The 285,047-nt window shown below is 49.0% G+C and overlaps 5 protein-coding genes and 1 long non-coding RNA gene across 17 annotated transcripts; 3 read left to right on the forward strand and 3 right to left on the reverse strand.

Moving 5' to 3' along the window:
* Positions 1-4,156: 4,156 nt before the first annotated feature.
* Positions 4,157-24,766, reverse strand: ZBTB49 (zinc finger and BTB domain containing 49). Of its 3 annotated transcripts, none has more exons than XM_077301638.1 (8): positions 24,596-24,766; positions 23,821-23,993; positions 20,595-21,664; positions 15,991-16,037; positions 14,677-14,750; positions 7,943-8,025; positions 6,603-6,764; positions 4,157-6,331 (listed from the first exon to the last, which is right to left on the reverse strand). In XM_077301638.1, exons 2-8 carry the CDS (start codon positions 23,970-23,972, stop codon positions 5,688-5,690), a joined length of 2,232 nt encoding a protein of 743 aa, XP_077157753.1. In that variant the 5' UTR covers positions 23,973-23,993; positions 24,596-24,766; the 3' UTR covers positions 4,157-5,687. The 3 variants fall into 3 exon arrangements, with proteins under 3 accessions (XP_077157753.1, XP_077157752.1, XP_077157754.1); XM_077301637.1 differs by lacking the exon at positions 24,596-24,766 and adding an exon at positions 24,450-24,564; XM_077301639.1 differs by lacking the exon at positions 24,596-24,766 and adding an exon at positions 24,119-24,226.
* On the forward strand, positions 24,763-36,080 carry LYAR (Ly1 antibody reactive). Of its 6 annotated transcripts, none has more exons than XM_077301644.1 (10): positions 24,763-25,000; positions 26,602-26,789; positions 27,858-27,972; positions 28,963-29,070; positions 31,628-31,711; positions 31,938-32,066; positions 33,006-33,405; positions 33,664-33,732; positions 34,835-34,920; positions 35,754-36,080. In XM_077301644.1, exons 2-10 carry the CDS (start codon positions 26,668-26,670, stop codon positions 35,886-35,888), a joined length of 1,248 nt encoding a protein of 415 aa, XP_077157759.1. In that variant the 5' UTR covers positions 24,763-25,000; positions 26,602-26,667; the 3' UTR covers positions 35,889-36,080. The 6 variants fall into 6 exon arrangements, with proteins under 6 accessions (XP_077157759.1, XP_077157755.1, XP_077157758.1 ...); XM_077301640.1 differs by having other exon boundaries at positions 24,842-25,000; positions 25,558-26,789; XM_077301643.1 differs by having other exon boundaries at positions 24,842-25,000; positions 25,710-26,789.
* A 3,521-nt stretch (positions 36,081-39,601) lies between these two features.
* Positions 39,602-100,656, reverse strand: LOC143819997 (uncharacterized). 2 transcript variants are annotated; one of them, XR_013225194.1, is made up of 4 exons: positions 100,479-100,656; positions 44,465-44,616; positions 44,147-44,199; positions 39,602-39,937 (listed from the first exon to the last, which is right to left on the reverse strand). It is a non-coding gene; the product is annotated as an uncharacterized LOC143819997 (long non-coding RNA). The 2 variants fall into 2 exon arrangements; XR_013225193.1 differs by lacking the exon at positions 100,479-100,656 and adding an exon at positions 83,838-83,973.
* On the forward strand, positions 100,149-114,956 carry OTOP1 (otopetrin 1). Of its 2 annotated transcripts, none has more exons than XM_077302322.1 (6): positions 100,149-100,596; positions 103,380-103,516; positions 107,455-107,513; positions 108,856-108,986; positions 109,966-110,909; positions 112,518-114,956. In XM_077302322.1, the coding sequence occupies exons 1-6, from the start codon at positions 100,203-100,205 to the stop codon at positions 112,686-112,688; spliced, it is 1,836 nt and encodes a 611-aa protein (XP_077158437.1). In that variant the 5' UTR covers positions 100,149-100,202; the 3' UTR covers positions 112,689-114,956. The 2 variants fall into 2 exon arrangements, with proteins under 2 accessions (XP_077158437.1, XP_077158438.1); XM_077302323.1 differs by having other exon boundaries at positions 110,086-110,909.
* Positions 114,957-116,524: 1,568 nt separating this feature from the next.
* LOC143819683 (D(1) dopamine receptor-like) lies at positions 116,525-128,049 on the forward strand. Its single transcript, XM_077301576.1, is given in 4 exon segments — positions 116,525-116,791; positions 119,135-119,217; positions 126,764-127,351; positions 127,353-128,049. Coding segments are annotated over 4 exon segments (1,518 nt in total). The 3' UTR covers positions 127,933-128,049.
* Positions 128,050-136,710: 8,661 nt separating this feature from the next.
* SLC2A9 (solute carrier family 2 member 9) lies at positions 136,711-219,585 on the reverse strand. Of its 3 annotated transcripts, XM_077302325.1 has the most exons (13): positions 219,550-219,583; positions 204,268-204,353; positions 182,924-183,022; positions 175,303-175,463; positions 173,770-173,894; positions 170,374-170,519; positions 165,469-165,601; positions 155,864-156,051; positions 152,156-152,266; positions 149,060-149,161; positions 146,200-146,275; positions 141,167-141,294; positions 136,711-139,136 (listed from the first exon to the last, which is right to left on the reverse strand). In XM_077302325.1, the coding sequence occupies exons 2-13, from the start codon at positions 204,343-204,345 to the stop codon at positions 138,882-138,884; spliced, it is 1,602 nt and encodes a 533-aa protein (XP_077158440.1). In that variant the 5' UTR covers positions 204,346-204,353; positions 219,550-219,583; the 3' UTR covers positions 136,711-138,881. The 3 variants fall into 3 exon arrangements, with proteins under 3 accessions (XP_077158440.1, XP_077158442.1, XP_077158441.1); XM_077302327.1 differs by lacking the exon at positions 149,060-149,161 and having other exon boundaries at positions 219,550-219,585; XM_077302326.1 differs by lacking the exons at positions 204,268-204,353; positions 219,550-219,583 and adding an exon at positions 189,503-189,790.
* Positions 219,586-285,047: the final 65,462 nt, after the last annotated feature.

Here is a 285,047-nt window from a genome sequence, read left to right on the forward strand (position 1 = left end):
GGTTCTCAAGCTTCCTGTAATCCTTTAGAGCAGTGGTTCTCAACCTTCCTCTAATCCCTTAGAGCAGTGGTTCTCAAGCTTCCTCTAACGCCTTAGAGCAGTGGTTCTCAAGCTTCCTCTAACGCCTTAGAGCAGTGGTTCTCAAGCTTCCTCTAATCCCTTAGAGCAGTGGTTCTCAACCTTCCTCTAATCCCTTAGAGCAGTGTTTTTCAAGATTCCTCTAATCCCTTAGAGCAGTGGTTCTCAAGCTTCCTCTAATCCCTTAGAGCAGTGGTTCTCAACCTTCCTCTAATCCCTTAGAGCAGTGGTTCGCAACCTTCCTCTAATCCCTTAGAGCAGTGGTTTTCAACCTTCCTCTAATCCCTTAGAGCAGTGGTTCTCAACCTTCCTCTAATCCCTTAGAGCAGTGGTTCTCAACCTTCCTCTAATCCCTTAGAGGAGTGGTTCTCAACCTTCCTCTAATCCCTTAGAGCAGTGGTTCTTAGCCTTCCTCTAATCCCTTAGAGCAGTGGTTCTCAACCTTCCTCTAATCCCTTGGAGCCGTGGTTCTCAAGCTTCCTCTAATCCCTTCGAGCCGTGGTTCTCAAGCTTCCTCTAATCCCTTAGAGCAGTGGTTCTCAGCCTTCCTCTAATCCCTTAGAGCAGTGGTTCTCAAGCTTCCTCTAATCCCTTAGAGCAGTGGTTCTCAAGCTTCCTCTAATCCCTTAGAGCCGTGGTTCTCAACCTTCCTCTAATCCCTTAGAGCAGTGGTTCTCAGCCTTCCTCTAATCCCTTAGAGCAGTGGTTCTCAGCCTTCCTCTAATCCCTTAGAGCAGTGGTTCTCAGCCTTCCTCTAATCCCTTAGAGCAGTGGTTCTCAGCCTTCCTCTAATCCCTTAGAGCAGTGGTTCTCAAGCTTCCTCTAATCCCTTAGAGCAGTGGTTCTTAGCCTTCCTCTAATCCCTTAGAGCAGTGGTTCTCAACCTTCCTCTAATCCCTTAGAGCCGTGGTTCTCAAGCTTCCTCTAATCCCTTCGAGCAGTGGTTCTCAAGCTTCCTCTAATCCCTTAGAGCAGTGGTTCTCAGCCTTCCTCTAATCCCTTAGAGCAGTGGTTCTCAAACTTCCTCTAATCCCTTAGAGTAGAGGTTCTCAGCCTTCCTCTAATCCCTTAGAGCAGTGGTTCTCAGCCTTCCTCTAACCGCTTAGAGCAGTGGTTCTCAAGCTTCCTCTAACCCCTTAGAGCAGTGGTTCTCAACCTTCCTCTAATCCCTTAGAGCAGTGGTTCTCAAATTTCCTCTAACCCCTTAGAGCAGTGGTTCTCAAGCTTCCTCTAATCCCTTAGAGCAGTGGTTCTCAAGCTTCCTCTAATCCCTTAGAGCAGTGGTTCTCAGCCTTCCTCTAACCCCTTAGAGCAGTGGTTCTCAAGCTTCCTCTAATCCCTTAGAGTAGTGGTTCTCAACCTTCCTCTAATCCCTTAGAGTAGTGGTTCTCAGCCTTCCTCTAATCCCTTAGAGCAGTGGTTCTCAGCCGTCCTCTAATCCCTTAGAGCAGTGGTTCTCAAACTTCCTCTAATCCCTTAGAGCAGTGGTTCTTAGCCTTCCTCTAATCCCTTAGAGCAGTGGTTCTCAAGCTTCCTCTAATCCCTTCGAGCAATGGTTCTCAAGCTTCCTCTAATCCCTTAGAGCCGTGGTTCTCAAGCTTCCTCTAATCCCTTCGAGCAGTGGTTCTCAAGCTTCCTCTAATCCCTTCGAGCAGTGGTTCTCAAGCTTCCTCTAATCCCTTAGAGCAGTGGTTCTCAGCCTTCCTCTAATCCCTTAGAGCAGTGGTTCTCAGCCTTCCTCTAATCCCTTAGAGCAGTGGTTCTCAAACTTCCTCTAATCCCTTAGAGCAGTGGTTCTCAGCCTTCCTCTAATAACTTAGAGCAGTGGTTCTCAAATTTACTCTAATCCCTTAGAGCAGTGGTTCTCCGCCTTCCTCTAATCCCTTAGAGCAGTGGTTCTCAGCCTTCCTCTAATCCCTTCGAGCAGTGGTTCTCAAGCTTCCTCTAATCCCTTCGAGCAGTGGTTCTCAAGCTTCCTCTAATCCCTTCGAGCAGTGGTTCTCAAGCTTCCTCTAATCCCTTAGAGCAGTGGTTCTCAACCTTCCTCTAATCCCTTAGAGCAGTGGTTCTCAGCCTTCCTCTAATCCCTTCGAGCAGTGGTTCTCAAGCTTCCTCTAATCCCTTAGATCAGTGGTTCTCAAGCTTCCTCTAATCCCTTAGAGCAGTGGTTCTCAGCCTTCCTCTAATCCCTTAGAGCAGTGGTTCTCAGCCTTCCTCTAATCCCTTAGAGCAGTGGTTCTCAAGCTTCCGCTAATCCCTTAGAGCAGTGGTTCTCAACCTTCCTCTAATCCCTTAGAGCAGTGGTTCTCAGCCTTCCTCTAATCCCTTAGAGCAGTGGTTCTCAAGCTTCCTCTAATCCCTTAGAGCAGTGGTTCTCAAGCTTCCTCTAATCCCTTAGAGCAGTGGTTCTCAAGCTTCCTCTAATCCCTTAGAGCAGTGGTTCTCAAGCTTCCTCTAATCCCTTAGAGCAGTGGTTCTCAAGCTTCCTCTAATCCCTTAGAGCAGTGGTTCTCAGACTTCCTCTAATCCCTTAGAGCAGTGGTTCTCAAGCTTCTTTCACAGAAATTGAACCAAAACGGACCAATGGTGTCAAGATCCATTGCTCATGAATGTATCTAAATTGGTTATAAACTGGCGGGCCCCTCAGGAGGAGTGGCAACAGTAGCGGCACCCCCTCCCCCTGGCAAAGCTGCTTGCCCTGCCGTGACTCCTGAGAAAGGGTCGTTCGACCCTCAAAGGGGTCCTGGCCCTCAGGTTGAAAACCACTGCCCTAGAGCTATTACGTAGAGGGGGAAAGGGCAGGTGGATTCAGAGGTAAAATGTTTGAAGTGAATCAATAATAACTGTGGCAATTCAGCAAGTTATTTCACAAACTCCAGTCCGCGTGTTTTCAGAGTGTTGTGGTTTTCACACGTCTTAGAATCTTTGAGGTGAGAGGCTTCGGTTTCAGTGTCTGCCAGGCACTCCCGTCTACTTTCTGGGGTTTCACTGACCCTTCAGGTTTCAGAAGGCCCAGGATCCATTCCCAAGCACCCTATAATCCTCATCCCCAAACACAGCAGAGGCCATGACACTCTTGAGAGCCATCTCCCTTTTCAACTGGGCAGGGAATGACTTGTCTAAACTAGAAGCTCTGTCCATTCTGGGACTGAATGGGATTTTTACTGATCCACCAACTCCTCCTTGCACTTTCCCAGTCCTCAGTCAGTTCCCAACTCTTTCTTCTCAACTGACGCTATCTGATGAAATCCATGGGAACAGCCTGTCTCTCCCAGGCTCTCTGGCTCCACGAGGTATTAACCCTTCACAGTCCATCACATGTGTATGCAGCCTCTTTATGAGCTTTTAAAGCACACACCAATTCTTTCTTTTCACAACATGCACACAAAAAAGTTCCTGTGGCAGCAAAATAAAGCAGGAGTCCCTTGAAAGCACTTGAAAGCAGGGGTCCCAAACTGGGGGCCCACCAACATTTTCCTTCCAGACAGCTGAGGGCCAGGCAGGGCTTTTGCCCAACAGGGTTCCTGACTGCCTGCCCAGACTTTTAAAAATCTGTTTCAGCAGCAGTAACAAATTAATCTTTAAGATGGTTGATTTTTAACTTTAGGTGGGTCACCATATTGGGCTGAAGCAGCAAAGCAAGGCTTGAGTCCACTGGCACTTTTCTGACCAGCCAAGTTTTATTCTGGCAGGGAGCCAGCGGCCACCACATTTTCAAGATGCCACTGAGAAAGCGGAAAACAGACCGGTTGGGCTGTACTTGGTAGAAATCTTGGATTGCTCAAATTATAGCTGCAGGCCATGATGGTTCAATGAGGCTGTAGAGGAACAGGGGAGGGCTCACCAACTCTTTCTACCCTCACGTAGTCAAATAGACAGAACCAACCCCCCGTGCAATTCTTAGCAACTCACTCCCCCCCTCCCCCCTTATAGGGCTACATGCTGACAGTACAGAAAACAGATTTGGGATTCCACACGTGAAACTGGGACTGCTTGATTGGCTGCAGAAAATAACAATGCTATATGCATTAAACGTAAATGTGCTTTTCCCAGCATAGCCAATACACCACAGTTAAGATTTTAAATATAAAACACACTTTATTCTTCTAAAGGTTCGCATTATTTGTACAAGGTGGTACAAAACACTGTAATATAAAATACTGCTTTAATATAAAAATAAAACTTTCTCCATAAACTGGCAAATTGCACTGACATGTTTCATTTTCAAAACATGCCTAAATCTCGCCTTTGTTTGGGAAGTCACATGACGCACTGCTAGCACTGGTGACTTTTGCCAGGTATTCTTAACCTATATCGGGGTGGGCAAACTGTGGCCCTCCAGATGTCCATGGCAAATGCTGGCAGGGGCTCATGGGAATTGTAGTCCATGGACATTTGGAGGGCCAGTTTGCCCACCCCTGGGCCTATATCCTGGTCTGTGACCGTATCAATAAATGAATAACTCTGAACCACCGACCTTGCAGTGTTGACAAAAGATGCAAGCCCAGCAGCACCTTATGGGCCAACAAGCTCCGAGGGCATTGACCTTCCAGGGTCCAGACTTCCTTCCTCAGAGCCTTAACTCTGGAAAGCTTCTCCCTGGGAACACTGCACTTGAGAAAGGGCTGGAACCTGTGAGCCCTCTGCAGCAACAGGCAGGCTCCAGCAAGGCTGCACCACCCTCAGCCTTCTCTGAGGTCTGGAGCCTGTTTACACACCACATTCCTACCTGAAAAGAAGCCACCCACAAGCCAGATGCTTGAGTTCTGAGCATCCCCAGACTTCCCCAGAGCTGAACACAGAGAGCTGAAAGGGATGCTTGGCACGGCTCCCTGGCCTTGCTCTCTATAACTGCCCTCTATAACACCCAGCAGCCACCCAGCCGGAGAGGGAGGCTCTTTCTCTGCCTGTGTCTGGGGGATCTTGGCTCCTTCTGACGTGCTCAACCTCAGGGGTGGCTATTCCCTCCAACAGGTATCTGCACCAGCCTAAGATGTTTTGTTGCCTGAAGTAGACTATTTCAAATGGCACTTGACACATGTACATTGCCCCAGTGTGGCTCAGTTGTGGCTGACCACAACCCAGGGTGACCTGTGATCGAATCCCCACTTCCGTCTGGCCCATCTCAAATGGTGGTTGTTGTGAAAAATGGAGGTTGGCAGAACGGAATCCTAAGCTCCTTTGGGCCCCAGCTGAAGGGAGAAAAGGTGAGATATAAATAAATAAATGCAGGCAAATGTGTTGCAACCCAGTGGGAGGGTCTTCTGTGCATCTCTAACCGAGTTGAACAAGAGCTGTGCTGCAGCCCTCGGGGGCTGCCTCACAAACTGTGCCCCTGGGTGGGCTTCCAGCTCAGTTCCCCCCCTGCCAGCCCCTTTAGCAATAACACCCACCATCCGCTTCCACGCGCTGATCAGGAGTGGCCAGTTCTGCATCTGGCCTCCGCTATGAGTTTAGTGGGGGGCCTTTAGGTGTCCACCGTCTGCAACACCAGAATAACCCTCTTAGGGCTGCTGCAAGGGTCACCACAGTGGAACAAGGAATGAAGGCTCTCTGAGCACTTCCGAGCCTTTACAGCTCCCTCCCAGCTGACACAGCCTGACTTCTCACTACCCCAACTCATTCTCGTTCTGCAACGTCTTCATGGCTAAACCCCAGAGGGTGACGCTGGAGAAGAACGGACCTTCATTGTTCCTGTATTCCACAGATGTCAGGCGGCTGTTCAGCTCACTGCTGAGGCTGGCCCCCGTGGAGTGAATTCCGTCAGGCGGCAGCGCTTCCTCCTCCTGTGGCACTTCCACTTCTTTATAAGAACATGAGAGATTGAGCCTTTGCTGAGGTCTGGAGAGCCTGACTGCATCTAGACCCAATTTCTGAGGGTTCCCACCATCGGTCTCTTGTGCTGGAGGCTGCCCTTTACGGAACATTACGTCCGGACTCTCCAGCTCACTGGATGAATTTCCCGGTGGGTGGAGGGGAAACTTCATAGACACGGGCAGGAAAGTCACTGATATTTCCTGGGAAAATGAGTCTGGTGTTTGGGATTTTTCAAGGTCGGACATGTCCACTGCTTGGGTGAGATCATCGAGACTATTTGGATCTTCGTTGCCTGCTTTGCAATGGATTTTTTTGTGCCGGCGTAAAACGGCAGAACGACTGAAGCATTTATTGCAAGTATCGCAGGTATATGGCTTTTCCCCAGTATGAGTCCGGATGTGTCTTCGTAGGTCACCTGACCCTGCAAAGCATTTTCCTGGAAAACAAAAGCAGTCTAAATATACTTCTGGAATTGCAACCCTGTCTTTTGAAAATTTGTTCCCCAAATGCTCTAGTTAAAGTGGAAAATTCCATAACAGGACAGAAAGACTACACCAAAGACTTTCATGAAGAGACCCCCCCCCTCAATATACACGCAAACAAATGCAGTTAGAACTTCATGACTGACCAGAACATCCATAGGATGACACAATGACCACTCTAGGGAGGAGTTGCATTTGTCCTGAATTAATTTGGCACAGACTCACCACAAGCTGAGCAGCTATAAGGCCTCTCTCCCGTGTGCCTGATTCTGTGCTTCACTAGCTTCCGGGGTAAGTTAAAGGACTTGCCGCACTCATCACAGGTGAAAACTTTCTCTACCGCATGGTTCTTTTTGTGTTCCTTTAAATTACTGAAGTTGCTAAACCCTGGAATGATGTGTGTGAAAGAAAGAGAAATGGTTACCCGCAGGCTGACGCAATTGTCCCTGCTTGTGCAGGGATTCAAGCCCAGGCGATCCAGGCTGTGGCTCAGGGACAGAGCTCCTGCCTAGTAGGCGGCAGTTCCTAGGTTCCATCCCTGGCACTTCCTGCTCAAGGGATCAAGGGGAGGACCTGAAGCCCTGTCTACTACCTATCAGATAAGCAATATTGACCTTGACAGTCAAATGGTCAACTTTGTGCGCATTCACTGTCTTCCAGCATGTCCCACATCCCTGGATTTTCAAGCGGGGCCTGGCTTAGTCATAGAGCCTCTGCCGAAGGTCCCAGGTTCCATCCCCAGCAGCATCAGGAGCTGATGGGCAAGATCTCTGCCTGAGTCCCTGGAGAGCCACTGCCAGTCTGAGTAGACAAGGCTGGCCAAGATGGAGTGACTCAGTAGAAGGCAGCTACATGTGCTTATGGTTCTACCACAGAGCTGGCAAGAAAGCGACCCCCTCCCCCCGCGGTTCCAAAGTCGCTCCATCCTGCCCGACTCTGTCCAGCAAGCCTCGCGTGCTCTGCAGCAGGGACCCCCCCCCCCCCATGGTTAAAAGAAGGGAGAAAGGAGAGAAGCGGTGATCCAAGGGAGCGAGACCCAAGCCCTGCTTGGAGTGGGACAGCGAGCAAGGCGGATTTGGGGGCGGCGGCGGCAGCTGCAGCCACCTCCCCCGGGCAGGGCCCTTGCCCCCCTCCAGTCACCTCCTGCGTGGGGTCGCCCATGGCTGGGGGGCCGGTGGAAGTGCCTCTGCAGCACTAGCTGGCAGCTCCTCTGGCTGGGTCCCCGCTGGGCTTCGGTGCTTAAGTTGGGGTTGCAGCGAAGAAAACAGCTGAGAACCGCTGTTCTACCACAAAGTCATGGTGCTGCAGCAACCAGGCAAAGACTGCCAGCTTGCTACGCCTTGAGCCGGGCTGAGGCACCCACTGCTTCTGATACAACATGACAGGCTGAATTGTGTCCTCCCTCAAACCCAGCACCTGGCTGGCTGGAGTCTGCCTGGGCTGGGGGGAAGAGGGGCCCTGACACAATTTGCTACAATGGGTAGGATTCAGGGGTGTGGTGGATTAGCCCCGCCCACGGCCTGCTCCTGAACCCTCCAGAAGAGAGCAGGGCAATTCTGACATACCTCTGCCACAAACGTCACACAGGTGAGGCTTTTCTCCAGTGTGAATAATAATGTGACGCTGGACATCCCCAGACGCAGCAAATCTAGAAGGGAAGCTGAGAGGTGAATAACTGGAAGAATGTTACAGGAGTAGAAGAATAAGGAGAATGTCTGACCCACTGATGCTCAGCAATCGGTTTCAAGGTCTGCCTGAAGGTTGATTCAGGAACACAGGAGCATATGCAATCCCCCATGAAGAACAAGCCCCAACGTAGACCAGGAAAAAAGTCACAGGCCCCCACAGGTGAGAGTTCTAGGTCTTCTCCCCCGCCAACCCCACGAAGCACAGGAAACACTTCACAGTCCCCCACAATAAAAAGTTTTAGTTCTGCTCCCAAGGGTACAAAGAAACGGGGACTGGTAATTGGGGGATTCCTGGCTAAGAGGCCGAAGTGTGTAGACCAGACCCGAGAGGTCTGCTGCCTACCTGGTTCTCGCATCAAGGATGTGACAGAACGGCTGGACAGGCTCATCAAGCCCACAGATCATTACCCCTTCCTTCTCACCCATGTAGGAACAAATAATACTGTCCAGCAAAACATGGAACATATTAAAAAAGACTTTGTGGATCTGGGGAAAAAGGTAAAGGACCAGGGAGCACAGGTTGTGTTTTCATCACTCCTTCCTGTAAGTGGCCAAGGCATAGGAAGAGAGAGAGAAATCATGCAAGTAAATGACTGGCTACGTCAATGGGGTCGACGGGAACAATTTGGATGTCTGGATCATGGTCAACGATGTCAATATGAGGGGCTATTATCAGGGACGGAAAAAGTATTCTTGCGACAACCCTTGCACACCTGGTGAACAGGGCTTTAAACTAGACACAAAGGGGGAGCGAGACATAAATTCAGAACTTGGTGTGATGGCAAGATCTGAACATGAGAAGATCTCAAATCTACAGGGAATGTTACATAAGCAGGGAACTGCTAGCTTAGAAGGAAGTTCAAAAACCAAAACCATGAGGCACACAAAGGATAGATTACGATGTCTCTGCACTAATGCACAGAGTATGGGAAACAAGCAAGAGGAACTAGTAGTCGTAATAGAGGAAGGGGGATATGATGTAATAGGAATCACAGAAACCTGGTGGGATAATACTCACAATTGGAATTCTAAAATTGAGGGGTACAATCTATTCAGAAGGGACAGACAAGAGAAGAAGGGGGGAGGTGTAGCAATATATGTTAAGAATCTTTATAGTGAAGAAATACAGGTACCCAAGCATGAAAGTTCAGTTGAGTGTATTTGGGTAAATATAAAAGGAATAGGAAATGAAAGTGGTATTATTGTGGGGGTCTGCTATAAATCACCAAGCCAGTCAGAGGACCAATGAGATACTGCTAGACCAAATTACACAATTTTCAAAAAGGGGGGGAAACAGTGGTCATGGGTGACTTCAATTACCCAGATATCTGTTGGAAGACTAACTCTGCTAAAAATGCAAACTTTGTTAAATTCTTAACTTGTCTTGCCGACAGCTTCATTTCGCAGAAAGCAGAGAGGGGAACCAGGAGCTCTGCTATTTTAGACTTGATTCTCATCAATAGGGAAGAACTGGAAGATGAGGTGGAAGTAGTGGGCACACTTGGTAGCAGTGACCATGTGCTTTTGCAATTTTCCATTGTGGGAAAGAGAAAACCTTTACGTAGTTGCACGTATAGACTGGACTTCAGGAAAGCTGATTTTCACAGACTTAAAGGTGTGTTGCATAGAGTCCCGTGGTCAGAAAGACTTAAAGAGATGGGAGTCCAAGAGGGCTGGGAGTTTCTTAAAAGTGAAATACAAACAATTCCCTTGAGAAGAAAAGATGGAAGGAGCCTAAGGAAGCCAAGTTGACTGCATAAGCAGTTGTCAAAAGTTTTGAGGAATAAAAAAGTCATTTAGGAAATTAGAAGTATGATAAATAAAATAAATAAAAATAAATAAATAAATGGAAGGAAGGCCAAGGATGAGTATAAACAAATAACCAATAGTAGGGGGAGTGTTAGAAAAGCTAAAGCTCAGTAGGAGTTTAGGCTAGCAAGAAGTTCTAAACATAACAAAAAAAAGCTTCTTTAGTTATATTTCAAGCAAGAAAAAGAATAAGGACACCATAGGACCACTGCCTCTTGTGGCGCAGAGTGGTAAGGCAGCCGTCTGAAAGCTTTGCCCATAAGGCTGGGAGTTCAATCCCAGCAGCCGGCTCAAGGTTGACTCAGCCTTCCATCCTTCCGAGGTCGGTAAAATGAGTACCCAGCTTGCTGGGGGGTAAACGGTCACGACTGGGGAAGGCACTGGCAAACCACCCCGTATCGAGTCTGCCATGAAAACGCTAGAGGGCGTCACCCCAAGGGTCAGACATGACTCGGTGCTTGCACAGGGGATACCTTTACCTTTACCTTTAGGACCACTGCGAGGACAAGAAAGTGAAATTATGATAGATGATGAAGAAAGGGCTGAACTGCTTAACTCCTATTTCTCCTCAGTCTTCTCTTGTGAGGGAAATAGTGATCAATGTGGCAAAAATGTAACACAACACGGGGGACAGGAATGGTGGCCTAGGATCACTGTTGGAGCAGTCCACAAACACCTAGTTTCTTTAAATGAAACAAAGTCTTCTGGGCCAGATGAACTGCATCCAAGGGTACTAAAAGAACTTGCAGATATCATCTCTGAACCTGTCCATTATTTTTTACTCTTCTTGGAGAACAGGTGAGGTGCCAGATGATTGGAGGCAGGCAAATGTTGTCCCCATCTTCAAGAGAAAAAGGAGGATCCGGGTAATTATTGACCCGTCAGCTAGACATCTGTAGCTGGCAAAATTTTGGCACAACTAATCAAACACTCGGTCCTTGTGCAGTTGGAACAGAGAGCTGTGATTTCTAAGACTCAGCACGGGATTCGCAAGAACAAGTCATGTCAGACAAACCTTATCTCTTTTTTAAAGAAAGTGACTACTTTGCTGGATCAGGGGAATGCCGTGGACATAGTTTATCTGGATTTCAGTAAAGCTTTTGATAAGGTTCCACATGATACTCTTGTTCACAAGTTGGTAAAATACGGTATGGATCCTAATTCTGTCAGGTGGATCAATAACTGGTTGACAAATTGTACCCAGAGGGTACTTGTTAATGGTTCAGCATCTTCTTGGAAAAGAGTGACAAGTGGAGTACCCCAAGGATCTGTCCTGGGGCCTGTGTTGTTCAACATATTTATAAATGATTTGGATGAGGGATTAGAGGGGATACTTATTAAATTTGCTGATGATACTAAACTGGGAGGGGTTGAAAACACAACTGAAGACAGCAACAGAATACAGGATGACCTTGAAGTTCTGCACTTTGTTAGGAAAAACCAAATACATCAATATAAGATGGGGGAGACTTGTCTTGGCAATAGCATGTGCGGAGTCTTAGTAGACCATACATTGAACATGAGACAGCAGTGTGACTCAGTGGCTAAGAAGGCAAATGGGATTTTGGGCTGTATCAAATGGAGTATCGCGTCCAGATCATGGGAGGTGTTGCTACTGCTGTACTCTGCTCTGGTTCGGCCTCACTTGGAGTACTGTGCTGACTTTTGGTCACCCCAATCGAAGAGGGATGTTGACAAACTGGAACGTGTCCAGAGGAGGGCAACAAAGATGGTGAGGGGTTTGAAGACCAAGACATATGAAGAAAGGTTGGGGGAACTTGGTCTGTTCAGCCTAGAGAGGAGATGACTGAGAGGGGATCTAAACATCTGGAAGAAGTTCCAGACAGTTAGAGCAGTTTCTCAGTGGAACAGGCTTCCTTGGGAGGTGGTGGGGTCTCCATCTTTTGAAATATTTAAACAGAGGCTAGATAACCATCTGATGAAGAGGATGAATCTGTGAAGGCGAAGGGGTGGCAGGTTACAGTAGATGAGTGATAGGGGTGTGAGTGTCCTGCATAGTGCAGGGGGTTGGACTAGATGACCCAGGAGGTACCTTCCAACTCTATGATTCTACGGGAAGAAAGGCAGAGTATAAATTCAATAAAATTAAAAATGAGAGAAGCTGCTGTGCTCAGGATCTGATTACTATCATAAAAGCTGGAATGGTCAGATGGATCAGTATCCTGCCCACTCACAATGACCTCAATTCCATGTCCAGATGATGCCCCCCCAAACAGAATCCCTGGCCTGGAGAAAATTCGCCTCCCAACCCCAAAGAGTTGTTCAGCATTTCCCTGGGCATGCAAGGGCCACAAGAGCCAACCTTTCCTGCCCCCCCCCCTCCCAATGTGCCTAAGTTCATGGAATCAGCATTTCTGTCAGATGACTCTCTAGCCTCTGCTTAAAAGCTTAAAAAGAGATAAAGTTAGTCTAACAAGACTTGTTCTTGAGAAAGCAATGCTGACTCCTAGTAATCACAGCCATCTGTTCTAGCTGTTCGATGTTCCACAATTTTGTCAGCTATAGATATCAAGATGATGGGTCAGCAGTTACTCGGGTCCTCCTTTTTCCCCTTCTTGAAAATGGGAGCACTTTACCACCTCCAGTCTTCTGATACTTTACCTGTGGTTGTTGTTATTTAGATATATAGCCTGCCTTCCTCCTAAGACTCAAGGTGGGTCATATAAAAGCATCTAAACACCCTCCCGTGGCGCCGCGGACTAAATAAAGCCGTAAGGCGTTCTGAGGTGGGATGTGTCCAGGATGAGAAAGAGTCCGGATTGGACCCTTCCTCCGGACAGACAATCGGAGGGACCAATCGGCAGGCGCGAAGCGCTAGCCGATTGGTCCCTCCGATTCCCAGCCCCGAGCAACTGCGAACCGCGCACAGCGCGGCTCACAGTTGCTCATTTGCCGGCGGCCTGACGTGCAGAGAGGCGCGAAGCACCTCTCGCCGTGTCAAGCCGCTGACCTGGGAGCTCCACACAGCGCGGCTGCCAGGGGCTCCCTTGCCTAATGGCCGCAGACAAACACAACCCGCCGAGGAAACGCCGAGGAGCCGCCGCCCGCCTCCTCTTCCAGGTAGCCTTCCGACCCTCGCCTGTCCCTCGCTCTGGCCCCCGCCTGCTAGCGCCCATTGTATTCTTTATACAATGGGCTTTTTTACTAGTATCCCCATAAAACCCAATCCCCTAAAAAACAAACTTCCTCCCAATTCACCAAGATGGCTAAATCCTCCTACTTCCCCACAGTCATCCTCCAAAGGGGGTTTGCAGCCTGAGGGGGCACAAAGAAACTGTGCTTATGAACTAGCCCTACAGTGATCTTGGGCTGCAACTCCCATCACGTAATATGATTTTGCTACATTAAGCACAATTTCCCTTGCAAGAGAAGATTAAGGAGACACAGGAATTGAGCAGTTCAGCCTTCTCTTAATCACCTGTTACAATTTCACTTTCTTGTCCCCAAATGGTCCTACCATGTCATTACGCCTTTTCTTACTTTGAACTGCGAATCTTTTTTTGCTGTGTTTAGCATTTGTTCTAGCCGAAGCTCATACTGAGCTTTAGCATTTCTAACAATCCCCCTACAAGCATGGTTGTTTATATTCCTCCTTCTATTTCCCAAATAGAATTTTTATTTCCTAAGTGAGTCTTTTTTATTACTCAATTTTTTGAAAGCTTTTTATGGAGCCATCCTAGTTTCTTTAGGTTCCTCCCAGCTTGCCTTCTCAAGGGAATTGTCTGTGATTGTTCCTTCAGCATTTCACTTTTGAGAAACTCCCAACCTTCTTGGACTTCCATCTCCTTGAGTTTTTCTGACCAGTTTGTTAAAATTTGCTCTCCTGAAGTCCAGCTTTTCTCTTTCCCAAGATCATAAAGTCCAAAATCACATGGTCACTACCACCAAGCACACCCACAATTTTACCTTGTCAACCAGTTCTTCCCTATTGGTAATAATCAAGTCTGAAACAGCAGACCCCTGGTTGCCCCTTCCGCTTTCTGGGAAATGAAGTTGTCAGCAAGACAAGACAAGAATTTATTTATACCACTATTATTTCCTACTCCTTTTATTTTTACCCAAAGACTCTCAAGCTGAACTCTCATGCTCAGACACATGAACTTCCTCACAAGTATACTCCATGCTTAACATATACTGCTACTTCTCAACCCTTCTTTATTTGCCTGTCCCTTTAAATAAGTTCTACACCTCAATCCTAAAATTCCAATCTTGAGTGTTACCCCCACCATGTTTCTCTAATGCCTATTAGGTCACAGTCCCCCTCCTCTATTAGGACTTCTAGTTCTTCCTGCTTGTTTCCCATACTCTGTGCATTAGTGTAGAGATGTCATAATCCTTCATTTGTGTGTCCCAGGGTTGTAGTTTCCTGGCACTGAGTTTGATGTCTGCATGTGTTGGACTAAAGAAAGCAATAAGGGTTAAAAAAATTTAAGGTTAAGACTATACAGGCTTCGACAAAAAAAGGACACTTCAGGGAGGCTCTCCTTGACAAACTGCCTCTGGATAAGATGGGGTACAATAAGAAGGGAGAATTGGGTCAAACTTCCCCCATCTGCCAGGAAGCTTCCCAAAGAGCAGCAGGTTCTGCTTCTTAAAAGCTTCTCACATTCAGAGAATTCCATCTCATTCCTTCAGAATCCTTAAAATGTCATCTTCATTAAGACTTTGACCTGAAGTCAACTTCCTGGGATCAGTTTTAGTTTATTCAACTCCAGAGAAGTTACTGTTCATGTATTAAAATGCTCTTATCCTAACTATGCAAGCTTCACAGTCACACAAACCGTTTCCCGCAGATTTCACAGATGTAAGGTTTTTCACCCGAATGCCGACGTAAATGAGTCTGAAGATTGCCTGCCTGCAAAAGATAAAGGAAACTTTTAATATGGTAGAAGGACCCAAGTCAGTCATCTTAGTTAAGGTTTACAACTGAAAAGGAAGATTTTGCTTTGCAATGCAGTGCTGGATAGTAACAATGAAAGAATGCCAAAATATTAAGATCAACAAGTGCAGAGCTAGAGACAGGCAACGTTTTGCTTGCATGACAGAAACAGCCACAGCCCCCCCATCTATGGGGTCATCTCCATTCTGCATTCATAGTCAGACCATGATTGCACTTGCACTGGGAGCTACAGCCCCTAGGAAGCAGGGCACACCCAAAGCTCCTCCTTCCCCTCTTGCAGGCATGCCTGAGAGTGCTGCCTTCCAAATGCTGCTTGGTATGGGAGGAAGGGAGGTCTTCCAGCACCGGAGTTTTCAGCTCAACCTGGAGCCTGGAGACCAACAAGCCCTGTGAGGAAAGGCTCTGAGGGACCTGGGCATGTTCAGAAGAGGAGGCTTGGAGTATTTGAAAAGCTGCCCCTTCGAGGAGAGCAAGGAGCTGTTCTTGTTGGCAGCAAAAGAGAGAACTTGCAATAAAGCAGTCTTGAAGCAATGGCTGGATGACCACTTGTTAGGGATGCTTGAGGCTAATTTTTCCTTGAGCAGGGGATGGGGTCCTTTCCAACTCTAGGGTTCTAATCTTATACTCTGAGAAAAGGATAAGATGGAATTCGTAATGGTAGGAAATAAACCCCCTCGCTCCAAGAGCAACTCTTCAGAGCTATTCAAAGCTTGCAGCAGACAATGCCAAGCAGGAAAAAGTGCTTTCATGAGCACTCATCCACATGTGATGCATTACACTCCCCCCCCCCTCAGGTCTTCCACTCATTGGGGCTACACAAACATTTACTGACTGACTGTCGGGGAAATAAAAAAAAAAAAAATTCAGGGCTGAGTTGTACTTTATGGACTAAATATTTGTAGACCTGAATGTCTTGGATCTTTGATATTCTTGAAGAATCTCAACACTTTTAAAGGAGAAAAAGTTTAAATGGAGAGGAGAAAACACATTATGATTTTCTCAAAGAGATTAAAAGCATCTCTGAGCATTTTGTCTCCCCATCTATGGGCCCTACAGCATTACCAAGGAGTTCTACCCACAAAGCAACCTGCCTGTAAGGTAAAAATGAATAACCACAGGTGGCTAGACTGCACACGAAAAAACGGTTTCAGACACAAAAGGACACTATAAAATACATATATTTTAAAATTCCTACCTGTGAGAAACATTTCCCACAAATGTTACATTCAAATGGTTTCTCACCTAAAAGAAGAAGTAATAACATTTGCAATTCTAACTGTATTGGCAGGATACAAATCTTACAGAGAGTGATTGCGATTATTGACAGTCTACATTTAACACACTGAAGGCCAAGGGGAAAAAAACTAGAATTGTTGGGGGGAGGTAGTTCCCCCCCATTTTTCCAATGGAGGAACTGGAAAATTTGGGGAGCATTGAAACCCGTATGAAATACGTTCTCTTTCTGAGTGACCACAAACGTCTCACAAAGCATCTCACTCATCCTAAATGCACAGCAGGATGTCTTGTCTATTGTGACTCACAGAGCTGCTGTCCAAATACACTCTTGTTTACCATAGAATTTGTCTTCTGCCTTCAACTTGTTACTTCTCAGACGGCAGAAATTAAAGCTACATGTAGTAGAGAACAGCAGTGTGATTTTTCCTATTAAAAGACATTTATACCTTTCAATTCCATTAATATGCTACAGGACAATTTTACATTTTAAGTTATAAATATAAATGATGCATGTTATGTTGTTCAATCAGTTAAAGTAGCTCAGCCTTGATAGAAAGTATTGCATGTTTCAATTTTTCCCAAAGTTTCCACCTGTCCATAGCTCCAATATTTACATTTCTGGTCCCACACTTCCATATATAAAAACAGAAATGTTAATTTGAATACAGGGAACAGGGCTACAATAAAGTGGAATTGCTCAGGAAGGCACTACTAAATGGAGGGGGGGGGGCTGTAGCTTAGAACCCAATCTTTGCATTGCTGTCATTATATACCGTTTTCAGTGAATTGTTTTCTAATTTTTAACCCAGTCTTTTTGCATTGTTACACTATTCCTGCTGCACCGTTCTAAAAACACTGTAATCCTACCTGAGCCTCAAAAAGAAAGGTGGACTGTAAATTAATTATTCCCATGGAAATATGAGAAATGGCCTGCAAAAGTAATCCCCTACATAGCTTCTCTAGTATTGCACTGCAGTCTAATGCAGGGGTAGTCAAACTGCGGCCCTCCAGATGTCCATGGACTGCCAGCGAATGCTGACAGGGGCTCCTGGGAATTGTAGTCCATGGACATCTGGAGGGCCGCAGTTTGACTACCCCTGGTCTAATGTATGCATTTTAATGTTAATTTTGTTGCTGATCAGCTAGAGATTCAGCTGATTATGCAGAAGCATCCAGTTATAACTTCAGCAATTAACTGTAGTATACTTGCTCATTTTGTGAAGCTCATTTGATTTCTTAGGGGGGAAAAATTTAAACGGTCCTTTTTGTAGAAAAAACTTAAAATACCTTAGACTTTGTTAAGTCCAGTGGGATTTATAAGACCAACAGAGTTTTGTTCAAGGTATAAGCTTTTGCGTGCATGCACACTTCCTTTTACATCTCAAAAGGTTAACTTGATTTTGGGAAAACTGCAGTGTACTTAACGGTTTCCAATTGTTGTTCTTCTTAGGTGCGAAGTCGTGTCCGACCCATTGCGACCCCCTGGATAATGATCCTCCAGGCCTTCCTGTCCTCTACCATTCCCCGGAGTCCATTTAAGTTTGCACCGACTGCTTCAGTGACTCCATCCAGCCACCTCATTCTCTGTCGCCCCCTTCTTCTTTTGCCCTCGATCGCTCCCAGCATCAGGCTCTTCCCCAGGGAGTCCTTCCTTCTCATGAGGTGGCCAAAGTATTTGAGTTTCATCTTCAGGATCTGGCCTTCTAAGGAGCAGGCAGGGCTGATCTCCTCTAGGACTGACCGGTTTGTTCGCCTTGCAGTCCAAGGGACTCGCAAGAGTCTTCTCCAGCACCAGAGTTCAAAAGCCTCAATTCTTTGACGCTCGGCCTTCCTTATGGTCCACCTTTCGCAGCCATGCATTGCAACTGGGAATACCATAGCCTTGACTAGACACACTTTTGTTGGCAGGGTGATGTCTCTGCTTTTTAGGATGCTGTCTAGATTTGCCATAGCTTTCCTCCCCAGGAGCAAGCGTCTTTTAATTTCTTTGCTGCAGTCCCCATCTGCAGTGATCTTGGAGCCCAGGAAAATAAAATCTGTCACTATCTCCATTTCTTCCCCATCTATCTGCCAGGAATTGTGAGGGCCGGATGCCATGATCTTCGTTTTCTTGATGTTGAGTTTCAAGCCAACTTTTGCACTCTCCTCCTTCACCCGCATCAACAGGCTCTTTCTAACAACCAATAGTTCTATCTAATTTACACTTCCTTCAGGCTGAGCACGATCTAAGTGCTGTCCTACTTGACTCTGATGGGAAAGCTGTCCAGTGCAATCCTAAACATATCTATTTAGAAGTCCCAATGTGCCCCAAGGGGATCTATGTGGAGCATGCCCTAGTTAAATGTGTTTCAAACAGCAGCCTTACTGAAATTAACTGGATTTACGTGTGCTTAATTTTGGCTGAATCATGTCCAAAATGTTGTGAGTCCTGCGCACTGCAAAAAAAGGTCACCTGATGCATGTAAATCCCAGTGAATTTAGCAAACCTATGGGGAGCATATAGCCATGGTCTAAGATTGTGCTGCTAATAATTATGGGCACTTTTCCCCCAGGGACAGGGCTCCACACTCCCTCTGGTGCGTCTCAAAGATAAGTCTTATTACAGACCATTTCACTTCCTCCCACGCCCCTTCCAGCTTTCTATTTAACATAGAAGATTTGGGAAAATAACCTTGATGCACTGATAAGAAGAAGAAGGTTGGTTCTTAGATGCCGCTTTTCCCTACCCGAAGGAAGCTCTAAGTGGCTTCCAGTCGCCTTCCCATTCCTCTCCCCACAACAGACACCCTGTGAGGTGGGTGAGGCTGAGAGAGCCCTGATATTCCTGCTCGGTCAGAACAGTTTTATCAGTGCCGTGGCGAGCCCAAGGTTACCCAGCTGGCTGCATGTGGGGGAGCGCAGAATCGAACCCGGCATGCCAGATTAGAAGTCTGCACTCCTAACCACTACACCAAGCTGGCTCTCGTGAGTCATACAGCTAAGCAGTATGTCGCAGCAAGGAATCAAAGCTGAATTTGTTTTTAAGGAACTGCAGTGACTGACTTTAGTCAGAAGAACTAATTTGTACACCTTTACTAGGCACACAGACACTTCTGATCAGTTCCTGGGATCTGATCATCATGGTACACAAAAAGCATAATTACTGTTGTATGATCTTGGCACCACCTATAGCAACAGGGCTTCTATACCATGCTAGCTCTTTCCCCTTTCCATATATTGCCTGCCACATACGGACTGGAGAGCCTACCACAGAATGAATTCTAGATCACTCAAGCCAATTTTGGGTTAAATCTGCATCAAATTCTAGGAAAGGGAAAAAGCAAACATTCCCAAGACATTTACTGAATAAAAATATTTCAAAGTATTGAAAATATAAAACTTAACAGCAGAGAAACCAATGGTAAACCACAGTTCACAGCTACAGAAATGGGCCACATGTTTGTAGATGCCTTCCTCCTGTGCACTGTGCATTGTGCCCTGTGCACAATGCTTCAATTAGTTACTTCTGATTCAGCACAAAATCATCTTTTCTTCCAAACCCAAAAATTATGGCTTGTGCTTGCCCTCCAAGTGCAAGCTGGGATTTGAACCCAGGTCTCCCTGGGCACAGGGAGTTTCACACCCTGGGTAAGCACAAACCAGAACGCACAGCTTTGGATGCCATGACCAAGCACTATTTCTACTCAGGTGGAAATAAGTGAACCAGAGGGCACAAAGCAGGGGAGGGAGCAGGCAAGCACAGCCCACTCTCATGAAGAGAGCCCAGAGCATCCTGAACACACCTCAATTAGCTTCAAGGACAGGAAGAAATGCTCATAGCAAGATAAATTGGGTGACCTGTCCTCTGCCACCTCTACGGAGAGGGAAGACGAGTCACACTGCCCAGGACACCTGGTCTACAGCAGTTTCAAGACCCACCACAACAACCTTTGTCAGTTGCAAAGGGCTGCTGAGGGAAGGTGGGGAAAGAGCTGAAACTGTGACTCCTCCCCTTTTGCACAAACGTAAGATCCAGTCCCATGCTCCGAAGTGTGTATGTGCGTGTTCACAGCACTGGGATTATAATTCACCTTTATGCTGCTCTTCCTCCAAGGAGCAAACATGGATCGCCTGTCCTCTGTTTTATTCTCACACCTGCTCTGAGATACTGGCTCCGCACTGTGCAGCATGTTTCATGACCCAACCCTCCCTGAGCACAGTTCAGCACTCTTAACCCCCACCCCTCACTTGTGTAGTAATCTGGGGCAATGGCTGAGCTGATAAACCGGAATGACAGCTCCTGGTCTATTTATGCAGATCCTTGCACCACAGGAACAAGAGTGATGAAAAGAGGGGAGACCAACAGCTTCCCCAAACATAGGTTCGCTGTTATGTTTGGAAGCTCAAATCACTGTTTGAGTGCAACTCACCATGATTTACCGTACTGTGCCTTTTGCTCCACAGAATCTCCCTTTGGAAAACAGATTACAAAACAAGCCTTTCCAGTTGTTAGAACTGGAAGTTACTTATCTTTTCACTACAGCATTACATTATAATGAGTTTGGAAGTGTTCAATAATTGTACCTGTATGAGATCTTATGTGGAGCTCCAGATTGCTTGGGTGTTTAAAAGCTTTTCCACACAATGCACAAGGATACTGTCTCTCCGAAAGGAAAACCTGGGGCTGGCCATTGGCCTCAGAAAGTTCCTGAGATGGCTCAAGCTTGGCATTTTGCTCCAAGTCTTCAGAACTGATTAGCTCTTCTTGGTTTTCAGCAGCTGCAGCCTTTGTTCTCTGCATGTCGCTTCCTCTTTCTGACTCAGTTTCCCTGGCCATGTCCCCATCACCAATTTTAGGTTCAGAAGAACTTAAGTCTGAAGACTTGTGGGACCTTAGGAAGTTCAGTTTTTTAAGAGGCACTGTTTTTTTTAGTCTCACCTGTTCAGGTAGTTGTAAAGGTGTGCTTTCTGAATCCTGGTCTTCATTGCACTCATTTAAGGGCTGAACCAGGAAGTTTGAAGGCAAATGATCGGTGGATTCCAAAATACATTCTGAGTGGTTGATGATACAAGAAGCATTATTTTCAACTGCGCTGCATTCTGTAGAGGAACTAAAAGCAAAGGATGACTCTGGTGTTTGTTCATTGCTGGGACAAATGGTTTGCTTATAGAACTGCTTGCTATAAAAATTTCGAAGTTTGTAATAACAATTTGGCTGCTTCAGTGGGAGAGTTGTGCAATCAGCATCCATGGAAGCTTGTTTTGGTTTGTTTACATCACCAGAAGAGATGGGAAGGGCAACAGGCTGTTTGCTGGGCTGTGCAGGTGCAGTGCAAGCACACAGCAAACTGGCATCATAGGTCTCACAATTAGGATCTGCAGCCAAAGTATCTTGCAATGGGAAGGCATTGTGACAAGGCATACTTGAAGGCTGCTCCAAAATTGTTGAGGATTTTAGAAAGGAACGACACACGTTCAAGACATTCTGCACTTGCAGACACTGTGCAATATCCAAAATAGCTTGTACATTTTCCTGGTTTAGGTCAAGATGGGAAGTATACATGTAGTCCAAGATTTGCCCTATTCCACCAACATTTTTAATATCCAGATGAAAGACATCATTCTTCTGGCCCGGAGAGTTCTGAAAGAGAGTCCTGTGGAAGGGAGAGGCACAGGCTGTTGACAGGGTAGGAGCGTGAAGAACAGCCCATCTTCAACAGCACTACAGAAAATTCAGTTACTAATCCTTGCCGCACTTACTGAGACCCATTATTTACATGTTGAACCACTGTGAAGGCCATCCAGATTTGCATTTCCACACATGGTTGCTTTTCAGCCATTACTTTCAGTTTTTGTGCAAAAACAATTTAGGACAATTAAAAATCCCCCCAATGCAACTTGAGTGAATTTAATTCAAGTAGTTCATAGACTGAAATCTTGGCTTACTCTCTCATATGAAGCATGTGTTATTTGGCATGGTTCTGTATGCATGGGAACATGACAAACAAAATGAATAAGCCCCAAGATTTTAGATGAAAAAGCAGTTGGGGACATTTCAGTATTAACAGAATGTGTAAGGAAAAGGTATTATTCCAGTGTACCTGGCCAGGTGTGTTTATTTTATTTATTTATATTGAGACATATATCCCACCTCTCTAGACAATGTCGTCTTGAAGCGGTTTACAAAGTGAAAGAATAAAAACAGAATAAGCCGTAACACCCAAAAGATAGTTAGAACCAACATTCCCCACAACTATGTCCTGCGGTCCGCAACCAGTCCCCAGCAGCCCTTTGCCCTCCCTGACCCATCACAACTTTCCATCACATACACCAGATCTATTTTCTGCTCTGCAAAGTAGACTTGCAGTGTGTCAGTCTTATCATTGATCCACCTGGCATTACACAGCATCAGTGCTGGAGGTAGGTTCTTCCCCCTAGTCTCCACCCCTGGATATCAGGGGATGGGACGGAGGTTAGTGTAAACATAACTTGTACACCACCTCCTCCTACTGCCGTCTCAACCCTTTCCCCTTATGATTGGGATCTCTGGCACTTTGGGGCCCCTTCCTGTTGTCTCTTCATTTTTGTTCTGCTCTTGTGGAGTGTTCATGTTGTTATTCTATTTGTTGAGGTCTTCCTTCTTTTCTTATTTCTGTGGTGTACACTCTGGTGTTACCTAGTTTTGTTTTTTTCTTATTTCCTTTGGCCGTTTATGGCTTATTTGCCTTCCTCCATCTGAGTTTGTCTTCCTATGTGGGGTTGGTTATTTCTTTGTATGCATTTTTTCCTGTATGCACTCAGATCCAATTATCTTTATAGATATCTCAGGCTATGTTACTACTTGAATTGAGTGATGGGTGGATGAAAGAAGTATTTTACTTCCTTGGCTAGTCAGGTTATCTTTTGATGTATGTATTAGGTTTAATTTCTACTGTATTGTGTTCGTGGATTTTGTTCTTTTCTATCACGGGTTGTAATAGTATAGAGCGTGTCTGGGTGTGTGCTGGGGAAATCAATGGGGTAGTTGATATTGTTAAATTCTTGGTGGATTGTAAGGCTGTGGTTTGTTGGGGGTTGTTTAGAAGAAGAGTTGGTTCTTATATGCCGCTTTTCTCTATCCGAATGAGTCTCAAAGAGGCTTACAGTCACCTTCCCTTTCCTCTCCACACAACAGACACCCTGTGGGGTAGGTGAGGCTGAGAGAGCCCTGATATTCCTGCTCGGTCAGAACAGCTCCATCACTGCTGTGGCATGCTCAAGGTCACCCAGCTGGCTGTATGTAGAGGAGGAGCAGGGAATCAAACCCAGGTCACCAGATTAGTAGTCCATGCTCCAAACCACAACACCAAGTTGGTTCCCAAAATTTGTGTGAATTTGTGCTGGGGGAGGGGCACTGGATAGCACGTTGTTAGTAAATTATAGGCTTGAGTTCTAGGTTGGATGGGTTTGTGTTCTTTTATCCTTTTTGTAGTTGTAATCTGGAAATTATGGCTTTGGAAATGATTTATGTATAAGATGAGGCATTTCGGAGTTAAAATGACTGACATATTCACAAATCCCAAATCAGCATCAAGTCTTCTCTTGGCATAACAACTAATTTCAAAAATGTGGTGACAACCTATCTCCTAGTCTGCCTAGAGTTATGCAATGGCCTCATTCGAATTATTCTACTCTTTTGTTTTTTCTTCCCCCTACATCTGCCTGTGTATCAGCACCATAATGATTTCTGTCCTCAGCATTCATTGCAACACAGTCCTACTCGGCCAATCAACTTGTTTTCAGATATGTTTAGTACTTAAACGTGACATACCTGAAATATTGGCTGAAAGCAGCTAGCACATTTTTGTGTGCTTTGAAACAGACCCCTTTGACCACCAACATGCAATCACAGAGAAGGCCTTGAATGCGCTGTTCATGAAGCTGCTGAAGGAGGTGGCAGCTGTGGCTGGCAACAGTGTCCATTCTAGGTTATGCTGAAGTTACCTGCCAGAAAAAAATTAAAATCTTTAGGGAAACATAAGAGACCCACCGGCAAATCAAAATAAGGTCAAGGGTTTGCACTCTTAAAGCTTTGCTCAAGAGAGCCAGCTAGGTGCATTACACCGTACCTCTAGGCCGGTTCAAAGAAACACTGAAACTCGTTGCCATGAGAGGGGGGCACTATCTGCACACAATCAAGAGGACGGTTTCATAGAATGGTAGAGTTGGAAGGGACCTCCTGGGTACCTAGTCCAACCCTCTGCAGATTGCCCACCCCAATTCCATGAACAGATGATCCTCCCCCCCCCCCCAAAAAAAACCCCAGACTCCCTGGCCAGTCTGCCCTGAAGGAAATCTGCCTCCTGACCTCAAAGTGGTGATCGGCATTTCCCTGGGCATAAGCACGGGCCCAGAACCACCCACCCACCCCCAATCTTTCCGCAGGGAAAAGAGCCTCACAGCCGCTTGGGTGCCACAGAGCTTCAAGTGTCGCCGACACCCTCTAGCTGCACCAGGACCTCCTCCTGCCCCGCCGACGCCATAGCGAGGATGCCCGGGAGCCCGAGAAAGGCGATGCGCATGCGCTCCTGGCGGCGGGCACCCACCTGGGCAGGCCCCTTCTCACGCCCATCCTTCCGACTCGTCACTTCCGCTGCACAGGTAAGCCGGTCACGGCGGATGCGGCTGCGGCCGATGGGCGCTCTAGGCTTCTCTCTCGCTGGCTCCCAGCGGCTTCCGGCGCAGCCGCCTATCGCGAGGCGACCCGAGAGCCTCCTTCAGGGGCGGCGTCTCCGTCGGGAGTAATTTCGAACGGGGCCCGCGAAGGGGCGACGGAGACCCAAAGCCGCCTCCTTGTGCGTCACTTCCGGTCTCGTTATCTGGGCGGGGCGATGGTCCTCGGCCGGAAGTTCCGGCCACCGCGAGGCTCGAGGTTTGAGACGGAAGAGCCGGTGCTCGAGACACGCGCACGTGGGAACGCTCCACCTCCCCAACACGGGAACGCGCTCCGAGTGAGTGGCCCCTCCCCTTGCCGAGAGCCGTGTCAGCCGCTTCGGCGCGGCCCGGGCTGAGCGTCGCCCTGAGGCGGGGGGCGGGGGGCGGGGGGGCGGCGTGTGGGGAGACGCAGCCTCCGGGAGTGAGGAGCCCTGTGGCCTGGAGGGCACTTTCAGCCCCACGGGGGGGGGGGGGCTTTCCTAGGAACAGGAGCCCCTTCCGGACACCCGGCCAGTTGCGCTCAACTTTCCGTCTCTTCTAGGGCCTCTTATTGATCCCTGCGCGGCCTCATTTTTGGAAGAATCTTGTTGATTATTGCTGAAACATTACATCTTGAATTTGGTGAAATATGGCTGATCTTGTCTCTAGGAACATGGATATTAAGAACGTTTTTCAATTTTTGAAAACTATGTTGCTAGAGAGGTTAAAACCACCCACGTTTCTGCTTGCCTGTCATCCTGAGTACATGCCAAATTCATCCTTTATAGGGTATACTGGGCAAAAATTAAGGCCTAGAATTTCAAAGAGTTAAATCAATTGTGTTCCCAAGTGTAATTCTCTCTTCTCTGTTTAGAATACATTCTACATTCCAAAAAAGAAAACGCCATAAGGCTTTCTCTGGAGGGCTGGGCTGGCTGCTAAGGGAACAGATGATCCACAGTGTGGGGAGTCAGGCAGGAACACAACATTTCTGAAGGGTGTTATGCAACAGTCCTTGCTCTCTAGTGGCAGATCTTTATTGGATGGATAGCTGGAAATGGTAGCAGAATCTGGCATCTATGCTTCGTCCTTCCTCCTCAAAACAAGAAGGAACAGAAAAGGTTTTGGAATGTATCCTGGAATCTGCCTGAATATCAACAAGAAAGGCAGATCATTAGCTGAAGTCTAAATATTGTCAGCCTACGTTAAACGGCAATATTTACCATTACAATGTAAGTTAATATCTAAATACGGCCTTGTGACATTGAACACCTCACAGGCTCCTTTGCTCTGGAAACTCAAAATGATGGGGAAAATGAAACCTACAATATTTGCTTATAAATATTTGATGTCAGTTAATAAATAAGATATGAAAAATCTCAGGAATTAATGAAGTAAGGAGCGAGATAGTTCTCTTTTTGCCAAAGCCATGGTATTAAAGTATGGAGCTTAAGTTACAATTTACTCAGCAAAAAAATGTTCACAAATATTTCTGCAAGTGAATTCCTTAACTTCCGGGGTGCTAAGTATACACGTGGAGAGAGGCTATATCCAGTGTTTTATTTATTCCTACTCTTTTTTTAACCATAAACACCTCAAAGCCACTTATAACAGTTTAAAAATACAGGTTTGGCTGTTCTTATACCTGCCCTCCCATTCCAATGCATGTTGAGTGAACACTTGAGCCCCTTCCTCCTGGGACTAGAGCTCTTGTCCAGAGGACCAGCCAAAGAAAAGACAGTGGCTGCTCTGCCTCTGACCAGAATGGCAGTTGTGTCTTAGAGGTATTAATTTGTTAAATGTCAATTGAATAGTTTTCTGCTTGAGAAGGTATGTTCAGGCCTTTGTACTATGTAAGTAACAATAACCAAAATGTTATACCAGACTTAATATGTGTTTCTTTTAAATTGATTTCTAGAATTTTCTGGTAAAGTAGTAGTTCTAACGTTCTTTGAAGAAAAAGGTTCCTTTGCATAACTTCAAAATGGTGGTTTTTACATGTAACTCCTGTGGGGAGTCTGTGAAGAAGGTACAGGTTGAAAAGCATGTGAATATGTGCCGGCACTGTGAATATCTTTCCTGTATGGATTGTGGAAAAGATTTCTGGTAGGTAGCTTCATTGTTTGATACATGATGAAACCTGGTACTCTGCTGAACATCTTCCTCAGAGGGCAATTGCTTTTAAGTAATGTATGTGTAAAACTAGGTGCTAAAATTATCCCCTCTTTGTTCAAACTAGCATTTCTCCTGCAGGGGACTGTTCAGAGGTTTCTCCTCATTTTCTGCTTTGGAAAGATGATGGGCAGGCCACAGACTCAGCCCTCTTGTTTATACTAAGAGGCAGCAATCGAGCATGGAGATCCTGGTGGCATCATCTGCAGAGTGCAGCCATATGGAGGAAGTGGCCGCCCCCTTTGCATGATCTCTAACACTCATCACAGTGAGGGGGGATGTGCACCCAGCAACCTCCTAGATGCAGTTGCATACGTGCACTGAGGCAGGGGCTGAAAACAAGCATGCTTGTGCCCAGCCTCCTTCCCTGCATGGCATCATCTGTGCCTTACTCTGCAAGTTGGAGATCTTACAGAGGGAGGAAGGTGGGATGTGACTGTACAGAATTTCTGAAAGTTTGGCTGGTCCTACTGAAAGAGATTCCTTGAATTTTGATCTTGAAAATATCCCTGCATGTCACATTTCCATTGTATATTATTCAGGCTTGGTTTTAATTGACAAGTGTTGTCAACTGCCCCGAATCCACTTGTGTGGAGGGTGCAGTTAAGAAATCTAATAATAAAATTTTATAATCTCCATTCTTCTGAGGAAGGTGGGAAAGAGAGTCCTTCCTCAGGTGTTATCCTTTGCTTGCACAACAAGCACTCTTGGGCTTCAGGGGGATGCTTGGCCAACAGCAGGACAAAGAGTGCTTCATAAGTCAACTCCTGAACAAAACTAATCCCTTTGATATCAGTCCGTGCCTAGTTCTTCATAGGTTTGCAGTCCAACTGGGATAAGTTCTGTAACAGAGCCTAAGCAGCCTCCATGAGCTGGATTAATGGTGTGCTAAAACCCAGTCAGGCTCACTTGAGGGCCTTTCCTGTGTCCATAGCTGATGTACGGCATTAAAAGTGTCATCTGTGTAAATCACTAGTTTTGTACACGCTCTTCTTTTCAAAGGGGCGAGGATTATAAATGTCATGTGAAGTGTGTAAGCGAAGATCAGAAGTATGGTGGCAAGGGATATGAGGCCAAAACTCACAAAGGAGATATCAAACAGCAGGAATGGATTCAGGTAAAACACAAAAAGAAATCATATGTAAGTTTGGTAACATTGTTAAATTTTATTCTCTCCAGCCTGAATTAGGACATCTGTATAGTTGTCTAGATCATGTGTTCTCCAATGTACAGTCAGATTTGTTCTCTTAGAGTTGTAAAGTGTGAAATTGGAGACTGTTCTCATCTCTGTGCCCTTATTTACAATGGAGGTCCTTGGGCAGTGTGGTTATTGCAACTTGTTCAAACAGTTTACATGCAGTGGATGTAAGAAAACTCTTTTGGCTGCTGGGACTTGTTGGAGTTCAGCACTTAATATGCTTTAGCTGAAATGAAGTGAAGGAATGAGAATTTCCTATATGCTTCACGGAAGGTTGATTTTAAAGAACACTAAATGATGACTTTGGTCTTTTAATCACAAGATAGTTCTTCCTGGATCTCATAGCCCTCATGCAAAACATCAGGCATGGAGCTTCCATAGTCTTGACTATCAGGATTTTTCAAAAAAGCTTCAATACGAGGGTGCTTTGCCAAGACTGCCGGAGGACTTGATTCTTTAGCTTGCATTTTTTTCTTTCTCATTTGATTAACATAGTTTAAAAGAGAAGGAGTTACTTATCAGATAAGCTTAAAAGCCTCAGCCTCCTTACTTTGCCTGTCAGGGAGGGTTGATCAGGAAGAGTTAAAAAACTCCAGAAATAAATCTTCAGCTTCTCTAAACTCACAGTCCTCAGGAAGATAGCAAGAGAATGAAAGAAATGGAAGCAATCAGAATAAAAAAAGCTATAACAGAGAAACTCCACAAACTCTGCTACCTGATGCCATCTTTTAATCAAATCAGACACAATATTGGGTCTTATTTTTTGTGATTTGGGAAAATCTGCTTAGTCCTGTGTGGATAAAAGTAGAAAGGTGCCCACCTGTAGCCTTTGGTGATGATTGCAAGTCTTGAGCATATGTCTGATTTTCCTGCTGTTGAGGATGGTTGTGTTTACTGCTGTGTTTGCAGAAGATTCATGAAGCAACAGAAAAAGTGAACATTAGCCCCAAAGTCAGAGATATCTTACAGCAAATGAATGCCTTTGACAATATTCCAAGGAAAAAGGCAAAGTTTCAGGTATGTTATTCAAGGCTTTTGCACTGTGTTTAGAGCCCCCTGAGGTTCCTTTATCAGGGAGAAAGTTATGATTGAGTAATAAGATTTCCTGAAAAGAGCCCAAGATGTTCTGGGTTTGTGCACTCGGTTGTCTGTGTCATCCTGCCAAGTGGCAAGGAGAGTATTGCCTTCCAGCTGGTAGTCTCAGGTTGTGGTTGACAGCAGTGAGGGCCAGTAAGCTCATAAACAAAATGGTGGTATGCTCTGTCTAGAGCAGTGGTTCTCAACCTTCCTAATGCCACAACCCCCTTTGGGTCACTGAGGCTGCTGTGGCAGCGGCCTTGGCAACCCAAAGGGGGTTGCCGCATTTGGTGGCGGCACAGCAGCTGCAGCAGCAGCCTTGGTGACCCCTGGGAAAAGGGTCGATTGACCCCCAAAGGGGTCACGACCTCCAGGTTGAGAAACACTGGTCTGGAGCATGCTACAAAAAATTCTCTACTATACAGAAGTTCTGCAATAGTTAAGTCAGTGTAAAAGGAGGAAATGCAAAAAACACTGTCCTCTGATATATTTTTTCAGTCTCTTGTCCCCCTTCCCATCGAGAACCAATCTCAAAACTCTTCTTTCAAAGTTGGGCTGGTTGGTTTGCTGCCTCTTCTTCACTGCCTCCTGCTGTTGTCAGCTCTCCTTACTGCCACATTTTCCCTTTGATTAGAGATTGCATCAGTGGTTAAAATGGTGGCTGTGTGAATGGGTGGCTCCTTCAAGTGCTTAATTTCTGTTAGCAAAGGGATGGGGGGATGAGGAGACAAAGCCTGACTTACTGCAGCAGGAATTTTGATCAACACCCACTCTGTTGTTAATTCCAAGACTGTCTAAAATGTTAACGTTTCCAAATACAGCTTCTTGCCAGCCTGCAGAGTTTTGCCTGGTTGCTTGTGATCTGCCTTCCCATGTCAGCTCTGTTTGCCACTGTAAGGTTGGAAGCGCAGGCTTATATGAGTCCACCTAGCATGGGGGCCTCAGTAAAGTATGCATGGGCATGATGGCACCCCTGACACTTTTCCTGCTACCTGCCCATCAGGGACTTTCACCCAGCAGAGCTTCCTATTGGCCACTAGATATTTGATTGATTGTGCAGGTTTAAAGATATTGTGTTCAGCAGAGCTTCTTAAAATGTTGAAGAGTTCCTCTTAAACTTGCTCCCTGACTTTTTGCAGTTGTCTCTGCCTCTTTTGGCAACCATTTTGTGGTTGTACCCACCATCTTAAGATGCCTATAGGCGCCAAGAGGTTGGGGACCCCCATATAGTTTATTCCATCCTCTTAGATATGGATAACCATTTGATGCTGGCTGTTACCAGATGCTTAAGAAATGGAAGCATGCACTGATTGATGGGTTGGTCCAATTTGTTTCACGCCCCTCCCAGCCTAGCCGGCTTGTAGCAGGTTACAGAGTAGAAACCTCACAATAAAACCCACCTTTACAATCCCCCAGCAGCGAAATATCTAACGCTCCCTGCCCTCCCATTCCATCAGCTCAACAGCCCCTGATGCACCTCATGTGGGGGGATGTGATAAGGGTTAGCTGGATGGTCTGGCTATTATTTATTTAGATTTTATGCCGAGGAGGGGCCCATAGATCTTCTCTGCACCAAATGCCTGGCAGAAGAGCTCTGTCTTGCCGGCCCTGCAGAATTGTACAAGCTCCAGCAGGGTCCTCAGCTCTTCCAGGAGCTCATTCGACCAGATAGAGGCCCTGGTCTAAGCCAGCTGCACTTCTTGATGGGCCAGGAACCACGAACAGATTTGTACCCACAGAATGAAGAGCCCTGCAGGGCGGGGGGGGGGGGGGGATAAGGCGATAGGTAGTCACATATTCAGTCATTCCTAAAGTGTTTGGGGCTGCTGTCCCCTCAGCTCTCAGGCGACATCCCTGATGCCCCCTTTGGCACACATATGAATACACACAATATTCCTCATGAATTTGCCAATGGCAGATTCAAAACACTATATTGCCCACACTTCTTCTTGGGTTGTTGTGCATCCGTCATATTTTAGTTTTTTGTAAAAGTCATTTGTAAAAGCTGCTTTGGGTCCTCTTTGGGGAGAAATACAGATGGGGAAAGAGAGAGAGAGAAGCAAGTAATGGGAAATCCCTTGGCCAGGAGCAAACAGAAGGCCTTTCCAGCCTCCTGAAGATGGAGACATTTGGGGATGGATTGCCAATGCTGGGTTAAGAAATTCCTGGAGATCTGGGTAGAGCCTGGGAAGGACAGAGCCTGCAGGAATATGAACCCATCCAGCCCACCCTCTGAAGAGGTCGTTTTCTTCAGGAAGCTAAGCAGGGGTGACCCTTGTGACCACCGGGATGGGAGACCAACAAGGAAGTCCAGGGTCGCTACTACCCAGAGGCAGGCAATGGCAAGCCACCTTGGAACATCTCTTCCTAAGAAAATTCAGCCGCAGCAGGAAGAGACAGACTCCTGCCCCCCGTCTGCCCCTCTGGATCCTTCCACCACCCACTTTGGGAACCCATGTATTAGATGGAAGATTATCTTCTCTTTTCTTCTCAACAGAATTGGATGAAAAACAGTTTGAAAATATACAACACAGTTCTACAAGATCAGGTGTGGGAAATATTTTCAGAAGCTACCAAGAAGGTAAGCACCTCAAAGATATGCTTGTAGGTACGCAGTTTTATGACTCAGTTTGATACAAAAAGACATTTAACATGTTTAAATGGAAAAATGGCCTTGTTTTCCGGTTACATCACTCCAGCTAGGCATGATGCTTTCTTACTTGGGGTTGAAATACTAGGCCATTCAGCTTGAAATGGCAAAGCAGTTTGCACTTTATCAGCATGATGTGTCTGCCTTTGACCCTCAGAGGAAGCCCATTTTCATCTCCAAAGAGCAGCCAGTACAAAGAAGAAGAAGAAGAAGAGTTGGTTCTTATATGCCGCTTTTCCCTACAGTCGCCTTCCCATTCCTCTCCCCACAACAGACACCCTGTGAGGTGGGTGAGGCCGAAAGAGCCCTGATATCACTGCCCGGTTAGAACAGTTTTATCAGTGCCGTGGTGAGCCCAAGATCACCCAGCTGGTTGCATGTGGGGGAGTGCAGAATCGAACCTGGCATGCCAGATTAGAAGTCCGCGCTCCTAACCACTACAGCAAACTGGCTCCCCATTTCCAAAGTTTGCAGGCTGGGTGTTTGAGGATGCTTGAAAGCATTAAAGTGCTGTCCGACATGGAATTCTTGGCACAAAGCCATATGGGCATGATCTTTCTCCACCTAACCTGCCTCGCAAAGATGTGCATATGAAATTGGGGAGGTGAAAAATGTGTGTGCTGTTTTTAGCCAGCTGGAGAAAAGTAGGGATAAAAATATGACAGGTAGAACTCCAGGAGATTAGCATGGCCAATGATGCTGCGAGCTACTGAGAGGTCCAGGCATGTCTGCAGGGTTGCTGTCCTCCGGGGAGACTTGTAGCCAGGCAGATGATATGAGAGTGCCTATGGCAGTGTCCTCAGGCTTCCTCCCTTTTTAAAGAAAATAATCTTTTGGAAGGGGGGGAGGGAGCCTTCTCAAGAGTACGTGGGGAAGCTCCGTTTTGTGCTGGAGGAGAACACACTGCTAGTGGAGCAGATCCACCCAAACCAATCCCCTGTTGGTGATTATGTGTTCAGTCTTCTATGGTGGTGATTATTTCTGAGGAGTCTGTGCTGTTGCTAGAGATGTACAGTTTCCAGAATATTTCAAGCCACAAGGGAATTAAAAAATCTGTTTTTTTCCCTTAGAAAAAACCAGAAATGCTATAAAAGGAAGAAATATATGCAGTACTTACTATCTGATCAAACGTAACCTAATTTTGCTCCTTTAACCACATAAAATACATCATTTATAACTTAGCACGTTGTCTTCTCAACTGGCCACTTGTCTTCCTCATTTAAAGGGACCAAGTGCGAAAGAAGAAAAGCCACAAGGCACAGGTGGAAATTGGTGTGAAAAAAGTGAAGTTACACCAAAGCTGCTAGCAGAGGATGTAGCAGAATCAGAGCCACTGACAAAGAAGAAGAGCAAAAGGGAACAGAAAGAAGAGAGGCAAAATGTCCAAAAGGAGAAAAAAGAGTTAAGGCTACAAAGTCAACAACAGGACAAAAAGTCTAAGGAAGACAAATGCGAGGAAGAGGTTGATCAGGTAGTTCAGAGCCATTGTGTGACGGTGAAGAAAAAGAAGAAGCGGCAAGCAGTTGATGCCGTGGAGCCAGGAGTCAACGGCAATGGCCTTCCTTTGGAGGAGCGGGCGGGGAGCGGGCCCAGTGCCAAGAAGTGCAAGCACAGCCCCATGGAAGGTACAGAAGTGGCATTTGGCCCTCCTCCTGTTAGTGAGACCAGGCAGCATCTTAGAGCAAAGAACAGGAGCGACTTCCCCCACCCCAGCGGGCTGCAAGCCTTGGCCGGGATGAATGCCTTGAGAAGCTGCAGACGAGTCCAACCGCCCTCCGGCTTCCCCTTTGAATGGCAGCTGAATGCTCCATCTTCACTGTGTGATCCCAACACGACCCCATCTGGTTGACCTTTCTTCATATTTTCTCTCCTTGTTCATTTAGAGGAATCTTGCATTGAAATACAAAGGAGGAATTGTCCAGTAATTGAGGGAAAGGAGGACGAGCATCAAGGTAACCTTATTTTGAAAGGCTTGTATTCACATTACGTAATTTAAATACTAAATATTGTTGTGGTATTTATAAACGAAAGCAGCTCAGATGGGCTTTATTTTGGGGTGGGGGAGTAGGGAGTATTAGTATTAATGTGAAAGTGCAGGGAGTGATTATCAACACAGTTGAAATCCCACTTGGATATTCTGGCCTGTTTTCACCTTTCCTGTTTCCCCCAAGTCCCCCCCCCCCAGTAAATTCAGTTTCTGATTCTTTCTGGGCAAGGACCTGTCTTTCATGCTGCTTTTTGAATTTTATATTGTTGGTTCTAGTAAATGAGGAGCAGTTATATATTTGTGATATCAGATTAGATATCTTGCATATGACCAAGTGTTAAAGAGGCTTGGTTTGAAGTTGTAAGTTAATAAAACTTGGAATGGAAATGTTAAATTTGTACTCTGCTGATGCTCAGAGGCAAGCTTAGCACAGAAGTAATCAAGACTTTGTGATACATTTATGATAGTTGTGGTGGGCCACCTCTCTTGTATTGCTAAGCTAGCTTGTTAATCAGAAATGACTGTAGAGTTCAGGTTTCAGTAAGATTGACTACAATTGACTAAGGAATTTCAAGTCTATGCACTGCTGCTGGTGGTGGCAGCAAAGCCACTTGGTGAATTCTGAGTCAGGTGATTCCCTGTAAACCTGACAGCTGATGCTGGAATGAAATCTTGGCAGCCATGAAGACGTGATAATATTTTGCTGCTGCTGCCCAGAGGAATTCATTCAGACTCATACTGTTCCACAAATGCAAGAGGAGGGGTCTGATCTGGCCCAGCTTTTCCCCTCTGCCTCTCCTCAAAGAGCCACACTTAGCTTACATTCCCTTTCCTCTCCATACACCTCTCCCTGTGAGGTGGGTGAGGCTGAGAGAGCCCTGAGATTCCTGCTCTGTCAGAACAGCTTTCTCAGTGCTGTGGCGAGCCCAAGGTCACCCAGCTGGCTGCATGTGGGGGAGGAGCGGGAAATCAAACCCAGTTTACCAGATTAGAAGCCTCCGCTCTTAACAACTATACCATGCTAATTTTAATCTCAGTGTGGTTGTGTATGTTTATGAACTGTACAGGTAAATTCAACTGGAAAGGAACCATAAAGGCTGTTCTGAGACAAGCACCTGACCATGAAATCGCCATTAAGAAATTAAGGAAAAAGGTATGTATATCAAAAATCATTATGTAACACGGGGTGTATGAAACAGAAAGCATTTCCCTCAGGCATCCCCTTTATTTTATAATTTATAGAATGCAATAATAGTCCTGTTGGGATACATTTTTATTCAACATTTTTGATTTCAAATTCCATAATTAATCAACTTCATAACAACAGAATTGATTTCTTCTTTGTTAAATATTTGCTCTTACATATTTTTGCTACCTTTTAACAATTACTATCTCAGAATCCCTGAAGGAATCTATTCTCAGTGGTCCCCAACCTTTTTATCACTGGAGACCGGTCAACGCTTGACAATTTTACTGAGGCCCGGGAGGGGGGTAGTCTTTTGCTGAGAGACATCGCTGCCGCCTGAGCTCCTGCTCCACTTGCTTTCCCGCCAGTGCCCCTGACTTCCCACCGTGTGTTGGGGGGGGGGTGCTGCCAGCAGCAGCTGCGCAGTGCCATGCCGAGGGGAAGCCCAGCCATGGCGGCTGCTGGAGAGCACCAAAGGTGAGCCAGTGGCAGAGTGGCAGGGCAGCCCCTGAGGCAGCAGTCAGGGAGAAGGACAAGGAGGAGCCGCGGCCAGGTACCAACTAATCCACGGACCGATACCAGTCTCCGGACCAGGGGTTGGGGACCACTGCTCTATCTCATAATAAGAGGGGTAATGGGTATTTCTGCTCAGGATCCACTCCATATTTAGGATGTTTTAAAACTTCTAATTCTGCTTCAATCCCTTTGTGTACAAATGTTTCAAACCACTCCTTATTCCAAGCTTGCAGAATGCATGCTCCAGCTCTTCTCACCTCTGATATGTGTTGTTTATTGTACAGGTCTTAGCCCAGTATTTTGCAGTCACAGGCAACCAGCATAAATCTGAAGAGGAAATTCTGGCTTTATTCAATAAGAAAGTCAACAGTAATCCTAAATTTAAAGTTTTAAAGGAAAAAGTTAAACTTCTAAAATAGCTCCTTATGTTCAAATGATCTAATTTTGTACATTAGGTCCAGTTTTAGAATCATACATGAAAAGTGGCTTTCTGTTGTTTTCCTATCTATGTCAGAACTTCTTTTGCCCATCACTTCTAATATGTATTTGTTACTTTTTAAAATGTATATTTTTGTAAAAGAACAAAAAAAAACTATTAAAATCTTGCTTGAGGAGTATATCGAATCACAGGTTTTCTTTTTTGATCTGGAGCATGTGACTGTTTTTGAGGAGCAAATGTGTGTCATATATTCAGATATAATACTTTGTATCAGTAAGCCACTTGCTCTCTTCCAGATAAAGTAACTTTCCCCAGGATAGTCACAACTGAAAGTAGCGTATTTGGGGCCGCTGTGCATACTTGAAGGCATTTAACATCCCATTTCACTGCAAAATGGAGGCATGTGAGCAGGAGCAGTCCTGTTGGCGTCAGTAATGCCATCCTCTGAGGATGGCAGATAAAAAGTTGATTCATTGGGCAGCCCAGATGGTGCTAGTGCCCTGCCACTCCATGCATAGACATTTTCCTGCATTCCACTCTGGTTTTGAAGCCACTTCCAACCCCTGGAAAGCTGCCTAAAGCCAAGAAGAAATGTGGGTTATAAGTATTTAAGACATTAAAAATAATTTCTAGGGAGGAACAGCTGTACAGGTTTGGTGGAACAGGCTGGAGGGATGAGGAAGTTTATCATGTTGCCCCTCCTCATTCCATCCCACCGACTCAGATAAGCAGGAATGTTATTATTACTGTTATTGCAAAGCAAAGGGTGGAATGAAAGCATAGCCTGGTGAGCAATTTGTGGCAAGGAATGAAATTTCATGAGTCACTGCTCACTTCTGGCTTGATGCAGAAAGCCAAGACATTCCTTCCGCTCCTACAAAACTGCATCCTCTTCCTCTAAGGAAGAAATCAGGGATGAAATATTAAACTTTATTCAAGGTAAAACTTAAAGGCTTATTGTTCTATACATTGAGTTGTAGTCCCAGGTTACTGGATCTCACAATCAATATATTCAACATTAAGCCCAATTAAGCTTTCAAGGGGGAAAAGAACTCCTACACACACAGAATAAATGTTCTAAGTTTCGTTTCTGCTCCATCAGCCGAGGAGAGCGTATTGAGTTACCCGTGAGTACTTCAGTAGGGAGCATTACTCTATATTTGATTTTCACATTCAGCTGGGCCAGAAGTCATTGAACGAGAAGTTCCCTGCTTGACACTTGTTCCGGAGGACTCAGTGAAGCCAGCTGTTACTTTGGTGGGGGGAGTTGTGTTCGGCAGCATCCGAATCGGGCGCTCCAGGCCACCGCAGCCAGCGCCTCACCGCGGGGGGGGGGGAGTGTGCGCGTCCATGAACACTCCCCCACCCCTACCCTGCAGTGAGGCACTGTGCATCTCGCTGTATTCTTGTAGAATAGATATTGAATGGATCAGAAATTTCTATCAGGTTGGTTTAAAAAGAACCTTTTCCAAAAATTATGGTTCCCTTGAGCAGGGACCTATTTCAAGCAGGAAGTCTGCCGCCTGTTTTTAAGGTGAAAATGTTTTCAGAGAACCCAACATTTCGACCCGTATGCCGTGTGCAGGTAGCAGATGCCCCCGAAAGGCAGTGCTGGGGCTGAAGAGGAAAGCAGTCAGCACCGCATGTTTCAAGCCGGATTGGTTGCAGCAGCAATCGTCAGACTTTTCAGGCTTGGCTCTGCTGCTGACTTCCAGGAGTCAGGATGGGACTCACTGAGCCACAGGCATCGAGCACAGCACAGCAAGCTGTCGTGACGACCTCCACAGTCTCAAGGCCAGGGCCGAGGGCTGCTCACCAAGAAAGCCTACAGACTGAGCACCCAGAGGTTACCGTAGCGAGGAATGAGCCAACAGGCACAGCCAGGGAGGCATCTTCTCGATCGCCCCCTTGTCCCGCTGCGCCAGTCAGTGTATGTGCTGAGGAAGGAGGGAGGCCCCCTTGCTCTCTAGATGGCCTACCTGGAGGCCATGGGGCCTGGAGATACCCCAGAATTACAACGGATCTCCAGATCACTTCCCCTGGAGGGTGGACTCGACGGCATTATAAGGTCTGTCTCCTTTTCAAACCCCGTCCTCTCCAGGCTCCACCCTCAAATCTCCAGGAATTTCCCTACCAGAATGGGCAACCCTAGTCACAGACCATGGGTGCAAGACAACTTACCTCCTCTCTTGAAGAAAACCTTAACGTAGTGGTTCTCAACCTGGGGATCAGGACCCCTTTGGGGGGGGTCAAATGACCCTTTCACAGGGATCGCAACAGGGTGAGCAGCTTGGCCGGGGGGGGGGGGCGCTGTCTATACAACAGCCTTGCGAGGTAGATCGAGATACAGCATTCATCTTTTCAGAGCAACAGAAAAGAGTGAGATCGGCATGGTGGAACAAGAGGCAGAACTGAACTGAGAAACCCCGGGGAAGGGGGGAAACCAAATTATATGCAATCATGAACAATGGATCTTCATGCCATTGGTCAGTTTCAGTTCAATTTCTGTGAAAGAACACATGCATAATTTTACGGCTGGGGGTCCCCACAACACGAGGAACTGTATTAAAGGGGCTTGGCGTTAGGAAGGTAAGAGCCACTGGATTAACGGATGGCCCAGCCTAGCCTGATCTTGGAAGCTTAGCAGGATCAGCCGTGGGTGAGAGACCCCTGAGCCATCTCTTGCCTTGCAAGCCCCAAGGGTCACCAGAAGTCAGCTGCGACTTGGCAGCACTTTCTACCCAAAGGACAGGCCTGGTGGTTTGCTGTCCCTGCAGCCGTGGGATCAGCATTCTCGCTATCTGCTATTTCTATGAAATGTACAACCTTGCTCGACCCTAGATTGCTTACTGGTTTTCCTCCTATTTTGCCATGCATGCAACAAAGTTGTTACCACAGTGGGGGGAAGACAAGAAACTCCTTTTGTTGCTGCCTGTGGTAAGCTAAGTTTTTCATCTGCATGTGGTTTAAGCAAACAAATGGGAACAATATCACCCTGTTCATCTCAAAATGCTTTCTTCCTGGGTCACACCATCATCATTTTGGATTACAGTAAACTGTCTGGAAAAGCTCTCCAGGACCCTGAACTTCTGACATGATCGCAGATGCATTTGGTTGCATTTAGTTTTCACCACTAGTCTGCAATTTATTTATTTAGAATCATAGAATCATAGAGTTGGAGGGGACCTCCTGGGACATCTAGTCCAACCCCCTGCACCATATAGGACACTCACAACCCTGTCGCTCATCCACTGACACCTGACACCTGTTTGCCTTCACAGAATCAGCCTCTCTGTCAGAGGGCTATTTAGCCTCTGTTTAAAAAGTTCCAAAGATGGAGAACCCACCACCTCCCGAGGAAGCCTGTTCCACTGAGAAACTGTTCTGACTGTCAGGATCTTCTTCTAGATGTTGAGACGGAATTTCTTTTGAATTAATTTCATCCCATTAGTTCTGGTCTGTCCCTCTGGAGCCATCCTCTACATCAGGGGTAGTCAACCTGTGGTCCTCCAGATGTCCATGAACTACAATTCCCATGAGCCCCTGCCAGCATTTGTAGTCCATGGACATCTGGAGGACCACAGGTTGACTACCACTGCTCTACATGGCAGCCTTTTAAATCCTTGAAGATGGCTATCAGATCCCCTCTCAGTCGTCTCCTCTCCAGGCTAAACAGACCAAGCTCCCCCAACCTTTCCTCATACATCTTGGTCTCCGAACCCCTCACCATCTTTGTTTCCCTCCTCTGGACACGCTCCAGTTTGTCTACATCCCTCTTCACTGGGGTGTCCAAAACTTTTGTTTTTATTTATTTGTTTGATTTATTGCCCGTGGCTTTCGAGCAAGTCCTCTTGCAGCAGGTTACAGCATAAAACAGATCCCTGCAAGATAAAATATCCATTGGCCTGGGACAGGCATGAGCCTGAACTGCAGGGGCTTCACTGTGGCTGGTGTGTTGACATCTGAATGCAGGTGGATTGTTACTTGCAGAGAAGGCAATTCCAGCCCCAGTCATTCTTCTCCACAACTCTGGGAAAATAAAATTGCAGGCATTATTTGACACAAAGAGCTAGCTGCCCCATGATGTGTGACTTCGTATTTGTCCTTCATGCCTACTGGAAAGAACAAACATGAAGTCTTGATCTTCAAGTACAGTAATTCCTATTACAAAGAGCAAAAGGCTGGGCCTCAAAACACGCAAGCCTAGGTAACCATTTGCAGGATGAAGGGAGTGAGAATATCAACCACCGAGTTGGAGCAAACCTGTGATGCAAGGATGCCCCTGGGGGTCCGTGGCCTTTCCCCTCTGCCCTAATGGGGCATGGCACAAATTATTGTGTGTCCCCCCCCCGGTGTGGTTTCTGTGCCTGGGAGGGTGAGGCGCCAGCCCCCCCTCAAGCTGCCTCCTGTCTCTCCCCACCATAGTCTTCCTCACAGTCCTGTTAATGCCACTTCTGGGGGGTGTGGCAGGGAGGTGTGGCCAGTTGACATTGGTTCCAGGGCTAGTCAAAGCCTGATTCCAGGAGCTTGAAGAATGTGTCAGGGGTTTCTCAACAGTAAAAATGCTGAGAAAGGCTGTGTAGTAGAGTCTAGAAGGAATGTAAATCTTAGAAAGACACTGTATCCCCAATGGGCTCCCTCCACCTCCCCAGGCACCACTGCCAAATCTTCACCAATTTCCAAAGCTGGAATTGGCAAGCCTAGTTCAAGGGCACTTTTAACTGAGAACTGCTTGCTTGTGCTTTATGATGGTGCTAGACCAGTAATCAAATTACAATGTACATAAAGCATCCATTGGTAATTAAAATATTATTATTATTATTATTATTATTATTATTATTATTATTATTATTATTCCATTTGTTTCCCGCCACTCCCTTACGGCTCGTGGCGGGTTACAGTGTCTTAAAATCCCCATTAAAACCCCATTAAAATATATAAAACATTACCGACATGGCGGAAAATCAGTAATACCCAACTCCCCCGCCCCCACTACTAGCGGGTGGAGAAGGAGGTCCCAATGATGTTCACTTCAGGTCCCAGATCCCACGGGGGGGGGGGGGCATAGATCTATCTTACCAGCCCCGGCCTCAACCATATACCTGGCAGAAGAGCTCCGTTTTGCAGGCCCTGCGGAACGTTGAAAGATCCCGCAGGGCCCGCAGCTCTCCCAGGAGCTCGTTCCACCAGGTCGGGGCCAGGACCGAAAAGGCCCTGTCCCTGGTCGAGGCCAGGCGTGCTTCCCTAGGGCCGGGAGCGACTAGCAGATTTTCACCTGCAGAGCGCAAGGCCCTGCGGGGAGTGTAGGGCGACAGGCGGTCCCTCAGGTATGTGGGTCCCAACCCGTGCAAAGCCTTCAAGGTTAAAACCAAAACCTTGGACTGGATCCGGACAGCAATTGGCAACCAATGCAGCTGCCTCAGCACCGGCTGGATGTGGGCCCTCCAAGATGTGCCGGTGAGTACCCTAGCAGCTGTGTTTTGCCCTAGCTGAAGTTTACGCATCAAGGACAAGGGTAGGCCCGCGTAAAGCGAGTTACAGAAATCTATTCTGGAGGTGACCATTGCGTGGATCACTGTGGCTAAGTGTTCGGGGGACACAGGGCGCTAGTAGTCGGGCCTGGAGAAGGTGGAAGAACGACTGGCCGGCTACTCTCTTGACCTTTGTCTCCAAAGTCAGGGAGGCATCAATGGTCACACCCAAGTTCCTGGCCTGGGACGTGATGGTAAGTTGCATCCCTGCCAGGGTAGGTAGGCGTGCTTCCTGGTCCCGCCCCCTATATCCCACCCACAGGACCTCCGTCCTGGAGGGGTTGAGTTTCAGGCAACTCTGCTCAAACCATTCAGACACTGCTTCCAAACATCTGGCAAATGGTTCCGGGGGGGGAGTCCAGGCGTCCGTCCACAAGGAGATAGAGCTGGGTGTCATCAGAATACTGGTGACAGCCCAGCCCCAAATTATAAAATTTAAAACATTCCATCTTAAAGAATCAACAAAATTACATTTTAAAATTCACAAACATTATCTCAAGCAATTGACACTATCTTTGTCTAAGTTGCTCCAAATTCACCCAGCTCTTGGTAAGGGTATAAACAAAAAACTAAACTCTTACATCCAACCTCCATAAGGCATATAATCTGCTAAAAATCATAGACAAATATGGATTACTAGGGGCAAAACCCAACACAACATGACGGCACAATAATAAGATCCCCTTCCTACCCCCATTCCTAAAAAAGGGGGGGTGGAGGAGAAGGAGGTCAACGATGTTCAAGAAGCCCGGGGGAGAGCAGTCGATATACCCCAGCAGCCCCAGCCTCAACCATAGACCTGGCGGAAGAGCTCCGTCTTGCAGGCCCTGCGGAACGTTGAAGGGTCCCGCAGGGCCCGCAGCTCTCCTGGGAGCTCATTCCACCAGGTGGGGGCCAGGACCAAAAAGGCCCTGGCCCTGGCCCTGGTCAAGGCTAGGCGTGCTTCGCTAGGGCCGGGAACGACCAGAAGATTCTCACTCGCAGAGCGCAGAGCCCTGCGGGGGGCATAGGGCACTAGGCGGTCCCTCAGGTATGTGGGTCCCAGCCCGCGTAAAGCCTTAAAGGTTAAAACCAGAACCTTGAACCGGATCCGGACAGCAATTGGTAACCAGTGCAGCTGCCTCAGCACAGGCTGGATGTGGGCCCTCCAAGGTGTGCCGGTGAGGACCCTAGCGGCTGCATTTTGTACTAGCTGGAGTTTCCGGATCAGAGGCAGAGATAGGCCCGCGTAGAGCGAGTTACAGAAATCTAATCTGGAGGTGACCGTTGCATGGATCACAGTGGCCAGGTGTTCGGGGGACAGGTACTGCACTAGTAGCAGAGCTTGGCGAAGATGGAAAAATGCCTGGCCGGCTACTTTCCTGACCTGCGCCTCCATAGTCAGGGAGGCATCAATGGTCACACCCAAGTTTCTGGCCTGAGACGCGATGGTAAGATGCGCCCCTGCCAGGGTGGGTAAATGCGCTTCCTGTTCCCGCCCCCTACTTCCCAGCCACAGGACCTCCGTCTTGGAGGGGTTGAGTTTCAGGCGACTCTGCTCAAACCTTTCTGTCACCGCTTCCAAACATCTGGCGAATGGTTCCGGGGAGGAGTCTGGATGGCCGTCCATGAGGAGATAGAGCTGGGTGTCATCAGCGTACTGATGGCAGCCCAACCCAAAACTCCGTACCAGCTGGGCCAGAGGGCGCATGAAGATATTAAATAGTGTGGGGGATAGAACCGTGCCCTGTGGGACCCCACAAGGGAGTCCATAAGGGCGTGAGAGCTCATCCCCCACTGCAACCCTCTGGGTCTGGTTCTGGAGGAAGGAGCGTATCCAGCGCAAGGCTGTACCCCGTATCCCCGTACCGGTGAGGCGGTGGACCAATATCTCATGGTCCACGATGTCGAAAGCAGCCGACAGATCCAGAAGGACCAGGATGGCTGACCCACCTCTATCCAGCTGGCGACGGAGATCATCCAGCAGGGCGACCAACACCGTCTCCACCCCGTGGCCAGGGCGGAAGCCAGACTGATATGGATCGAGTGCCGAAGTTTCATCCAAGAAAGCTAGGAGCTGGTCCGCCGCAGCCCTTTCCACCACCTTGCCCAGGAACGCTAGGTGCGACACCGGGCGGTAGTTGGCAGGGTCCTGCGGGTCCAGCGTTGTTTTTTTCAGGAGATTGCTTACTACCCTATTGCTTACTACCCAAAGGAGTCTCAAAGTGGTTTACAAACACCTTTTTAATTAATTAATTATTAATTATTTTTGAACAACCACTGGTCCTTCACTGGGTCCTACCCTTCCTATTTCATTTTTGCTAATTTTTAAAGAAGCAATGGGTTAAAGAAATGACAATTGGACTGATTAAAATCACAGATCATGCTCGTATTATAGCTAAAATTGACACAATGCAAAATGCTATTAAATTTTCATAAGCAAAAATAATGAACTGGGCCGGGTGGGTCCTGGTGAAGAATCCAATATAGAGAAATATAGTCACACTGGGGGACCAATATGGCAAAAAAAATATCCAAAATGGACTTATATAGAGTCTTCTCTCTTCAGTAATTCTTTATTCTTTATAATTTCACATAAGACGCATTTCACCTTACAGCTTTTTCAAGGGACAATGGTTCTTGGAAAATACAAAGGTAAAATTAGTGGTTGTTCAACAATAATAATTACATATATATTAACAAATTAACAGGTGTCATGAATACATACTTCATATTTTAGGACCAACTTCAACCTTATTAAAGAATCTCTTGACAGAGTATCTAAAACAAAAATAAAACATTCAAATTATAAAAACAGTAGTAAGTATATTCTTCAGTGATTGTAAAATTATAACAAGCTAATATTGTTGTTACAACTTAAACTTGTAGAAAAGAAGACAAACCAGAGACTTACAAGGTCATACTAACAATGTAGCTTATGACGCTCCAGATGCACCTGGGTATTCTGCAGTGTCCCAGCTGCTGACAATTAGAGAGGGTATTCAGGTGCATCCTGAATACCCTTCCCTTCCCCCCCCCTTCTTACTTTCTCTCTTTCTTGCTCTGTATCCTGTCTTTTTCTTTTTCATCTTCCTGAAGGTTTCCAAGCCTCCACCTGGAAGTTGGCAACCCAGCTGGCTGCACATGGTGGAGGAGTCAGGATTCAAACCCAGCTCTTTAGAGTCTGCTGGTCTTTAACTGAAATCAGAAATGCAAGCAAATAGAAGATTACAAAAAGGGACACAAGAGAAATGCTTTCACACAAGTAAAGAGGTTCCGAATGACATTTGATGCTTGCCAAAGTATTACCAAAGATAAACAAGGGAAGGAACTGACTGTGGGGCTTTAGAGAAGGATATTTCACACTGAATCATTGTATGTTGGTAGATTTATTTATTTTATTTATCTTTACATTTCTATCCCGCCGCTCCCACAGGGGCTTGTGGCAGCTCACAATAAAAACCCCAATACATAAAACCCCAATGCCTAAAAACCCCAATAAAAACTTATAAAAAACCAATAATTGATCGACACAGAACAATCCAAGCACAGAGGTAAAAACGGGGGGGAAATAATAATCTAATCTTTAACAGCGCTTAAACAGCACTTAATCTTTAACAAAGAAAGAAAGAAAGAACGAAAAGAAAGAAAGAAAGAACGAAAAGAAAGAAAGAAAGAAAGAAAGAAAGAAAGAGCAAGCGTCCCTCAGCCTCTCCGGGGACTGGAAATGGCACTGCCGCTAGGAGCCGGCTTCCGACCGCAGGGCCATTTTAAAGTGACCGGGAAGGCTGCCGAGGGTCCTCCTGTCCCTGCGGGGAGCAAAGCCTTCCCCTCGTGGCCCCCCTGCACTTACCTGGAAAATGAAATTATTGGATTTTTCAAAAATGGCTAGACTCACAGCATTGTTTAAGGACACAAACCTAGAAAAGTATAAAAATCAATGGAGACCACTTTGGAATTATATGGGGAAAACATATATAAATTTGGAGTGGGAATCCTCAGTTGAGATTTAAATAGGAGGTTCAGAATTTGTTTATTTGCATTTGTCTCAGTGTACAAAAATTATACAAGATGTTATATAAAGTGTTACTGGAAGTTTAATCATGTTTTATTGGAAGACTACAAGATTTATGTTATTATGGAAAGGTATTATTAATAAAGTTACTAATAAAGTAAAAAATAATAAATGGATAAAAATTAAGAGATAAAAACAATTATATATGGATCCAGTATCAAAAGAACTAGTATGTAGGGTTGGTCCAGCTCTGCCAAGCATATTTAACAATTATTTTTGTTAGGTCTTTGTTTGCATCTGACAGTATTAACTTAAGATGTTGTTTTCTCAGTCCTCTGGGGCCTACTGTAAGCACTGAGGCTAGTGAATCTGCATGTAGGTGATGATAGAGTTTGCACTCAAATAGGACATGTTCAGCTTTCTCTATTTGACCTTCGTTACAGATACACTTGCGTGGTGATCTCCATAGGCTCAAGAACTGGTCTAAACTGAATAAAATGAAATTCAATAGGGACAAATGTAAAGTTTGTGCCTCGGACAGGCCACACCCTCTCAGGACTTTGGCCCGATCATTGGGCCAAAGTTCTGACAGGAACCGCCCACCCAGCCTGGCCAGGGGCAGTCTGGTGGCAGAGAGCGGGTGTCCAGGCCGCATGGCAGTGAGGCAATGGCGTCGGGCGGCAGCAGGTAGGCCAGCTGGAAGGGGGGCAGTCTGCCTGTCTGCGCCCCAGAATACAAACAGTTGCTGGCAAGGGCTGGCCATAGCCCATAGCCCAGGAGGGACACCCCTGCACCACTCCCTACCAACTTCAGGCAAAAATGGCTCATTTGAAGGCTGGACTCTGAGGCATTGTATGATTTTGAAGTCCCACCTCCAAACCTCCAGGAATATTTCCAACCCAGGGGTAGCCAACCTACAGGTGTGGCCTGGAGAGGTCCTGGAATTACAGCTCACCTGCAGAGTATAAAGATCAGCTCCCCAGGCAGAAAGGGCTACTTTGGAGAGGGTTGTGGTAGAGAAGAACCATTTAAGGCCTCCCACACAGGTTGTTGTTGAAGTGAAAGACTTGAGGCCTACTACACAGGGTTGTTGTGCAGATGAAACAGGAGACAAAAGAGCCAGTTTCTTCTGCAGAATAACACTGTGCAGTGGCCTCAAACCTGGAAAGAGTTGCAAAGAAGAAAGACACATGGCTTGGCTGTGTCTAACCCCTGGCCAGAGCAGTATTTTAAGAGAAGGGGCTTTTCTGTGGCCTTCCTGTCAGGCAACTGTTTGGCAGAAGGGGAAAGTCCCCCCCCCTCAAAAGGAAGGCCCTCAGGCTCCCCTGCGTTGCTCTCTGAAGGAAAAGGCCTCCCTCCCCTCATTCAGGGCCTGTCAGAGGCTCCTTCGCAGCAGGCCTGAAGGGGGGGAGGGGGAGCACTCTGCAGCCCCCTGCCAGCTCTGTCGGGGCTCTGAGGCCATTTGCAGTTGGACATGACAGTTAGGACAGCCTTGGGGCGAAAAGGGCTGGCGCAGCCTCTCCAAGCCTCTGTTCTCACCCCCCTTGGCAGCCCTACTGACAGCCCTCCTCTCCCTTTGGTGGTCAGGAGCAGACTGGCAGCCATGTCTCCAGATTGCCCCTGGCTGGATGGAATTTTGGTCTGTCCTGGTGAGGGGCCATTTGACCAATTGTTGCGCTTCCTCATCACGGACTGAGCCCACCCCAACACCCCTTACTGTTTTATTAAGAAGGAAAAGATTAGGGGCAAAGCCCATTGTATCCAGAAATACAGGTGCTAGAGCTTGGCGAAGGGAAGAGTAGGGGAAGGGGTCGTCCAGTCTGTAAGGGCATGAGGTTGAATATGTGCCTTGTGTGGGGGGCTGTGGTGGCATGGTGGCAAATGAGGGTGTGGGTGTGGAGAGATGGGTGCCAAGAACCTGTGGTGTGGAATGTTCGTTGAGTGTGGGAGAGGGCTGACCTTTGGGAAATGTGGCGTAGTGGTTACAGATGAGCTTTCCAGAGCCATGTCCTCAGATATGTGAAGGGAAAATCAGACTGGAGACTCTTCTTAGGGGAAGATTACACAGCAACCAATTCCTCTCCGTTCTGTGTTCAATGTCATTTCACTTGTTGTGTGAATTAGGCCACAGACACTGAAATGTCCCCCTGCCCTAATCCACATAGGGCAGTCACAGTACACAGGTGTCCGCCCTGCTCCTTCTGTTTCTTTCTTTCCTTTTTTTACTGTTCATAAAATGTTATGTGCCCACATGCTTCTTTCATGGTTGCCCCTTAGAAGAAGAAGAGCTGGATTTTTGTACCCTGCTGTTTACTACCAAAGGAGTCTCAAAGCGGTTTACAAACACCTTTTCCCTTCCTCTCCCCACAATAAACAACCTGTGAGGGATGTGGGACTGAGAGAGCTCTGAGAGAACTGGGACTATACCAAGGCCACCCATCCAGCTGGCTGTGGGGAATCAAACCTGGCTCTCTAGTTTAGAGGCCCCCGTTCTTTAACTGTTACCCCACAATGGCTCTCAGAGACCAACACTAGAGGTGCTCTTCTCCCTCCCCCTGCTGTTTTGTCCTGCCAAAATAGGCCCAACATTAAAATCTTTGGCAAGGAGCCTTCCAGTCACCCCCAAACAAGACCTTGGGGTACTTGTGGATTGTAAACTAAGCATGAGCAGGTAGTGTGATGCAGCGGTAAAAAAGGCAAATGCCATTTTGGGCTGTATCAACAGAGGCATCACATCAAAATCACAAGATGTCATAGTCCCATTGTATACGGCACTGGTCAGACCACAGTACTGGAGTACTGTGTGCAGTTCTGGAGGCCTCACTTCAAGAAGGACGTCGATAAAATTGAAAGGGTACAGAGGAGAGCGACGAAGATGATCTGGGGCCAAGGGACCAAGTCCTATGAAGATAGGTTGAGGGACTTGGGAATGTTCAGCCTGGAGAAAAGGAGGTTGAGAGGGAACATGATAGCCCTCTTTAAGTATTTGAAAGGTTGTCACTTGGAGGAGGGCAGGATGCTGTTTCTGCTGGCTGCAGAGGAGAGGACACGCAGTAATGGGTTTAAACTTCAAGTACAACGATACAGGCTAGATATCAGAAAAACGTTTTTCACAGTCAGAGTAGTTCAGCAGTGGAATAGGCTGCCTAAGGAGGTGGTGAGCTCCCCCTCACTGGCAGTCTTCAAGCAAAGGTTGGATACACACTTTTCTTGAATGCTTTAGGATGCTTAGGGCTGATCCTGCATTGAGCAGGGGGTTGGACTAGATGGCCTGTATGGCCCCTTCCAACTCTATGATTCTATGGTTCTATTATTCAAACCAGGGGGGGCAGCCCATGGAGGGCTCTCCCTCCGATTGGCTGACTCTCCTTTCCCCACATTCTCATTGGCCCTGGTTATCGGGAGCCTCCCTGAGACCAGCTTCCGGGTTTTAAAGGCCCCTTCAGGCTTCTCAGGGCCACGTTGAGGACCGACCATTTTTATTCTGTAGAGGCCGCTTCTTTGGGCGGCTCCCTGCTGGGCAGACCTTCCGTGTAGGAGACATGAAGAAAGCGGACGCCAGCCAGTTCAAGGGGACGTGAAGGGCCAGAAGTGCGGGGGGGGGGGGGGATTATCAAAAGTCCATATTTTATCAGGGAATACTTGTTAGCACAGCTTTGAATCCCTAATGGCCCCTCAGACCCGGTTTGTGCTTGCAGAACTGAGGTGGGAGAGCCCTGAGAGACCAGCCCAACCCAAAGGGCCCCCATGCAACCCTGGCAACTCACTCCCCAGGCTCCTGCCAGCACAGTCAGCGCTCTGAGGCAAAGGGAATGGAGTTGTTGAACATTAGGGGTGGGAGAGGCAGCCTGCTTGGGGGGCCAGCCATTGGGCAGCCAGCCACTCAGGCAGCAGGACGACACAGGCAGGAGCTTTCATTGGCCCTTAAATTGTGAGACTCAGAAGGACATTAGTCCTTTGATTAAACTTACAGATGTTATAGGAGGGTCACTTCCTTCCAACGTCAGCCACCAAGTCCTCCATTTATGTCCAGCCATTTTGCCCATCTCACACTGTGCCAACTCTGATGTTTGTACTCTGTCATTCTAACAGGGAAAATATGTCTCAGATTTTGTTTGTTTGTTTATTGTATTTGGATGCCACCCTCCCCTGAGGCTCGGGGCGGTCCACATAGAAAGTAAACAATACATTGAACGTGTTCTACATCAGAAAAAAAATATAATACAGTACAACAGTGATAATAATAAAAACAAGAACATAACAGTTTATCAAAGTATTGATCAACAGGTCCATGGTTGAGTTCAGGTACATGGATTGCTGGGGAGGGGGGGGGGGGGTTTCAGGGACCCAGTGTTGTTGTAGATTCAATCAAATGCCTGACGGAAGAGCTCCCTTTTGCATGTCCTATGGAACTCTTTCAGTAGATTTGCTCTCATCCATGTCAAATCTTGTACCAAATGGATCAAAAGTGTTCTTTTATCAATGTCCCCTGCAGGTCCCCAATGCTCCTTCCTTGAATGTCACCTACAGGGGTGTATGTCCAGCCCCCTGCTTATATGTATTGAGTACTTTTATTCTTCCTTTCCTCTTCTTTGTGTACCTGTCTTCTTTCCATTCTCTGACCTTCTTTCAAATTTCTTCTGTGTGTTTGATGCCTTCTTATAGTTCAAATCCATAATTAATTAGTTTATTCAATGTATTGGTCACCCCTCTCTGACAGCAGTCTTGGGGCAGCTAACAAACATAGACAATGTAAAACCATTAACAATTAGCTATTACATTTTAAAAATAATGCCTTCCACTTAAAAGTTGTAGCAACCCTTGTGGCTGGCCACACTTCTTTGAAAGCCTGGCAGTCCTCAAAAAGTCGAGTTTTTGCCCAAAGTCGAGTTTTTGTTGTCCTGACATGATGATGGCATTTTGAGTCAGTGGGCAGTGCCATAGATAGGAATTTGCCATTCTGGTCTTAAATCTCCACCTCCCAGAGCCTCCATTTTGTCTAGATTCAACTTCAGATTTTTAACTTTTGCCCACTACCACCCTTACAGACTTCAGATACCTTTTGGGTACACCTACCACGCAAATGAAAAGGGGATATTCCGCAAGAATCCCCATTTCCAAGTCCCTGCATTTGATTGCTTGGAGATATCAAGGCCTTTGGGCTACCAGTTCCTGTTTTGTTACTCAAAACCCAGTTAGAAGGATTTGCCAAACTGCGAAAGCCCCTCCTGTCCCCCAGTTCCCGTGTTGAGATTTCTAAGAGGACAAATTTTGCTGACATAGTTAAGGGAAGGCGGTGGGAATTCCACTTGGTGCTGCATTCCAGAAAGAGATTGGCAGCAGCTTCTCTCAGGGCCTGTTTCCCCACCCATGCTGGCTTTTGGTACTACTCACTCCAGCCCTGCATTCCTCAGCCTCCCCCCCCCCCACCACCATGACAGAATCCTCAACTCACCTGTGTTCCCTCCCCACATCCAGAAGCCCAAAAGGTTTCTTTAAAAACCACCCCAAATACAGGTTCATGCACAGAAAACCTGCAAATATCTTATCAGCTACCAAGGGGTGTCCAGATCTGGGTTGGGAAATACCTAGAGATTTTGAAGGTGGAGCCTGGGCTGGGCAGGGGCAGGGCTGGGCAGATCTTCATGCCACGGAAGCCATAGAATCACAGAATCATAGAGTTGGAAGGGGCCATATAGGCCATCTAGCTCAATGCAGGATCAGCCCAAAGCATCCTAAAGCATCCAAGAAAAGTGTGTGTCCAACCTTTGCTTGAAGACTGCCAGTGAGGGGGAGCTCACCACCTCCTTAGGCAGCCTATTCCACTGCTGAACTACTCTGACTGTGAATTCCCCCCCCCCCCCCCGATATCTAGCTGAATGGCTCGCATCAAAATCACAAGATGTCATAGTCCCATAGTCCCACTGGTCAGACCACACCTGGAGTACTGTGTGCAGTTCTGGAGGCCTCACTTCAAGGAGGACGTAGATAAAATTGAAAGGGTACAGAGGAGAGCGACGAAGATGATCTGGGGCCAAGGGACCAAGCCCTATGAAGATAGGTTGAGGGACTTGGGAATGTTCAGCCTGGAGAAAAGGAGGCTGAGAGGGAACATGAGAGCCCTCTTTAAGTATTTGAAAGGTTGTCACTTGGAGGAGGGCAGGATGCTGTTTCTGTTGGCTGCAGAGGACACACAGTAATGGGTTTAAACTTCAAGTACAACGATATAGGCTAGATATCAGGAAAAAAATTTTCACAGTCAGAGTAGTTCAGCAGTGGAAAAGGCTGCCTAAGGAGGTGGTGAGCTCCCCCTCACTGGCAGTCTTCAAGCAAAGGTTGGATGCACACTTTTCTTGGATGCTTTAGGATGCTTTGGGCTGATCCTGCGTAGAGCAGGGGGTTGGACTAGATGGCCTGTATGGCCCCTTCCAACTCTATGATTCTATGAGACAATGACACGCAAAGTGTGTTGTAAAGGGCCGGGGGGGATGAAGTAAAGAGCCGGGTGGGCGGGAGAAGGCGTCCTTAGCGGCCCACCTTCAATTAGTCGACGGACCACAGGTTGGGAATCGCTACTCTATGTGACAGCCCGTCAAGTCCTTGAAGATCCCCCCTTTGGCCATTGCCTGACTTCCAGAGGATGGTCCACTTTGGGCCAGGTCACAGTAACAGGTCTGTGCCGCACACCCAAATCAACGAGTGCCAGGAACCTTGTAAGCCAGGGACGGAGCTAAGGCCCAGGCCCTGCTCTTTCCCTCCCATCCTCACCAGGTGAACAGGAGCCTTGAGTTGGACTAGCTTCAGTGGCCACAGCTGAAAACCAGCAGCCCCCTACAGCGCATGGGGGATCACATGGATCACGTCCTCTCAGGCTAACCCACTAGAAAGGCCACTTGGCCCTCACCTTCCAACCATGAACTATGCAGCATATTTCTCCTGAGAGCTTCAGCCCATTGTCAAGCTGCTAACCAGTTATGCAGCTGAAAAAAACAGAGATGGTCAATGTTTGGGAAATGGAAGAAGAGGGCCATCCAACTCTATGATTCCATTACTTTACTGTGACCAACCCTGTAAACATCAAAGGACAGCTGCTGGTGTGCCAGACAGAGGGGTGGGATGTCCAGCTGCACCCCCCAGAATATCTTTTCCGGGGTATGTCGCATGACTGGTGCTGTGAATAGCACATTGGTCAATGAGCTGAGAGACCAAGGTTCAAATCATAGAATCATAGAGTTGGAAGGGGCCATACAGAGACCATCTAGTCCAACCTCCTGCTCAACGCAGGATCAGCCCTAAGCATCCTAAAACATCCAAGAAAAGTGTGTATCCAACCTTTGCTTGAAGACTTCCAGTGAGGGGGAGCTCACCACCTCCTTGGGCAGCCTATTCCACTGCTGAACTACTCTGCCTGTGAAATTTTTTCCCCTGATATCTAGCCTATATCGTTGTACCCTCCTCCAAGTGACATTTGGAGGACAAATTGTGACAAATTGTCCTCAAGATGTTTGCAGATCGCTCCCTTTAATATCTGCTCCATTATCTTCCCTACAACAGAGGTCAGACTCACTGGTCTGTAGTTTCCTGGGTCATCCTTCCTCCCTTTTTTGAAGATCAGAATAACGTTTGCTCTCTTCCAGTCCTCCGGGACATCTCCAGTCCTTAAAGAGGTTCCAAAGATGATGGACAAGGGTTCTGGAAAGTTCTTTGAGCACTCTCGGGTGCATTTCATCCGGACCAGGGGATTTGAACTCATCCAGTGCAGCTAAATGCCTCTCGACAACCTCTCTATCCATGTTAACCTACCACCCAGACACTATCCTTTGGCTACGGCCATCTCTAGATGTGCCTTTGACCTGTGGGGAAAAACAGATGTAAAATAGGCACTAAGCCTTTCTGCTTTCTCTGCATCTTCCGTTAGAGTTTGTCCATCCGCACCCAACAGTGGGCCTATTGCCTCCTTGACTTTACGTTTGCTCCTCACATAATTGAAAAATTTTTTCTTCTTACAATGGGCTTCCCTGGCCAATCTTAGCTCACTCTCAGCTTTGGCCTTTCTGATGATTGATCTACAGTGCCTAGTAACCTGTAGGTACTCTTCTTTAGAACTCTGTCCTTCCCTCCATTTCCTGAACATTTTCCTTTTCTTTCTTAGTTCCTCTTGAAGTTCTCTGTTCATCCATATAGGCTTCTTAGAGCTCCTGCAGTGTTTTCGTCTTTCTGGGATAGTCATTGATTGAGCCTGCAATAGCTCTTGTTTGAGTAGCGCCCATCCTTCACATGCTCCCTTCCCTTCCAGCATTCTCGTCCATGGTATGACACTCATCATGTCTCTGAGTTTATTAAAGTTTGCCCTACGAAAATCCAACATCCGCGTCTGGCTACAAGCTTCCTTGGCTCCCCATCTCAAAAGGAATTCTATGAGGACTCCTCTTAGCAGGGAGTCTCCAATTACCAGTACTCTCCTTTTTTTTTCCTTCTCAACTCCATTTCCTTCTGTCCCCGTGGCCTCTTCCCTTTGTCTTAGAGTTTGTTTTGGGACCTCTTCCCTTGTTGACCCTTGCACCTCCTCTGCAAGGGCCTGAAATCTATTTTGGAGCTCCAAAGGCCCCGAGAACTGTCTCGCCCTTCGCCGTTCAGTTTTTTTCCGAACTGCCTGCAGAGGCTCCCTATTGTGGTCAGTCTCCTTATCCTCTTCAGGACTGGTTGTATTCTCTTTATTCCAAGTTGCAGGGCTCTGGTCTATGAACTCCTCCCCTTTCTTACTTTGGGTCAGAGTAATAATTCTGTTTTCTAATCCCGTAATCCTTTCCTCCAAAAGTCTTACCAGCTTACACTTGGGGCAGCTGTAGTTCATCTTGTCTTCTGGGAGGAAGGCAATCATGTCACACTCATTGCAGATTATGGGATGAGTGTCCTGGAGGTCCATTGTAGTGTCTTGGCAGTGCAAGTACTAGGGAAATATCATCTACTGATTCTAATTACTCGGCCAAGAACCCCAGGCTAAGAGCCACAGGCCAAGAGCCCTTTGTCTCTTGAGCGTCTGGCGAGGAGCAGCCCTTTTTAATCCTCCCAATAATTACCCAGCAATCACCTCACCCAGTCAGCACACCTGGTCAGCAGCAACTCTCCCCAGTAGCTCTCTCCACGTGCTCTCAGTTCCCACTCTGTTCAACATGAAACTTACTGTGTGGGGAATCACCTTCTGTGGCCGATCTGTCCCACTCCTTCCTCATTTTTCTCTCAGTTATAAAGCATGTTTGCTGCTATGAGCTTTCTGTCCCATCTTTTTATATTAACAACTAGTAAAAAAGCCCATTGTATAATGAATACAATGGGCGCTAGCACGGTGGGGCCAGAGCGAGAGACGGAAGCCTACCTGAAAGAGGAGGCGGGCGGCGGCTCCTCGGCGGCTCCTCGGCCGGATGGGCTGCGGGTTGGCTGGGTTGGGCTCCTAGGCGCAGTGGGCTGCGGCGTCTCCTGGCCTCCTCGACTCTTGAGGGCTGCTCCTCGGCGGCTTCTCAGTTTGCTGGGGCTCCTCGGCAGTTCGTCGGCAGGCCGTGGCGCTGGCGTGCGAGTCGCTGCTGCGGCTGGTCGTGGACTCCGGCGATCGCGGGCCGGGCACGGCCGTTCGCTGGGCAGTCGTGTGCGGCGATCGCGGCGCCACTCCCTCCAGTGTTCGCGGCTCTTCCGGCGGCGGCAATGACGGCAGCGCCGTTGATCGCATCGCCGCCGCCGCCGCTTCTGGCAGCTGTGCTGGGTCAGTTGAGCGTTGTAGGGCTGGTGGGCGACTTGGCGGTGCGGCGAAGCATGGCCCCTCCGGCGAGTCGCTGCTGCGGCTGGTCGTGGACTCCGGCGATCGCGGGCCGGGCACGGCCGTTCGCTGGGCAGTCGTGTGCGGCGATCGCGGCGCCGTGCCCTCCAGTGTTCACGGCTCTTCCGGCGGTGGCAATGAGGGCAGCGCCGTCAATCGCATCGCCGCCGCCGCCGCTTCCATGAGCTGTGCTGGGTCGGCCAAGCGTTGTTCGGCTGCTGGGTCGGCCGACTTGGCAGCAGTTGCTTCCTTGTCGGCAGGGTGGGAATCGGCCGGGCCCATCGGCTGGTCTGTCCAGAGGAAGGGGCCAATCAGCACCCTTCCTCATCCCGGACAGAGCCCGCCCTAACTCCTCCCACACAGCCCTTACGGCTTTATTTAGTCCGTGGCGCCCGCGGCGCCACGGGTGGTGTACAGATTGGGGTCAGGGTGGGGCTAGAATTATGAGATGACACAATGTAAGGTTTGTTTGCTGGAGGTTGACCTCTCCCTGGACAAAGCTGGGGGTTTTTCCACATAAGGTTGTTCTAGGGCTTGTTTGAAAGTGTTTGAAAGGCCAGTCAGCCAAGCAATTTTCAGCAGAAAGGTGAATGGTTGCATCAGTGACCCAGAACCCTTTCTCCAGTGGCCATCATTTGCACTGATTTTGCAATTTATTCCTCAGGCTTTGTTACTCAGCAAAACAAGGGATATTTTTCTTCACTGGCACAGAAAAAATTTGGGCAACCGTAATTTACACCTAATAAAGTTTCATTTTAGCTTTTCTCAGCATGTAGTCAGGATGCCCTCCCCCTCAGGATCCAGCCTGGGGGAAGCAAGCTTTGGCTGCTTGGTGTCATGATTAAGAGCAGCAGCTTCTAATTGGTGAACTGAGTTTGATTCCCCACATCTCCTTCTCATGCAGCCAGCTGGGTGACCTTGGCCAGTCACAGTCCTGTTAGAGCTGTTCTCACAGAGCAGTTTCTCTCAGAGCTCTCTCAGCCTCACCTCCCTCACAGGGTGTCTGTTGGGGAGAGAGGAAAGGGAAGGCGACTGTAAGTTGCTTGGAGACTCCTTCGGGCAGTCTTTAAGCAATAACTGGACACATACTTCTCATGGATGCTTTAGGCCAGTGGTCCCCAACCTGCGGGCCGCGGCTCCCTCTCCCCGCCCCCCCCCCCGCAGTAAAAAACTTCCCAGGCCGCAAGCTTGCGGCCCGGGAAGCTTCTTACTGCGGGAGGGCGGGGAGAGGGAATCAGGGCCACGCCTGCGCGAATGCGCCATGCGCCATGCGTGGGCACGGCTCGATGCCCTGCCGGTCCCCAGCCTCAGAAAGGTTGGGGACCACTGCTTTAGGCTGATCTTGCATTGAACTAGATTGCCCCTTCCAGCTCTAAGATTCTATGAAAAATGGATATAAAGAACAATTCTTCTTCTTCTGCCCTGATCCCTACAGTCACCCCCTGAAAATGTTCACATCCAGCTCATTTATCCTCTTTGGTCAGCGTAGTTCTGCAATAAGGAAGAGGAGGATATGTTCCCTCCAATAAGCCGGGGGAGAGAGGGAAATGGAGTTTGTCATTATACTCTTTAGCAGGCTCACCTTAAATGTCTGGCTGGTTGCCAGCTTACTGAGCCACGGAAGAATTGGGTCCCCCACTTCAGTCCACAACCACAGATGGACAGAGTGGTCTGCCCAAGAGGCCAAGGCCAGGCCAAAGGTCCCCCCACCCATGGATGGGCAGTGCTGCCAGGGACATATCCAATAAGCAGGGTCCAGGCCCAGTCCAAGATCAGGCAACAGGTTCTCAGACTCAGTGGGACAGTTCTAAGGCAGGACTGTCAGCTTGCATGCAAACACACGAATGCCACACTGACCTTGGTTGCACAGCCAGTGGCTCCACAGCCCTTTTCCCTTCCAGTTGTAGCTGGGTCCAGTCAAGATGAGTTCACCTGGAGGAAAGGGCTGCTTTGGAAGGTGCATTCTATGGCATTATGCCCCATTGAAGTCCTTCCTTTCCTTTCCTTTCCTTTCCCTTCCCCAAACCCTGCCCTCCTCAGGCTCTGCCCCCAAATCTCCTGATATGTTCTAACCCAGAGATCATAGAATCATAGAATCATAGAGTTGGAAGGGGCCATACAGGCCATCTAGTCCAACCCCCTGCTCAACGCAGGATTAGCCCTAAGCATCCTAAAGCATCCAAGAAAAGTGTGCATCCAACCTTTGCTTGAAGACTGCCAGTGAGCCCACCTCCTTAGGCAGCCTATTCCACTACTGAACTACTCTGTTGGTAACCCTGCTTCCCACAGAAGAGCCACTGAAGTTGGAAGAAGTCTCCTTCCATTGGAGAGACTTCAGCCTTCAGTAACATGACCATCTGTCCCGCAGATGGTGGGACTGCCCCGGGTTCCCCCCAAATACCCCACGTCCCGCGCTGTCCTCTGGGCCCGTGCCCATTTGTTTCCCCATGTCTGCCCTTCCTTCCACCCTTCCTTCCTTCCCGGTGCGGCGAGGGCGGCCCGCGGGGAGAAAGGGAAGGAGGGCAGGCTGGTCAAGAACCGTGCACATGGGGCGGGAGGATGTGCTGCGCGCAGAGCCTCCCGCTTGCCTGGCGTGGCTGCCAAGGTCCTTGGAAAAGGAGGGAGGGAGATGGCCCCCGCACCGCCATTGCCGCCGCCGCCGCACCACCTGCGCTGCCAGCACCGCCAACGCCTTTCTGGTCACTTTTTCTGGTCACTTTAGCCTTGAGCCAAGAGGGGGAAATGGGGGTATTAATGTTTAAAGACAGAAATCAGCTTGGCTCACTGGAATGGTGGGACTGGGATAGAATCAGCTGCACTGCTTTTAATTTTCAGTTATATTAATGTGCATTTCATTATTGTCATTTGGCTTTACAACTTTTATTTTGATTGCTTTGATCAATATATTTGGAAAAGAAACATAAATGCTAAGCAATCAGTGAGTGTCGAGAGTTACACAACGAGGGCTGCCAAAATCACAAGCCACGCAGCCATCGGCATCTGGGAGTCTGGGAGTAGGGCCTCCCATGCGAGAGTTCCTGGCACACAGGGCCAGCACAGGGCCTCACTAGGCAGGAGGCCGGAACAGAGGGCCAGGGACCAGAGGCGCAGCAAGCAGAGAGGCCGGAGGCCGGGGTGTAATCAGGCACTGAGATCAAGTCCACAGGGAAGCACAAATAGCTGACCCAGGCCTCTCACTGCAGACCAGGGACACAGGCTGAGGAACCCCAGCCAAGGCTCAAGTAGCTGTTCTCAGACTGTCTCCTCTCACTGTAACCCTCTGCTGGACTGGCGTGAGCTGCAGGTCCTTGAGGGGTTATTCACTGAGGGGATTTTCAGGCCTAGCTTGGTGGGTAGCTGCGTGATGTAGTGAGTAAAGTACTGGGCCCTGCTCTCGCACTGCTTCATGGGAAGCATAGCATCTTCCCCCTAACAGCCACGAAAAAACTTGTTTTTAATACTTTCAGAGCACTAAAAGATTTATGTTTTGGGGATTGTTGCAGCATACTATTCCTGGCAACCCAGCCATGCACACCTAAGCATGCCGGCCTCAAGCCCAGATAAATGGGGAGGGTTAAGGAAAGACCTGGCAGTCTAGCCTGTAAAAAAAAAAAAAGCAAGAAAATCCTAAGCCAGTGGTCCCCAACTTTTTTATCACCGGGGACGAGTCAATGCTTGACAATTTTACTGAGGCCCAGGGGGGGGGGTAGTCTTCTGCCGAGGGACGTCGCTGCCGCTGCCTGAGCCCCTGCTGCACTTGCTTTCCCGCAGGCGCCCCTGACTTCCTGCCACCCACTGGGGGGCGCTGCCAACAGCAGTTGCACAGTGCCACACCGAGGGGGAGCCCCGGGCATGACAGCCCTTGGAGAGCACCAAAGGTGAGCCAGCGGCAGAGTGGCAGGGCAGCCCCCGAGGCAGCAGCTGGGAAGGAGGACGAGGAGGAGCCGTGGCCCGGTACCAGTCTCCGGACCGGGGGTTGGGGACCACTGTCCTAAGGTACAGCTCTTAAACAGCTGAGAAATCTGCCTGGGCTCGACCAGGCCCCGGGCCTTTTCAGCCTTGACCCTAACCTGGTGGAATGAGCTCCCAGAAGAGCTGAGGGCCCTAATGGAGCTCTCTGAGTTTTACAGGGCCTGCAAGACAGAGCTCTTCCACCAGGCGTTTGGTTGAGGCCAGGGTGGTGACCGGAGTTTTCATCTGCGGATTCCCCCCCCCCCCACACACGCATTTTTTATTTTTAATGGGTCCATAGGCTGGAACAGCAGGACTGGATGTAGTTGGGTTATAGATTTTAATTAAGCTGCCATCTGTTATTGTTATTTTATACGTTGTTGTATGGGGATTTTATAGTGTAAATTTAAAGTTTGTTCTGTGAACCACCATGAGACGACCTGTCGTGAGTAGTGGTATATAAATAGAAAAACTAACAAACAAACAAACAATTGATGGTGAAGAGATAGAATGTGTTCACGGATTCATTTTTCTTAGATCACAAATTAATGTGAGTGGCAACTGCAGTAGGGAAATAAATGTTGAATTGCTCTGGATCGCTCAGCAATGATGAGCTTGAATCAAACATGAAAAAGCAAGCCAGACTACCAAACATAGATTAGTTAGATCTCTCATATTTCCAATTGAAAAAATTGGACAAGAATCAATTAATTTAAACTCTGATGTTGGAGAAGGCTTCTGCAGGTTCCAGGGACAGCAAAAGTCATAAACAAGGAAATACTACAGCATATAAAGCCCGATATATCACTTGAAGGCAAAATCATGAAACTCTGGCTCACTTTCTTTGGCCATATCACACGATCCAGCTCAATGGAGAAAGCAGTTATGCTAGGATTGGTCAGTGGAAAAAGGAAACCAGGCCAACAAAGGGCATGGTGGTTGGACATGATCAGGGTGGATACCAGCCAGAATGTTGCACAGCTGAGGGTGGTGGCAGCTGTGCCACGGGACGGCTAAGAGTTGGACACAACTGAATGGCTGACAACAGCAATTCCTGGCATGCATCTGTCCCATGGAAAATTAACAGGAAAGGGAGCTCAAGTGTCCTGGTGGTCTTGCTCAGGGATAATTTCCTACATGGGCACTGTTGCACAGCCTCATGGGACCTGTAGTAGTTTTCCTCCCTAAGACTTATGATTCTGAGTTGAGCATGTAAATCACTTCAGCAACTAGAACCATGACACTGCCGTAAGACACACAGATAACTTTAGGAAGCAAATCCCATGTCAAGAAGTACAACCAACTAACATGCCCCCTGGGAATAGGATTCCCAGGTCCTCCTTGGCCAGTGGTGGGGAATGGGGGGTAGGGTTGCTTGAGCCAGCATGATCTAGGGATGGACCGGGGGGGGAGGGAGGGAGGGAGGGAGGGGGGGGACCTCAGTACAAGGCCACAATATCCACCCTCCAAAGCAGCCTTTTCTCCAGGGAGTGAGTCTCTCTCTATTTGGGCATTAGAGGTGTGGATGGAAGACTCAATTGTGAGGCAGGTAGGGCAAAAAGATGTGTAACTGCTCTTGCTGTTTTCCTGCAATCAAGCAAGTTTGGGCTGTTTCAACATAAATTGAATTTTGCTGATTGCTTTGTTGACTACTAGTGGTGAGCAGAACACATCGGACCAGCAGGGGATCAAGTGTCATCTGTGGAGGGCCCTGAGCCCACCACCACTGTGGACTGTCCTTGCCATGCGTGTACATCACTTTCCATGCAATCACATCCATGTTTCCTCACATGTTAGGGCTTTTCCACATAATGGATTCTCCCCATTGGTTCTGGCCTTGTAGTACTTTGACTCATTCCCCCAGTTTCTTTACATATTCCATTTTCTCTTCATTTTTTTCTGATTCTTTTTTAACCACTTTCACCTCAGTCTTTTTCTGGAAGCCAGTTTTGAGTCATGCGTTATGTCTCTGTTGGCTTCTGTGTCCTGTCAGTCGCCCCCCCCCCCATGTCTGTATGCTCTTTAACGTCTCCTGTTGGAGGCCTCCTTCCCTCATGTCTCCCACTGGGACCAGAGGTTGGGGGGTCAAAAGAAACCCTTAGAGCTACTTGAGCTGTTGACATGTTCTTGTGAGCCTTGCCCTCGGGGAAGCCACTTATCAGCTCAGACGCTGGCGGCAGCAGCCATGACGGTCTATTTTTACGTACTCAGGGATCATTCTAAGAAGGCCCATCCCCCTCTTCTTTGATGGCATGATTTCACTGACGGAGTTGCATGTGGGAAGCCACGTACGACCAGGCACCTTTCTGTGGAGTGTGAGCTGTGGGGCAAACAAGTGACATCGTCCTTTGTGGTGAGATGAAAGAAAACGAGGATGGAGCCATGCGCTGTGAGCAAACCCTGCCCTAAGAAGAAGCCATTTTCATGGCTACTGGGTAATAGATTACAATTCATATTTCCTTGTTGCTTGATATGTTTCTCTGTGCATGTGTGGGTGTGTTTAAAACATCACCGCACAGTAGAGCGCACGCAGTCAGTCACTTATCAGAACACCATCTCTTGTAATGCAACCAAATGTGACAACCCAATCGAATGTGGACATTAAACAACCTGTGGAGTTCAAGTATGAATTCTCATGTGTGTATTAAATTACTTTCTAACCCTGAATTGACCCCTTAAGGAGGGGACACTTGACATAATGGTGTGTTTGATGCAAAGAATGTGCTAGCTCTAAGCATGCATGCATTTGAAGTGGCTCAGAGGAAAGACGGAAGAGAGAAGCCAAAGGAAAGCACCTCAGGACATGGAAGGCCTCCCGGGTAATCCAATATGGAAAGCCCAAAAGGAGCACAGTTGTAGCCTTACGACTGGGTCTTCCCAAACGGATGACATTCTGGCCCATTCCGCACCAGGATCAATGTGGCAAATTGATCACGGAAAGAAAAAACACAATTTAAAATAGTGGAATTCATCGTTATGCATACCTGCCTTTGTAGTGGAATCCAGTTGTCTTTCAATCGTTTCCCACAGGTTTCTGGTCTCGGCAAAAATCGCTAGGAAGGAAGCGATATTTGCTGAGCTTTGTCCTGCCCCTGGCCATCAATCAAACAAGCAGCCAATGGGCGGCCGTTATCATGCTCCTGAAAAGCCCCTTTCCCTTTAAGGCAGGTTTAAAAACACACACACACACACACACACACACACGTTGCAACGAATCTGCGTTGATTCGTTGCAAGGGAGAGACCCATCTAGCTGGCAGGTGGCGTGTGAGCTGCCATTTCATCGTTGCCACGCTCCCCCCAAGTGAAAAAAAAATCCCCCCCCCTGTGCACGGGCGCGATTTTCATCCGAAAATAAAGGGAACCAGCAAACGGGGCTGTGTGGTGCTTGGTGACTTAAAATAGCTCTGTGAAGGGACTGCAGCCCGGGAAGCCTCGCTGGGTGAATGAAGGCTCGCTGGTTCGTTGCTCCCTGCTCGCTCCAAGAAAAAAAATGGTGATCGCTTCGCCGGAAGATCAGAGGAGAGAGCCAGGGGGAGGGACTTTGCTGAAACCGCAACAATGGTAACGCACAGAACTTTTTCGCTAGTGTTGCAGATTGGTTGCAAGAGTGCAGCGCTTTCCAGAGGGTGAATCCACTTTTGGGGATTTCCCTGGAAGCGCTACAACGAAGCGCTTCTAGTGGGACTGTTTCAGGAGTGTGTCAGATGGTGTATGACGTTGTGCATAACTGCATTTTAGTAGCGATTACAATTTGCCACACTCCTGCTACAATGAATCTGTGCGGAATGGGCCTCTCTGTTTCCAGGAAGAGGAAAGCTAGTTTTCTAAAAAGTGGAATGGCAGCTCAAACCTCTGCTTTGCCTACAAGTTAGCTCCACACTGGTTGTTCCATTTGCAGCTGCCGCAGTTCTTTCACTTGGTTTTGGCAGAGCATCTCTAGATGCCGTCACAGACCACACATGGCATTGGTTCCTCTGTACTCTTTTTTCAGATGAGACTCGTGGAGATTTTGGAAAATGTAAACTGAATTGCAGTGCCAGGCTGCCTTGCTTGCAATCTCTTCCTTCGCCTGCCAGATTAATTAATTGCAGGATATCTGCTCTTTCTCTCTGGGGCAGAAGGGAACAAGTGCTATTTTATTTATTTGTGCATCCATTCAGTTTATGTGCCAACCCTCACTGTGATGTCTCGTCACTTCTCAACCAATCGAATACAACGATATTTTTAAAAACGGTTGAGTGTTATTTTATAACTATATTCTTGTTACGATCAGTGCAACTGTTTACACAAGCAGAGATTTTGACTTACTACAAAGTAAAAAAAGAAAAAAGCAGCAAAGCCCTTCCTCCAGAATAAGAGCAGATAACTCTTTGCCCACAAGGGAAACAAAACCTTTCCAACCCTCATGGGGTGGGGGGGTGGGAGGGAGCATATCTTCTTGAGAGAGGAAGCTTACTTTCAAAAAATGCAAACCTGGAATTCAGAGAATCTGCTCAAACGACCTCTTTTCTGTTGCCCAAGAGACTTTGAGCTCTGCCTGAATTTCTTTTAGTTTCGTGCCATTATCATGCAATTGAGGAAGTCCAACGCAACCAGCTATTTCCTAGGATACTAGTCTGGGTTGTTTTCGATGGTTCCTATTGAAGACAAGATACTTTTCTTCTTGCTCGGCTTAATGTTGACTGCAGTTGAAATATGAGACCCTGTTACTGCATTTGAAACAAATTCTTCACAAACGTACAGGATGGATTGAGCCACATAGTTTTTTACTTGTTTGCGCATATCCCCCTTTGTGTATTTCTACCTTGCTAGCAAATTAGAGACTCTGATATCATAGAATCACAGAATCATAGAGTTGGAAGGGGCCACACAGGCCATCTAGTCCAACCCCCTGCTCAATGCAGGATCAGCCCAAAGCATCCTAAAGCATCCAAGAAAAGTGTGTATCCAACCTTTGCTTGAAGACTTCCAGTGAGGGGGAGCTCACCACCTCCTTAGGCAGCCTATTCCACTGCTGAACTACTCTGACTGTGAAAAACTTTTTCCTGATAAAAAATTTCATTTCATAAGCCTAGAATACCCCACAGATTATGTTGTTGATGGCTTCAGCTCTAGACCTGTAGAGATTTGGCACTGGGACTAGGGACATGAGTGGTGAATCAGGGAATTAGCAGTCCCCATTTTTCACTTACCTGTACCCACCCCTATCCCATATGCAACATGAGTATAATAATAGTGGCCTATTTCAGAACTGTTATGATAACTAGGGGAATGTATCTCTATGCACCCCCTTGCCCAGTTGGTCACGGGTTCAGGCTTGGGGGTCATCAATATGCAGATGATGCCCAGCTCTATCTCCTGATAGAGACCCCCCCCCCACCAACTTTGCCAAATGCCTGGAAGCAGTGACAGGATGGCTCCAGCAGGGTCACCTGAAACTCCTCCCTTCAAAGATGGAGGTCCTGTGGCTGGGTAAGAAAGGATCAAGTGAGGAAGCATGCCTACCATATCTTGACAGAGTCCAACTATCTGTTGCCACCTCAGCTGGAAATCTGTGTGTGATTCTTGAATTCTTATCTGTGAAGCCACAAGTCTCAAGCGTAGCAACGGCTTGCATTTTTCCACCTATGCTGAGCTCAACTGCTAGCACCCTACTTGGCCCCAGAACATCTAGCCATAGTTATCTATGTGACAGTCACCTCTAGATTGGACTTGTGTAACTCAGTGTACATGGGTCTGCCCTTTTTCTTGCTCCAGAAATAGCAACTGATCCGGAATGCAGCAGCCAGGATCCTTAGAATCATAGAATTATAGAGTTGAAAGGTACCTCCAAAGTCATCTAGTCCAACCCCCTGCAGAATGCAGGAAATTCAAGAAATTCACCACTACCTGCCCACCACAGTAACCCCAATTCCATGCCCAGATGATGCTCCCCACCAAAAAAAATCCCAGAATTCATGGTCAGTTTGGCCTGGAGGAAATTCACCTCCCAACCCCAAAGTGGTGTTCGACATTTCCCTGGGCATGCAAGAAAGGGCCACAGGAGCCAAACAAGGACACAATCCTTGTGGGCAAACCTTGGAGAGCACATTTTCAACCTGTGCTCCAACAGCTGCACTGGCTCCCTCTTGAATTCTGGGTCAAGTTTAAGGTATTGGTACTTACCCATAAGGCCATCCACAGTCTGAGTCATGCATATCTGAGAGACCACCTCTCTATCTATACTCCCCAAAGAACACTTGATTCTTCAAATCCCAACCAGTTGGTGGTACCTGGCCCCAAAGAAGTATGTCTGTCCTCAACCAGGGCCAGGACATTTTCTGTCCTGGCCCATACCTGGTGGAATGAGCTCCTGGAACACATCTGGACGCTGCTGGGGTTGGCACAGTTCTGCAGGGCCTGCAAGACAGAGCTCTTCTGCCAGGCTTTTGGTCAGGGCCAAAGTTAATATCTGCCTATTTTATGCCCCCACCCATCCCAAGGCCAGTAAGAATCATAGAATCATAGAATAATAGAGTTTGGAAGGGACCTCATGGGTCATGCAGTCACATCCCAATCGCTCATCTACTGTAACCTGCCACCCCTTTGCCTTCACAGAATCAGCCTCTCCGTCAGATGGCTCTCCAGACTGTTTAAAAATTTCCAAAGATGGAGAACCCACCACCTCCCGAGGAAGCCTGTTCCACTGAGAAACTGCTCTGTCAGGAACTTCTTCCGGATGTTTAGATGGAACTTCTTTTGAATTAAACTATGTTAAACTAAATATAATTTTTTTTTAGATATTGTATTTTATATATAACTAGTAATTAAGCCTGCTGCAGGCTGAATGCAGCAGGTGCTAGCGGGACAAGGGAGTCGTGTGGGTCATGGCGGGACAGGGCCGGGAGGCGAGGGGCGGCTCGTCCAGTGTCCACCCTCCCTGCGGTGCGGCGTACCATTGCGTTGGCGGAGGAGGTGATGGAGCAGGTGAGGGTGCGGCCGTGGAGGCTTTGGGGCCAGTGGTGATGCTGCAAGGCTCCGTGGAGGCGATGGGGCGAAGCCGGGCGGGTGGAGTAGCTGCGTGGGCGGCGGGGCGGTCGCGGGCCACGGCAGCATGTGCAGCGACGGCGGGTGGTGGGGCGGGCCGGGGCGAGGCGAGGCGTTCTTCATGCGGGCAGCTGGAATCGGCGCGAGGACGATGGCGGGCGGCCATCCCTGGGTGCATGTGAATCTGGAGGCGGCTGGAGGCCGGGTGAGGACGACGGCGGGCGGGCTTGAGTGGTCCGGCGGGGACGCAGCAACTGCGCGGCTGGAAGGGGAAGCTGGTAATGGCGGCGGCACAGCGCAATCGGGCAAGGTGGAAGGGGGGCGCCTCCCGATTAATCAGTCCTGCGCCCAGGGACCAATTGCGAGCCGTGCGAAGCACAGGACTGACAATCGGAGGGCCTATGGGCACCCTTCCTCATCACGGCCCGCCTTGGGTGCCCTTAGCGAATTATTTAATCCGCTCCGCTAGGAGCGGGTTAAAGATATTGTACACCGCCCTGAGCTAGCCTGCTGGGAAGGCGGTATAGAAGTCTAATAAACAAACACTTGTAAACACTGTGTCAATGTCATGCATTCAATTGTGTCTGAACAAGGAACTAAACCCAAGAATCTCTGTGTAAAAGGCATACCTAGCTACACAAATCTTTCCAATGTTTGGAATTGCTGTTACCTACCATAGAATCATAGAGCCTCTTGTGGCGCAGAGTGGTAAGGCAGCCGTCTGAAAGCTTTTCCCATGAGGCTGGGAGTTCAATCCCAGCAGCCGGCTCAAGGTTGACTCAGCCTTCCATCCTCCCGAGGTCGGTAAAATGAGTACCCAGCTTGCTGCTGGGGGGTAAACGGTAATGACTGGGGAAGGCACTGGCAAACCACCCCGTATTGAGTCTGCCATGAAAACGCTAGAGGGCGTCACCCCAAGGGTCAGACATGACTCGGTGCTTGCACAGGGGATACCTTTACCTTTACCTTTACCATAGAATCATAGAGTGGAAGTTACCTCCTGGGTCATCTAGTCCAACCCCCTGCACCATACAGGAACTCTACACACAGTGACCCCAATTTCATGCCCAAGTGATCTTCAGAATCCAGCCTGGCCTGGAGGAAATTCATCTACCATCTCACAGTGGAGATCAACAATTCCCTGGGCATGCAAGGAAGCCATTTGATCAATCCAATGTAGCATTGGATTGTAGCATCTAATGTTTTATTACATATACATATTGGATTTATCATGAATGATACAGTCAATATTCAAGTGGGCGACCATGTTGGTCTGAAGCAGCAGAACAAATTTGGAGCCCAGATGCATCTTTAAGACCAAAAGATTTCTTGTGAGAGTCTAGCTATCACAGGGTATGTGGAACACATATCTGCTGTGGGACTCCATGATCATGGCCCCCTCCCTCTCTGACACACACACACACACACACACACTCCCCCCCACCTTGCCTCTCCCACTGACCTGTATTTCCTAGTTCCCCCCTCAATCGTTCTCCCACACACACACCCCTTTCCTCCCATTTCCCCCTTTCCTCTCCCACCTTTCTCTCCTTCCTGGTCCCCCCCCCCCCACAAACACACACACACATCTTATTCCCTATTGCGGCAGGAGTTCTTCGCCCCTCCACTGGCAGATGCAGCATTTCCCTGTTTCCCTGTTTTGTAAGCTAAACATGAGCAGGCAGTGTGATGCAGTGGTAAAAAAGGCATATGCCAGTTTGGGCTGTATCAACAGGGGCATCACATCAAAATCATAAGATGTCATAGTCCATTGTATACGGCACTGGTCAGACCATACCTGGAGTACTGTGTGCAGTTCTGGAGGCCTCACTTCAAGAAGGACGTAGATAAAATTGAAAGGGTACAGAGGAGACCAAGGGACCAAGCCCTATGAAGATAGGTTGAGGGACTTGGGAATGTTCAGCCTGGAGAAAAGGAGGTTGAGAGGGGATATGATAGCCCTCTTTAAGTATTTGAAAGGTTGTCACTTGGAGGAGGGCAGGATGCTGTTTCTGTTGGCTGCAATGGAGAGGACGCGCAGTAATGGGTTTAAACTACAAGTACAACGATATAGGCTAGATATCAGGAAAAAAATTTTCACAGTCAAGAGTAGTTCAGCAGTGGAATAGGCTGCCTAAGGAGGTGGTGAGCTCCCCCTCACTGGAAGTCTTCAAGCAAAGGTTGGATACACACTTTTCTTGGATGCTTTAGGATGCTTAGGGCTGATCCTGCATTGAGCAGGGGGTTGGACTAGATGGCCTGTATGGCCCCTTCCAACTCTATGATTCCCAGGCCTGACCTGCCGGGAAGCTGGGCACCATGGTGGCAGTGGCCCCAGCTAGCTTTAGGGGCCCTGCCACTGCCAGCTTCACAGCTGGAACGTCAGCTGCGGCCTCCTCTGCTGGCAGCCTCTGCACACTTTCTGGTGAGCTCTCTGGGGTTGGGCTATGAACATCACATCCATACCCCTTTCCGTTCCAGAGGGTGTGCGAGAAGATATGTTCCACATCAAAAAAATTATTCAAATTGTTCAGTTCAAACTTATTGGTAGAGTGTGAGAATAAATTAACATACAACAGAATCAAAATTGTTAGCAGGTTCCAGATATAAATAGGGAAAACCCAGCAATTTGGATTTGTTTGTATTCACTTGAGATTCAATTGCACGGAAAACATTTGGCCACAATGTTTCACATGGACTTTCATTCTGCCTCACTACATCTGCTAAGATCTGCAGGGACCTGGAAACCTTTTTCTGCCACCTATGCCTGAAGGAGTACTTTCAACATACCCAGGAACAGAACAAGATAACATCTACACAACATGCCATCACAGAATCTACTGGAGAACAGCTACCATCCCCCAACCCACCAGTGAACAGGTTGTTGACCACTTTGTTGTTGCTGTTGTTGTTATGTGCGAAGTCGTGTCCGACCCATCGCGACCCCATGGACAATGATCCTCCAGGCCCTCCTGTCCTCCACCATTCCCCGGATTCCATTTAAGTTTGCACCTACTGCTTCAGTGACTCCATCCAGCCACCTCATTCTCTGTCGTCCCCTTCTTCTTTTGCCCTCAAGCGCTCCCAGCATTAGGCTCTTCTCCAGGGAGTCCTTCCTTCTCATGAGGTGGCCAAAGTATTTGAGTTTCATCTTCAGGATCTGGCCTTCTAAAGAGCAGTCAGGGTTGATCTCCTCTAGGACTGACCGGTTTGTTCGCCTTGCAGTCCAAGGGACTCGCAAGAGTCTTCTCCAGCACCAAAGTTCAAAAGCCTCAATTCTTTGACGCTCGGCCTTCCTTATGGTCCAACTTTCGCAGCCATACATTGCAACTGGTAGGACCATAGCCTTGACTAAACGCACTTTTGTTGGCAGGGTGATGTCTCTGCTTTTTAGGATGCTGTCTAGATTTGCCATAGCTTTCCTCCCCAGGAGCAAGCGTCTTTTAATTTCTTTGCTGCAGTCCCCATCTGCAGTGATCTTGGAGCCCAGGAAAATAAAATCTGTCACTATCTCCATTTCTTCCCCATCTATTTGCCAGGAATTGAGAGGGCCAGATGCCATGATCTTTGTTTTCTTGATGTTGAGTTTCAAGCCAACCTTTGCACTCTCCTCCTTCACCCGCATCAACAGGCTCTTTAGTTCCTCTTCACTTTCTGCCATTATAGTGGTATCATCTGCATATCTGAGGTTGTTGTTATTTCTCCCTGCAATCTTGATCCCAATTTGTGACTCCTCTAATCCCGCATTTCTCATGATGTGCTCTGCATACAAGTTAAATAGGCAAGGCGACAGTATACAGCCTTGCCGAACTCCTTTCTCAATTTTGAACCAGTCAGTGATTCCATGTTCAGTTCTCACTGTTGCTTCTTGACCTGCATATAAATTTCTCAAGAGACAAATAAGATGCTCTGTTGACCACTACATACCACCAAAACAACATTGCAAGAAAAGAGACTCCGCATGGACCCTTCCTGATGGTCGCAATGACACAGTGGATCTCTACACAGAATGATTCCGCACCAAGATCCAAACCTAGGTGCTCAACAAACAACAGCCTGCACAGAAGAATATCAGCCATGCTGAAAGGAAAGCCATAGACAGTCTGAGGTACGATCCAGATATTGTAATAAAAGAGGCAGACAATGGAGGAGCCATTGTCATCATGAACAGATCAAACTACATCCAGAAGGCTCAGAGACAACTCCCAAATATTACCTCTTATAAACAGCTGGACTCAGATCCCACAAAGGATTACAAAAAGGAACTATGTTACATCCTAAAGGAATTACCCCTGCACATTCAGGAGGGAATCCTTTCAGACACACGAAAACAACCTCGACCAGGTACCTTCCATTTCTACCCAAAAGACACAAACCTGGCAACCCAAAGCACCCCATTGTCTCATGCATAGGCAAAATCACTGTGGGCATATCTGGATATATGGTCTCTGTTCTAAGACCCTATGCCATCAATACCCCAAGTTATGTCCATGACACCAGACTTTCTGAGGAAACTACAGTCTTTGAACAACCTTCCAGAGAACACCATTTTAGCCACCATGGATGTGCAATCCCTCTATACTAACATCCCACACAAAGATGGGTTACAAGCCATAAGGAATACTATTTCTAACAATACCACAACTGACTCAGCCACCAAACTGTGCCATTTTGTTCTCACCCATACCCACTTCAGATTTGGTGATAAGTTGTTCCTTCAGATCAATGGTACAACCATGGGCACCCGCATTGCCTCTCATTATGCCAACATCTTCATGGCAGACATGGAGCAATACTTCCTAAACTTCAGGAGGAACTAAGAAAGAAAAGGGAAATCTTCAGGAACTGGAGGGAAGGACAGAGCTCTAAAGAAGAGTACCTACAGGTTATTAGGCACTGTAGATCAATCATCAGAAAGGCCAGAGCTGAGAGTGAGCTAAGATTGGCCAGGGTAGCCCATTGTAACCAGAAAAGATTTTTCAGTTATGTGAGGAGCAAACGTAAAGTAAAGGAGGCAATAGGCCCACTGTTGGGTGCGGATGGACAAACTCTAACGGAAAATGCAAAGAAAGCAGAACGGCTTACATCTGTTTTTTCCCATAGGTCAAAGGGTTTAGGCACATCTAGGGTTGGCAGTAGCCAAAGGATAGTGTCTGGGTGGCAGGTTGACATGGACAGAGAGGTTGTCAAGAGGCATTTAGGTGCACTGGGTGAGTTCAAATCCCCTGGGCCGGATGAAATGCACCCGAGAGTGCTCAAAGAACTTTCTGGAGAACTTGCACAGCCCTTGTCCATCCTCTTCGGGACCTCTTTAAGGACTGGAGATGTCCCGGAGGACTGGAAGAGAGCAAATGTTATTCTGATCTTCAAAAAAGGGAAGAAGGATGACCCAGGAAACTACAGACCAGTGAGTCTGACCTCTGTTGTGGGGAAAATAATGGAGCAGATATTAAAGGGAGTGATCTACAAACATCTGGAGGACAATTTGGTGATCCAGGGAAGTCAGCTTGGATTTGTCTCCAACAGGTCCTGTCAGACCCTCCTGGCTTCCTTCTTTGACCAAGTAACAGGTTTGCTGGATCGTGGAAATTCGGTTGATGTCATTTACTTGGATTTTAGTAAAGCTTTTGATAAGGTTCCTCATGATGCTCTGATGGATAAATTGAAGGACTGCAATCTGGATTTTCAGATAGTTAAGTGGATAGGGAATTGGGTAGAGAACCGCACTGAAAGAGTTGTTGTCAATGGTGTTAATAAAGATAAGTGTAAAGTTCTACATCTGGGTCAGAAAAATGAAAAGCATACCTACTGGATGGGGGATACGCTTCTAGGTAACACTGTGTGTGAACGAGACCTTGGGGTATTTGTGGATTGTAAGCTAAACATGAGCAGACAGTGTGACCAACTAGTGCCCTCTGTCTCCCCCTCCAAGATGGGTTACTGAGGGGTGGTATAGATAGGTTCGAGATTTTTTGCTGCATCTTGTTTTACTGTGCTTGACAACTGTATGTACTGTTGTTTTTATGGGTTTTATTGTATGGTTTAATTGGGGTTTTATGTGCTGTAACTTGCCTCGAGCCACCAGGGAGAGGTAAGAAATTCAAATAATAAATACATAAATAATAAGATAGATAATCTGGTGTTCTTTGTTTTGGAAGTTATAAAGAAGGATCAATTTGTGGAAGAATCGATACAGATCCGGCTACAGCAACGAGAATCCCACTACATCTTTAAATTGGACACTTTGGCACCTGATGGTCTGAATGGGCTGCAAGTCAGCCTAGTCTCCCACTATTGCAGCTGACCTCCAGATGGCCAAAATCAGTTCCCCTGGAGAAAATGGCTGCTGTGGAGGGGGGACTCTATGGCACTGCACCTGGTTGAGAACCTTCCCTTCCCTAGGTTCACAGGTTGGGATTGCTTTTACATCCACATTTGCTGGTTTGTCTGTGGCATTCAATCAGCCACTCTGACCTACGATTAGTCCCAAAAGAGAAGAATAGCTCTTTTTTTATATTACGCTTTTTACTAGCAAAAGGGGCTCAAAGCAGCTTGCAATCACCTACCTTTCCTCTCTCACAACAGACACCTTATGAGGTAGGTGGGGCCTAGAGACCTCTGAGAGAACTGTAACTAGTTTGGAGTTAGGAGTGCAGACTTCTAATCTGGCATGCCGGGTTCGATTCTGCACTCCCCCACATGCATCCAGCTGGGTGACCATGGGCTCGCCATGGCACTGATAAAACTCTGACCAAGCAGTGATATCAGGGCTCTATCAGCCTCACCCACCTCACAGGGTGTCTGTTGTGGGGAGAGGAAAGGGAAGGCGACTGTAAGCTGCTTTGAGTCTCCTTCGGGTAGAGAAAAGCGGCATATCAAAACCAACTCTTCTTCTTCTAGTCCAAGGCCACCCAGCTGGCTGCAGGAACAGGGGTGGGGAACAAATCTGGCTCTCCAAACTAGAGCCTGCACCTTTTAACCACTATACCAAACTGGGTCTCACCATGACTGATGGAAAAAGCAGGATATAAATATTTTAACACATAGATATTTGAACAAATATCTATGTGTTAAAATATTTATATATTTTATATATATTATAATATATTTATATATTTTATATATATATATTTATATATATTATATAATAATATATATTTGAACAAATATATATTTTTTCATAATAAACTCAAATTACACTCAGTGAATGCCAAAGCAGGAAAACAAACACTAAGAATTCCACAAATGCATGCACCACTGCTTTGGCCTAAGTAAGCAACATCATGGGCCACAAGCTGCATGAGCCAACCTCATCAAATGCGTGAAATATGTCCTCAGGTGGCAGATATACACACAATGACGTAGGGGATAACACAAAAACAGTCCTGTGAAAAGGTAATAAAGCGTAGGAGTAGTCTGTGACATTTCTACACAAATGTTCTAGAGCATACAAGATAAGATCAATGACCATTCACAAGAGCTACAACGGCTGATCTTATCTTGTATGCGTCTGAGTTTCGTACAGAGCTTTCTTCCCTACATATGCCATTGGATGATCTTGTCTTGGTTCCGCAAACATTTACACCAAAATTGATCCATTGTACTTTAAGGTGTGACCAACATCCTGGTTTTTGTATTCTCTGGAAGTAAACAGCCATGGTTTCAACTTTGAAACCAGATCCTTTGCAAAATTGGGTTTGCCTACCAAAGTCAGGGGGCTTAAGAGCAGTGGCTTGGGGTGGCTATAAGTGTTAGTCACTTCAAGCAGGTAGCAATCTTGAGACAAGACCTTTGGTGTCATTCTAAGCAGAAGTCCATAAAAGTCATTAGGCTTATAGGGGTGTAAATCTGTTTGACACTTTTAGTCTCTGTATTATTAAAAAGAGCCTCTTGTGGCAGCTGACATGTTGTCTGAAGCTCTGACCATGAGGCTGGGAGTTTGATCCCAGCAGCGGGCTCAAGGGTGACTCAGCCTTCCATCTTTCCGAGGTCGGTAAAATGAGTACCCAGCTTGCTGGGGGGTAAACGGTGATGACTGGGGAAGGCCCTGGCAAACCACCCCGTATTGAGTCTGCCATGAAAATGCTAGAGGGTGTCACCCCAAGGGTCAGACATGACTTGGTGCTTGCACAGGGGATACCTTTACCTTTATCTTTACCTTTACTATTAAAAGGGGTATTCACACAAAGAAGATGCCAATTTACATAAAATGTGATAATTAATAATTTCAACGTTGTATTTTAAGCTTCCAAAGGAATTTATATTACTTCAGTACAGCTTATGTCCATCCTGTAAAGTAAGCTTATCACCCAGTTACTTATGCATCTTGACTTTAACTCAATAGCATATTTAGGGTATGCTAGGGCCATACTTGATGGGGGTGCAAAATGGAACGGGTACACACCTGCTCTAATTAGCCCTTCCTGGCAAATGATCTCTCTCCACCTCTACCTATATGAAAGGCTTGAGGAAGTCTGTTTCGATGTGTCTGAAGCAGTGGGCATGCACACAAAAGCTCATTTGTTGGTCTTGAAGGTTCCAGTGGACTCACTCTGTTTTGCAAAGTAGACTGTTGCTGTTACTGCATTGGTCAGACCCCACCTGGAGTCCTGTGTGCAGTTCTGGAGATCTCGATTTAAAAAGGATGTGGACAAAATGGAGAGGGTGCAGAGGACCAAGCCCTCTGAGGAAAGGCTGAGGGACTTGGGAATGCTCAACCTGGAGAAGAGTTGCTCTCTTTAAGTATTTGAAAGAGTGTCACTTGAAGGAGGGCAAGGAGACATTCCTTGCAGCAGAGGATAGGATCCACAGTAGTGGGTTTAAACTACATGTAGAATGGTACCAGCTAGATAACAGGAAAACTGTTTTCACAGTCAGAGTACAGCAATGGAATCAGCTGCCTGAGGAGCTGGTGAACTCTCCCTCACTGGTGGTTTTTAAGCAGCAGCCAGATACTTATCATGGATGCTTTAGACTAATCTTGCATTTTTGTCATGTATACAAGTAGCCTCTAGGTAAGCAAGTTACTGCTTTGCAGGTCTTAAAGTTTTGGCTCTGCAAGGCTCTTGTAGTTTGGAGCTGAGTAAGCTGTTGTGAAAGGCTGACGGCAGGACGGCCCAGCTGGAGAGAGGCTGGGACAGAGAGCTGAATAAAACTGTTTGTAAGACTGCAACAAAACTGAGGTGTCCTATGTTCATGATACGACAGCATTGCACACGGGTTTGGACTAGATGGCCTGTATGTACCCTTCCAACTCTATGATTCTATACTATCCTGTTAAAGAGGGTGGGTTGAAGTTTTGGTTGCCAATCTTCAGACAGGGCCTGGAATTACAACTTATCTCCAGTACATAGAGATTAGTTCTCCTGGAAAGAATGGCTGATTTGGAGGGCACACTTTATGGCAATGTACCCTGTCAAGTTCTCTGATCTCTCTAAACCCCACACAGTATCTGAACATGTAGAGCAGTTATTTGGCAGTGAGAATTTTGGTAGTCAGATGTTTACTCCCAAATTAGGTCAAAGTGAAAGGAGAATCCTTCTAAGGAAGAGAAGAAGGATCCTGCTCTAGTTAGTAAAAAGAAATTAAGGGTGTATTTCCTTAAAACATGTGTATGGGAAAAGAGATTAACTTACCTCAGAAGGCAATGGGAGACTGGTTCAAGCAAAAAGGGAGAAAGTGTAAAAGGTTGTTACAAGCTAAGCATATCCACTTTCTAGGAACTAGAGGGCGTTCAGGGGAACACTATAAATTAAAAGAACAAAGAAAAACAAACTGCTCTCGAGTAACACTCCATCTTTAAGTTTGAAGTAAGCTAGGTCAAGTGGAGTACTTACTTCTCTAGCATCTTTCATGCCTAGAGACTCAGAAAAGTCCATAATTTTGTGGTTTTGGTTCAAAAGGAAATTTCCATTCTCAGTCCTCTCAATTTGTATTCAAAGGTTCATGTCTCCCAGCTGTTTCACTTCTACCTCTTTGTTCACATTCTCAGCAATTTCCTGTGCATCTTCTTTGCTTTGACAGCACACTATCAGGTCATCCACATATGTCAGGCAGTATTGATACTGTCCATCTTTCAGCCTTGTAAATAAGCAGGGCTCTGACTTTCCTTGTTCAAATTTTTGATATTTCAACAATGCTGTTTTTCGTTCCATTCTCTAGCTCGTTTTTAAAGTCCATATAAGCTCTTTTAAAATTTGCAAATGAGATTATCTTTTCCTTTCTCTTGAAAACCATCTGGTTGTTCCATGTAGATCTCTTCAGACCAGGCTTCGTCAACTAGCATTTCATGAAACACTGGGGTTTCTTGATGGCCGTGGAAGGGCTTCCTGAATGGGTGGAAGTTAAATTTTTCATGTATTTTAAAAAATCTGTTAAACATTTATGGGGGTGATATGACCATATATAGGCATGTTCACCTGTTCACCCTTTCCAAAATGGCCAATGATGGGCCTGAAGGGGTAGTAAAGGGAGAGGCCCCAGTAGGCAACTACACAACTATGTTTCCCAACCATATTCTGCAAGATTGCACCACTTCTGGGGTTTCTTGAAGCCTGAAGAATATTTTAGGGGTTTCTCAAAGGTAAAAAAGTTGAGAAAGGCTGTTTCAGATGAATTTCCATTAAGCAATGCTCCTTTAACATCCAAGTGTTTAACGTGCATTCCTCTTGACACAGCTAAGAAGAGTCCTGATGGAGGGGTACTTGACAACAAATTTAAAAGTTTCAGGAAAATCGGTTCCAGGTTTTTGTGTAAATCCTTTTGCCACAACACTTGCTTTGCATTTCTCCACACGTCCATCAGTATCGTGTTTCACCTTGAATACCTATTTACATCCAACAGTTTTTCTTCCAGAGGGTAATTTAGTAAGTGTCCATGGTTGATTCCTTTGCAAAGATTCAAACTCTTCCTTGGCTAACTCTATCCATCTGTCTCTTTCATGTGCAGACAGTTTAATTATTTCTTTCCAGCTTGAGGGTCCATTCATAGGTTACACATTTGCACACAAGGATAACCTTTATGCTGGTACCCCTGTATTGCTTCTTTCGGTCGCACAATTGTCTCTGTTTTCTCTGGCCCAGCCCATCCTGCTTCCCCTTCTCATTGAAAGGTCCCTTATTGACCTTCAGTCTCCGCATGGAGCCATCTGGCCACATCAGCTTCTTCAGCTTCCTGTCTATTTTGCACTGTGGACTCTATTTATTTAAGTCAGCGAATCCCAATAGGGGCTTCCTGAGAGCTCCCCAGCCTTTCCCTTATATCCTGCTTTAACAGACTCGGCCACAAGCTATTCCTGGCATTGCTGTGAAAGTAGGGAACTAGTCGCTTCCACTGACAAGAGGGTAGCATTCTCACATGGTTACCATGCCTGGGAAAGGGGAAAGAGCCTAGATACCTACGCCTGACCTACCCCAGCTCCCGTGCAGGAGCACAAATAGGGGGTGGATGAGGTGTACCGGGCCAAATGCTCCCCCGTGTGGGTGCAGGAAGAGGTGGGGCAACCTGCCACGACTAAAACTCCAGCCTGCAGCCTGGCATGAAACCTCCAGTGCGTAAATGGTCCCTGACTCAAATTGCCTCCTTTCTTTCCCTCCCCCTCCCTCTCAGTCCTATATACTATTTTTGTGTTCTATGCATTCTATGAAACTTTTTGTTGTTCCATATAGACCAAATTTTTAATCAAGAACCCCCCCGGTCAATGGTGTCTCGCTTTACCAATGTTAAGATCTGGTCACCTTATACTAAATCTGAGTAGACTTTCTGCAGTAATTTCTCATTGTGCACCCTACTGTCTTTTATAACTAGGAGCCGTCCCCTTAGCCTTCAAGCAGATTTCACAGCAAATCTGTAAATGATCAAATTTAGACACTTCAGTATTACACTTTTGCTTCTGCCAAGACTGAAAATTTCTGTGTCCCAGTCTCTTGTGCCATGCTGGGGTACAATTGGAATGGGATCATTTATTTTGCCTTGCAAGACTTGGTCCACAAACATGCTTCAAACAGTAGAAGCCATCAGTCTTCTCTCCCAGTCTTTCAACATGGCTTTCAGGATGATAAATGCTACACACATCATCTTTGCTCAGAAACTGGTTGCCCCTTTTCAGAATCCTTTCAACAGACAATTAATTCTGATTAGCTTGTAAAGCAAAACCACAGCCCTATAGAAGTCTTTCAGCGGACTCTCCTGCTGGGCTTAAGACTCTCTGTTCTTTCTATGGGCCATGGACACCCATCTGCCTGAATCAAATCCCACTGACTCGCTTCATTGAACTCCAGAAAGTATTTTTATCATCATGAACAGGAGAATATGATCAAGGATCTAACAGCCAGAAATTCTTCATGTTTGAATTTTTATCAAAAACAAAAACAGGTTTCCTTACCTGTAACTGATGTCCTGTGCATGCACACATGGGTTATGCCCTGGCTGCTGGCAGATTTTTCACTAGTCTAGAGCAGTGGTCCCCAACCTGTGGGCTGCGGCCCGGTGCCGGGCCGTGAAGGCCATGGCGCCGGGCCGTGGCTGTCTCTCCCTGCCTCCCCCCGCAGTAAAAAGCTTCCCAGGCCGCAAGCTTGCGGCCCGAGAAGCTTCTTACTGCAGGAGGGCGGGGAGAGGGAATCAGGGCCGGGCTGCGCACTGCGCATGCGCGGCCGAAATAGTGCATGCACGGCACTTTTGCACATGCGTGAAAGTGCCGCACATGCGTGATTTCGGCCGCGCATCCGCGATCCGCGGGCACAGCCCTGCCGGTCCCCAGCCTCAGAAAAAGGCTGTCTAGAGACAGTAAGGGGCTGCTCCTGCAATTAGCTTGTGGCAACCATTTCCCACCTGACCCTTCCCCTCAGTTCTGTCCCATCCCCACCAAGATGAGCAAAGAATCCCGAATGTGAGAAAGTGACAGTCTCTTTCCTAATACACAACACAACAAGACGAACCCCAGTTACAGGTAAGGAAACTTGTTTTTCGCCATCATTGTCCTGAGCAGTCCCACAGGGGAGTCTGCCAAGCTGTATCCGCTAAGGCGGTGGGGGAGCACTCAAGCAAACATGTCATGCAAAACAGCAGTGCCCACTGCAGCCTCCCTTCTAGCATTGATATCCACAGCATAATGTTTAACAAAAGTATCTTTGGAAGACCATGTAGCAGCTCTGCAGATATCCTGCAATGGGATGCCTTTGAAAAAAGCAGAAGAAATTGCTTGGGCTTTACTGGAACCTCATAAGCCACCTTAATGCGACGGTCACCTCCAGAATAGATTTCTGTAACTACGCAAGCCTGCCTTGATCCGGAAATTGCAGCTGGTACAAAATGCAACTGCTAGCTTCCTCACTGGAACACCTTGGAGGGCCCACATCCAGCCTGTGCTGAGGCAGCTGCATTGGTTGCCAGTTGCATTCCAGATCTGGTTCGAGGTTCTGGTTTTGACCTTCAAGGCCGTACGTGGTCTGGGCCTGACATATTTGAGGCCTGTCACTATATGCCCCCCCCACAGGGCCTAACGCTCTGTGGGTGTGAATCTTTGGGTCATTCCCAGCTCCAGGGAAGCGCGCCTGGCCTCGACCAGGGCCAGGGCCTTTTCAGTCCTGGCCCCGACCTGGTGGAATGAGCTCCCAGAGGAGCTGCAGGCCCTGCAGGAGCTTTCAGTATTCCACAGGGCCTGCAAAATGGAGCTCTTCTGCCAGGTCTATGGTTGAGGCTGGGTGGCCCGGTAGATTGGGGCCCCTTCTATAGAAGTGGTGGTGGTGAATTACATCTTTAAAAGACTTAAAGAGATGGGAGTCCAAGAGGGCTGGGAGTTGGAAGTAGCCTCGGGCTGAGGCCTCCCCCCCTCTCCCAGCCGACAGCGGGGTCTCGGCCCAGCCAAAGGGGCAGTCCCGCCGTGTCCATGACAGTGCTGACTCATGTTCAATGTATGGTCTACTAAGACTCTGAGATCCTTTTTGCACATGCTACTGCCATCTTATATTGGTGTGTTTGGTTTTTCCTACCTAAACGCAGAACTTTACATTTGTCCCTACTGAACTTCATTTTATTCAGTTAAGCCCAGTTCTCGAGCCAAATCAAGATAATCCTGTATTCTGTTGCTGTCTTCAGTTGTGTTTGCTACAGTTTAGTATCATCTACAAATGTAATAAGTATCCCCTCTAATCCCTTATCCAAATCATTTATAAATATGTTGAACAACACAGGCCCCAGGACAGATCCTTGTCACTTTTTTCCAAGACGATGCTGAACCATTAACAAGTACCCTCTGTGTACGATTTGTCAACCAGTTATTGATCTACCTGACAGAATTAGGATCTATACCGCATTTTACCAACTTGTGAACAAGAATATCATGTGGAACCTTATCAAAAGCTTTACTGAAATCCAGATAAACTATGTCCATGGCATTCCCCTGATCCAGCAAGGTAGTCACTTTCTCTAAAAAAGAGATAAGGTTGTTCTCAATCAATCAATATTTATTCATGGTCGTTCAGACCAAAATTCAAATACATGCAATAATAAGGTTGGTCTGAACCTCTGTCCATTAGTTTTGACACTTCTTGGAGAACAGGTGAGATGCCAGATGACTGGAGGCGGGCAAATGTTGTCCCCATCATCAAGAATGGGAAAAAGGACAATCCGGGTAATTATCGCCCCATCAGCATGACATCTGTAGCTGGCAAGATTTTGGAACAAATAATCAAACACTTGGTCCTTGAGCAGCTGGAACTGAGAGCTGTGATTTCTAAGACTCAGCATGCGTTTTGCAAGAACAAGTCATGGACGCGGCGGGACTGCCCATTTGGCTGGGCCAAGGCCCCGCCGTCGGCTGGGAGAGGGGGGGGAGGCCTCAGCTTGAGGCTAGTGCCCGCTGTGTTTAATGTACAGCAGGCTTGCATTCTAATCTATTATAATTTCACTTTTTTGTTCTTGAAGTGGTCCTATGGCGTCCCTATTCTTTTTCTTGCTTGAAATATAACTAAAGAAGCCTTTTTTGTTATGTTTAGCATTTCTTGCTAGCCTAAGCTCGTATTGAGCTTTAGCTTTTCTAACACTTCCTCTAGAATTATTGATTATTTGTTTATACTCATCCTTGGTAATAAGGCCTTCCTTCCATTTCCTAAATGACTCTTTTTTATTCCTCAAATGTTTTGACAACAGCTTATGGAGCCAACTTGGCTTCCTTAGGTTCCTTCCATCTTTTCTTCTCAAGGGAATTGTTTGTGATTGAGCCTTCAGTATTTCACTTTTAAGAAACTCCCAGCCCTCCTGGACTCCCATCTCTTTAAGTCTTTCTGACCACGGGACTCTACGCATCATATCTTTATGTCTGTGATAATCAGCTTTCCTGAAGTCCGGTCTATACGTACGACTACGTAAAGGTTTTCTCTTTCCCACAACTGAAAATTCCAAAAGCACATGGTCACTGCTTCCAAGTGTGCCCACTACTTCCACCTCATCTACCAGTTCTTCCCTATTGATGAGAATCAAGTCTAAAATAGCAGAGCTCCTGGTTCCCCTCTCTGCTTTCTGCGAAATGAAGCTGTCGGCAAGACAAGTTAAGAATTTAACGGAGTTTGCATTTTTAGCAGAGTTGGTCTTCCAACGGATATCGGGTAACTGAAGTCACCCATGACCACTGTTTCCTCCTTTTTTGAAAATTGTGGAATTTGGTCTAGCAGTGTCCTCTGACTGGCTTGGTGGTCTATAGCAGACCCCCACAATAATACCACTTTCATTTCCTATTCCTTTTATATTTACCCAAATACACTCAACTGAACTTTCATGCTCGGGTACCTGTATTTCTTCACAAGTATAAAGATTCCTAACATATATTGATACACTTCCCTCTTCTTTTCTTGTCTGTCCCTTCTGAATAGATTGTACCCCTAAACTGTATTCCAATTGTGAGCATTATCCCACCAAGTTTCTGTGATGCAGCACAACATGGGTGGCTGATGTTTCTCATTGTTGTACTGAGTTGCAGATCAAATTTGTGGGTATGGGGGCTGCTGAGCCACATTGAAGCACCATATTCTACACCACCCCTACAGCTGAGCATCTAAGTGTTGTAGCAGATGCACCTCAAGTTATACCACATAATTTTTGGAGAATATTGTTTTGCATGTATATTTTTGCTGCTACATTGGTAAGATGGTAAGATAGCTCAAGGTCCTGTCCAGGGTAATGCCAACGTGTTTAAGTGTATGGTTGTAAGTAAGTTGGATGGCATTATACCCAACAAAGCTCATCAGATGAGGGATGCAGAGAAAAATCGCTTCCTTGTCCTTTCAACAGGAACAAGGAACACACCTAACAAACACACATCCTAGAGCTAAGATAGAACAGAAAAAAGATCTGTTGTTCTGTTTGTGAAATACTGGATGCTCTTGATATTCTAGTTGTCTTCAAACATTAGCTGAGCAAAGCCATTGTGCTCAAAGAAGGCTATTGAAGAAGAGGCATGTTATTAAATGCTGGTGCTTCATCTGAAATTCCACAAGAGGCTGAATACAGAGCACAAAGAATGGGATTGCAGTGAAGTCAATCCTAGGAGTCTACTACCTAGAATTTTATTGTATTTTAAAACAAAAAGGTAGTACACCAGGGAGGAGAGTGGACTCTGCCTTGTCCTGCACCAGACCTCTCTCCACTGTATATTTCTCTCACCATTTTTAAGGAAGAAGAGGAATGATCTTATGCCAAATAATAACCAGTTGCTTCTTTATACAGATAACTGCTTGTCCATGGTGGGGGGGAGGGGGAGGCATATTCGCTGATGAACAGTATGTCAGGTTGAAACAATATTGACAGTGTTTATAAAGCTGCCCTTTAGATTTTTGAACTGTGATACTGATTTTTATACCGGTCTAAATGGCTGTAAATAAACATCTTGGTCTTGATCTTGGTCTATAAAGCTGCCCTTTTCACAGATCAGCCATCTTGCAGGGGTTAACAATATGAAGTGCTTCTTCTGTTTTCTATTTTAGTGGAAGGTTTTCCTGCCTTCATTTTGTCTCAACTTCTGCGCTGCAAAAACATTTTTTCCTGTTTTATAAGCACCCTTAAGTCTTGTGAGAATCGGGGTTCAGCATTAGTGTCAGAAGAACTAAAGACGTGCCTTTTTATTTACAGTCATTTCCTCCTCTCTTCTCCTTCTCAACATGTCCTCTATACGGAGGGGGGGGGGGGCTGTGCCCTGTTCTTTTCTTAGAAATTCCTTTAAAAAAAATCAGAGGGATGTGATTCAGTTGGAATCCTTTATCTAAAAAAGAATCTAGTGAAGCATTGCATATCTTCCTTTAAAAAACACATCAGAGAACTCTTTGTATACAGCTTAAATGCTTTAAACTGCAATGTAGATCAGGTAGCTCAAACAGTAAGGGTTTAGCCTGGAAATTACAATGTTGGGAAGTCAAGGCTACCTGCTGGTCTATTTTTCCCCCTACACAGAGGTTTTTTTTCTTTTGAAAAGTTCTGAGCTGTAACCACCATCTTACCAATGTAGCAGTGAGGTACATCTGCTACAACACTTGGAAGCTCAGCTGTAGGGGTGGCGTATAGTAGAATATGGTGCTCCAGGATAGAATTAATACATCTAATACAGTGGAAATCATGTTATACTCACTCAGTAGGTGTGATATTCCACCATATTCCACCTCCCGGTCTGGTCAGCAAAGTTGGTTTCTGACCTTAGGCCATTTGCCTAACTCACAGCCCTTCCCCTGCGATTCCTGGGCTCTCTTTCATTCCGCAGCTACAACCCATCGTCCAGTAGTTTCATTCCCCCCACTGGGAACTCTGTCTTATCTACCAGTGTTCTTGATTCACAAGAGAGCAGGTCAGCACCAGGAAAGTGAGACAGGATGTCTCCTGTTTTTCACACCTAAGATCAAAGGCCCCTCTCTGTGAACTCCTGCCCAAACCTATAAAAGGTCAGGGAGATCATAGCTCTTTGTCTTTGTCAATGATTCCTACTCCTATCGTTTTATGCTCTGTACTGCTTAATGGACCTTATCAATAAAGACTGAAAGCCTTTTTCTACTCTACAGAGCCATGTTGTATTTTTATCTGAGAGGGGGTCTCACATGAATCAGAGTCTTCGTACGTGACAGTAGGGCAGACCAGAGACCACATAAGAATACAGATCAGTTAATTCTAGGCTGGTCATGCCGTGATGCTAGTGCTTGAGCAAACCAAGATTCAATTAAATTCAAACCTGAGGGGGAGAGAGTGTTAACCTTCTTGATGAATTCCAGTTCAGCACTTTACGTTGCACTCTCTCTTTGAAGTTCTTTTGCAGGAAAAGAGTAACATCTTGATCAGGAATAGTATCTCGTGATGGAGGTGAGAATGGAGGAGGAAGCGGACTAACGCTGAGCTTCCTCAGGGGATAACTGCAAATTGCTTTCCATCGTGGGGGGAGGGGAGAAAGAAATCGTGGTTTCTGGAGATTCTCAGACCATGGGGCAAACAGGCACTGAACTCAGACCTGCTCTTTAAGAGTCAGATTTTTGTGTGAAACCTTGTTACTCTGTAAAACTGTAGGAAGGCTAGAGCAACATTTTTCATGACTGCAGAAAAGGTCCTTATGTGTTTATGTATACTTCTTCAGACAGATTGAGGTGGGCAGCCATGTTGATCTGAAATGACAGAACATAATTTGACTCTAGCGGCACCTTTAAAACTATGAAAGCTTATTGAAGATGTTTTTCAGGAAGAGACTGTCATGTTTTCCAGAAAAGATATTGCACGTCAAAGGGCAAAAATGTGTTTATTATAGAGGCACGTTTCCTTTAACTCGGTAGACATTCTTATGCAGCAATTCCTGGACTGGAATGCCTTTTGTAATGTCTCAAAACAAAATCAACAACAACAACAAAGCCTTTGTGGCATTCAGTCGTTCCAAGTTGGCAACTAAAACCTAGACTAAGGTCAGTGCATTTGCATGCCTCTTCACAGGGCCCTCCTCATCCAGGGCTATCCTAATGCAGTGTGTCCCGTCTAGATGGATAATGTTAGCCTTGCCCAAGGATACTCCCCAAGCTGGACGACAACTCTCCACGTGAGGGCAGGCTAAGGTTTGATGATCCTGTATGTCTGGAGTGGGGTATCCGTGCAGGCACCTGTGCCTTGGGACAGTGGTCCCCAACCCACGGGCCGGGCCGCGAAGGCCTTGGCGCCGGGCCGTGGCTCCTTCTTCCCTCCCCCCCCGAAGCGAGAAGCTCGCCAGGCCGTGAGCAAATCGGCCGCCAAAGCGGCCTATTAGCTTGCGGCCCGGCAAGCTTCTTGTTTCAGGAGGGGGGGAAGAGAAGCTTGCCGAGCCGTAAGCTAATCGGCCGCCTTGGTGGCTGATTTGCTGGCGGCCCGGAAGGGCTGGGAGGGGGAGCCGCGGCTGCCGGCATGGCGGTGGCGCAAACGCGCGTGCATGGACTGCCGTGCATGCGCGTTTGCGCCCCTGCTGGGCGCAAATGAGCGTGCTCAGCAGTCTGCGCACGCGCGTTTGCGCTGGGGCTGCCGCGTATGCGCGGGCCCCCGGGCCACCCTCTCCCCCCACTCCAGAGCAGCGGTCCGCGGCAGCCAAAAGGTTGTGGACCGCTGCCTTGGGAAACAGGGAACTTACTAAATCTGCCTTTCCTGATGTCAGAAGGAAAGATGATCATTCTGGCTAGCAAAAAACCCTCTTCTTGAAAGTGAATTATCTAGTGTGCAAAGATAGGGATGTATTTCTCTATTGTTATTCCCCAGTGTTTTGGTGAATATGAACTAACTGCCTCAGATCTCAAAAACTGAATTTCCAGATCCTCCCGTCTATGGATAATCTGCAGCAAGATTGACTTCTTATCATGTCCAATCAGAGATAGATCTAATCCCAGGGGATTTCCAGACAACATAAATATTGTGAAATGTTTACCTAATGTAGGCATTATATTCCGGCCGCTCCGCATGACATCGCCCACATCCAGCATCTGGCCAGTTGACAGCTGCTACATCTTCCATTTTAAAGCGCAAGTTCGGGAATCGTATAAAGTGGATTCGCCAGCCTAAAAAGCACAATCTGCTGGTGGGCAACCAGCAGCCAACCAGCAAAAGGAATGTATGGAGGTTCAAACATGCTACAGTCATCTGCAATGTTCTGCCCTCGTACCCACCTCCCTTTCCATTGTTCCTGGGAACAGGAATTTTTCTTTTTAAAAATGGTGATGTGCATGGAGCAACAAATAGGTCGACACATGTGTAAGTGAGGCCAGAAATAAAAATATGAAAATTTTCTTCCACCCAAATCAGGAACTATTTTAATTTTTCAAAGGACTCGTGATCCCATAAGGGGTGGCATTCAAAAGGTGCTATGGATCTATGATTCTCTGCATAGGCATTGCAATGGATAAGTATGGATTTAACACACACAAAAATTAGCGGGCATCACAGGACCTTTAAACTGTGTCAAAATATGGAGGAAGGGCATTGGTTACCTGAATTGATTGACAGGGAGAAATGCGACACGTATAAGACATAATCAAGAGATTCTGACATTCTGCCCTTCCAAAACCAAACTCCTTCCAAATTAACCTCCCACCACCAGCCCCAGACACTGGGGAAGCTGCTGATGGAACTCCTTCACCAACCGCGGAGCTTGAACGTCCCCCGCATCCACCCATTCATGATCACCCATGGGGAATTCTTCCCAGTCCACCAAGTATTGTAGTTTGCCCCAATGCCACCTAGAGTCCAAAATCTGCTTCACTCCATAATGTGTTTCTTTATCCATGAAAGCAGGAATAGGAGCAGCAGAAGCAAGATGCCAATCATCAGGAGGCAGAGCTTTTTTCAGCAGGCTGGAAAGAAAAATGGGATGAACGTGTCTATAAGTCTTAGGCAATGCAAGTTCCACAGTCACTGCATTTATGACCCAAGTAACTTCAAATGGCCCCACAAATTTGGGCCCCAGTTTGCACGAAGGTTGCTGGCATCGCAAGTTCTTTGTAGACAGAAATGCCAGATCCCCCACCGCCCAAGCAGGGGACTCTCTCCTCTTTATCTCTCTCCTTTTATCAGTGAACTTCTTATAATCTCATTTTGCTTTTTCCAAATTCTCCACAATAAGGGGCCAAGCAGCCGCGATAGATGTTGCCCAACCCTGCAAGTCTTTGCCACAGTCAGGACTCTACCCAGGTGGAGACTGCCTGCAGATCAGTTCCATACACCACTTTAGAGGGAGACACCCCAGTTGAAGAATGTACTCCATTATTATACGCAAATTTGGCCAGGGGCAAGAGGGCCAGCCAATCGGACTGCTAATAGTTAATAAAGCACTGCAAATATTGTTCCAGAATCCGATTCACTCTTTCTGTTTGGCCATTCATTTTGGGGTGATAACCTGAGGTCAAAGCCTGTTTTACCCTCCAAGATCTCCAGAAGCTCCTGCCAGAACTTGGCAACGAACTGGCTTCTGCAGTCAGAGAGGCACTGATCCGGAAGACCATGCAGTGTGTACACGTGTTCCACAAACAGAGGCCAGCTTGGATGCTGAAGGCAACCCCGAGCAGGGAATGAAATGGGCTTGTTTTGAAAAAGCATCCACTACCACCCAAATCACTGTTTCCCATGGCTGGGAGAAAGATCGGTAATAAAGTCCATGGTAATTTCTTTGCCCAGATCCATTTGTATTCCACCTGCGGAAACAAGATAGCCCAAAAAATCCACACTTTGCTTGTGAAATTCACACTTAGACAGTTTGGCATACAGTTGATTGGCTTTTAAGCGCTTGATTTCCTCTCTCACCAGAGCCACATGCTTTCCCATAGCCTCTGAATATAGTAAAATATCATCCAAGAAACCAAAGCCCCTTTATAAAATAAATCATGCATCACTTCATTGATCACGTTCATGAACACACAGGGCGCGCCAGCCAAACCGAATGGCAACACACAATATTCAAATTGACCCAGAGGGGTGTTAAACTCAGTCAAATACTCTTGGCCTTTTTTTATTCTCACTCTGTAATAGGCTTCTCTTAAATCCAACTTGGTAAAAATCTTTCCCTTCCCCAACTGTCCCAACAAGTCCTTTATCAGGGGCAGAGGGTACACATTTGAAGTAGACACTGCATTCAAACCCCGATAATCTGTGCACAGCCGCAAGGCGCCGCCCTTTCTCTTCACAAAGACCACCAGGGCCGCCATGGGATATGTGGCCGGCCAAATGAAACCCCACACCAAATTCTTGTCAATGAAAGCATGTCGTTCCGTCATTTCTCTGGGGATCATTGAATACAGTTTTGCCTTGGGCAGCGGTTCCCCCGGCTTCAATTCAATGGCGCAGTCATTCTTTCGATAAGGGGGAAACTGGTCACATTCTTTCTCCTCAAAAACATCCTTCAAATCCCTATTTTCCCTGGACAAACCTGGGGCCTCATGGCTACACTTGGGCTTTTCTTGGGCAGCTTGATGACAATGAACCTGAGAACCCTGAATCTCAAGACTTTTCTGAGTGGCTCTGTCCCTACCCCCAGGGCTTGCACCAAAGATGAGTTTATAATAGTCCGGGTGCATCCACAGTCCAAAATGCCCTGGACCTTAACTGTCCTCCCCGTCTCCAGGATGAACAAAGTCATTGGGAGGAGGAGTAGGGGAACAGGATTTACCAACAGCTTGCCCTTGCCTCTGACCCACTGATGGGGCTGTCTCACGGCAGGTCTTCCTCGTTTCCCGACAGCTCTGATGCTTCGGTGTCCTCGAAGAAGACGTGTAATCCAAAGGCTCCAGCAACAGAGTCAGGAGCGCCTTCACCGTCTTCTTTCCAGCAGGCGCTCCCTTGCTTGGCCTTGGGGTACTCTTGCTAACAGGCTTGGTGTTGGGGTCTCTGGTCTCGATCCAGGCATCTTGGAACTCTTGGATGGGCAGTTGGCGAAGAAATGGTCCTGGCCTCTGCAGCCCAGACACAGCCCTTTCTCCTGGTGTCAGGCTCTCTCAGCAGCATCCGGCGTAGATGTTTTCGCAGGGGTGGACTTCTTCTGTGGCCCCAGTTTCTTTACATTTTTCGCCCTCTCACCTTCCAGGTGGGTCACCAGGCACATCCGCTTTTCCACTTCTCCAGCCAATCGGACCCAGCCCATGACCGTCTCCAAATTCATACATTTCTTCAAGAGATCCAAGCATAGGCCCCAGATTTTTAGAGGTATTTTACTATGCATTTTTTATAATGTACGCATCAATTATTCAATTTTATATATTTTAAATTTTGTACTGGCTCCCTGATTTTGCAATTTTCTACTGTGAAATGTTTTTTCTCGCTATCTGTTTTATCTGGCCACAGTGCTGTATTAAATAAATTTGATTTGATTTGATTTGACATAGGCCCCATCAGTAGGCCTCCACTCTCTGCGCCTCCACCCAGTCAGGCATGGCTGCCATCAATTTCCTGAACTCCCAGGTGTACTCGGCCAAAGTAATCGATCCTTGCTTCAGGCTTCTCAGATTCTCGCGCGCTGTCTCCACCTTGAACAGATCCTCGAATCTCTCCCTCATGGCACGAATAAAATGGTCATAGTTCCTGACTTCGGCGACTGCGTGCTTATACAAGCTGATGAACCACTTGGCTGCCTGTCTGTCCCTACAGTCACCTGCGAACCGCACCTGCTCTGCATCGTCCCTGAACGTGTGCCCATGTTCCACCATATAGCCTTGGATCAGAAAGGCATGGAACTCTTCAGGGTCACCTGAAAAATGAGTTCAAAAGCGGCCAGATCTCCATGGAGCACTGGGGGTTGGTTGGGACCAGGCTAGTCCTGTGGTGGCTGGTTCGGCACCGGTTGGTCCAGGGCCAGCAGCGCTGCTGGATCCTCCGCTGGATCCTCCGCTGGCACAACAGTTTCCTGGGGCCCTGGAAGTGGCTGGTCCAGGCCTTCCGGGTGCAGTACCGGATGCCCCATCTCTGCGAGGAAAAAACAGGCCCCTCTCCGGATCTCGGGGTCAGGATCTGTAGTCACCATTGCCTGGGAAGTGCTTTGCCATTCCGCTGGCATAAAGCTATTTTTATTAATGTGTGGAAATCCCATCATTGTTGCTATTTCCTGTTGGACTGATGCTGACCAGTTGGACACAAAGGCATCTTCCAGTAAATTAGAACCAGACTCCCCTGGCGGGGCTTAAAGGACAACCCAAGCCAGTACGTAAAACTTTGCTTCCATGCTCTTGTTGCAATCAGGGGCTGATCAAATTCTGCAACCAGGGTTTCTTTGCCTACACAGTTAGTGACCACAAGAAAGAGGCCTGTAATTTCTTAAAATGAAATCAATCAATTACTAAGTTGCTATCCCCCCCCCCCTGCCCTTGGTGCTACCAATATAAATATTGTGCTTTTGTCTTTAAACTCACACATGAGCTGGTCTCAGCAGTGGTGCAAATAAATCTAATAATAACAATAGAACAACAACAACGATAATAATATATACCTTGACATGGTCAGCATTGCTCACTTTATGTTCTACATCACAACCTGTCTGGTCTCTCTCCTCTCCCTTTCCTAGCTTGAAGAATGATGTGTGGGCATAGTGTGGAAGTGCTGGGGGTTGAAATCTGGGTTCAAATTCACACTCCAGTTAATGTTTGTTAGCCTGTCCTCCCTGATAGGGTTGTTGTAAGGATGAAATGGAGGGAGAACCACGTTTGCTGCCCTGAGAAAGGGTTGGATGGATGGGGGAGAGGGATGAATAAGAATTGTGTCCTGAAGTCCTAGGGTCCATGGGGAAATGTTACAAACCAGATTAACAGTTCATCCCAGATTAAAGAGTTAAACCCCCAAATCTCACTTTCTCCATTCACGTCTTCTGCTATATTCACTGCTTTTTGTGCAAATGTTTCTTTCCTTCATGCAAGGAGCTTTCTGTTCTGTGCCGCAAGAACAATTGTTCTGGGCCAGGTCAGTGTTCCATTAAGCAGAGTATATTATTTCCCAATAATGGCAGCAAGTAGGTGCTTCATTTTAGGAAAACAATAGCTATGGCATCATCTGTCTGACTTGACATTCATTCTCATTTTCCATTCACACTTGCAAACATTCTGAGAACACGTCTGATCTCCCTGGATTATTTTAGTTAATCTTTCACACCCTGAACAAGCATTAGCACCAGCCATAAAATCACGTGGGCATTTAGGGGCTAGAACCGGCATCCTGGCAGAACGTATAGGGTTGGATCTTGCCTACTATTCTGCTCCATGGCAGAGTAGACATTGGGATCCGAGTCTCATAGATCCTAGCCTGATGCTCTGTTAGACAGCATTGCCTCTGCCACCCTGGATGTGAATTAACATGACCCCCACACTGGTAGCCCCAGTTCCTGCCTGCTGTTTCCTGGCTTTCATTCTCTGCTGCCCTCGGCCCTAAAGTGGGGGACAAACATGAAATGTCTCTGTAGGATGGAGGTGCTAGCCTCTATCCTTATCCCACATGGTCAGAAACACAAAGAAAACAGATCTTATTAATTAATTTGTTTGTTTGTTTGTTTATATACCACTCTCCCTGGAGGCTCAGGGCAGTTTACAACAACCCTATCAGGGAGGACAGGCTGACAAACATACCTGCATGCCTCCAGCTACCATCTTGAACATACCAAACAATCCATTGTATACAGCCAGGCCAAGATACGTTACAATCGCATCTGCTCCAATCTCACAGATAGAGATTCCCACCTAAATGATCTACAACAAACCTTTTTGGAATTAAAGTACCCAGCCAGTGAGGTCAAGGAACAGATTCACAAAGCCAGAAGGATACTAAGAGAAAACCTGTTGGAAGACAGACCCAAAAGAGAAAGCAACAGAACACCATTAGTGGTTACATACAGCCCTCAGCTCAAGACAGTACAGTGACTTACAACCTCTACTGGATAATGACAATTTTCTTTCCCAAGTACCGGGGGGTAAACCTTTTCTTGCACACAGACAACCCCCCAATCTCTAACAACTCCTCACCCACCACAATGCAGCATCTAGTGTGAACATGGACACTGGTACTGGAGCTTGCAACAAACCCAGATGCCAACTTTGCTGCCACAGACACTCCCATGCCACAATCACTGGACCTAGCAATGTCACCTGCACCATTAAAGGCTTATTTTATTGCTCACCTTCTAACATTGTCTATGCCATCAAATGCCAGCAATGCCCCTCTGTTCTCTACATAGGGCAAACAGGTCAAACCCTCTGCCAAAAAAATTAATTTTGGAAATGTTTAAAAAGAGTCTGGATAGCCATCTGACAGAGAGACTGATTCTGTGACATTTCAAGGGGGCGGCAGGTTACAGTGGATGAGCGATTGGGATGTGAGTGTCCTGCAATAGTGCAGGGGGTTGGACTAGATGACCCAGGAGGTCCCTTCCAAATCTGTTATTCTATGATTCTAATGGACACAAATCTGACATCAAAAATCACAGGACTGAAAAACCTGTAGGGAAACACTTCAGTCTTCCAGGACATTCAATAAGGGACCTCAAAGTCGCTGTTTTATTGCAAATGAACTTCAAGAAAGGGAGATTGAAGAACTGCATGTCATTACAACACTCAAAACAATGGAATACCCTGGACTCAACAAGGACATGTGCATGCTAACCTCGTTCAACTCTTATATCCACATTCCTTATAATCCTCTCTTCTTTTTAATTTATTTTATTTGGGACAATATGACTGTAACGTGATGTTAGTAATATATCATGTATTTTAACTCTCTGGTCTCTGGACAAGATGGTTGCCAGCACAGCTTGTCACTTGCAGGGAGGCTTCCACACTTGGGTGGAAAGGGAGGGGACCAGCAACAACTGGGAAAGTATCTCCCATTAATGATTTACATGGACAATTTTATTTCTCCAAGGCTTTTGTGAACCACAACTGATCTCAAGGGGACTGATTGGCTGTCTTACATGGCAAGAACATCCCTTCAGAGGGATGTTTTGGCACTAGAAATTATGGCAGAGACAGACAGAAGAGGGGGCGGGAATCTGTGCTAAGCAACTTGGCTGCCCACATGTGGATAGAAAGAGAAGATGTTGGCAAATGAAGCTGTAATAATATCCGTGATGGGAAAAAAATTAGGACAAAATCGAGGTCTGTTTTAGCTGTAAGGGCAGCTGGTCGGCCTCTTCCCAAGGCCATAGAGCAGCTTCCAGACTAATATTGGAAACAAGCTGATGGAGCCTAAGGGCTTTCCTGCATGCCATCAAATTAGTGTCAGGCTCACCGGGTGAAGACGCTATATTCTGGCCACTCCAACCTCCTGGCCAGCAAACTACTCACTACATCCGCCATTTTAAAGCGCAAGTTGGTGAATCCCCAAAAGTGGATTCACCAACCAAAAAAGGGCTATCCCCTGGCAGACAACCAGCAAAAGTAAGGCATGGAGGCAAAGAAGTGTTACCTCCAGCTCAAATGTCCCGCCCTCGCACCCACCTCCCTCTCTGTTCTTCCGGGGATAGAAAGTGCTTTTTAAAAATGGAGAACAGCCTGGAGCAACAAATAGGCGGACACGCGCCTCAGCTGAAATTGTCTGTGCCTCTATGAATATGCAAAGAGGCATTTAAACGAATAAGTATATCTGTATTTTAAACCGGCGATCGCAGGAAGTTCACATGTCAATCAGCCATGCCAGGAGGGGATTGGTTGGCCAAGGTTATTGCCAGTGGTTGGCAGGGCAAAGCGCAATAAGCCAAAAGTATGTTGCTTTCTCTCCTCATGTTTCTGGCAGCAAGTGAGGAGTGCAACACGCACAAAGAGCGGCCTGATCCTGACATCGGGGGGACTGATCCCGACATTAACATTGGAGACAGCTCGAGAGGTGTAGAGAGCCGGTGAGTCGCTATTATTTCTCATGCTTTGCCAGACAGCAGGCTTCATGCGATAATGCCCAATGTGCGGAAAAGCCCTAAGTAATATCTGATTTTGAATAACTCTGCCCCAAGTATAAATATGGCAAAGGTTTTAGGCTTTTTAAATGGAGCAGAGGAGAATGTGACAATAAGAGCTCAGCCATTAAAGAGGCCAAAGGCCCTTGGGGGGCAGGGCAGACAGAGAGAGAGACTTAACAGATGTTTACCTGCTAATATTTCTTGTTGTTGTTAGTTGTGAAGTCATGTCCAACCCATCGTGACCCCATGGACAATGATCCTCCAGGCCTTCCTGACTGCTCCAGTGACTCCATCCAGCCACCTCATTCTCTGTCATCCCCTTCTTCTTTTGCCCTCGATCGCTCCCAGCATTAGGCTCTTCTCCAGGGAGTCCTTCCTTCTCATGAGGTGGCCAAAGTATTTGAGTTTCATCTTCAGGATCTGGCCTTCTAAAGAGCAGTCAGGGCTGATCTCCTCTAGGACTGACCGGTTTGTTCGCCTTGCAGTCCAAGGGACTCGCAAGAGTCTTCTCCAGCACCAGAGTTCACAAGCCTCAATTCTTTGACGCTCGGCCTTCCTTATGGTCCAACTTTCGCAGCCATACATTGCAACTGGGAATACCATAGCCTTGACTAGACGCAGTTTAGTTGGCAGGGTGATTTCTCTGCTTTTTAGGATGCTGTCTAGATTTGCCATAGCTTTCCTCCCCAGGAGCAAGCATCTTTTAATTTCTTTGCTGCAGTCCCCATCTTCAGTGATCTTGGAGCCCAGGAAAATAAAATCTGTCACCACCTCCATTTCTTCCCCATCTCTTTGCCAGGAATTGAAAGGGCTGGATGCCATGATCTTCATTTTCTTGATGTTGACTGCTAATATTAGGAATGTTCAAAACAGAATGAGGAAATTGGGTGCTGGAGATACATTTCAGCATTTCAGTTGGCAATGATTATCCCAGCAGAGATGGTGCTGTTCTGTTACGAATGAATGAATATTTAATTTCTCTACTGCCACTCCCCACATGGGCTTGAGGTAGTTCATAACAATAAAATGCATTTAATAAAATAAATTACAATAAAATACAATTACAATAAAATACAATTTTAAAAACCCATCCCCACCCCTTTCACCCCTTTCACATCCTCCACCAGCTCCCTGGACTGGAGATGCCATTAGAGTAGGGAGAGCCAAGAAGGAGGAGATGGAGCTCCCTTTATGGAACTCTGGATTGCCCTGATCTCAGCCATCAGCTTACTGCAGTGGTTCCCAAACATTTTCAGGCTCCTAGGCCACACACACACACACACAAACATTCCTCTTTCCTGGTGTCAGGTCTGCTGCAAATTCAAAACAAATTCTACCGCCTACACTACTTTTTTAGTTGTTGTGCAGCGGCCATATTTTAGTCTGAAAAAAAAAGTTCTTTGTAAAAGTCACTTTGGGTTCTCATTGGGGAGAAAGACAGATACAGGAAGAAAGAGAGAGGGAAAGAGAAGTAAGCAGTGGTGATCCCTGGCCCCAAAGAAGCATGTCAGTCCTCAACGAGGGCCAGAGCTTTTTCCGTCCTGGCCTCCACCTGGTAGAACGAGCTCCCAGAAGAGATCAGGGCCCTGTCCGAACGCCCACAATTCCTCAGGGCCTGCAAAAAGGAGCTCCTCCACCAGGCATTTGCCGGAGACCGACCAAACCCAATAACATCCACAGGTCCCCCTCAGACATCCCCTCCATGGCCTGAACCAGCCTGGCCTCTCTGGGGGTCTTACCTAAGTTGCCATTCCTGTTATATTGTTATTGATCAAGACCATTGAAATTGTGCTTATTTAGAACCACTGTTGGATTATTGTTGATGTTATTTTTGACTATGTTCTATGTTTAGGTTGTTCCATCACCCCACAATGTTATATGTAATCCACCCTGAGCGGTATGGGAGGGCAGTATAAAAATCTAATTAATAAATAAATTTAAAAAATTTAAAAATGTGAGACTGGGTGGTAATTGGCAGGATCAAGCCAACTGGCCAGAGAGGGTCAATCAACCAGAAAAGAGGAATAAGCTGTTCCACACCGTTGTAGGTGGTATAAGTGCCACTTCCCCAACGTTCAGTCTCTCCAGGGACATCCCTTTGCCTCTTCCGGGTGACACGTAATGGCTGCCCCAGGGCTCCCAGGTGTTCCTCCACCCACCCACCCCGCTGCCACTGGTGGGGGATGGGGCCTGTCTTTTTACAAAGCTAGCCCTGGAACAGAGCAGAGGGAAGGCAGCCTTGAACTTCATCTATTCTGGTGGCCTCTTGACACAGTGGAGCTGGAGAAGGTGCATCTTCAGCCCCACCCCTAACAAACTAGAGGTGGTCTAGCTTCCTTCCAAGGAGAGACACACAGCACCTTCCTAAGCAGAGTCACACCCCTCTAAGGATTATTTCATTTGGGATCTTCCGTTTAAAAAGACCAAGTTGGATTCTGCTGCCTAAGGCATCAACAACCATGTATTTTCTGTGAACTCCCATCTTGCCCTAGGAAAGTTCATTCCTGGGGGCTGTGGGCCCCACATGTGGGTCTGAAAGATAGAACGAGAAGGGTACAAGGGGGAAATCTGCCATAAACTGTTATTGTTCTCCCGGGTTAAATGTCTTGAACTAGTTCAATTCATAGGGGATACATTTCCCAATAAGATACATGAGCCATGATGTTCCTATGGAAACTTCATCTTCCGAGGTGTTTGAAGGCCAGCTGCTGTCAGACAAACTTATCTTTATACATATTTACAGGTTTCTTGGACTCTGTCTGGCCCTTGTTGGAAACAGGATGCTGGCCAAGACGTTCTCTTGGTCTGATCCAGGAATCCTCACATTCATTTAGGACCACCAAAGTGAAATGGAACCACCACCCGTAAACACACGTGCATTCCGTATTTGCTGAAAACAAGACCAGATAGAGGAGAGTAGACCTTGATGGTGACAACGCTCCATGCTCACTTGTCAAGGACAGGTAGTCAAAACTGTTCTAGTGCCTCAATCCTGGGTAACTCCAAGCCACCTCACAAAAAGCCATTTTGGCACAGTGGTTAGAGTTTCAAACTTGGATCTGGAAGAGCCAGGTTCAAATCTCTACTGGGCCATCGAAGCTCCCTGGGTGAGTCAGTGACACAAGCTCAGGTTATCTTTTCTCACAGGGACCTTGTCAGGATAAAATGGAGGTAGAGATGTCAACTTCTTTGGTTCTCCCTTCAACAGTCAGGTAGGGCATAAATTATGTTCACTGCCATTGCTGAAAACAAGCAGAGGACACCCCCTCCCCTCGCACACCAAAGTCAACGTATATTTATTTTGGTCAGTGACAAAACAGTAAAATACAATAGAAGATTGACTAAAAATTCCAAAATACTTCATATATTCAATTCGTCGTAACCCAGGCACTTCTACATTTAATTGCTAATCTTGAATATTTGGCAATAATGTAGGATAAATTCTTATTTTTATCTGCAAGGAGTTCCTGTAATTTGGCTTGTCTTGAAGTAGTGAACATGGAATACAGCAGTTCCTGACGCAATTGGTTGTCAATACAGCAATCAGAAATCCCGTGTTCTCGATGTTACCATTCTGGCATATGCAAGGATGTTCCTGGGGTGGAAGCTAATTATATTTTCCCTCTCCCCATGCTGAAGGGAGGGCCTTGTAGTACAGTAATGCAAATGCTCTTCTAAATTCAAAGAAAGATAGGGCATAAAAGATAAGAGAGGTGTCATATAGTGGATTATTGATTCTATTCAAATCATGCTTTCTACCTCCTGTATTCTTAGCTTTACCAATTTTTTGGTGTGGTCAAAACCCCAAGAGAGCAGAAATTGTTGGGATAGACCATAAAATCCTAACTTCCAGATGATGGCCTGAACCCATGGAGCAACAAACGAGTCTAATAATATTATGGAGAAAGAAGATCAGCCTCAGCCAATACAATATTCTCAACATTTGGTTTGCACTCTCTCCAGGCGAATTGTATTGGCGGTGATTGTCAGTGGTGCTCCATATAACATTTGCACCAGAGACTTAAGTGGCTCCCTACCATCTCATTCCCCCCCCCCATGCCCACTGCTGCAGCCGGCCTCCCCCAGGGCCTCCCATCAGCAGTGACAACGGGGTCCAGGATCTGATGGAACGTTTCCCCAAAGCCAATGAATGATGTGGCCCAGCTTTGTGCATTTCCCAGCTTCTGCCAGGACACAGAAAATGTCATTTGCCTCCATGTGCAAAGATAACATGATTGGTTTGAGTGGAATGTTAAATTTTCAGACTTTTCTTCAAACTGGGGTCATCCCAGGAGGCAATCAGTTTAATTCTTGTTTAAATGCTTCTGATTTAATGTATTTATTTAAAATTCTATTGAATACAATTTTATATGTTATTGTCTCACAAGTTATATATAAATTTAATAATAATCCTCCCAAGTTTGTGGAACTCTCTGTTTGTACTCAGTAGGTCCCCAATCTGCAGATTTAGATATCCACAAACTAGTCGAATAGAAGATGCGGGCAGATAAACAGTGGGTGGGTGGGAAGGAGAAAAGGCAGCAGGGAAGGATGAGAAGGGGTACGCTTGGAAGGCAGAAAGAGAAACACTGTGGGGAGGAGGATACAGGCTGATTACTGTCCATCTGGGGCCAGAAGAAGAAGAAGAAGAGTTGGTTCTTATGTGCCACTTTTCCCTACCCGAAGGAGGCTCAAAGCGGCTTACAGTCGCCTTCCCATTCCTCTCCCCACAACAGACACCCTGTGGGGTGGGTGAGGCTGAGAGAGACCTGATATCACTGCCTGGTCAGAACAGTTTTATCAGTGCCGTGGCGAGCCCAAGGTCACCCAGCTGGTTGCATGTGGGGGAGCGCAGAGTTGAACCCGGCATGCCAGATTAGAAGTCCGCACTCCTAACCACTACACCAAACTGGCTCTCCAGAAGGAGGGAGAAATGAGAGACTCCCCACAAGTCCTTGGAGTATCCATCTGTACATACACAGTTAGACACCATCATCTGATGAGCACAGGCCAGCTCCTGCATTTTTATAATCAGGGGGTCATTTCATGACTCATGGAGCAAGGTGTCCACGTGGCTCTCTTGTTGTGGAAGGTGTGAAATTCCTGAACAGAAACATTCAGGAACTGGCCTGTGGCCATCAGCGTTCCCTTTCAGGAGTGTTCCCTACTCTGGACTGTGCTACCCTTCTCATTTCCAAGTGGAAAACAGAGTGAGATCCACTCAGGCAAAAACCGTTCCCAGTTCCACCTCTGAGTACTGTTCTGAGAGGTGCTTTAGCTGGCCAGGTGACGTTTCTAGGGGGGAAAGAGTCAGCTTGCCAGCTCCAGGTTGAGTACGCCCCGGAGATTTGGGGGTGGGCCCTGGGCAGGACAGGGGCCTGGATGGGGCACTATGCCACAGAGTCCCCCCTCCCAAGCAGCGTGTTCTCCAGGGGAACCTGAGCTGGGTAGTCTGGAGAGGAGTCTGTATTTGTGGACTCCCGCATTATGCAGAGGGTGGACTAGATGATCGGGGGTCCTTCCAACTCTATGATCCTAGGATTCCAGGAGCTGGAATTCGGGGGTGGGGGGGGATGACCCCAGGTCACGCCTGGAGGCTGGCTCCTGGGGAGCGTCCCTGTCCCGGGAGCCGCGGCTGCTTCTGCAGGAGGGCGGTCTCCTTCCCGCGGGGGCCCTGGGGCCAAGGCCGGGATGTGGGCGCCGCGCAAGAGGCCGGGGCGCCCTGGCTCCGCGGCGGCCCAGTGCCAGGCAGCAGCGGCGGCGGCGAATGCGGGAAGGGCTGCGCGTGACGCCCGAGGAACTGCGGGGAGGGCCGTGGGCAGGGCCCCGGGCTGTGGCGCCCCCTTCGCTCCAGGGGAACCAAGCCCCGTCCCCGCGAGGGCAGCGGCAAGCGAGCCCAGGAGATCTCCAGCCCCCTCCGGGAGGTTGGCAGCCCGCTCCTTCGCCGCCGCCGCCGCCGCATGTGTAACCGGACTCCGCCCGCCCGTGCCGTCTATATAGGGCTGCGCAGCGGCGGCCGCCCGGCCAGCAGGCAAGCCACGGCCCCGACGGCTGCGGAGCGGAGCGCGGCGGGCGCAGCGGGGCGCGGGAGGGCGCATGGCGGCCGAGGGCGGGGCGGAGGGCGCGGCGCGGGGCCCCAGGGGCCGCGGCCGGGCGGCGGACGAGTGGGAGCTGCAGAAGGCGGCCGAGCGCCCGCCGCCCGTGCCCTGTGCGCCCTGTGCGCCCTGTGCGCCCCGGCGCGGCTACCCGCAGAAGAACGCCGAGATCCTGAGCAGCCAGTACGGGCTGAACCTCTTCCTGGCCGGCCTCGTGCTCATGTTCGCCTGGGCGGTGCACGCGGCGGGCCTGGCCGAGAGCGCCGTGCTGGCCTACCTGGTCACGCTCATGCTCGTGCAGCTCGTCTGGATGGCCTGGTACGTGTGCCGCCGCGCCGCCCAGAAGCGCCTCATCCAGGAGAAGGACACCCACGCCGGCGCCCGCTGGCTCAAGGGTGAGTGCCGCCCGCCCCGGGGATGGATCCCTGGGCTCTACAAGTCCCGCCGGTGGCGGTGGCCGTGGCGGTGGCGGTGGCGGTGGGGGCGGCCTGGCACTGAAGCTGCACCGCTGCTTCCAGGCAGCCTGACTCGGGCAGGGCATCCGAGAAAAGGGGACCCGCAGCTGATTTGCAGTGGTGGCGGCAGGGGGCGGGGCGGGGGGGGAGGCTGTCTGAGCCCCCCAAAGGCTTCAGCTCCCGAGACAACCTCTGCCTGCCGGAGGAGAAAAGTGTGCTAGAAAGGCAACCTACCTCCATGCATTCTGTGAGGTTTTCACCTCCGGCACTGTGGCCCTTCACAGCGAAGCCCAGGAGCTTGCAGGCCTCCAAGCACAATCTCTCCCGTGCCACATTTGCTTAGAATAATGTTAGGCTCAGGGCAATGCTAAACTAAGCTGTCCCTTTCCAGGTCTGTGGAAACCACTGTGTTGAGCATGGTGCAGCCCTGCTCAGAATTGCACTGAGAGGGTGTTCATAGGTTGTAACCACAAGAACATGGGTCTGGCAGCATGGCAAGTGCATGTGGATCTCTGGCATGGCGCAGAGGGGTTTAGACAAGACACAGGGCTCAGTCCAAATTGCCTGCATTTGGGGACCCATCTTGGGCCCTTACTCCTTCCTAAGTACGCAAAGGTCCGTCCCAGTGACTTCAGCTGGGCTTTCTCAGGAGTGAATATGCACGAGTGGCTGTTTTCAGTGACACAAAATATGGGGCAGGGAGGATTTGAGGATGCATCAGAGCTTAACCGTGGTGGCACGTGAAGTCCAAATTCATGGGTGCTTACTTTGGAGTAAGTTCCATTGAGTTTGTGGGATTTAAGCACATATGGAGTACAGCCATGCTGTCCGAAGACAAGGCCGTCATAATATGGGATCAGTAAAATATTGTGCTTATAAAAGACCATTGAAATGTGCAAGCACATTGTTACCATAGATTTGCTGATTTGGGTTCTGGGGAAGTCGAGGAAGGGGAGGAAGGACAGGGCTTTGCTGAATGAGGTACCTACAAACCGGTTGACCAGTGAGGCACTGCACAGAAAGAGAGTTTGACCTCCTGGCCCTGGAAGGCTCACTGTGTGGCCTTGAACGAGGCAGCCTCCCTCTCACGGTAGTTCATAGAATCATAGAGTTGGAAGGGATCTCCAGGGTCATCTAGTCCAACCCCCTGCACAGTGCAGGACACTCACAACTACCTGCCCACCTGCAGTGACCCCAATTTCAGGCCCAAATGAACCTCCCCCACCAAAAATCTCCAGAATCCATGCTGCACTGGAGGAAATTCACCTCCCATCTCACAGCGGCAATTAGCAGTTCTCTGGGTCTGCAAGGAAGGGCCACAAGAGACAAACCCTGGCACATCCCTTCCTGCCCACCCACTCACAATCTGTCTAAGTTCATAAAAATCAGCATTTCTGTCAGATGACACTCTAACCTCTGCTTAAAACATCCAAAGAAGGAGAAATGCACCACCTCCTGAGGAAGCCTGTTCCACTGAGGAACTGCTCAGAGAAGGGGAGAAAGCTGTTGCAAGCCTTTTTGGGGAGAAAAGGAAGGCACAGATGAGGTGCCCGCTTGCAGGCTGGGAGTCCAGGGGCCCCGGGCGAGGTTCCAGGGTGGCTCAGAAGCAGCATCTGGCAGCGGTCAGCAGGCAGCAGCTGAGAAGCCCTGTGGAGTGAGACGGGAGGGGACCCTCCTGCAGGACCTGGGAGAGCTCCCACTGAGTGCCTCACACAACCCTCAGTGGCTTCATGGGGGGTCGAGCATAGCTGAATACCTAAGTAGGTCAAAGCAGACCCACTGGTTGCCCCAAAAAAACCCCTCATAGTTTTAAAGGCACAGAACCAGAGCTCACAGCCCAAGACACTGCAGGGTTGAAGGCTGCCCTCATGTTAACCTGTCTTCTCTTGAAGCCCTGGGTCAAATCCAGTATAAGTTTTCCCTTTGTGTACTGGAACCTTCCTGCCTCTCCCTTCCCATTCCCCACCCCACCCCCACTGGTCTCCAGGAAAGTTGCTCCTTGGGGACTGGAGACCTTGAGGGATGCAGGAAGGGGTCAGCAGCAGGAAGGGGAAAATCAGTGAGAACAGCTCATTCGGTCTGGATTCTGATGGAACTCTGGCTTCTAGGGAGTCTCATAATCATAACATGTGTGTTAATTCAAGGGGATGATCCCCCACAGCCTTTTGTATCTGTTTGGATCAGGCAACAACTTTAGTGTTTAGTTTAAATCAGTAGTCAAACTGCGCCCCTCCAGATGTCCATGGACTATAATCCCCATGAGCCCCTGTCAGTGTTTGCTGGCAAGGGCTCATGGGAATTGTAGTCCACGGACATCTGGAGGGCCGCAGTTTGACTACTTCCGGTTTAAATGCACCTGCGAAATCAGTCGCCTGCAAAGCCCCAGGACAGGGTTAAGAAGCCTCCCTTCGCCCACTGGCACCCAGGCGAAATGGAAAACTCTTGCAGCGTTTCTGGCAACTGTCCAAGCTTGCATTTTGGGGTGTTACAAAGAAGGAGAAGCATCTTGCACAGGTGTAAAGTAGCATTGCCAGTTTCCCATTTGTATCTTAGGGTTGGGCACTGTGGCGTCCGAAATGGCCGTTCGCACCCTAGAGCCGCTTCGGACACTGCAGCGTCCAACCGTTGCTTAGGTTTTGGCATAACCTTTTTAAAAATTGCTTTAGGAAGCCTCTAACATTATCACTTTCATAGTAACATTCTTTCTTTTAATTTTTTCTTAGGTGGAATTACTTTGTTTGCGATGATTACTCTAATTATGGACTCTTTCAAAATTGGATACTTTGTGGGCTATTCCGACTGCTTGTCCATTGCAGAGGGCATTTTCCCCGTGACGCACGCTGTGCACACGCTTGTGCAGGTAATGTTCTCCGGCTATGCATTGCTCCTGCATGTCCCCAATTCTTGCATGCACTGTGCCTGGCTATGCGTTACATTTATCACATCCAAAGTACCAGACAGTAAGCCGGGCTGTGTCTGCTGAGAATTCAGAATCTGCTCCAGAAATGGGTAGCAAAAGCTGGGGGGGGGGGGATTCCAGGCAACTGGTTCTTAGCTTAGCCCTGCTTTAGCACCTCATTGTACCTGCTCCTTCTCCACTAAAGGAGCGGTAACGTAAGATGGGGTGGAAGCAGGCTGTGCAGCAGCTCCCTTCTCTGTACTGGGCTTCTCTGCCTGCCCCCAGAGGGATGGTTCTTACAATGCCCATGCTCTTCTGTGTATGGACTAAATATTATACAATGGAAGCTGGCCAGTTAGGCATGACGACCCCCGTTTTCTGCTCAGAGTATGGTTTACAGCCACACTGGGAATCTTAGCCATGTCTCCGATTGAAAACTGTCCCTTTACTTTAAAAAGAGAGATGCGGCTAAGCTGCCTTTACCTTCCTTCTGATTGGGCAAACCATTGAACTATGTTTCACTTCCTCTGGCCATGTAGGGTGAGGGTCAGTGGGCTGGTTGCCATATTGGATTTCAAGTTATGCCAGTCCCCTTCCTAGACATCACCATGAGAGTCATAAAGTTTTGGTCCGCTGAAGAAGTCTTTTCTAACCTCTGATGCAGACTAAGTTATAATCCTAAAAATTCCTCTCGGCAGGATGCCTGTGGGAACCGATCCTGCACCAGCTCTGCTGACATAAATGTGAGGCTGTTGAGAGGGCAGGACAGGCTCTGGGGCCTTCCACTTGAGGCTGGTGCAGGAGAAGTTCCCATCTGCCCAGACCCATCCTGAAAGAGAGCACTGCAAGGATCGCGAGTCGTTCTTCTCGATCCCAAGGGGTGTCCGGGTTCCCTGTTGCCTGCTTGCAGCATTCTTCAGTATGGCCGGCAGAGCTCTAGCAGTGAAGCAGGAAGCAGCAACAGGATAGGTTTCCCAGGGCAAATGGAAATGATAGCCTCGGGCTTCAAACAGAGAGCCAGCTTGTTCCGAGCCTTCTGCGAGTGCTGCGGGTGGAGGGGACAACACAGGCCCCCTTGCCTTCCCTCTGCAGTCAACCTTGAAGAGGAGAGGTAACCTTAGCCCCTCCATAGGTACCGCGGAGCTGCACAGAGGGGGTGGCGCGGGGGGGGGTAGAGACACACAGCCATACATAACAACCGCATAATAAGTCTCTTGTAAACACTTCAGCGTTACAGTGAGGGGCATGATCTAAGAACCTGGAGCAAAGAGAAGAACACTCCCATTATTGGCTCAGGCCTGAAATAGCAAAAAGTAGCCTCCAGACAAAAGGCTTTTCAGTCTGTGCTCAAAGTCCTCCTGTAACTCTCTTGCTTCCCATGCCCCTCCAATCCCGACCTTTTGTTGTTCCTTTTCCTGAACTTAAAAGAGATCAAAGGAAATAAGCTGCCGGTATGCATCAGCACATTTGAATCTGCATTAAACATGACCGAAGCACTCACAAGCGAAGTCCTCCACAAGGCACACAATCCCTCTGCCAGTTTTCACAGTGCAATTTGGGGACTGTCTACCTGTAGGGACTAGATGCAGTGATGGCAGTCCGTTTTCTTCCTTGCACGACAAGGAGTCTTGCAGCATAAGGAGAGAGTCTCCCTGGCAGAGCATTCAAAGGAGTAGAAGCTGGTTCAGCTCTGCCTACCGGGAGTCCCTCCCTTGCTCTGTAGCATGGGGGTGTCCAAGGAGGGCCTCTGTGGGCAGTGTCAGCCAGGAAGAAGGTGGTACTGCAGCCCCACTCAAAAAGCGGGACACTGGCACTTCCAGAGGCAGATCTGTTTGGGGGGACGCCTTATTCTGGAGCCAGAGTTGTGCCCACATGGCATTGGGGGACAAGAAGGGCTTGGGGTACTGGCTGGCCACCAGGGAGGCTCTCAGGCAGCTCTCCGCAGTCCAACTCTTTTTGAGAAGAGCGATCAGCAAAGCTGAGCGCTGCTAGTTCCTGTCTGGTCTGTGGCTCAGGCTGAAAGGAAGGGTCATCTGGAGCAGGGGTAGTCAACCTGTGGTCCTCCAGATGTCCATGGACTACAATTGCTGGCAGGGGCTCCTGGGAATTGTAGTCCATGAACATCTGGAGGACCACAGGTTGACTACCCCTGATCTGGAGCTCCCCCCAGCAGCCTGTGGGCCCCAGCCAAAGCAGTGCCAAGATCTGGGGAATCCATTAGCCACAGAGCTGGGTCCTGATTCTTCCCAGCACAGGACAACTAGGGCACCCTTCACTCCCCCCCCCCCCGGTCCCCACTCCGGGAACAGGCAGCCCGGCTTGCTTTTTCCTCAAGGCAAACGGATCTGCTTCCCTGTGAACAGGCCAGGGGCTGGGAAAGCCTTCCTGTGAGGTGAGGTGCGGAGCGCAGCACATCTGTCTGCCAGAAGGCCACCCAGGAGGCATCCTGCCAGTTCACGGCCGGTGGGGAGGCAATCTGGCAAACGGACACCCGGGTGGGATCGCTAGGGCTTCTTTTGTGTGTTGGTGTGTGTTGCTTTGAGACATGACGTGCCTTGGAGAAAGGAGCCGAGCCTTCCCACGTTCACATCTGCCCGTCCACCACGGTGTGCAGCAACAGGTCTCGCCACCTCCGGTCCACTGGCAGGAAGCCCCTCCTGATGGCAGACTGGCTGCTTCCCTGGTGGGGGGGGGGGCGTTGTTCCTGAATGGAGTGCTGATGGGCAGCCTTGCATGGAGGTGGGTGTAAAGTGGTTGTGTGTGTGTTCATGACACTGGGCCAAGTCCTGAGTGCGTTGGGCTCGGAAAGGAACAACATTCCACGCAGGAAGTCATGAGTCACCTCTTATCAGGATAACGTAACCATTTAAAGTTATAATTGTAAAAATAAATTAGCCCTGATCTGGACAGTCCAGGCTAGCCTGCCTTTGTTAGATCTTAGAGGCTGAGAGGGTTCAGTCCTGGCTTGCCTTGGCAAGGAAGACGGATCGCTCTGCAGAGGCAGGCAGGCCGTGGCCAACCCCCTCTGAATGCTTCTTGCCTTGACAACCCTGCTGGGGAGCCCCAGAAGCCAAATGTGACAACAGCAAAGAATAAAAAGTAAATACAGCCTTACAAGAATAAGTCATTGTATTCCTAGAATACAGAGTGCTGTATGCTGCCCAAGGTAATCAATAGATTAATAGGCTGTTTGACCTGAATTTCTGTTTTCAGCCACAAATTCACTGTAGGATCTTTATCAAGTCCAGATTTCTAAATCTCACTTTCCCCACCTCATCTACCTCACAAAAGGTTTTTTTTTTTTTTTTTGCCTAATAGAGCAAATTGGTTTCACCTTCCTTGAAAAATATTTTTTCATGTTTCCATGCATATATATCTTTATATATACAAAGGCAAATGAAAGAAAGCAATTCCTTTGGCAGATGCATTGGGGGAAAGATAAAGAAGAAATAAAGAAGGATTCCCTGCTAAATCTGTAGGAGATTTGAACCCCCCCTCCCCCCATCAAGTCTCAGCCAACTTCTGGGGATCCTGCAGGGTTTTGAAGGCCAGAGCTGTTCAGGGGTTTGCCAGGGTTTGTGCTGCAGCCCTGCACTTCCTGCATGGGTTTGCCATCCAAACACTGCCCAGGACTGCCCCTCCTTAGCTTCCAGGATTTGATGAGCGCCCGGCCCTAGATGGGATTCCTCCTCCTGCAGCTGCTGCACCATTCCGGGCCTTTGGCCCAGGAGTTCAGGCTCTTCCAAGGAGACAGTAACACATCCCTCCATGACACCAGGGCTTGTTCACATCTGAATGGATTTGGGTCATTTGTGATCTCTTGCACATCCGTTTAACTTATTTCCGTTTGCTTGTGGCAATCTTCTTCTGAAAGAACCTTTATCCATATTTGCTTTCAGGTGTATTTCTTATGGTGCTATGCAAAGGACATCATCCAGTCTTTCAAAACACTGGAGAGGTAAAAGAACAGGATGGCTCACATTTCTAAGAACAGACATTTTGGTCATAGGGGTGGGGGTGGGGGCTGTTTTTTGAACCTGGAACATGGCAACAGCAAACTCCAAAGCTGATGGTGTGGGAATGGGGCACATGCCAAGAACTACCCTCCTAAGTTAAACAGCAGGAGAATTCTGGGCTGGATTAGTTTTGCCAGCTGTGGCCTGGGAAATACCTAGATATTGGGGGGGGGGGCAGAGGGGGCACAGTGTGGGGCAGGACCTCAGCAGGCTGTGACACGACACAGTCCAGCCTCCAAAGCAGCCACTTTCTCTAGGGGGGTTGGTCTTCGTGGTGTGGAGATCAAGTGTAATAGTGGGGAGGTTGGCAAGCCTGGTCATGGTGGTCAGGGTCTGCCGTCAGTGGGCAGAAGTCAGCCATTTCCTGGTGGCCTCGTGCTTTCCCTGGTGGTCACGCACCTTCCTGTTCTCTTTCCCCTGCCATTTGGGGCGACTCGGGGAGGCCGTGCTTGGGCAGAGGCAGTCCCCACACGGCTGGCTCTTGGAAGTGCTGACCTCACTGCCTTTTTTCCCTTGGTGCTGGGCAGGCATCAGCTGGTGGTGAAGCAGCCACCTGGCCTGTATGTTTGGGCCCTGTTATAAACATAAAGTGATATGGGATGCACTCAGCTTCTTCCATCCATGGTTGGGCAAGAAGGCTGAGCCCAAGAAGCCCAGTGAGGAGGAGAGGCTCTGGGGGACTCAGCATGTCCAGTCTGGAGCAGAGGAGGCTGAGGGGGGACATGGCAGCTCTCTTGAAGGCTGTCCCTCAGAGGGGGGCAGGAAACTTCCTGTTGGCAGCCGAGGAGAGGACTGGCAAGAAGGGGGTTAGATTGTGGGTGGGAAGGGGCCAGCTGGATTTTAGGGAAATTATTTTACGGCAGCAGAATCCGTGAGCACAGGCCATCTTCAAGCAGCAGCTGGACAAATATTTGTCTGGGATGCTTTAGGCCGATCCTGTACAGCCTCTGTGCCCCTCCCGACTCCAGGATTCTAGAGTGCAGTTCAGTCTTCCTGCACTGTCCCACCAATTGTCATCCACTGAAAGGAGAGGTCTCTGCTTTTTTTGTTTTCACATCCTGTTCCTGGGGCAAGGAGTCTCTAGCCCTGAGCCACTGCTTCCAGAGGTCTCCAGCAAAGCAGCTACTTTTATGATAATCTCTAGCTTCTTTTGACAAGGTAGAGAAAGATTTTAATGCTTGAGACTTAGCCACTTAAGCGCCAGTTTAAACATCAGAATGTAAAATATTTATGTTCCTGTTTAAGAGGCCTTTGCCAACAAAATGCATTTGTGTTGTCTTTTAGGTTTGGCGTCATCCATTCAGTGTTCACAAATCTGCTTCTGTGGACCAATGCTGTCTTAGCAGAATCCAAGCATCAACTCAACGAGCACAAGGAGAGGCTAATTACTCTTGGCTTTGGCAACATCTCCATAGGTAAGAGCCAGCTCAGCCCTAAATGTCTGACTGCCCTTTTTAAATAAAGGCTCTGTGAACAGAAGGGGGAAGGGGGGAGTTGCTGTTCTGTCTCATCCTTGAAATCTGCTTTCTTTTGTCCTGAATTTTTAAATTTACATCATCTGTGTTATTTGCTGCTACATCTTGTTTTTCCTTCTGGCTCAGTTTTTCCTTCACTGTTCTATTTACCCTCCTCCTGTTGACTATCAAGCACGATCATTTTCTTATTCCTGCACGACTGTCTCATGATCCACCTTCTTGCTTGCTTCCTTCCCTCTATTGCCAGGATGCAATAATGGTATCTTCCACCTGCCATCTGGGCTTTCCTTCCGTAACCAATCCCGGTTTCTTACGCTCTTTATTGTAATCTGGCCGGTAACTGCCTTGCCCTGCCCTGCCCTAGCCTGATAGTGTCGGATCTCAGAAGCTGAACAGGGTCCGCCCTGGCTCGTACTTGGATGGGAGACCCCCAAGGAGTCCAGGTTCACTCTGCAGAGACAGACAGTGTCTCTGCCCTAACCTGGGTGGCCCAGGCTAGCCCAGTCGTCTCAGAAGCTGGCAGGGTCGGCCTTGACACGCGCTTGGATGAGAGACCCCCAGGGAAGTCCAGGTTCATTGTGCTGAGGCAGGCCATGGCAAGCTACCTCTGAAGGTCTCTTGCCTTGTAAGTCTTATGAGGTGGCCACAAGTCAGCTGTGACAAAATTTCATCTTTCCCTCTGGCCTTTGACAGCTCCCGGGATGGTGCAGGTGATGTGAAAGGCCTCTCTCTGCCTGAGGACAATAGCTGCCAGTCTGAGTAGGCAGAACTGACCAGGATGGATCGGTGGTCTGAGTCAGGATCAGGGGGATTCATGTGAGATGCCTCAAGCTCTCTGTTTCCGGTGATGTAGACTTTATGCTGCCTGATCCTCTGCACATCTCATGTGAGACGTTGCTCTCACTCTCTCTCTCCTTAGAGTTGGATGACCATGCTCCGCAGTGTAACTGTACCATTCCATCCCTCTGCTCCATATTTTCTCAAGGGATATACTACTTATACCCTTTCAACATAGAGTATCACATCTTGACATCCACAGTACTCTATGTGCTCTGGAAGAACATTGGGCGCAATGTCGAACACCTTCAGCACCACAAGATCCCCTTCCGGTTTCAAGGCAAGACCCTCGGCACCATTGTGGGAATGGTGGTGTTTGCCACCACCGTGGCCGTGGTTGTGGTGTACTTGATCCAGATCGGGCGCTCGAAGCTCAGGAGTGAAATTGCACTGATGATGTTCTACTTGTACGCAATTGTTGTCCTGACCCTGATGTGTGCAGCTGGAATTGTCGCACTGCTGATCTACAGACTTGAAGGCAGATCCCTGGACGTTTCCAAAAACCCAGCCAGAAAACTTGATGGGGACCTTCTGGTTGGGACAGCTTCAGGGTCCTGGCTCCTGTCGTGGGGCTCCATCCTGGCAATTATCTGTGCCGAAACCCACCCTGCATACGCATGGTACAACCTGCCTTATTCCATACTGGTCATCATTGAAAAATATGTCCAGAATCTCTTTATCATTGAATCGATACATCGGGAGCATGAAAAGGGCCACGACGACATCAAAACTCTTCGGATACTAACAGTGTCCAACGGGAGCACACTTTCTCCTGCACCGTCTTACAAAGAAATCTACAGTGGAGCCCCCGGCATGCACAATGGAGCGCTGCCGTGCAAGTTCAGTGGCAGCGTGGGTCTGCCTGAGAGCAATGACACAGGGGCTCCCGAGGAAGAAAAGGGCGAAGGCGGAAAAGTCTTCCCCCCGCCGCCCCCTGATTCCTCCTACTGCAGAAGGAGCTTCACACTCAGCAAGCGGCGCATCCTGAAGAACGTGGCAGCTTTTCTGTTCCTGTGCAACCTATCGGTGAGTTGCTGTACGGAAACAGGGTGGGATCACCCACAAAGGTTGCCAACCTCCAGGGGGCACCTGGAGATTCCCCTCTGTTGATCTCCAGACAACCAAGATCGGGTCCTCTGGATGAAATAGCTGCTTTGGAGGGTGAAGTAGGCATTGTGCCCCACTGAGGTTCTTTCCCTCCCCAGGCTCCACCCCTAAAATCTCTAGGTATTTCCCAGTCCAAATCCAGCAGCCCTCGTTCCATCTCATGGGGGGGGGGGCGGAAATAAACAACCTTGGCTGGTGCCTCCAGCATCCTTAAAGAGCCGTTGGGTCTGCCAGAATCCGCAAGTGTAAAGTTCTGCATCTGGGTCAGAAAAATGAAAAGCATGCCTACTGGATGGGGGATACACTTCTAGGTAACACTGTGTGTGAACGAGACCTTGGGGTAATTGTGGATTGTAAACTAAGCATGAGCAGGCAGTGTGATGCAGCGGTAAAAAAGGCAAATGCCATTTTGGGCTGTATCAACAGGGGCATCACATCAAAATCACAAGATGTCATAGTCCCATTGTATACGGCACTGGTCAGACCACACCTGGAGTACTGTGTGCAGTTCTGGAGGCCTCACTTCAAGAAGGACGTAGATAAAATTGAAAGGGTACAGAGGAGAGCGACGAAGATGGTCTGGGGCCAAGGGACCAAGCCCTATGAAGATAGGTTGAGGGACTTGGGAATATTCAGCCTGGAGAAAAGGAGGTTGAGAGGGGACATGATAGCTCTCTTTAAGTATTTGAAAGGTTGTCACTTGGAGGAAGGCAGGATGCTGTTTCTGTTGGCTGCAGAGGAAAGGACACGCAGTAATGGGTTTAAACTTCAAGTACAACGATATAGACTAGATATCAGGAAAAAATCAGCATGTCCAATCTGGAGCAGGGGAGGCTGAGGGGGAACATAACAGCTCTCTTGAAGGACCAGGAAGGCTGTCCCACAGAGAGGACATAGACTCATAGAATCATAGAGTTGGAAGGGGCCATACAGGCCATCTAGTCCAACCCCCTGCTCTACGCAGGATCAGCCCAAAGCATCCTAAAGCATCCAAGAAAAGTGTGTATCCAACCTTTGCTTTAAGACTGCCAGTGAGGGGGAGCTCACCACCTCCTTAGGCAGCCTATTCCACTGCTGAACTACTCTGACTGTGAACATTTTTTTCCTGATATCTAGCCTATGTCATTGTACTTGAAGTTTAAACTCATTACTGCGTGACCTGATAGATCAGTTTATCTCACAGCTCTCTCAGCCTTACCTACCTCACAGAGTGTCTGTTGTGGGGAAAGGAAGGGAAGGTAATTGTAAGCTGTTTTTCACTCCTTCAGGTAGTGAAAAGCAGGGTATAAAAACCAGCTCTTAGAATCATAGAATCATAGAATCATAGAATCATAGAGTTGGAAGGAGCCATACAGGCCATCTAGTCCAACCCCCTGCTCAACGCAGGATTAGCCCTAAGCATCCTAAAGCAATTAGCCCTAAGCATCCTCTTGATTAGCCCTAAACACGATTAGCCCTAAGCATCCTCTTCCTCCATAAATTAAAGTTTGTCTGTTTTAATGTATTCCTCCCCCCCCCCCCCCCCAGCTTTGGATTCCAGCAGCTTTCGGCTGCCGTCCTGAGTACGACAACGGACTGGAAGAAATGGTTTTTGGATTTGAGCCTTGGATTATCATTGTTAACCTGGCGATGCCCTTTTCCATTTTTTATCGGATGCATTCGGCTGCCTCCCTCTTTGAAGTCAGTTGCATAACGTGAACTCCGCAGGCACAGAACATGACCTCTGCTGGCAGGGACAAATGTGCAGTCAGCTGTTTGACCAAAGCAACATGGGCAGCTCTTTGAATGAATGCGGAGTGATGAAAATACAGACATTCCTAGCGTGGAGTATTCCCCCTGCCCCCCAACTATTCTAGGCAAGGCTCTCAATGTTGCTGCTGGTGTTGAAAGGCTAAGTTGCTGAGGACACATCAGGGTCTTTCTCTGGATAAACAGATCAGTACTGCAAAAACATACATATGTACAATTTCCCCTCCCAATTCCCAGAGTAGGGTTGCCAACTCCAGGTGGTCCCTGGAAGACTCCTTCTATTTCAGTTGTTTCCAGACAACCGAAATCACAGGGTGTCTGTTGTGGGGAGAGGAATGGGAAGGCAACTGTAAGCCGCTTTGAGCCTCCTTCGGGTAGGGAAAAGCGGCATATAAGAACCAACTCTTCTTCTTCTTCCTCTGGAGTAAATGACAGCTCTGTAACATTCGACCCTGCTGAGATCCCTCACCATCCTAAACCTCTCACTTATAAGAACATCAGAAGATCAGACCAGTGGTCTATCTAGCCCAGCATCCCATTTCACACAGTGGCCAACTACTTCCTCTGGAAGGCCAATAACAAGGCAGAGAGGCCCTGAGGTTGCCTCCTGGCCCTGAGATTTAGAGGTTTAGTGTCTCTGAATCTGGAGGCTCCCTCAGTCACCGTGGCTAGGAGTCACTGATAGACATATCCTCCATGAATTTGTCCAATCCTCTTTTAAAGCTTATTGTCACTAAATCCTCTGGCAGCAAATTCCACATTTGAACTACTCTCTGTGTAATGAGTTTCCTTTTGTCTGTCCTGAATCTACTGCCCATCAGCTTCATTAGAGGCCCTTGAGTTTGAGTCTTTTGGGAGAGGGGGATACAGTCCTCTTTGCCAACTCTCTCTACCTCATGCATAAATTATCAACCTTTACCCTGTCCCCTTTAGTCATCTCTTTTCTAAATGGAAAAGCCCCAGGCCCTTCAACCTTTCCTCCTAGGGTCCAGCCTCCTCCTGTACTTCCTCCAGCTCTGCAGTGTCCTCTAGGATAGCGATCCCCAACCTGTGGGCCGCGGACCACATGTGGCCCTTTGACTAATTGGAGGTGGGCCCTGAAGGACGCCTTCTCCCCCCCCCGGCCCTTTACTTCATCCCCCCCAGCTCTTTACAACACACTTCATTGTTGTGGCGTGTCTGTATCTTATTTTGAAGGGATGTTTAAACATTACCATAGCGATCAGAGAGCGTTAGGGCAGTGGTTGAGAATAGAGGAGTAAACTACCCCCCCCCCACCGGGCCTCAGTAAAAGGCGTTGAGTGGTCCCCGGTGAGTGGTCCCCGGCGTTGAGTGGTCCCCGGTGATAAAAAGGTTGGGGACCACTGCTCTAGGAGATAGAGTGACCAGAACTGTGCTGAGCATCCCAAAGGAGGCCACATCCTGGGGCATTACAATATCGACTATGTATTTTTAATCCCCCACCCCACTAGCCTGCACTTGGTTGGGTTCTTTTTCTCCCAGTGTGCATCATCTGACGCTCAACGACTCTGAACTCCATTTGCCACACTGCCACCCAGTTAGGAGGCCCTCATGCAGCTCCTCAGTTAGCCTTGGTTCCCACCATCCTGAATTATTTTGTTCCAGATCTTTGATGAATACATTAAATGGTACCGCCCCCAGTACCAATCACTGGTGAGGCCCTGCTACTTACATTCCTCCATCACGAGAACTTTGCTTCCTGCTCTTTGCTTCCTGTTGCTTAACCAGTTTTTAATCCATAAGAGAACCTGTGCTTTGATCCACTCCTCAGGCTCCACTCCCCAATCCCCAGGTGTTTTTCAACCCAGAGGTTGGGAAACCATATCCCAGAGGTTTGCAAGTTAAACCGGGGGAGCGGGGAGATTGGAAATAGCACACAATCTAGTCACATACAAGCTTTGTTAAGTCAGAGGAATTACTGTGAGAGAGTTACATTATATATGTTTGTGGGTCTTAATAACGGCTGCACTATACTCATGATTCAGGAAACTGTTCAGCACACATTTTATTTAATATGTAGAAAAATCAGTGTTACTTTGTCATTTCACTCAAGGCAGGTGTAGTTTGACAGATGGATTTCAAAATGTCATTGAGGACGACCACACATACATTGATGGCAGTTATGTTTGTACTCTTGTATCTGTATTTTTGTATTGGTTTATGAAAAGACTTAAATAAAGTTAATTTCTGTAATAACGGAGAACTTGTTATTTCCCAAACAAGATTTGTTTTCCAGTGTTTGACCGAAATCTGGAGGAACACTGCAAAGAAGGAGACCTTTGGCCTTAGAAAACATTATCACAGAGGCAGTTTCAAAGAGTAGCCATGTCCGCATTAGAACTGCTGGAACTGAATCCTAGAGACCCACAATATTTTCGCAGAAGAAGCTTATGAGTCAAAGAGGTGGGAGAGGTGAGGGGGGCAGTGGTGTCTGCTTGCCTTTTCATGGTCTCAAGGCCTCGTGCCGCTTGCAAAAGGTAAGCCATTCTGGCCGCACTGGCTGAAGGAGGAGAGAATGGGCATTACCCAAAGCAAGATGGTGGCAGTGGGAATGGGAGGCCACTGGAGTCACATGGAAGCAGAGCTAATGGGGGGAGGGGTTTGAGAAATTGGCAGGAGAAAAGTGCTGTTTGCAGGAGTTGGGCTGGTGTAAATTCTTTATTTCTCTGTTTCAGTTTAGTTCATATCTCATTCCTAAGGATCAGAAGTTAGAAAAAACGTTTTTTTTTTAAGCCACTAGAATGGAATAACATGAAAACACTACAAAGCATCTTTAAAATCCTCAGTTTTTCTGGATTAGCAATGTAGAGTTTCTTTGGGAAAGAACTGCAATAATGGGGCATTTCACTGAGTGTAGTGTAGTGGTTAAGAGCAATAGCTTCTAATCTGGCGAGCTGGGTTTGATTCCCCACTCCCCCACATGCAGACCTTGGGCTTGCCATAGCACTGACCAAGCAGTAATCTCGGGGCTCTCTCAGCCTCACCCACCTCACAGGGTGTCTGTTGTGGGGAGAGGAAAGGGAAGGCGACTGTAAGCTTCTTTGAGACTCATTCTGGTAGAGAAAAGCAGCATATAAGAACTGACTCTTCTTAAAATATATTTATTGCCACATCTGGTAGTCCTTGAGACTGGACCAACCATGTCCACTCCAACTCATGCCAAAGGTTCAGTTTCTCGGGGGACTGGATGTAGTGGTCCTCTAGTCTTCTCCCCTGTCCTCCCCACTAGCTGACATTCAGGAAAGGACCTGCAAAAGTTTCTAACATCCTTGCCCATGTTTGGTCAATAAACCAGCTAACAGCTTTCTCTTCTCCCATACTGCCACATTCTTCTTCATAATGGCTCCCTATAGTCTCTGGTCTTCCACTTGGTAACGGCATGGCTGTTCTATTGAGACTTCTTCAGCTCAGGACATTGCTTTCTCCCACAGGTCTTTTAAGCCTCATCTCCACATTGGTCTAAAACAAACTGCTCATCCAAGAGATTTAATAGGACAGTTTCTGTTTCTTCCACAGGCAGCGCCTGGCTTACTGCAGGTTACCCACCATTGTCATGGTAAACCCTGACAACTCTGGCCTGGCAATAATGTTTTTGGAGGCCTGTGATGTGGATTTACTCCTGGAAATGGCTTTCCCAGGTTGAACTTGTGCAGCCAAACCATTACCCAGTAGCAGGGTCATGTCTAATCCTCCCTGTATCCCTACCATGCCAGTTCCTTGGTACCCTTCATATTTAACTAGTAAATAAGCCCGCTGCAGTCTTAATGCGGGGCTTCGGAGTCGGCGGGGCCGGCGCGGCCGTGGTTTGGGGTGCGAGCGGGGCCCAGGAGTTGGCGGGGCCGGCGCGGGCGTGGGCCGTCGCGGGGCGGCTCGGCCAGGTCGCAGGAGTCAGCGGTCCCGATGGCTCGTTGAGGCCCCCCAGCCACGTCGCCGGCTACCTGGGGCCGTGTAGAGTCTCGTCGTGCGGTGGCAGCGCGGAGAGGAGGCGAGGGCGTGGCGGCGTGGTGAGGCCGCGACCTGGCCTGCTGGAGGTGAGGGAAGTTATGGCGGCGGGCGGGCAGCTGCAGGCGAGGAGGAAGGGGGGCGGATCGGGATCCCGATTAGTTAGTCCGGCAGCAAGAGACCAATTGGGAGCCGCACCGCACACGGCTGTCAATTGGTCCTTTGCCGCCAGACTGACAATCGGAGGGCCCAATAGGCAGGCGCTTTGCGCCTGTGGATTGGGCCCCCCGAATATCATTCCAGAGGAAGGGGCCTATGGGCACCCTTCCTCATCACGGACAGGTGCCCTTAACAAAATATTTTATCCACTCCGCTAGGAGCGGTTAAAGATAGGGACCTCTGACAACTGTACCCCAAAGGCTGGACCACTGATCCCTCTTATTTTGTAAGTCTTGCCTGGTAAATATTGTTTTCTAAGGACTAACTGTGATTTAATAAGGGTAATCTGTGCTCCGGTGTCTCTACAGCCCACCAGATCTTTGTCATTAACTTCCAGGGTCTCCTGAGATCTTCCTGCACTTTCGAGATCTTTAAAACTGTAGCTGAGCCTTCAGGTTGGGCTTTCCCAGGCACAGGGCTCCGTGTGGGGTTCTGATCTTCTTCTCCCCTGTTAACAAGATTAAGTGTCTGGACTGAGGGGTGTATTTTTTCCTTGTGGCGTTGTGAACTTTGGCATTTCATGTGCCCCACTGCCTGACAATGACAGCATACTGCCCCCTTCTTTCTTTTGCGTTCGGGTGTGTGCTGCCTCGCAGGGTTGGTTTTCAGAGGCACAATTTTTTTCTGAAGGGTGTACTCAGTAACCCTCCCAAGTCTCCCTCAAGCTGCCTCATTCACTGTTTTTAAGTTTTTGTCTCTGAGATACCATCTCAGTTGGGAGGGAACCTGCTTGTAAAATTGCTGTAAACCTGCGAGGTTGTTTTACTTCCCTCAGTCCATCTATTGAGGCCTTTGTGAGGAGGTCTCCCGAAGCTTCCTTCTCATCTCCCTCCAAGCTTTTTTGCTTTGCTCAGGAGCTAAACCATCCTCTCTCACCCTCTCTTTAAAGAGGCTGCAATTAGAGGATTCCTCCCCCCTCATCTCCACATAGATTTCACAATTTGTGGATGCAGATCTTTCACCCGGTCCCTACCTGGAGCCCCAAAATCCCTACAAATTCTCTCAACATTAAAGAGGAATCCTTCAACATCCTTCTCTGCCTGGAATTTAGGGAATCTCTTCTGATCAACTGTGGGTCTAACTTCACTTCTGTGTGGGATTTGTAATTCAGCTCTCAATTTAAATTCTTCCATTTTTAAATGGTACATTTCTGTCTCCTGATCTGCTTCAGCTTCTCGTTCTTTCTCTCTCTCCTGTAAAGTGTATGTATGTATGTATGTATTTTCTTTAAATTTTTATACCGCCTTTCCCATACGGCCCAGGGCTTCCTTTGACTTTCCTTCTATTCCCAGTCTGTCTAACTGCAATTCCCTTTCAATTTTTACTTTCTCGTTCTCTGCCTCACTCCTAGCCTTTTCCTCCCCGGCTTGTCTTCTCGCCACCTCAGTTTCCAGTCCTGTAACCTCCGTCCCCTGACCGGAAGAGTCCCCTGGGGAGGCTTCTGCCCCTCACTAGCCCCACCGGCCTCTCTCCTTGGGGGGGGGGGTGATGCCAGGACGGATGAGAATGTCCCAGGTAGATGTCCTGAGGTAAAATCTGTTAAGCTCTATAGAGTGTTTCTTTTCTTAAGGCTCGCTAGCCAACTTGTGGGTTTAATTCCAATCATGGCGCTGCCACCAATAAATGTCACAGCCGGGAGGAGGCCAGGCACTGAACCCGGTCCTTCTGCCTGAGACCCCCTTATTTTTGTGCGGGAGGGAGGGATCGTGGCTGGCAAACACTTCCTCTTCCTGCATGAACATCCCTTCCTCGTTCTTCTGCTGCTGAGCTTTTAGTGTGTCCCCCCTCCAGGGCTTCTGGTGTTTGTCCCACCTGGGCCTGGCTGTTAGAGGGGAAAGCAGCATCAGCGGCTGCACTAAGGTCTTCTCCCTCACAACCGGGAAGCGTCTTCTGCCCCAGGGTCATCAATCAATCAATCTTTATTTACCGTCATTCAGACCGAAATGACTTCTGCCCCAGTAAACCATCACACACAACCGGCATTGCAAAGTTTAACAAAGAAGTAAATAGGATGTATTAAACGGGGGGGGGGGGGGCAGAGATAAACAAAAGGGTCTGGATTAGATGATCGGTTTAGCAGTATGTGCCTAATCGAATACAAACGAATTGAGAACACTTTATAGTTTCCCGGAATCCCTGATAGGTCCTCTTAGGAGTACCCTGTCTGTCCCCAGAAGAGATCCCTCTCCTTGGCTCCATGCTCTTCCCCCAAGGGCACCCGGGAGAGCTCGCCTCCCCACACTCTGGATTCCACCTGGACTTTACAGCCACTTGAGACTCATTCCGTCAGTAACAAGTGGGGTATAAAAACCAACTCCTCCTCCTCTTCTTTTGAGAATGCTTCTGAGTGTATCCTGGACATCTGAAACACAACTGGAGGCACACAGTCGAGCAACGATCGACATGTCTTTTCCCTTGGGAATACTGAAGGTGGTCCCAGTTAATAGTAGGAAAGAAAGGGTTAAAAATCCTCCACTCCAAGTTAGTCACTTGTGTTTGCATTCAAATGTGGGGACAAACAGCACAGGATGGAGCTTCACTTGTACTTTGCCTCCCAGGTGTAAACTGCACAGAGCTTTTATTCCAACCCCAGGTCGATTCAGTCCCTGCCCTCTACACAGAATGCGATTTCCGTTTGGATTTGGGGCAATTTAAATTTTCCTTCTGCAGCAAGAAGGATTGATCCAGAGTGACCATACCTTTATTTTGCGATATCTCAGACTGCTTTTAATCCTGAATATCCAGTTTGGGAAAGAAAGCTCCAGATTGGGAAAGAAAGCTCCGTGGTAGAGAACCTCTGATAGGCCACACCTGATCATGTGACACACTTGCCTTAAAGGAGAAGCCCCTAATTTCTCCCAACTTCTGTCGGTCCTGGATTTTTCCTCCCTCTTCTGCCTTTTTCAATCCTCTCCCCCACTTCTCCAAAAAAAGAAAGAGGCTCCCTGCCTGGCTCCTCTTTCCCCCCCCTTCAAGAAAAGAAAAAAAGAGGCTTGGCTCCCCCCCCTTTCTGAACTACCCTAACCACGTGCAGAACACTTTCCTGTTTCTTTGGGGAGGGGGGGAGAGGAAGACCAGAGTTCAAAGCAATCTGAATTCAACAGGATTGAAAATGGAATAAAGAAAGTAAGTGCAGACTCTGCCCCAGTTAGCATGTTGGAATAGTCTCCAAGCCTCACAAGCTCTTATGAAGGATCTCCTTGTCCACTAGATGGCAATACATAACACTGAGTAGCATCACTAGACCAGGCGGTTCCAGGCACAAGTTTTTGAAAGCGAGTAGGTCAGTCTCCAGCAAGTAGCATACAAAACAATAAAGATCTTTAACAGATGCAAGGATGTTGAAAGCTAATTGCAGCTCACCCTCTACTTATAGTTATGGACTGGTAACTTCCATCTCAATGTATTTATTTATTTATTTATTTATCATACTTCTATACCGCCCTCCCCGGAGGTATCTGAAGAAGTGTGCATGCACATGAAAACTTATACCAGGCTTTCTCAACCTGGGGTTCCTGCAACCCTGGGGGTTCTTGAGGGCCCTGGAAGAATTTCCCAAATGGGTGGGAGTTAATTAATCTTTTCCCTCTTAATAAAACTGTAAGGGGTGTTGGGGTGGGCTCAGTCCGTGATGCGGAGGGGCAACAATTGGTCCCATGGCCCTGGACTGATAAGCGGAGGGGCCAATCAAAAGGCGCAGAGCACCTTCTGATTGGCCCCTTACCAGGACAGACCAAAATTCCATCCAGCCAGAGGCAATCTGGAGAAATGGCTGCCAGTCTGCTCCTGACCACCAAAGGGAGAGGAGGTCAGTAGGGCTGCCAAGGGGGATGAGAACAGAGGCTGCGCCAGCCCTTTTTGCCCCAAGGCTGTCCTAACTGCCATGTCCAACTGCAAATGGCCTCAGAGCCCTGACAGAGCTGGCAGGAGGCTGCAGAGTGCTCTCCCCCCTCCCTCCCTTCAGGCCTGCTTCGAAGGAGCCTCTGACAGGCCCTGGAAGCCAGGAAACCTGCTCAATAACAAACATATCTTTAACCGCTCCCACGGTTAAATAAAAGGGTAAGGCCATCTGGGGAGGAGTTAGGGCGGGCTCTGTCCAGGATAAAAACTCAGAGGGCCCAATGATTGGGCCCTCCAAGTGTCCATCCAGGGCCAAGCAGCCAATGGGGAGGCGTGCGAAGAGCCTTCCTATTGGCCCCTCACTAGGACAGACCAAAATTCCATTCATCCAGCCCAGTCTGGCTGCCAGTCTGCTCCTGACCTCCAAAGGGAGCGGAGATCAGCAGGGCTGCCAAAGGGGATGAGCACAGGCTGTACCAGCCCTTTTTGCCCCAAGGGTGTCCTGTCATGTCCAACTGTAAATTGCCTCAGAACCCTAAAAGAGCTGGCAGGAGGCTGCAGAGTGCTCCCCTTCCCCTCCCTTCAGGCCTGCTGTGAAGGAGCCTCTGACTGAGGGGAGGGAGGCGTTTCCAAGAGCAACACAGGGGAGCATGAGGGCCTTCCTTTTGAGGGGGGGGGAAACTTTCCCCTTCTGCCAAACAGTTGCCTGACAGGGAGGCCACAGAAAAGCCCCTTCTCACTTAAAATACTGCTCTGGCCAAGCCATGTGTCTTTCTTCTTTGCAACTCCGCACATTTGAGGCCACTGCACAGCGTTATTCTGCAGATGAAACTGTTTTTTTTGTCTCCTGTTTCATCTGCACAACCCTGTGCAGTAGGCCTCAAGTCTTTCAATTCAACAACAACAACCTGTGCGGGAGGCCTTAAATGTTTCTTCTCTACCACAACCCTCTCCAAAGTAGCCCTTTCTGCCTGGGGAGCTGATCTTTATACTCTGCAGGTGAGCTGTAATTCCAGGAGCTCTCCAGGCCCCACCTGGAGGTTGGCTACCCCTGAGTTGGAAGTATTCCTGGAGGTTTGGAAGTGGGACTTCAAAATCGTACAATGCCTCAGAGTCCAGCCTTCAAAGGAGCCATTTTTGCCTGCAGTTGGGAGGGAGTGGTGCAGGTGTGTCCCTCCTGGGCTATGGGCTATGGACAGCCCTTACCAGCAACTGTATTCTGGGGCGCAGACAGGCAGACCAGCATCAGTCCTGTGAGTCTGGAAAGTGCAGGAAGATCTAAATAAATACTTACAGCTTGAAACTGTAAATAGTGAGAGGGAGAGGAAGGGAAGATGATTGGAAAATGCTTTGAGACACCTTAGACCTGCTGGGTCACTGCGGCCCATTCCCAGTTCTCTCAGACCTCTCACAGCCCCACATACCTCACAGGTTGACTATTGTGGGAAGACGAATGGAAAAGGTGTTAATAAACTGCTTTGAGACTCCTTTGGGTAGTAAACAACAGGGTACACAAATCCGTTCTTCTAAGGAGCAGCCATGAAAGAAACATGTGGGCACATAACATTTTATCAACAGTGAATAAATGGAGAAGGAACAGGGTGGACACCTGTGTACTGTGACTACCCTATGTGTATTAGGGCAGAGGGGCATTTCGGTGTCTGTGGCCTAATTCACACAAGAAGGGAAATGACGCAGAACTGGGGGGAATTAGTTGCCATGTAATCTTCCCCTAAGAAGAGTCTCCAGTCTGATTTTCCCTTCACATATCTGAGGACATGGCTCTGGAAAGCTCATCTGTAACCACTATGCCACCATTCCCAAAGGTCAGTCCTCTCCCACACTCAATGAACATTCCACACCACAGGTTCTTGACACCCATATCTCCACACCCACGTCCTCATTCGCCACCACGCCACCACAACATCCCACGCAACACACACATTCAACCCCATGCCCTTACGGACTGGACAACTCCTCCCCTTCCTCTTCCCACTGCCAAGCTCTAGCACCCGTTGTATTCTTGGATACAACGGGCTTTGCCCCTAGTTTTTAATATATTTCTTAAATTTGTTAAACATTGATCAGGTGATATGACCATATATGATCGTGCTGACCCACCACCCCACTCCCAAAATGGCCAATGGTTGACCTGAAAGGGGTGGAAAGGGGAGAGGCCCTGGGTAGGTGTGTACAGAGCTATGATTCCCACCATATCCTGCATGATTGCACACTTCTGGGGTTTCTTGAAGCCTGAAGATTGTCTCAAGGGTTTCTCAATGATAAGGAAATTGAGAAAGGCTGCTCTATACAGACTGTGACTGTGGCAATACACGTGAGAGAACAGAATGGAACTGTTTACAAAGGATGGAAGTAACCAATTCAGGGCTAGCCTGTCAGCCACAGTCTTCAGTGTTGTGTGTGTGCACATACAAAATCTTCTTTTTCATTGCTCATATCCAGATATAAGGTGCTTTTTACACGTGCTTTTAGTGTCGTTGTTTACAAAGATATTTTTCTATTCACTTTCAAAGAATCATAGAATCATAGAATTTCCACGATCCAGCAAACCTGTTACTTGGTCAAAAAAAGATTTAGAGCTCTGTCCTTCCCTCCATTTCCTGAACATTTTCCTTTTCTTTCTTAGTTCCTCTTGAAGTTCTCTGTTCATCCAAATAGGCTTCTTAGAGCTCCTGCAGTGTTTTTGTCTTTCTGGGATAGTCATTGATTGAGCATGCAATAGCTCTTGTTTGAGTAGCGCCCACCCTTCACATGCTCCCTTCCCTTCCAGCATTCTCGTCCATGGTATGACACTACCTGGGACATCATGTCTCTGAGTTTGTTAAAGTTTGCCCTACGAAAAACCAACATCCGCGTCTGGCTACAAGCTTCCTTGGCTCCCCATCTCAAAAGGAATTCTATGAGGACATGGTCACTTCCCCCTAGGGTCCCCACCTCCTTCACCTCATCCACCAACTCTTGCCTGTTGGTCAGTATTAAGTCCAGTATGGCTGAACCTCTTGTGGGTTCATCTACCATTTGATAAATGAAATTGTCAGCCAGGCAGGTCAGAAAGTTGCATGACTGAGGACGCTTCGCAGAGTTCGTTTCCCAGCACACATCTGGGAAATTGAAGTCACCCATGATGACAAGGTCCTGCCGTTTGGATATTTTCTCAAGCTGCTCACAAAGTGCAGCATCCACATCCTCTCGTTGGTCAGGCGGTCGGTGGCAGACACCAACCTCCACACTGTTTGTTTTCCCCTCGCTTATTTTCACCCAGATGCTTTTCACTGTAGATATGCTCTCCTTCACTAGAATTTCCTGACAGGTAAGCCCTTTCCTCACATACAGTGCCACTCCTCCACCTCTTCGATCTATTCATATCCATCCACCATTGCATTCCAGTCATGAGAATCATTCCACCAAGTTTCTGTGATGCCTACTAAAACATACCTTTCCATCAGCATGAGAAGTTCCAGCTCTTCCTTCTTATTGCCCATGCTTCGGGCGTTAGTATAAAGATATCTAAATCCTTTTACTTTTGGAATCCATCTGAATCCTTTTACTTTTACTTTCCCAGCTTGGTGTAGTGGTTAGGAGTGCAGACTTCTAATCTGGTGACTATCGCCCCGTTTCGCACTTAGCATTTCTGGGGAAGTTGGTTGAAAGGGCCGCTGTGGACCAAATATCAGCATTCCTGGAGGAAACTTCAGCCCTTGACCCATTTCAGTCAGGCTTCTGGCCTGGACATGGGGTGGAGACAGCGCTAGTCGCCCTGATGGATGACCTCCGATGCCAGCTAGACCAGGGCGAGTCAGCGCTGCTCATACTATTAGACCTATCGGCAGCGTTTGACACAGTAGACCATGAGCCCCCTAGCTCACCGCCTCGCCGACACCGGAATATGGGGAACAGCCCTCAAATGGCTGAATTCCTTCCTCTGATGCTGTGGACAGAGGGTAGTGATAGGGGAGAGAATATCTAACCAACACCAGCTCAGATGTGGAGTCCCACAAGGAGCAGTCCTCTCTCCTATCTTATTTAACGCCTTCATGCGCCCTCTGGCTCAGCTGGTGCAGAGGTTTGGGCTGGGTTGCCACCAATATGCGGATGACACCCAGCTCTTCCTCCTGATGGATGACCGCCCTGACTCCCCCCCAGAATCCTTAGCCAGATGTCTGGAAGCAGTGACAAAATGGATCAAGCAGGGTCACCTGAAGACAGAGGTCCTATGGTTGGGTAGGAAGGGACCATGGGAGGAAGCGCATCTGCCCACCCTGGACAGTGTGCAGCTCTCACCAACGCACTCCGCCAGGAACCTGGGCATGATCCTGGATGCTTCCCTTACAATGGAAGCCCAGGTCACAAAGGTAGCACAGCTGGCATTCTACCACCTCTGCCAAGCCAAGCTACCTGGACCCAGAACACCTGGCCACAGTGATCCATGTGACGGTCACCTCTAGGCTGGACATCTGCAACTCGCTCTACATCATGGAGATCCCACATCCGGCCGGTACTTCAAGAACTTGGCTGGCTCTCAGTTGAATTCCGGATTAAGCTTAAGGTTCTGGTAATCACCTTTAAGGCCGTACGCTGTCTGGGCCCTGTGTATCTGAGAGACCACCAGTCCTTAACTATAAGTAGAGGGTGAGCAGCAATTAGCATGTTAACATTCCGGAAAGGTAGTCATGAATCTCCTGTGGGCAAAATAAATTGGACTTTGAATGTCTGATACAGTGGGCTTTGGGCTCACACAACCCCCTGCCCACCATAGATATGTGTTTGCCTTTAAGGCAGCGATCCCCAACCTTTGTGTGATTGAGGACCGCCTCTGGGGGTGGGGGAGAGCCGGCGGTCTGGGCACCGCGCATGAGCGGCAGTCGCGTTCAAACATGCATGCGCAGAGTTGCTGTGCATGCGCGTTTGTGGCAGAAGGGGGCGCAAATGGGCATGTGCGGCAGCTCCACGCATGCGCGTTTGTGTCTGCCAATGTGCCGGTGGCCGTGCCTGCCTCTTCCCCCCCCCCCCGCAGTGAGAAGCTAGCCGGGCTGCGAGCGACTTCGCTCGCAGCCTGGCAAGCTTCTCGCTGCGGGGAGGTGGGGGGGGGGAGGCAGGCGCAGCCGCCAGCAGCCTGGTACTGAGGCCTGGTACCCCCGCTTTAAGGTACACCCTGGCAGCAGCTCTCCAAGGTCTTCCTTTGAACCAGAGATGCTGCCGGGGGTTGAACTTGGGACCTTCCGCACACTGAGCAGCAGCTAAGACACAGCTTTCCCCCCCAGGTTCAGTTTGTGATTGTACAGAGGGGGTTGCTCAGCATACTCCAGCCCCCCTCCCTTCCCAAAGGGAGCATCTGCACAGGTTGCCTGAGGAAGGGACATGGACCTACCCTGGATCCGTGGCTTCACAGTGGCATGAGAAGAATCAGAGAATCAAAGAGTTGGAAGGGGTCTCCAGGGTCATCTAGTCCACCCCTCTCCACAATGCAGGAACTCACAGCTACCTGCTCCTCCACAGTGACTACAATTTCATGCCCAACTGATTCCCACCCACCCCCCAACCAAAAATTTCCAACTCTCGGATCCACCTTAGCGAGTCATTCCCTGAAGCAGCCAAAGTAGGCAGCCGCAGACCAAGGAGATGGGGCTGCACCCCCCCCCCAAGAGTCCTGGCAGGGAAGTTGAAGACCGCTGCCCCCCCAGGTGTGTGTGTGGCACGGTGGTCCTTGAAGGAGCAAAGGCCCCAGGCTGGAGAAAGAGGCAGGGCCCCTTCTGACCTCCCACGGCCCTTGCTGCCAGGGTGGCCCGTCCACGGGCACGGGATAGAGGGGGAGGGGAGGCGGGCACTTCGGTGGGGTGCAGGGCCCTACCCCCCCCCCCAGCAGTCCTTCTCGCTGCCGTCTGGAGAGGAGCTGCCATCCTTCGCGAGGCTCAGCCCGCACCCCCGGCGGCCTTCCCAAGGGGCGGCGCTCCGCCTGCCTGCCCGCCTGCCCTTTGCAAAAGGGACGCGGCGCTCTCGCCCGCTCATCCGTCGGGGCTGCGCGGCAGAGGAGGCGCCTGGCGAGGCGGCGGGAGCTTGGCCGACGGGGCGGCCGCCGATGGGAGAGGACGCCCGGGGGGCGGCGGGCCATGCTCCGCTCGCCCTGGGCCAAGAACGCCTCGGCGGCGGGGGCTGGACGGCGGCGAGCGCGGCCGGGGCGGGTTGGCCGGGCTCGGGCTCGGGCGCCGCTCCTGCGGGGGGGGGGGGCGCGGGCGGCGCGGGCGGGCGGGCGGCCTGCTGTGGCTGCTGGTGCTGTGGACGCTGCTGGGCGACGGCCTGGTGTGCGCGGCCATCGCGGGCTGGCGGCCACTGCGCGCCAAGGCGCCCGGCCTCTTCCTGGCCTCGCTGGCCGCCGCCGACCTGCTGGTGGCGCTGCTGGTCATGCCGTGGCAGGTGGCGGCCGAGGTGGCGGCGCCTTCTGCCGCCTGTGGGCTGGTGGGCTGCGACATCCTGTGCTGCGCGGCGTCCATCCCGCACCTGTGCCTCCTCGCGCTCGAGCGCCACTGGGCCGTCGCCAGCCCCTTCGCCTACCAGCGCCGCGTGACGCCATCGCCTCGGCTCCTTCGTGCCCGTCCAGCTGGACCGGCCCGCCGCCCCCCGCCGCTGCGTCGCCAGCCTCCACGGCGCCCGAGCCGTCTCCTCCTCGCTCGTCAGCCTCCACATCCCCGTGGCCGTCGTGCTGGTCGCCTACGGGCGCATCTACCGCATCGCCCGCCGCCACCTCCGCCGCATCGCGTCGCTGGAGCGCGCCGCCGAGCACGCCCGCCGCTGCCGCAGCAGCCCTCGCCCGCCGGGCGCCCCGTCGGGGCCGTTGCCGGGCGCGGCGCTGCGGCAGGAGGCGCGCGTGCTGAAGACGCTGGCGCTGGTGCCGGGCGCCTTCGTGGGCTGCTGGCTGCCCCTCTTCGTGCTCAACTGCCTCGTGCCCTTCTGCCCCGACGGCGTCAGCGACGCCACCTTCGACGCCTTCGTCTGGGTCGGCTGGGCCAACTCCTCGCTCAGCCCGCTCATCTGCGCCTGCAACGCCGACCTCCGCAGGCGCCTCTCCAGCCTGCTCGGCCGCCGCCCCTCAGCCGCCAGCGCCTCTCCTACCAGCAGCCCAGACGCCACTCGACGCCGCGGGCGGACGGGCTGACCGGCCGCGGAAGGGATGGAGGGCTCTGCACAGCGGCCCCTGCAGGAAGGATGCCGACCGCCCTGGCAGCGCAGCTACAGGTAGCAGTCCCCCTGGACAAAAGGGCGGCTTTCGGGGGGGGGGATCAGGGGGCACTGGACCCCCATCGCGGTCCCTCCCCTCCCCAGGCTCCATGGCCAAGAGTTTCTCAGCCTGGACCCCCACTCACCCTGCTGCTGGACGCCCCACCACCCGCAGAGCCATTGAGGCCCCTTGGCTTCCTGGGGGCTTCCCCCTGGAGAGAGGGGGACGGAACAGGCTCCCTTTCCCCCTGGCAGGCTGGATTGGGGGTTGTGGAGGCCCCAAAGGGGGCCGGGCTCAACCAGGGGGACTCCCTTCTCTTTCTGCCCAAGTCACTCATGGCTCCCCAACAGTGCCTGGCCGCTGCTCTCTCCTGGCGTGTTCCCAAAGAAGAAATACAGCACAAGGAGATGGAGTATCAGCTCCGTTTGAACTGGGCCACAGGGAGCAGAAGGGCTGAGGTGTCATTCGGGGGGCTCTCCTGCCAAAGCCCCCTTGGACTGTGCTCTTCAGGGGTCCTCTTTGGCCTGCCATCCCATTCAGACTGACTTTGGAGGCAAACCCAGGGACAACAATGGAATTTATTTGGGAGTGCTTCCCCTTTTGATAGAATTGATAGAATTTATTCGGGAGTGCTTCCCCTTGTGCTGCACGCCCCTCTTCTTCCTCCACACAAGGATCTGTCCAGCCACTGCTTGAAGACTGCCAGTGATGGGGGACAACAAAACAAAATCAGAGTCCAGTGTTACCTTTAAGACCTACAAAGATGTATTCAAGGCGTGAGCTTTCGAGTGCAAGGACTCTTCCTCAGTGAGGGGGGAGATCACCACCTCCTTAGGCAGCCCATTCCACTGCTGATTCCTAGAGTGGGAAGGGTCCATCCAGGCCATCTAGTCCTACCCCCTATTAATTTCACATCTGCTTGGATCCTGCCTTGGAACTCAAGCTCGGCCCTTGGCAGATCTACCAGGTCTCTTCTTCCGGGGACAGGATTTTTTAAGCAAACACATATGCGCATAAGCGTGCAGGCAAAACCAAAAATATTTTTCCCCAAAGTTGTATCACAAAGCATGCCTCTCTAAAGTCCCCCCCCCCCCATCATGAATATTTCATTTTTTTAAGTATCAAGACTTGTAATTCTATAAGGGGTGGAATTCAAAAAGCACTGTGCATCTATGATTAGATGCATAAGCATTTAAACATAGAACTATTATTTTTTACCAAAAAAATTGCAGGCATCATGGGCCCATTAAAACATTGAGAAAGGGGATTGGTTGCGTGGATTGATTGACAGGTGGAAGAGAGTTGTTTATAAAGTGCGTTGCTCTCTTCCGACATTTCCAGCAGGCAATGAGGAGTGTAAGAAGTGTGAAAAGGTGGCAGATGGAAGTGAGACAGTGAGAAGGTGAGGAATGGCTGGAGGTGCGACAATATTTAGCGCTATGCCATTACGCTGGTGTAATGCTATTTTTTCCGATGTGCGGAAATGCCCTGAAAATCCATTGATCATTTTTGCAATATCTTGTATTTTCACACTCCCACAATAGCTCCATGTGAATATGCAACAACGCACACAAAAGAGGGCTACTTAGGTTTATGCTCCAACAATCCAACAGGGGGGGGGGAATGGGTTCAGTCTCGGGAGAGTGTGACTCCACGTGGTCATTCCCCTTGGTTTACTGTGCCCGCCTATTCAAGACAAATTGGTGTTCAATGGGAAGAACATGCATTTCTTCCTTTCTCTGTGACAGATTTACCGGTTCAAAGTGACTGGACCTGCTGAGAAGTTATGTCCTTTATTTCAGGACATTTTATTCCCCAAGCAGACAGGCTGCCACGGCTCCTGATGTGGGAGCCCAGAGGGCCCCTGCACTTCTTGTTTTCTTCTTTCCCTTCAGATCAAGGTCTGGCATTTTACTCCACATGAAAAATCCAGCAGCCGCACAGTTTCTTCCCCCTTTGGCTCTCTGAGCTGTAATCAACATTTGTGGGAAGGGGGAGGCGGCACGAGGGCCAGATCTGGTTTGGGAAGCAGCTGGCAATTTGGGGGGCTGGGAGGGGAGAGGCCTGAGCAGGAATCAATGACCTAGGGCCATTCCGCACCAGGATCTATGTTGCAAATTGGTTGCGGAACGAAAAAACGCCATTTTAAATAGTGGAATTTGTCGTTATGCATACCTGCCTTTGTAGTGGAATCCAGTTGCGTTTCTATCGTTTCCCACAGATTTCCAGTCTCGGCAAAAATCGCTAGCCAGGAAGCGATATTGCTGAGCTTTGTCCCACCCCTGGCTGTCAATCAAACGAGCAGCCATTGGGTGGCTGTTATCATGCTCCCAAAAAGCCCCTTTCCCTTTAAGGCAGGTTTAAAAAAACACACACACACACACAAACACGTTGCAACGAATCTGCTTTGATTCGTTGCAACGGAGAGACCCATCTAGCTAGCAGGTGGTGTTTGAGCTGCCTTTTCATCGTTGCCACGCTCCCCCCCCCGAGTGAAAAAAAGTACACCCCCCCCCTCAGTGCGGAATGGCCCCTAGAGTCCAAATCAGCCTTTTCCTCCTTGGGAACTGATGTCTGGCAGCTGGAATTCAATTGTCATCCCAGCAGAGCTTCAGGCCCCACCTGCAGGAGGTTCTTGCTGTCTGGAGACCATGGGAAATCTCTACCCACCACCTGAAGCCTATCAGGGAAACAGCCATTGTTTTTTAAAAAGAGGTCAGAGTTCAATAGCGGAAGGTTCTTTTCTACCGTCTGAATGTTCTGGGAACGGTACAGGTGGGCGTTACTGTTTAAATATTGAAGAAGTACTAAAAATTCATGAGAGCAGCTTTCTGCACTGCTCTGGGCGATTATTGAAACAGACATTATCTACAGTAGCCTGAAGATGAAACTCAAACACTTTGGCCACCTCATGAGAAGGAAGGACTCCCTGGAGAAGAGCCTAATGCTGGGAGCGATTGAGGGCAAAAGAAGAAGGGGACGACAGAGAATGAGGTGGCTGGATGGAGTCACTGAAGCAGTAGGTGCAAACTTAAATGGACTCCGGGGAATGGTAGAGGACAGGAAGGATCATTGGAGGATCATTGTCCATGGGGTCGCGATGGGTCGGACATGACTTCGCACATAACAACAACAGCAGCAGCAGCAGCCTAACGTAGTCAGGAATGTATATAAAATAACCCGGCATTCTTTCTTCCTTCTCTCAGGCTTTTTATAGCATCCTAAATAGTTTGTGTTTGGAAGAGCCATTCTTCCTCTCTGGACAGTTTTGAAATTATTTGTCCTTGCACTTATGCAAATTGCTCCTGCCAAGGGTATAGATTCCGCTAGTGGGCTGCCACGGTTGCCACGGCTGGCCAGCCACCCCCAAGCCCTGAGAGGCACAGTGGGGAGCTGGAGTGGGACCAGTGCCCAAGCAGAATGGTGTGGGTGGCAGGGGAGCTGCAAGACAGCCTGCTTCCCTCAGATCCCTTCCTGGGACCACAGACATCTCCTTCCCTGGAGATTGTGGTGCAGCCCTCTGGCTTTTCCAGGTGAATGAAGCTGCAGCAGTGTGCGGATCTCAACATATCTTAACATCTGCTGTGGTGGCCATATCTGAGGCAGGCTGGGCAACTGCAGAACCTCATAGGGAGGCTGACATCCATGCAGGAATGCCAGCCTCCAGATGGGTCCCCCAGAAATACAGTTCATCTCCAGACTACAGAGCTCAGTTCCCAGCTGCTTTGGAAGGTGGACTTTTGGCATTGGGCCCAGTTGGGGTCCCTGCCCTTCTCCCAGGTTTCTCCCACCATTCTCCAGGAGGCAACCTAGTCTTCTGCCAGGGTTGGAGAACCTGAAGCTCTACCTCATGCCTCTCTGGGAACATTACCACCTTGGTGTAGTGGTTATGAGCACAGGCTTCTAATCTGGTAAACTGGGTTTGATTTCCCGCTCCTTCTCCACATGCAGCCAGCTGGGTGACCTTGGGCTTGCCATGGCACTGAGAAAGCTGTTCTGACCGAGCAGGAATATCAGGGCTCTCTCAGCCTCACCCACCTCACTGGGTGTCTGTTGTGAGGAGAGGACAGGAAAGGGGACTGCTGTGGACATAATTTATCTGGATTTCAGTAAAGCTTTTGATAAGGTTCCACATGATATTCTTGTTGACAAGTTGGTAAAATGCGGTATGGATCCTAATTCTGTCAGGTGGATCAATAACTGGTTGACAAATCGTACCCAGAGGGTACTTGTTAATTGTTCAGCATTTTCTTGGAAAAGAGTGACAAGTGGAGTACCCCAAGGATCTGTCCTGGGGCCTGTGTTGTTCAACATATTTATAAATGATTTGGATGAGGGATTAGAGGGGATACTGATTAAATTTTCAGATGATACTAAACTGGGAGGGGTAGCAAACACAACTGAAGACAGCAACAGAATACAGGATAGATTTGAGAAGTGGGCTAAACCCAGAAAGACGAAAACACTGCAGGAGCTTTAAGAAGCCTATTTGGATGAACAGAGAACTTCAAGAGGAACTAAGAAAGAAAAGAAAAATGTTCAGGAAATGGAGGGAAGGACAGAGCTCTAAAGTTGAGTACCTACAAGTTACTAGGCACTGTAGATCAATCATCAGAAAGGCCAAAGCTGAGAGTGAGCTAAGATTGGCCAGGGAAGCCCATTGTAACAAGAAAAGATTTTTCAGTTATGTGAGGAGCAAACGTAAAGTAAAGGAGGCAATAGGCCCACTGTTGGGTGTGGATGGACAAACTCTAACGGAAGATGCAGAGAAAGCAGAAAGGCTTAGTGCCTATTTTACATCTGTTTTTGGTGAGGGGTTTGGAGATCAAGACATATGAAGAAAGGTTGGGGGAACTTGGTCTGTTTAGCCTAGAGAGGAGACGACTGAGAGGGGATCTGATAACCATCTTCAAGTATTTAAAAGGCTGCCATATGGTGGATGGAGCAGAGTTGTTCTGTCTTGCCCCAGAGGGACAGACCAGAACGAATGGGATGAAATTAATTAAAAAGAAATTCCATCTAAGCATCCTGAAGAAGTTTCTGACAGAGCAGTTTCTTAGTGGAACAAGCTTCCTCGGGAGGTGGTGGGTTCTCCATCTTTGGAAATGTTTAAACAGAGGCTAGATAGCCATCTGATGGAGAGGCTGATTCTGTGAAGGCAAAGGGGTGGCAGGTTACAGTAGATGAGCGATTGGGATGTGAGTGTCCTGCATAGTGCAGGGGGTTGGACTAGATGACCCATGTGGTCCCTTCCAACTCTATTATTCTATTTTATCCTTTTTGGAGACCACCTCCTATGATATGTGCCTGGGGTCACCACTCTTAATTCTTAATTCTGTGCTGAGATTGTATCTCATGTGCGTCAGGAAAAAAGCTCCAAAGAGGCCTGTCAGAGGCAGGGCCAAAGGCGAATGTAAGCAGCATCTAAGAACCAACTCTTCTTCTTCTTCAGTAATTTCAGGGCTCCCTCAGCCTCACCCACCTCACAGGATGACTGTTGTGGGGAGAGCAAAGGGAAGGTGGAGTTTTCAAGCTGCTTTCAAACTCCTTCAGGTAGAGAAAAGTGGCAGATGAGAACTAACTCCTCCTCCTCCTCCTCCTCCTCCTCCTCCTCCTCTTCCTCTTCCTCTTCCTCTTCCTCTTCCTCTTCCTCTTCCTCTTCCTCTTCTTCTTCTTCTTCTTCTTCTTCTTCTTCTTCTTCTTCAGTAATATCAGGGCTCTCTTAGCCTCACGTTTCTTACAGCAGAGGTTCTCAACCTTCCTAATGCCGCCACCCTTTAATCCAGTTCCTCATCTTGTGGTGACCCCCAACCATGAAATTATTCAATTAATTTCTTTCACAGAAATTTAACCAAAACTGACCAACGGCGTGAAGATCCATTATTCATGATTGTATATAAATTGTTCCCCCCCCCCCCCGGGGTTTTCAGTTCAATCCTGCCTCTTGTCCCACCATGCCAATCTTGCTCTTTCCCTTGATTTATTCAAGGCGTGAGCTTTCATGTGCAGGCCCCCTCCCTCAGACAAAATTGATTTTGGCTGATTTTGTGAAGGCTTAAGGGGGTGGTAGTAACCCTACCTCCGCCTTCTGTCCAAAAAAGTGTAACCCAGAAGCCTGTCAGCTTGTTCTTCCTTCTGTACAGAATGGCTTTCAGGAAAGCTCCCCTGGATACTTAAGCCAGTGGTTCTCAACCTTCCTAATGCTGCCACCCTTTAATCCAGTTCCTCTGGAAACTGACCAATGGTGTGAAGATCCATGGTTCATGATTGTATATAAATTGGTTTTTTCCAGGGGGTTTTCAATTGAGTCCTGCCTCTTGTCCCACCATGCCGATCTCACTCTTTTCCGATGCTCCAGACAGATGAACACTCGATCTCGATCTACCCTGCAAGGCTGTTGTGTGGATGAAATGGCAGAGAAGTGATGTTGGCCACTTTGGGACCCCCTTGCAGAGAAGGGCGGGGTATGAACTGAGTAACGAAAACCAATGATTTGGAAGAACAAAACTTGAGTCCAGGGGCACCTTTAAGACTAAAAAAAAAGATTTATTCAAGGCGTGAACTTTCATGTGCAGGCCCCCTCCCTCAGACAAAATTGATTTTGGCTGATTTTGTGAAGGCTTAAGGGGGTGGTAGGTTACAGAGGATGAGCGAGAGGGTTGTGAGTGTCCTGCATAGTGCATAGTTGGACTAGATGACCCATGAGGTCCTTTCTAAATCTATTATTCTATGATTCTATGATTTGGAGACATCAGTAAAAGGATGTGAGCTACTTTGGGTCCCCCTTGGAGTGAAGGGTGGGGGAGCAGCCAAGAAAATCCATGATTTGGGGGAGACAACAGTGGTGGTGCACCTCCCCCACCAAGTGGCTTGCCCTGCTGCAACCCCTGTGAAAGGGTCGTTTGACCCCCCAAAGGTGTCCCAACCCCCCGTTGTGAACCACTGCCTTACAGAGTGTCTGTTGTGGGGAGAGGAAAAGGAAGGCGTCTGTAAGCCACTTTGAGACTCCTTCAGGGTTTAGAAGCAGTGGCTGGATGGCTCAGGCAGAGTCGTCTGAAACTCAACCCCTCCAAGACGGATGTCCTGTGGCTGGGCAGAAGAGGGCAGGACCAGGAAGTGGGTCTCCCACGCCTGGATGGGGTGCAATTAACACCTGCACCAGAAGCCAGGAACTTGGGTGTGATCTTTGATGCCTCCCTTTCCATGGAGGCTCAGGTCTCGAAAGTAGCCCGAACAGCGTTTTTCCATCTGTGCCAAGCTCGGCCTCTAGCACCCTCCCTGCCCTCCGAACACTTGGCGACAGTGATCCATGCAACGGTCACTTCCAGACTACACTACCGTAACGCGCTCTACATGGGCCTACTCTTGGCTTTGACCCGGAAATTGCAGCTGGTACAGAACACTGCAAGGGTCCTCACTGGAACATTCTGCCATCTGCACTGGTTACCAGTCTACTTCTGGATGAAGGTTAAGGTTTAGTTTTAACCTTCAAGGCTATATGCAGCCTGGGTCCAGCTTATCTGCAGGACTGCTTATCTGCTTATGCCCCCAGCAGGGCTCTTCGCCCTGCAGGTATGAATTTACTGGTGGTCCTGGGCCCCCGGGACATACGCCTGGCCCCAACCTGGTGAACGAGCTCCCAAAAGAGCTGTGGGCCTTGTGGGATTTGTCAGCTTTCTGCAGGGCCTGCAAAATGGAGCTCTTCCGCCAGGCATATGGTTGAGGGCGGCTCCTGGCGCTGTCAGCTGTGGATCTCTAGCTGAAACCAACTAAGTCCCTCCTTATAGAATCATAGAGTTGGAAGGGGCCATACAGGCCATCTAGTCCAACCCCCTGCTCAATGCAGGATCAGCCCTAAGCATCCTAAAGCATCCAAGAAAAGTGTGTATCCAACCTTTGCTTGAAGACTTCCAGTGAGGGGGAGCTCACCACCTCCTTAGGCAGCCTATTCCACTGCTGAACTACTCTGACTGTGAAAATTTTTTTCCTGATATCTAGCCTATATCGTTGTACTTGAAGTTTAAACCCATTACTGCGTGTCCTCTCCTCTGCAGCCAGCAGAAACAGCATCCTGCCCTCCTCCAAGTGACAACCTTTCAAATACTTAAAGAGGGCTATCATGTCTCCTCTCAACCTCCTTTTCTCCAGGCTGAACATTCCCAAGTCCCTCAACCTATCTTCATAGGGCTTGGTCCCTTGGCCACAGATCATCTTCGTCACTCTCCTCTGTACCCTTTCAATTTTATCTACGTCCTTCTTGAAGTGAGGCCTCCAGAACTGCACACAGTACTCCAGGTGTGGTCTGACCAGTGCGGTATACAATGGGACTATGACATCTTGTGATTTTGATGTGATGCCCCTGCATGAGCACATTCTTCCCAAGATCTTCTCTGCGCCCAGTTGGCCTCTGCAGGCAGCAGCCCAGGCACTTCCCGGGGAATGCATCCGAGTCCGCTGGGCAGGAGGGGCCTTGCTGGCGCAGGGCCCTAGGCTGTAGGAGTCTGCTGGGTTGACCTGTGAGGCATGTGGGTGCATGAGGGACAAGGCCCGGCCTCCAGGGTGCATTGCTAGAGCCAGGGAGCTGCCGTCACTCTGCTGCCCACCTATGCGAGCGTAGGAGGCAGGGCTTCACCCCCAGCACCTGCACTTTCAACAGGTTCAGGCCTGCACATGCTGATTTACAGGTAAATTAAAGCAAAACAGAAAACAAGTGAAAATAGTTAGCTGTATTTATTCATTTCTAGATCACATTCATTGTCACGTTTTGACCCCGTGTTGGGTGAAGTCAAGTGCTGAGGTCTGAGCTGGCTCACAAGGCACTTGGGATCCAGCAAAACGCCAGCCAGCCAGCCAGCCAGCCAGCCAGCCCGACCAAACCCCTGACCCAGAAGCTCCCAGTTTGAATGCAACAGGAACAGAAATGCATTTGGTTCCGTTGTAAACCACTGGCCATTCTGAGAAAAAGTATCTGTGGCACTTTCTTCTTGAGGTTACAGTAGCATATAATGGAAATAGTAAAGGACCACCGGATGGCAAGATTTGGGGGGTTTAGGGATTCTTGGCATGCCTTGAAACTGAGGATGCCAATTTCCTGCTAAACTTGATAACTGGAGTGCATTCACTAAGAGCTCTGCCAGCTCTGGACTAGGAAAGAACTTTCTGGGGTGGAGCCTAAGAAAGGCGGCATTGAGGAATGGGAGGGGCCTCAGCAATAACGATCCAGAGTCCCCCCTCCAAAGCAGCCATTTTCTCCAGGGGAACCCGTCTTGGTCACCCAGAGATCAGTTGTAATACTGGGAGATCTTCAGGTACCTTCTGGAGGTTGGCAACCCTCAAATTCACCCATGAAGGAATTATAAAACAATTCATTCTGTGAAAGCCACATGGCCACTAACAAGGAGTCTGTAATTTCCATTCTCTCAGTTTTGCTCATTTTTTTGTTCGCAGCTGGAGTGGTATTCTTTGAGCCTGAGGTAGGTAGGTAGGTGGTCACCACAACCAGGACCCTGAAACATTCTGCTCTGAGGGCACACATGGGAGGGCCTCAATCCAAGCACGGGGGAAGCACAATCCCGTCAGCTCTTGGAAACTAAATATAAATACTAATAAATGCTTCCAGAAACTTGTGTGTACCTCAAAACATTATGAAAAATAGATTTGCTTAGCTTGAAAACATCTGTGGACTATATGTTGGTGATAAAATAGATTAAATTATTTCACTTACAGCTGTGCTGCCACAAAACGGATAGCTTTTAAGTATTCACCCCTGCCCTTTGGGCGAGTGAGGGCGCTTCACCTCAAAGCGCTGCAGGGTCATTATCTTGGAAAACCTGATTTCATTCATTTCCTTTATGGCCTTTAAATATGGGAGACAACATAGACAAGGGAAAGGATTTGCCTGACGTCTTACTTGAGCCTGGGGAACCTGAACTATGAAGCGAATGGCCAGTGTGCCTTCCTGAGCCCAGGGGGTACCGGGGAAGCCTTCCCATTCAAGAGGGCGAGGGGGGGTCGACCAGAAGGCACATCATGGGCCTGGAAGAGGCTTTCCTAGCAGGGCCTGCAGCACAAGTGGGCGACCACTTTGAGGGGAGCCGTCTCCTCAGGGGGGCCCCTTTCCCGTGGCAGGGCAGGGCTTGCCCACAGGTCCAGTTCTTCAGCCAAGCCATTCAGCTGTGGTGAGACTGCCAAGTCCCCAATTGCTCTCCAGGAGCTGGGGCGCAGCAGGGCCCTCTTGAGGTTGCTTGGATCCAGACCAGAAGGCGGTGTGTCCCCTTGCTCCCGGCCATCACGGGCTACTATGCAGGAAGGTGCTGGGCGCAGCTGCCTCCCTTCCCATTGGCCTCAGGAGAAAAGGGAATGCAAACAGGCCAGACTAGAACACCTCAGAGGCAGCACTCTTCCCTGCGGCTCCCCTGACATTCGCTTGCTCTGGGGAACTGCCAGGAAACCTTCCGGTGCTCCTTGTCCCTTGAATGGCAGGGACCAAACACAGAGGAGGAGTCTGTCCAGGGGGGGTTCTTCCTCCTCAGGCCCTTGGAATGGAGACTACGGGGCTGGAGGCAAAAGACGTGTCACCCGCATCCCGATTACTTCTGGCTCACTCGTCCCCCCCCCCCCCCCCCCCGTGGCTGCCTGAGGAAACAAGGGCCTATTTTGAACTGCAATCAGTTTGAAGTGAATCAACCACTTGTTCTGCTCCCTCAGCAACTGGTCCCTTCCCACCTCTCACCTCTCGTAGGGGCAATCAGCTTCCTCCGTGTCAGCAATTCCCCCTACAATCAAAGTGAAGGGCTTGTTTTTTTAAAAAGAGAGAGATCTTGGCAGACGGCACAGGTCTAGTCTCAGTCCACAGAGTACAAAAATCTTCCCAGGAAAAACAGGGCTCAACATATTTGGGCTTTGGTCTCCCCGTTGTCTAGCGCAGGAGAGAAGGAAGGCTCTTGTTCCTTGCTCGATTTCCTTGTGGCTGCGAACTGGTCCAGCTCTCGAGCTTCTGAAGGCACCTTCTTTTTGGCAAACGCCTGGTTGATTTCGAGAAGAGTTTTGTTTTTTGTCTCAGGAAGGACAAAAAAGAGGAAGGTGGCTCCAGCCAGGCAGACGGCTGCAAACACCAGGAAACAGTAGGTCTGTAGGCCTATCTGCAAGGAGACAGAGCACAACATCAGCTGGACCACAGAAGTTAGGATGCCAGCTGGAGAACACGGCGCACAGTGCACTAGTAGCTCAGCCCCACCCCTCTCCGGATTAGGGTTTCCAGTGCAGGGCGGTAGGAAGATTGCCGACCCACCCCTCGTTTGAGAATCTGAACGCTGCCCAAAGTCATGCACATTCTGAAATAATGCCAACACTGATTGGGTCTGGAGGAACCAAATCTACACAAGAACATCCAAGAGTGACTTTTAATTTTTTATTTTCTTTATTTATTGGATGTATTGTCTGCCTCTTCCCTAGAATAGACTTGGGGTGGCTAACAACAATAAAAAAACCTATACAAATAAATATAAAAGCATTCAACAGTAATTTTAAAAAATCTTCACATAAAAACCCTCTTAACTGCCCCGGGTCTGACTACTTGGGTCAGAATAATTCTGGCATTGATTTTGTGTCCAAATTAGTGGACACAATTTTGTGTCAGGATGGATGAGGAGGTGGAGAAGTCGGGGGGGGGGCTTTCTGATGTCATCTTGTTATTCTGTTGGCCTCAACCATATGACTCATGGAGGCTCCGATACGGCCCAGGTCTTGGCTGGCAACTCATTTCCCCAGGCTGGAGGCTCTGGGTGAGGCCCATCACACGTCTATGGAGTCGGGGACTACCAGTAAGCGCAGTGCTCTTCAGGGGACTTACTCAGAAAGGCCTGGACTGCATAAGGCCTTAAAGCTTAAAAGCTTGAACTTGATCTGGAATTCAACAAACCAGCGCAACTGCTGGAGAGCAGGCAATATATGCGTTCTCCATGGGGTCCTTGTGAAGACCCATGTTCTGAACCAGCTGCAGTTCCTGGCTCAAGGTCAAGGGTAGGCTCATGCAGAGCGAGTGACAGAAGTCTTACCCGGGGGGACCATTGATGGATCACTGTGGCTTGGTGTTCTGGGACCAGAAAGGGTGCTACAAGTTTGGCTTGGCGGACTTGGAAAAATGCCTGCTGAGCTGCCCATATAATCTTTTGAGCTATAACTAATGAACAAAGTGACCAATTTCAGGTTTTAAAGCATGGTTGGGAAATTTATCAATTCCTTTACAACTAACTAATGTTAACAACGGCTCCAATCACTACCATTTTTGTGATATAAGGAATAAATCAAAGAAAGGGTCAATTTTGACCCATTGTAATAATGTTTATGGCATATGGCATTTTACCTAATGCAAATAGTCAGCTAAAGCAGGGGTAGTCAACCTGTGGCCCTCCAGATCTTCATGGACTACAATTCCCACGATCCCCTGCCAGCTCATGGGAATTGTAGTCCATGGACATCTGGAGGGCCACAGGAGAGCTGACAAATATATTTGTAGAACAAGTAAATATCTAAGACCAACCTATAAGACATGATGTCTTTATGTGTATTAGGGGTTGGGTGTCTCCCCCCCACCCCTTCCCCTGCAGTGCTGGCTGCTTCGGGCTCCCAAGAGCATCTGATTTTCATACTGCTCCATGAACCAATTTTCATCAAAGAATTGGGAGGGAAGAGAGATGATATTTTAAGTGCTAATCCTTTCAGGTGGAACAAATATTTTCAGCATTGTAATTTCTCTCAGTAAAAACTCCATGCAAGAGCACAAATCAGCTTAATGTCTCAGGCTCCCCCCCCCCCCGAGCAAGGCAGTTCACACCCTGAGCAGAATATGAGCTTCCATGAGTTGCTGTTCGCTTCTTCAGATAGCAGCGACTCACACAAGTTCATGTGCTGCCACTACTTTTGTTAGCCTTTAAGGTACTACAGGGCCCTTGCTCTTTTACTCTGCTACAGTCAGGCTCCCCATCTTGATCTAGGTGCAAAACAGAGCTGCTGTCCTCTTGAACGGGGCCATGGGCTGTGGCTCCAGACTGCTCCTGAGTGGGTCCTCCTGTGTTAATGAGCGGCCATCATGCCCACAGCTTAGAGGGGACGCTGGTTGCAGTACCCAGGTCACAGAGAAGTATGTGGAACAGAATTCAGAACTCATTACCTGAATGAATGGGAAAAGAAGTCCAACTGCAAAATTGGAGAGCCAGTTGATTATCCCCGCAATCATAAAAGCAGCAGGTCTTTGGGACTGGGGAAAGAATTCTCCTGTCAGGACAAATGGGATCCCACCTGCATAAGAAGAATGAAGAATATGCTGTTTTAGTAAGCACTGCCAATCTCAGCGATGTTTTGCTGTGGTAATTGACCACCTGTAATTTCTGGTATTAAATTTCAGTAGTAATACTCTGCAGGCTTTCCCACATTCTCATTTTCCTGGTTTGTGTGTGCCTGTTGCTGGCGGAGGGGAATTCTGATCCATATGTGCTTGGCTCCCTCTAGTGGTCAATTCAATATTACATTTAGTCATGTCCGTCAGAAACACCTGCAGTTTAAATCAGCGGCCAGTGGTTGAGAGAAAGAGACAGAGAGACAGAGAGACAGAGACTGTAGGAGAAACCAGACAGAAGTCCAAAGCCAGGTTCCAGTGCAATGGCTCCTCAGCCCTGAGTTGGCAACAGAGAGTCATCTGCTGGCCAGTTCACCGCCCTGGTCACCAGAGTCTCAGGTGTAGTGTAGAGCAGAGGTCCCCTACCTTTTTATCATCGGGGACCTGTCAACGCTTGACAATTTTTCTGAGGCCCGGGGGGGTAGTCTTTTGCCGAGAGATGTTGCCGCTGCCGTCGCCTGAGCCCCTGCTCAATTTGCTTTCCCGCCGTGCCCAACTTCCCGCCACCCGCTGGGGGGCGCTGCCAGCAGCAAGGGGGAGCCCCAGTCATGGCGGCCGCTGGAAAGCACCAAAGGTGAGCTGGTGGTAGAGTGGCAGGGCAGCCCCTGAGGCAGCAACTGGGGAGGAGGAGCCGCAGCCCGGTACCAACTGATCCACGGACCGTTCCCGGTCCCTGGACCAGGGGTTGGAGACCACTGGTATAGAGGAAGGATAAAGAGGAGACTGCAAGACAGAAGGTGCAGTGCTTGACTGGCAGCACAACATGGGCTCCACATCAGAGATGAGAATGAGTGTTTGCAGGAGCAGGTGCTTGGCATGATGTATAAAAGCAGCAAACTAGGGAATGGCTGCATGAAAGCAACTTGCCTGTTTGTCAGTGGCCTTGTAGTCTGCACGCTGGACTGATTTCCTTGCATCTGGCTCTAGCCTGTATCTTAGATGCTCTGTTTTTGGATTCTTCTTTGAAGCTGTGACTTATATCTGACCAGTATCTGAGCCCTGGAAAAGTATTCCGATGAAGCTTACAAACCCATCTGTGTTGGTTGAGCTGCTTTTGAGGGAAATGGCTTTCTTCTGTTTTCTGCCCCTTTGATGCACTTCTGAATTGCTGTGGGGTGCTATTTAAGATGTCCACAGCATCTTCTACAATGCGGCTTCCCTTCCCCCTTTACTGCCCTGTGATCTTCCCTGGAAGATTTTTTAACTTTCTAAATTGAGCACCGAACTGAAATAGCCCTAACTGAAATACAGCAGAACCAAATCGAGGCACCTCAACGGTTCCAGTGTAGTGCTAAGGGCTATACTGGTTCAGTACTATAGCAAAGGACTCTGAGGAAGATTGCAAGGTGGAAAAGGGCAGTGTGGAGGGGTTTGAAATGACCAGTGTCTCAGTATCATCTCTTTAATGGAAGGAAATTCACAATATGAAGCCCCCGTCCCTGTATCACAGAGGTAGTCAAACTGCAGCCCTCCAGATGTCCATGGACTACAATTCCCATGAGCCCCTGCCATTGTCCGCTGGCAGGGGCTCATGGTAATTGTAGTCCATGGACATCTGGAGGGCCGCAGTTTGACTACCCCTGCTGTATCACTTTTCCTTGAAATTGGGTCAACAAAAAATAACCATCTGGTTTAACGGTAATGTGAAAATCTTCGTTATTTGACAGCCAAAATAGTATATTGATTAAAAAAAAATAAGACTGACCGAGTTAAACTCAAAATCTGGAAATTATCAACTTTAAATGAAATGAAAAATGTTGTGAGCCCTTCATTAGCATACACATTTCACTCATTTAGCACAGTTATAACAGTCTCTCTCCTCACATCTCAGTAATTCCATAAATGCCCATAAATACTTTCAGTTCTGAAGTAACTACAGAGGGTTCTGTGACGTCTCTAACTTCATAATTGTTAACCTTAAGAGCACAAAGATACACTACCCAGAATCTCTAGGCACCAGCTGATTTGAACATGATTTATATGTCAGAAGCAATTTGTTCATGATGAAGTCATAGAATCATAGAATCATAGAGTTGGAAGGGGCCATACAGGCCATCTAGTCCAACCCCCTGCTCAACGCAGGATCAGCCCTAAGTCCAACCTTCTACTTCAATTAAACTTTTCAATGTATTGGGAGTTGTCTGGGTAAGCATGACAGAGACCGTTTCCCCACTGAGGACTCACCCAGCTATCATTTCGCGATGATTCCTGTTTCTAAAGTTTGGGATCCTCCCTGGACTGTTTCCCAGTTCTGCACTGGGAGCCTTTGCCCCCCGCTTTCCCCTCTTTTTGCCCCCGAATTGAGGCCCCATTTGTTTCTGCACTGAAGTTGAGGGACAGGAAGTGGAAACTTCCCGGCAGCCATTTTAACTAGTCCATCTTTGTCACGTAACAAAAACACCCAATCATCTGCCAGTACCATTGTGTTGCCTTTGAACACCCCCCCTTCCAAATCTGAAATTATTGTAATTTTTTAAAATCACCCTAATTGTGTTATAAGACTCTTGCGAGTCTTCTCCTCTGCTGCCCTCCTCTAAGTGACAGCCTTTCAAATCCTTCAAGACAGCAATCATGTCCCCCTTAAGGGTTTGATCTCCGGTCCCCAGATCCTTCTTGTTGCTCCCATCTGCACCTGCCCCCATCTGTCCACATCCTTTGGGAAGGGAGGATGCAGAGAGAATGGAGCAGCAGGGATCTGCTTTGTGCAAAGAGGCACATCCAAAGTAGTGTGTGATGCATCTGAGGGACGAGCAAGAAGGACTGCACCAATCCAGGGGACCTGCATGCAGGCTGCTCATGCTGGCCAAGAGGATCTCATTCTCTGCCATGCATATCTGATCCCTGGCCGGAGGAACCAGGCTCTAGGAGTGTGGAGTATGGAGCCCTCAACAAGCCCATCCTGAATTGCTACAACAAAATGCTGCCATTCTTACTCCCAACAATAAATTAACGCTTTCTCAGCCCTGAACACCTTAGCAAAAGGCATCGGGATCACAGTTATTTCTCTGCGGCCACAGGTGGAAAGCCTTAAGCAGTCACCTCCTGCCTATCAAGTTTTGCAATGCATAAGCCGTCTGCATGAACTATAAGGTCTTGTCTGTAGCAACAAGCAATGGCCCAGCTAGATCTCCTTCACCATGGTGCTGGGGGCATCCCGGAATACCAATCTGGGCTGTGAGATCAAAAGAATATTCCACCCACTGAATGGATTTGGCTTTTGAATATTATGTTGCAGGCGGAAACAGCTCCTTGCTGGACAGAAAAAGAACTAAAAGGTGTGGCCAAAGCCTTCAGCATGGCCTCTCTTCATGACTTTGGGCTCCTGTGTGTGGCCCTCAGCCCAGGATGGGGCAGAAATGAACAGCAGCTTCTCCAGAAATAGCTACGGGGGGGGGGGGGGAGGGTGTATAGTGTTTTCCTCCCCATAGTGACTTAAAGAGGCTTTTTGTCCTTTTCCTTCGGTGAATCAGAATCTCAGCACACCTGTATTGTTCTCATATCCCCCGGCCTCCTTGGCGCAGATATTTCTTTGTTATGGTGGGCAATGCCTACATTCCTCCTACTATGCACAGATACTTTGTCAAACACAGAGAAGGCTGAGAGCTTGAGAATTAGCCCTTGAGCAAAACTGGAGAGGAACGCAAACTCCCTCGTTCCTGAGTCTGCTTGCTGAAGCACAGACCAGCCCACAATGTTCCTACAGCATTCCCAACAAAACAAAACCAGCGCATTGCCATGGTAGCCAGCCGCCAAAGCCCAGAGGACTGCCAACCCCAAGCCCATGCATGAACCCCAGCCCTGCTCCAGGCACAGTGCCTGGCCAGCCAGGGACATCTGGTGGCCTGGCCTGAGATCTTGAGTCACTTGCAGGGCAATTAGCACATTCAAATTCAAAATCTTTAGTGGCATTTAAGAGGTAGGGCCTACAAATACAAATGAATGAATGGTGACAATTGCATAGACTAAGGGCAGGGCAATTATCTCTGGATGGAACATGACAAGTCTGTATTGCTGCCAGCTGGTTCTCCTCAACCTCCATGATGCCTCCTACACTGAGTGACAGTTCTGACTCCCCCATCCCTTTCCCAGATGCTCAGTTCCACTCCCAGATTTTAAGGACCAGCAAGTTCAGTCCGGAATGGCCCCCAAGAAGAGGCCACCTGAAAACTCCCAGATGCTACAGATGTTCTCAGAACGAGGTCATCCTGTCTCAAGGCAGGGACGCAACAGAGCCAGCTGACATGAACTCTCAGTGTGGACGTGACACGTGGTCGAGCAACATTTTTGCTGACTCAGCTTTCTCCCACAAAGATCCTGAGCTCTACCCTGTTTCTACAGAATGTGGTCTAGATTCCCTCTGGTAACAGTGATTCTTCCAAAAGTCTATCCTAGAGCTTTGCAAAGGGGTTTCACGTATAATTTCCTTCACCCTTGCAGCAGGGGGAACAGCCTGCAGACTCTGCCTGACTCTCCAACCAATCGTGCCAGCACACTGCTCCATGGGCAGCTATCCCTGGCACTGCTCCATGGGATACCTGAGCTTCCCCTGACTACAGCACATGACACCTTTCAGCACGGTCGGAAATTGTTGCACTGGGGAAGAGGCTTTTGGGTGGGTGGTCACGGCTTTCACAGCCCCTGTGACCTGGAGATGCTGGGGGTTGAACTGGGAACCTTCTGCGTGCCAAGAAGATCCCGTGCTGCTCAGCCACAGCCCCTCCCCCAGCCTCTACACGGGACAGAACCATTACTGCAACAATACTTTTCTTGTAAACGACCGTCACCTAAGTCTAGTGAAGGCTCGTTACCTGGTCCAATGCAAAATGATGCGATTACAGCAAGAATGCAGAATATGCTGAGGTAGCTGAGCCATGGCGCTTGAGCCTGAAAAACATCCGGGGGGGGGGGGAGGGAGTCAGAAATTCATACCTTATACTGTGTCTGCCCAAAATTCTAGAGAGCTGTTTCTTTATAGTCTGTCTTTCTTGCTGGCAGATCACAACATTTTAAATTTGTTTCAAAGATTTACTTATTTATTTCTATTTTATTTTTCAATTAATATCCTGCCCCTCTCGAAAACGTGGTTTACGGTTTTGCCCAGCCGGTCTTGTGCCAGTCAATGTCTGTGCATGCAGAGCCACAAAGGGAGGGCCAATCCACGGGGGCCGTAGGATCCAACGTCAACATTTGCTGCAGCTTATGTTGTTATCCATAAGGAAAGGAGAAGGGACCTGTGGGGGAGGGGATTACATCTGGGCTGTGCTTTGCTCAAGGTTCTCATCCAGGGTGTGTGCTGGGGGGGGGTGCGTGTGTGTGCGCGCGTGTAAAGTACGCTCAAGTCCCAGCTGACTTCCAGCGACCTCACTCTGCAAGGGGCTTCCAAGGCAAGGAAGCAGAGTTGGGTTGCCAGGGCCTTCCTTGGCCGTCTCCCTTCCAAGCTCTACTGTGTGCGGCTGTGCATGTGTGTGGCGGCATCCAAATCGGCTTTTTAGCACCACACCACGAGGGGAAGGGGAGTGTGCGCAGTGCAGTGCTGGCTGCAGCGGCCTGGAACGGCTGATTCAGACGCCGCTGCCCACACTCACCCTGCTTGGCTTCTGAGGCTGAAGGGGTCAGGCTACGGGCCATGCCGCCGTCTCTCCCACACTGCCCTCTGATGCCGAAGACAGGTTTATTTGGGCAGCACTAATTGCAGTTTTTAAGCTGTAACATTCATAGATTTTATCACTGTTTTCATTGTGTTTTTATAACGTTTTATTTATATTGTAAGCTCCCTTGAGTTCTGCAAAGGAGAAAGGTGTGCTTATAAATATTTTAAAGAAATCAGTTGTCCTTTTCTGGTTGAGAAGAAACTTTGATTCCAGAAGCTCCTTTAAGACCAACAGGGGTTAATTCTGGCTAGAAGCTTTCATCGCGGGGAGGCACACAAAAGCTTCTGCCCAATATTAACCCCTGTTGGTTTTAAAGGCGGCCCTGGACTCAAACTCTCCCCTTGGGGTAAATTCAAATGAGTAGCCGTGTTGGTCTGAAGTAGCCCAATAAAATCAGAGTCCAGTGGCACCTTTAAGACCAACAAACATTTGTTCAAGGTGTGAGCTTCTGAGTGCAAGCACCCTTCCTCAGACTGCGATCTTCATAGTCTGTCCTTGGGGGTTACTTAGTTGCCTTGAGAGCCAGATTTACTTCATATAGCTGAAGTATCCACACATTGTATCTACCCCATTAAATACTTGTTGTCCTTCTTCATCTGTGCCTTGTCTTGCCAGGTCAAAAGGATAAGCAGCAGGTGTCTCTATTAACCTGACAACTCTGTACAGCTTTAGTCCCACAGGTTTCCAGATAAGAGGGCTCCAGCCGGGAGCACAGAGCTGACACGCTACCAAACTATAATCCAAAGCCTGCAGCCCACTTATTGGATTGGGTTCCAAATAATCTACCCAGAGGGGGAATATTATTCAGTCCAGAAGGCAGCTGTTCCCCCTCCCCCCGAGTTGGCCCAGGCACCAGCTGCCTGCCCTGCCCTGGTACAGATATGCCCCAGAGGTGGGAATGGGCTGGAATCACATGCAGTTAGCCCTGGGGGGGGGGGTCACCCAGCGCGGGATGAAAACAGATCCGGGGGTGTCTTTAACCACCCCAGGAAATGAGTCTGCTGGGATCTTGGGACTTCTATGGACAAAAGCCAGGTGGGAGGGGCTGAGAGCAAACACCAAGCTGGCCGGATCGAACCACGACTCTCCACAAGATGTAATGGATGGAACCCTTGTCAAAGGATGTGTTATTGGCAGGGCCCTGTGCCCTTGAAGCAGCCTCACACTGAGCCACCCCACTGGTCCATCGAGGCCAGAGCCGTCAAGGCAGAGCGGCAGAGGCATCTCCAGCGGAGGGGACAGGAGAGGCCTGAGGCCCTGGGGAGCCACTGCCAGTCTGAGGGGGCCATTTTGACTCTGATGGGCCCAGGTGCCAGAAGGCAGCTTCTTGGGATCCTCAGGGTCCTTTGCACCACCTGCCACTGGATCCTTTTAGATCAGTGGTTCTCAACCTGGGGGTTGAATGACCCCTTTGGGGGTCAAACGACCCTTTCACAGGGGTTGCATCAGGGCAAGCAGCTTGGCTGGGGGCCGCCATCCACACAACAGCCTTGCAGGGTAGACTGAAATAGAACGTTCATCTGTCTGGAGCGGCAGAAAAGAACAAGATCAGCATGGTGGGACAAGAGGCAGAACTGAACTGAGAAACCCCAGCAAAAAAACCCCCAAACAATTTATATGCAATCATGAGCAATGGATCTGCACGCCATTGGTCAGTTTTGGTTTAATTTCTGTGAAGGAACCCTTGCATAATTTCATGGTTGGGGGTCAGCACAACACGAGGAACTGGATTAAAGGGTCGTGGCATTGGGAAGGTTGAGGACCTCTGCTGTAGATGGAGATGCGGGATTGAACCTAGGACCTCCTGTAGGCCGAGCAGACGTTCTGCAGCCGAGCCATAGCTCAGCGTCTCCCTATGGATCTGGCAGAATGAAGGTGCTGCCTGCCCTTGGCTCAGGCAATACAGGAAGCAACAAAGGGCTAGCCAAGTCTGAAATCCACAGTCCAGCCAGACACACGGCTTCAGTCTTGTACCCTCAGTGAAAACAAAGTCGGGCCGTTAGGAGTGATCACATACCTGCAGAGTCATGCACACAGTGAGGATTACAAAGAAGAGTATCATCAAGCCGAATCCCCCGATGAGCAGAGGCCTGCGCCCAAGCCGCTCTATCACCAAGCCCTGCAAGAAGGGATGTGCTCGTAAGGCGGAGGCATTCTGAATGGCTGCTGTTAATTCTGGCACTTTCTGACTGGAAATCTATGGGAGCCCATTATGCCCAGAGCTCCTTAAAGCCTTTGGAATGGGCGGGCAGCTCATGGGGCAGGCCTTTTGCAGAGCAAACAACCACCACCACAATCTCCCCCAAGAAGAATATATGCCAGGAATATCATCCTGTTGCATTCCCACTTTCCAGATATGCGGCATGCTCTTGGCTCCTTTCAACAGTCGCTGTTTCATTCCTGAGACCCTGTATGGATTCTGAAGCACGAGAGTAACAGAGCTTCTGCAGCACAGCCCTGGACTTCCTCCGTGGTCGGAAAGACTGACCAGGGCTGGCCCTGCTTAGCTTCCGAGATCTGACGATCCCCCACGACAGGTCTCTGGACACTGAGACACGGCTACGATCTTAGTGCAGTTCTCACAGAACGTTTAGGCCTCACTGATTTTGTCAGGAAAGAGTTAAGTCTGTACTCGGCTCTTCTTCTGAAGAAATAAAGGGGAAAGTGGGCCTGGCATGTCCCCAAAGAAGATGTCTGATATTTATTTACTGTTATTATGTCTCCTTCCCTTCATCTGAGTACACCGGCAAGCATTTTTGGCTAAGTGTATTTGATGCTAAGCAAATATTCAGACTTCTCAAATGCACCCCTTGCCATGGGTTTATGGGAACTATAAGGCCCAACACAGCAGTCACTTTCCCAAAGAACGGTCCGTCAGCTGTAATTATTTTCAGATGCCTCAAATACCTAATCACGTCCCACATAAATATTTCATGGGGCATATGAAAAACTGAAGAGTTTTGTTGTTTCTTATGAAGAAGGACAGCTGCCTTATGTAGCTGCGAAGCTGAGTGAAACAGAAGCCCATCAATAAATATAGGCTGGACCAACTCTGCTCATCAGGCCAAAGATTTTTAACCAATTTGACAGGGCTGTTCCAAAGACTGAAGAGGGAGCACGGGCTAGAGCAGGGGTAGTCAAATTGCGGCCCTCCAGATGTCCAGCGAATGCTGGCAGGGGCTCTCATAGGAATTGTAGTCCATGGACATCTGGAGGGCCGCAGTCTGACTACCCCTGTGCTAGGGGCTACCTACTTTTTTTTGAGCCCATTTGGAATTCTGACACGGCACGGTAGGCGCAACAACAAAATGGCGCCCACATATATGAAGGACATGAATGTTTTGCCAGAGGTGCTCTGCCACAGTCCCACACAAGACCCACAAGGGAAGGCAAAATATGGCGTCACCTATCCAGCCTCTTACAACTGCCCCCACATGCTGTGTGCCACAGGGCGCTGAGGGGGGAAGAATACAGGCCCCATAATGGCTTGTGCATTGCTGTCCATGCGCAAACCTTCCAGCATCCCAAGAACAGACACGGCAGCAAATGCAGACCCTCTTTCTAGGTTTGAAGGATTCATCAGCCTGCTAGAAATGCCAGACAGTGAGATGCAACCTAAAGCTCTCCACAGTAGAATGAGAGAGACTGGAGCCATGCACTGGTCTGGGCTACCAGGAAGGGCACCCCGCTTCTGGACCTCTGAATCGTCCATTCCTGCTGTGCTAGAGAGAAAGCCTGAAGGCATCCCACAGGGTTAGGGGCCGACTGGTGTGGCTCTTCTTGCCTGCAGCCTCAGACTGGGTGGCGCCCTATTGGTGGGCTCCCCTGGAGATCCTCCTCAGGTGCACAATCCCTGTCAGCCCCAGACATCTCAGGGAAGCCTTCCCGACCTCACACCTTCGTGCTTTCCAGCCTGTCTGGGCCGGCAGGCCTCTTTGCGGGCTCCAGGGCTGCGGCTGCCTGCCCTTCCCCTCCTCCCTTCCAAGCCCCTCCTCCAGGGGAGCTATGCTGCATCTTGGCCTCCCATGCCAGCCTCAGCAACAAGCCCCGGCCGAGCTCTGCTGGCACATCTGTGCCACTTGCTCCCCTGACTGGGCACTGCCACGCTCTGTCTGTGGCTCTGGCACGCCTTCCCCTGCCTCGCCCCACCCCCGGCTGCTTCTGGCCCTGCAGCTGGCTAGTGCGCCCCCCTCCCTCCTATCAGCATCCCCATGCTCCTTCCGGCCTGGCACCCCAGCACCGCCTGCGCCCTGCCAAGGTGTCTGATGGGCCCAACAAGACTGAATGCAGATAGCGACTGACCCATATTCTTTCCATCTCTGAACTTCAACACAACCCTCATTTCCCTGGTGCCTTACAAGCATTCCAAAGACGCCACAGATGCTGTCTCAGCCCTGTAATTTTGGCCAGCATTATTGCCGCCGCAGCCTTGCAGATGGGAGAAAGAGAACTAGGAGGGCCAGAGCTCCCCCAGGGCCACTGAGTGGCAGAGCCACGCTGCACCAGCTCCCACCTACGGACCCTGAAGGATGCCTTCGGCTCCATTAGGTCTCTTCGCTAGCCAGGGGCTTGGATTTCCTCTTGCTATTCTGTTCCTGACCTCTGGTGCCTTTTACAGCTTTGCTGCTATGGGAACTTGCCTTCTATCAGAGCCCCACCTGGCACCAAAGCAACAGATCTTTCTCTTTTTTTGGGGGGGGGGGGTAGGTCTAACAAATTAGCACAGCCAACAAAACATTCTTGCTGCCTCATCTTGTCTGATTCAGGTTTACCAATCTTGTCATTCCTACTGAGTTGGGAAGCTGCTGGGCCCGACATCAGCCCCTCCCCCATCTTCCCGCATCGGATGAGGTCCAGACACCACACAAACACCAGGCCTGACCAGCACAGCTGAAGGATGCATTAAGAGCCCCTGCCTGTTTGCCTATCAAGAAAATGATCCACCATCTCCCAAGCAGCTGCCTGGCATTAGAGTGGGATTCTTGTGCCTGCTTGCAAGCTGAAAACACCAAAGCAAATCTAAACGAAATGGAACTTCCAAATGCAAAACTATCCTGAATTTTGGATGCCCTCCTTGGCCCTGCACAAGACATGCCATGTGCACAATACTTACAGAGAACACGGCAGCCAAGATCTCAATCCCTCCTGTGCTCAAGGTGACGTATGGGATCATCTCCGGACTGAGTCCTGCTTCCTTGAAAATGTTGTTTGTGTAGAACCAAATCTGTAGCAAACAGACAGCCGTCAACAGTCACATTTCCAAGAGGATCCTTCAGCATCTCGTTAAAATGGAAAGATTATATTCAGTTGAAACATTTGGAAGAGCAGTGGAGGGGTGGGGGGGCTGTAACCCAGGGGTAGTCAACCTGTGGTCCTCCAGATGTCCATGGACTACAATTCCCATCAGTCCCTGCCAGCGAATGCACCGTTTTGTCTTTCTGGCGGTCCACATTTGGGGAAGTGTAAACTTCCACAGTGTCTCCGTGCAGCCTACTTGTGAGCAGTCGAAGGAGAGGAACGGACTTGGCATCCTCTCTTTCGGAGGCTCTTTCGGGACAGACTGCAAAATCCAAGCTTGTTAGCAGGCTGCCCGGCTGGGAAAACGGCAACAGCCTGGCCCCCTTCCCTTTAAGCCCTGCTTGGCTAGCATTTCCCCACCGCCTCCTGCAGGACTTTTTGATACAGTCTAAAGACTTGCTTTCTTTTTAAAAATAACCTGGAGGGTCACAGCACCAGATCGCTTTAAGGCTGCTGTGCTGAAGCACAATATCCAACTATGGATTATTCTAAAAGCCTATGTGTGTGTGTGTGTGGGGGGAGGGGATGCGGGCAACAAACACTCCTTTGCCCACTCAGTGCCTTCTGCAAACTGTGCGAAACTGAGCTATTCAAGAGGGCTGTTCTGTGCATAAGCCACTCTCTGTGCATTCACGGTGGCAAGGCCAGGGAAACGCAGGAAGCTTGCACCTGTGGGGGCAGCCTCAGCCTTCTTCTCAGTCACATCCCCACCAGTTGCCAGTCCCAATCATTCTTCCAAACACAGCAAAGGCACCCATTCTCCCCTGAGGAACAAGACCCCTCTTCTCTCTTCTGCTGTTTTGCAGCTCTCGAGGCAGAGAACATGACTGCGCTGCCTTATCCGGTGTCTCTTTCCCTGTCCCTCAGGAGGGTAATTACAGGCAAAGCTGTAGAAAGGGACGGTGACAAGATAATTCCACATCTTCTCTCAGCAAAGTATCCACAACAGGGCGCAGAGCAAGCCTCTCGTTAGCGCTGAAATCCTGCTGTTTGCAGAAAGCGACAGTTGCGGGGTGCACTTGAGGTCTCTGATAGGCTTCCCGAACCCTTGTTCTCCTGATCTCCAGCACGCAGTGAGGAGCCTGCCAGGAAGGCAGCACTAACTCTTACCAGAGACACCGCTAGAAGGTCAGGGTAGAAGCGAGTCATTCCTGACAAGCTGATTTGGAGGGGGCAGGTTTCCATACTTGTTGAGAATAGCTTTATCCATCATCTGACAAATTCCAAATTATGTTCTTAATTGGACATGGTCACAACATCAGCCTTGACAGATTACTGGCAAAGTAACAGGGTTCCATTTTCCACTGCTGTGTTCTCTCCACAGAAGTGTGCAAAAGGATTCCATGTAACTTGGCAACTGTTTTGCACCAGCAGGGGCAATGCACGGGAAATGCCTCCTCAGGCCACTCCTGATTCCAAGGATCCCCCTGCCCTGCCCTGCCCTGCCCTGCCCTGCCCTGCCCTGCCCTGCCCTGCCCTGCCCTGCCCTGCCCTGCCCTGCCCTGCCCTGCCCTGCCCTGCCCTGCCCTGCCCTGTGCTGCCTTCCACTCTGCTCCCATCTCCTCCTCTGCTAAGGCTTCTCCTGCAGCCCTACTGCTGTCCCCTGTTCAAGGGGGGATTCTGCAGAAAAGCATCCAACCATTGCCGGCTCCCAGTGCGTGGGTGCGACACACAACTGGCCTGGGACTATTGCACTTTTGGTCACATTCTGAGAAGACTGGGGTCCCTAGGAAAGACAATAATCCCAGGAAAAGGTGAAGGCCGCAGAAAAGAGGAGGACCCAACAGGAGATGGATGGACTCTATGAGACTGTTTATGCACTGGAGGTTGCATGCCGGGCTGCAGGCTGGAGTTTTAGTCGTGGCGGGTTGCCCCACCTCTTCCTGCTCCCACACAGGGGAGCATTTTGGCCCGGTGTGCCTCACCCACTTCTGATTTGTGCTCCTGCAGGAAAGCTGGGGCACTGAAGTTCCCAGTGCATAAACAGTCTAAAGGAAGCCATGAACTCACTTTGCAAGATCTGAGCCAGGCTGTTAATGGCAGGATGTTCTGGAGGACATTCAATCACAGGGTCACCATAAGCTGGAAGCACCTCACAGACAGACACACACACACAGGACCTAGTATCTCCCCCCACCTCCCACTGTCTTGCCTGCAGCCTCTCCTCAAAGTCCAGCTGAAGAGAAAAGGCATCCGCGTGCTCTTCCTAGAGATCGTCGGGAAGAGGCAATGGTGGAAACGGGGTGACTGTCATGGAACAGCCAAAAAGGCCTGGCCTGGCTGTCCACCCTGACGGCACTTGCCAATCCCAGGCACTGCTACCCAATGAGCTCTTGTGTGCAGCTGTCCCTTCTGGCACTCTTCCATGGAGAAGGTAAGCACCGCTATCAAAAGGCCATTGCTGCAAGGCACCCTCAGGTTTTCCTAGCGATTCAGTAACCCTGAACTTCCCCCAGTGCTGCTCCTGAGGCCCCTTTGCCTCCTCCGCGACCTCCTGGGCACTTACTGGGCAGGGCGGCAGAGTCTCTTTTCACCTGACTTGGCCCCATCCAATGAACCACCGTGCGAAAGACCCTTGGAGTCTCACTCATGTCTCACTCACATCAAACAAAAACCCAATCGAACAACCAAAAAGAACACATGAATGTGATAAAAGATAACAATTAATATGAAAACAAATAAAGCTTTTGAAAAGAAAATTAAGCTTTTGAAAAGAAAGGCTATTCTGTTTAGACGCAAGGGAAGGCAACATGGCAGCTTGATCTTGTCAGCAAAGAGGGTTGGCACTTAGAAGGGAGATGGCCAAGGAGGGTCTGCAGAGGACGGCCATGGCAGCCCTCCTCTGCTCAGCTGCCTGCCTCCAAAACCCCTTGCTGAGGTCACCGGAAGTCAGCTGTGACTTGCTGGCCCTTTTCAGGCACATTCTCTTTGGGAGGTTCTGTCGATTACGCCTAATAAGCAGACTTCATTGAAGGAAAATCTCTTTGTTGTACAATAGCAAACTGATCAGCATGGGGTTCCTGCTAAGACTAAAGATCCTACCCCTAAAGGCCCCTGATCTACCCTTCACCTAAGAGTTTTGGGTGAAGGCATTTTGGTAAGCAAATGGCCTGTATTGATACAGGAATCTGCAAAGTCCCCAAATAGTGGGAAAGATAGTCATTCCCGCAGCTTCAAACAAAGGACCCCTGCATAAAACCCCAAGCTGGCTAGCTACATCCGCACCTATGCTAATCAATCAGCAATGCCTCAACTGCTCATCAAAGACCACAGTGATCTGCAGATAGGACAGGGCAAGGCAGGTCAAGCGATACAAGTGGGACACAGCTAAAGCATAAATGCAATGCAGGCAATACGCAGCCAAAGCATAAAGTACGAGCTCCCAGCCTGAGGAGCTGCCAGTGCTGGGTGGTCCAAACAGGGTCTGATCCTGGGCTTGGGAGAACAGTTCTGCCTTCAGTGCACTACTGGGAAAAGTTGTTTTGTCCTGCCCACCCCCCCTGGCCCCCGTGTGGACACTCACGGCATTCAGGCCACAGAGCTGGTAGCAGGCCATGGTGACGACGACCGTCAGGACCTGCCAGCGCTTGGTGGAGTCCCGTAGTAGCTGGATGATGGAGGCTGCCTGGATGTTCCTCTGCACCCGACTCTCCTCCAGGACTTCTTCGACTTCACACGACACGTCGGATTTCCCACGGAAGGTCTGAAATGCTGCGAATGAATGTCACACGTCTGTTAGAGCGCAACCAGGGCTGTGGGCCTCACCAACTGATGCTATTCACAGCCATAAAATACCTCATCGGCACTGACTTCCCCCTCCTTCCCAGATTCTTACAAATGTCCCCATTTCTCTGGTATTCACACATGCAGTTCGAGATTTAGATGAGGAGCAATACCATGGAAAATATGTCCTCAGTAAAGTCAAACCAGAGGGCTGCAGAGTAATAAGCATTGATATTCGTAAAATGGAGGTTATACAGCCCAGACAACAGACAATTTGATCCATCTAAAACATAAGACTTCATGCAAAGATGGGTATGATAAGGGACCAAAATGGTAGGGACCTCACAGAAGCAGAAGAGATTTTTAAAAGGTGGCAAAATTATACAGAGGAACTATACAAGAGTGAGCTTAACTTCCCTAATAACCACGATGGGGTAGTTACTGACCTGGTGCCAGACATCCTGGAATGTGGTTAAATGGGCCTTAGGAAGTCTGAGCAACAATAAAGCTAGTGGTGGTGACAGCATTCCAGTTGAACTATTCAAAATCCTAAAAGACGATGCAGTAAAAGTCAATATACTCGATATGCCAGCAAATTTGGAAAACTCAATTTGAAAATCCTGGCCACAGGATTGGAAAAGGTGAGTTTACATTCCAATCCCAAAGAAGGGCAATGCCAAAGAATGTTCAAACTTCCGCACCATTGCACTTATTTCTCATGCTAGCAAAGTTATGCTCAAAATCCTACAAGCTAGGCTCCAGCAATATGTGGACCGAGAACTTCCAGAAGTCCTCAGGCAGGATTTCGAAGAGGCAGAGGAACTAGAGATCAAATTGCTAACATTCGCTGGATCATGGAGAAAGCTAGGGAGTTCCAGAAGAACATCTGCTTTATTGACTATGCTAAAGCCTTTGATTGTGTGGAGCACAACAAATTGTGGCAAGTTCTTAAAGAGATGGGAATACCAGAGCATCTTATTTGTCTCTTGAGAGACCTATATGCAGGTCAAGAAGAAACAGTGAGAACTGAGTATCACTAATTGGTTCAAAATTGAGAAAGGAGTTCAGCAAGGCTGTATACTGTCGCCTTGCCTATTTAACTTGTATGCGGAGCACATCATGAGAAAGGCGGGATTAGAGGAGTCACAAATTGGGATCAAGATGGCAGGGAGAAATATCAACAACCTCAGATGTGCAGATGATACCACTCTAATGGCAGAAAGTGAAGAGGAACTAAAGAGCCTGTTGATGCGGGTGAAGGAGGAGAGTGAAAAAGTTGGCTTGAAACTCAGCATCAAGAAAACAAAGATCATGGCATCTCAATTCTTGGCAAATAGATGGGGAAGAAATGGAGATAGTGACAGATTTATTTTCCTGGGCTCCAAGATCACTGCAGATGGGGATTGCAGAAAAGAAATTAAAAGACGCTTGCTCCTGGGGAGCAAATCTAGACAGCATCCTAAAAAGCAGAGACATCACCCTGCCAATGAAAGGGCGTCTAGTGAAGGCTATGGTCTTCCCAGTTGCAATGTATGGCTGTAAAAGTTGGACCATAAGGAAGGCCGAGCGTCAAAGAATTGAGGCTTTTGAACTCTGGTGCTGGAGAAGACTCTTGCGAGTCCCTTGGACTGCAAGGCGAACAAACTGGTCAGTCCTAGAGGAGATCAGCCCTGCCTGCTCCTTAGAAGGCCAGATCCTGAAGATGGAACTCAAATACTTTGGCCACCTCATGAGAAGGAAGGACTCTTTACCGCAAGGAGTCTCAAAGCAGCTTACTATCATTGCCTTCCTTCTTCTCCCCTACTACAGGCACCTTGTGAGGTAGATGAGGCAGAGAGAGCTCTGAGGGAACTGTCACTGGCCCATGATCACCCAGCAGGTTTCACATGGAGGAGTCGGGAAACAAACCCAGCTCTCCAGATTAAAAGTCCACCATTCTCTTGGCAGACTCAGTACAGGGTGGTTTGCCATTCCCTTCCCCAGTCATCACCGTTTTACCTCTCAGCAAGCTGGGTACTCATTTTACCGACCTCGGAATGATGGAAGGCTGAGTCAACCTTGAGCCGGCTGCTGGGATCGAACTCCCAGCCTCATGGTGAGAGCTTCAGACAGCCTGTCGGCTGCCTTACCACCCTGCACCACAAGAGGCTCTCTTTAATTAATTAAAAGGTGCATATTGTAATAGATAAGCAAGGTTTTAAAAGCCATCTGAAAACTGAAGAGAGAAAATCTCAATGAGAAGGTAATTCTTTAAATTCAATAGGCCCTCATTCCAAAGAAGCCCCAAGCCCCAATCCAGTCATTCACATATGAGGCCTGAGACAGTTGTTTGGAAGTTATGCCGTCTCATAAAACTATACTTTCTCCAAAGACAGCATGCATGGATGCATGGTGATTTGCCCCACGTCTGAATGCTTGTCAAAAGGCACAGGAATGTGTTATGTGGTCTGTAGACACAGTCTTGCCTAGGGAAACAAATTCAGCCTCTTGCTGGATCAGCACAACAGCCCCTGATCCCAAGGTCCTTAGTCTGCACATGGAAAGAAGAGTCTTCTTCTCTAGCACCTGAACCCATCACAGTAAGCTACATAAAAAAAAAACTGCACTTACCTCTAACTATTTTTCATCACATATCTTCTGTGCAGGAACACACACGGGAATTAGAATCATAGAATCATAGAACCATAGAGTTGGAAGGGGCCATACAGGCCATCTAGTCCAACCCCCTGCTCAACGCAGGATCAGCCCTAAGCATCCTAAAGCATCCAAGAAAAGTGTGTATCCAACCTTTGCTTGAAGACTGCCAGTGAGGGGGAGCTCACCACCTCCTTAGGCAGCCTATTCCACTGCTGAACTACTCTATGAAATTTTTTTTCCTGATATCGAGTCTATATCTTTGTACTTGAAGTTTAAACCCATTACTGCGTGTCCTCTCCTCTGCAGCCAACAGAAACAGCATCCTGCCCTCCTCCAAGTGACAACCTTTCAAATACTTAAAGAGGGCTATCATGTCCCCTCTCAACCTCCTTTTCTCCAGGCTGAACATTCCCAAGTCCCTCAACCTATCTTCATAGGGCTTGGTCCCTTGGCCCCAGATCATCTTCGTTGCTCTCCTCTGTACCCTTTCAATTTTATCGATGCCCTTCTTGAAGTGAGGCCTCCAGAACTGCACACAGTACTCCAGGTGTGGTCTGACCAGTGCCATATACAATGGGACTATGACATCTTGTGATTTTGATGTGATGCCTCTGTTGATACAGTCCAAAATGGCATTTGCCTTTTTTACCGCTGCATCACACTGCCTGCTCATGTTTAGTTTACAATCCACAAGTACCCCAAGGTCTCGTTCACACACAGTGTTACCTAGAAGCGTATCCCCCATCCAGTAGGCATGCTTTTCATTTTTCTGACCCAGATGCAGAACTTTACACTTATCTTTGTTAAATTGCATCTTGTTCGTTTGCCCATTTTTCCATTGTGTTCAGATCTCATTGAACTCTGTCTCTATCTTCCGGAGTATTGGCCAGTCCTCCCAATTTGGTGTCATCTCCAAACTTGATGAGTAGTCTCTCCACCCCCTCATCTAGATCATTAATAAATATGTTAAAAAGTACCGGGCCGAGCACCGAGCCCTGAGGTACCCCGCTGCTCACCTCTCTCCAGTCTGATAAAACACCATTGACAACAACTCTTTGAGTGCGGTTCTCTAACCAATTCCTTATCCACCTAACTATCTGAAAATCAAGATTGCAGTCCTTCAACTTATCCATCAGAACATCATAGGGAATCTTGTCAAAAGCTTTACTAAAATCCAAGTAAATGACATCAACTGAATTTCCCCGATCCAGCAAACCTGTTACTTGGTCAAAAAAGGAAACTAGGTTGGTCTGGCAGGACCTGTTGGAGACAAATCCATGCTGACTTCCTTGGATCACCAAATTGTCCTCCAGATGTTTGCAGATCGCTCCCTTTAATATCTGCTCCATTATCTTCCCCACAACAGAGGTCAGACTCACTGGTCTGTAGTTTCCTGGGTCATCCTTCCTCCCTTTTTTGAAGATCGGAATAACGTTTGCTCTCTTCCAGTCCTCTGGGACATCTCCAGTCCTTAAAGAGGTTCCGAAGATGATGGACAAGGGCTGTGCAAGTTCTCTGGAAAGTTCTTTGAGCAGTCTTGGGTGCTTTTCATCTGGCCCAGGGGATTTGAACTCATCCAGTGCAGCTAAGTGCCTCTCGACAACCTCTCTATCCATGTTAACCTGCCACCCAGGCAGCATGAGCAGGCCTGCCACTGGAGAGGTCTTAAAACTAAAAGCCTCCAGGGGGTGCTGTGCACTGGAGCCAGAAACTGGACCTTGCCCAAGGGCCACATGGTCCCATGCAGCACTATCCCTACCCTCAGTACCTCAAGTGCTACCAAAGCCAATGCATGCAGTGGGGCAAGAGGGAGGGAATGTGTCCCTGCACAGAAGATACTCATGTCTGATAGTTACACGTAAGTGCAACTTTGTTTCATCATCCATCTTCTGTGCAGTTTTAGCTAGGGATTCTAGCAAACTGCTCACCAAGTGGTGGGCATACTCTCTTGACTTTGTAATCTGGTCTAGGAGCATCACATCCAAGTCCTCTGCCTGGCCTGGTGTTCTATAGCAGACCCCCACCATAACACCACTATTATTTCCTACTTTTATTTTTCCCAGACTCTCAACTGAACTTCCATTCTCAGGTCAATGTACTTCCTCACAAGTATACACACTTTTAACATATACTGCTACTCCCCCCCCCCTTTCGTCTGCCCCTTTTAAATAAGTTGTATCCCACAACCCTAATATTCCAATTGTGAGTGTTAACCCACCAAGTTTCTGCAATGCCTATTAGGCCTCTTCTATTAGGACTTCTAGTTCTTCCTGCTTGTTTCCCATACTCATAGAATCATAGAATCATAGAGTTGGAAGGGGCCATATAGGCGCAGGATCAGCCCAAAGCATCCTAAAGCATCCAAGAAAAGTGTGTATCCAACCTTTGCTTGAAGACTGCCAGTGAGGGGGAGCTCACCACCTCCTTAGGCAGCCTTCAAACTAAGATTTAACAGCATGGCTTGAAGTGAGCAGTTCATGCTAAACAGGGGGAAACAGAAAGACAGGCAGGCAAAATTTAGGGGGGAAATTAATCAGTACTGATTTTCACATCTTCAGCATATTTTGCTTCCTTGCGGGTGGTCAACTAATGCTGCAGATCCATGGAAGGGAGCATGCAGCCTTTCTCAGTTCTGCAATGACAGAAATTTCAGTTTCCCAAATCTCCATTTTCTTTTCTTTTAAAAAAGAGCTCTAGTCCCAAAATACTACACATTTTACTCATTTCAATGCATTTTTAACGCAAAAAAAAAAAAGCAAATTGGAGACAACCTGGTAAAATATATAAAAACTTTCCTGTTCTTTCCAAATCCGAAACAAGGAAAGCCTCGCCAAGACTAAAGCCCCAAGCGCTGTCTGTCCCACCTCCCTTTCCACCTTGTCCTCTGCTAACGGCTGAGCCTTCAGTCCGCCTGTCTCCTGGCCTTTGCCATTCTTGAGGGTCTTTTGCACCTTCCTCACACAGCCTTTTGAATTCATAGGAAACTGCCTGAGACTGGATCAGGATCAGGTTCATCAAGGTCAGTATTGTCTACTCAGGCTGGAAGCTGCTCAGACTGCAGGGTCTCAAGCAGAGACCTTCCATGTCTCCTGTTGCCTAATCCTTTTAAACCCACTGCATGAGGAAAAGAGATTCTTCCAACTGAGCCTCAGCCTTGCAGAAGATTTCTGTCCTGATCTGACCACTCCCACAGAAGCTGGAAGGACAAATGTTGTATTCCTCACGCCCCAGATACATAAGAAGGTACTTGCAGAAGCCTCTAAGATGACCACCGGGCAGGTCAAGGGACTCTAGTGACCCCACCAAGACATGCCCACCCTGCCCGGGGACTCTGCTGCCGCCAGATGCCATGTGATTCCCCTCCCACACGGCTGGCGGCTCCTGACTGCGCCAAGCAGTCATTTGTGGGGCCTAGATGGAGACTGGCTGGGAAACATTTTCCTTCTAAAAGTCCCGTGAGTCTCCTTGTGCAGTCTGAAGATGCAGCTTGGTCACCCCCGGGCGAACGAGGCCTACAACTAGAGCAACTTGAGTCAGAGGGGTCTGGGTAGTCAGTAGGCTTGCCAGCCTCCAGGGGAGCCTGGAGAGCACCTGCAATGGCAGTTGATCCCATGATTGCAGAGATCAGTCCCCCTGGAGAAAGGGCCTACTTTGGGGGGGTGAATTCTATGGCATTAGACCCCACAGAGTTCTTTCCTCTCCCCAAACCCCACCCTCCCCAAGGCAGCATCCTCAGTTTTTTGGAACTTCCAACCCCCAAGTTAGCAACTCTCCTGGAAATCCATCCAGCTCCTCTCTTTGGCTCTTGGGCAGTAATATACCACAGATCCCCACGGATGAAGAGGTCTCTCAAAACCAACACAAGAAGAAATGTGCATCATATTTTTGGTCATCCCTTCAGCAATGAAACTCAACCGGTTCAGCTCTGCCTTCCCTGCACTGCCCCCTGGTGGCAGCATTTCCCTACACATAACAAGGTACGACCGATTTATAGCACTTCCTTCTGAGGCAACACGCTTTGAATCAGGCCATGAGCACCTGTCCGGGCACAATCCACGCTCTTCAAAGCAGGGGATGATATAGGACCCATATGGGCACCTCCTATGCTGACTGTGGGGCAGCCTCTAGGGGGCTTCTGGTGCCTGCCCCACTTTTGACAGATTCTGCCAATTCCAGGTCCCTCCAAGGAGCCTTCTGCACAGACCTTTGTGCTGGGAGTCACTGGAGCATGTGATCCAAGGCCCTCATTCCTTCTCTTTCTCACTTCATGCTAGAAACTGAATCTGACAAACCTAGAATCGTAGAATCATAGAGTTGGAAGGGACCTCCTGGGTCATCTAGTCCAGTGGTCCCCAACCCCCGGTCCGGGGACCGGTCCAGGGACCGGGGCTTCTCTTCCTCCCTGGCTGCTGCCTCGGGTGCTCTCCAGTGGCCGCCATGGCTGGGGCTCCCCCTCGGTGTGGCACTGCACAGCTGCTGCTGGCAGCCCCCCCCCCCAGCGGGCAGTGGGAGGTCAGGGGTGCCAGCGGGAAAGCAGGTGGAGCAGGGGCTCAGGCAGTGGCAACAACATCCCTCGGCAAAAGACTAGCCCCCCCAGGCCTCAGTAAAATTGTCAAGTGTTGACCGGTCCCCGGTGATAAAAAGGTTGGAGACCTCTGATTTAGTCCAACTCCCTGCGGTATGCCTTATCGTTCACAACCTTATCGTTCATCCATTGTCACCTGCCACCCCTTTGCCTTCACAGAATCAGACTCTCCATCAGATGGCTGTCCAGCCTCTGTCTAAAAATCTCCAAATTTCCAAACCTGTTCCAATGAAGTCCAAAATGCTTATAAAAAAAGCTTATAAAAACGTCACTACATTTTTTTTGGTTTAGAAACAAATTGTTGGAAATATTATTTATTAGCTGCCAAGAGTGTTTTCCTCCCATGTCCTTTTCCTCAAAAGAGCAGACCATTGTTATGATATAGAGTGACTCAAAAAGGTAATTTTCTGTCACTTGGCTGTCCAAACCTCATTCCGAGTATCTCACCATGGCTAAGCGAGATGACTGGACCTCCCCCAAGCAGCACAGACATTCCCTTGCTGTGGTTTCATCCCCGGCCTTCCCACACCAGCCTCCCGTCTCACCCAGTCCATCAGTCAAAGATGGGCACAGCATTTCGCAGAAGACAAACAGTTGCTCTTCTCTGCCTCCAGGAATCTCCAAGCATCATTCAATCCCCTTCCCTTCCTCTACCCACAGCTCTCTACCACCTTGGGGTGGAGAGAGTTCTGGGAGAACAGAGTCTAGTCCCAGGCCCGCTAGCAGGCTTTGTGGGCAGGAGGAGTGGGGAATCAACTCCCCTCCCACACACACACACACACACAACCATTACACCAAACTAGCACTAAGTCTGAGCTGGTCTGAATCCTGCAGTCTCAAAGGTAAAGGTTGCACCACTAGGAGATGTTAGCCAAGCAGCCTGTTTCACCTGTGATGGTACCTGGAGGATGAAGGACTTGTCCACTCTACAGCTCACCATGGAAATGAGAGTGGAGATTATGCCCCTAAAATCCCCTCTCAGTGCTGTGCAGAAGCATCTCTGTCTTTGCCTGTGCCAGTCTTCAAATCCCTTCACAGCACATAATTCTGACATCCCAAGTCGTTTCAGGGGCATTGATTCCTTTCTGCTTAATTCCTCCAAAACGTTTTCACCGCCTGTCTTGGTTGGTCCGTCCTTGTCCTCAGACTCCCAGAGGCAACCTTTCGAATGGTTAGAAGGGGCCAAACGTGTGATTGGCCATCAGTCATCACTGAAAGGACTGGCAAACTTAATTTGTAAAACCAAACGGGCCAGGAGGCTTTTGCTTCTGACCCAGATCCAACCCTCCTGGCTCCAAGGATCTGTGTCTGGACTTGGGGCTACAGGGCTTGTGAAAGGAGTTTATTTTAATTTATTTGTTATATTTATATACCGCCCTCCCCAGAGGCTCAGGGCGGTTTACATAGAACGTATGAACAAAACATATGAATAACAATAATTGATAGTGGTAACAATATAAACAATGCAACAGTGCAAAGAGGTCCAGAGCACTCTGGTGGAGTTCTGAGAGGGGGGGAGCAGGGACCCTTCAGTCGCTGTTGGTTGTGCCTGGTCTCTTAGAAGGCAAAGGTTAACTGGAGGCCACTAGCAAAGAGCTCAGGTTGCAGATGCAATGCTACGATTGGCTGGCTGGGGGCAGGCTGTTAATCAATTACCCATGTATAAGCCAGGAGGTCTTAAAAGTGCTAAACACTGTGCTGAAAAACTCGGCTTATATGCGAGTCTATACGGTAGGTTTCTCCTATGGGAAGGGAATGAGACTCTATGCCAGCAGGTAGCCAATTCAGCACAACAGTCATGAGGTTAAGGCAGCTATTTGCAGAAGCAAATAAATGAAATCGTCCTCTGCAGGTCCCTGCCCTCTGTTCTGTTTAAATAGAGAAACAGAAATTCTAGTTTTACTATACGTTATACCTTAATATTTTTTATCAATAACATATAGCTCCTGCTGTAATATGCTTTTAGTCTGTATTTGTTGGTATTGTTTTATAGTAACTGACAATATGCTGTATTTGAATATAACCAATCAATCTCAGGCATTTTTCATATTGTGAAACCCAGGAGCTAAAAGGGGGGAAGACACTGAGGAGCAGAGAGAGGCTGGCACCCAGAAGAAGGTTCTGTTTCTTAAGTCACTGGAATCACCCTTACAAGTGCAGCAAACAACAATACAACCGTTTACCTTTCTCTGCTGCTTTTATGTCGTGCTTTTCAAGCAGCAGGTAGCGAGGACTCTCTGGAAGAAAAGGCAAGATCACAACCTGAATGACTGCTGGAACAACGATCATCCCAAACAAGAACGGCCACCGGGATTCCTGCAAACAAAGCAGAGGTCACTCAGCTGCATCTTGGCTCACGGGAAAGGAAGAGGGGCCATGGCTGGGAGGTGGCGGGCAGACACAGCTGGCTCTGCTCCAATCCCCGGCACCTCCTGCTAGAAAGAGAAGGCAGGCGGGTGGAGGATACTTAAAAAGAAAAGATCCCCTCTGCATCCCCCCATAGTGCATACTGTTGTGGTTAATCCTTCCCAGAACACGAGCTAGTTTTTAAAAGTTGTCTTTAGAGTTGAACTGCGGGAATGGCTTCAAATCCCTACTGTGGCCACAGGATGGCCGACCTCGCAGGGTCATCGTTATGAATTTATAGGGCAGCAGGGGAAAATGCTGTCCCCAGAAACAGGAGGTTCCCACTGGGGTGAGAAGGGGGGGGGTAGATCTCAATTGGCCCTTGGAACTATGATGGGGAGTTTCCCTCACGGGAAACACCACCCATCTAGAGAGAGTTCCTGATGATCAACAGGCATCACACTAGGATCTAAACAGAATACCCAGGCAGGAGGGAAATGAGCACCACAGGGGAAGATCCTCCCTGGGAAACACCCACTATCCCCACATTGCTTCCTACTTCTATCTGCTAGGGATTTGGGCATGCTCTTCAGGGCCTCCCTGTCCGTGAAGGCTCTGGCCCCCAGAGTAGCCCAGCTGGCATTTTACCCCAGAATCCTAGAGTGGGAAGAGGCTCCCAGGGCCACCCAGTCCAACCCCCAGCATTATGCAGGACACTCACAGCTACCTGCCCACCCACGGTGAGCCCCAGTGATCCCCCCACCAAAAGACTCCAGAATCCAGCCTGGCCTGGAAGAAATTCACCTCCCATCACACAGCAGCAATGATCAATTCCCTGGGTCTGCAAGGAAGGAAGGGCCACAAGAGACAAACACTGGCACATCCCCTCCTGCCCACCCACTCACCAGCCGCCTAAGTTCATAAAATCAGCATTTCTGTCAGATGACTATTTAGCCTTTGCTTACAAAATTCCAAAAAGGAGAACCCTCCACCTTCCAAGGAAGCCTGTTCCACTGAGGAACCACTCTAACTGTCAGGATGTTGAGCCATCTCCACCAAGTCAAGCTACTCGTGCCCTACCTGGCTTCAGCTATCCTTGCAACAGTCACCACAATATTAGATTGCGGTAACTCGCTCCACACCGGCCTGACGTTGACCCGGGACTTGCAACTGGTTCAGAACACAGAGGCACAGATCCACACCAGGACACCTTGGAGGTCCCTCATCTAGCCTGTCCTCAGGCAACTGCCCTGGCTCCCAGGTGAATTCGGGATCAGGTTCAAGGGTTTGGTATTGACCTTCAGGGTCATTTGCGGCCTGGCCCTGGCATCACCTAACTGAATATGTCTCCTGAAGAGCGCTTTGCTCTGCCCCTGGACAGCCTCAATCAGGGCCTGGGCCTTCTCAGCCCTGTCCCCAACATGGTGGAATGAGCTCCCAGAAGAGATGCAGGCCCTACAGGGGCTCTCACAGGTCCAAAGGGCCTACAAAACAGAGCTCTTCCACCTGGCATTCCATCGGGGCCAACGAACAAACCAACGACAGAACAAGGAATGGGCCATAAAATCCATGAACTTTCCCCTAAATGCAAGGGTAGGTTGTATTGGTCAATCAGTGGTGGTGAACAACAGTGAGCATTAATTAATGTAACGTTTGGATTGTATTTTTATTATTTTGTCTATGGATCTATATTTAATTATGATGCAAACTGCCCCAAGCCAGCAGAGCCGTGAGGGGCAGTATAGAAATTTAAGTATATAAAACAAAGAAAATAAATCATTTGCACCTACAGCCCAAAGGTATCTCCCATGACCCTCGGCGGCTGCAGCGAAGAATGGCCCAACGTCTGCGTCAGGCAGCCCAGAAGAGGCTTTGACGAGGGCTGAGCATGTGCCTGGAGCTGCCAGAGCCACGGCGTGGGGGGAGGGGCACCAGCAGCTTCAGGCCCAAATGGCCACTTTGGTGGCCAACCCTAGTTATGACACACCCAGGCAGGAGCACATGAAGCTCGCTTGCGCTGATTTGGATCACCTCTATGGTTTTGGACCCTGCTGACGTCCCACCCTGCCCTGAACCTCCCCCTCTTCAGGCCCCAAATCTCCAGGGATTTGGCCACCCTGGGTAGGCCACCCCACCCCCCCTCAAGCAAGGAAGTCCTTTCTGAGCACTAAAATGTGGTGGTGGCGGCAGCAGCCCACCCTCTTTCCTGGCCCCCAAGACCCAGGGCTGCCCAGGAGTTGGAGTCAGGCTAGGATCTGTGGGAGGTCCAGGGTTGGATCCCTGCTCTGGCATGGAAGTCTGGTGGGTGGCCAGGGGCCAGACACACCCTCTGCCTCTCTCCTCTCTCTGCCTCAGTTGCCCCCCCGACGCTGCTTCGTTAATTCAGTAACGCCATGCCTGTGGCCGGCCTCCTCTTCCTCCCCAGGGGTGATATAACGGGAGCTCTAGGGACCCCCTTCAAGCTCAGAGGGGGAAACATTCAGGGCCTTGGAGAACAGGGAAGGGCCACAGTCCTTCTTCAGAATGGTTAGGGCAGCCTTTCTCAACTCTTCTACCCTGGAGAACCCCCTGAGGCATTCTTCCGCCTTCGAGAGACCCCAGAGGTGGCACCGTCACACAGAATATGGCTGGAAGCAGAGCTGTGGACACGCCCACCCGGGGGCCCTCCCCTCCCCACCCCCTCCAGGCCTCTCATTGGCCATGTTGGGATGGGGGTGGGTCAACATGACCATATATGGTCATATCACTCAATAAATGTTCAACAAATTCTAAACATATATTAAAAATTAATTACCTCCCACCCATTTGGGAGAGTCTTCCAGGGGCACCAAGAAAACCCAGGGTTTCACCACACTCTTGTTGAAAAAGCCAGAGTTAGAAAGGGCTCAAATCTCCACTCCGCCACTCTCTTTCCACCTGGCACATCTCACAAGGGCTGTTGTGGGGGTGAAATCAAGGGGGAAGAGCCTTGGGCCTGAGCATCTTGGAGAGATAAAACTGTGGGGAATGAACAGAAACAACAAAAGCAGAAAGCTGCCCTCTCCCTAGACTGATTCAGGCAGAAGGGGGAGGGGGGCTCTTTTTCTGTCTGCCTACGTTTGAAATGGGCCCCTTAATTTATTCAAATAAGTAGCCGTGTTGGTCTTAAAGGTGCCACTGGACTCTGATTTTATTGCCCTTATGTTATTAATTCGGCTTTTTTTCAAATGAGTTTGAAATGTTTCAAATGTTATTTTTATGTAGTGCATCAGAAATCTCCACTAAAATAATGTGAGCGTCACAGGCCTATGAAACTATTTGATCAAATTTCCCTGTTGGATCAATAAAATAGCGACCTCAAGTGGCTGCAGAGCAGATTGCAGCTGCAATACGACTCGAGGCAGAGTGGCAAGAGAGAGGGAGCCTTGTGTGCCTATTCCACTGTCGTCTCTGGTCAACGTGGGTCTGGCCAGCGTCCGCCTGCTTCACAACTCTATGAACGTGAGCAAGGACCCGAGTGGGCCCGAGGGGAATTACTTCTTACACTCGAGATTTGTCCTCAGTTTCCAGCCTGAATTCTGAAGCCTTTCTTGTAATTCATCCACCTATAAAATGAACATGCAGCAGCTACTCCCCCGCCCTCTACAAACTACAGTTAAAGCATTCCAAAGTGAACCCGCAAGCTCCCTAGTTGATATTCTTGCCCTCCGCATCTGTACAAGCCAGTCTTTCAGGGCCTCTCTGCAAAGTCCTGCTCTGCAAACACTCCGAAAACGGAGAGCACAGCCAGCTCAGACCCAAAGGTCACAGCAAGGGCCTGGTAGCACCTCTGGAAATCAGACAAATCATGGTGGGCACAGCCACAAGTTCTAGTCTGTGGACATCTGGAGAGCCACAGTTTGGCCACCCCTGTCCTATTCTCCACCAGCTGCAATGGTTACCAGTTGAATTCCGGATCAGACTAAAGGTTCTGGTAATTACCTCCAAGGCCATACGCGGTCAGGGCCCAGTGTACCTGAGGGACCACCTCCCCGCCTATGCCCCCAAAAGAGCTCTACGCTCTACTGCCTCCAATCAGCTAAGGATCCCTGGCCCTAAAGAAGTCCGCCTGGTCTCGACCAGGGCCAGAGCATTCTCTGTTCTGGCCCCCACCTGGTGGAACGAGCTCCCAGAGGAGATCAGGGCCCTGACGGAGCTTAAACAGTTCCGCAGGGCCTGCAAAAAGGAGCTCCTCCACCAGGCATTTGGCCGAGACCAGACGTAATCAATCAGCGACCAAGGGCCCCTGCTCCCCCCCCCCCTCAGAATCCCATCAATAAGCCCTGGACCTGTTTGTATTACTATATTGTTTACTGTTATACTGTGTTGTTATTTGGTTACAATTATTAGTTATCAGTTATACATGTTCTACAGACTGTTTTATGTATTGTTTTCTGTTATAATGTAAACCGCCCTGAGCCTCCGGGGAGGGCGGTATAGAAGTATGATAAATAAATAAATAAATAAATAAATAAATAAATAAATAAATAAATAAATAAATAAATAAATAAATAAATAAATAAATAAATAAAGTACGCCTGTGAACAGAAAGTGCAGGACTGATTCAGAGGCAGGAGAGGATGTTACTTCTGTCTTCCTTCTTTGTGGATTGGGCTCCACACTGAAAAGCTTGGAAGGAAATATGTCTGCAAATCCGGCCTGGGCTTTGGGCAATACCCTCTGCCCTCTGTTGCTGTAAAAATACATTTCAGAATCTTACCAACCTTCCCAAATATTTCAGGAAGCCCCAGAACTTGTCCCGTAAAGACACCGACACAGATGAGAATAGCAGTAATTTGCCCTAACGATCCACGGATCTGTTTGGGTGAAATTTCACTCAAATACATGGGGAGAGCACTCAGAGATATACCTGCAAAGGGAGGGAGAGAGAGAAAAAAGATAACTCTGCAGCAAAACACACCTTAGATTTTAATAATCAACAAGCAGCAGAGATCAAACAAGAATAATTGGACTATGGCTGAGACAAAAACTCAGTGTATTGCACAAAACTAAACCAATAATGTGTGGGAGAGTTCTCATGAAGCATGGAATGATGGGAGATGTAGTTGGTAGCCATGCTGGTCTAAAGCAGCAGGACAAAGTTCTTTGCCATGGGATGATGTTGTAACTTCAAAATATTATTTGAACCTGTTTGGGGAGGACACAGTAGGGATGCCAGCCTCCAAGTAGGACCTGGAGATCCCCTGAAATCACAGCTCATCACCAGACTACAGAGATCAGGTTCCCTGGAGAAATTGGATGCTTTTGAGCATGGACTTTGTACCTCACTGAAATTCCTGTCCTCCTGAGGCATCATCCCTAAATGTCCAGGAGTTTCCGAACCTGGATCTGGCAACCATCCCATCCCACCCCTGCCAGTGGCCAGGGGTGACCCCATAACCTTTGTACATAACCATGTGCATAAGTTAAGAGTTCAGAATACATCTTGACTCCAGTACCAAGTAAGCCACCCTTAGAACTTTGTAGCAGTTAAGAACAGCAGCTTCTAGTCAGGCAAGCTGAGTGATTCCCCACTTCTCCCCCACATGCTGCCAGCTTGGTGACCTTGGGCTTGTCGCAGCCCTGATAGTGCCTTCTGACCCAGCAGTCCTGCCAGGGCTCTCTCAGCCCCATCTCCCTCATAGGGTGTCTGTGGTGGAGAGAGGAGGCAAAAGTGTTTGGAAGCTGCTTTGAGACTCCTTCAGGTGGTGAAAATTGGGGTATAAAAAAACCAGGGTTGCACTTACTTGTAACTGCTGTTCATCGAGTGGTCCTCTGTGCAATCCCACGTGGGTTGTGTGAATGCACAGAAGACCACTCAATGATCAGCAGTTGCAGGTAAGTGCAACCCTGTTTTCATCTTCGTGGCTTCTGTGCATTCCTACATGGGTACTGCGAAGTTGCAGGCCTGCCATGGAGAAAGAAACTTCTAGAAACAACTCCCCAGAGTGCCAGCCACTCCCATCATAGAAGGACCTTCCTGCCTAAAGTCACATGATATGGGAGGATCCAGCACTCTCCCCTCAGTCCTAACCCCTTTGCCACTGGCGGGCAAAAAGGCAAACGTAGCAGCCCACTGTGGGGTAGGAGGGAGGGTTGTGTGAATGCACAGAAAACCATTCGATGAACAGCGGTTACAGGTAAGTGCAACCCTGTTTTCATCTTCGTGGCTTCTGTGCATTCCCACATAGGAGATTAGCAAGATAACTCACCATAGGATGGTGGGAGAGGGCTATGAGCAGAGGATTGGCTGAAGGACCACTTTACCCACTGAAGTTTCCTTTGTGGTCTCTGCATCCAGGAAACAATGTCACATAAAGGTACCTGGTGTGGACCACATGGCTGCTCTGTAGAGGTCTTGAACAGGAAGACCAGCTGTAAAGGATGCAGATGACAACAGGGCCCATGCTGTCAAGCCAGAGGGACAGTCCAACTATACTGTAGCACATGTAAGCTTAATAGCGGAAACTATCCATTGGGAAATGGTTTGTGAGGAAGCTTTACGCCCCTTATTGGGGCTGTGAAAGTAAATGAAAAGACTGTCATCCTTGCAAAAGGATCTAACTCTAAATAAAAGAGACGTGATTATCAAACGTCTAGTGTGTGTAATTGTTTCTCATAGTTTCTCAGGATTTTACTAGGTTCTAGTAAAATCTTATCTCTAAAGACCTGCATGAATGGGGGTAGAACAGAAAGTACAGGAAGTTCACCCACCCAACATGCTGACGCTGTGGCCACTGAAAAGGCAGTCTTGTAGGACAAGAAAGACAAGTCCACTGTTGCCAGAGGTTCAGAAGGTTTATGCAGTAACTTTGATATCACCAGGGACAGACTGTGGAGCAATTGTAGTAGTTGGGGGATAAGGTAAAGGTAAATGTATCCCCTGTGCAAGCACCAAGTCATGTCTGACCCTTGGGGTGACGCCCTCTAGCGTTTTCATGGCAGACTCAATACGGGGTGGTTTGCCAGTGCCTTCCCCAGTCATGACCGTTTACCCCCCAGCAAGCTGGGTACTCATTTTACCGACCTCGGGAGGATGGAAGGCTGAGTCAACCTTGAGCCGGCTGCTGGGATTGAACTGCCAGCCTTATGGGCAAAGCTTTCAGACGGCTGCCTTACCACTCTGCGCCACAAGAGGCTCTTTGGGGGATATGCATTCTTTAAACCCTCCAAAAACATTTTTGACAATTGATGTGAAAAAAATGAAACTGCGACTTGCACATGAAAGGCGGAAATTGCTGCTAGATGCACTTTAATCAAAGTATTTGACAACCCAGTATCTTCCAAAGAAACCAGAACGAGTCAAGAATTCATTGGACTTTTCATTTTTAGCAGAACTGGTCTTCCAACAGATATCTGGGTAATTGAAATCTCCCATGACCACTGGGTCCTGCCTCTTCACCAATCACTTTTCTTATATCATCCGCAGCTGTGAATGTGTTGACATCCCCTTATTGTATGGTGCAGCTATTTTAATATGATTCCTTCATATTAAGTGTTTGCTTTCTTTTAACTTGTGCTGCTGGCTGTGGTTGCTGATGTAGACCAGGGTGCAGACCAGGGCCTTCCTGCTGTGCTAAGGAAGTTCTGTGCAGTTTTAGTGCCAGGGACTGCAGTTATTACCTCTTTCTTATGGGATTTTTATGCTCACAGCTGGGAAACATTCTCTCCCTTTTTGTGTTTTAAAAGAGATAACAACTCTGTAAGCAAAAAGAACCCTAAGCTGGATGGCCCAGGCTAGCCAGAGTTCATCAGATCTTGGAAGCTAAGCAGGGTCGGCCCTGGTCTGTGTTTAGGTGGGGGACCTCCAAGGAGTACCCCGGTTGCTCTGCAGAGCAAGGCAATAGCAAACCACCCCATCTGTCTATTGCCTAAAATCCCTACAAGATGGCCGCAAGTCAGCTGTGACTATGGTATTTTCCACCACCAATGAAAGAGAACCCTTGCTCAGAAAATTCATTCAGAATTCTGGCTTTTATTGGCACTGATTCCATTTCTAAACATTTAGGCCCTTCCTGTTCTTCATTCTCTCCCAGTTCACTGAAATATCAGGACTTTGGGTAAACAGTGCTTGTCCAGCACAAATTTCTCAAGCGTACACTGCACAAGTGAACTCATACCTCCGTCAATACCCATAATGAATCGTCCCAGAATAATCATTTCAAGGAATCCTGCCAGTTGAGAAAGTGCCATTAACAACGCAGCCACAATGGCAAACACATTATTTAGCAGAAGCGTCCGTTTTCTGGAAGGAAATAAAACACATAAGTGTACCGACACCTTCACATGCAAGGACCCTCTCCCACGGCCTTGTCCAGCCTCCCATTCCAGACCTTCTTCGCAAGCCCTGTTCCCTGTGCTGCCACATGCAGAGGAGATGGGGGGCAGGTCCGGAGACAGGACTTTCCCAGGGGTGGCCCCTTGCCTGGATGCTCACCTGGTCCCTACCTCTTTTGCCCTTAGGCATGAGGCCAAAACATGCCCTCCTTTTAACCCAGGATTTCAAGTAAAAGGATTCTGTCTCTCTAGGCTGTTTTATGGACTGAGGCTTCTGGGCCATTCAGGGCTGTTATAAAACCCAGGCTCCTTTTCAGCCCTTGGTATTTAATGGCTTCTGCCTGGTTTTATGGCTCGCTTTGAATAGTTCTGAGTCGTTCTTAATGGCTTGCTCTTCTTCCATTGTTTCAGTTGGACACCTCCTCCGAGCTCATCCCTGGAGAAGCAGCATATACATTTCGAAAATAAATAATACATAAAATCCAATGGAGAGCTGGGTCAATGACAGCACTGGGCAGCTCACATCCATTAACATGAAACAGAGTGGGAAAGAAGACTTCACAGGGAGTCCATCCAGGTGGGCTGCCCTGTCAGTCTGCAGGCAGCAGCAGAAAGAGGCACTCAGGCAAGCTCCTCCCAGCCACAAATCTAGCTAGACTTGAAGGTGCTCCTGGACTCTGGCTCTTCACATGGCAGAGTGTAACATCCCCCCCCAGACCATTAAAAAGCACATTACATAAAGGCTCCACCAGCCGCTGATATACTTGGCATACCTCAAAAAAGCTGAGGTATCACTACAAGCATCGCCAACGAAAATTCTGATTTCTGCTCTTATGAACAATGTCACTAAATATCTGGCACTCTCCCTTGTTCAAAACATGACAAATGAGCAACACAAACCACAAGCATCCTTGGGCATGGGGGGGGGCACATCCTGGCCATGAAAGGCAGCCTGTCATTTGAGCTCACCGGCAGGAATACAATCCCTTGCCCCGGACTGGCCGGACTGGGCAGCATCTTGTCAGCCCTGGCAACAAGTCATAGACTCATAGAATCATAGAGTTGGAAGGGGCCACACAGGCCATCTAGTCCAACCCCCTGCTCAACGCAGGATCAGCCCAAAGCATCCTAAAGCATCCAAGAAAAGTGTGTATCCAACCTTTCTTTGAAGACTACCAGCGAGGGGGAGCTCACCACCTCCTTAGGCAGTCCTGGGTCATGCTGCACTGGCCAACCATCTCCTGCCCTGAAAACCCTATGGGGTCACCTTAAATTGGGGTTGATGGTAAAATGCCCACATGCTTGCGGGATCCCTCAGGAGCAACCAGGCAGAAGTGCCTGATTGGGCAGCACAGAAATATCTGTAGTTTGCTTACCGACCAAAATACTTGACGGCTGGAGTGACAATGAAAGCACCAACCAGCCCACCGATGGCAAAAATGGACACCGAGATCGTCCACAGCAGGGTCAGGGATTCCTCGGAGATGGTTTCATTGTACCTTTGTGCCCACGTCTCATTGTAGAACTTCTTGATGAACTAACAGAAAAGCAGAATGATAAACATGGCCATCAATCAAGTAGGATGATGATGAACTATTAAAAATTTGTAAACCATTAAAAAAATTGAAACAACCTATTCAATTTGGAATTTTTTGTTTAAAGCCATCCTGGTTTTCAATGAAATACGTATTTCTAATCAATAAGCATATTCTCCATGAGAGCTGGGCAAGTGGGAAGGAGAGAAAGGCGCAGATCTGGGAGGGAGGGGGGGACAGCGGGACGGGCAGACTCAAGGAGAGGAGCAGCCACCCTGCAAGTGGCCACAGGCTTCCAGAAGCTAGCAGACCGCCTCCCTCATCACGAGGAACCTGGCAGCTCATTCTCTCCACAGGAAAATGTGTCTGTGCCCTTTGGCCAGTGGGTGATAAAGTTGCCAACCTCCAGGTGGGGCCTCGACTGGAGACCTCCCCAAATGACCACTGATCTCCGGATGGTAGAGATCCACTCCCTTGGAGAAAGTGGTTGTGGGTTTTGTTTTGTTACTAAATAGCATTGTATCCCAATGAGGTCCTCCTGACCATCCTGCCCCCACCAAGATCCACCTGCCAAATCTCCAGGGTGGCCCCAGGGTGGACTTAGCACTGCTAGCCTGACCCACAACTGCTAGAATAGCAGGCGTCCACAAATTCAGTCATGAAAGAGTTAAACTATTCCAAAAGGGAGGCAGTACAATGCAAATATTGTAATCCTTAGAAACACTGATTTGTTAGTCAAGATACTGTGTGTGTGTGTGTGTGTGTGAATGTGAGAGAGAGACCGACCCAGAGGCAATACAGAGAACCGAAGGGTGGTTTCCCTGTGTTCACTGTTCATGAATCTAAAATAGTAGATCGGTGGTCCGGGGACTGGGACCGGTCCGTCGATCAGTCAGTACTGGACTGCAGCTCCTCCTCCCCAGCTGCTGCCTCAGGGGCTGCCCTGCCACTCTGCCACCGGCTCACCTTTGGTGCTCTCCAGCGGCCGCCATGGATGGAGCTCCCCCTCACTGTGGCTCTCCGCAGCTGCTGCTGGCAGCGCCCCCCAGTGGGCGGCGGGAAGTCAGGGGCACCGGTGGGAAAGCAAGGAGAGCAGGGGCTCAGGCAGCAGCGACGTCCCTTGGCAAAAGACTACTCCCCCCCCCCCCCGGGCCTCAGTAAAATTGTCAAGTGTTGACCGGTCCCCGGTGATAAAAAGGTTGGGGACCACTGATGTTGAGATTACTGATGTTTGTACAGAAGCTATATAGGCGTGGCTGGGGGTCAAGGCCCATGGCACAGGGTGGGAGCGACTGGAGTCCAGAGAGATAAGGACTCTTGTTTCACTATAAAGCAGATCCATTTGTACATGCAGTTAACCATCAAGGAATCCTAGAGCTGGAAGTTGGCATGGACCAAGTGCGGGGGCTGCTGCAAAATCCTTTCTCAATCTCCCACACGGCCAATCCCACGACTCGGCATTTAACCCAAAGTTAGTTTGTTGACTAAAAGACATACGGGCAGATCACCTTGCCAAGGTCCCACGCAGAATAGAAGAATTGACTGCAACAAAGTACTCAGATCAGGTGGGGGCTTTATAGACGAAAAAGCAGGTCCCCCCCCTTTTCCACATACCCGGGTAAAACCCATTGAGCGAACGTTTGATCCTAGCTAGGTGTGAAACCCAGAGACAAGCAGGCTGGGGGATGCTGGCCAACCGGCTGAAGCAGAGCTACATATACCTACTTGTTTCCCATTTCAAAGGTGCAGGGAGAGCGTACATAAATCCCCACTTCCAGGGAGCAGGGGGAGAGATGAAAGGCAGCAGTTGCAGCGGTGACCTAAGGAGCAGATCAGAGGGGAATGGAAGAAGCACCTGACAGAAGTGTCCCTAGAGCAGTGATTCCCAACCTTTTTATCACCGGGACCAGTCAACGCTTGACAATTTTACTGAGGCCCGGGGGGGGGGGGGGGGGGCGGAGTCCTCTGCCGAGGGACGCTGCCGCCTGAGCCCCTGCTCCACTTGCTTTCCCGCAGGCGCCCCTGACTTCCTGCTGCCCGCTGGGGGGGCTCTGCCAGCAGCAGCTGCGCAGTGCCATGCCGAGGGGGAGCCCCAGCCATGGCAGCTGCCAGAGAGCACCAAAGGTGAGCTGGCAGCAGAATGGCAGGGCAGCCCCCCAGGCAGCAGCTGGGGAGGAGAACGAGGAGGAGCCGCGGCCCGGTACAGACTCATCCACGGACCGGTACCAGTCCCCGGACCAGGGGCTGGGGACACTGCCCTAGAGGACATCTAGTCCAACTCCCTGTTCAGTGCAGGGTAAACCTCAATCATCGAGGATCAGGATCGTTCCAGCTACTGCTTGAAGACTCCCCACCTCCTTAGGCAGCCCATTCCACTGGTGAACTAAACTCATAGAATCCCAGAGTGGGAAGGGGTCACCCAGACCACCTAGTCCCACCCCCTGCTCAAGGCAGAATCAGCCTCAAGCATCCAGGAGAAGGATCTGTCCAGCTGCTGCTTGACGACCACCAGTGAGGGGGAGCTCCCCACCTCCTTGGGCAGCCCATTCCACTGCTGTACTTTGTAAACCATTTTTTCCTGGAATCTAGCTGGTACCATTCTACATGTTTTAACTCATTACTGCATGTCCTATTCCTCTGCTGCTGCCAGCAGGAACCTTTCTGTGCCCGCCTCCAAGTGACAACCTTTCAAATCCTTAAAGAGAGCCCTCCTGTCCCCTCTCAGCTTCCTCTTCCCCAGGCTGAACATTCCCCAGTCCCTCAGCCTTTCCTCCCAGGGCCTGTCCTCAGGCCCTGGATTATTCTTGTCACTCTCCTCTGACCCCTCTCCATTTTGTTCGTGTCCTTTTGGAAGTGAGGCCTCCAGAACTGCACACAGCACTGGACCCAGGACCAAGCCCTGTGGCGCCCCACTGCTCACCTCCCTCCACCCTGATGAAATCCCGTTGACAAGTGCTCTTTGGGTGTGGTTTTTTAGCCAGTTCCCTGCCCACCTAATCATTTGAAAATCCAGTCCACAGTCCTCCAGTTTACCCATCAGAACCTCATGGGAACCTTGTCAAAAGCCTGACTGAAATCCAAGGAAACAACAACCAAGGGTCAGTTAATACCCCTGATGGCGACGGAGCACAAGCAGCGTTATTTTCTTTTCTTTCTAATTAACTCCTGGAGCTTGTTTGGGTTGCTTGTTTTATCACCGGTGCCACCTGATTTACCCTGAGACTTTACAGCCGAGCTTGGAACAACCAATGCGTTTCCAGGATCTATTCATCCCGCCCCTTGGTCAAAGGAGGTAACCAGGTTGGTCTGGCAAGGCTTTCTCGATGGTAAAAAGGCTGAGAAAGGCTGCCCTAAACAGACAAGGAGGCTATGATATTATAGCAGCTTCGTTGCCAATTCAAGGCTGGCACGGAGGATGGTTTACAGCTTCATGAGCCCCCAAAAGGTTTTGGCATCGTGCCCTCTAGGGGTGTCATGAAAGGCCTTTGCTTTCAAGGAGGAGGCCTAGCTGTGTGCACAGCCAACTCACTGGACAAACCGCTCAAGCCGTTAATGGCCTGACCCAAGAGCAAAGGGCAGGCAGCAAAGATCAAAGGTGTGCCATAAATGCAACTCGGCTGTGACTAATTCCAACATTTTGCAGCCTCATTACATGTGATCATCAGCCAGAGCCCTGAAGGCCTCCCTCTCTTGCACTTTCTCCTCTGCAAGGAGTTTTTGTTGCTCTGAAGGAGTCTTATCACAACTGAGCTTTATCAGGAAAAGGAACCCTGCAACCCACTTGCTTCCTGAGACCACTAGTGTTTCCCTCCTCCAAGGGATGTCCCTTGATTTCTGCATTTCACATTTTGCCATGACATGTTCCAGGCACTGATTTGGAAAAACAATGTGGGCTTTTTGCAACCCAGAATGAAAATGCGCATGCCCATCCTGTGTATGCTATTTCCTCAGGAAGCAGAATTTTGCATGCTGGCAATGGAGTCTCTCTAAACAGCATCATGAACATCTGATCACTTCTGGGTACCACCTCTAGAACAAAGAATCCTCCCAGATGCTGGTTTCATTTTTACAGATGAAAACAGTCTCAATTATTATTAGTATGGCAATTTTATTTTATTTTTAAAATTTATTCAGTTTTTAGGCTCAGCTGCCGTACTCGCTGGGACTCAAGACAAATTACACAGAATAAGTCACCCAACAGGATGGGACATTCCATAAACAATGCCAAAGGATTTGCCCTGCAGAAATCTGGAACCAGCCAGAAATCTGAAAACAGAAATGAAGTGAGGCCCATTAACATGAGACACGGAATGATGCAGAAATAACCCTGTAGGCTTCTACCTGCAGCAGCAGCAGGCAGCCGACGGGCATGAATTCATGAAGCTGCCCTATACAGAATCAGACCCCCTTGGTCCATCAAGGTCAGCCTTGTCTACTGGGACCGGCAGGGGTCTCAGGCAGGGGTCTTCCACATCACTTACCCCCTGGTCTTTTTAACTGGAGATGCCTGGGATTGAACCCGGGACCTTTTGTACGGCAAGCAGATGCTCTACCACGGAGCCTCAGCCCCTCCAGCACTGAGCCTCTTTTGTTACAGTAGAGCCCTGTTGCCCTGTGCAGGAAAGCCTCTTGGATAATTCAGTTTTGCATGGTGCACAGAACGCCCTCCTGACCTTCTCCAGCCGGCCACTCCACAAGTTGGAAGCCGCAGCTGAAGGCCCCACTCAGGCAAGACAGGCTCCAGCGGCACAGCCCCGGAGGAGAGGCAGGGCCACAGGTGTGAGAACAGCAGAGGTTTCCCATCTGCACCAGCGAGTCACCGTCTGAGTAAGCAGCGAAAGGGAATACGGCTTGGCTCTCTGATGCCTGCAGTGCTACATGTCCTGTCAGGCCCCAGGGGCTGCATTCCTGCTGCAGAGCATTCCCCTGTGCCCCAGGATCTTGTTTCATGAAACGGATTCCTCACTCAGACTACGGCAAAGTCAGTCAGTCCCTGGCAGCTGAAATGACACGAGAGCTGCCAACCGCCTGTCCCTTTGCCAGATAAGGCCCATTTGTTTCCTTGAGCCTCTGCTAAAGGGACAGAGCATTCTGCCCCAGGCCTGCAGGAAACCCTCCCTGCAATTGGGGGCCATCAGTGGCACAAGCCCTTGTTGTTTGCATCAACAGGAACACAAATGCCTCCCCCCCCCCACCTGAGCCATCTGAAAATCCTTGACTTGAACACAAAGAAGAGCTGTTTTTTGCTTTTCACTCCCCGAAAGAGTCTCAGAGTGATTTCCAATTGCCTTTCCTTCCTCTCCCCACAAGAGACACCCTGTGAGGTAGACGGAGGGGTTGAGAGAGCTCTGAGAGAACTGTGACTGGCCCAAGGCTGTGGAGGAGGAGTGGGGAATCAAACCCAGTTCTCCAGATTAGAGGCTGCCATTCTTAACCCCCACACCAAAAGTGGCCCTGGGGCTCCTCCCCCAGGAGTCTTGTTCTCCCTCCATCTTCGGAGCTGTCAGCTCACTCACTAACATGTTTGGCAGGTCTCCTTCTGCCGTCAGCCGCGGAGGCTTTAGATGCCTGCTCCTGCTGCAAGTTCAGCTCCCAAGTGTGCAGTGGCCAGGCCTGGATCGGAAGCACAGGCTTCTCCCCCACTCACACTATTTTCTGGTCCCCAAAAGTCCCTGGCAGGCTACCCACGTGGCTGGCAAGGGGGTGAGCAGAAAGCAACACCCGGTGGGCAGAATCAGGGCACCCACCCCATCGTGGAAGCAGAAGCCTGGTCCAGACGGGGCTCCCAGCAGAAGCTGCAACTCACATCTGGCCACTAAGAGGAACACGCAGGGAGGCCCCCAGGCGGAGGAAGCCAGAGGAGTCCAGCAGCGGCTACCCCAAGTTGGTCAAACAACTCTCCGCTGCTCTTTGGCCCCAGCAGGCCCGGCTGGCCTGGCACCGTTTCACCGCAGCACAATCAAATGTCGCTCAGTCGGCACAGGCTTCCTCCACATCACCCAAAGATGCCAACTTCCCTCCCACGGCTCCTCTGCCCAACCCTCACCTGACGCTGGCTTTTGCTAACTGATGTTTGTGGTGTGGAGGGTGCTGCCCCTAGAGAGAGCCAGATCTAGGCAGCGAAAGTCTGGGAGATGGAGCCCGAGCACAGGGACCGCAGGGGGCCCAAGGCCATAGCATCCACCCTCTAAAGTAGGGCTCCCAAAGGGAGCAGAACAGCCCCCTGGGGCACTGGAAGGATCTGTGTGGGGGTGAGAAATTGGGGGGCAGGAGGGGGCAGGAGTCTGACTCTGTGTTTTCCTAGCAAGAGACATTCCAAGTAAGGTTGGGCACTTCGGCCACACCGGCACCGCCCCTCCCCCCCTTCACCACGGCGCTGGCTGTTTCGGGCTGGAGCGGCCACTTTGGCGGCTGAAGCACCCAACCCTAATCCCAAGGTGGCTTGCCATTGCCTGCCTCTGGGTAGTAGCGACCCTGGGCTTCCTCCTTGGTCTCCCATCCCGGTGCTCACCAGGGTCACCCCTGCTTAGCTTCCTGAAGAAAACGACCTCTTCAGAGGGTGGGCTGGATGGGATCATGTTCCTGCTGGGCTCCTTCTCCTCCTCAGACTCTGTCCTTCCCGGGCTCCACCTTGGATCTCCAGGAATGTCTTACCCATCACAGTGGAGTGTATAAACATCATGGAGAAGCATTTTCTATATGTTTTGGTAAGGTAAAGGTATCCCCTGTGCAAGCACCGAGTCATGTCTGACCCTTGGGGTGACGCCCTCCAGCGTTTTCATGGCAGACTCAATACGGGGTGGTTTGCCAGTGCCTTCCCCAGTCATTACCGTTTACCCCCCAGCAAGCAAGCTGGGTACTCATTTTACCCACCTCGGAAGGATGGAAGGCTGAGTCAACCTTGAGCCGGCTGCTGGGACCGAACTCCCAGCCTCATGGGCAGAGCTTTCAGACTGCATGTCTGCTGCCTTACCCCTCTGTGCCACAAGAGGCTCATATGTTTTGGTACACAGGGGCAGTTATGATTCTTTTGCTCTTCAGCCCAGAGAGCCTCTCCCAGGTGACAGCATGGCCTAGGACCAGAGGCAGGATCATCAGTCAGCTGAGCGGAGGGCAGGAGACCAGCTACCACAGCAGCACTCACGCCGTGGCTCATCTGTCCCGTTAGTGTCACCCAAAGAGCCACGTTTACATCCATCCCTGGCAGGAGGCCTTCACCGGAGGGAGGGAGGGAGGGAGGGAGGGAGGGAGGGAGGCCGGCTTCTGCTCCTCCAACGGCAACGGTTTCAGCTGCACCAACTGCACGGTCCTGCAGGGCAGAGCAGGTGCCTCGGTGGGGAACGAGGAGCCATCCTATCAGTGCTGCCATCTCTTCACAATGGCAATTGCCCTTTGACGAGACACAGCTCTGTGGCAACTGTGCTCTCTCCTGGGCTCAGGGGTTGAAAACGTCTTCACTTACCACGGTTGGCGCATTGACAACCGACAGATTGTAGCCATACAAAAAGGAGGATCCAAAGGCCCCAGCCAAGGCGGCCACCATGAGGCTAGCAGACCAGTCCTGAAATGGAATCAATACAGAAACACAGTTAACCAAAGAGGGAAAAGCAAATGGGGTTTGAAAAAAGCACAAAGTACGTCCATGTGGGTGTGTTTTAATCAAAATATCCCTGGAGTTTATTTTGGAAGGGACATTTGTTTGTAAGTCACTTTGGGGTAGCAAAAAATGGGGTATAAAAAGCCAGCTCTTATTTTATGAAATTTGCACCCTGACTTTCTGCCCTCACCAGCTCCACTAAAGGGCCGAACGAATGGGCCTCCAGTTGCGTAGGACTCCAGCCATACACGGCGTTGAAGGTCAACAACAGCATCTGGAATTGTGCCCAGAAACAAACGGATACGGTCCCACCACCCACTCTGGTCAACAGCCTGGCTGTAGTGTTCTGCAACAATAGAAATTTCTGAACACTTCTCAGGCGTACACTTCACAATGAACAGTATGCTGCAGTAATCTAATCCAACCAAAGTTCATTAAACTCCCCAACTTGACCATCAGTGACTATATTGGGGCATGACACTTGATCACTGCATTGTGTTTTCCACTTTAGCTGGGAAATACTCAAACCCTAAACCCTAAAACGGGCTGGAACAGGCAAAATGGCAGCGACAGGGCTTCAGGGAAAATCCCCGATTATGCTTTACGTCACCGCCATTCCTGGCACCGCTGAGCCCTGGACCAACCCCGGCCCTTGGAAGGCCTGCGTTAAGGAAACACGGATTCTTCTACATTCCCAGGTCTGCCGCGGGCGCAGGTGAGGGGTAGGTCGGGCTAACCCAGTGCCTAATCAGAGGAGCTGGGCTCAAACGCCTGTCACCCTTGCCAACTCCACAGCTCCATGGAGCGGACAGGGGCGTCTCCCCACCCCCACCATAGTGCGGTGGGGGCCCATGCCCCCGCTGCCACCTGCCACTGCCACCACCGTGGACCATGCACAGGGCTGTTGCATTGGGGCGGCCAGCATACACCGGGGGAGCCGCTCCCCTGTGCGCATGCGGGGGATGGAATGGCAGCAGCCCAGTGTGGCTGCCGCCGTGCATAATAGGTCTAAGAGAGGCAAATTACTTGTTACAGTCATAAACCTCAAAATGGCTTTTTATTCGATCCCATGGGATAAATTATGGCTGAAACGTGCCAATTTAAAGATGGATTACCACCTATTGTATCTACTAAAACAACCGCACTGCAACAACTTTTGCCAAATTAAATATACCAAAGATGGTATAACCACTGAAATCCCTATTAACATCAGGGTGAAACAAGGATGCAATCTTGCCCCTCATTTATTTAACCTCTTCCTCAGTGACCTCCCTGCCGATTTCACAAAAGTCAATGGCCATCCCCCACTAGTGGATGGTAGACCCACACTGCTTCAATGATATACAGAGACCATTATCTTATCCAGAACTTGAATAAGCTTAATAAGATATCTCAGGACTTTCATAGATTATTGTGCAGAAAATGAACTGAAAATTAACTATGAAAAAACTATTATCCTGGTTTTTGCCAAGGCAAGATATAAATATCATTGGCAGATGAAAGGTAATCAAATAGAACATGTTAACCATTTTAAATACCTTGGTATAAACTTTAGTTACAATAATAAATAGGTACATCATAACGAGGTTATTCAAACCATGAAGGGACAAGGAGCTCTCCTGGCAAAATTCTTTCATCAGGAGGGAAACAGAAACTTTCCTGCAGCCATGAAAATGTATGTAACTAAAATAATTCCCCGAATTCTTTTCAGAATCCCAATATGGATTGGTGCATTTAACAGTGAACTAGAACATCGCCAATAGCCTTCTCCAAACTACTGTTAGATGTCCTGAACTGCGTAGCAAATCTCACACTCAACAAACTTGGCCTACAGAAATTAGGAATTAGAGCTTGGCTGCTCAGCCACAATCTTTGCGTTCATACTTGATAAGATACTCTCATTTTGCCAAGGGATTTAATGAGATAATCCCACATAAACTTTCTTGTTTAATATTATATATCTCATCTTTAATTAATTATGAAGGGCAATCCTAAAGCTAATAATGCAAAGGCTAGAAGACCACAGTGCTCAATCAATGGGCTCATCAACCTAGGGTAAGCTGACCTAGTTATTGGGATATCCCTTTGTCATATATCAATGCCAATTTACACATGCTGGATGATGACCCTCTTAAAAGAGCCTTTCCTTTGAACTCATCTAGGGGCCGATGGGTGCCGCATTTACCGATTGGTTGTCCTAAGTTTTTGAAGTATCAACATTCCCATAGTAATTAACTGAGGAAACCGAAATATGACTACGTAGAAGGGAAGCAACTGGTTAAAATGATGCTGAGTGAGAAAGACGATCCCAAAACTGTTTTTGGGATAGCCAAAATTTTGATGGTCATTTGAAGAATAAACCTCCCATTGATGGAGACTGTTGGCATCAAATAAGATATTATTACTGTTATGTCCTTGTTTTGAACTCTATTCATTGTGAATTTACTTTTTTTATGACAATGAAGGTTTTCTGAATCTGTATCCTGCCAGAGTGTGTCCTGCATGGGTCTGATTTTTCTTGCTCAGGAAAGGCCACAGCTGGCTTAGCAGCTGAAGCTGGTAAAAGGCAGGCCCACCTGCTCCTATGATGGTTGGTATGGGCCCTAGCCTAGACCCCCCCCCCAGGCTATGAACCTGTCCTGCCCCACTAATGATCATGAACAAGAACTCATGAAGCTGGCTATTCCTAAGGCAGGCTTAATAAGGCTCGTATGACCCTCCAGATGTCCATGGACTACAATTCCCATGAGCCCCTGCCAGTGTTTGCTGGCAAGGGCTCATGAGAATTGTAGTCCATGGACATCTGAAGGGCTGCAGTTTGACTACCCCTGGGCTACTCCAACCGGCAGCTGCTTTCCTGATTCTCTTTTCCATCCCTTCTCTCCCATTTATTTTGCATCAAAAGTCCCAGGACTTCCTGCATGCAAATCAGAGGCCCTGCCAGAGCGCCCCCTCACTGGCAGTCTTCAAGCAAAGGTTGGATACACACTTTTCTTGGATGCTTTAGGATGCTTAGGGCTAATCCTGCGTTGAGCAGGGGGTTGGACTAGATGGCCTGTATGGCCCCTTCCAACTCTATGATTCTATGATTCTATGATTCTATATGACTCAACACATCCCTGCCCTGATCATCTCAACACCTGAATTTCCCAAGAGGTGATCGGAGAAGAAATGCAGCTAGTCCTATCTTGTCTCCCAGGACTGTAATATGGCTGTTGCTTTGTGGCTGTCGCCACAGTGACCATTCTTCTCCAAAGGGCAAGATTGGGGCAGGGCAGACTCCTCAGAATTGTGCAGACAGCTGATCTGATGGCAGAACCGGGAGTGCAGTCGAACCCTGCCTGAGTATAAAGTCCGGGCATTGACAGCGAGAACAGCAGCATGGCTTTTCATTGGATTCAAACCTCTTCGCAAGCACTTGGGGTTCAAGAGCGTCTTCTGAGTCATCCTTAACAACAATCCAGAAGGAAGAGGAGCATTTTCACACACACCCTGGCTGCAATCGGGGGGGGGGGGGAGGGCACCACACGGCATAACCCTCCTATTCATTCTTGTGTCCCCACCCTCCCGGTCTAGGCTCTATCCCCATGTGGACGCTCTGCCCAAAAGCCGAGGCAGGGGCAGAGCCCTTGAGAATGTTTTTCCCTGTTCCCAGCTGCCCCACAAGTACTTCCACTGTAGGTCAGCTGGGAAGGGAGCTTGCCAGTTTCCCGGAGAGGGGGGCAATGCTGCACGGGAACACGGGGCTGCCATTCCTGATCACTGCTCCTTCTACTACTACGAGGACCCGTTTGTGCCCCCAAGTGCAAGTGCCTTAGAGGGGGGGGGGGTCACCAGCCCATTGGGCACCTTTTGAATTCTAACACAGTGGCAACCACAACAGAAATGGCTGCCAGAGGAGGCAGACCGCCCCCACACACACACACACAAGGAAAAAGGAATAAAATCAACACGGTGGGGGCCACCATCACAGAAATGTTATTGTAATCTGCACATTCCATCAGAACTCCAATGGCCAATCAGAAGCTTTGCCAATCCCCCCCCCCTTCAAAAACACCTGGTGAGCCCCAGAAATGTACTGGTGGGTGCCACTGTGTCCAAGGACGACATGTTGGGCACCCCGGTCTTATATCATGCCTCAAATTGTCTGGAATGGATGGATAAAGCTTCTGTTTGAATCAGGTAAAAGCTTTGCCACTGAATGTGGCAAAGATGTTCCAATTTTACCTTGCTTTGTTCTGCCTAGAATTTAGATAGCATTTCATCTGTGTACAAAATGCTTCACACACTACCTGATCCATCCTTCCATCTCTGCATGGTAGGCCATATCTGGACATTTTGACATGAGGGGCCCTAAGGGCCCCCTTGTAGCCTGTGGGTGAGGAGCCATGCGAAGCAGCCAGTACTAGATACAGAGAGGTTAATGTTCTAACGGCTAGCTTGAAATGTTAATACGTCTATTTAATTAAACATGTCTCCAGGGGTCTACATTAATTGGAAAGAACACTGAAAGTGGAAGAGCCTTGTTAATTCTTGATTGGTTTTGACACTCTCCGGGGCCAGGCAGCAGACGGCCTTTTCACGGAGTTTTCTCCCTTCGGTATACAAAAGCCAAAGCCCGGCTTTGTTGGGAGGAAACCTTCACAGGTCCCAGGGACTGAAAAGGCTCGCCCTGCACTAGTTCCACAAAACCCATCAGGAGGCCGGTGGGGACACCCTTCCCCATGCACAAGGAGCGTAAGTGGAACCACAATGCCACACGACATATGCTCTGCCTCTTTTCTCTCGCATCTCCACAAAGGAAAGGCTTTCCAAAAACCAGGGAAGAGGGTTGCCAGCTCTGGTTTGGGAAGCACTTGGTGGTTCGGATGTGCCCAGGGAAGGACCTCTGAATCTGACATTTGCTCCACAGGAACTGATCTCTGCTCGGTTGCTGGGAATTCAGCAGGAATCCTGGAAGCGCAGGCCCGCTTGGGGGCTGTGAAGCTAAACCAGCAAATGTCCCACCAAGGAGCCCCAAGCAAATGGGAGTCTGTCCCCTGCTGCCAGCTGGGCCGGAGCTAGAGGTTGAGGTGTGCTCAGGAGATGCTGGCTGAGGAGATCCACAAAGAAGTTCTTGGTGCGAAGCAGCTGGGCGCAGGCGGAGGGCAGCAAAGAACTGCAGGGGGCAGGCAGGCCTCTCCCCCTCCAGGGCAGGCGGAACTCGGCTCCCTCCCCCTTAGCCCCTACTCCTGCCTTCCTTCAGCTCCGACCAGGAAGTTCCCTGGTTTTAGCCCTTATCCTGGGCACAGTCACCATGGGGAAGACCTGCAACACTCTTCTTGTACATCGTGATCACCAACTCGTGCAGGACAGCTTTCGAATCCCATGCCCCGCCAGCAAAGAGAAGATCCCCACCAAGAACAGGGTATGACCCTAAGTGGCAGGGCTGCAAAAGGGATCCGGGCACCCAGAGCGGCCTCAGAAGCAGCCTCAGGGCGTTCGATGGGGCTTGCCTCCAGGCGCAGCCGCACAGCCACATCTGATGCAACAGATCTGATTTCATAACTTCTCCCCCCCACCCCCCACCCCCAATTCAAAAGAGGAAGACACTGGATTTTGTCAGAAAAGCAGAGTTGAGGGTAGGGGGAGGAAGGCTGAACCATTTTGTCCCAATTTGGTCTATCCTGGTCTAAACGACACCCAGGCAGGCTGCAGGCCATTCTGATGGCCAACCCATGGGCCTGGCGGTCAAGGACTCGGCCAAGGACTCCGGAATTCCCGCATCCAACGGAAGTGCTTCCTTGCTCTCTTTCCTGAGCCTATTTCCCAAAGGCCGCAGGGTGAGCTCTCCGACAATGTGGAAAAAGAAAAGGCTCTTTCTCCACGACCCATGAGGGATTTTGATAGACCTCGGGCACGGCTCCCCTTGGTGGCACAGATGCCAGCCTCCAGGGGGGACCTGGAGATTCTCCGGACTACACAGATCAGAAAGTGGTTGATTCGAAGGGCGGCCTCTCTGGCCTGGCAGCCCCCGGAGTCCCCTCAGGGGCCGCCCCTCTTTCCAGGCCCGGCGCCAGGCGAGGGAGGCTTCGGCCGAGGCAGCGGAGAGCCGTCGGGGGGGACGGGGGACGGGCGGGCTAAAAATACGCGGCCTCCCCGGGGAGATGGCCGGCGCCGAGCCCTGCCCTGCCGTATTTTTAGCGCCGCGGGGGAAGGAGGGAGGCGGCCCGCGAGAGGCGGCCCAGCAGCCACCTGGCCCGCACCTGCGCGCCCGGCCCTCCAGCCCCGCGGCGCCCCCGCCCCCGCTTCCCTGGCCTGGACCTCAGGCGCCCTTCCGGGAGGCCTCCCGCGCCCGCCTGGAGGCCCGCCGGGGCGCCGAGCGCGCGTCCCCTGGGGGGGGGGCGGCCTGTGCGGAGCCGCAGGTGCCCGCGCGCTTCCCCTCCCCGCCCGGGCGCCACTCACGGGCCGGCCTCCCCGGCGCTCCGGCAGCGGCGGCGGCGGCGGCAGCAGCGGGGCCAGCTTGGCCATGGCGGGGCGGCCACATGTGCGGCTGGTGCGCTCGCAGGGCCACGCGGGGGGAGCGGCGGGAAGAGACACGGACCACGGCCGCCCACGCCCACGCCTCCGCCCGCGGCCAGCGCCGCCCACGCCGCCCGCCCCGCCGCCTCCCGAGGCAGGCTGGCTGGCTGGCTGGCTGGCTGGCTGGGAAGCCCCTCCGCCGAGCGGGATCCCCTCGCGCTCCTCGCACACGCTTGGCCGCCGCTTATGTAACGCGCGCTGGGAGGGAGGGAGGGAGGGGGGGGGCTGATTCGCTCCGGGGATTCCCGCTTGGGGGGGGGGGTGGAGGCAGTCCCGTGGGCCTGAAGAAGCGGCCGCGCTCACATCTGCCCACACCCAGAATAAGGCCTTGCTACATTTATACCCAGAGTCGCTTTGCTGCGTGCACAAAAATGCCTTGTTACATGCCCACAAAAGCACAATTAAACATTGTTGCAGGCACCGAAATGCTTAGGCCCAGAATTAAACTTTCTTCACCTCAAAGGCTGACCTTGGGTCAATCACTTCACACCTCAAGTATAACCTGCCCCAGGGCATTGTGGTGAGGGTAACCCTAATGCACTGGATAGGCCTCCCCCTGTCCCTGTTCATGCAGTCGGATTGGTAAATTCTGGTTCAGGCCCACTGGGCAGGTGTGGATAGAGCTGCCAACCTCCTGGTGGTGGCTGGAGATCTGGGATTACAACCGATTTCCAGGCGACCGAGATCAATTCTGGCTGTTGGGTTTCCGGGCTGTGTGGCCAATGTGGTCTGGAAGTATTTGTCCCGGACTTTTTGCCAGTAACAGTGGCTGGCATCTTCGGAGGTAGGACATGGTAAGATGGGAATCTGTGCCAAATGTAGAGTGTGTGAACAGTTGCTGGGCATTTTGTTTACTTCTGAGATGTGTCTATGTAACTCCATTCATTCATTCATTCATTCATTCATTCATTCAATTTGTATCCCACCACTCCCCAATGGGCTTGTGGCGGGTAACATGGTCTTAAAACCCCATTAAAACACCCCCATTAAAAGACTTAAAAACCCATAACATGGCAGATGATCTCCCAACCTACTTCCCCATCCCAACTAGAGGTGTTGAGAGCATGGGGCAGCATGATGTCCACAGGTCCACAACCCCCCTTCGCCAGGGGGGCAGCCGATCTCCTCCGCTGGTCCCAGCCTCAACCATAAACCGGTGGAAGAGCTCCGTTTTGCAGGCCCTGCGGAAAGATGTCAAATCCTGCAGGGCCCGCAGCTCACCCAGGAGCTCATTCCACCAGGTAGGGGCCAGGACCGAAAAGGCCCTGGCCCTGGTCGAGGCTAGGTGCACTTCCCTGCGGCCGGGAACGACCAATAGGTTTCCCCCCACAGAGCGTAGGGCCCTGCGGGGAACATAGGGCGGTAAGTGGTCCCACAGGTATGTGGGGTCCAACCTGCGTATAGCCTTGAAGGTTACAACCAACACCTTGAACTGAATCCGGGCAGCAATGGGCAACCAATACAGCTGCCTCAGCACAGGCTGGATGTGGGCCCTCCAAGGTGTGCCAGTGAGGACCTTAGCAGCTGCGTTTTGCACCAGCTGAAGTTTCCGGATTAAGGACAAGGGTAGGCCCACATAGAGCGAGTTACAGTAATCTATTCTGGAGGTTACTATCGCATGGATCACTGTGGCCAAGTGTTTGGGGGACAGGTAGGGTGCTAGTAGCCGAACCATTCAGACACTGCTTCCAAACATCTGGCAAATGGTTCCGGGGGGGGGGAGTCCGGGCGGCCATCCATGAGGAGATAGAGCTGGGTGTCATCAGCGTACTGATGGCAACCCAGTCCATAGCTCCACACCAGCTGTGCATGAAGATGTTAAACAATGTAGGGGAGAGAATTGCGCCCTGTGGGACCCCACACGGGTGTCTATAAGGGCGTGAGAACTTCTCCCCCACTGCTACCCTCTGGGTCCGGTTCTGGAGAAAGGAGCGTATCCAGTGCAAGGCTGTGCCTCCTACTCCTGTGCCGGCGAGGTGGTGGACCAGCAAGTCATGATCCATGATGTCAAAGGCCGCCGATAAGTCCAGGAGAACCAATACAGCTGGCTCACCTCTATCCAGCTGGCGACGGAGATCAACCAATAGGGCGACCAACACGGTCTCCACCCCGTGGCCAGGATGGAAGCAAGACTGATATGGATCGAGTGCCGAAGTTTCCTCCAAGAAAGCTAGGAGCTGGTCCACCATGGCCCTCTCCAGCACCTTGCCCAGGAACGCTAAATGTGACACTGGGTGGTAGCTGGCAGGGTCCCGTGGGTCCAGTGTAGATTTTTTCAGGAGAGGGCGAACCACCGCCTCCTTGAGCCTCCTATCTCCTGGCCCCCTCCTTTGAGGAGCCAAGAGGGGCAGGGATCAAGGGGGCAGGTGATCACCCTGACTGATCCCAGCAAACTGTCCACTTCAGGAGAAGAGAGCCACCTGAAGCCATCAAACCTCACTACCAACGGCGGCCAACAGGTCTCCAGTTCGTTAACTGTATTAATCGTGGCGGGAAGGTCACGGCGGAGCAACAAGACTTTATCCGCAAAATAGCTCGCTAATGCCTCACAGATGGGTTCCAATTGACTAACATTTTGGTGCCTCTCAAGGGCGGTAAGGGATCAAACTACCCTAAATAATTGGGCCGGGCGAGAGCTTGTGGACGCGATTTCCACGGCAAAAAACTCTCTCTTTGCCACTTTCACCGCCATCTGTCATAAGCGTGCGATAAGATGTTCTTGTAGCCTCATCACGAGTCTTCCGCCACACTCGCTCTAGTCGTCTCATCACATTCCTGTCTGTCTGGGAGTCTCTTAGGGATGGACTGGAGCTAGGAAGCGCCTTTCCTGTGTGGAGTTTATTAGCAAGTCAATTAGGAGGTGTTTTTCCTGTTTCTGGGTGGAGTTCATTAGAAAGGTTGTTAGTCAAGGTCTGATGAACTCTTCTGGGGTGTTTTTAGAGCCCTGGTTTTTCAGGGCTGGTAGCCAGTGGTTATTGATTTTCAGATTATCTTCTGTTTTGTTGAAACTGTACTGATGTTTCTGAATTTCAATGGCTTGTAGAGCCAGCTTGGTCTAGTGGTCAGGAGCGCCAACTTCTAAACTGGCAAGCTGGGTTTGATTCACCACTCCTCCGCCACATGCAGCCATCTGGGTGACCCTGGGCTCCCCACAGCACTGATAAAGCTGTCCTACCAAGCAGTAATGTCAGGGCTCCCTCAGCCTCACCTCCCTCACAGGGGGTCTGTTGTGGGGAGAGGAAAGGGGAGTTGACTGTAAGCCACTTTGAGACTCCTTCGGGTAGAGAAAAGCAGCAGATAAGAACCAACTTTATTCTTCAGTAATCTCAGGGCTCCCTCAGCCTCACCTCCCTCACAGGGGGTTTGTTGTGGGGAGAGGAAAGGGAAGGAGAACGTAAGCCGCTTTGAGACTCCTTCGGGTAGAGAAAAGCAGCAGATAAGAACCAGCTCTTCTTCTTCAGTACTATCAAGGCTCTCTTAGCCTCACCTCCCTCACAGGGAGTATGTTGTGGGGAGAGGAAAGGGAAGGAGATTGTAAACTGCTTTGAGACTCCTTTGGGTAAAAAGCGGCATATACAAACCAACTATATTCTTCTTCTTCTTCGAATCATAGAATCATAGAATCCTAGAGTTGGAAGGGGCCATACAGGCCATCTAGTCCAACCCCCTGCTCAATGCAGGATCAGCCCAAAGCATCCTAAAGCTTCTTCTTCTTCTTCTTCTTCTTCTTCTTCTTCTTCTTCTTCTTCTTCTTCTTCTTCTTCTTCTTCTTCTTCTTCTTCTTCTTCTTCTTCTTCTTCTTCTTCTTCTTCTTCTTCTTCTTCTTCTTCTTCTTCTTCTTCTTCTTCTTTATAGCCTAACATAGTAACTGTTGAGTAATTCTGTGTCTTCCAGGTCAGTTTAGAACAGATAATGCTGATTTCTCAAGTTCATTTTGTCTGCAGGGCTTTTCGTGTTCTTTTATTCTTGTCTGAAGGCTACATTTTGTGACCCCAATGTATTCTTGTCCAGAGCTGGATGGTATGTGGTATAGTCCTGCACATGTAAAGAGGTCTGTCTTGCCTTGTATTTTTCTGGTGGGTCTGAAGACTGTTTGAAGGTTAAGTTTTTTCATCTATTTCCCCAACCAGTCAGTGATTCTTTTGACTTTCCCTGTGGGCTTTGACTTTCCCTGTTTTTCCTCAGCTGTGGGTTTTATCATGGTTTTATAGCTCTTCTGGTCTCATTTTTGGAGTAGCCATTAGCTCATAGAGTCCAGTGTAGACAATTCATTGTCAAGAAAATTAGTTTTGCAGATTCATTTGGTACTCTCTACTCCCACTTAATGGTGCCCCTCTTTCTGCCTGTGTGGCTCAGGGATCCTCATCCCTGGGCCTGACCCCCACCTGCCTATGCATCCTCCCTCTGCCTCCCCCCCCCCAGGCAGGCTGTTGCTTTCCCCTGCAGTCACACTGCCCACACCAACTGCATGCCATGAGGGTGCGGGGGGGGGGGAGGGAGACAGTTCGGAGGCCTTCTGCCATGGCCCCCAGGAACTGCGACGCCTGGCCCTCCCCTCACAGGTCCTCCTCCAGCAGTGCTGGGCAGCACATGCGGCTGGGAACAGAGGAGACCAGGGGCAGAGGGAGGATGTGAGTGCAGCATCACAGCTGCTGGGGGCCTTGACTTCCCCAGACCCCCAGTTCACCACCTCCTCTGGTGGGGCATGCTGACGCCAGCCCTGGGTCAGGTGGGGCGGTCCCACAGGGACTCGCAGGGCTCTTTGCCCCATCCCTCATCTCCTGGGCTGTCTGCTGGGAAGGTGGGAAGCTGGGAAGACAGAGAGGCCCCTGCCGTCTTGGCGCTGCAATGGTCTCCTCTTCTGCTGCGGGGAGATGTCAGCCTCCACACTGCCCAGCCTTCCGAGGTGGGGCTCAGGACCTGGTGGATCATGGCCCTCTGAATGGCTCCCCAGTCCCTGGACAAGCTGAAGGCTGGACTCATGCGACACATGCCCTTCCTCACTGGCCAAAGCCTGAACTGACGTGGCAGCTCACCTCCTCATGAGACAGACCAAAGTGGCTCTCACCAGGAATACATGTCTCCAGCATTCAAACAGGCAGGAATAACATTGATCCTTTAGGTTAGAGGTCCTCAACCCTTTTGAGCCTTTGAGCAGCTTTGGAATTCTCACACAGGGTGGGGGCACAATCACAAGATGGCTGCCACAGAAGGCAGAGCCAAACACAAAATGCCAGGGAGTGAGGCACTGGTGCCTGGCATGACACAAGAGCCAAACCACCAGGCCAGCATGGAAAAGAAGACGTTTATTTATTGTTGTTGTTGTTGTTGTTAGGTGCGAAGTCATGTCCGAACCATCTCGACCCCATGGACAATGATCCTCCAGGCCTTCCTGTCCTCTACCATTCCCTGGAGTCCTTTTAAGTTTGCACCTACTGCTTCAGTGACTCCATCCAGCCACCTCATTCTCTGTCGCCCCCTTCTTCTTTTGCCCTCGATCACTCCCAGCATTAGGCTCTTCTCCAGGGAGTCCTTCCTTCTCATGAGGTGGCCAAAGTATTTCAGTTTCATCTTCAGGATCTGGCCTTCTAAAGAGCAGTCAGGGCTGATCTCCTCTAGGACTGACCGGTTTGTTCGCCTTGCAGTCCAAGGGACTCGCAAGAGTCTTCTCCAGCACCAGAGTTCAAAAGCCTCAATTCTTTGACGCTCAGCCTTCCTTATGGTCCAACTTTCGCAGCCATACATTGCAACTGGGAAGACCATAGCCTTGACTAAACACACTTTTGTTGGCAGGGTGATGTCTCTGCTTTTTAGGATGCTGTCTTGATTTGCCATAGCTTTCCTCCCCAGGAGCAAGCGTCTTTTAATTTCTTTGCTGCAGTCCCCATCTGCAGTGATCTTGGAGCCCAGGAAAATGAAACCTGTCAGTATTTATTTGTACAGCAGTGCAAAAAGGCCAGGCACGATCCAAAGCAGGGCCAAGAATACTGTTTTTCCCTTGGTATCTCTCCCAGAGGATAAAAGACAGCCTACAAAATATAACTGGCCATAAACAGCTGAAGGACATCATTGGAGCCTACAGTTAAGTCAAAATTTCGCCACAGACCGCCTCGGCAACCAGCTCCCCTTCCCTCCCGCATCTGCAAAAGGACTTTTGTTCCAGCAACCTTCACGTTCTGTTCCTGGCCATTGTAAGTCCTTATCGTTCAGCCCAAACAATCGCACACAGCTGCATGTACCAGGCAGGCTAAAGACCTTGAGGAAGATAGTGGAGGGCTGATTCAAAGGCTCCCATCTCCCTGACTGGAGATATGTAAAAAAGGAAAGGGGAAACTATAATTCTGCAAACCCAGGTGACCCCTCAAATAGTTTTCAGCATTTAGAATCATAGAATCCTAGAGTGGGAAGGGGCCATCCAGGCCCTCTAGTCCAGCCCCCTGCTCAAGGCAGGATCAGTGTCAGGATCAGTGCCTGCTCTCTGCCATGTTTTGTCCATGAACAGGGGTTACCCCATTTTGTCTGTATTCCATTATTCTTTCCCAGGCTTTTTATGTAACCAAAGCCTCCTCTCTATGTAACCGAAGCTTACTTTCTGTTTCCATGTTATCATGATTTGTAGTGCTGTAGTGCTCTGAACTGTTTGTCCTTTGATCCCTGCTCGCTAGCTCTGCTTTTTGTAACAACAACATTGTATCTTGTCAATAGGCGCGGCCAGTCCAAGGACTTGTGAATTGTAGCACCCCTGGCAGGATGCCTGGGCTGACACCTGGGGATGAGGGCACCCTCCCCTTGGGAACATTCAAGTTTTGGGCAGGAGAATTGTATTGAAAAGGGCTTGCAGTTCTATCGTGGGGTAGATTTGACTTCTTGAGTTACAGTGACTAGAGTACTTCCATTAAATCTTTCTTATTATAGAAGTTTTTGTTGTGAGTTCTTTTAGCGCTTGACAATCAGCCTCAAGCATCCAGGAGAAGGATCTGTCCAGCCGCTGCTTGAAGACCACCAGCGAGGGGGAGCTCCCCACCTCCTGAGGCAGCCCCTTCCACTGCTGAACTGGACTCCTAGAATCCTAGACTGGGAAGGGGCCACACAGGCCATCTAGTCCCACCCCCTGCTCAATGCAGAATCAGCCTCAAGCATCCAGGAGAAGGATCTGTCCAGCTGCTGCTTGAAGACTGCCAGTGAGGGGGAGTTCCTCACCTCCCTAGCCCATTCCACGGCTGAGCTACTCAGACTGAAAAATTTTCCATTGTGTCTAGCTGGTATCGTTCTAACTATAGTTGAAACCTGTTTCTGCGGGTCCAAGAATGGGTTTAAACTATTCCAGGCAGAAAGTGAATCCGCACCCACTCCTTGGCAGGCAATGTGTCGGGGGGGGGGGGGCATGGCTAAGGACCACTGATTTAGGTCACTGTCAGCATTGACCAGCCTGTCTTGCCAGAGGCCTCTTAGCATATGGAGGGGGGGCTAGCCATGCTTGTGCAGACCGTACCGGCCATATCCCCAACTCTGTAGCCTTCCCTGGAGGTTTGGCAGAGCAAAACAGGTGCTTTTCTGCTCCTGCAGAAACTTTCCAGTGAATCTGGTTGCATCCTGCAGAGTATCCCATCCTTAAAAGTTTTGATAACTTGGCTACAGTTCAGCTTGCAATTTGTCCCAATGGAGACTGGACACATTTTTCACCCCACCACACTGAAGTAGCTCCTTTCTGTTTAAATTGTTAGTGTAATAAACATTTTTAACAGGCAGGGGAGTTGTTAGAGGAACTGCATTGAAACGCTTGCACGGTCCTTGGGGCAACGACCTTGACACGCCCCTGAAGTGTTTTATAACTGACGGTGTCAAGACATGTAGCGTGCAAAACTAAATTCCTGCCTTTTAAGTCTCCCAATCTTAATTAGGACATTATAAAACCACAAGGAGTTTACGTAAGGGAACCTGGTGATGTGCTATGGGGAGAGACAGTTACCAGAGCTCTCTGTCCCCCTTGACACAATGTTCTCTTGTCTCTGGTCCCAAGACCTTCAAATGCAACAAGCCCCCCCCCCCCCATTCTTGTGTGATCAGGCTTTGTGTCTCTCTGCAGCCCTCTCTGGTTCTCCTCTCCTGGCACATTATGTAGCCAGAAAGCCGCTGAAGGTTTTTGCCTCTGGGTTATATCCCATACTAGCAGGGAAAAACTGAGATAAACTAAAAATCTGGAGCGCTAGCCCTGTTAAAACGGTTTTGGCACAACAAAGAGTTTTGCGGCACTTAAAACCCCAACACGGTACATGTGGCATGAGCTTTCCCGAGCCCCAGGAAGCATCTTGAGAAGCATCATTTCTTCTTACTTCTTCTTGAGAAGCATCATTTCTTCTTATGCAGGCAATACAGGGCTATTCTGCGGCATGGCTTCAATTTGGAAGTAAAGCTGCAGTTTCGACCCAGATTCTGAATGAACTCTTTGCCTTCCTCTAAATTTCTTTGGGTTTGAACTATCTGTGCAAACAAAATGGGCTTTGAGGGCCTGTTTGCCCAGCAAAAGACTGCTCTTTGCCACAGCCATTGAGACCTCGGTGTCCTGGACGGCCTTTCCAGGGGGAACCTGCTAGATGGCGTTGGCCTCCTGGTCCCTTTCGGAGAGCATGTTGGGTCCAGACAGGCCAGACTTAATCTGCATCTGGTGAAGCAAGTCTGCTCCCATGAATCTTCACGGGAGGCCCAGAGGCCTGTTGGATGTATGGAGACAACATTGGGTAGAACAGAAGGCTGCATCTAACCTGGAGCACTGAAACTCCTCTGGGGGTGGGAGCCACCTGGCAGGGCCTCCAAGAAAGCCAAGGGACAACTGGGACCTTGAGGAGCTGGCTGGAAAACAGGGAGCCCGAGCCACAGGCACTCAGAGAGCGAGACAAGGGGGTGAGCCTGCTCAGTGGCTGTGAACACAGTGAGGGGTCCCATTGGGGCTAAAATGGCATTGGGACCATTAGCCTGTGGATGGGAGTCTGGTTAGGACATCTAAGCACAAGGTCTGGGTTTTACTCTCCAAAGGAGTCTCAAAGCAGCACCCCATCCCCTTCTCTTCCTTTCCCCACAACAGACACCCTGCAAGGGAGAAACTCTTCTGCAAGAACCACTCTGAGAGAACCTGGACTGGCCCAGGGCACCCAGCTGGCAGCACAGGAAGGAGGAGTGGGGAAGCTCTCCAGATTGGAGGCTGCCACTCTTCACCACCACATTGCTCTGGCCAGGGTCAGGCGGACCTGGGAAGTGGCTGGCCATTGGGAGCAAGATGACCAGGGAGGGCAGGACCGAGTGCCTTATAGCTCATGGTGTGCGATTTAGACGGGGCTGGCATGTCGGGATGGGCTTCCAAGTGCGTGCATGATGGCGCTCAAAGCCCAGGCAGCCTGCCGAGGGACTCCCCCATCTAAGCACTTTTTTGAAGGCTTCACAGGATGTCTTCTTCTAAGGGTCCACTTTCCAGGCTTCCTCCTGCTGGACTCCAATGTCTTCCAAATCCCCACTGCTACAATCTTTTGGGAAAGAATGTGGTCCGTCCGGGTGGGCCCACTGTCTGCACGGGAAAGGGTGCGTTTGCAGAGGTCCCTTCACTCAAAGGCTTGATGCAGGCTTTTGATTCAGTTATTTAATCAGCAATTGTGATTCTGCTACCATTATACATTATAATTCCACATTATAATGATCTGCCAGCTCTGAGAGATTGAATCCATGCTGTTTGGGAAAATGTATTGCTGATTAAAATAGCTTAGCCGCAAACATTAAGAAAGTCTTCTGATAGTTCAAGAAATTTCTGGAATGTTGGGCTCTGTTCCTTGTGTTCTGGAATGGTAAGTATGTACAGGGAATTTCCCCTCATGTTTTCTCTGAGCTACTATGAGCAATCTCTGTGTGGCATTAGTATTTATATATATTGAGGAATTACAGAATTGTTATGGTAAATCAGGTTCTTGTAAGCAGAGTTTTGTGAAATCCTGGGGTTTTGCAAAGGCCTCAGACGGGTTTTGCCAATTAGGTGGGAGTTAATTTTTTTCTCAAAGCCTGAAATATATTTCAGGGATTTCTCAACAGTAAAAAGATTGAGAAAGGCTATATAAATCATTGTTTACTTATAAAATTGCAGGATTAGTTATGAAAACATTTTGTTTCTTATGACACTAGGACTATGTTAATTTTTGTTTTGTATTTATATGGGCAAATTACTCAAGCCATAACTGCATACCTGTGGGGATGTCTCCATGCTGGAGAGGGACAGAGTGAAGTGACAGGTTCTCTATTAATTAATCTCAGTTTTCTACAACTGGGGATGCATCTGTCTATTAGTCTGTAATCTTGATATTTTTATTTCCTTTACCATGTCCCCCCCCCAGTGTTGAACCCAAACAAATGATAACCTTATTATACACTTAGCTTATTTTTCCTATGAGGCCCTTTGTTATGCTGTGAACTAATTTAGGGCCCATCCTCTGCCTATAGGTATGGACTGCTAATTCCCATTTCATTGTCCCTGAGGACATTGTCCCATGAACTGTTCAGAAAAAACAGAATAGATCGAAGAGGTGGAGGAGTGGCACTGTATGTGAGGAAAGGGCTTACCTGTCAGGAAATTCTAGTGAAGGAGAGTATATCTACAGTGGAAAGCATCTGGGTGAAAATAAGCGAGGGGAAAACAAACAGTGTGGTGGTTGGTGTCTGCTACCGACCGCCTGACCAACGAGAGGATGTGGATGCTGCACTTTGTGAGCAGCTTGAGAAAATATCCAAACGGCAGGACCTTGTCATCATGGGTGACTTCAATTTCCCAGATGTGTGCTGGGAAACAAACTCTGCGAAGCGTCCTCAGTCATGCAAGTTTCTGACCTGCCTGGCTGACAATTTCATTTATCAAATGGTAGATGAACCCACAAGAGGTTCAGCCATACTGGACTTAATACTGACCAACAGGCAAGAGTTGGTGGATGAGGTGAAGGAGGTGGGGACCCTAGGGGGAAGTGACCATGTCCTCATAGAATTCCTTTTGAGATTGGGAGCCAAGGAAGCTTGTAGCCAGACGCGGATGTTGGATTTTCGTAGGGCAAACTTTAATAAACTCAGAGACATGATGAGTGTCATACCATGGACGAGAATGCTGGAAGGGAAGGGAGCATGTGAAGGGTGGGCGCTACTCAAACAAGAGCTATTGCATGCTCAATCAATGACTATTCCAGAAATACGAAAACACTGCAGGTGCTCTAAGAAGCCTATTTGGATGAACAGAGAACTTCAAGAGGAACTAAGAAAGAAAAGGAAAATGTTCAGGAAATGGAGGGAAGGACAGAGCTCTAAAGAAGAGTACCTACAGGTTACTAGGCACTGTAGATCAATCATCAGAAAGGCCAAAGCTGAGAGTGAGCTAAGATTGGCCAGGGAAGCCCATTGTAACAAGAAAAGATTTTTCAGTTACGTGAGGAGCAAACGTAAAGTAAAGGAGGCAATAGGCCTGCTGTTGGGTGCGGATGGACAAACTCTAAAGAAAGATGCAGAGAAAGCAGAAAGGCTTAGTGCCTATTTTACATCTGTTTTTTCCCACAGGTCAAAGTGTTTAGGCACATCTAGAGATGGCTGTAGCCAAAGGATAGTGTCTGGGTGGCAGGTTAACATGGATAGAGAGGTGGTCGAGATGCATTTAGCTGCACTGGATGAGTTCAAATCCCCTGGTCCAGATGAAATGCACCCGAGAGTACTCAAAGAACTTTCCAGATAACTTGCACAGCCCTTGTCCATCATCTTCGGAACCTCTTTAAGGACTGGAGATGTCCCGGAGGACTGGGAAAGAGCAAACGTTATTCCGATCTTCAAAAAAGGGAGGAAGGATGACCCGGGAAACTACAGACCAGTGAGTCTGACCTCTGTTGTGGGGAAGATAATGGAGCAGATATTAAAGGGAGCGATCTGCAAACATCTGGAGGACAATTTGGTGATCCAAGGAAGTCAGCATGGATTTGTCTCCAACAGGTCCTGCCAGACCAACCTAGTTTCCTTTTTTGACCAAGTAACAGGTTTGCTGGATCGGGGAAATTTGGTTGATGTCATTTACTTGGATTTTAGTAAAGCTTTTGACAAGGTTCCCCATGATGTTCTGATGGATAAGTTGAAGGACTGCAATCTGGATTTTCAGATCGTTAGGTGGATAGGGAATTGGTTAGAGAACCGCACTCAAAGAGTTGTTGTCAATGGTGTTTCATCAGACTGGAGAGAGGTGAGTAGCGGGGTACCTCAGGGTTCGGTGCTCGGCCCGGTACTTTTTAACATATTTATTAATGATCTAGATGAGGGGGTGGAGGGACTACTCATCAAGTTTGCAGATGACACCAAATTGGGAGGACTGGCAAATACTCCGGAAGATAGAGACAGAGTTCAACGAGATCTGAACACAATGGAAAAATGGGCAAATGCAATTTAATAAAGATAAGTGTAAAGTTCTGCATCTGGGTCAGAAAAATGAAAAGCATGCCTACTGGATGGGGGATACGCTTCTAGGTAGCACTGTGTGTGAACGAGACCTTGGGTACTTGTGGATTGTAAACTAAACATGAGCAGGCAGTGTGATGCAGCGGTAAAAAAGGCAAATGCCATTTTGGGCTGTATCAACAGAGCCATCACATCAAAATCACAAGATGTCATAGTCCCATTGTATACGGCACTGGTCAGACCACACCTGGAGTACTGTGTGCAGTTCTGGAGGCCTCACTTCAAGAAGGACGTAGATAAAATTGAAAGGGTACAGAGGAGAGCGACGAAGATGATCTGGGGCAAGGGACCAAGCCCTATGAAGATAGGTTGAGGGACTTGGGAATGTTCAGCCTGGAGAAAAGGAGGTTGAGAGGGGACATGATAGCCCTCTTTAAGTATTTGAAAGGTTGTCACTTGGAGGAGGGCAGGATGCTGTTTCTGCTGGCTGCAGAGGAAAGGACACGCAGTAATGGGTTTAAACTTCAAGTACAACGATATAGGCTAGATATCAGGAAAAAGTTTTTCTCAGTCAGAGTAGTTCAGCAGTGGAATAGGCTGCCTAAGGAGGTGGTGAGCTCCCCCTCACTGGCAGTCTTCAAGCAAAGGTTGGATACACACTTTTCTTGGATGCTTTAGGATGCTTAGGGCTAATCCTGCGTTGAGCAGGGGGTTGGACTAGATGGCCTGTATGGCCCCTTCCAACTCTATGATTCTATGATTCTATGATTCTATGATTCTATGTGGGAGTACATGAAAACTTACACTTTGCATAAAACTTTGTTACTCTTAAAGGTGCCACTGGACTCAAATGTTGTTCTGCTGCTTCAGACCAACAGAGCTACCCGCTCTGTTAATGTGACAATTTAGTGAGCTGGCTGATTTTATTTATACTCTGTTTGTGTCACTGAATCAGGATATTCTTCATTTATAGCCCAGTCAATATACTCAGAGGCCCAACTGAATAACGTTGTGTGTGTGTGTGTGTGTGTGTGTGTGTGTCAGTGCCCTTCATGGCTCTCAGAGCCAGAATGAATTATACAACATGCTATATAAATTAGCACAGTCTGCATAATTCATACAAAAGGCAGGATCCCACTTTTCTTATCTCAGAATGTGGCCTAGAATGTTATTCTACAGCCCTCAAATGAGGCACTTCTGATTTCATTACCACTACTAACATGTGGGTGGAACAGGGGAAGATGCTGTATCTCCTGAATTTTTACGCCTGCCTGCCACTACAAAAGGCGTGTGCCATTTTGTTTCTTGTTTTGACCAAATTTTAGATCCTCGGCCTGCACTTAAAACATTTTCTGTCGATTGCTTTGAATTGTGTTCTCTGAATACTGGGAGTTAATGTCATTCACAGGATAATAACTTATGATTAGATATAATTAGCATTTGTATTACCCTGCCCTCTAAAATTGTGCCCCCAGAGGAGTTGGCAGACCCATCTCAAAACAGCATAGATGCCAAGGGGGGTGGGGAGGAAGTTTCTTCTCCTGCTGGTGGAAATACCATCAGCCACTGGGAAACAGAATCAAAATACAAAGACCCACAAGGCTACTGACAAACTTTTTAAAGTACAGCCTACTTCTAAAATCACTGTACCATTTGGGATCTGCTTGCAAAGTAACTCCGTACTATTATACAAGATTCCAGATTTGCTGGGAAGCACCAGAAAGAAGTTTAGGATTTCTGTTAATTTCCACTTTTTAAAAAGATCTACACTCCCTTTTTTGTTTGCTAAGATATCCAAGACAGCTTACGAACGCTGTATATTTATCAAAACCGCAAGCCATCATGTGCCGGGAACACTTCAAAGTCAGTTTACAAGATCTAGGCAATGGCCGACTTTAATGTGTTTTTATCTGTATATTTTTATATGTGATTTTATTATGATGTAATCCTCCCAAGTTTCAGGGGATGGGGCAGAAAATAAGTATAATTATAAATCATTTAATACATTAAAATAATGAAAGCGATAGAAATAAAATGGATGTACACACCCTGATAACCAGAGGCTCACACAGCCAAACCCAAGGCAAAACATTTGACTAGTATTTGACTAGCAAACAGAGCATCCCTGGATTCCCAAAGTTGTGTTTGCATGTTTAATTATTTTTAAATGCGGGGTGGGTGGGAGTATCACTTACCACTTTTGTTTTCACTACTGGATTATCTTGAACCTTGATGCCATTTTTCTCTTTAGTCTCTGTGCTGTTATTTTCCATTTTGTTATCTGTTGGAGATACAGAAAAGATTTTGCATTGAATCTCTGGATAAGTAACTGGCTGGAACATGTTTTGTTTAGAATCATAGAGTTGGAAGGGGCCATATAGGCCATCTAGTCCCACCCCCTGCTCAATGCAGGATCAGCCTAAAGACCACCAGTGAGGGGGGACTCCCCACCTCCTTAGGCAACCACTGCTGAACTATGACTGTGAACCATTTTTTCCTGATATGTAGCTGAAATCAGGGTTAAGCCCATTACTGTGGGTCCTTTTTGATGGATTAGCTTAGAAGTTATCCTTTTTCCTGGTCCAGGTGCAGACCCACATGTAGGACCAGTTGTCCCCGGATGGGGTGGCAAAACCTTCCTGAAAAAGGCGGCAGCCAACTGGTATATGGGCCTGTTTGACATGGAGGCACCTGAGCCGTTGGATTACGACCTGTTCATGCGAGCCCTTAGGGCGCATTTTGAAGACCCTCTGCAGGCCGACCATCCCATGAACAGCTGAGAAGCCTGCGTCAGGACACAAGAACTGACTCCCGATATGCTACCGAGTTCTGCTGCCTGGCAGCCAAGGTCTACTAATGGAATGGAGCCACCAAGGTCCAGTTTTTCTGAGAAGGCTGAGAGCAGACATGGGGCAAGCAAGCCAGTTGGGATGGGTGTGCCTCTCAGGGGGAAGGGAGGCCTGTTTCTGCATCATGGAGATGGTGGAGGCGTGGCGGGCCAGAGAAATCGACCAAACACCCTTGAGCAATGAAAAGTGAAAAGTGAGCCACGACGATTTCTGGCAGCCACAGGCCTTCCCTGCTGCCTGGGAAGGCACCCCCAGCCTGGGCTAGCCAAGCCCTCCCCCCCACCCGCCCGGCTCCCACCTTCCGCCTGCCTGCCGACACCGGGGCCTAGGGACCTACCTGGCGTGTCAGTGGGCAGCGTGGCAATGGCGGGCATGGGCCAAAGATGGCTGATATTGGGGAGTGGGCGGGTCGGGGGGCACCTTTGCCCCTCCCAACTGGTCAGTCCTGGCCCAAGGGGACCTTCCTGCACTTTCCAGACTCACAGGACCCATGCTGGTCTGTCTGTCTGCACTCCAAAATACCAACAGTTGCTGGTAAGGGCTTGCCAAAGCCCATAGCCCAGGAGAGACACACCTGCACCTCTCCTCTGTACCCTTTCAATTTTATCGACGTCCTTCTTGAAGTGAGGCCTCCAGAACTGCACACAGTACTCCAGGTGTGGTCTGACCAGTGCCGTATACAATGGGACTATGACATCTTGTGATTTTGATGTGATGCCTCTGTTGATACAGCCCAAAATGGCATTTGCCTTTTTTACCGCTGCATCACACTGCCTGCTCATGTTTAGTTTACAATCCACAAGTACCCCAAGGTCTCGTTCACACACAGTGTTACCTAGAAGCGTATCTCCCATCCAGTAGGCATGCTTTTCATTTTTCTGACCCAGATGCAGAACTTTACACCTATCTTTATTAAATTGCATCTTGTTCTCATTTGCCCACACTCATCTGCACACACACACAGCCATACCAGTGCAGGCAGTTCCTTCACCCCCCCCCCCCCAAGGCCACAACCCAGCCTCTGAGTGTTGGCTGGGCTAGGGCAGGTAGGTGCCTCCGCCTGCTGTCCTTGGGAGGCTCCCAGAAGCCAACCTCCATCCCTGAAGATGCCCAACAGCAAAATGAAGGTAAGTGGCATTGCTGGGTTTGTGGGGAGTGGGCCTGAGTGGGGCTGGCCAGTCAGAAGGCCTCCGGGGACAGGAAGTAATGTCTGGACAGCCTGGACAGGCCCCCAATAGTCTCCGCCCAGGAAACTATATTTGTTTCTCAAATACAGGACAAGCAAAGTGTTAAGGATAATTTTTTTTAAAGTCCCATCGCCTCCTGCTAATCCCTGTGACTTTGTCAGACCTGAGGACAGGAGTGGGGGTACGGGTTCAAGGAGTCCTAGACTGGGGGTACACATGCATTCACCTTAATCCTGAGATGGTTCGTGCTCTTGGGGTGGGCTTAGAGGAGTTGCAATAACCCATTTAATTTGTGCAGATCATAGAATCATAGAATCATAGAATCATAGAGTTGGAAGGGGCCATACAGGCCATCTAGTCCAACCCCCTGCTCAACGCAGGATCAGCCCAAAGCATCCTAAAGCATCCAAGAAAAGTGTGTATCCAACCTTTGCTTGAAGACTGCCAGTGAGGGGGAGCTCACCACCTCCTTAGGCAGCCTATTCCACTGCTGAACTACTCTGACTGTGAAAAACTTTTTCCTGATATCTAGCCTATATCGTTGTACTTGAAGTTTAAACCCATTACTGCGTGTCCTCTCCTCTGCAGCCAGCAGAAACAGCATCCTGCCCTCCTCCAAGTGACAACCTTTCAAATACTTAAAGAGGGCTATCATGTCCCCTCTCAACCTCCTTTTCTCCAGGCTGAACATTCCCAAGTCCCTCAACCTATCTTCATAGGGCTTGGTCCCTTGGCCCCAGATCATCTTCGTCGCTCTCCTCTGTACCCTTTCAATTTTATCTACGTCCTTCTTGAAGTGAGGCCTCCAGAACTGCACACAGTACTCCAGGTGTGGTCTGACCAGTGCTGTATACAATGGGACTATGACATCTTGTGATTTTGATGTGATGCCTCTGTTGATACAGCCCAAAATGGCATTTGCCTTTTTTACCGCTGCATCACGCTGCCTGCTCATGTTTAGTTTACAATCCACAAGTACCCCAAGGTCTCGTTCACACACAGTGCTACCTAGAAGCGTATCCCCCATCCAGTAGGCATGCTTTTCATTTTTCTGACCCAGATGCAGAACTTTACACTTATCTTTATTGAATTGCATCTTGTTCTCATTTGCCCATTTTTCCATTGTGTTCAGATCTCGTTGAACTCTGTCTCTATCTTCCGGAGTATTTGCCAGTCCTCCCAATTTGGTGTCATCTGCAAACTTGATGAGTAGTCCCTCCACCCCCACATCTAGATCATTAATAAATATGTTAAAAAGTACCGGGCCGAGCACCGAGCCCTGAGGTACCCCGCTACTCACCTCTCTCCAGTCTGATGAAACACCATTGACAACAACTCTTTGAGTGCGGTTCTCTAACCAATTCCCTATCCACCTGACTATCTGAAAATCCAGATTGCAGTCCTTCAACTTATCCATCAGAACATCATGGGGAACCTTGTCAAAAGCTTTACTAAAATCCAAGTAAATGACATCAACCGAATTTCCCCGATCCAGCAAACCTGTTACTTGGTCAAAAAAAGAAACTAGGTTGGTTTGGCAGGACCTGTTGGAGACAAATCCATGCTGACTTCCTTGGATCACCAAATTGTCCTCCAGATGTTTGCAGATCGCTCCCTTTAATATCTGCTCTATTATCTTACCCACAACAGAGGTCAGACTCACTGGTCTGTAGTTTCCTGGGTCATCCCTCCTCCCTTTTTTGTAGATCGGAATAACGTTTGCTCTTTTCCAGTCCTCCGGGACATCTCCAGTCCTTAAAGAAGTTCCAAAGATGATGGACAAGGGCTGTGCAAGTTCTCTGGAAAGTTCTTTGAATACTCTCGGGTGCATTTCATCTGGACCAGGGGATTTGAACTCATCCAGTGCAGCTAAATGCCTCTCGACCACCTCTCTATCCATGTTAACCTGCCACCCGGACACTATCCTTTGGCTACAGCCATCTCTAGATGTGCCTAAACACTTTGACCTGTGGGAAAAAACTGATGTAAAATAGGCACTAAGCCTTTCTGCTTTCTCTGCATCTTTCTTTAGAGTTTGTCCATCTGCACCCAACAGTGGGCCTATTGCCTCCTTGACTTTACGTTTGCTCCTCACATAACTGAAAAATCTTTTCTTGTTACAATGGGCTTCCCTGGCCAATCTTAGCTCACTCTCAGCTTTGGCCTTTCTGATGATTGATCTACAGTGCCTAGTAACCTGTAGGTACTCTTCTTTAGAGCTCTATCCTTCCTTCCATTTCCTGAACATTTTCCTTTTCTTTCTTAGTTCCTCTTGAAGTTCTCTGTTCATCCAAATAGGCTTCTTAGAGCTCCTGCAGTGTTTTCGTATTTCTGGAATAGTCATTGATTGAGCATGCAATAGCTCTTGTTTGAGTAGCGCCCACCTTTCACATGCTCCCTTCCCTTCCAGCATTCTCGTCCATGGTATGACACTCATCATGTCTCTGAGTTTATTAAAGTTTGCCCTACGAAAATCCAACATCCGCATCTGGCTACAAGCTTCCTTGGCTCCCCATCTCAAAAGGAATTCTATGAGGACATGGTCACTTCCCCCTAGGGTCCCCACCTCCTTCACCTCATCCATCAACTCTTGCCTGTTGGTCAGTATTAAGTCCAGTATGGATGAACCTCTTGTGGGTTCATCTACCATTTGATAAATGAAATTGTCAGCCAGGCAGGTCAGAAAGTTGCATGACTGAGGACGCTTCGCAGAGTTCGGTTCCCAGCACATATCTGGGAAATTGAAGTCACCCGTGATGACAAGGTCCTGCCGTTTGGATATTTTCTCAAGCTGCTCACAAAGTGCAGCATCCACATCCTCTCGTTGGTCAGGCGGTCGGTAGCAGACACCAACCACCACACTGTTTGTTTTCCCCTCGCTTATTTTCACCCAGATGCTTTCCACTGCAGATATGCTCTCCTTCACTAGCATTTCCTGACAGGTAAGCCCTTTCCTCACATACAGTGCCACTCCTCCACCTCTTCGATCTATTCTGTTTTTTCTGAACAGTTCATATCCATCCACCATTACATTCCAGTCATGAGAATCATTCCACCAAGTTTCTGTGATGCCTACTAGATCATACCTTTCCATCAGCATGAGAAGTTCCAGCTCTTCCTTTTTATTGCCCATGCTTCGGGCGTTAGTATAAAGACAACTGAATCCTTTTACTTTTGGTTCCCTATGAGCTGGCCTTGCCAGTTGGGCTGCCTCCGATAGTTTTCCTTCCATACACTCCCTATGTTGATCGTCTCCTTCCCCTAGTGGCTTTAGTTTAAAGCTCTCCTGATGAATCTCCCCAGGTTCCTGCCAAACACATTCTTCCCCAGTTTCGATAAGTGCAGTCCATCAGGTGCTAGTAGGCCTTCCTCAAGAAAGCCTATCCCATGGTCCCAGAAACCAAATCTCTCCTGCCGGCACCAACTACGCAGCCAGTGATTCACCTCCATTATCTTCCTCTCCCGATGCATTCCTCTTCCCTTGACAGGCAAGATTGAAGAGAATACCACTTGTGCCCCCATTTGCTTGAGCTTCCTCCCCAGATCTTGATAGTCTTTTTTAATAGGAGTGATTGTATTCAGGGACATGTCATTCGTTCCCACATGGACCATCACAAATGGGTAGCGATCCGTAGATTTGAGGAGTTTGGGCAGCCTTTCTGAAACATCTTTAATTTTCGCCCCTGGCAAGCAACACACCTCTCGGGTTAGGGGGTTGGGCCCAGCCACATAGCGATCCATTCCTCTTAGCAGGGAGTCTCCAATTACCAGTACTCTCCTTTTTTTTTCCTTCTCAACTCCATTTCCTTCTGTCCCCGTGGCCTCTTCCCTTTGTCTTGGACTTTGTTTTGGGACGTCTTCCCTCGTTGACCCTTGCACCTCCTCTGCAAGGGCCTGAAATCTATTCTGGAGCTCCAAATGCCCCGAGAACTGTCTCGCCCTTCGCCGTTCAGTCTTTTTCCGAACTGCCTGCAGAGGCTCCCTATTGTGGTCAATCTCCTTGTCCTCTTCAGGACTGGTTGTATTCTCTTTATTCCATGTTGCAGAGCTCTGGACTATGAACTCCTCCCCTTTCTTACTTTGGGTCAGAGTAATAATTCTGTTTTCTAGTCCTCTAATCATTTCCTCCAATGGACAGGCATTTCTCAATAGGGGGGAGCAGTGATCCATCACATGACCCCCTCAACCCGGACATTGAGGAACATTGGGAAAGAATCCACCCTGTCCTAGATCCGGGGGCAGCATTCCCGTTTGTGCTAGGGTTGGCCTGGTTGTGGAAACATGATTTCAGTATATGTTGGAGGGCCAGGATATTAACCTTTAATGACACGGGCTGTTGGGACCATTGCTGGGCTCCTGCCCCACGGCATGAGACCTGGGACCCCTCTTGTGACCCAGCAGGGATTTACCTTGGCGGGGTGGGGCAGGAAGATTGGGAAAACCACTCTGAAGACTAGTGGGACTTGCATGATGCTTTTGAGGAATGGGAATGTGATAAGCTCCCCCCCCCAAGAAAAAACTGACTGTGTGATTGACTTGAAACTTGGGGAGCCCTTACCCAAAGCCAAGATTTATACCATGACCCCTCAAAAAATAAAAGAGTTGCAAAAATTTCAAGACAAAAACTTGATCCAGTGACTTATTTGACCCACATCTTCGCACATGACTGCAGCGATCCTCTTTGTAAAAAAGAAAGATGTGTCATAGAATCATAGAATCATAGAGTTGGAAGGGGCCATCTAGGCCATCTAGTCCAACCCCCTGCTCAACGCAGGATCATAGAATCATAGAGTTGGAAGGGGCCATCTAGGCCATCTAGTCCAACCCCCTGCTCAATGCAGGATCAGCCCTAAGCATCCTAAAGCATCCAAGAAAAGTGTGTATCCAACCTTTGCTTGAAGACTTCCAGTGAGGGGGCGCTCACCACCTCCTTAGGCAGCCTATTCCACTGCTGAACTACTCTGACTGTGAATTTTTCCCCCTATATCTATCGTTGTACTTGTAGGTTCTATAGAAGCCATACAGCACTTTTTTTTTACTGCCCCATATACAATGCCATTCAGGCTAAAGCTCTAGACTCACTCCTAGTTAAATGTATGGGCTACTCTGATAAATGCAAGGTACAGTTCCTTCTCTCCAATCAGGATCCAGATACAATTGATAAAGTGGTTGAATTCTTACAAATGGCAATTAAGCTGCGTGAACTTAAGAATTAATTGACTGTATTCTGATTTGTCTTATTTTTTATGCCAACAATATGTTGTTGACCATAAAAACTTGCAAGCCTTGCAGAAGCCCTAAAATTTATCCACCAAACAGATCTGGTGGGTGGAATTTTTCTCACAGTTCTCGTTCACCCTGAAACACCTTCTCGGTAAGTTAAATTTCCTCACTGACGCTTTGTCCTGCCAACCGAACATGAAAGCAAGGCAGGCCTGGTTGTAGATTCCTTGTTTCGCCCCTCCCACCTAGGACTAGCCGCTGTAACCCGGAGCTGGGCTGCGCAGCTACAAGCCTCCTCTGGTGGTTGGTTGCAAAAGGATTTGGGGGGGGGGGGGTGGAATTCCCATCCCTATGCTCTGGACTTGAGGAAAAGGAGTGGCTGTTTTGTAAGGGGGATCGCCTTTATGTTCTGGCGGCTACTTGCCAAGAGGTCCTAAAATTATGCTGTGATTCAAAAGCTGCGGGACAGTTTGACTTTGCAAAAATGTTACATTTGGTTCACAGACATTATTGGTGGCCCTTAATGCAAAAAGATGTTGAGATTTATGCATAAGGTTGTCCAGTTTGCCTCCTAAGCGAATGGGTGGGGGGATGGAAACCCAGAGGTCTGCTTCACCCCTTGGGGACACAAGCAGCATCCTGGAGAGACATTCCCATGGATTTTATCATAGACCTTCCCTCCAGCTAGGGTAAAATGGTCATTTTGGTGGTATTCAACATGTTTTTGAAACAAGCACACTTCATCCCCTGTACCTTGATACCCACCACCCAGAAATTAACTTCGCTGTTCGTTTAACACATGTATATACTACATGGAATTCCTAAACATTATCTTTCCGACAGAGAGTCACAGTTCGTTTTCAAGTTCTGGCAGGAGCTACTCAAATTACTAGGAGTGGAGCAATCTCTTATCTTGGAGTATCAGCCCAAGATTAATGGACAAAGAGAAAGAGTTAATCAGATCTTGGAGGAATGCTTGTGCTGTTTTAGTAACTATCAATAGACCGACTGGGCCAGCCTATTTCCTCTAGTGGAGTTTGCATACAATAATGGCGTTCACACTAGTACAGGGGTCTCTCCTTTTGAAGTGGTGTACAGCAGGGGTAGTCAACCTGTGGCCCTCCAGATGTCCATGGACTACAATCCCCATGAGCCCCTGCATCTGCAAATGCTGGCAGGGGCTCATGGGGATTGTAGTCCATGGGCATCTGGAGGACCACAGGTTGCCTACCCCTGGTGTATGGGACCAATCAGTTGGCATCCCCCACCCAGACCCCAGACCTTGACAGTTCCTCAGACCTGAAAAAATGGGCTGTCAGCATCCAAGAAGCTTGGCTGGACATAGTAGCTTCTCTTGATGCAGCCAAAGAGGACTATAAATGCCTTGCAGATAAGCACTGCAGCCATTTACCCCCTTGGAAGGTGGGGCACATAGTGTATCTTTCTACAAAGCGATATCAGCAACCCTCCTGTGAGCTTAGCCCATGATTTGTGGGGCTGTTTAAAATGTCCAGAGTGGTTAACAATGTGACTGTGGAATTAGAGCTTCCTAATTCCAGCTTGGTGTCGTTAGAAGCACGAACCTCTAATCTGGCGAACCGGTTTGATTCTGCCCACATGCAGCCAGCTGGGTGAGCTTGGGCTTGCCAGGGCACTGATTAAACTGTTTTGACAAAACTGTTCTAAACGAGCAGTTATATCAGGGCTCTCTCAGCCTTCCCTCCTTATCAGGGAGTCTGTTGTCAGGAAAGGAAAGGGAAGGCAATTGTAAGCCACTTTGAGACTCCTTCAGATAGAGAAAAGCGGCATATAAAAACCAACTCTTTTTCTAAGACTTATACGAATGTATATCCTGTTTTTCATTCCAGCCTATTGCGCAGAGCCCCTGAACCGGACCAGTGGCATCCTTCACCGAAAATATCCATCCCTGTATTTGTGGACAAGAACATGCACAATGAAGTGAACCAAATTCTGGACTCTGCAGTACTTTGTAGATTGGAAGGAGTTCCCCATGGGGGACAAAGAATGGGTAGACGCAGCACATGTTAGGGTGCCAAAATCGGTTCCAGATTTTAATTCAGCATACTCACTGAAGCCTGCCCCATCCTCTAGTGTTTCAGGGGGGTAACCTAGGGGGGCCTTAGGGGGCAGAATGTACAAAAAAAAAACCCCTGTTTTTCTGCCATGATTGATGTAATCTTTGATGTAGTGGGATAGTCTTGCAATTAGCCTGTCCTTGCGGTTATCAATACAAGTTTGCTTTTATTTTCGACTGACGAAGGTTCTCACAGTCTTTCTGCTTTCTTGCTGTCCTCTATCAGAGTTTCTCCATCTTCATCCAACAGCAGCCCCATTGCCTTGTTTGCACCTCACATATCTGAAGAAGCTTTTCTTGTCCTAGTGGGCTTCCCTGACCAGTCTCAGCTCACGCCCAGCTTTGGCCTCTCTGGTGGATGACCTGCAGTGCCTTGTAACCTGCAGTTACTCTTCTTAAGAAGTCCATCCTTCCCTCCATTTCTTGAACATTGCCTTTTCTCCCTTAGGTCCTCTTGAAGTTCTCTGTTCATCCAAATAAGCTTCTTGGATTCATGACCATTGCTGGATTTGCTGGATTTGTCATGGCTCCTTTCTCTTCCAGCATTCTTGTCCTTGGGATGTCTCTCCTCATGTCTCTGAGTTGATTAAAGTCAATCCTGCAAAAGTCTAATGTACACTTCTGACTATGACACAAGAACACTTGTGGAAGGAAGGAAAATCTCACATGCCTCTGCAACATTAATTCCGTGTGGCATCTTTCTGAACCCTGTGACTTGAGCTCTCATTCTAGAACCCAAAGGGCAATATTTCTCATGATTTATGGATGACATTCTAAAGGCCAAGAAAGTCATATGAACCATCATGATGTTAAACCCTGGACTGGACAACCCAGTCCAGTCCACTGAAATGGGTAGAAGTCCTTTCAGTACTAAGAGATACTTTAACCAGAGAAGCTGGAAGTTGCCTCTGCAGTCATATAACTATGCACCTTCTGCAGGTTCAGCTTACTCAGGAAAATTAAATTCTGTGGGTGATTGGGAACGGAACCTAAGGCCTGGCTAGCACAGACCAGGAGGGGAGCTGCAAGGAAGGACTGATGATTAGGGGCAGACTGAAAGTACGGGGAGGAAGAAGATGGAGAGCAGATTGCACAAGAACTGGGGGAAAGAGGGGAAAGCACATTTTGGCAGGAGCTTCTCTCTCTTTTTATTGGTTTAGGTGTTTTATGCACAAACACTGCTTTGGTTCTCATTTTTAAAAGCATGTCCAATGTCTCCCATAAAACATGCCCCACGCTTCTTTGTATTTATTTTTAAGTTTTTGTATTGCATTTCCTGTGTCACTAATGGCCAAGATGGTATACAATGAGGGGGAAAGTCCTAGTTAGAAAAAATGGGATGTAAAACCACAATATTAAAAGCAGCAGCTCAAAGCAGGCAGTGCACTCTCAAGTGAAATGCCTGGCAGAACAGTTTTGCCCTAACTTTGTATCTAAATCTGTGACCTTGGAAGATGGAGCCACAAGACACCCACAGATCACTGACTCTACCCTTCATGTCAGCGGCTGCTCCAGCCCTCCTCCTTTACACGATTTTAAGAAAGAAAAGTTCACTAGTCTCAGCAAGACCCCTCAGGCAACAAACGATCCATTAAAAACAAGCAAGGGACCAAGCCCTATGAAGATAGGTTGAGGGACTTGGGAATGTTCAGCCTGGAGAAAAGGAGGTTGAGAGGGGACATGATAGCCCTCTTTAAGTATTTGAAAGGTTTGAAAGGTTGTCACTTGGAGGGGGGCAGGATGCTGTTCCCATTGGCTGCAGAGGAGAGGACACGCAGTAATGGGTTTAAACTACAACGATATAGGCTAGATATCAGGAAAAAAATTTTCACAGTCAGAGTAGTTCAGCAGTGGAATAGGCTGCCTAAGGAGGTGGTGAGCTCCCCCTCACTGGCAGTCTTCAAGCAAAGGTTGGATGCACACTTTTCTTGGATGCTTTAGGATGCTTAGGGCTGATCCTGCGTTGAGCAGGGGGTTGGACTAGATGGCCTGTATGGCCCCTTCCAACTCTATGATTCTATGATTCTATATGATTACAGTGAAAGATTTATGTGCACCCTTGAATAGTTGAAATGCCTGGTTTTGACTCTGGCTGACTCATGGCTCCTTCTCCCCATTCCTTCTCCAGCCTTCACCATGATCTCAGCCTTCCTCCCTAGTTGGGGCTGACACCTTTCCAGGTGAGACTCGGTTGGGATGGTGAATCACAAACTTCCTCATAACTTCCATGGGCTTGTTGCCAAGGTCTCATATGTTTCTTGTTGAGAGGAAAGTTATAAAAGAGAGAGAGAGCTAGTTATTTTATTGACTTTATTGTAGCTATTTTATTTTATTTATTTTCCACCTCAGCTCGTAAGACTCAGGTGGGTTACATCATGTTAAAATACATATATAAAACAATATGCAAATAAATGCAGTTCTGACATCAACTCCCCAGATTTTATACTTGCTGGAGAAGGAGGAGAGATCCCCATTGGATGTATGAATTGGGGCTATGGCAGGGAGGGCAACCTGATCCTGGTGCTGTTGTGGGCCTCATCAATAGCCCAGCCAAAGAGTTCTGTTGTCCAACTCCTGCAGAACCACTCTGACGTCACTGGGAAGAGCCGGGGCCAGCGTTAGTTGGGACTGGATGTGTAGGGTAGCCCAATTGTCCATTTTAACCCCAGTGCTTTTTAATCTGTCTGTAAGACCACTGGCCAAGTTCATCAGGGTCTATGACCTGGATTCCCACCAATACATTTAGAACACTTGTAGATATGGTCAAGCGGCTGAGATGGAGGTCATGCTGACTGGAAAAGAAGTATTTGGCAAGTGTTGATGTACCAGTGGAAAATGGGGTTAACCTTTCTGTAAACCTTTCTTGGGCCTGGCCTTGTTAATAAACAAGGTGCTGTTACTAGGAGCATTTTCTACAGCTGGGCAACCTTGGGCTAGTCACAGGTCTCTTAGAACTGTTCTTACAACAGAGCTCTTTCAGTCCCACCTACCTTGCTGGAAGCATCACTGTGGACATGCCCACCTGGCCCCCCCCCTTCCCACCCCCTCCAGGCCCATCACTGGCCATTTTGGGAGAAATGAGTGAGTTGATATGACCATATATATTCATATCACCAAATAAATATTTAACACATTTTTAAAATATGTTAAAAATTAATTAACGCCCACCCATTCAAGAAACCTTTCCAGAGCTGTCAAGAAACCCCAGGTTTCATGGAACTCTTGTTGGGAAAGCCGGGTCTACATTGTTCTCCTCAGCTGGGGGAGGTACCTACTCCAGTCTTCAGGTGCCGCATTTGAAGGGTCGGTTAATGTTTAATTACCGGAATAAACTAAACAATCCATAAACATCTGAGGTTAGGTTTGAAAATATCGAATGAAGTAGGCTCCTTCATTTATCTGACAAGCCTGCTCATGGAGATCATGGTTTATGAAGACATTTTTTTCCTACTGAGTCAGACCATGGTGGCTGAACAAGACATTTGGGGTTCAGGATCCTTGGACTCAATTTGGGTTCCCTGCAGCCACACAGAAGATGTGAGAAATGGTTTTTTAGCATTAATAAAATAGGAGCCCAGATGAATGTTCCATTAAGTTAAAATGAACTCATTGTGACCACCTTCCACAGAGAGACCCTGGGAAAGGATGAGCAGAGGCAATTGCTAGTGCCCCTTGGTGGTTTCCCATCCAAGAACTAGCCATGGAAGACCCTGCTTAGTCCTCAAATGCTGATGAATCCATGTTAAGAATGGTAGGACCCCTGCTTCACAGACTGGCATACTGTCTTCTACAACCAGTGGTACCCCTCTGTAGTTTAGGCTTGAGCCAAAGCCAGGACACTGTTAAAGTCTGCCAAGCCGGACCAGACTCCATCTTAAAGAACTTGCTCTTAGCCACAAGTCCCGAATAGCCGCCTCTTCCTGACACAGGTATCCCCTGACTCAATACTGCTCTCCTCCTAACCCCCACCCCCACCCCACTATATTGCTGATCCAGTGGCCCGGCTAGAGCCTGTTTGCCCAGGGGTTCCTAGGCAAACTTCTTTGACTCACGCCAATGACATGCTTGGCCCCTCTACCAGGGAAACTCTTCCCTAAACCCAGCAGCTAAACCTATTGAGACATGATGGCTCCCTTTTCTTAGACCCATTAATGCCTTTGTTTAAGGCCACCAACAGCCATCTCTGGACCTCACTAGGGCATTGCCCAACATCCTACTCTATGGAAAATTCCATTATGTGCTCACCTAGCCCACCTCACATTGCCCCCTCCCCAAAAACTATATAAGCCATGGCTGTACACAGCCAATCTGAGTGCTTTCCAGCAGCAGCAGCTGCGCAGTGCCATGCAGAGGGGGAGCCCCAGCCATGGCGGCCAACGGAGAGCACCGAAGGTGAGCCGGCATCAGAGTGGCAGGGCAGCCCCCGAGGCAGCAGCCAGGGAGGGGGACGAGGAGGAGCCGTGGACCGGTACCAACTGATCCATGGACCGGTCCCGGTCCCTGGACCGGGGGTTGAGGACCACTGCTCTATATGACTGTTTGATATATTTATGCATTTATTATTTTCTTTCTAATAAAGACTGTTACTATTTTTACAATTTACCACCATGTTCTGCATTGAGTTCTTAAGGGTGCAATTACCTCATAAACACTGGCCTTCGATCCTTTAATGCTAAGTTACCGATCTCTTGCTCTGCTAGTTCCTCACAGCTTAATACACGTGTCAGAGGACACGTGTGAGCTCAATTCTGGTAACCCCCAGGCGAAGCTGGGCTGTTCAGTCTGCTAGTGAAACAGCAAAGATGAGGCTTCAAAAACCAGAGGGGAACTCGCACACGGCCTTCCCCTTTTTAGTGCTGAAGAAAATTATTTGGGGCCAGGACAGCCAATGTCAACATTGACTTCAGAGCAGCAGCACATTGAGACGTCTCCCACTGAACTCCGTGAAACTCAAAGGCTTATTTGTCTCGCTCTTTTTTCTTACGTATTATTTTTACTCTACTTTTGTCAGACAGTTGTCAAGTTTTAGTCTCACAGACTGCAAATGTGTTATGCACAACAAAACATTTCATGCAGTCCAGCCAAATGGAAGTCCTGTTAAGTCTCATTGTCTGAAAAGGGCAAGTTGAGGAAAAGAGGAAGAAACGCAAACATGACATTGTCTCTGCGGAGGTGTGCATGCCCCTGGCGCGCTCACCCCTTGAGGAAAACTTGGTTGGTTTGGAAGGTGCCTGATCAGACTCTCAAGCTGTCCTGTTGCTTCAGACCAAATGAGGAGAAGGGAGACGGAGCAATTTCAAGAGTGGCAAGAACAGTGTGCAGCACACACCGGCACAGCAGGCTGTCCACAGGACCCCCATTCCCCTTAAAGCAAGCAGCTGGCTCTCTGCAAGCAAAACCATTACGAGTTACAAGGACTGAATTGGGACTACAGTGCGATAGTTTGCATAACCCATTTGCAAATTACACAGATCGTCCAGCTACTTTGATTTCGAATGAGAGTTCTTCAAGGGGACCAACAAATCATCCATTCATTCAGAAAAATGAAACCTTGGCCTCTGTTCTGTGTCAATAATCCTACAACATCTAAACAAGAATCATAATGACAAAACTGAACACAATAAATGCACAACTTCAGGAGATCAGATACTTTAAAAAGCAATGAATAATGGCCATATGGTTTATTCCAGTTATTGGATATATGTTAGCAACAAACAGGTATCTGTGCTAAACAAAAATGCTCTTACTGGTATTAAGTTTGCTGCTTTCATTCAGAAAAGAAATATGAATTTGACAGCAGCAGCAAGAGAAGGAATGTTAAAACCTCAGGGCTCTCTGAGGGAATGGCACTCAAGAGCCATGCAGCTAGTTCCCATTTAACAGCCTCATTTCCTACCAGCATCCTAAATCAGTAAAATCAATAATATGTAATGCTAAGTTTAATCATCTGAAAAGGGACAATCACAAGACAAGTTTCATTATCAATAAATGGAAATTAAAATTTTTAAAGGCGTTGAGTAGAAGAAAGAGAAGCAGTGTTTACATATCACTGGCATTTCCAGCCCAGACTCATCAGTGATTTGCCCAGAATGGAACAAATTTACACCCCTGCAGGATACTCACATTTCTCAAACGACCGCTTTGCAGTTTGCAGCGTCTTGAAATCAAGTCACAGTCTAAAGAGCACTGATTTAAGCTCCCAGGAGAAGGCAAAGCCAGGGTGTTTAAAAAATTACTAATCAATCATTAAACCCACCTGTCCCCACTCACTTTTCACTTTATAACCTCTCCTGAATGGTGAATCATTAACCTCGGCTTTATCTCCAGTAAGATCGGCTAATATGGAGATAGGGGGTTAAATCAGCTTCATCAATATATGAGGAAACAGCATACAAGAAAAATGTTTCTGTTGCCCATCCCGTAAATTTTGCAAGGTGGCTCTTCAAGACCTCAGCTGTTTGTTTTGGCCCTCCTCTTCCCTCTGAATTTGCCTTTGTCATTTTAAAGGATCTTCGGTTGCTCAGAAAAACAAACTCTTGGCGAATAGTCAAAGATTTCTTTATTAAGTAAGGAAGTCCTCTCATCAAGACATTGTCAAAACTGGAGCTGTAGACAAAGGTCTCAGCATATATCCCAAACCCTGTTCCCCTTCCTGTGGGAACCCAGCAAGGACTGGGAAACATCAGTTTTAACATGCAGATGGGCATCCAGATTCAAGGGAGAAGAGGAAAGGAATGGAGCAAATGGGAAGGGGGAGGCGGAAATGCAGCAGGAAGAAACATCAGGGTTATGATGCAAAGGGGACAAGCTGCCCCCGTCTCCTACACAGGGATGAGACCCTACATGTCCTAGTTAAATAAACATCCTAGATAATGGCAGAAGCCACATGATTCTAACATCCTGCCACCCTAAGATCAGCGTCCTGCAGCGATAGCCATTGGGAAAGGCTTCAGAGGATAGGCTGAGTGGAAGCCCCAGACCAGCCTGGGCGCTCAAACATGAGCAGGTTCCACCCACTCCTTGTCCCCCATGGGAAACTCCTTACAAAATACTAGAGTTTATCTCTGTGTATCTTAGAATCCTGAGAAAGGAGTTCGGCAAGGCTGTATACTGTCGCCTTGCCTATTTAACTTCTATGCAGAGGACATCATGAGAAAGGCGGGATTAGAGGAGTCACAAATTGGGATCAAGATTGCAGGGAGAAATATCGACAACCTCAGATATGCAGATGATACCACTCTAATGGCAGAAAGCGAAGAGGAACTAAAGAGCCTGTTGATGCGGGTGAAGGAGGAGAGTGCAGAAGTTGGCTTGAAACTCAACATCAAGAAAGCAAAGATCATGGCATCCGGCCCTCTCAATTCCTGGCAAATAGATGGGGAAGAAATGGAGGTAGTGACAAATTTTGTTTTCCTGGGCTCCAAGATCACTGCAGATGGGGACTGCAGCAAAGAAATTAAAAGACGCTTGCTCCTGGGGAGGAAAGCTATGGCACCATCTATTTGCCAGGAATTGAGAGGGCCGGAGGGGGGGGGGATTTCTGACACATCCTCCCCAAACTCTTTAGAGAAAAATTTAGGAAAGAAAACCCAGGGAGAAGTTTATAACTCAGTTCCATATTTTTATTGCCTTGGATTTTAACACAATGGAAAAATGGGCAAATGAGCACAGGATGCAATTTAATAAAGATAAGTGTAAAGTTCTGCATCTGGGTCAGAAAAAATGAAAAAATGCCTATTGGATGGGGGATACACTTCTAGGTAGCACTGTGTGTGAACAAGACCTTGTGGTACTTGTGGATTGTAAACTAAACATGAGCAGGCAGTGTGATGCAGCGGTAAAAAAGGTGAATGCCATTTTGGACTGTATCAACAGGGGCATCACATCAAAATCACAAGCTGTCATAGTCCCATTGTATACGGCACCACACCTGGAGTACTGTGTGCAGTTCTGGAGGCCTCACTTCAAGAAGGACGTAGATAAAATTGAAAGGGTACAGAGGAGAGCGACGAGGATGATCTGGGGCCAAGGGATCAAGCCCTATGAAGATAGGTTGAGGGACTTGGGAATGTTCAGCTTGGAGAAAAGGAGGTTGAGAAGGGACATGATAGCCCTCTTTAAGTATCTGAAAGGTTGTCACTTGGAGGAGGGCAGGATGCTGTTCCCTTTGGCTGCAGAGGAAAGGACGTGCAGTAATGGGTTTAAACTAAAAGTACAACGATATAGGCTAGCTATCAGGAAAGAATTTTTCACAGAGCAGTTCAGCAGTGGAATATGCTGCCTAAGGAGGTGGTGAACCCCCCCTCACTGGCAGTCTTCAAGCAAAGGTTGGATACACACTTTTCTTGGATGCTTTAGGATGCTTTGGGCTGATCCTGCGTTGAGCAGGGGGTTGGACTAGATGGCCTGTATGGCCCCTTCCAACTCTATGATTCTATGATTCTATGATTCTATGATCAATTTGTGAAAGTCCAGTCAATTGCCATCAATAAACAGATGTCTCATGAAGAAGATCCTTTATTGAAAGTACAACAGAGCTCACATCTATTGGAGTAGAGAATCAACGAATGCCTTTGACATGGACACCTTGTCTGCTCAGGGCTTCAAGAGAGTTGGTACAGTTCAACAAAACGAGGATAAACTAACACATTTTGTTATAAAAAATCTATTCTGTAGTGCAAAAATACTGAATAGCAGAGCAATTTATGTTGGTGAAGGGAAAGGGAATACATTTGTGCATACAGATGTGTTACTTTCCTCTGGACTGCACCTAATTTTATAAAAGTGTATTAACTGTGACAAACACATGTTTGGACATGTATCTTATCACTGGACAACCAGGATTGGTGTCCTTTTTGGCAAATAGATGGGGAAGAAATGGAGGCAGTGACAGATTTTATTTTCCTGGGGTCCAAGATCACTGCAGATGGGGACTGCAGCAAAGAAATTAAAAGATGCTTGCTCCTGGGGAGGAAAGCTATGGCAAATCTAGACAGCATCCTAAAAAGCAGAGACATCACCCGGTCAACAAAAGTGCGTCTAGTCAAGGCTATGGTATTCCCAGTTGCAATGCATGGCTGTGAAAGTTGGACCATAAGGAAGGCCGAGCATCAAAGAATTGAGGCTTTTGAACTCTGGTGCTGGAGAAGACTCTTGTGAGTCCCTTGGACTGCAAGGTGAACAAACCGGTCAGTCCTAGAGGAGATCAGCCCTGCCTGCTCCTTAGAAGTCCAGATCCTGAAGATGAAACTCAAATACTTTGGCCACCTCATGAGAAGACTCCCTGGAGAAGAGCCTAATGCTGGGAGCGATTGAGGGCAAAAGAAGAAGGGGACGACAGAGAATGAGGTGGCTGGATGGAGTCACTGAAGCAGTCGGTGCAAACTTAAATGGTCTCTGGGGAATGGTAGAGGACAGGAAGGCCTGGAGGATCATTGTCCATGGGGTTGCAATGAGTTGGACATGACTTTGCAACTAACAACCACATTTATACCTACTTATCTCTTCCTAAGATGAACGAATGAACATGTAATTTACCTGTTATTGTGTAATTTTATGTTCAGTCAATCATTGTATATTTTATTATAGCATCAAAATCCAAAGTACTCTTTACCTTAAAAAGACAGAGAACTTTATTACTTAATGTCAAAGAAAGTCAGAATGTGCTTGTTTGATTCTTCATCACTAGCTCAGCATGACAGGCACTTCAGACAGGCACCTATGCACTTCAGATAATTAATGTGCTTGTTTCAGGGACTCCTGGGTGGGAAGAAGGCTGGTACATTCCACTCTTCACAGGATCACTGCTAGTGGACCTCTGGGAATCTCCATGTCTCCCAGGCACCTGAAGATGAGATTTATTGTGTTGTGTTTTATTGCAGCTCTGATCTCCTGGACTTGGACTAAGCGCTACCTGTGCCTAGATGCTGGTGATGCTTTTTTCAGATCCCTTATCTGAAGGTGCAACTGACAGCAGTGGTTCCATTTCTATGGCCGTATCATGATTCTTTTTGACTAGCTTCAAAGCCCGTTTGTAAGAACGGGCCCTGAAAGGGTCCCCTCCCCTGGCTCCTGGCCAGGCAGCTTAAGGTGGCTTTGGGCTGCAGCTTGCAGCCAGATCAAGTGGTGCGGGTGGGGGTTGGGCAGCTCGTTAGCTGGGCCGAGACAGAGCTCCTTAGCAGGCAGTCAGCAGGCTGGGAGGCCCTTGTGAGCAAGCCCTCCACCACGACCCTTTGCCCAGGGTGCTGTCACCTGCTGCTGGCTCCAGGCTCTGAGGCGTCTGAGGAGCAAAGTGGCTAGAGTCCAGGGCCGGAGGGCGGGAGCCGCAGGGGCAAGGCCAATCAGGACCAAGCTGGCTGCACCCTGATTGGCCCTATTCCAACTTGGACAGCTAGACACGTCCCACCCCCCTAGGCTGTTTCAGAAACAATGGATAAGGATAAGGGAAGTCGGTTTGGCATGAGACCTCATTTGAGACCCTGTTCAAACCTTTACCTGGCCCACAAATCATTCCTGCCTCTTCTGGGCCTTTCCCGAACTCAGATTTCAAATCAAGTGAGCAGAAGGATTCTGCAGGAGCCGTTTGTGTGTAGACGAGAAGGTGGGCCAGTCTGAATACACGTCGTTCCCAGTGATGGTGGCAGATACCTCGGCCCCAAGAGGCAACTGTGAATGAACGGTGAAACTCTCTGTCCACTAGGGCTGTAGGCTTCCTTTCAGAAGCTGGGGAGAATCTACTTTGTTGTGAATTGAGGCCTAGTCTTGATGCCAAACTGCGACTGGCAAACTACTTCTGATATTGAGTGTATTGGGCACCTTTAAGAATAGCAAAGTTTTACTCAAGGGATGATCTTTCATGTTCCTCAGATACAGTGTCATGGAATGGAAGTAATGTTCAGACTTAGAGGCGAAGTGGGAGGGTAAATTAACATACAGCATAATGAAAATGGTTAGCAGGTTCCAGAGATAAGTTGGGAAAAGCAGCAATTTGGATTTGCTTGTATTCTCTTTAGACTGAATCGCATGGGAAACACTCTGTGTGCTGCGTGGATGGCCCCTTCCAGCTCTAGGATTCTATGATTCTGTTACGAAAAGGATGAGCAAATAATCAATTGCCGACAGCAGTTACCTGAGACCTTGCCCTTCTGATAGTGTAATCCAGCACTTTTCTTGGTCGCTGTCTTGCTTTGTTTTTTAAGTGCCAATACTTATAGATCTGGCTGCATTCACTACCCCCCTCCCATATGATGACTGCTAGAAAGAAAGAAAGAAAGAAAGAAAGAAAGAAAGAAAGAAAGAAAGAAAGAAAGAAAGAAAGAAAGAAAGAAAGAAAGAAAGAAAGAAAGAAAGAAAGGGTTTTTTATCATTACCTCTGCTTGTGCAAATTAGATATGTGCAACCTCATGATTACTAGCCTCAGGGCAGTGAAGATTTGGTCAACAATCAGTGTAAAACCAAGATACATAAATATGAGAAGCATCCATAAAACATGGGCTAGCCTGTCTCTTCCCGGCTCTCACCAGGAGCAGGGTATTCCACCTTCTTCTTCTTCTTCTTCTAATGTAGCAGAGTCTGAGGTTTCTTCACAGTGGATGAGTATGTATATTGATTTCTTCAAGTTACTTCTCAACAATATCAAAGCCATCTACTCAGGAGAGAGGCAGAGAGAGAAGAACAGAAGCTCAACTGGACACACACAGAGGGGAGGGGCTGATTCCAGAGCGGAGCTCTCAGCCCCCCTCCCTCCTAGAATCTTAGAGACTCAAATTAGGCTCCAGAGATGTCGCTAAAAATCCCCTTCTCGATGCGCCTAATTTGAATTAACCAAATTGAATTTCATGTGCAGGTTTTCAAAAGTGTCTTTTGGCCAATAATCATAGAATCATAGAATCATAGAGTTGGAAGGGGCCATACAGGCCATCTAGTCCAACCTCCTGCTCAACGCAGGATCAGCCCAAAGCATCCTAAAGCATCCAAGAAAAGTGTGTATCCAACCTTTGCTTGAAGACTGCCAGTGAGGGGGAGCTCACCACCTCCTTAGGCAGCCTTTGAGCACTCTCGGGTGCATTTCATCCGGCCCAGGGGATTTGAACTCATCCAGTGCAGCTAAATGCCTCTCGACAACCTCTCTATCCATGTCAACCTGCCACCCAGACACTATCCTTTGGCTACTGCCATCTCTAGATGTGCCTAAACCCTTTGACCTGTGGGGGGAAAACAGATGTAAAATAGGCGCTGAGCCTTTCTGCTTTCTCTGCATCCTCTGTTAGAGTTTGTCCATCCGCACCCAACAGTGGGCCTATTGCCTCCTTTACTTTGCTTAACAAGGTTTTGTTAAGATATCAATTGCCATCTCCCTTGTGGGCCAATACTGCATCTTGATAACCCCTTTCTGATTCAGGTCTCTTACTGCATGGCAGATATCTACTTGCTTAGTATGTCCATTTACTTTCTCAGATTGCACCAATTTCAAACACCTCTGGTTGTCTTCCATAATTTGAATGGGTTTTGACTCTGGCATTCCCAGATCTTCCAAAATCTGGCTAAGCCATATTGCTTCCTTGCATGCTCCTGCAGCAGAAATATCATCTGCTTCTGTTGAGGAATGAGCAACAGAGTCCAGTTTGTGACTACTCCAACTTACAGCTCCAGTTCCATAAAGTGGGGGTCGTCAACCCCTGGTCAGGCCACGAAGGCCTCGGTACCGGGCCACCGGCGGTTGCGCCTGCCTCTTCCCCCCACACAATGCGAGAAGCTCGCCAGGCCATGAGCAAAGCGGCCGCCAAAAGCGGCCCCTTCACTCGCGGCCCAGCGAGCTTCTTGCTGTGAGGGGGGGAAGAGGCAGGTGCGGCCACCGCCATGCCAGCGGACGCAAACGCGCATGCGCGGCAGCTCTGTGCATGCGAGTTTGTGCGGAACTGTCGCACGTGCGCGGCACCCGGGCCGCCGGCTCTCCCCCACCCCCGGAGGCGGTCCTCAACCGAAAAAAAATACAAACCCACTGGTAGATTTCTGATCTGTTTTATCACCAGCCCAGTCTGCATCAGTATAATAGCTTTGAGCAGGAGTAGTCAAACTGCGGCCCTCCAGATGTCCATGGACTACAATTCCCAGGAGCCCCTGCCAGCATTCGCTGGCAGGAGCTCCTGGGAATTGTAGTTCATGGACATCTGGAGGGCATTCGCTGGCATTCGCTGGCATTCGCTGGCAGGGGCTCCTGGGAATTGTAGTCCATGGACATCGGGAGGGCCGCAGTTTGACTACCCCTGGCTTTGAGCCTTAATTGCTAGTGATGAACAAGCTCTCTAGGGCTTGATTCAAGATAAATCTCTGATTAATCGATTAGGACTCAATTTTAGTGAGGCCTGAACTGTGTAAGTTTGACTTCCCATTCCCCTGGGACAGGGAGTGACATCAGCTGACAATGTGCAACATCATGATGTCACGTTCAGTTTGTACCCGAAAGTGAGAGTCCAGGTCTAATATCTGAAATGAAATAAGGAGTGTGTAAGTGAAGCAGAAGAGCCGGACCATGCCCAGCCTTCAGGATACCATTGTGGGGTGGGATCCTCAGCCTTAGGAATTACCAGAAGTTGCAAGTCACTGTGAGACGTAGGTCCCCACCTCCAAAGGAGTCCCACTGGTTGCTAGCATTATGGCTTCATTCCAAGCTCAAGAAGACCCACAACAGAGCCTCATGCCCTCATCTGTTGAGTTGACCTTCCCGTCCTGGACGTGATGCCATCAAGTGCAGCTGCATTTCTAATTTCCCATTGTCTTCACAGTGATTTCCGATGGAGAGTATAAAAGGGCCTCATTTTCCGGCTCTTGGCCTGATCCAGCAGAGACATTCTCAAATTTGTAAAATTAAACATGGATCACAAACAGTTCTTCCTCTCTTGCACTGGTTCAGTGTTATGAGAACCCCAGCAAGGGATTTGAGGCAAGTGAGGAGTGGCTTGCCCTGGTTTTCCTCTGCAGACAGGCTGACTTTAGGGGAGCACAAACCCTCCCAGTTCCAGAGGCTATTGTTTTATAACAATATAGCAATCAAGAAGGCTTAAGGGGGTGGAGGTTACAGTGGATGAGCGATAGGGTTGTGAGTGTCCTGCATAGTGCAGGGGGTTGGACTAGATGACCCAGGAGGCCCCTTCCAACTCTATTGTTCTATGATTCTATGATTCTAAGAGGAAGCAAGGAAAGCTCATCAGGCACTTTGTGAACTTCAAGGCAAATGCTGCATAGCAGCTCCTTGTTACATTGTATTAGTGATTATGTGACAAGAAGTCACCATTTCGTCATTTCCTAACAGGGTTCATATTCAGGATGGGGACAGAAGGTCCGGTTATCTTAGGTAGATGTGATCTCTCCTCTCTGGGAAAGAAGCATCAACGGATAGTTCTCAGGAGGAGCTGATGAGGAGGCAAAGCTCCTTTGGCCTTTCTGCAAGGTAAATGTGCAACTCAGCAGCAATTCCCCCCTCCCCCCGCCCTTTAAGCTACTCTGTGAAGTTCCTGGGGCAGACCCACACTTTCCCCAGCAAAATAATAACTCAGCAGTATATGACTCATGGACTTTCATCATCCAAGCATACCTAAGTTGGAACTGTAAATTCCAAGAAATGAAACAAAGGACTTCATTCTTTTCCACCAAAAACCCAAATCAAACCTCTCTTCTCCTGCACACCTGACTTAATCTGTTACCATATCCTGAAATAGGTCATGACCATGCATTCTATTGCATTGCAAACTGTTTCTCTTATCATAAATATCTGCAAGTTCTTGTGTGCCCACATATACTTTTATAAGCTTTATTATCCTTTCCGGTGCCTTGCTTTGGTCAAGGGCATAGAAGGAAGCCAGACTTAAGGTGAGCACACACACAGACACACACAGCCCACAATGGTATCTTGAAGGCTGGGCATTGTCCAGCCCTTCTGCTTCATTTACACATTCGTTATTTCATTTCAGATATTAGACCTGGACTCTCAGCCACTTGTCCTGGGGCAGATAGAAATGGTTCTCTCTCTTCTCACAGCCTCTTGGAATCCTTGGCTGATTCTACAAGGCGAAATCGACCATTTTGTTCTGGTGATGAAACATATAATTGCCCCCTCTTTCTATGTATCTAATTCAGGGGTAGTCAAACTGTGGTCCTCCAGATGTCCATGGACTACAATTCCCAGGAGCCCCTGCCAGCTAACGTGAGCTGGCATTCACTGGCAGGGGCTCATGGGAATTGTAGTCCATGGACATCTGGAGGGCCGCAGTTTGACTATCCCTAACACCTCAATAGTCATTTCTCCATGCTAAGAGCCGTAACCTCTTTAGCCGTTCTTCATAGGAAAGGGGTTCAATACCCTCAATCATTTTCACTGGCCTTTTCTGAAGAGTGCTGAGCAGAACTATAAACAGCATCACAGTCTGAGGCAGCACCACAGTCTGTTCCTTAATCTTGGCCAGTCTTCTGGAGCACTGGTTCGGCATGCTGAACCACAAGCCCAAAATCCCTTAAATTGGTGACCCATCCGTGGTTGGCCCAGCGACCATTGGTATCCTAGGATGACCTGGGCACCCATCTAGTTCAGCATTCCATCATTGTTGGGAAACCAACAAACATCACACAAAGGACCCAATTCCCCTCCCTCTAAAGTGGCTTTCTGACATGCACAGCCTTTGCACAGGAAGGCCACAATCCCACCTTTAGCCACTCTTTCCTTCTCCATTCCTGCCTCTGATCCCCACTAAGATGCTAAGAAATCCACACTAGTAGCCATCAGAGCATATTTTGCTTGGTCCGCATGTATGTGCAGTCCACTCTTGTATGACATGCCAGATGCTGTTCCCAGGGTCAGATCTTGGTCTCCTGATACAAAAGGAGCAATGGAGGGGCAGGAGGCAGCCACTAAGGAGACCTGACCCACAACACACTTTCAGAGCTCTATGGCCCACTTTTGGGTCCTGCCTATTCCAGACTGTCATGGTCCATCCCAGGACTTGGTGTGGGCAGGAACAGGGGAGAGGGAGTTGTTGTCACAGCAGCTCCAGATGGAGAAAGAACGGGATTTAGTAAACTGGTCTGCTGCATCCTAATTCTGACGCCCAGCGCCATATACCTTCTGGGCCGAGCTGGCAGGCTTTTAAAAAAGGCATGCATGGGGGCATGGAAGTATTTCTGAGGGTTATTAAACATGCTTGCCAACTGCCAGGTGAGGCTAGTGACTCCCTGGGGTTACCACTGAACAGACCTCAGGCATCGGTAACCCTGGAGAAGTTGGCCAGTCTGCAAGGTGGACCCTGTGGCATTATGCTCACTTTAGCCTTTCCCTCCTAAACTCCACCTTCTCCAGGCTTCACTCCAAAGTTTCCAGGTATTTTCCAACCCAGAGCTGGTAACCCTAATTAATAAAACATGAAGGGAGCAATCTGTTTAATTACAGAAACAAGATTTTTGAGACCCCATGTTACAGTAATCCAATCAGAAGTAATCTTGACTAAAATCCATTCTGAGGGCCAAACTAGATAGGATGACAAGATTTTTTTTGTCTGTGTAGCAGAACAAGCTTGCTCTGGCCTTCATCCGTCCTGTTCCAATGTATTTCTAACACCTGGATAGGCTTGTCTTTCTCTCTCCCTGATTACTTGCGTCACCATGTGACCTGCTGAGAGGGTCAGGACTACACATCCAAATTCTGAGGCCTTGCCTTTGTGCTTCCCACTGTCCAGCACCTGGTCCCCATGGGCAGTGGTCCCCAACCTTTTTATCACCGGGGACCACTCAACGCCGGGGACCACTCACCAGGGACCACTCAACGCCTTTTACTGAGGCCCGGTGGGGGGGAAGTAGTTTACTCCTCTACCCTCAACCACTGCCCTAACGCTCTCTGATCGCTATGGTAATGTTTAAACATCCTTTCAAAATAAGATACAGACACGCCACAACAATGAAGTGTGTTGTAAAGGGCCGGGGTGGGGATGAAGTAAAGGGCCGGGGGGGGGGAGAAGGCGTCCTTCGGGGCCGACCTCCAATTAGTCGAAGGACCACATGTGGTCAGCAGCCCACAGGTTGGGGATCGCTACCCATGGGGGTAGTTAGGGCCATTCGCACGAGTTCAAAGTAGCAGAAGGCTTACAAATGATAAACGCTACTAATTTGCCGTTTCACATGACATCGCACACAATCTGCAACAGTCCTGCAACACTAGCGCTAAAATCGCTTTGTTGTAGCGATTTCTGGTGAATCCAGAAAAGTGGATTCACCCTCAGAAAATCCCTATATTCCTGCCAACAACCTGCAACACTTGCGAAAAAGATCTGTGCGTTCTCAGTGTAGCAGCTGCAACAAAGTCCCTCCCCCTGGCTCTCTCCTCTGAACTTCCGGCGAAGTGATCGCCATTTTTTTCCCTCGGAGTGAGCGGGGAAAGCAACGAACCAGCAAGCCTTCATTCACCCAGCGAGGCTTCTCCAGCTACAGTCCCTCCACAGAAGTGCTTTAAAGCTCCCCTAAGTCCCCAAGCACAACACAGCCCCTTGTTTGCCAGTTCCCTGTATTTTCGGCCGAAAATCGCGCCCGTGCGGGGGGGGATTTTTCTTTTCACTCGGGGGAGCGTGGTAACGATGACTCGCCAGCTCACACGCCAGCTAGATGGGTCTCTAGGAAGAATCAAGGCATATTCGTTGCAACGTGTGTGTGTGTGTGTTTTTAAAACCTGTGCTTAAAGGGAAAGGGGCTTTTCCGGAGCATGATAACAACTGCTCATTGGCTGTTCCGTTTGATTGACGGCCAGGGGCAGGAACAAGCACAGAAAAAATTGCTTCCTTTCTAGTGATTTTTGCGAGACCGGAAACATGTGGGGAACGAATGAAACACTACTGGATTCCACTAAAAATGCAGGTATGCGGAATTTAAAATAGCGTATCCGCTTTGTGGAACCAATTGGCAACATTGCTCCTTGTGCGGAATGGCCCTTAGTGTCTTGTGTGTCCCTGGAGGAATAGCTACTTTCCAACTGACTATCTTCCCCCTAGCACTTCTTTTAAAATAGCAAGTCTGAGATAGTGGAGGTTTATGTGGTACAGAGAGTTATCAAGTATTTATTTAAAAAGAATATTCAGAAGCATAGTTCTAGCATAGCACCAGATTGAGCAAGGCATCCAAAAGAAATAAGTAAAACACAATTCTTCTGTCCCTCTCTGTATAGATGCCCTATCAGATGTTAAAATACAGGACAGGTCGGTCTGCCCCTGAAGATTGTTCAGCAACTAAAGCAGATGCAACGTAGCAAAAAGAAGGGGAGGAAAAGAATTCTGATATTTGGGAAGGAAGCAAAAATAAGTCTCAATTGCTCTAATCTTCAACCACCTTGACAATCTAGTATTAGATAAACCAGATTTAATCTAACTCAAGGAAGACTCACTGAGTACTAAATGATTTTGAAGGCTTTACTTGGAAGGTATTTTACTGTCAGAATGTATAGTTGAGCTGCTTCCACATAGAGGGTTTTTTCTATGTGGGTTTTTCTACAGCTGATGCAATTGAAATATGTGTGAAGTGAAATTCTATGAAATTACACTTGCAACAGCGTAGCAGCTGGTAGGAGGATGGGAACTGGGAAAACTTCAGCACATGATGTTGTGATGTCACTTCCAGGCGAGCACTAAAAATAATTGTCCAAGCCATAGAGATTCCTGGAGGATCACTGATGCCTTCATTTCCCTCCTTAGGGTTGCTCCTCTTGCTCCTTGGTAGACCTACGGCAGAGAGTAGTCTGTTTTCTCTCCATTGCTAACTGTAATTCCTCCTTCACACCCAGTAAGTATTGACACACTCCCCCACTTCTGTGGCCTTAGACAGCCATCAGGATTCTCCACCCACCCTGTTTTAATCTGGGGGAGGAAACATAGAATCATAAAATCATAGAATCATAGAATCATAGAGTTGGAAGGGGCCATACAGGCCATCTAGTCCAACCCCCTGCTCAACGCAGGATTAGCCCTAAGCATCCTAAAGCATCCAAGAAAAGTGTGTATCCAACCTTTGCTTGAAGACTTCCAGTGAGGGGGAGCTCACCACCTCCTTAGGCAGCCTATTCCACTGCTGAACTACTCTGACTGTGAAAAACTTTTTCCTGATATCTAGCCTGTATCGTTGTACTTGAAGTGAAGTTTAAACCCATTACTGCGTGTCCTCTCCTCTGCAGCCAGCAGAAACAGCATCCTGCCCTCCTCCAAGTGACAACCTTTCAAATACTTAAAGAGGGCTATCATGTCCCCTCTCAACCTCCTTTTCTCCAGGCTGAACATTCCCAAGTCCCTCAACCTATCTTCATAGGGCTTGGTCCCTTGGCCCCAGATCATCTTCGTCGCTCTCCTCTGTACCCTTTCAATTTTATCGACATCCTTCTTGAAGTGAGGCCTCCAGAACTGCACACAGTACTCCAGGTGTGGTCTGACCAGTGCCGTATACAATGGGACTATGACATCTTGTGATTTTGATGTGATGCCTCTGTTGATACAGCCCAAAATGGCATTTGCCTTTTTTACCGCTGCATCACACTGTCTGCTCATGTTTAGTTTACAATCCACAAGTACCCCAAGGTCTTGTTCACACACAGTGCTACCTAGAAGCCTATCCCCCATCCAGTAGGCATGCTTTTCATTTTTCTGACCCAGATGCAGAACTTTACACTTATCTTTATTAAATTGCATCTTGTTCTCATTTGCCCATTTTTCCATTGTGTTCAGATCTCGTTGAACTCTGTCTCTATCTTCCGGAGTATTTGCCAGTCCTCCCAATTTGGTGTCATCTGCAAACTTGATGAGTAGTCCCTCTACCCCCTCATCTAGATCATTAATAAATATGTTAAAAAGTACCGGGCCGATCACCGAGCCCTGAGGTACCCCGCTACTCACCTCCCTCCAGTCTGATGAAACACCATTGACAACAACTCTTCGAGTGCGGTTCTCTAACCAATTCCCTATCCACCTAACGATCTGAAAATCCAGATTGCAGTCCTTCAACTTATCCATCAGAACATCATGGGGAACCTTGTCAAAAGCTTTACTAAAATCCAAGTAAATGACATCAACAGAATTTCCCCGATCCAGCAAACCTGTTACTTGGTAAAAAAGGAAACTAGGTTGGTCTGGCAGGACCTGTTGGAGACAAATCCATGCTGACTTCCTTGGATCACCAAATTGTCCTCCAGATGTTTGCAGATCGCTCCCTTTAATATCTGCTCCATTATTTCCCCCACAACAGAGGTCAGACTCACTCACATGACTGTTAAAAGGCTGAGTTGTGGCTGAGATTATCATGCTAATTCCTGCCATGGGCTGTGTGACGAAATGCCCCCTTGCTATTTCAGAAGGACAGTTTTCTCCCTCTGGGCTGGGGGAGAGGGGCGGAGGGGCTGCTAAGCCCCTGTTTACCTTCCCATTCACATGTGAATTGACCTGGCCAGGAAGAAGGCACCTGGAGAGGGGGGGGGAGAGAAAGAGCTTCTTCTCCCCAGAATTCCTGGGGGAGGGGCTTCCTGGGGGACTGGGCAGGAGAGACTATCTGATCCTGGGCACAGGAAGGAGGGGTTTTTGGGGGTTTTGGCTGGAGGTCTTCGCCTGCTGATCATCAGGGAGGGAGCCTGCCCTTGGGAGAAGAGCTGAGCAGCCATCTTGGACGTGTGAGCAAAGCAATGAGAGACTCTGGGACCCCTTTAAGCAAAGGGGCCTGCCTGCATCGAACACCAGATAGGGGAGGTTTAGCAGAGGGACAGAAGGACTGCGTTTCATCCAGTTTCATAGAATCATAGAATCGCGGGGGGGAGGAGGGCGTGGCTGCCAGCGGCCTGGTGTTGAGGCCTTCACGGCCCGGACCAGGGGTTGGGGACCTTGATGATGATGATTTATTATGGTCATTGACCAGCATCAAAGTATCTACAGACCACATACATTATTACAGCGTTTTAACAGGACACTCAGCATCAGGGAGTTAACAAAGGCACAAAACGTTAATACAGCATTTTGACAGTCAGGTCACTCAGCATCAACAGTAACCAAAGATTTCCACACTCTGCTGGCAGTGTAGCAAAACTTTGCCACCATGTAAGAGACAGAATTATCTTTATCTGCAAGCAAGATGTTAACTAGATGATCATCTGTAAGTCCAGGGAACCTTGATAGCAAGGGCAAGATTAAACGGCTTCTGGCAACCTTATAAAAGTCACAGTATAATATAATGTGGGCAATCGATTTATTTACACCTGAATTGCAAGGGCATAATCAGTCCTCTATAGGCACATGTTGCAGTCTTCCACTTAGCAGTGCTGATGGAAATGCATTGAAATTTAGTAAAGGTGATGTATGTTAGATATGGTGCAGTAGAAAATCCCCCCCAGGACATTAGTAACCTATATGGGCTTGGGAGTAGGGCCATTCATTTTGCAGCTCAATATCCATAAGTCGTTGATAGACCAGATGTTTTGCTTGCCTGTGCCCCGTTTCTAATAGATGATCAGGAGCTAAACCAATTTTAAGAAGTTTGTTAATTATTTCTGTACACCAGGTGGGTTGTGGGTTAACTGACAAGAAAGAAGGAATAAGGCCTACAGGTTGAAGATGAATTTTTAGCCAATAGTTAATTATTGTTATCCATGCCCTGGTCTCTAGTAAGAGCCTCTTGTGGCGCAGAGTGATAAGGCAGCCGTCTGAAAGCTTTGCCCATGAGGCTGGGAGTTCAATCCCAGCAGCCGGCTCAAGGTTGACTCAGCCTTCCATCCTTCCGAGGTCGGTAAAATGAGTACTCAGCTTGCTGGGGGGTAAAACGGTAATGACTGGGGAAGGCACTGGCAAACCACCCCGTATTGAGTCTGCCATGAAAATGCTGGAGGGCGTCACCCCAAGGGTCAGACATGACTCGGTGCTTGCACAGGGGATACCTTTACCTTTTTATGCCCTGGTCTCTACTTTTATCACTGCCTTATAAGGCTCCTATCCAGCCTGTGCTGGGGCAGCTGCATTGCCTGCCAGTTGCAGCCCAGATCTGGATCCAGGTTCTGTTTTTGACCTTCAAGGCCCTTCATGGTCTGGGCGCCACATATAGGAGGAGCCACCTGTTGCCCTATGCCCCCCGCAGGGCCTTGTGCTCTGGGGGTACCAGCTTGTTGGTTGTTCACAGCCCCAGGAAAACTTGCCTGGCCTCAGCCAGGGCCAGGGCCTCTTTGATCCTGGCCCTACCTGGTGGAATGAGCTCCCGTAAGAACGACGGGCCCTGCAGGAATTGCAGGCCCACGCATGCGCATTTGTACCATGTGCGGCCGCAAATGCGCATGCGCGGCATTTCCACGCATGCACAAAACTGCTGCGCATGCGCAAAACTGCTGCACATGCATATTTGTGCCGGAGGCCGCGCTTCCCTCTCCCCCCCCCCCGCAAAAAGAAGCTTGCCGGGCCGCAAGCTAATCGGCTGCTTTGGCGAACTATTTGCTTGCGGCCTGGGAAGTTTCTCACTGTGGGGGGGAGTGGGGAGAGGGAGCCGCGGCCGGGTGCTGGGTGGTTGGGGACCACTGCACTGGAGTGAACCACTGCTCTGAATCAAGTTGCCTTGAGGGTTGTCATTGGCAAGAGCCATGTTCTTCAGAATCAGCCAGGCCCTTCCATACTTCGGCTCCTCTCTCCTAGCCTGAGATCCAGATTGTCTCAATTGATGAATGAGGCAAGCACTCCCTGGAACCATGATGAGGTCCTCAAACTGACCAGCTTGATGGTGAAGTATGGCACCTCTTTCTGTCATCCTCTCTTTGCAGCCACATGAATCCTTTCCACAGAGAAAGATGTTCCATGGCTTTTTAGTTTGGGCTTTGCTATAATAGCCCAACAGCCCTGACCTGGGCCCCTCCTGGAGACTCTCAATGTGCTTTTGCAGCTGGATTTTCCTGTGCAAAGTAGGGAATCCTACTTCTAAAGTGCACTATCTAATGAGTGTGGAATGGACCCTAGTTAGCTGTATCTTGTCAGGTCTCAGAAGCTAAGCAGGGTTGGCTCTGATGACTTTTGGATGGGAGACCTCTGAGGAATGTCACAGCCAACAGAATGCAGCCAACAGCAACCACCTCAGAACAGCTCTTGCCTAGGAAACCCCACCAGGGGGCGCCATGAGTCAGCTGCAACTTGAGAGCAAAAGCAAACAAAAAAGGACGCCTGTGGTCACCTAGGCCTAAAGCAGCAGACGGTGATCGACAAAGGGGGTGGGGATATTCAGTTTGACCCCCCCCCCCCAAAGCCAACCCTTTGTGACCATAGCCTGGCCTGTTGTATCCAGGCTCCTGGGAAGCCCAGCTGCTGGTAAGTTGCAGCCACCCCTCAAACATCTTTGCTACTCACCGTTCTAAGACTAGTAGCTGCAATGGGCCTAGAAGAGCACAACTCAGCTCTCAGTTGCAATGTCAGCACACCGGTGTGCTTCATTCGGAGGGAGGCTGCCAGCTCCGGGTAAGAAAATGCCTGGAGGATTTGGGGTGGAGACTGAGTGTCAAAACCTCATTTGTTTGCCATGTTAGAATCATAAAATCATAGAGTTGGAAGGGACCTCATGGGTCATCTAGTCCAACCCCCTGCTCAACGCAGTACACTCACAACCCTCTTGCTCATCTACTGTAACCTGCCACCCCCTTGAACCTTCACTGAATCAGCCTCTCCGTCAGATGGCTCTCCAGCCTCTGTTTAAAAATTCCCAATGATGGAGAACCCACCACCTCCTGAGGAAGCCTGTTCCACTGAGGAGCCACTCTGTCAGGAACTTATTCCAGATGTTTAGGTGGAATTTCTTTTGAATTAATTTCATCCCATTCATTCTGGTCTGTCCCTCTGGGGCAAGAGAGAACAATTCTGCTCCATCCTCCATATGGCACCCTTTTAAATACTTGAAGATGGTTATCAGATTCCCTCTCAGTCGTCTTCTCTCTAGGCTAAACAGACCAAACTCCCCCAACCTTTCTTCATACGTCTTGGTCTCCAAACCCCTCACCATCTTTGTTGCCCTCCTCTGGACACGTTCCAGTTTGTCAACATCCCTCTTCAACTGGGGTGCCCAAAACTGAACACAGGACTCCAAGTGAGGCCGAACCAGAGCAGAGTACAGCGGTACCATCACCTCCCATGATCTGGACACAATACTCGTTTGATACAGCCCCAAATCCCATTTGCCTTCTTAGTCACACTGCTGACCCATGTTCAATGTATGGTCTACTAAGACTCCTAGATCCTTTTCGCACATGCTCTGCCAAGACAAGTCTCCCCCATCTTACATTGGTGTGTTTGGTTTTTCCTACCTAAATGCAGAACTTTACATTTGTCCCTATTGAACTTCATTTTATTCAGTTGAGCCCACTTCTCCAGCCTATCAAGATCATCCTGTATTCTGTTGCTGTCTTCAGTTGTGTTTGCTGCCCCTCCCAGTTTAGTATCATCTGCAAATTTAATAAGTATCCCCTCTAATCCCTCATTCAAATCATTTATAAATATGTTGAACAACACAGGCCCCAGGACAGATCCTTGGGTACTCCACTTGTCACTCTTTTCCAAGAAGATGCTGAACCATTAACAAGTATCCTCTCGGTACGATTTGTCAACCAGTTCTTGATCCACCTGACAGAATTAGGATCCATACCGCATTTTACCAACTTGTCAACAAGAATATCATGTGGAACCTTATCAAAAGCCAGATAAACTATGTTCACGGCATTCCCCTGATCCAGCAAGGTAGTCACTTTCTCAAAAAAAGAGATAAGGTTGATCTGACATGACTTGTTCTTGCAAAACCCATGCTGAGTCATAGTTCCAGCTGCTCAAGGACTGAGTGTTTGATTATTTGTTCCAAAATTTTGCCAGCTACAGATGTCAAGCTGACGGGTCGATAATTACCCGGATCCTCCTTTTTCCGTTTCTTGAAGATGGGGACAACATTTGCCTGCCTCCAATCATCTGGCACCTCACCTGTTCTCCAAGAAGTGTCAAAAATAATGGACAGAGGTTCAGATGCAGTTCATCTGGCCCAGAAGACTTTGTTTCATTTAAAGAAATTAGGTGTTTGTGGACTGCTCCAACAGTGATCCTAGGCCACCATTCCCGTCCCCCGTGTTGTGTTACATTTTTGCCACATTGATCACTATTTTCCTCACAAGAGAAGACTGAGGAGAAATAGGAGTTAAGCAGTTCAGCCCTCTCTTCATCATCTGTTTTAATTTCACCTTCTTGTCCTCGCAGTGGTCCTAAAGGTAATGGTAAAGGTATCCCCAGTGCATGCACCGGGTCATATCTGACCCTTGGGGTGACGCCCTGTAGCGTTTTCATGGCAGACTCAACACGGGGTGGTTTGCCAGTGCCTTCCCCAGTCATTACCGTTTACCCCCCAGCAAGCTGGGTACTCATTTTACCGACCTCGGAAGGATGGAAGGCTGAGTCAACCTTGAGCCGGCTGCTGGGATTGAACTCCCAGCCTCATGGGCAGAGCTTTCAGACTGCATGCCTGCTGCCTTACCATTCTGCGCCACAAGAGGCTCCGCAGTTGTCCTATGGTGTCCCTATTCTTTTTCTTGCTTGAAATATAACTAAAGAACTCTTTTTTGTTATGTTTAGTATTTCTTGCTAGCCTAAGCTCATACTGAGCTTTAGCTTTTCTAACACTCCCCCTACAGGCTCGTGGTGGGTAACAGTAGTCTTAAAATCCCTCATTAAAACTCCCACTTGTTTCCCAGCAAAGCAACAAAGCTGTCATCCCGACACTGCTCATATAAGGGGCAATCTAACAAAATGTGTGAGACAGAGTCAGGGCAACCAGAACCACACGGACAGAGTCTCGCATGGTATGGGATACGGTGGAATCTTCCCTCTAAGACCTTTGAGGGGAAAGCATTCATTCGTGCCAGGAGAAAAGCTCTTCTCAGGGGTGGGACATCAAGGAGATGCAAATATGAAGGCATAATATTTCTCTGCATAGTGATGCCAAAGAATGCTGGTGAGCAGACTCGAGGCTGGGTAGGTATAAGTTCCTGCTGCTCATAGTCTAATATTCTCTGTTTAATAATCTGGAAGATACATTTTTCTTCCAGAGGTAGTAGGGAGTTCAGATCGATGCCAATGGAGACTAATTTTTGTTCAATAGCCTGGAACCATCGAAATTTAAGAGGGTCACTTTTCAGACAAGTTAAAAGGCTGCCAGTTTCTATTCTAAAAAATAGTCTGACCCAAAATTTAAAAGTAGCTATCCAGGCCCTCGTCTCTACCCTAATTTGGTCAAATTCTGCGCAAATGGCATGGTAGGAGACACAGTTGGGAACCCCTGCAATTTGCCTATAGGAAGCAGATTGAACACCCTCAATAGATTTATTAAAGGCAGGAACCCATAAGGGGCATCCCAACAGGAGCTGGGACATCACTTTGGCATTAAAATTTTTAATTGCGGCAGGAATAAATTGGTTACCTTTTGCAGAGAAAAAGAACTGTTTTATCAAGGAAGATGAGGATTTGGCCAGATTGATAGCTCGTCGCCAGTTCTGGTTATATTGGAAGGTAACACCTAGATACTTAAATGTTTTGACTTGTTCTATTGACCACTAGAAGAAGAAGATGAAGGTTCTTACATGCTGCTTTTCTCTACCCGAAGGAGGCTCAAAGCGGCTTACAGTCGCCTTCCCATTCCTCTCCCCACAACAGACACCCTGTGGGGTGGGTGAGGCTGAGAGAGTCCTGTTATCACTGCCCGGTCAGAACAGTTTTATCAGTGCCGTGGCGAGCCCAAGATTACCCAGCTGGCTGCATGTGGGGGAGTGCAGAATCGAACCTGGCATGCCAGATTAGAAGTCCGCACTCTCAACCACTACACCAAACTGGCTCTCATAAATGAATACTCCATAAATGAATATAAAGATTCATGATTTGCAGGGAAGGATTGAAGGGGGAGGGGGAGAGAGCAATGGAAATCTCTATAAAGTCAATGCAAATTTGCCATGTGGAAATGTCCCAGCAATTTCCTGTTCAAAGCATGTGCAAACTACCCAATATATTAAAAGCCTGACAAACATGATGATTACAAGAAGGACACAAGTCATTAAAATCATCAAGATCATTAATAAATCAACTAAAAAAATGGGGTTCAAGCTTTAGAAGATGCCTTATTTATTTACACAAGTTTTGCATTGTGGAAGAAGCCAGTCTTAATTATAGGGGACTTGATCTCATTAAAAGATGTATTACAGGCAGCACAGCACTGTAATTTTATTATATTTAACTGGTAATTTATGTCATTCCCCCTAAAACATTATTAATAGTCACAGTCAGATGTCTGACTGGTAGACAGTGTTCTGCAATGTGAGATCATCTTCGGAACCTCTTTAAGGACTGGAGATGTCCCGGAGGACTGGAAAAGAGCAAACGTTATTCCGATCTTCAAAAAAGGGAGGAAGGATGACCCGGGAAACTACCGACCAGTGAGTCTGACCTCTGTTGCGGGGAAGATAATGGAGCAGATATTAAAGGGAGCGATCTGCAAACATCTGGAGGACAATTTGGTGATCCAAGGAAGTCAGCATGGATTTGTCTCCAACAGGTCCTGCCAGACCAACCTAGTTTCCTTTTTTGACCAAGTAACAGGTTTGCTGGATCGGGGAAATTTGGTTGATGTCATTTACTTGGATTTTAGTAAAGCTTTTGACAAGGTTCCCCATGATGTTCTGATGGATAAGTTGAAGGACTGCAATCTGGATTTTCAGATCGTTAGGTGGATAGGGAATTGGTTAGAGAACCGCACTCAAAGAGTTGTTGTCAATGGTGTTTCATCAGACTGGAGGGAGGTGAGTAGCGGGGTACCTCAGGGCTCGGTGCTCGGCCCGGTACTTTTTAACATATTTATTAATGATCTAGATGAGGGGGTGGAGGGACTACTCATCAAGTTTGCAGATGACACCAAATTGGGAGGACTGGCAAATACTCCGGAAGATAGAGACAGAGTTCAACGAGATCTGAACACAATGGAAAAATGGGCAAATGAGAACAAGATGCAATTTAATAAAGATAAGTGTAAAGTTCTGCATCTGGGTCAGAAAAATGAAAAGCATGCCTAATGGATGGGGGATACGCTTCTAGGTAGCACTGTGTGTGAACGAGACCTTGGGGTACTTGTGGACTGTAAACTAAACATGAGCAGGCAGTGTGATGCAGCGGTAAAAAAGGCAAATGCCATTTTGGGCTGTATCAACAGAGGCATCACATCAAAATCACAAGATGTCATAGTCCCATTGTATACGGCACTGGTCAGACCACACCTGGAGTACTGTGTGCAGTTCTGGAGGCCTCACTTCAAGAAGGACATCGATAAAATTGAAAGGGTACAGAGGAGAGCGACGAAGATGATCTGGGGCCAAGGAACCAAGCCCTATGAAGATAGGTTGAGGGACTTGGGAATGTTCAGCCTGGAGAAAAGGAGGTTGAGAGGGGACATGATAGCCCTCTTTAAGTATTTGAAAGGTTGTCACTTGGAGGAGGGCAGGATGCTGTTTCTGCTGGCTGCAGAGGAGAGGACACGCAGTAATGGGTTTAAACTTCAAGTACAACGATATAGGCTAGATATCAGGAAAAAGTTTTTCTCAGTCAGAGTCGTTCAGCAGTGGAATAGGCTGCCTAAGGAGGTGGTGAGCGCCCCCTCACTGGAAGTCTTCAAGCAAAGGTTGGATACACACTTTTCTTGGATGCTTTAGGATGCTTTGGTCTGGTCCTGCGTTGAGCAGGGGGTTGGACTAGATGGCCTGTATGGCCCCTTCCAACTCTATGATTCTATGATTCTATGATCTAGCCACGTTCTTGGGAATTGCAGAGATAGTTTTGTATGATTCTTGGTATTCCAGGCAACATCTTCTGGATCTGAGCTGGTGTTATCTGGTGGTTGCCCAGAATGTCCAGGTGTTTCTTCAGATTTTTAGGCACTGCTCCAAGGGCTCCATGGCATGACCGTCATCTTCTTCTCCCAGAGGTGCTATAACTGAACTCGTTAGTCTTGGTATTCTGTGATCTTCTTTCTTTTCTATTCTGCTGTCTCCTGGGATTGCAGTGTCCATTAGCCAAATTCGTTTTTCTACAAATGTAATATCAGGGATGTTCTGCACCAGGGGTTTATCTGTCTACAAGCAGAAATCCCCAAGAATCTTCGGGTCATCATTTTCCTTGATCTTTGGGCTACCATGAATTTCTGGCTGATGGTAGGCCACATTACTTGCCCAGTTGGGCATGCTGAATGGGCATGCCGGAACACATCTAGCCATTTCTGAGGTTTTGGTTGCCACTGGGGACTCTGGGGAGTGGGGGAAGGACAATTTGGAACATGGGGGAGGGTCATTGGCTGGGCCGCAGCAGTCGGATGGAGCAGCAGAAGGTTTTGCTCCAGTTACATCCAAGCCATCCCCAGGGGATTCTCCGCCTCCGGTGGTAACTGTGCGACAGTTGAGAAAGACCACGGCCTCCTCGTACCTCCAAGATTATGTTGCATAAGGGGGGAGGGGTGTAATGTATCTGGATCTCAAAGGCTTAATTGCCGTTTGCAGAGTTTCCTGTGAGCTCAAAGTTTGGGTGGGAAACTGGGTTATATAAGGAGTTGGTGTTTGTTGTATGTTGCCAGCACGTTCGGAGAGTTGGTTGGTGGTTGTTCATTAAAATTGTTCTAGTGACATGGCTGGCCTTGATCTTCATTCATTTCGCTAGACATCTTGCTTCTGGAGTCTCTGAGTTTCCTTTGGGCTTGAAGCTGCGGGTGAGCTCTCCCTGGAATCTGGCTCTGGGGAGTGCATTCTGACCAACTCCAGTGCGGATAAACGGCCTCCCTCTGCCTGCTGGGTGCCTGCCTCTCTTTGGCAAGCCTCTCTTGGGAGGGGTGGGAGGCCGAGCACCTCACTCGAAATCCCAGAAGTCTGCAAATCCTCAGGGCGTTTCAGAAACGGAGGGATCCTCTGACAGGATGAGGATCAGGAATTGTGGCCCGAGTCCCTCGGAGCTTCTGGGTGGTCAGGCTGGGGAATGTTTGATGGCTTCGGCCTGGGCTAGCGTTAGCGTGGCCTGAGAGGAGGCAGCTGCCAGGCTCAGGGCTTCTGGGGGGCACTGTCGCTGACCCTCACCCATGCCTGCTCACCTGTTTGCTTGAAGTGCTATGCCCTCTCTGCTCCCAGCTGCCCAGCTGCTCTTCATGAGGGTTGTGCAAAGTGTGTCTTGCCTTGCAATGGCAGCAGCCTCTTGCACCGGCTGGTGGCGTCAGGGGAAAGTGTGCAAGTGAAGCAGGCCACTGGAGCAATGTGGGAGTGCTTGCAAGAGGGGGGGGGTGCCCAATTTGGTCAGTGGCGGAAAGGAAGGCATGCAGGAGGGCTGGCGGTAAGCAGATGCATATCCCTGGGCTCCCCAAAACTGACAACCAGTCCTGGCTTAGGTTTTGTCGTTTTTTTGATTGCGTGCATTCCCTTCTGTTCATGTTTCACATCCAAATCCCCTCCATTTCTTGAGCATTTTTGAGAGTCCCTTTGGCATCCCAGTACCTTCTCACTAAAGTTTTGTTTGCTGGAGCTAGAGTCTGCCCTGTCTTTATGTAGCCATAAGCTGGGTATCGCTGTCTAGTAACTCAAGATTGAGGAGTGGTGGGGGAAAGCAGAGGGCAGAACAGGTGGCACTGGTGCCCCCACCCCACCCCGAACATGGCCGGTTTCGCACCAGTGTGCAGTCCTAGGCATCATGCAGCTGACAGGCAAACCTTCCTGCCTACAATGGATGCAGTCGGCTCCTCACGACAACTGATTATTTGGGATCTGGACCCTGTAAGGAAGGTGCCTATTGAGTCACCAGCTTACCACCCGTCTATTCAGCCAGGGTCTATAGTGGGAAATGGAGGCCTCTACAATTCCTACTCAGCCCTGTACCACAGAGTACATGAGTACAATTGTCATTGTGTGCTTTTCAAGAGCCAGCTTGGGGCAGTGGTTAGGAGCACGGACTGCTAATCTGGTGAGCCGGGTTCGATTCCCCGCTCCTCCATATGCAGCCAGCTGGGTGACCTTGGGCTCGCCACAGCACTGAGAAAGCTGTTCTGACCGAGCAGGAATCTCAGGGCTCTCTCAGCCTCACCCACCCCACAGGGTGTCTATTGTGGGGAAAGGAAAGGGAAAGCGATTGGAAGCCGCTTTGAGCCTCCTTCGGGTAGGGAAAAGCGGCATATAAGAACCAACTCTTCTTCATCATCATCTGATATAATGTATGCATTGCACATTTTTTATATGCAGCTCTATACATAACCACTGAAAAAGGCAGTCACACCGGAATACATCAGGTTTAGGCTGTTGGGCCCTAGTTTGTTTATTATTAATTTTACATTTGAAGCTAATATTGAGGTGTTGTGTTTCTAACCTTCTTTAATAATAAATACATGTATTTTCATATATTTATTTGATTTGTATACCACCACTGCCAGCAAGCTGGCTTGTGGCAGTTCGCAACACACACACACACACATATATAAAACATCAAGCATAAAACACTCATCCTATAAAGGTAAAGGTAAAGGTATCCCCTGTGCAAGCACCGAGTTATGTCTGACCCTTGGGGTGACGCCCTCCAGCGTTTTCATGGCAGACTCAATACGGGGTGGTTTGCCAGTGCCTTCCCCAGTCATTACCGTTTACCTCCCAGCAAGCTGGGTACTCATTTTACCGACCTCGGAAGGATGGAAGGCTGAGTCAACCTTGAGCCGGCTGCTGGGATCGAACTCCCAGCCTCATGGGCAGACAGCTCCAGACAGCATATCGCTGCCTTACCACTCTGCGCCACAAGAGGCTCATACTCATCCTATAAACACATCCTAAAATTCCCCAATACCAATAACAACATCAAGACAGCAGTTATAAGCTACAAAAAAGTCTCCCCCAACCTCTAGAGCTGTTGACCAATAGGCTGGAACGACTGGAAATGGAAATAACCAAGGGTGGCTCAAACAGTGGTTCTGGGTGGTCTCATACTTGACGATATCCCCCGTACTCATTGCACCCAACCTCGACCAAATGCCTGGTGGAAGAGTTCCATCTTGCAGGCCAGGCGGAACCCAGGGAGCTCCAACAGGGCCCTCCGCTCTTCAGGAAGCTCCTTCCACCAGGTAGTGGCCAGGACCAAAAAGACCCTGGCCTTGGTCGAGGCCAGGCATGCTTCCCGGGGCCCTGGAACCACCAGCAGATTCATACCCACAGAGCAGAGAGCTCTGTCGGGGGCATAGGGATGCATCAAGTATGCAGGACTCAAGCCATGTATAGCCTTAAAGGTCAAAACCAGAACCTTGAACTTGATTCGGAAAGAGACTGGCAACCAGTGCAGTGGCCTCAGCAGTGGCTACACATGGCTCCTCCATGATGATCTAGTGAGGACTCTAGCAGCCGCAATCTGAATCAGCTTTAATCTCTGGATCAGGGACAAGGGTAGGCCCGCGTAGAGCAAGTTACAAAAATCGAATGTGGAAATGACCATTGCATGGATAACTGTGGCCAGGTGTTCCGAGGACAGGTAGGGCGCTAGTAGCTGGTGCAAACAGTGCCTGGTGCAAACAAAAAAATGCTGTCTGAGCTACCTTCGTAATCTGAGCCTCCATGGAAAGTCTGGCATCAAAGCTCACGCTCAGGTGTCAATTGCACCCCATCCAGGCAAGGTAAGCATGCTTCCAAATCCTGCCCTCTTCTTCCAAGCCACAGGACCTTCATTTTGGAGGGGTTGAGTTTGAGGCAATTCTTTCTGGTCCATCCAGCCACTGCTTCCAAACAACTGGCAAATGTTTCCAGGGGAGAGTCTGTCTGTCCATCCATCAGGAGACAGAGCTGGGTGTCATCTGAATACTGGTGACACCCCAGCCCATAACTCAGGACCAGCTGGGCCAGAGGGTGCATAGAGATGTTAAATAAGACAGGAGAAAGTATCGCCCCCTGAGGCACGCCACAAGGGAGTGCATAGGGATCTGATAACTTCCCCCCTACCGCCACCCTCTGCGACCTATTCTTCAGAAAGGAGGTCAGCCAACTCCCCGTATGCGGAAAGCTCGTGATCGACCACATCAAACGCTGCTGATAGATCTAATAGGACAAGAATAGCCAACCCGCCTCGATCCGGTTGGCACCGGACATCATCCATTAGCGTGATCAGCATGGTCTCCACCCTATGGGCAGGATGGAAACCAGACTGGTGTGGATCCAAGTTTCCCCCAAAAATGCCAGGAGCTGGTCTGCAGCGGCCTCCTCAGCTACCTTTCCCAGGAATGCAAGACCGCTGAGGGAACTCTCCCGAAGAAAGGGAGAGGTTCACAATCTCCCTCAGGGGATCACCTATCCGCGGGTTACCTTATCTGGGCAGCCGTGACGGACAGGAATCAAGAGAGCATTTGGGCGCCCTCACTGACCCCAGGATTTTGTTCAGATCCAGAGAGCCGCCTGATGCCATCAAACCTGATCCCCTGCGATGGCCACTTTCTGCACGAGCCGTGGCAGTAAGTTCGTGGCGGAGCAACAAGCCTATATCTGCAAAAAAGCCCACTAATCCTCACAGCCTAAGTTCAATCCACGACTATTTTGGCGCCCTTCCTCAAGGGTGGTAAGAGTCCCAACTGCCCTAAGCAACTGGGCCGGGCAAGAACTAGCAGACGGGATTTCCGTGGTGAAGTAGTCACGCTTTGCTGCTTTCACCGCCCTCTAAAACGCCCTCATAAGGGTTGCAAGTCTTCCGCCACACTGGCTCTGGCCATCTCACCTCCCTCTTCCTCTCCCTGAGGAAAACCAGGGAGCCTGGCTGAGGGGAGGGCCGAGAGGGCTCGGGAGCCGCCTTATTAATGGCGGCCAACAGGCGGGGCTGTTGTTTGTTCTTTGACTCGGTATTTTTGGGATCAAGTATTTCCTCCTCCTTTTCGGCATTTGGTTGGAGGATTGACCTGAATATTTTGCTGCTGCCTGTGGCTTATTGGAAGGGTTGTGCAGCCTCTTGCTATTTGTGTAGCCAGCCACTGTCCCACCAGAGAATCCAAGCAGGCGTGTTTTTGCTTTCTAAGACTCCATGGCAATAGAAACTCCGCAGAACACTCAGACCCTCAGGAGGGGCAGGAGGGGCGTTTCTGCCAGCCCCCCTGATCCCAGGCCAGCATGGACTGTTTACTCCAAAGCCAAGGGCCAATGCAGGGAACCTCCTCCCCTGTGTCCTCTCTGATCCTCCTCTCTCAGCAGGCGCCACCCAGCGGCCATCACTGCTGCAGTGGTGGAGGAGCCTTAGCCGCAGCTGCCCTTCCTCATCGCAGGCTCTCCCTGTCCACTTCCCGCCCCGGCAAGCAAGAATGTTTCACAGCAAAGTGGCTTCGTTACTTATGGTGCTCCAGTGGGGACTGCTGGTTTGGCACCCACAGGCCTCAGTACCCTCTCCTACCCGGCTCATCTCCATCAAGACGGAGAACTGCTTTTGTGTGGCTGTTTCAGTTTCAACATGCAGTTCTGGTTTAGGGTAGCTGGTGACTCAGTGAGTGAATCTGAGCATGCCATCTTCAGCATCGCCCTGTGCGGCGCTCCTGCCAGGGTTTTGTGGAGGTATTTTGGGGCAGGTGGATTCAGCATGGCAGTGGGGAGGAGGCTGGGGGAGGGGGGAATTCTGTGCCAAGCTAACCGGTTAAAGGCGCTGCTACTTCTTTATAGTCTTGGTTTAATTTTGGGGAAGGCATTTTGCCTCAGCTTTCCAGCATGGATTGAGAGAGGATGCAGGCACAAGAATCTGCTCACTTCAGTTCCCCTCAAAGTCCAGGGACAGGTAGCCAAAAGGAAGGTCAACTGCTCAACTATCCAGGGGAGTATGTGATGATCTCCAATTACTCCCAATAAGCAGGCTTCATTGATGAAAAGAAAGCTCTCTATGGAAAGAATAACGAACTGGACCGCGGGAACTTTGCTGAGACTAAAGATTCTAATCAAATTACTCCTTTAGCCAGACTCTGCCCTGGTCCCTCCCTGTGCCCGGGCCTCTGCGTGAAGGCTCTTGTTGAGATTTAGTGTCCTGGGGAGGATGACAGTTCCCAGGTGCCTCATGGTGGGGAGGCAGGAAGCCTGAGGTCTGGGGCTAGCTACCTTCACACCTACACTAGTCGGTAACAATAGGTCAAACCCGAGATGGTGAGGCTGCAGATCAAAAGGCCCCAAGTCTCCCCAATGGGCTGCAAGCAAAGGTGCTGCCACACGCACAACCATGGACAAGAATCAAATCCCAGAGTCATGGCATATAGCATGGCACAGATATAACATGAAAAATATAGCATGGCAAACACCTCTCACAAGTATAACGTGACAAAAGCACGCCATGATTTTGGCATCGTAGGCATGGCCAATGCACACAGACTTGGGGAAAGCCCAGTCGCTCCACCATCACATCTGCCAGAGAGGAGCTAGTCCTAGCTGATGTCAGGATTGTAGAATCTCTGTCATAAATTAGCCTGAGTTCCTCCATGTCAGTTATACTGCTTAATTGAACCTGGCGCCTGCTAGCCCCGGCCTTGTAGTTTGTAGCAATAAAATAGAATAGTGATGTTATTCTAACCTTATCTTGTTATGGGCACACAGGGTTGTTGTCAATTCTCTCAAGGATGGGAGTTTGGAATCCTGTTGTTGTTTCACATATGTCTTTCCTCACTAACCCCCCTCCTTGGGAACTGTCAAGTTTTGGGCGGGAGAAATGTATTGATAAGCTGAGGCAAATCTGGCTTCGAGTCAGATTTGACTTTCAGTCCAATGCGTATAGTGCTAATCAATAAAACTACTTTCTTTTGAATAAGTTTTGTTGTGAGTTTCCTGTGCGTCTGACATCAAGTCAAATCTCACAACTCCTTTCACCTGCAAAATGCAGGGCGAGGGACATACTTTTTCTGAGCAGGGAGAGGGCCTGGATTGGGACCTCTCCCAGGGCGACGGCGCGAGTGCCGGCCCGCACAGCTCGGGCATGATGCGGGCAATCTCGGGGACAACCCCGGGGCCCGAGGAATTTTTGGAACGACACGTCACCCAGCGCAGGCGATTGTCTAAATACGACCGCCCTACTGGGGATGAGAGGTGGCTGGAGCACCTGGGACTGCCTAGCTACGCGCTGGAGCCTGTGGGTGAGACACAGGACTTGCAGTACAAGCTGGACAGGGTGACTAACTGGCTGCAGGATCTTTCGGGTCGGTTGGATCCGGAGGAGAAGCGCCGAACGCAACGCCTGCTGAAGGAAGTGCTTGGTGGTGGTGCGCACGATACCAGCCTGCGACGAGTGAGTGGTGGGCTTGCACTGCGGGAGCACGGCATGGCGGACACGCAAGCGGCAGCGGATGCTGAGGCGTTGGCCAGGGCCAGGGCGCAGCTGGAAATCGAGGCGGAGGCGGAGGCTCGAGCGAGAGCGCAACGAGAACAAGAAGGCGAGGGCGAGGAGCGAGAGGACGAAGGCGGCGCGGGCGGCGAGGGAGCCGGAGGAGACGGCGCGGACGGAGGCGAGGACGCAGCGGCGGCGGCAGCAGCGGCGGCGGCGGCGGACGTTGCAGGAGCCGAGGCGGCGGCGGCAGCAGCGGCGCGCGAAGCGGCGCGAGCGGCAGCGCGAGCAGCGGAGGCAGCCCGGGCGGCGGAACGAGCAAGAGTGGCGGCGGGGAGAGGACGAGGCATCGGCCGCGGTGCAAGACCCCCAGTACCGGCCCCGGCACCGGCGGATTGGGGCCCGGGGCGCCTACCAGCCCACCTCCGGGGTGTGGAGATGCGGAGCACCTATAAATTCAAGGCTAAGTTTTCCGGAAACCCCTCCGATTTTCCTACGTTTCTGGTGCACCTCCAGGCCTACATGATGGAAATGGGGTTCACTTTCCAGGACGACGCTGAGAAAGTGCGTTTCGTGGGCCAAGCCCTAGAAGGCAAAGCAGCCAAGTGGTTTGTGGACTTGTACCGCTATCACCCCCAAGCCATTCGTGACTACAACCATTTCATGAGAGCCCTGCGCCAGATGTACGTGGAACCGTTCGAGCGAGAGACCGCGGAGAAGAAACTCAGGGCTCACCGGCAAGGGAAGTTGTCAGTGGTCGAGTACGCCAGGGAGTTTAAAGAGCTGGCTTCCTCGGTGCCGGACTGGACGGAGCCCCAACGCGTGCTGTCGTTTGTGGGGGGCCTCAATCCTACTCTGGCAGACAAATGCCTCCTCCTGGAAGACCCGCTTACAGTCGAAGGGTGGGTCCAATTGGCTGGGGAGATGGAAAATCGATTGGAGCGAGCTTCGATGGTACAAGTCCTGGCAGGCAAAACCGTGGCGAAAACTTCCACCCCGGCGAAAACCAAGCCCCGAGCCAAGTTGGAGCCGTCTGAGCGCACCCGGCGCATGGAAAAAGGGCTGTGCTTGGGTTGTGGCCAAGCGGGGCACTTTCTCGCAAATTGCCCCACAAAAGCAACAGCGACCCCGAGGGCCGTGAGCAGCGCCCCACCGAAAGCCCAGCCCGCCAAGAAAACCACTCCCAAGAAAAGTGCCAAGTCTCTCCTGGTACCAGTGGCTGCCGTGCCAGCAGTGGACGACTCGGAGGAGGGAAGCGGGCTGGAGGACGAGGATCAAGCCGAGGAGCAGTCGGGAAACGAGGACGGTCTGCTGTAAAGGCGCCCCGCCAGCAGGCCGCCAACAGGGGCAAACGCGTGGTGAGTGATTCCCCCTTACTACTCCTACCTGCCAAGCTCTCCAACCCCAAGTCGGGGAAAACAGTGGGAGTCCGGTGTATCGTGGACTCAGGGTGCACCCAATCCCTAGTGAGCCCGGCACTGGCCGAGACTTTGGGGGTGGGAAAGGTGCCGCTGAGGGAACCCTTGCCCATCACCCAATTGGATGGGAAATGTGCTCCCGGAGGGGAGGCCACGGCGAAAACGCGCCCAATGGACTTGGACATAAAAAAACATTGGGAGCAAATCCAGCCTTTGGTAGCCCCTCATTCTGCCTTCCCTTGTGTGTTAGGGTTGGATTGGCTGAAGGAACATGACCCCCTAGTGAAGTGGAAAGAAGGGACTGTGGACTTTACCTCTCCCGCCTGCGAGCAGCACGCTCGACCGCGGGATTCCCCACTGACGGGGGTTGTGGCCGCTTTGGGATCGGGGGGGGCAGCGCTCCCTCCTGAGTATCGAGACTTTGCTGATGTGTTCGCGGAGGTAGAGTGCAACCAACTGCCCCCCCACCGTAAAACTGACTGTGCCATTGAATTAAAGAAAGGGGAACCACTCCCCAAAGCCAAACTTTATTCCATGAGCCCCCGGGAAATGGCGGAGCTTAGGGAATTTTTGGATAAGAACTTGGCGAGGGGTTTTATTAGACCGGCCACATCTTCATTGGCGGCCCCGGTCCTTTTTGTAAAAAAGAAGGACGGTTCGCTACGTTTGTGTACTGACTACCGTGGGTTGAATGCGGTCTCCACCTGCAATGCCTACCCGCTCCCCCTGATAAAAGACTTGTTGGGCCACTTGGGGAAGGCACGAATTTTTACGAAATTGGATTTGAGGGAAGCCTATTACCGAGTTCGGATCAAGAAGGGGCACGAATATCTAACGGCTTTTAACACCCCCCTGGGGCAATTTGAGTACACCGTAATGCCGTTCGGCCTCGCCGGCGCTCCGGGCGTGTTCATGAATATGATTAATGAAATTATGCATGATTTATTGTACCAAGGGGTGTTGGTTTACATTGATGATATTCTTGTGTATTCTGAGAATGTTGAGAGTCATGCTGATCTGGTACGCGAAGTGCTCAACCGCTTGCGGAAGCACCAATTGTTTGCTAAACTGTCTAAATGTGAGTTCCACCGCGATGCGGTGGAGTTTCTGGGGTTCCGTGTCTCCCAAGCGGGGATCGAGATGGACCCTGGCAAGGTGCGTGACTTGCTGGCTTGGGAACCTCCCCGCACCAGGAGGCAACTGCAAAGCTTCCTAGGGTTCGCTAATTTTTACAGGACTTTCATCCCCAATTTTGCCAAAGTGGCGTTGCCCCTCACTGACTTGTTGAAAACCAAACAAGGGGGAAAAACGGCGAGCCGCCCGGGGACGCCCCTTCTGTGGACTCCCCCCTGTCAAAACGCATTCGACAAACTAAAGTTGTTGTTTACGTCCGAACCAGTACTGGCCCATGCTGACCCTTCTAAGCAATTTACTGTACAAGTAGACTCCTCGGACGTAGCAATGGGGGCCGTGATCCTCCAAGAGGGGGAGGACGGAAAGTTACACCCGCTGGCCTATCTGTCAAAGAAATTCTCGGGGGCAGAGCGAAATTGGGCAATTTGGGAAAAAGAGGCGGCTGCAGTAAAATTGGCCCTTTCCACCTGGAGGCATTGGCTAGAAGGATCCGCGATCCCATTTGTAGTCTGGACGGATCATAAAAACCTTCAGGCACTTAAGCAGCCCCGATCGCTTTCCGCCAAGCAAATGAGATGGGCAGAGTTTTTCGCCCGTTTCAACTTCTCCCTAAAGCATCTGCCGGGTAAAATGAACTTTTTGGCAGATGCATTATCACGCCTGCCCCAGTACAACAGCAAACGAGACCCATTGGTGGACACCGTTTTCACCCCCGCCCAACTAGGGATGGCCGCCGTGACGCGCAGCCACGTAAAGACTGATACGCCCATCCCAGGGGGCTGGGTCCAGAAGGAGATGTCACAAGATCCGGAGTTTGGCTCCCTCCGCCCTGATCTGACTGAGAAGGGGGGGCTCTTTTTTAAGGGCGAGAGACTCTTTGTTCCTGTTGCGGCCAGGGGAAAAGTTTTGAAACTTTGCCACGACGCAAAAACTGCTGGACACTTTGGTTTTGTGAAAACTCTGCACCTAGTCAGGAGACAATATTGGTGGCCGTCCCTGCGCAAAGATGTGGAGAAATATGTGCAGGGATGCCCTATTTGTATTGCCTCAAAACCGGTTGGAGGCAAGAAAAAGGGGCTATTGCAACCACAGCCCACCCCCTCTCGTCCATGGACAGATGTCACTATGGACTTTATTACGGACCTCCCTCCCAGCCATGGGAACACCGTTATATGGGTGGTAGTGGATGCTTTTTCCAAACAGGCTCACTTCATTCCCTGCACGGGAGTGCCTTCAGCACCAAAATTGGCTTCTCTTTTCATTGAACACGTGGTACGTCTGCACGGGATCCCGACACGTGTCCTTACGGATCGGGGCCCCCAGTTCGTTTCTAAGTTTTGGAGGGAACTCCTGAGACTTTTGGGGGTGGAGCAAGCCCTCACTTCGGGCTATCACCCTGAATCAAATGGCCAGACCGAAAGGGTAAACCAAATCCTGGAACAGTACTTACGTTGTTTCATCAATCACCAGCAGGACAATTGGGTCTCTTTATTACCGATGGCTGAATTTGCCTACAACAATGGGGTTCACGCCTCAACTGGGGTATCACCTTTCAAAGTAGTGTATGGGACTGATTTAGCAACAGCCCCCACCTGGGAGCTCAACTCCACTGAGGCTCCTGACTTAAATAAATGGGCAGCCACCATCAGTACAGGTTGGCCAGAAATTGTAGCTAGCCTCAAGGAGGCAAAACAAGCCTATAAAGCTCAAGCGGATAAGAAAAGGGTACCTGCACCTGACTGGAAAGTGGGAGACCTGGCCTATTTGTCTACTAAGAACCTGAGGTGCCAGCAGAAATCAAAGAAACTTGGCCCTAAATACGTGGGGCCATTTAAAGTGATAAAACTGATTAATACTGTGACTGTGGAGCTAGCTTTACCAAAGACTTATAGGAATGTGCATCCGGTTTTTCATTCCAGCCTGCTGCGGAGAGCTCCGGTCCCAGACGAGTGGCACCCTCCTCCAGACCAGCCTGTGCCAATTTACATCGACAAAGACACCCACTATGAAGTCAACCAAATTTTAGACTCTCGTTTGCACAAGGGTCGCCTTCAATATCTGGTCGATTGGAAAGATTTCCCCTCGGGGGACAAAGAGTGGGTGGAGGCAGGGAATGTGAAGGCACCCCGCCTTCTCCGGGCTTTCCATCGAGCATTTCCTGATTGTCCTCGCCCGGTAGATGCCGGCTAGATGGAGGAGTGAAGTTAGTTTTAATGCGGAGGGATGTCAGGATTGTAGAATCTCTGTCATAAATTAGCCTGAGTTCCTCCATGTCAGTTATACTGCTTAATTGAACCTGGCGCCTGCTAGCCCCGGCCTTGTAGTTTGTAGCAATAAAATAGAATAGTGATGTTATTCTAACCTTATCTTGTTATGGGCACACAGGGTTGTTGTCAATTCTCTCAAGGATGGGAGTTTGGAATCCTGTTGTTGTTTCACATATGTCTTTCCTCACTAACCCCCCTCCTTGGGAACTGTCAAGTTTTGGGCGGGAGAAATGTATTGATAAGCTGAGGCAAATCTGGCTTCGAGTCAGATTTGACTTTCAGTCCAATGCGTATAGTGCTAATCAATAAAACTACTTTCTTTTGAATAAGTTTTGTTGTGAGTTTCCTGTGCGTCTGACAGCTGAGGCACTGCCCATTCAAGCACACTATTCATTTTCCCAGAACGACTCCCGAAAGGCCACCTGCTGCAAGACTTGAGCAGTCCTGTCTCCATCCCCCCAAATAAAGCCCCCCCTGTCTCCTGAATAAGCTTTAGGGGGAAAGAGACAAAGTGGCTAGGTGTCCGGGACATCCCTGCTCCAGCCAGGACCAGCCAATCAACTGGAGTGGGGAGAACACAGAACCTCAGGAAGAAGGAGAAGAAGAAGAAGAAGAAGAAGAAGAAGAAGAAGAAGAAGAAGAAGAAGAAGAAGAAGAGTCGGCTTTCATACCCCGCTTTTCGCTGCCTAACGGAGTCTCAAACCAGCTTACAATCCTCTTCCCTTCCTCTCCCCACAGCAGACACCCTGTGAGGTAGGTGGGGCTGAGAGAACTCTGACAGCTTTGAGAACAGCTCTAACAGGACTGTGACTGGCCCAAAGTTGCCCAGCTGGCTGCATGTGTAGGAGGAGTGGGGAATCAAACCTGGCCCACCGCTCTTAGCCATGACACCACGCTGAATGTCAAGCAACGCACTTTCTTTCTTACACTTTGCTGGGGAGATGCAGGCTGGTGGTACCACATGCCCTCTTAATGGTTAGTCAAGGCCAAAGAAGAAGAGGAAATCTAGATAGGTTTAAATCACTAAAACTGAATCATTGGTCATTTAAAAGGAGACAATATTTAAAGTGCATGGTTTCCAATTTTATTTTTGGTAAAATCATAAGTCTTTGTTGTTATGGCTCCCTTGTCTCCTGCCATGTTCAGAGCCTATAAATATAGTCTACTTTGTGCAGCTAGCAGAGTCTATAACATAATATACTTACAGATGGTATATTTATTTGAATAGTTAATTCTATCCCTTGGCTGTGTTGATCGTAATATGTTTTGATCCACTACCAGGTTGTCAAGAGCCTCTTGTGGCGCAGAGTGGTAAGGCAGCCGTCTGAAAGCTTTGCCCACGAGGCTGGGAGTTCAATCCCAGCAGCCGGCTCAAGGTTGACTCAGCCTTCCATCCCTCCAAGGTCGGTAAAATGAGTACCCAGCTTGCTGCTGGGGGGTAAACGGTGATGACTGGGGAAGGCACTGGCAAACCACCCCGTATTGAGTCTGCCATGAAGATGCTGGAGGGTGTCACCCCAAGGGTCAGACATGACTCGGTGCTTGCACAGGGGATACCTTTACCAGGTTGTCATTCGATACTCTATAAGCTACGAAGAACTTTGAAAAAAATACCCCTCAGATTTTTGTTTCTATTGATTTTTCTGAAAAGATGACATACTATGATGTAGTTTTGTTCTTCTGTGCATTGGGCTATTAGCCAAAAAACTGCAGTGCACGTAGTATTTGAAGATGTGGCAAGGGGTGGGAACTGGATTGTCCGTCTTCCACACACAGGACAAAGGTTTGCATTGCACCAGCTGCAGTTTTTTGGGCAGCTGGGGATTCTGGAACAGCAGGATTCCTGACGGCACAGAAGGCCCTTTCTGCACTCACAGCTTACTTCTGATTATCACTGGATTCAGCATTCACTTAATTTGGATCTTGTGCCCGCACTCTACAGCTATTTCCTTAATTGAATATTCTTTTGGGAATCACAGAATCCATGCTCTTTGAGAAAAAAAGGGATAGTGTACAGCACTGACATTCTTTTATACATCAGTTTTGTGCTGGGCATTTTTATTTTATTTATTTAGATTTCTATACCACCCATTTCTTTGCAGCTCTGGGTGGTTTACACTGAACATTATATAACTTACATGGAACATTATACAGACTATAACATCAACTTTCAATAAAGCATCAAAAGATTACAAAACCACATTTATAATATAAATAACAATTAACAGTAACTGGGAGAGTCATGGGCAGGCGTCTGGGGGACCAGCAGGTGTCCTGAGTCTATTGGCCGCAAGTGAAAGCCTGGTGGAAGAGCTCCCTCTTGCAGGCCCTGCGGAACAGTGGAAGTTCAGGCAGGGCTCTGATCTCCTCAGGGAGCTCGTTCCACCAGGTGGAGGCCAGGACCAAGAAGGCTCTGGCCCTTGTTGAGGACTGACGTGCTTCTCTGGGGCCAGGGATCCGCAGCCAGTTGGAGGTGGCGGAGCGTAAGACTCTTTTAAGGCTATAGGCATGTTTTGAAATTGCAAGGAGAGATTCTTCCACCTGCGTTTACTGCATGGCAGCCACCTTTGCTGCATGTTTAGTGGTCCTCCTCAGTTTCCGTACTGCTAGGCATTTAATTTTTTAAAAATATAAGCTTGTGTTAAGTCTATCAACTTAGTTTCCCCCAAAATTGGTGCAGGAGGAATCAGGGAGCCCGATGCCCACCAAATCACAGGGCAACCCATTTCTAAAATCTTTCATTGTAGATCTTCCTCTCTCTCAATTCATCTCAATTCCTTCTCCATAATTCTGCCTCTGGACTCTATCTTTCCCACCAGTCCGTCATCGCAGTGAGAGCCCATGATGCGAGCCCCTCCACCCCCCCCCCCCGGGCGACCACACAGAGTCTAGGCTCATCGACGGGGGCACCAGGAGGGGGATGCTTCTACGTCAACAGACCCTGTACAGCCTCCCCCATCCTTGGAGAGGTGCGCCTGCCCCCCCCCCACTCGGACACAGAGCAACCCGGCATCGACAGATCAGGAGGAACTAGTAGTGAGGAGGAGGCTGGTGGGGGGTCCAAAGAGACAGTGACAGGAGGACCCTCCACCAGCCACCCATCATGGTGTGTGCCTGGAATCACTCCCAACACAGCCAGCACCCCCGCAGAGGGGGCGAACAGGGACTGAGCTACCTGATGTTGGGGCGGCCACCCGGTATGAAGGATTATCGTGGACCACAGAATCTTTCTCTCCATGACACATTTGGGCCCTCCCTAGCTACTCCCAACTGCCGCCAAGGTATACTCAAGCCTCTTTGGGCTGAGGACAAGGGCCGACCCTGCTGGGGGGGCCCCGGATACAGACTAGTGCGCTTGCAATGGTGAGGAACAATGACACATCGCCCCCCACCTCCCCGGTGAGAAGTGGAAAGTGCTGTCAAATCAAAGCCAACTTGTGGTGACCCCACAGGGTTTTCTAGGCCAGAGACAAACAGAAGGAGACATTGCCTGCCTCTACAAAGTGACCCTTGGTGGTCTCCCCTCCAAGTAGGAATGGAGGTCACTCCTGCTTGGCACCCAAGACCCGAGGGGCATCTGCATCAGTGCTTCGGCTTCTTTGCCACTGCTAAATTGGCAAAAGCAGCAAAATGCAAAAAGGTAAAAGATTTCTATACTTTTGCAAAGTGCAAAAAGGCAGATCATTTCTATTCTTCCCAAGGCCCACAGAAATAACTTTGAGTTTATTTACTTATGCAGGAAATGTCTGTGCCTCCTACTCAGCGTACTGGTCAACATCCAAACAAATTTATTGAGCACAGAGTCTTGTTTATAATGTTTTGGAAGAATAATTTAAGAGATAAATTGTTTCCTTATGCACTTTATGAGTCACTCTAAAGCCTCTTTGTTTCTTCATGTAGTTAGAAGTATTTTATTCCAGTATCATTTCCTATCTAGTAAACCAGGTTTGTGGGTGGGGAGAAGTCAAGCATGATCTGTAAAATCATAGTCAATTGGTGGGGGGGGGGGGGGAGATCATGCTGCCTCCTTCTAAATGGTCACCTCTCTCCAGAGCAGCCTTTTTCAACCTTTTGATTTTGGAGTAACCCCTGAAATATTATTTAGGCCTCAAGTAATCCCCAAGTGATGCTAGCTGGCCACACCTCCCTGCCAGGCCCCTAGAAGTCATATATTTGTCCCCCTATGTCCCCCGCAGGGCTCTACGCTCCGTGGGGGAGAATCTCCTGGTCGTTCCCGGCCCCAGGGCCAGGGCCGTTCCGGTCCTGGCCCCTACCTGGTGGAATGAGCTCCCGGGTGAGCTGCAGGCCCTGCAGGATTTATCAGCTTTCCGCAGGGCCTGCAAGACGGAGCTCTTCCGCCAGGTTTTGGGTTGTGGCTGGGGCCAGCGAATGAGAGTCAGTATTCCCCCCCCCCCCGGGGTCTAGCAAGTTTGATCTCCTCCCCATCCTCCCTGCCCCTCTGATAGCAGGGGTGGGAATGATGAGAGCTTCCGCCATGTTGGGATTGTTTTAAAGTCTTTTAATGGGTATTTTAATGGGGGACAAGACTACTGTTACCCGCCACGAGCCTATGGGGAGTGGCGGGAAATAAATCTAACAATAATAATAATAATTTACAGTGTGCATAGCTACTAGACTCTGATTTAAAAATAAAATCTTGTTAAATATCATTTTTGTGTGTGCGGGACCTTGCCTGAGCAAAACAAGGAAGCCTTCACCTCAGCTGTCAAAAAGCCCCCAATTCTCCCCAGTGGAAATGATTTGTGTGATATGGAGATCACTTAAAACTTTGGGAGATCTCCAGGCAGAGTATCTGGATCACTTGCAAGAGCCTCCTCTAGCCATTTTCTGCCAGCTGGAAATTTTCTGCCAGAAGAAATTCTGAGAGAAGAGAAATGGAGATCCAGCTCTGCCCGCCCATTCTTTTTCCATTGAATATGGAATCAACAAGACCACCACAGATCAGACAGGTAAGCGAAAAGCCACTCTGCCCTCCTGACTCCTCCCAATTTTTATTTACTTATTTATTTTGTGTGTGTGTGAAATTAAATGCCCCCCCCCAGCTTCTGGGGCTCTGGAGTAACCCTGGGGTTACTAGAAAGGCTGGCTGAGAATGACTGCTCCAGAGCATACCAATGAAACCCTAAATAGTTCACCAATGGAGTCATCCAGCTGAGAACGATGATTCAACCAAGTAGGGCACAGCTGTACTCAGGAGCAGCCATCCAGCAGAAGGATCCAACCTTATTCATTATGTTTATAGAGGCAGCAATAACCGATTGCACGCCAGCCAGGGGCCAGGGGCCAGGGGCCAGGAACTTCAGCTAGCATGACCACCTATGGTGGGGAGGAGAGGGCTGTCTGGCCTCCAAATCGTCCGTCTTCTCCAGGGGAACTGATCCCTGCAGCTTGAAGAGGAGCTGTCATCCAAGGGGATTCCACAGTTCCCACCTGGAGGCTGGCAACCCACACTCCAAATGAAATGTACTCGCTACTGAGTGGTTAGTTTACATGTTCTGTCAATATATTTTCCTTTATTCACTGGGTGTAGCAAGTTACATTTAGGGACACAATGTACAAAAGTAAAATATACTAGGTCTGCTTTGTGGACACAGAGAAACGTATTCCTAAAGCAACATTTCATAAATTCCCCTTCAGAAGCTGTTAGACTCTTAAACTCACGACCAGCCCGATCCCATCCACCTTACTTAGAAGTAAGCCCAACTGAGTCCACAGGGACCTGCTTTCGAGTCATTGTTTTGGGAATCAACTCTTATTCCATCTGCCAGGAGCCTTACTTCCTCCTACAACGATGACCACGTTCTGTTCTATTTCTGCATTCATACGGCTTTTGAAAAACGAATGGCGCTTACCGTGAAAGGGCAGGAGCGACCAGCACCAGCCAAGCGAGCGTCTCCAGGAGTAGCAGCTCCTGCCTGGGAAGTCGAGTGTCTTATAGTTCTGATCACATGAGCGTTGCTAATAGAACGTGAGGCAACGATGGGAAGAGTCACATCCTAATTGATCTTTATATTCCCTTCTGTTTTTCAAAAGCCTTGGAGGGGAAGTCATCGTTTTCATTCTTTCCCTGGGGTGACAGCCAACATTTATTCTCCCATTTCCTCTCCTTGGGCTGCCCTATCAGCCACATCCAGGTTGGACTCAGTGGTTGGACTTTCCACAAATGGAAGGGGGGATTTTTCCAGCTCCCTCCCCCCACAAGCTGCGGACCTCCAAATCCACCCCAAATATTACTTTCTGGAGGTTCTCTATCCAGGGGTAGTCAACCTGTGGTCCTCCAGATGTCCATGGACTGCAATTCCCATGAGCCCCTGCCAACGTTCGCTGGCAGGGGCTCATGGGAATTGTAGTCTATGGACATCTGGAGGACTACAGGTTGACTACCCCTGTTCTATCCCATACAGCAGGATGGGGGGGGGGGGAGGAAGTTACTGTTTGTTGACCAAAATCCTTTCTGTCCGTGGAAATGGTCCATGGGATCTGTTAGATCTGTGGGTTCAGACAGAACTCTGGGGGGCTTTTTGCACGCCTTCAAAATCGCACAATGGTTGCCAATTGGAAACGCTATTGATTTGCCATAACGCACGACGTCGTAGACAATCTGCCACACACCTGAAACCAATCTGCAAAAAGCGCTTCCTTGTAGCGCTTTCAGGGGAATCCCAAAAAGTGGATTCACCCTCCGGAAAGCGCTACACTCTTGCAACCAATCTGCAACACTAGCGAAAAAGACCTGTGTGTTAACATTGTTGCGGTTTCTTCAAAGTCCCTCCTCCTGAGCCTGTCCTCCAAACTTCCGGCGAAGCGATCGCCATTTTTTTTTCTCCGAGCGAGCGGGGATAAACGCACCAGCGAGCCTCTTTCTGTTTAGAGGCTTCCCTGGCTTCAGTCCTTCACCTTTAGTCACTAAGCACAAACCACAGAAAAGCCCGTTTGCTGAAATAAAGTCCCTTTATTTTTTACACATTAATTCAGCCGAAAATCGGGCCCGTGAGAGGGGGGGGGGATTTTTTTTTTTCACTCGAGGCAGCGTGGCAACGATCATATGATCAAACGACAGCTCACATTAGGCAGCTGGATGGGTCTCTCCGTTGCAACGAATCTACACAGATTCGTTACAATGGGTCTGTTTTTTTTAAAAAAAAAACCTTTCTTAAAGGGAAAGGGGCTGTTTGGGAGCATGCTAACGGCTGCCCATTGGCTGCTTGACGGCCAGGGGCGGGACGAGCTTGGCAATAGTGCTTCCTTTCTAGCGATTTCTGGCTTGACCGGAAGCTGTGGGAAACGCTACAAAACACAACTGGATTCCACTACAAAGGCAGGTATGCATAACGACGAATTCCACTATTTTAAATGGCGATTTTTCATTCAGTGACCAATTTGCAACAAAGATCCCGGTGCGTAAAGCCCCTGGGAGTTCATTTAAGCTCTCTATGGTGACCCCAGCATGAGAGTACAAGAAGAAAGAATGTACTGAAATTGAATTAGAGAAACCCTCCAACAAACCCAAAAATGCAGCACAATAGATCTTTCTGCCAGTGCATGCTATTGGTCAGTTTCATTTTAAACTGACTGGCTCGGCAGTTGGGATCAAGCCACACATGGGCTGATTACAGTGCAGGGTTAGGATCCTGCCTCAGACCTCTAGCTTGGTCTTCAGCAGAACTACAGACACAACACGCCTCCCACCTAAGATAATCACTTAATAGATGGCGTACATGTTAGAATTAACTCCCTGTGTGATGTCTCCTGACTTGTGACTCTGCCAGGAAACTCCCTGTACCATAGAGTTAATGATACAGATCAGAACACTGACCTCTCACCTTTTCCGACTCACTGACCTGTCCCTAGGGGGTAATTTCCTCCATCCTTCAAGCTTGCAACATGGAAGGCCCAGAGACGCACCCTGCATCTCTCGGCATCCAGCTATTTAGATTAGAATTGGACTCTTCTGTTTACCTTTTTACGTGTAGTATTAAGTCTGCTAATAAAGCGTTCTCCTATTAGTTGAGTCCAACCAAGCAGAAGGTGTTTTCCTTTGTTTGTTGTTGTCTGACCAGACGCACTCAGCTGCATGCCTCTGCTACCCTTCAGGATATTAAGACTTTACCACAAAGCTCATCCTATCAATATCCTTCAGTAGAAAGTCCTGGAAGTACAAGTCAACTTGGCGTTCCACAGCTCTGGAGCTGGGGCAGGTCTGGAGGCATCTTGAATTGCAGGTTGGACTGCGGAGATGCTGGGATCTGGCTCGGCAGCCAGTTGCTCTTGAGGGGCTGGCACTGAGACAGGAGGTGGCAGGTCCTCAGTGATGGCCATCGTTGGTTGGTTCCTCAGAGCAAGCAGGACCAGGGTTGTGCCACTACACCTGGTCCACATGGTGGCAAAGTGTGTAGCTATATGGAGACTGAACCTGGTAGAAGATGGGTCCAGTAGCCTGGGTGACCATTGCTGGAATCCAGGTGGGGCCATTCCTGCAGTTGTAGACTGGGTCATCTGGCATGGGGGAATGGGGGATGGCTGTGTCCGCCGGGCTGGGCGCTCCGAGTTGTTGTGGTCTGGGTGCAGCCAGTTCAGGAGAGTTGTCAGCTGCTGGTTCATGAGCATCTCCACTGGGCTCTTCCTGGTAGTGGAGGTGGGGGTGATGTACTGGCAGGCAATGAAGTTCATGAACCGCTGGTGCCAATTTCCCTGTGACATTTGATATAGTGCTTCCTTGGAGGTGCATACCATCTGCTCAGCCTGGCCATTGTAGACGGGTGGAGCTAAGATGATGTGCTGAATGAGGCACGCCACCAGGAAGCAACTGAACTCTGACAAGGTGAACTGAGCCCCACTATTGGAAACAATAGTGTCTGGCAACCCATCAGTTGTGAACACCCGTGGCAGGGTGTGGATGACCACAGTGAAGTCATGGCCAAGACTGGAGTCACCTCCAGCTACTTGGAGAACGAAACCACAACAACCAGGAATGTATGTCCCTGGAACAGGTCTGCAAAGTAAATGTGCAGCCAGGCCCACGGATTCTTAGCTGACTCCTATGGCTGCACTGGTGCTTGCAGCATTTCTGGCTGGCTCTCCTGGTGACTCTGGACACTGGCGCACCCAGGCCAAACCTTTTGATGCTGGGGCACCACACATAACTCCGGGCCAGGGTCTTCATGTGTGCAATGCCCAGATGACCCTTGTGTAGTGCTTCTAAGATTGGTTGGTGCAGCTTAAGGGGAACCATGACCCAGTGGTCCCACAGCAGGCAGCCCCTGTGTAATGACAGCTCAGACTGCTGGGTGGCAAAAGGGGGAAAGTCAGGTCCATTCCACACGACTTACATGTTGCAAAAGGCCTCAAAATTGTAAACTCTACTAATTTGCAGTTATGCACGACGTCGCACACAATCTGCCACACTCCTGAAACCGATCAGCAAAAAGCGATTTGTTGTAGCGCTTAAAGGGGAATCCAGAAAAGTGGATTCACCCTCCAAAAAGCGCTACACTCTTGCAAACAATCTGCAACAGTAGCGAAAAAGACCTGTGCGTTCCCAGCCAAGTCCCTCCCCCTGGCTCTCTCCTTCGAACTTCCGGCGAAGCGATCGCCAATTTTTTTTCTCGGAGTGAGCAGAAAGCAACGAGCCGGCGAGGCTTCATTCACCCAGTGAGGCTTCTCCGGCTGCAGTCCCTCCACAGAGCTGCTTTAAAGCTCCCCTCGTCACCAAGCACAACACAGCCCTGTTTGCAAGTTCCCTTTATTTTCAGCCTAAAATCGTGCCCGTTTACAGGGGGGGGGTTTCACTCGGGGAAGCGTGGTAATGATGAATTGGCAGCTCACACGCCAGCTGTCAGCTAGATGGGTCTGTACATTTAGGAGGAATCAAGGAATCAAGGAATCAAGGCATATTCGTTGCAATGTGTGTTTTCCTTTTTTTTTAAAACCTGTGCTTAAAGGGAAAGGGGCTTTTCGGGAGCATGATAACAGCCGCCCATTGGCTGTTCGTTTGATTGCCGGCCAGGGGCAGGACAAAGCATGAAAAAAATTGCTTCCTTTCTAGCGATTTTTGGCGAGACCGGAAACCTGTGGGAAACTATTGAAATGCTACTGGATTCCACTACAAAGGCAGGTATGCGTAACGCTGAGATTGCACTTTTAAAAATAGCGTTTCCGCTTTCAGGAACCAATTGGCAACATTGTTCCTTGTGCGGAATGAGCCTCAGAGTCCAGCTTACCATTTGGCCACCCCCTCCACATCCAGTTGAGGATGCAGAGAGGAGCCGGTCCCTGGAGGAGTGTGTAGCAATGTCCGGAGTGGGCAGCTTGGCTGGGGTAAAGTGTCTGCGAGGAAGACACTGGCAGCGTGGGCTGGATCTACATTAACCTTGGCTACAGGCAGGCAGCTGAAGGCATCGGCATGTCTGATGGCCAAGCCAGGGCAGTGGACAAGCTGGAAGCTGTATCCATGCAGAAACATTGACCAGTGCAGCATCGTGGATGAGAGAATCTGGGGTGCCTAGCGATCAGTGGTGAAGATGCCCATGAGTGGCTTGTGGTCGCTAACAATGGTAAAGCACCGGCCGTAGACGTAGTTGTGGAATTTTTTAACTCTACCAATGACAAAGTCCAGGAATAAAAGGCCACAGGAGCTTTGTGGGCCTTTGGGAAGGCAGTGGCTGAGCATTGGTGCTGTTGCCTTGCTGGGATGCCTTGCAAACAGGGACAACTGGCATGGCCTCATCAATGTGTCCGATGAGAGGAGGTGCTTGATGGTGGTGAAGGTGGACTGCTGAGGGTGGCCCCAGAACCATGGAGTTTTTTGGCCCGAAGCCAATGCAATGGCTCCTCAACCATAGCTTTCTTGGGCAAGAACGAGTGATCGAAGTTCAAGAGGCCCAGGAGGTCTTGTAGGTCATGCTTGGACTGTGGTGGGAGCACATTCTTGATGGCCTTTACCTTGTCCAGAGTGGGGTGGACTCCTGCAGGGTACATCGAGGCAATACTTCTCTCACTTGACTTTGAGGCCTGCTGCCTGAAAGTGGTGTAGGACTTCCTGGAGGCAGTTGGCAAATTTCAGTTCAATATTCCTGGCAAGGAGGCTGTCATCAAAGTATGGGAAGAGGCCAGGGATGCCTTTGAGGAGACCATCCTTCAGGTTTTGGAAGATGCCAGGTGCTACGTTGATGCTGAACTGCAGCTGCTTCACCCAGAAGACACCTTGATGGGTGATGATTGTCTGGGCTTCAGCTGATGTGTTGTCAACTGACTGTTTCATGTATTGTTCATAAGTTTAATGTAAACCGCCCTGAGCCTCCGGGGAGGGCGGTGTAGAAATATAATAAATAAATAAACTGGAAATGGCATGAGTCAGCTGTCCCCAACCGGGGACCAGGACCGGTCCGTAGATCAGTCAGTACTGGGCAGTGGCTCCTCCTTATCCACCTCCCCGGCTGCTGCCTCGGGGGCTGTCCTGCCATTCTGCCACCAGCTCACCTTTGGTGCTCTCCAGCGGCCACCATGGCTGAGGCTCCCCCTCGGCATGGCACTGTGCAGCTGTTGCTGGCAGCGCCCCCCAGTGTATGGTGGGAAGTCAGGGTCACCGGCGGGAAAGCAAGCGGAGCAGGGGCTCAGGTGGTGGTGACGTCCCTCGGCAAAAGATTACCCCTTCTAGGCCTCAGTAAAATTGTCAAGCGTTGACCAGTCCCCGGTGATAAAAAGGCTGGGGACCACTGGCATGGGTGACATCCAGTTTCACAAAGATTTTCCTGCTGGCCAACCATGTGAGAAGGTGGCTCACTATGGACACTGGGTAGGGATGCTGCTGTTGATGGTACATTTATAGCCTGCGCAAATGCGCATGTTCCCGTTAGGCTTAATCGGGGTGATGATAGGACTCTCCCATCATGCACTGGGATGCCCTGTTCCAGCAGCTTGTCCATCTCCACATCAGTGTTGGGCTTGAGCATGAAAGGCACTCATCTGGCCTCAAGGTGGATGTGTGCCACCTGTGGATCGAGGGCTTGGAAGATGGGAGGACTGGTGTATCGACCCAGTGATTGGACAAAGACAGCAGGAAACTCATGGCCAATGTCTTTGAGTCTTTGAGTCTGATGGTCCATTCTGAAACAAGTGGATTCCGGTGATGCTGAGTCTCAGAGGCTCGAACCTGTTGAAACCAAAGAGGTGAGGTTCCCAGCTGCAAAGTCCTGGAAAAGTCCTTGTAGGAGACCTGGAATCCTCCAATGCCTCTGATGGACTCTTTTATCTGGAGGCACAGTTGCTCTAGAGAGGGTCCCCCAGCAGGGCAAAGTCTTTGGAGGGTCACACTTGAGATACCAGAGAGCGTGCACCAAGTGTCCACTTCCATTTTGCATGGGGACCCCTGAATGCTCACCAACAGGTGAATCTTCAGCTTCATGACAAGCCAGGTCATGGTGGAGATGACATGACGTCAGCAGTGGACAGTGCCAGGGCTATTCTATGGAGCTGTTGTTGGTTTTTAATGAGGCTTATCCTCAATGGGATGAGGCCAGGGTTAGAGCGGCAGACATGGGTGATGTGACCCTGGTTCCTGCAGGCCCTGCACAGCATGTTGCAGAACTGGCATGTGCAGTGAGAGTTCTGGGTCCTGCAGCTGGTACTGGGGTCATGCAGCAGTGGTGAATTGGGTGCGCTAGACCTCACTGTCCTCGTAGTCCTGTTGGTGGAGGGCCTCATGGCATGCTGGTGTACATTGCTGCGGGCGGCTGTCTCAGCGGCAACCCCTTCCTCAAGCACAGTCTAGAATGTTAGGCTTTCTTAGTGAACGGGTGACATTCATCCTGCAGGCCACACAAGAAATGGTCCCATGGCACCTCCTGCAAGTTCATGAACTGGCAATCGCGGGCCATGTTACTCAGCACAGCAACACAGATGGCAGTGGCTTCACCCTCCTGCTGGACATGCTGGTCAAAGGCACAGCAGCTGGCGATGTCTGCTGGTTGTGGGTTGAAGTGTCCCTGCAGGCGGCGGATGGTCTCTTTGAGGTCCACCATCCTAATGTCAGTTGGGGCAAGCAGGTCCTGGGCAAGGCCGAAGGTGGCCAGCCTTCAGACACTTAGGAACAGTCTCTCTTCTTCTCATCACAGGTGAGATCATTGGTGATGAGAGAGCAGCAAAGGCGTTTCTTGTAGGATGCCCATTTGGCTGGGCAGCTGGGGTCAAGGGACTTGATCTGGCCCATGGTGACCATGACTTCTGTTTTTGACTGAGCCTGCTCTCCAGTCAGTGCGTCAGCCATGTCAGATGGTCCCTTCCCTAGAAGCTGGACACCAACCAGAAGAAGTGATTTCAGGTGGCTTGTCCCTCCTCAGGCACGGCCCGTTAGTGATTTGCGTGGTTTGCCCCATCCCCTCAGAAGGCAGGGCAATGTAGAAGTGGTTTCAGTGATTGCTTACCAGGGCTGCATACCTAGCGATTCCACTTTCCTTACCAGTATGAGATCCGTGGGTTCAGAGACCAGGGCTAATTCTGCACTTATTTTGTTTTTTCCGTTGTGGATCCTTCTGAATTCAGATCAACTTGAACTCTGTCTTCCTCTATCCCCCTTCCCCCATTGAAAAAGAAAGTGCTCTGCACTCCATTGGGAAAGCTCAGAATGAGGGAGGGGGGAGCCAAGCACAGCAGGAGCCTCTTTCTTTTCTTGAACAAGGGGAGGGGGGATTGGAGACAGCAGAAGAGGGAAGAAAAAAACCAATAGGCAAATCTCTGCTGAGAGAAGTTAGGGCTTCTGGAGCGCAGTCACTTTAAGGGAAGTCTTGCAACTGGGAACCAGGGAGACTTTGAACTGACACCCTGGCCAATCAGGGAAGACTTCTTTGCTACAGCCTCGTAGCAGCAAGTTAATTTGCAAAGACCAGAGAGCTTCACATTTACTCATGGCGGTTTTTGAAATATCAAGGCTTCTATCTAGTCCAGGATATCGCAGGGGAAATGTAGGGTCACCATGAATCAATCATGCATGTTGCAGAGGGAAGATTGATTGATTGATTGATTTTCATACTTCTATACCGCCCTCCCCGGAGGCTCAGGGCGGTTTACATTATAACAGAGAACAATACATAAAACAGTCTGTAGAACATGTATAACTGATAACTAATAATTGTAACCAAATAACAACACAGTATAACAACACAGTATAATTTAAAGTGCCCCAAATCAAAATGCAAATCAAATTCAGTGCAGACAGGAGGGATTCATTTGAACTGGGACTGGGTAAAAAGCCCCGTGCAGACTATACCCAGGACTCTGGGAGTTCATTTCAGCTCTTTATTGTGACCCCAGCATTATTGTGACCCCAGCTCAGAAGAAGCAAGACTGAACTGAAACTGGACTAGAGATGCCCACAATCAGTCCCAACTTATGTACAATGCAGCACAATAGATCTTCTTCCCCTCCAGTGCACGCTATTGGTCAGTTTCTTTTTAAACTGACTGGATCTAGCATTCAGGATTACAGTTGGCTGAGTACAGTGCAAGGGTAAGATCCTGCCTTGGAACTTAAGCTCAGTCCTCAGCAGAACTACAGACAGAACAGGATCCTTCTCCCCAGCATTAAAAAGTAGTGCACTGAAAGAGTCTAATCCAGTAACCCTTGATATAGTCTCCATGAGCACTATAATGCCTGTCAATTGATGTTTCTTCTTCTTCTCTTCCTCCTCCTCCTCCAAAGCAAGAGCCCTGGATTTCCTCTACATCAGTACAGACAAACTGGTGTACTTCAGAGATCCCAAGAGGCCTCCTGCTTTGTCTGCACGTCGCTTCAGTTCAGAACCAGCTGTTTTAATCTTTCGGAACATTTGGACTGGAACTGCATAGTGTTCTGAGGTTGGCCCCTACAGCAGCCTTTGTGAGGATGTCACAAGACCTGTTTTGGCCCTCACTCCAGAACCTTTCGCTAAAGAAAAAGAAGATTTTAATGCAGAAGGAGAAAGGGCTCTGGGGACATCATATTCCAGTGAGATTTAAAGCCAGTTATCTCTCATCGCCTCTTGTGGCGCAGAGTTGTAAGGCAGCAGACATGCAGTCTGAAGCTCTGCCCATGAGGCTGGGAGTTTGATCCCAGCAGCCGGCTCAAGGTTGACTCAGCCTTCCATCCTTCTGAGGTGAGTAAAATGAGTCCCCAGCTTGCTGGGGGGTAAACGGTAATGGCTGGGGAAGGCACTGGCAAACCATCCTGTATTGAGTCTGCCAAGAAAATGCTGGAGGGCGTCACCCCAAGGGTCAGACATGAATTGGTACTTGCAGAGGGGTTACCTTTACCTTTATCTCTCATCGCAGAAGAATAAGACTGTTCTGACTTAGATGGTCCAGGTATTGGGAGCTAAGCAGGGGTCTAGTACTTGAATGGGAGACTACTGAGGAAGCCCAGAGACAGGCAACAGCAAACGACCCCTGAGTATCTCTTGCCTTCAAAACCCCGTGGAGTTGCTAGTTATGTCAGACAGAAAGAACAATGATGATAATAGTACTAACAAAGAGAATAACATTTTAGCAGAGTATCAATCAACGGAGAGCACGTGGAGACAACTGAGAGCACGTGGAGAGAGCTACAGGGGAGAGTTGCTGCTGACCAGGTGAGGCGATTGTGCTGCCTGGGTGAGGTGATTGCTGGGTAATTGTTGGGAGGATTAAAAAGGGCTGCTCCTCGCCAGAGGCAGAGCTCAGACAACTGAGAGCACGAGGAGAGAGCTACAGGGGAGAGTTGCTGCTGACCAGGTGAGGCGATTGTGCTGCCTGGGCGAGGTGATTGCTGGGTAATTGTTGGGAGGATTAAAAAGGGCTGCTCCTCGCCAGAGGCAGAGCTCAGACAACTGAGAGCACGTGGAGAGAGCTACTGGGGAGAGTTGCTGCTGACCAGGTGAGGCGATTGTGCTGCCTGGGTGAGGTGATTGCTGGGTAATTGTTGGGAGGATTAAAAAGGGCTGCTCCTCGCCAGAGGCAGAGCTCAGACAACTGAGAGCACGTGGAGAGAGCTACTGGGGAGAGTTGCTGCTGACCAGGTGAGGCTATTGTGCTGCCTGGGTGAGGTGATTGCTGGGTAATTGTTGGGAGGCTTAAAAAGGGCTGCTCCTCGCCAGAGGCAGAGCTCAGACAACTGAGAGCACGTGGAGAGAGCTACAGGGGAGAGTTGCTGCTGACCAGGTGAGGCGATTGTGCTGCCTGGGCGAGGTGATTGCTGGGTAATTGTTGGGAGGATTAAAAAGGGCTGCTCCTCGCCAGAGGCAGAGCTCAGACAACTGAGAGCACGTGGAGAGAGCTACTGGGGAGAGTTGCTGCTGACCAGGTGAGGCTATTGTGCTGCCTGGGTGAGGTGATTGCTGGGTAATTGTTGGGAGGCTTAAAAAGGGCTGCTCCTCGCCAGAGGCAGAGCTCAGACAACTGAGAGCACGTGGAGAGAGCTACAGGGGAGAGTTGCTGCTGACCAGGTGAGGCGATTGTGCTGCCTGGGCGAGGTGATTGCTGGGTAATTGTTGGGAGGATTAAAAAGGGCTGCTCCTCGCCAGAGGCAGAGCTCAGACATCTGAGAGCACGTGGAGAGAGCTACAGGGGAGAGTTGCTGCTGACCAGGTGAGGCGATTGTGCTGCCTGGGCGAGGTGATTGCTGGGTAATTGTTGGGAGGATTAAAAAGGGCTGCTCCTCGCCAGAGGCAGAGCTCAGACAACTGAGAGCACGTGGAGAGAGCTACAGGGGAGAGTTGCTGCTGACCAGGTGAGGCGATTGTGCTGCCTGGGCGAGGTGATTGCTGGGTAATTGTTGGGAGGATTAAAAAGGGCTGCTCCTCGCCAGAGGCAGAGCTCAGACAACTGAGAGCACGTGGAGAGAGCTACAGGGGAGAGTTGCTGCTGACCAGGTGAGGCGATTGTGCTGCCTGTGCGAGGTGATTGCTGGGTAATTGTTGGGAGGATTAAAAAGGGCTGCTCCTCGCCAGAGGCAGAGCTCAGACAACTGAGAGCACGTGGAGAGAGCTACAGGGGAGAGTTGCTGCTGACCAGGTGAGGCGATTGTGCTGCCTGGGTGAGGTGATTGCTGGGTAATTGTTGGGAGGATTAAAAAGGGCTGCTCCTCGCCAGAGGCAGAGCTCAGACAACTGAGAGCACGTGGAGAGAGCTGCTGGGGAGAGTTGCTGCTGACCAGGTGAGGCGATTGTGCTGCCTGGGTGAGGTGATTGCTGGGTAATTGTTGGGAGGATTTAAAAGGGCTGCTCCTCGCCAGAGGCAGAGCTCAGACAACTGAGAGCACGTGGAGAGAGCTACAGGGGAGAGTAGCTGCTGACCAGGTGAGGCGATTGTGCTGACTGGGTGAGGTGATTGCTGGGTAATTGTTGGGAGGATTAAAAAGGGCTGCTCCTCGCCAGAGGCAGAGCTCAGACAACTGAGAGCACGTGGAGAGAGCTACAGGGGAGAGTTGCTGCTGACCAGGTGAGGCGATTGTGCTGCCTGGGTGAGGTGATTGCTGGGTAATTGTTGGGAGGATTAAAAAGGGCTGCTCCTCACCAGAGGCAGAGCTCAGACAACTGAGAGCACGTGGAGAGAGCTACTGGGGAGAGTTGCTGCTGACCAGGTGAGGCTATTGTGCTGCCTGGGTGAGGTGATTGCTGGGTAATTGTTGGGAGGATTAAAAAGGGCTGCTCCTCGCCAGAGGCAGAGCTCAGACAACTGAGAGCACGTGGAGAGAGCTACAGGGGAGAGTTGCTGCTGACCAGGTGAGGCTATTGTGCTGACTGGGTGAGGTGATTGCTGGGTAATTGTTGGGAGGATTAAAAAGGGCTGCTCCTCGCCAGAGGCAGAGCTCAGACAACTGAGAGCACGTGGAGAGAGCTGCTGGGGAGAGTTGCTGCTGACCAGGTGAGGCGATTGTGCTGCCTGGGTGAGGTGATTGCTGGGTAATTGTTGGGAGGATTTAAAAGGGCTGCTCCTCGCCAGAGGCAGAGCTCAGACAACTGAGAGCACGTGGAGAGAGCTACAGGGGAGAGTTGCTGCTGACCAGGTGAGGCGATTGTGCTGCCTGGGTGAGGTGATTGCTGGGTAATTGTTGGGAGGATTAAAAAGGGCTGCTCCTCACCAGAGGCAGAGCTCAGACAACTGAGAGCACGTGGAAAGAGCTGCTGGGGAGAGTTGCTGCTGACCAGGTGAGGCGATTGTGCTGACTGGGTGAGGTGATTGCTGGGTAATTGTTGGGAGGATTAAAAAGGGCTGCTCCTCGCCAGAGGCAGAGCTCAGACAACTGAGAGCACGTGGAGAGAGCTACTGGGGAGAGTTGCTGCTGACCAGGTGAGGCTATTGTGCTGCCTGGGTGAGGTGATTGCTGGGTAATTGTTGGGAGGATTAAAAAGGGCTGCTCCTCGCCAGAGGCAGAGCTCAGACAACTGAGAGCACGTGGAAAGAGCTACTGGGGAGAGTTGCTGCTGACCAGGTCAGGCTATTGTGCTGCCTGGGTGAGGTGATTGCTGGGTAATTGTTGGGAGGATTAAAAAGGGCTGCTCCTCACCAGAGGCAGAGCTCAGACAACTGAGAGCACGTGGAAAGAGCTGCTGGGGAGAGTTGCTGCTGACCAGGCGAGGCTATTGTGCTGCCTGGGTGAGGTGATTGCTGGGTAATTGTTGGGAGGATTAAAAAGGGCTGCTCCTCGCCAGAGGCAGAGCTCAGACAACTGAGAGCACGTGGAGAGAGCTACAGGGGAGAGTTGCTGCTGACCAGGTGAGGCGATTGTGCTGCCTGGGTGAGGTGATTGCTGGGTAATTGTTGGGAGGATTTAAAAGGGCTGCTCCTCGCCAGAGGCAGAGCTCAGACAACTGAGAGCACGTGGAGAGAGCTACAGGGGAGAGTTGCTGCTGACCAGGTGAGGCGATTGTGCTGCCTGGGCGAGGTGATTGCTGGGTAATTGTTGGGAGGATTAAAAAGGGCTGCTCCTCGCCAGAGGCAGAGCTCAGACAACTGAGAGCACGTGGAGAGAGCTACAGGGGAGAGTTGCTGCTGACCAGGTGAGGCGATTGTGCTGCCTGGGTGAGGTGATTGCTGGGTAATTGTTGGGAGGATTTAAAAGGGCTGCTCCTCGCCAGAGGCAGAGCTCAGACAACTGAGAGCACGTGGAGAGAGCTACAGGGGAGAGTTGCTGCTGACCAGGTGAGGCGATTGTGCTGCCTGGGTGAGGTGATTGCTGGGTAATTGTTGGGAGGATTTAAAAGGGCTGCTCCTCGCCAGAGGCAGAGCTCAGACAACTGAGAGCACGTGGAGAGAGCTGCTGGGGAGAGTTGCTGCTGACCAGGTGAGGCGATTGTGCTGCCTGGGTGAGGTGATTGCTGGGTAATTGTTGGGAGGATTAAAAAGAGCTGCTCCTCGCCAGAGGCAGAGCTCAGACAACTGAGAGCACGTGGAGAGAGCTGCTGGGGAGAGTTGCTGCTGACCAGGTGAGGCGATTGTGCTGCCTGGGTGAGGTGATTGCTGGGTAATTGTTGGGAGGATTAAAAAGAGCTGCTCCTCGCCAGAGGCAGAGCTCAGACAACTGAGAGCACGTGGAGAGAGCTACAGGAGAAAGTTGCTGCTGACCAGGTGAGGCGATTGTGCTGCCTGGGCGAGGTGATTGCTGGGTAATTGTTGGGAGGATTAAAAAGGGCTGCTCCTCGCCAGAGGCAGAGCTCAGACAACTGAGAGCACGTGGAGAGAGCTACAGGGGAGAGTTGCTGCTGACCAGGTGAGGCGATTGTGCTGCCTGGGTGAGGTGATTGCTGGGTAATTGTTGGGAGGATTAAAAAGGGCTGCTCCTCGCCAGAGGCAGAGCTCAGACAACTGAGAGCACGTGGAAAGAGCTGCTGGGGAGAGTTGCTGCTGACCAGGTGAGGCGATTGTGCTGCCTGGGCGAGGTGATTGCTGGGTAATTGTTGGGAGGATTAAAAAGGGCTGCTCCTCGCCAGAGGCAGAGCTCAGACAACTGAGAGCACGTGGAGAGAGCTACAGGGGAGAGTTGCTGCTGACCAGGTGAGGCGATTGTGCTGCCTGGGTGAGGTGATTGCTGGGTAATTGTTGGGAGGATTAAAAAGGGCTGCTCCTCGCCAGAGGCAGAGCTCAGACAACTGAGAGCACGTGGAAAGAGCTACAGGGGAGAGTTGCTGCTGACCAGGTGAGGCGATTGTGCTGCCTGGGCGAGGTGATTGCTGGGTAATTGTTGGGAGGATTAAAAAGGGCTGCTCCTCGCCAGAGGCAGAGCTCAGACAACTGAGAGCACGTGGAGAGAGCTACAGGGGAGAGTTGCTGCTGACCAGGTGAGGCGATTGTGCTGCCTGGGTGAGGTGATTGCTGGGTAATTGTTGGGAGGATTAAAAAGGGCTGCTCCTCGCCAGAGGCAGAGCTCAGACAACTGAGAGCACGTGGAGAGAGCTACAGGGGAGAGTTGCTGCTGACCAGGTGAGGCGATTGTGCTGCCTGGGCGAGGTGATTGCTGGGTAATTGTTGGGAGGATTAAAAAGGGCTGCTCCTCGCCAGAGGCAGAGCTCAGACAACTGAGAGCACGTGGAGAGAGCTACAGGGGAGAGTTGCTGCTGACCAGGTGAGGCGATTGTGCTGCCTGGGCGAGGTGATTGCTGGGTAATTGTTGGGAGGATTAAAAAGGGCTGCTCCTCGCCAGAGGCAGAGCTCAGACAACTGAGAGCACGTGGAGAGAGCTACAGGGGAGAGTTGCTGCTGACCAGGTGAGGCGATTGTGCTGCCTGGGCGAGGTGATTGCTGGGTAATTGTTGGGAGGATTAAAAAGGGCTGCTCCTCGCCAGAGGTGCGAGCCTTTGGCCTGTGCCCTTAGCCTGGGGTTCTTGGCCGAGCAATTAGAATCAGTAGATTATATCAGTAGATTATATTTCCCTAGTACTTGCACTGCCTAGACATTTCAATGGACCTCCAGGACACTCATCCCATCATCTGCAGTGAGTGTGACATGATTGCCTTCCTCCCAGAAGACAAGATGGACTACAGCTGCCCCGTGTAAGCTGGCCTACTAGCACCGGATGGACTGCACTTATCGAAACTGGGGAAGATCCAAAAATTCTGACCCAAAGTAAGAAAGGGGAGGAGTTCATAGACCAGAGTCCTGCAACTTGGAATAAAGAGAATACAACCAGTCCTGAAGAGGATAAGGAGATTGACCACAATAGGGAACCTCTGCAGGCAGTTCGGAAAAAGACTGAACGGTGAAGGGCGAGACAGTTCTCGGGGCCTTTGGAGCTCCAGAATAGATTTCAGGCCCTTGCAGAGGAGGTGCAAGGGTCAACAAGGGAAGAGGTCCCAAAACAAAGTCTAAGACAAAGGGAAGAGGCCACGGGGACAGAAGGAAATGGAGTTGAGAAGAAAAAAAAAAGGAGAGTACTGGTAATTGGAGCCTCCCTGCTAAGAGGAATGGATTGCCATGTGGCTGGGCCCGACCCCCTAACCTGAGAGGTGTGTTGCTTGCCAGGGGCGAAAATTAAAGATGTTTCAGAACGGCTGCCCAAACTCCTCAAATCTACGGATCGCTACCCATTTGTGATGGTCCATGTGGGAACGAATGACATGTCCCTGAATACCATCGCTCCTATTAAAAAAGACTATCAAGATCTGGGGAGGAAGCTCAAGCAAATGGGGGCACAAGTGGTATTCTCTTCAATCTTGCCTGTCAAGGGAAGAGGAATGCGTTGGGAGAGGAAGATAATGGAGGTGAATCACTGGCTGCGTAGTTGGTGCCGGCAGGAGAGATTTGGTTTCTGGGACCATGGGATAGGCTTTCTTGAGGAAGGCCTACTAGCACCTGATGGACTGCACTTATTGAAACTGGGGAAGAATGTGTTTGGCAGGAACTTGGGGAGATTCATCAGGAGAGCTTTAAACTAAAGCCACAAGGGGAAGGAGACGATCAACATAGGGAGTGTATTTTATTGCCCGAAGCATGGGCAATAAAAAGGAAGAGCTGGAACTTCTCATGCTGATGGAAAGGTATGATCTAGTAGGCATCACAAAACTTGATGGAATGATTCTCATGACTGGAATGTAATGGTGGATGGATATGAACTGTTCAGAAAAAACAGAATAGATCAAAGAGGTGGAGGAGTGGCACTGTATGTGAGGAAAGGGCTTACCTGTCAGGAAATTCTAGTGAAGGAGAGCATATCTACAGTGGAAAGCATCTGGATAAAAATAAGTGAAGGGAAAACAAACAGTGTGGAGGTTGGTGTCTGCTACCGACCGCCTGACCAACGAGAGGATGTGGATGCTGCACTTTGTGAGCAGCTTGAGAAAATATCCAAGCGGCAGGACCTTGTCATCATGGGTGACTTCAATTTCCCAGATGTGTGCTGGGAAACAAACTCTGCGAAGCGTCCTCAGTCATGCAACCTTCTGACCTGCCTGGCTGACAATTTCATTTATCAAATGGTAGATGAACCCACAAGAGGTTCAGCCATACTGGACTTAATACTGACCAACAGGCAAGAGTTGGTGGATGAGGTGAAGGAGGTGGGGACCCTAGGGGGAAGTGACCATGTCCTCATAGAATTCCTTTTGAGATGGGGAGCCAAGGAAGCTTGTAGCCAGACGCGGATGTTGGATTTTCATAGGGCAAACTTTAATAAACTCAGAGACATGATGAGTGTCATACCATGGACGAGAATGCTGGAAGGGAAGGGAGCATGTGAAGGGTGGGCGCTACTCAAACAAGAGCTATTGCATGCTCAATCAATGACTATCCCAGAAAGACGAAAACACTGCAGGAGCTCTAAGAAGCCTATTTGGATGAACAGAGAACTTCAAGAGGAACTAAGAAAGAAAAGGAGAATGTTCAGGAACTGGAGGGAAGGACAGAGCTCTAAAGAAGAGTACCTACAGGTTACTAGGCACTGTAGATCAATCATCAGAAAGGCCAAAGCTGAGAGTGAGCTAAGATTGGCCAGGGAAGCCCATTGTAACAAGAAAATTTTTTTCAGTTATGTGAGGAGCAAACGTAAAGTAAAGGAGGCAATAGGCCCACTGTTGGGTGCGGATGGACAAACTCTAACGGAAGATGCAGAGAAAGCACATCAAAATCACAAGATGTCATAGTCCCATTGTATACGGCACTGGTCAGACCACACCTGGAGTACTGTGTGCAGTTCTGGAGGCCTCACTTTAAGAAGGACGTAGATAAAATTGAAAGGGTACAGAGGAGAGCGACGAAGATGATCTGGGGCCAAGGGACCAAGCCCTATGAAGATAGGTTGAGGGACTTGGGAATGTTCAGCCTGGAGAAAAGGAGGTTGAGAGGGGACACGATAGCCCTCTTTAAGTATTTGAAAGGTTGTCACTTGGAGGAGGGTAGGATGCTGTTTCTGTTGGCTGCAGAGGAGAGGACACGCAGTAATGGGTTTAAACTTCAAGTACAACGATATAGGCTTAGATATCAGGGGGGGAAATTTCACAGTCAGAGTAGTTCAGCAGTGGAATAGGCTGCCTAAGGAGGTGGTGAGCTCCCCCTCACTGGCAGTCTTCAAGCAAAGGTTGGATACACACTTTTCTTGGATGCTTTAGGATGCTTAGGGCTGATCCTGCGTTGAGCAGGGGGTTGGACTAGATGGCCTGTATGGCCCCTTCCAACTCTATGATTCTGTGATTCTATGATTCTATGATTCAATCAAACAGACTCATGGTTGGTCAATTCATGGGGGGGGGAGGTATAGGGGTCCAGCGGGTATGGTTGGTTCCAGTCGACCTCAACCAAATGCCTGGTGGAGGAGCTCCCTTTTGCAGGCCCTGCGGAATTGATCTAGCTCTGGCAGGGCCCTGATCTCCTCTGGGAGCTCGTTCTATCAGGTGGGGGCCAGGGCAGAGAAGTCTCTGGCCCTGATTGAGGTCAAGTGGGCTTCCGCGGGGCCAGGGATCACCAGCTGGTTGGAGGTGGTGGAGCCAAAGCTCTTTGAGGGTGAAGGCAAAGGGGCGGTCCCTCTGCTAATGCCAAGCAGTCCATCCTCCAAAGCAGCTGTTTTCTCCAGGGGAACTGCTCTCTGTTGGACCGGCATCCCTATAGAAGGCACTACTGTCCACTACCTCTGAAGAAGAAAGAATTTAATTTAAATAATTTGAAGCCAAGAGGAACCTCTTCCTGGTGTGCCAAAAATGCAGTGGACACTCTGCTTCTCTCCCGTCATTACACAGAAGACAGACACATGAACCAACCCAGTACAAGGGAATCGCTCCTGGCTGGAGGGGTGGACTGCAGGGGGGTGTCACTCGGGCATCTTGCAGTGTGGTGACCACAGCAGTGATTTAACATCATGTCTGCCACCCCCCCCCCCGGTTTCCCAGTACAGCACAAATCTTACTGTCACTCTGCAGCTTTTCTTGAGAGAAGAATACAAATATTCTTTGTTGCATTAAATAGTTGATTTGTTGATAGTTGATAATGATCATCCTAGTATGATCATTAGCAAACCACTTTTCCTTGGATAGCTAATAGGATGTTGTGGATAGATCTGCAGAAATATAGTATTGTAGATACATCTGCAACATAGCTTCTTGTCTGTTTGTTTTATCTACTGCACGTGAAAACTGGAGAAGGGAAGCAATCATCTGTCACAAACAGCTCCACCTACCAATCACAGTTAGCACATAGTTAATAATCACAGTTATTTTTTAGACTGTTCAATAGCCTGTCTTTTCAAAGCCACATAATGGTGATTACACCCCATTTGGCACATACCTCTTGGTGCGTAGGTGTATGGCCATTAATACTTTCATTTACTCTGATGTCAGCAGGTGACATCAATGGGCCTCATCACTGGATCTCACTCAGGACATCTGCAGAACCTGTCCAAGGAAGCTCTTGGGGGGGGAGGTGCTGGTGGCACTCTTGAAGAATCCCTGATACCTTTCTGGGAAACTCTGGGAAACATGCCAATATGCTTTTGCAGCTGGATTTTCCTGTGTGAAACAGGAAAATATACTTCTTAAGTGCATTGAAAGTGCATTATCTAACATGTGTGGAATCTATGCATCTGTGGCTAGGAACATTAGAGTGAAAGTTGCATCTAATCATCAAGGAAACCATTAAAGTGTTGCTATCAGATTTCTAGGATTAGAAAAACATGACAAAAGTCCCCAGGTGCCAAAGTCCTTCTGCCTCTCAGACAGGAAAAAAGCTGTATTGTCAATAAACTGTCAGCTGCTGGGGTAGTCTCTTGAATAAATGGTGACTCCCATCTGCTATCTACCTGCCTTGAGGATCGGGCAGATATTTAACCCAAATTTCCCCCACATCCTAGTAAGAAACAAAAAGGGACGAAAGGAAGGAAAAGAATGAAAACAATTTAGAAATGGCAAGTTAGTTTAAAGAGAAGAAGAAATGAGAGAAGGCAACACAAAACTAATAGAAGTCCACAAATCAACAAGTTTCCTCCAAATGAAAGTAAACATTTCAGGAATCTTTTCTCTATTGTTGGACACTTTGCATCATTCCAGTAAATAGAAGAAGAATGGTAAAAAGTTTCCACCTTTGTCTCTAACAACACTGGACACATTTAGGAATAATACTGGGAACTGGGCCTTTGAACAGCTCTCTAGGAGAACTTTATGGATACTGTTGAGAGTAGAATCAACTGTGCCGGTTGTGGTTCCATTAGAGAACAAATATGGCTGATTCTGCACTTACTTGGGTTTTTTTCTGTTGTGGATCCTGCTGAATTCAGATCGATTTGAACTCAGGTCTTCTTCTATCCCTGACACTGCAAGTCTGGCCCTTGGAGATGGGGATGCCCCACGCTGACCTCCTCTGCCTCCCTGATTGGCCCTCGGGGATGTCACTCACCCCTGGAGGACCAATCACATAGGGAATGCCCCCCACTGACCACTTCCACCTCCTCCATCCACCTGCAGGAAGAGCCAGCAGTAAGGTCAGTTGGCCAAGCAGGGTGGCTGGGAGGGGAAAGAGAGAGACTGGACTGCAGACCAGCCCCAGGGTGGCCAGTGAGGCCTCTGAAGACACCCCTCCACACACACACCAGAAAGCACCCCAATGCCCAACCCCCTACCCCAAAGGCGGCAGGAACGTCTCCTCCTGGTCTGACCAGGCCCGCTGCAACCTGGTGAGGATTTTGCGGCACCCACCTGGGTTGAGGGGCCAGCTGGGGAGGCCCCGCCAATGCTCACCCCCACCCCGAGCATGCCCACTATGACCTTGCTAGGCTTTGGTGGCACCTGCCTGGGTCGGGCTGGGGGTGAGGGGATAGAGCCTGTTGTATTTTTTTCCACATTGGGCTTTTTTGCTAGATAGTCAATAAAATACCATTAGATAATATTAAAAACACTATTACATTAAAATATTTTAGAACTTCCCGAAGATGTCTGCTAGTTGGTTGAACATTAAGGAGGGTTTTGTTCTCCACGTTGCTGGACAGCCCTTGGCGCTTCAATGGATCTTCCCCCTTTAGGTGTTTCCTCGGGGTGGGGGGAGGCAAGCCAATGGTGGCTTGGTTCCTGGCCTCCACCACAGGATGCGATGCAAGGTAGCTGGACTGCTATAAGGCTGCCTCTTTGCCTCTTCCTGGGTTCAATGCAGTAATAAATAATAAGGAAGAAATGAACAAGAATGTACCAGTCTCCATGCCTGTCTCCTCTGAAGTGAATCAAACCTAGAACTTCATACTACTTGGAGAAATAAGATGCTACTATTAAGGAACGCATTCACAGGTGTTGTCCCCCAACCTTTTCTGGCATGGTGAGGGAGTTCTTGATTCTACGTAAGCAGCACTGAAAAGACTTTCTATTCCTTGGCTCCATTATTGACAAAAAGGGAGATGGAGATTGAGAGGGTCAGCCATGAAGGAGCTAGAAAAGATCCTTGAATGTAAGGATGTTTCACTGGCAAATAAGATCAAATTAATTCTTGCCGTAATATTCCCTACTAGAAAGAAAGCCCATTTTATCTCGAAATAAAATGGGCGCTGGAGAAGGAAGTTTGGGGGGGAAGGCTTTCTGAGTGCGGGGAGGCGCGGGTGCATGTTGCCGGGGTGGCGATGGCGTGTCAGGTGGCGGCATACCTGTTGTCGGGCGGCGGCAGGCCCGACGGCAGCAGTCGGCCGGTGGCTGAGGGCGTTCGCGGCTCCGGGCGGGTGTGGCGGCTGGTGGCGATGGTTTGGCGGGCGGCGGGAGCGACTGGCGTGGCCTTAGCGGTGGCGACGGAGGTCACGGCGATGGGGGGAAGCAGCGTGGGAAGCAGGCAGGGTGTGTGTCGCCCGTGGAGGCAGCAGGGCGGCGGGGGCATGTCTGGGCAAGGTTATGGTTCGTGGCCGGCAAAGGAGCAGGGTGGCCGCATCTTCGAGCGCGCCTCCCAATTGGCCACTTGGCCCCCGAGTGGCACCTGATTGGCCCTCTCCGAGTTTTTATCCCGGATGGGTCCCGCCCTAACTCCTCCCCACAAGCCCTTACTGTTTTATTTAGTCCGCGGCGCCCTGCGTTCTCGGCGGTGGTGTCAAGAGAGCAGGGGCAGAGAGGCCCAGCAGTGGTGCCGCGGCAAGGGTCTCGTCGGGTGAATGGGGGAGTGGGGGTCAGCGCAGGCTTCCCTGGGCCGGGGGTGGGGCGGCGGGAGGTGATGTCAAAGACCTCTTTCTGAGAATCTAGAATGGGCTCATGGGAACTGTAGTCCATGGACATCTGGAGGGCCGCAGTTTGACTACCCCTGATCCAGGGAGCCATTTGTAGTCTGAGTAGACAACTCTGATCTCCGTGGGTGAGGCAGCTTCGTGTGTTCATGTCTGGGTGTGAAAGCTGGACAATGGAGAAACCTGGCAGATTCTTTGGAAATGTGGTGTTGGGGTTTTATGCATACCCTGGACTCAGGGTCAAATTATCCAGTAGACACTGTGCCTAGGGCCCACATTACTTGTAGGGGCCCATGAGAATCTTTTAATTTAAATCAGACAAAGAACTTTAGGGTCAGAGAAAATAATGTAATGCTTTTCTCACAGAAGAAACTTGGAGGTAGAGTCTGGGGAGGGGATGGACTTCAGCAGGGACCGCAGAGTCCACCTGCCTTTTTCTCCGGGGGACCTGGTGCCTGTCATCTAGGAATCGGTTGTAATTCCCGGAGATTTCCAGGTTCTACCCGGAGGCTGGCAACACTAGGGATTGTGGAGATTATAGGATCAGAATGTAATCCAGCATACTGAGTTCTTCCACAGGTCGCTGGGATCAGTTCTGTGGGTAAACTGGAGGATCTTCCTAAATCCTCACTACAACTTCTCCAAGAAGTTCACAGGTAGTCCTGCAAGCTTAAATTGGCTTAATCAGCAGTAGAGTTACCAGCTAAAACCTGAAATTCAAGTCCTAGTAGATTTCTCTTTTGTACATTCTGAATTTGTTCATTCAGCCATACAGGGTATATCAATCATGTGAAGAATGGTATGAAGGCCCCATGTCTAGAAGTAACTGAGTTCATTATTGAAAGGTTTTAGGTTTCTCATAAACTCAACAGAAACCTCCCCCCAAGATACCTCTGGTATCTTAATCCCATTAGATTTCATCCTGCCCTCTTGAGCAGCAGAGAACAATTTTGGCCCACAGGAAAGCCCTTCATGGATCTGAAAAGAGTGATTGTGTCTCCCCTCAGTCTTAGTTCAGCTAGAAAAGTCATTTAATAGAGACATGCACTTTTGTTTATGACTCAGGTGATGCCTAAGAAAACCCTGCATCTCAAGACAAATTCTTTCCCCTTTGGGAGAAACCATAATGCCTAATTAGTTGATGTGTTTCTTCTTTCAGCAACTGGGCCAGGACAAGCCTTGGGTGTCCCTTCAGGAGACTGCTGCACAGCACGAAAGATTGCCTTTGGCAGATCAAAGCACAGTGGTGCCCAGATTCCTATTAGTCAGGGCATTGCCTGTATTTTTTCAAAACTGATAACAAATCCCATTAGGATTATAGCGTGCACTTTGGGTCTCCGCCAAGGACATTTTGAACAAAGCCAATACTGGTTGCTCTGGATTAGTCCAGAAAGTGAAGAACCTTTGCTGAATCGTTCCTCCAGACCTGCCATGGGTGATGGGTTCTCACTAAGAAGTCACCCCAAAGAGGAGACACAAAAATTGTCCCTTTGGGCCACCTGCTTTGAGAACGAGCACAGGCAGGCAGGGACCACTGCTTTTGTTGTTCTTCTGCTCATATTTCGATGTGAACTGAGTTTCTTTGTGAGAAAGAATTTCCCCAGACTCACAGGAACTGGCTGTTCCCCGAGGGCTTGGGTGGGTTAGAGAGAGGCGAATATCACTATGACTCATTTCTTGCCTTTCATGTTAACAAGTAAGACGTCATTATGTACCTTGAAGCTTGTGTTACTACAAACGGTAAAGGAGAATAATTCTGGCACGACAATTTTGGAGAGTCACGGAAGAGTTAAATGCCATGATAGGGAAGGGCTAAATGAGATTTGATGAGAGGTCATCAGATTATTATAATAAAAGAAACAAACAGTAATGCAAGTTTTAATTGGTTCTATAAAGCCGATGCAGAAATGTTTATGGATGAGTCCAGACAACGTGTCACCCGGGGTAATCGTGTCAATATGTGTGCCCTGCCGGCACTTGAAAGATCTGCTCGTAGGGGGGATTTTTTAAAAACAGGATTTATAAAGAAGAGGTTTTATGAGTGCTCTTGTGGAAGAAAGGTGATCTAGGAATACCTTGTGGCAAATCCAGGGCTTGCTGGGTCTCAGGGGGCACCATTATCTGCAGGCTCTCAGGCGTGAAGCCCAGGGACAGGGGAAGCTGGCTCTCCACAGTGTGAGTCCTTCATTGTATCACTGCATAGTGTAGCAGACAAGGAAGTCACAGGCTAAAGCGGCTGGATACCTCTGCAGTGTACTAACTAGACAGTTTCTTCTTTGGAAAAACCACCATGATCTAGAGTGTTGGTACAGATAACCAAGCTTCTCAAATGGAACAACAATAATAATTTTTAAAATATCCCACTATTGAGTCTTTGAGTCTTAAGGAGTCCCAAAGCAGCTTACAGTCACTTTCCCCTTCCTCTCCACAGGCCCCTTGGGAGGCTAGTGGGGCCAAGAGACCTCTCAGACTGATGGGGGGGGGGGGGCTTGCAGGGCAGTGGGGCTAATCCCCACTTAGGCATGACATTGCTGCCAGCCAGGCACCCTCCTGGGCCTGGCTCAGATTAGGGTCTCTGGCACCCCTCATTAAGGGAACGCAGATAGTTTCCATGTTCTCTTCTTCCCTGCAGGCACTGCCATCTGCCAGGCCAAGCCAGGCCCCTGTGTGCACCTGGGGAAGAGTCGGGCCTTCTAGGGCCCCCGTCTGCAGTGCCCCAGCAGGGACAGAATATACCCCATTTGGTGCTGTGGAGCCGATCCACGGAGGTGGGTTTGCATTGTGACACAATCCCACCTTCAGGAAAGTACCC

The sequence above is a fragment of the Paroedura picta genome, chromosome 10 (assembly GCF_049243985.1).
Source record: "Paroedura picta isolate Pp20150507F chromosome 10, Ppicta_v3.0, whole genome shotgun sequence".
Classification (NCBI taxonomy): domain Eukaryota; kingdom Metazoa; phylum Chordata; class Lepidosauria; order Squamata; family Gekkonidae; genus Paroedura; species Paroedura picta.

What these genes read in the sequence shown, in the direction of transcription:
- ZBTB49 (XM_077301638.1), bottom strand. Translation starts at nt 23,972, where the DNA reads ATGGACACTGTTGCCAGCCACAGCTGCCACCTCCTTCAGCAGCTTCAT. An exon ending in GTGTGACGTTTGTGGCAGAG is followed by an intron (nt 6,765 to 7,942) that starts GTATGTCAGAAT and finishes ACATCATTCCAG; the next exon opens with GGTTTAGCAACTTCAGTAAT. An exon ending in TTATAGCTGCTCAGCTTGTG is followed by an intron (nt 6,332 to 6,602) that starts GTGAGTCTGTGC and finishes TTTGTTTTCCAG; the next exon opens with GAAAATGCTTTGCAGGGTCA.
- OTOP1 (XM_077302322.1), top strand. Translation starts at nt 100,203, where the DNA reads ATGGCGGCCGAGGGCGGGGCGGAGGGCGCGGCGCGGGGCCCCAGGGGC. An exon ending in TCTTTCAAAACACTGGAGAG is followed by an intron (nt 107,514 to 108,855) that starts GTAAAAGAACAG and finishes GTTGTCTTTTAG; the next exon opens with GTTTGGCGTCATCCATTCAG. An exon ending in TGTTCCTGTGCAACCTATCG is followed by an intron (nt 110,910 to 112,517) that starts GTGAGTTGCTGT and finishes CCCCCCCCCCAG; the next exon opens with CTTTGGATTCCAGCAGCTTT.
- LYAR (XM_077301644.1), top strand. Translation starts at nt 26,668, where the DNA reads ATGGTGGTTTTTACATGTAACTCCTGTGGGGAGTCTGTGAAGAAGGTA. An exon ending in GATTGTGGAAAAGATTTCTG is followed by an intron (nt 26,790 to 27,857) that starts GTAGGTAGCTTC and finishes TTCTTTTCAAAG; the next exon opens with GGGCGAGGATTATAAATGTC. An exon ending in GGAAAAAGGCAAAGTTTCAG is followed by an intron (nt 29,071 to 31,627) that starts GTATGTTATTCA and finishes TCTTCTCAACAG; the next exon opens with AATTGGATGAAAAACAGTTT.
- SLC2A9 (XM_077302325.1), bottom strand. Translation starts at nt 204,345, where the DNA reads ATGGAAAATAACAGCACAGAGACTAAAGAGAAAAATGGCATCAAGGTT. An exon ending in GCCGTCAAGTATTTTGGTCG is followed by an intron (nt 173,895 to 175,302) that starts GTAAGCAAACTA and finishes ATTTCCTTCCAG; the next exon opens with AAAACGGACGCTTCTGCTAA. An exon ending in AGCTCTGTGGCCTGAATGCC is followed by an intron (nt 152,267 to 155,863) that starts GTGAGTGTCCAC and finishes TGTTTGCTACAG; the next exon opens with ATTTGGTTCTACACAAACAA.